The sequence below is a fragment of the Netta rufina genome (genome assembly GCF_964035555.1).
Source record: "Netta rufina genome assembly, chromosome: 8".
NCBI classification, from domain to species: Eukaryota; Metazoa; Chordata; class Aves; order Anseriformes; family Anatidae; genus Netta; species Netta rufina.
In genome coordinates, this window is record NC_140131.1 from 20,553,241 (window position 1) to 20,805,600 (window position 252,360).

At 41.6% G+C, this 252,360-nt stretch overlaps 5 protein-coding genes across 8 annotated transcripts; 3 read left to right on the forward strand and 2 right to left on the reverse strand.

The window, feature by feature from the left end:
• Positions 1-7,031: 7,031 nt before the first annotated feature.
• Positions 7,032-120,712, forward strand: RALGPS2 (Ral GEF with PH domain and SH3 binding motif 2). Its single transcript, XM_084291092.1, has 20 exons — positions 7,032-7,133; positions 30,614-30,745; positions 33,902-34,009; positions 43,854-43,904; positions 49,515-49,598; positions 57,348-57,437; positions 61,175-61,267; positions 65,344-65,470; positions 91,218-91,355; positions 92,264-92,354; positions 94,403-94,470; positions 95,148-95,283; positions 95,648-95,799; positions 104,225-104,279; positions 107,810-107,887; positions 109,391-109,496; positions 110,180-110,272; positions 116,742-116,847; positions 118,049-118,140; positions 120,307-120,712. The coding sequence occupies exons 2-20, from the start codon at positions 30,689-30,691 to the stop codon at positions 120,334-120,336; spliced, it is 1,755 nt and encodes a 584-aa protein (XP_084147218.1). The 5' UTR covers positions 7,032-7,133; positions 30,614-30,688; the 3' UTR covers positions 120,337-120,712.
• On the reverse strand, positions 71,387-81,912 carry ANGPTL1 (angiopoietin like 1; the record flags this gene model as incomplete). Its single annotated transcript, XM_084290830.1, has 4 exons — positions 81,078-81,912; positions 75,857-76,050; positions 72,618-72,888; positions 71,387-71,574 (listed from the first exon to the last, which is right to left on the reverse strand). The coding sequence occupies exons 1-4, from the start codon at positions 81,901-81,903 to the stop codon at positions 71,387-71,389; spliced, it is 1,479 nt and encodes a 492-aa protein (XP_084146956.1). The 5' UTR covers positions 81,904-81,912.
• Positions 120,713-154,221: 33,509 nt separating the features above from the next.
• FAM20B (FAM20B glycosaminoglycan xylosylkinase) lies at positions 154,222-180,083 on the forward strand. 2 transcript variants are annotated; one of them, XM_084290803.1, is made up of 8 exons: positions 154,222-154,271; positions 161,636-162,165; positions 164,837-164,923; positions 167,252-167,361; positions 169,586-169,757; positions 172,269-172,460; positions 174,593-174,652; positions 176,391-180,083. In XM_084290803.1, exons 2-8 carry the CDS (start codon positions 161,789-161,791, stop codon positions 176,620-176,622), a joined length of 1,230 nt encoding a protein of 409 aa, XP_084146929.1. In that variant the 5' UTR covers positions 154,222-154,271; positions 161,636-161,788; the 3' UTR covers positions 176,623-180,083. The 2 variants fall into 2 exon arrangements, with proteins under 2 accessions (XP_084146929.1, XP_084146930.1); XM_084290804.1 differs by lacking the exon at positions 154,222-154,271 and adding an exon at positions 154,633-154,728.
• A 4,087-nt stretch (positions 180,084-184,170) lies between these two features.
• Positions 184,171-190,340, forward strand: TOR3A (torsin family 3 member A; the record flags this gene model as incomplete). The annotated part of the gene is made up of 6 exons (XM_084291418.1): positions 184,171-184,459; positions 184,811-184,924; positions 185,696-185,961; positions 186,570-186,745; positions 188,533-188,657; positions 189,119-190,340. The coding sequence occupies 6 exons, from the start codon at positions 184,171-184,173 to the stop codon at positions 189,367-189,369; spliced, it is 1,221 nt and encodes a 406-aa protein (XP_084147544.1). The 3' UTR covers positions 189,370-190,340.
• A 964-nt stretch (positions 190,341-191,304) lies between these two features.
• Positions 191,305-237,931, reverse strand: ABL2 (ABL proto-oncogene 2, non-receptor tyrosine kinase; the record flags this gene model as incomplete). 3 transcript variants are annotated; one of them, XM_084291265.1, is made up of 12 exons in its annotated part: positions 191,305-193,000; positions 197,911-198,130; positions 199,197-199,370; positions 200,526-200,615; positions 201,094-201,246; positions 201,529-201,713; positions 202,315-202,492; positions 204,343-204,427; positions 205,206-205,478; positions 206,126-206,421; positions 207,209-207,379; positions 237,766-237,931. In XM_084291265.1, the coding sequence occupies 12 exons, from the start codon at positions 237,929-237,931 to the stop codon at positions 192,982-192,984; spliced, it is 2,010 nt and encodes a 669-aa protein (XP_084147391.1). The 3 variants fall into 3 exon arrangements, with proteins under 3 accessions (XP_084147391.1, XP_084147390.1, XP_084147389.1); XM_084291264.1 differs by having other exon boundaries at positions 197,897-198,130; XM_084291263.1 differs by lacking the exon at positions 191,305-193,000 and having other exon boundaries at positions 196,437-198,130.
• Positions 237,932-252,360: the final 14,429 nt, after the last annotated feature.

Here is a 252,360-nt window from a genome sequence, read left to right on the forward strand (position 1 = left end):
GCCTTTCCAGTGGATGCAGGAAAGATCTCTTCAAAATTTCAAAAGTTCAGCAGCTGTCTCCAGCTGAGACAACTTTATAAACACTAGACCTTACAGTCACAGTGCTCCGTGTCAGATGATTTTTCTTATGAGACAGGCCTTGCCTCCATGGACACTGACTTATTTACTTTAAGAATATATTTATTGCTTTTTCCTCTCTCATTTAACAGAAGCTGTTGTGATAAATTGCTAATGTGATTCTCAGCAGTGGTATTATAGGGCAGTGAAAGTGGTATGATTCTCTTTTCTGTAAGAAGTGAAATTTTGAAAAATCTCAATATTCCCAGGAGCATTTATATTGATATGAAAATTATTTCACAGCTTAAGACAGAATTTGAATCTAGAAACTCAGATTGATTTCGTATATGGGTCTCTCAGACATTTCTAGTAGAGAATATTGAAACCTTCAGATGTTTTTCTAAATGTTGTTTTGTCTTTTTCTTTTAATATAAATTATCTTAAATAGTGTTTTCAAAATCCTAACATTCAGCATTTCCTAGTTGTAGGATAATGCTTGAGATACACAGGAAAAAACAGAGTATCTGGAAAACAACTGAGAGTCCGAAACATTATTTCTACCTCTTTTGTTCAGCTCCAAATGAGGATCTAAAACTGTATTATAACATGGCTTCCTAATTTTCATATAAGATCATATCATCAGCATACTTAGGCCATCTAACTCCAGCTCCTGACAAGCCAGTTTACATGCAGTGATGTTATCAAAGAGATACTATAACCTTACCCAATGTTATCAAAGAGCTTAGCAGCATAGAAGCCCTCCAACACAAGACACGTAGGCTACAAAAGGTGATGTCTTGCTCCTTTACTTACCCCCAAAATATTCCCAAGAATGTTTATATTAATTCTCGTGAACATACCAGCTATAAAACTATCTGTTCTATTTGTGTATAATAATTTAAGCAATGGTATTTACTAAATTTAAAGCTGAACAGGTGGACCATCCACATCCTTCACAGAAAAGCTCTTTGCTAATGGGTAGCAAAGTCTTCAATGGATTTACACCTATTTTTCGAGTAGACGTTATACTCAAATATTTCCGGCCAAGGATTATTACCTTTGGATGAAAAAAGAATATTTTAGATTTTCTTTGCTGTGCTTTATTTCTGAAAAGACATGACATTGTTTAACAAGCAGTGCAAAAAATTCTGTTTGCCCATCTTTACAAGCAGTAGCAATTATAATTGCAGAGCATATCAGAAGCATAGTAAACCAGCCAAGAGAGCAAAGGCTAAGAAACATAAGTACTGAGTCCAGTTACCTCCTGTGAAGCTCAGGGAAATGAGGAAGAGGTGAAATCCATAATTTCTTCCATAAAGGAAGAAGAAACAACCAAAAAAAAAATATTTTGAGGACATTCATAGAGAAAGGACAAGTTCAATGTTTATATTTATGACAGTATCAACATTGCACTGCACAATAAGCAGTAAGAGATGGATAGTGACTGATCCTTCACTGTCTGCTGTGAACGATGGGTGCGGAATAAAGAGCTTCCCTAATTTACATGACCCACATGAGGACCAGGCAGGCTGTAGTTTTGCCCAGAAGGCAGGAGGACAGGATCTACTGAATTGTTGTTCTTGCTTCTCCTTGTACAGGAAAGAGAGAGCTACGTCCCTTTCCTTCCCCCTCCACCACATCCAGGATGTGCAGAGGTAAGTAGATAGCACTTCTCAAAGGAGTATCGTTTGCTAAGCTTCTTGTGGTGCAGCTAAAGAATCTGAGGAAGTTTCCTTCTTTTTGAAGTGGAATGCTGCTTTATTTGCCCACGTTGTAACCTCTTAATCATATTTTGACTGATTAACTAAATGACATTAACTTAATCTGCAGCTACTTTATTCTCTCTCTGTTGAAACTACATTAAATCTGTGGGTGTGATGTCTCCTATCGTACGGTCAAACGTTACCTGGAAATTTAAGTTAAGCATCTCACTAATAACATTTTGTATACAGAATCAATGGAGATCCAAGAGGGGCGTGGGTTTGCATTTTTTTATAGTCGTTTATAATGTTTTGGTAAGAAATTTAAAAAGACTTTTTTTCTTCTCCAAATAGCTGTTTAATCACTGCTTGAGGCTGAAAAAAAGTGTGTTGGAGCAGATGGCAAGAACATAGGATTTAAGCAGGGGACAGATGTATCCATATTAGGGAGCCTGGAAGATAAATCTCTTGAAGTCTTGTGGCAGACATGATCATTACTTTGTTTACATAGATGAAATATGACTAGTTCCAATTAACAGTTGCTGTTGTCCATATTTGGGATCTTTCCCCTTCAGATGGTCATTAAAACCTGTTCTAAATCATCATGTTTGTGCTACTTCCATTCCGTGTATAAATCATGTAGGCATCCCAGCATCTCCATTCTTTACGGGAAACGTCTAGATAGATATTTATACAACATAAAAACAATTGTAGGGGGATTTGCTTTCTTTTAAGCAGTTTGCAAGTACTGCCTCTAATGACGTACTGTCTCCTGTGATGTACAGAGATGCTAGGAAAACACAAAAAGGACATCAGTATTCAGGTTCTGTGCTGCCAATCCGTTCTTTGCCTCTTGCTCCCTCCCTAATATTTCCAGGGACTACTGTCCCTGTCACGAATGGCTCCTCTTAGGACTCTAACATAAAGCAAGTTCCTAACTATTTTACATCTGGGCATAGGAAAGCAATAGAGGAAAAAATATATACTCTTCCTGTGGAAAAATCTGTAAGTTGCATGGGAGACAGTGAGGAAATAACATGTTATCTGTGTACTGCTGAGACGTGGAAGAACCTTTGCTGACCCTGGGAAAAAAAGTGCTTTGCAGCTGCAAAGAGGAAGTCCTCTTAAAGTCTCTGTGTGTGTACATATACATATATACACTTTATATGTATGTATACACACGCACTTGGGTGAATTTAGAGGCAGCTGCTTGAATGTATTCTTTAAAAAGCTGCAATCTTAAAAATAATAAAAACAACCAGAACCAGTGTTACATCAGAGTGATGTAACTGTGAGTCCAACTCATCCCTTCATTATTGCTCAAGCTGAGAAACAAGTAGATATATATTTCTAGGGGGGTGTTCTCACATTAATCACTATACTTTTAGGAGCAAATATTAGCACATCAGTTGAACGTATCGAATTAGAGCAGTTGGGAAGCATACATACACTCTTCAGTGAAACATTCGTTGTAATGTTTTCTTCCTCCAACTGAAAACTCTAAACACCGGGTGCTTAGTGTCTACTTGAACCAGATTCCTCTGGTACTGACATTTTTATCTGTTAGAATATTATTTTTTTTTTATGATTAGTTTCAGGTTTAACTGAACCAACTGGAAATTGCATTTTTGTATGATTGAAGCAGGAAGCTCATCCTCCTTACTGAAGGGTAGAAGACAAGATGTGCGTATTATGTACTGAGCATAAACATCCTCCAAAAAGAAAGAGGAAGGTGGTGACAGTCACAGTAATGTTACATGTATCCGGTTCTGTCTCCTATTTTACCTACAGCAAATGCAAGGATGCCAGAGAGAATGACAGATCAAAAAAGCAGGAATACGTACGAGTTAAGTGTTGTAGACTACATATCTTACTAGAATCCAGATACTAACTCATACAGTGTAAAGCACTGCATCTATAAAGTCAGTCTTGCAGAGGTAAGCACTCTCAACTCACGAAGTAACAAATTCAGGTGGCAGGTACCTCAACAGCGCTTAAGCATAGTGATGCAGACTTGAGATATGACTGCACGGTTACAAAAGAAAAAGAAAACAAAACAATTTTATTCTTGTAAATTTTAGAGTAAATTTAGCAATATTTTCATTTCTTTAGTATCTCTCGCACTGAAGTACTATGTGAATTAAGTGCAGGTAGACTCATGGAATGACTTTAGCCAAAGAAAAATAATAAAAAAAATAGGATTTACAGGCTATATAAATATTGTCTACTATATTGGAATACATAAAAGTATTATATAAAATATACTGAAATACATAGAAAACATATTCTATTATTTTATTAATTATTTTATTAATTCCTAAGGGGAGCTATATGCTTTAGCAATTATTTTGTCGGGACATCTAATATCAAACTGAGTTTAACTAATGACTTTTTATGATAGTTGACCATACCTTAGAAGACGTTTACTTAGTGCTAAGTAATAATGAAGTGTTAACTAGGTGCCAAAATGTAAGCTATGCTCTTTTCAATCTTTAGTTACCAAAACAAGATTAAGAAGTATCTTTTCTGCAGCCAAGCATCCCAAGTAACTAAATTCATTTGATTTTATATTAATGTATAGTCATAATCCCCGAGCTTTGCCTTCAGCAGGATATAGGCTAAAATCAAATACTATTTGATTTGCTATCAGTTATAATCAAATGCTTTTCCTCTCTTCATTTTTTTTTTTAATATTTTATATTGCAATCTATATGAGTAAACCTGAATACATTTAAGTAACTTACATTGCAATTTTTTAATCTAAAATGCTTATGCTATCTTCTGTTAATGAACGTATAATAATCAGTCACTGTAATCTGCTGACATTTTTACAGACTGAGATTTTACTATAGCGAGCGCTTTAAATTGTAGTGTCAATGTTTCATTACAGGTGCTCCTGCAAACACATTAAAGTTTGTACATGGAAGCATACACGTTTTATTTTGCCTAATGGAAAAATGTTTTTTCATCTGTGAAATCAAAAATATACTGACAAATTTCCAACATCTCAGTTGGTAGAAAATGTTAAATGCAAACAGTTACTCACAAAAGGAAATGTTTATATCCTACATAGCGTGAGGGGTTTCTACTCACAGTGAAGTTAGTTACACTTCTGCAGGGAAGTGTAACTTCTCTGTTGAGCAGCAGATTATATAAATAGAAATTGCTGATAAAAATTGGGATAAAAATGCTGTAAAAATAACTTCCATGATCTATAGTCAATAATTATTCAGAAGAGTACCTACAAGCAGGAAGGATGAATAAGTAAATATTGTTTCTAATTTTGTTCTCTGAGATGAAAGTGGTGTCCTGCAGGCTGCAAAATTTTCAGCCTCGTGCATTTGGAATGAACCCTGTTTGGTGGGGTTTGGCCATCTGCACACATTCCCTAACAGTTTGCCAGTCACAAGTGGCAGCGGTTTCCTGTTACTTTTGACAGCAGCTTTCTTCATTCTAATCAACTATTTTGCCACATACTTTCATCTAGTCGTTTCCTCTCTTTTTGATGCTTCCTGTGATTTGAATATTTAACAGCACAGCTGCAATAGTCAACTAATAATGAATTTTAAATGGAATATTAAATCTAATGGGGAAATATACTAAATATAATGGGGAAAATCAGCACCTATAAAATAATAAGGAACATCAGCTATGCATATAGAATGGGCAACTGAATTTTAGAAGGTGGCATCTTGGAAAAGACTGAGGAATCATAGAGGGCTCTGCAACTAACTAAACATGGGTCTTTAATGTAAAAATGGCATTTCAGCACTTAGGTGGAACTGGGCATTTTGGTTCCACTGCCAAATTCATCTTTAATTAAAAAATCTATTATTCCTCTCATCACTTCTCCTTATCACTCATTCCTTAAAATCGTTTTTGATATGAAACGATGGCATGATATCCAATGTTTTGCCTGTTTTTCTCCATTTCATATCTGGGCACATTGTTTGTATGACTCCATTCGTATACTCAGGAGAGATTGCTACCGTACTATTGTTTAAGATGTCTGCATATTTCTTTAGCTATTATTACCTTTATTTTAGTTTTATGTGTTCTGTTGTATTGATGATTATTTATCAGTAGTGAATTTGTCACTGTACTGACCTCCTACACAGTTGGGTCACCCTGAATATCTTTCCAATCCGCCCTCACACTTGTGAGTAATCTCGCATCCTCTACAAGTGTTGTCTCCTTCTGCACAGCCCTTTTCCTAGATTATTTGTAAGGGTGTTTACAACACACATCCCATCACAAAATTTCAAAAACACTTTATGGTTTGGGCTTTTCACCATAATTATGAATGACCATTTGTTTTCCTGTCTCATCTTTCTCAGTTTGTGATCCATGACATTGCTTTTTTTTTTTTTTTTCTTTCTCTCTTCACAACCCACTATATAGATTTTTTTTCAGAAGCATTTAATGAAAGAGTTGTGAAGTGTCTTTCACAATTTGTGTCTCCAGGCCCTCTATATCCGCCGCTTAAATAACTACTCCTGAGAAGCTTGTTTTATAAGACAAAATAGTCTGTCTCCTGCTTTAGAATAGTTTAGGGAAATTTTACCTTTGAAGGAGATTAGTTTAGGAGCAATTTACCTTTGAAGGAGAATAGCTTAGGGAAAAATTACCTTTGCTTCCCCTTTCTGAGGTGTTTTTATTATTTCAGTACCCTCCTGGAATCTTATTTTATTTCGGTGTTAAATGTCGTGGTTGCAAACCTGGTCACTGAGCTACCAGTCGGTGGTAGACCAAATTTAGTGGATGGATAGCATTTGGCGTTTTATTTTCCTTTCATGTATCCTGATTTAAACGAGTTTGACGCTCTGCCGCCGCCGCTCCTCCATCCCTCAGGGACTGGAGGGGGCAGCCGGGGCCTGGATTCCGTGACAGGATAAAAGCGGGGCAGCGGGCGGCCGAAGGCATTGTTGGGGCATTGTTTGGGAAGCACCGTGTGTGTGTGTGTGTGAAGGCTGCCTGTTAATTACTCTAATAAGTTTCCAGCCGGCTCCCCTCACAGCGAGCCCCCCACCCCCCGTCGCTATGGCAACCCGCGCGCGGCGCCCGGCCGTTGCTTGGCGGTTGAGGCGGGGGCTCGCGCCCGGCCCGGCCCAGCCGTTGAGGGCGGCGCGTGCGCCGCCACCCCGGGAGGCCGAGGAGGCGGGGCGGGAGGGCTCGGCGCGCATGCGCGCTGGGAAGCGGCGGGGCGGGCACCCCCCCCCCCCTCCCGCCTCCCTCTGCCTCCTCCCGCCCCGGCGTGAGGCGAGGGCGGGCGGCGGGGCCCCCGCGCGGAGCCGGCGCAGGCGGCAGCGGAGCGGAGCCCGCAGCCCGCAGCCAGAGCCCTTCCCTCAGCCCGGCCCGGCCCGGCCCCGCTCGCAGGTGAGGCGCGGCGCGGCGCGGAGGAGGAGAGGAGGAGGAGGAGAGGAGGAGGAGGAGGGGACCGGGCAGCCGGCGCCCGCCTCCGCGGGGAGCCGCGGCGGGGCTCATTGTCCGGCTGCGGGGAGGAGGAGGAGAAACAGGCGGCTTCCCCCCGCCCGGCGGCGCGGCGGGCCCGGCAGCGCTCACGGCCGGGGATTGGAGGCGCCGCGTCCCCTCCCAGATCCGGGGAGGGTCCCGGCACCCCTCTGCCCGGCTCCACACGGTGCCGGGAGCCCCGAGCCCTGCCCGCAGCCTGCCTCCCCTCGGGGAACGGGCACACGGACAGACAGATGGACACACAGACAGATAGATGCACGGACAGACAGACAGACACAGGGGCAGACACGCGGCCAGGCGCCCTCCCCCGCGGGCCGGGGGCGGCGGGGCCCCCTCCCCTGTCAGCGGCTGTGGGGCGGTGGCGGCCTCGCCGCAAGATGGAGGGCTGTGGGGCGGGGGGGCCCGGCCGGCGCTCCCCTCTCTGCCTTTATTGCCATCGTTACCCTTCATTATCATCGTTATCGTGCCTTCTTTCTCCGTCCCCGCAGGCCGTGGCCTGGGTCTGGGGGGAGTTGCGGTGACAGGAGGGGGCCGGGGTGCTCGCACAGCAGGCAGGCGGCCCCTCCACACAGCAGGGACAGGGAGGGGGTGTTCGTCTGGCAGCAAAAACCTTCGGTGTGGGCCCTTCCCGGCAGCAGATGCTGGAAAAGCCACGATGTGATATGTTTTAAACCGAGATGAGCAGTGATGATAGGTGGTAGTTTCAAGCACCTGTGTGTTCACCAGCAGTTACCGCCTGGTGAAATTCTGCGCATGGGATTGTTTGTTTGAGGCATCCCCGTGCTGACAAAAGGTGCCTTTGCACAGGGCTTGTTTTTGTTGTTTTTTTTTCCCCCACCGCTTCCACTGCTGTGATAAACCAAGGGCCTTTGCTATTGCATATGGAAGAGGTGTGGACTTTGCCAAATGGGATAGGTGCTCATAGTCACTCAGTGTCTTGTGAATCTGTTTTCTCAATTTCTTTCAAGACTGGAAATTGCCGTGGTATGCACCATGTGTTTTTTTTTTTTCTTATAATTTTCTGCCTGTGCATCAGGCTTGATTTCAGTAGTATTCTGTTGGTGTTTTGTTTCTAAACAAAACAGACACTAGTACCATATTTCTATTCACATGAGAAGTGGTTTGCAACCTTTTTTTATGTGTAGACCTGTTTTGATTTTAGTGGTTGGTCACGTTTCACCTGGCAGGCTTGCATCTTGACAGGATTTAAAAAAAAATCTTTTTTAGGTCTCAGCAGTCCTATAGAAATAAAACATGGACCATAGATCAATAACTACTGATGTTGCCGATGCCCATATATTATCTTCATGCAAATGGTTTAATTCTTGGCCATCTTAAGAAAACATCAGGTACAGAACAGCAAGCAGTAGAGTAAGCTTTCGCTGCACGTCTCTTTTTTCCTCTATCACTGCAAGATTTAGACCACGATATGATAGTCTTAGGACTTCCATGGGTGCCTCTGCATGATCTGTACTGGTTTGGGTCCTGCTTTCCATAAACTGATCCGCTCCACACAGGTGCCAAAACTGTTGGAATGAATAGATACCAGCAAGTGCACGGTGGAGGAAAGTACAGAAGTTGATTATTGCTTGTGGTCTTAGCAGTGCTTCTGGCTTCTACGAGAAATACTTCACTTTTCTGGGAGAAATATTTACATTTGATTTATGTGTATTTTCTTAGGGAAATGTCTTGCAGAAGCAGAATTACTACTTTGTACAGCCTCTGCACATCCCTGCCTGCAGTCTTCCTGAGAAGTTTGCTAAGCTAGGTCGCTTGAATTGAAAGAGTGCCCTCTGGTGACATCTGTATTTAGAGTTTCGAGTGTATGTAAAGAAACACTCCTGCTAGTCTGGACTTAAATATTCTTCCCAGCAAGGCACTTTAAGGCACTTTATTCTGCACAGAAACGCTAGTGTGGTGTGTCTGAGGTAGGGGAAGAGCAGTCGTCTGCAAATGCATGTGGAAGATGTACAGCAGTTGCTTGGAGTCTGTTGGCCCCCTTGTGAAATACTTGTAACTCGTAAGTTATTTTGGCTGGATATTGAGAAGTTGTGTTTGATTCCTCCCTCAGTTAGTGGAGGAAAAATAAACAAACATGCTCTTGACGAGGTTATCCTGTTTACTGTCAGTTTTTTTCCTATAAAAATTGCCTTTGTTCAGAATTTTTGGGGACGTCTTTTCTGTTCCGCACTGGACTTGCCGGTGACCATGTAGATCAAAAATCCCTGTTTAGATATTTTTTTGATCTTGGTGCTGCACAGCACCAGTGACCAAACATGAAGCTACAGGACAAACTTCTTAGCTTCAGCTAATTGAGTAAACTTTGATTTTAAACTCTTAAGACAGACAGAAGACTCCAGGAAAGCTAACGATCTACGTGTGCTAATGCTCTGCTTGAAATACGTTTGAATATTAAAAGATTTGCATTGATGAAGACATGCTTCCATCTTAGTTTCTTCCTTATTTTCTTTTCATTGAGATTAGGGATTTATCTTTTCCTTTATACTTCCCTGGAGCTGAGTCATTTGGGCTCCTCCTTTCATTCAATAAATAAAGCTGAGCTGAAACCTGCTTGAAGGGTGGGGAGCGTAGTTGCGTTTTGTCTAACTGTAAGACATCAAAGGCACGGTGTATTTCTGGTTTGAGTGTTGTTTTACAGCTCTTGGAAGGGGTAAAGTTACAAAAGGTACTTAAAAATACTATTTTAAAGTAAGAGGGCATTCATGTAAATACCTTTACATTTAGATACCAGGAACTGCTGCAGTAGAAACCGTCCCGTAGTATGTGTGCATGGCTAGTATTTCTTGCACAGTGAGAGCTTTGTGGGATCCACATTTTGTCCATTTGTGAACTCACCACCTCAGAAGAGTGCTGAAGTGAGACCTTAATGTTACCATTGGGTATCTGAAGTAGGGGTTCTGTACACACTCAGGTCACCGGGATGTGCAGATGTGTGGCTGCAACTCTTTTCTGGCACTGAGATCCTTAAGAGCCCTGTAGGACTCTGGGGGAACTGGCATTAGAGCCCCTCCTGTGGGCAAGCTGGTATCATCCCGTGTCCTGCCCAGCAGAAAGGACACCTGCAGTCGGGTGAGGGTGGCTGGGAGTTGCTGAAGGGGAGGACGTGCTCGGCAGCATGGTGCGTTCTGAACATCGGAGCTGCTTGCTGGGACTCCTCAGGTCAGCGTGGTGTAAGCGGGAGTCATTGAACCTGCTTGCTGGCTGAGCACAGCTGAGGGAGGGAGAGGCAGCCTCCTGTCCCGTGTTTTCAGTTTATAGGGGAGTTTAACGAGAAAAACCAACCCATGCATTAAACCTTAAAGTACAACAAATAATACGGTGAAGGGCCAGTGGGGAATATGTTGAAATGCAGTTTTCCTCAGTTGCATTCGGAGATTTGTCGTGTTCGAGTGCAGTCACAGCTGGTCTTATCAGAGTTCCTTCAGGGCTTCCAGGTGGATTGTAGGCTGTCATACAGCACAAACGGTGTCTTCTGGAGCTCATGGAGATATCTCAAAATCCTTGCTATCCTATCTTTATTATAAGTTCTGGTTTTCTGTGGCCATAACCTCAGCACAGAGGGGCGATAGCCTTCGGGCTTCCTCTGTGCCTTTCTGTAAGGACAGGATTCCCTTTTGCTTCTCATGTCCGTGTTGCTTTGCAGTCCCAACTACAATAATGACTGCATGGGTAAAACCCTATGGCAGTAATGCTGGCAAAAAAGAAGCTGTACGCCTTGCAGACCGCGGCAGCTTTGCCTTAATTTCTGTAGGGCTGTACCCACCCGGCTGTGCTCCGTCTCTCGGGCTGTATCAGCTGCATCCACAAGTTGAAGGTTCCCGCTGCAGAAGATCTCAGGGTGTGCTGCAGTGTATCTCTGCCCGGCATCAAGAAGCTGAGGAGCTGCTCTGTCCAAACATCAGGAAATACTTGTTAGCCTCATATACGTGTAATCTTGGTGGTTTAAAACCTGCTCGTTCCTCAGTTGTGAAGAGCAACCTCTTTCGTTAAAGCATCTATCGTGACAGTTCCTGATGCCAGATTGGAGAGAGCAACGCATCTGTTGTTGCTTGCTGTTAAATTGAAAGCCCCTCTATTTTTTAGTCCCTTTGAAGGAAGAAAATGCTTGCAGTCCCCTAAAGTAGGATTTGCCTTGGTGCCAACTCTTAAGAATAGCTGTTCATTTTGTTTCTTTGAGGTGTAGGACTTGCGATCTATTCCCCTTGCCTATTTCAGATGTTTTTTTTTTGTGTGTGTTTACATACAAACACATTGAATAGACAATGTAAGCTTCAGATGGCAGGGGAGCTGGGAGAGGCATGTGCCGCCTCTGTTTCCTTGGGTCTGTCTGGGGAGACTCTGCGTCTCCCCCATGGATCGCGGGTGCGACCGCAGCACTTGATGTAGCCCACTGCTTCATCAGCATGTGGTTGAGATTTGAACGTGGATTAGAACAAGCTGGCTGAGGCTCAATCCAGATAAAATATACATGATGATGTGGATGTAATTATCAGCCTTCCTAATTGAAGAGTGCATTTGCCATTAGGTGAAAGTGTTAGTGCCCTCTGGTGACTCCTGTTGTTTCCAGCACTCATATTGAAGCAGTCAAAGCAGTTTTTTAAATCTTTGAGTAAAAAATAGGGACATCCTAACCTGATGAGAGCTGACTAGCTTGGCTAGAAGCTGTCACTGCCCCTCTTGCCGTTGTTTTCTAGATCGTTAAAGCAGTTCTTGGTGCAAGGAATGAAATATAACTTGGGGGCTAAGCGTGGGTCAGTTAAGGAAGAAAGAACAGCATGCTGGGGATAAACAGAAACTGCATGGAGTAAGAGTGGTGGTTAAGCTTGCTGGTGTCCCCTGCTGAAACGTGGTCACCCTGACAGGTCATTTCTGGGAGTTCTCCATTTACTTCATTGTGCTGCCTATACTGGATGTCCATCGGCTGTCTGAGGGCCAAAATGCTCAGAGAGGGAGCCAAGAAGCGCGCAGTGCAGGGTGCAGAGAAGTTTGAGGTGCTGCCTTTCATGGTGAATCACCTTTTTTAAAGCAATTTAGATGTTTGCAGCACCTGGTGCAGAACATCTTGTTTGCTTGGGAGTCAGTAGCACTGCTGCTTGGGGATATGTAGGTGTTATCTCTTCCTCCTAATGGAGCTGTGGTATTGCCTGCAATCAATTAAGTCTGAAGCGACCTAGGACTGGCTATTTAAGAGTCAAGTCTCTGACCAGTGTTGTAGTAGGATGGCATTAAAAGCTGTTTGATTTGAGCCTCCCTCATTATTCATTAAGGGACAGCTTTAAGCCTATGGAATTTGCTCTCCTCGTTGAGACTGACTCAGATTGATCATGTTGGGGAAAAAGAATATTGATCTTGTTTTAAAAGTTGAAGGTGTATTTCTTAGATAATGGTGGCTGGATAAAAACTGGCAGAGGTCCTGAGAAAGTGGTCTTAATGCAATTTGTAAATTAGATTGCTTTTATCACATTATTAAGGTGCACAGGGTTTGGGATAATTGCCTAAACTATAGCATTACATTTTCATTTAGGTTCGGAGGTAGCAGTATAATGGTACAGAGTTACTGGAGTTGGACCAATAAGTGAATAAATGGGGTTAGTACAGCACATGTTCTGCTCTGATAGAAGCTTCTCAGATTAACATATGGGCAGACTGAAGCCTCCAATGAAAAGCTTAAAGTCTCAGTTCTCAAAGTTTTTCTTTGTGAGCTTCATGTCTTAGTTTCTTGCATCTGAAGAGGCATGTAAGAGGCACAGGTGGAATTCTGACTTGCTAGTTTTATATAAACCTCAAACTTTTTTTTTTTTTTTTTTTTTTTTTAAACTCTGCTGCTGAGTTCTGTGACTTGTTGATAAAGTTGGGGTCCTCCATGGTTGTAACCAATTGAGATTGGTTTGTAATTGAAATTAGGTTTTGACCTCAGATGCTTTTTTCAGTGGCAGCTTTTTTTTTTTTTTTCTTGATTGCTCACTTCTCATGCTGTCTGTTTTGGCAGAAATACTAGTAGGTTGTACTGTGTCAGGGAACCTAACTAGCTAAGAAGATTAATCTTTTTCTTCTCCCTTCCCTCCTCCAAGCTGTTTAGTCTACAGCTGTACAAAATCTTGTGCTGCTGTCATGGCAGAGAAAGGAATGGAAAACAGCGATTGGGGTAGAGACAGCTGGCAAATGCCAAATCGAAGTTCCCATAAGCCAGCTGAAATCAGTAAGTGGATCGCTTGTCCCTTTGGTTATAGCTCAGCTTGTGGAGCATTCATTCCTGCTATTAGAGCACAAGCTGCATTCTGTCCTGAATCCCTGTCTGGGTCTGCAAATCTGGGGACTTGGGAAAAATCTCAGTTCCGTTCAGCTGTGTGACCTGAGGTTCTGTGGGATGCTATGCAGAAACACCTGCGGCATTGCAGAATCTTTGCAGTGTTTTGGAAAATCACTTTGAAGTAGAGCTCAAGTTTACAACTGTTGCACCTTTTTCAGTAGGCTGGTGGAGTGTGTAGGGAATGCTGCTGGTGTTACTGGAAACTTGGTAACAGAGCCATCTGTCCAACCAGCCAAAGACTAATCCTGAAGCCTTCAAAGTATTTTTGTGGTTTCTGAAAAACTCTGCAATCAACTTACACGTTAAGTTCTAGGTGGACATCTTGGATTTGAAAATACACATAAATAGTTTGAAGTCCTAAATCAATAAAAGAAAAGATGGCCAACGATTTGGACTACTCTTTTTCCTATTAATGCATCACTGTTTTGTGCCGTCACTAATTAGTAACTCTAATATCATGAGGTGTATTGATAAAGCGTGTGCTTAGTGATGACTCATAGTCATTGTGTTTCCAGCCCTGCTTTGTCACAGAACTAACTTTCTCTGCGTGGTTAAAGGGCACCTGAACTCTGCTTCTATTGCTAGCAACTCTGGCCACCCTGCCAACAGCCTTGTCTTTGATTACCAGCCACTTTTTCCATTTGCTTTATTGGTAAGTACACCTGAGTAGTGGCAGCTCCCCCTGTTGTGGAAGCCGTCACTCTGTTTAGAATACCAGTCGCATATTTTTACAATGACCAATTGGATTTGGTGTCAGTTGTCAGGCCTGCCTCTAAGTATCTTCAAATAACTGCGGGATGCTTCCTGATCAGAACTGTATGGAAATGTGTGTTACTCCTTTCCAACATGCCTCTTGGAACAAGATCAGTCGAATCTATTGAGTTTAGTCCTCCCTTACAGTTGAGGTGATCTGCAAGTACCTCCTGGAGATCAGAGGGCTAAATTACTGAACAATTAGTAAGATTTCCTAGCTAACCACTCATCCTGTGTTTCTGAGAACTGTGGATGTAGCAGACAGTGCGCAGCCAGAAACTCGAGGTGTGCGTTGGGTTAGATAGAAGCCCAGGCCCTGCAGGACTGCCTGAAGATAAGAGGAGGATGGACAGCAGCTGGGTATAAGGCTTTATTATTATTTTCAGAAATAATAGTGCTTGGGTGATGTCAGGTGTGTGGTTTCAAATGAATCTGCTTTCTGTTCTATTTCTGCAATGCTAGCCAGTGTCCCTCTACAGTAGAAACTTTTTTGCTGTTTCTTGTTTGAAAAGTGCCTGGCTAACCATGCTTTGGTTGATTGCCCTATCGATGACACGATTCCTCCTAATCCTCTACATCCACACCCCAAACCTGAGCCTGTTTTGGATCAGTTTGGAACAGATTCTGCCAGACAACCCTTCGATAATGAATTCTGCTGTTCGTAGTGAAATGCCTTGCCAGCAGTACTCTTCTCGCTACTAGTGCACGGTAATTTTCTTTCTGATTTGCTCTAGTGTGTGCTTTTTCTAGTCCTGGTAATAGCAGATCTTCAATTCTGCTTTAAGCAAGCTTGTTTTGTGGTAGGTTGGACAAGGTCTTCATTGCAGCGCTGCCAAATGTAACAGCACAAATTTAATCACAGTATGAAATTGAGATTGTTTGGTTATTTTTAATACCGTGTAATGTTGTTGTGTAGATCTAACTGTGCTGGCAGGAAGTTTATTTGTGGAAATTGTGTAACTAGACTGACAATGTGTATTGAAGAGTTCAAAGTGTCTACCCAGAATACCTCAAAAGGAATTTGGAGAGGAAAGTGATGTTAACTGAATTGTAGTCAGGAGATCAAACAAACAAAAAAAAGTCAATGCTGTTTTCACTTGAGGCAGGTTCCAGATGTACGATGTTGTATGAAGTTGAAGGCATATTAAAGAAGTGGAAAAACTACTTTTGAGGTACAGCATTATTTTTTTTACCTTTGAAGAGCAGCAGCTCTTCGTACGCAGGTGGTGTGCTTTAGGACCTGCGTGCAGACAGCTTCCGCAGTGCCTGCGTGTAATGGCTTGCCCTTGCACTTAATTAACTTGCTGGCTTTTTTTAATGTGGATTCTGCCTGTGTAATGACTGAGCTCAAACTGCATTTCATGCTGTGACTTGTGTTTAATCCTGTTGAAAAATCAGCCTTTACTCTTCTCTGAAGCTGGCTTAGTAGCGGAGAAGTTTCTTCTGTAAGACCTGGTTCACGTTTCAGGGAAGGTAACGTAACTTCTCTCAGCAGAAGTATTCACATCAGTCTGGGTTTGAGCTAGTGTTCAGGGACTGCAGTTTGCTGGTATCGAACAGTTTCTGGGTGTCTCTTATTAACAGGAGAACTGCTTTAGTTTCTTCTCTTTTGGGTAACCACTGCTGTAGGACTAGGAGGTGAGAAAGGACCACCCGTGTGTTACTATATGCACGATGCGCAAACAGTGCACACACCTGTAAAGAACGTAGGATGGCATTGTGCCAGGCACCCAGGGACACTCACCAAAGTATTGGGGTTTGTCAGAGAGGTGGAGTGCCTGCCCTGGGGAGGTGGGGAGCTGAGGGACAAACCTGCAGAGCCTGTGGGTGTGGAGGCTGTAGCATGTGCTCGCAGGGGGTGCTTCTTGCACGTCCACACTGTGACTTCTAAAGGAGGTATGAGCTCTTCATCCAGTGCAGGTTTGCAGTAACAAAGGCGTATGCATTCGTGATTTGGGGATGACCATTTGGATTAGGAGTAATTCTTATCTCAATTTCATAATTAATTGGATGATAAAAGCATTAACTGAAAGTGTGTTGCTGGGCCTAAACTTCTGGAAAGGGTAGCTGAGGAAAATGTGAAATCTGTTGTGATAGAAAAGTCATTTAATATAGACTTTATACAGTAGCGATGTAATAATTCAGAGAGATTTCTTATGCTAAGTTAGATGGATGAACATAAAATCTGCTTGGCCATGTTGAGTGATATAGCTAAAAACAGAAGCTTGTTTGATTAAAAACAGTGCAAGCATCTAATATGAAAAAGTCTTGCTGAGCTGTTGCACCCTTATTTAACTCTCATTAAATCCCTTGTTTGTAAACAAAGGCATATTGTAGAAAAGCTGAAGGCTTGAAGTACTTACTTCAGCTGTACCTTCTTTGGAGAGAAAAAAGCTAGTTTTTAAATGATTTTCTTGAAGTATTTCAATGATTTATTTAAAGTATCCATGGTTGTACGTATTCTTTTCATGAAGAGAGAGTCTTAAGTGCAGAACCAGGATCGGGCAGCGATGAAGTTACCCTCCAGGAGGGATATCTCTCTGGGGAGCAGGGAAGAAGGCTTCCCTTGCTGACTGGGGCTGTGTTGGAGTCGGTGTGGCTGCTGGGTGACAGCTTTCTGGGCTGGCACTGAACCTCACAGATGTCTTCGTGGTGGTACTTGTCGGGGTGAGGAAGGACTGACGATGAGGAGCAGCGATGGGCTTCGGCAGCTGAAGTTTTCTTGCCAGTCTGTCTCCTTCTCTGGTGTCTGCTTTCCCTGTTTGCTTCCACGTCGCTAATGGAATTGGACATCTCTTCTCCCTGGGGCGCTGGGGTGTGGTGCTGGGATCTTATCATTAGGCCAGCTGCTCGGTAGTTCTTTGTGGCTTTCTCTACTTACGAATCTCCTAATATTGATTGAAGTGCTTTGCTTACAGGAAGAAAATTGCAGTGTTTTGGAACTCATAATTGGCATCTCTGCTAATGCAGAGAAGGCCAACATTTTCTAGTAGCGATCCTCAAAAATCAGTAACTACATCTCAGAAGAGACAGAGGAGCCTTCCCTCTGCTGGAGGCGCCACTCACAAGTTATGTTCCTCTTTTTGGTTGGGGCTGGCTTCAGCGTGCTGCTGGGTCCCCGAGTGAGCTGCTGCCACGTGCCTGGCGATAAAGCTGGCCACAGCAGCCGGAGAGAGAGCAGCCCTGCCGCCTGCGAGCCCCTCACACTGACAGCGGTTATCAGCCCTGTGCAGCGCTGCTGGGGAACCCTGCTCCACTTTGCTGGGTCAGAAAGCTGCCTTATAAATCATTATATGGACACCGTGTTTCAAATGGTAGCTGTGTCTGTGCTCTTCTCACAAGGCTGTTTTTCCCCCGTTGTCTCAGAGGCGGTGTGACTTCTTGCATCTCTTAGCCTTGAAGTGGTAAAGCTGTTGCCAGAGTGTGCCACTGGCCAGAAACACCCTGACCTTATTGTGGCTAGCTGCTTGCTGAGTTCTTCTTCGGGAAGATACTAGCAGTGCCTTTGAGGTGGTTGCCTCTCGTTTATGTTTCCATAACATTCGTGATGAAAATGAACCTTCCTGGCTTGGCAAGCTCAGTCTGACACCGATTACAGGGATGGGGTGTTCCCAAACTGCAGCCGAGATACTGCCTCGGTCAGCTGTTCTCTTAACAGGGAAGAGGCAACTTCCTCGCTGGTAGTACCAAGTGGGAGAACAAATTGTCAGTCTGTATGAAGAAAAATAAGGTGATAATTCACCCAAACAGGAGAGACTGCAGATAGTGGTTCCCTAAAATGAATGGCTTTAATAAATTGGGGTGTTTCAGTGCTGTCTTGAAGTGTTCTTTTGAGCAGTAGAAAAACGTATCTGATCTTTAGGCTTTTAATTTTTCTCACCAAATTAGTTGTAGCTTGGATTTTTCTAAAATTTGAGATCTGCATTTGAGATCTGTGGCATTTTCTGTGGTTTTCTTCCTATTCCAAGTGAATCTTGTGTGATATTGAAAATACTTGTTTTGACCAAGCTGTGCAAAATGTAGGACAGACCTCTTACAGCCGTCCTGCCAGAAGTTGCTAGAGAACAGCCAAGTTTACCTGGTAAACGTTTTAGGATGCGAGGATCTCTGCTTTCATCCAGCTGTGAATTCCCCGAGGTCTGCACCACTCCTTTGTTCTAGCACTGTGCTGGTTTTGAGGATCCTAGGAAGAAAAGCAAAACATTTACTGATCAGTGTGCCAAGATCAGAGATTCCAGGTCTCAGTAGCAACTGAAGTAGCAGTTTGTAGTGGTTTTTTGTTTGTTTATTTTTTGAGGGTGTCAGTGTAAAACTTTTAAAGATACAGTTAATATCACTGAATGGTCACATAAGAACTGTGTTTGTTCTCTTATTTGTGACACCCTGCCACCTCAGGATGTGAACTTCCATGAAATGTAGCATTCAAGATTTACTTTTTATCAGTTACAAAGATTAACATAAAGATGAATGTAATTGTGGTCTTAGTTAAACAGCATGAGTTCCTTAAGAATGAAGCGATACCTGCTGTAAAACAGTGTGTTTGCATTCAAAGCACCATTCTCCTCCAAACCTGTACCAAAATTACGTTGTCTACAGTCTCTCTTATCATTACTCCTGAATCCAAGTTTTCAGCTTGCACATCTCTGTAATTGAATCAATTTTTAATGCCTGCATCCATTGATCTGGCAGAAATGGAGACAGCTGCACATCTTAGCCTGAAGGATATCTTTGAGTAATAATTATCTAATCATCTACTGAATATTTAAAATTTCCAAGTAGAATTTGGACAGAGTGTCACTTGTGAAATTACTGAGCTTGTAGTGCAGGAATAATCTTAAAAACCCATCTTGATGGACTCTATTGAAGGCATATGGGAATGCTGCTCTTGTGTGGAGTAATTGAGCTGGAAGTTGACTCTGAAATGCTGGAAAAAAAAACAAATCCGGTGAATGCTGACACTGTCATCACTTGTCATGTACATAGAGGCATATAAAAATTGTGGGAATTCCCATGCTGTGTGTGATCTGGAAGAAGATGCTTGTCCATCCCTTAGCAAAAGGGCCTACAGTTTTTCTGTGCCTCGGAAACCATGCAGGCTGATCAGCTGTGTGTGTGTGCATCTTGTGCCTTAACTTCTCTAACACCAGTGAAGTGTGTCCAGGTTTGGGTTCTGCTTTCCTCTTATGTTCATCTTATTGCCATTAAATCCAGTGTCGAGCAGAAGGGTGTATGCTCCTTTAGCAGCTAATGATTTTTCCATTCCTTATTTGAAGCATGGCTCAAACAAAATAATGTCCCTATACCTCCTTAGGAAGTACCTGGAGAAAATATTTGATTTCCTTGGTCCCTGCTTGGTTTAGAGTTGTCACACGCTGTGAAGAATTCCACCATTTTATCTTTCTCCTGCAGTTTCTTTTTTTTTTCCCCTTGTTTTTTAATCGAGAATGCGAGGCTTGCCTTTCCTGCTATTAGAGGTACACAAATGGGTTTGCTTAGTTGGATCCCGTGCTTTGCCAGCTCTGCTCTTCAAATTAGTGCTTGTGTTACGTCTTGATGTCTTTTTGATGTCTTCTGGAAAATGTTGTATTCTCCATCAATTATACAAGTTCTACAAACTATGTAGGTATTTATTATGTCATTGTTTCTCTAGAACAAATACTTTCATCAATAATGTAGGTAGATGGCTTAGAAATAGCTCCAGCAGGGCTCTAATTTATACTATCCATTTACCTGAAATTGCTTTTATTTTTTCTGGTGCTTCAACTCTTGTCATTGTACAAGCAATGAGATGGTTTTACCAGAACTTCACACTTTCAAGTAAGTTTGTCTGCTTTGAGTATCTAATGAGATGAGATCTCTCTGCAACCTAGTGTTTCTGTTTTGCTAACAAGGAAAAATCTGATAAAGTCTTATAACAATATATTGGCCTCCTTCATGAAAACATCTCTAAATGATTGCAGTGGAAGTGGGGACCATGCCTGGTCCCCATTACCGGACAGTAACATGTGTTTGGTTTGCTGAAATCCCGCATACACATGTGCATTATCATGGATTTGCATTTTCTCTATCATGTTTCATATTTTTTAGGCAGGTCCTTTGGTAGCCAGCTGTTACTGACTGGTCTTGGGTGAAGAAAAGTATTTAGCATTCAGCTGGTGGTGGTGGAGTCACTTATCAGTTGTCTTGCTTACTGAGGTTCTTCTGAAGAGAGTGAGAAACATGGAAAAGATCTGGCTGCTTGGATGGGTAAACAACTGCTGTGTTTTTTGCTTGTACAAGTTGGACAAACCAAGCTTGACATGCTTCTACGAACAAACACGGGATGATGGCACAGGCAGAATTCGCCGGCACAGACAGTAAATCCAGCTCCCTTCCCCAAATGCCTGTTGTATTTGTGCCTCATATCCATCATACCAAGTGCAGGTAATGGATAAGCTGGTAGGTTTTTCCCATTAGCACCATTTCTGTAGCAACTGTGCAAATTTCCACATAGATGCAAGATGGTAGAAGTGAAAAATTAAAGGGAAAATAGTTGAAATGCTGACATCACAGGTGTTAGTGATGAGGATTACTCTCATCTCTCTGAAAACTGGATTTTAAAACGGACTGACATAGTGTGTCATGGCTTAACAACAAAAAAAGAGGTAAAATATTTTCAACAATATTTTCTTCCTCATCGACGCCAGCAATGGCTGTTCAGTGGGAGGGGTTTTGTCATCTTTCCCATAACTCTGAAATCTTTGCCTTTTTGTCCAGTCGTACAAAGGCAGCATGCAGTTGAGGCAGGTGTGTGTGCCTGGTCTTGAGCTGTGTGGATTTGGCGGCTGTTACTCGGCAGCAGTTGGTCCTGCGTCATCTCTAGTTGCTAAAAAGCTCTCCCTAGGATGGCTGCATCGTGCTGCTTCTGCTTTGGTTGCTCCCTGTTCTGACTGCACCGCCTAACGTCTACAGAAGGTGACTCGGAGTTGCATGGATATTCGGGCTTGCTTTACATGCATGCGTGATATTCAGTGTCTAGGTCCTCAGTTTCAGTTTTCATCACTGATTTCTGTGCACTTTTGGTGTGTGAGTTGTCGTGGCTGCTGGTGACAGCTCCTGCGGCCTACTGACAGTGACGAAGAGCTCCTGTTGGCAGTTGTCATCTGGTTTTCAGAACTTGCCTGCACGCTGTTGCAAAGAAAATTGTACTGAAATCATTTTCCAAACTGTTCTGTGAAGTACTTCAGTTCTCTTCTGAGATGAAGTATGCTACCCATGTGTGCATGTTTGTAGATTATCATTTTCATGTTCCTTTTCTGCTGGAATTTTCGCTGTTGTCTTATTTAAAACTTAATTTTTTATTTTTTAAAGGCAGAAAACTTAAACTGAAGCATAAAAAAGGCAACTTCTAGAGAATTCTCAGGGGTTATGTTGTGGTATTGTTGCTGATGCACAGTTTACAGTAATTCTTCCCTATAGGGTGGTGTTTGTAAAATCCAGAAACAAAACAGAAGCGTGGATCTGGATACTTCTGAAAAGGATAGGCTGTTAGGGATCCTGAAATTCATACCGGTGGCACTGAGGACACTGCTGGTGCTTGTTTAAGTATGATTCCTCCTCACAGCGTGGTGTCCATGGATGCATTCTTCCCTTGGTTCCCCTGATGCCATGCCTGTATATCTAACCCATAACAAAAATATTTTGCAAACTGCACGCCAGTTGATCAGCACGACATCAATCTTTCGCTGTTCCTTCTGTCTGCAAACAAAATGGATCGCTACAAGGCCACGCAGTGGGAGTCGTGGAAAAGCGAGCCATGGCAAGGTTGTCATCTTGTAGAACTGTGTCATTAGTTAGGCTGTCTGGCTCTAGTTTAAATCATTCTATTTATTTTAGTTGCTCTCTTTGTGCCTCTTGTTCATGGAAACAAATGTCAGTAGCTGCTGTCGTCCGAAAATGTCTCCAGGATGTGATTTCTCCTGCTTTGTGTGTTTGGGAATTGTCTTCTGGTTCCTGAATGAACAAGCCTGGATTTCTTCAAACATTTGAAGAAATGTTTCTTAAACAGGCTAAACTATTACCAGGCTTGAATTTTGGAGGGGGAGATAGAGGAGGGAGAAACTTTAATATACTCAGTGTACTTTCTGTGCTTACACCATTGGTTCCCGAATGCTTGTCCTCTTGGCGTGTGTGAGGAAAAGCAAACCACACATTGTGACTTAAGATGTTCAGTCTGTTCTGACGGCAGCTGTAAAATAATAGCTAAATCCAAAGGAGTAAGACATTGCTCTGTGCAGTGTCCTTCCTAAAGAGCTACAAGCTGGAGTAGAGGCTGCTAGTGATCCCTGAAGCAAAAACCAAACCAAAACAAACAACTTGGGGAACTGGATAATGTGTAAGTAATTTTTGAACAGAAACTTGTTCTTACGCAGTAAAGTTATTTATTTAGTGAACGTGGCTTTTATCTTACAAGTCCCAAACTCCACTGGACAGAGCTTTTTGTCAAAAGAAAGCAGACCTCTTACAACCCCAGGCTGAACTCAAATAGCATGCTAAACACATGTTCACATTTTTGGCTTACTCCGTTCGTCGCTTGCAGTGGCTCTTCTGTTCACTTCATGTTTGCAGCTGTGCACCGATGCTAGCGCCTTGTGCCGTGATATCTACCAATTAACTCTGGGCTACCAGTCGGTTGTCTGCACTGGGTAGAGCTTGTTTTTGAACGGCGGAGGTCAGAACAGTAAGCATCTCCTCTGTGTGCAGTTCTTTCTAGAAAACTTTCAGCTGGACTTTGTTGCCAGATGATTACAGATAAAGCTGATAGTTGGTTGGTTTTGTTTTGTTTTTTTTTGTACTAGAATTGGGTAACTGAGCAGTTTGTGTCCTGGAGAAAGAGCTTCTCCTTGATCTGTGAGGCTTTCTTTATCTCATCTGAGGATATTGAAGCTATGGGATGTACCAGCTCCTAAGAGTGGAAGAGGCAAGCATTGAGGACCACAAAGAAATCATCTTGATAGTTGGAAATTGAGTAAGATACGATTGAGACAGAGCCTTACTGTCTATTACCTTAATGTTATCTCTGTCTTTTTATCTTACTTTTTTTCTAGAGCTCAGAAGTATGAGATGCACAATAGCAGCACTGTAACTTTGTTGTCCAGAATGTAAGCACACGTGATGGTGAAAATGATTTATATAGGTAGCGTTTGCTTAAAACAGAATGAGAACCTCACTTGTTGTGAGAGAAGGGAATCTAAATTAAAGACCATGTTCCAACAAAGCATCATTTTGTACTTACAAACTTCATTGTAAAACCTGATAAAAAGGTTCTTCTGTTTGTGGCTGTTCTGTAGATTTTGATTTCATCTGTTGGAGCTTAAACAGCTGATATTACCCTGACTGTTGTGCACCAGCTGCTTAGGGAAGGAGTGGACGTGTGACACATCTGAGCAGCTGAGATGTATGAGGAGGAGGAAGGAGGTGCTTTGGGTCTGCATCAGGACTGTGAACCAGTGAAGGAAGAGCTCTGCATTACTGGGTGAGCTGCACTGCTCCCACAGGCACCATGTAACAAAATTTCTTTCAGGAACGAGTCTAGAATCAGCTATCAGCTCTGGCTTTGTTTATTTTAATACTGTTTTCCAGAAGCTGTTAAGAACCTGGTTGCAATATTCTGATTTTAAGCATAACTTTGAATTTTATTCACATTCCTTTGGTTTGTCCTCCTGCTATTTACACATAGCAAGTGTATCCTCCTGCAGCTTTCAGTTTGTTAGCATAAGCAAGATGAGGTCTCCTTGTTTCCCCTTCTATAATGGAGTCTTCCATCAACCTGGAAGCCCTTCCCTGCATACGTTTGGGTTCAAGTCTTTTAAAAGCTGAATGGCCAGAACTGCATGGAATAGAGCAGTCATTCTCTTATGAAATGCATCGGCTTGAGTATTTGTCTACAACTAATGCAAGCATTAGTCATTTCCAAATGATGTGCTGAGACTTGTACACATTTTGCAGGTATCATCCCAAATGATTCTGTAATGATTGAATTTTGTTCATTCTCCTATCTACCAGATGCTTTATTCCATCTGTATTGTGTTGCTTTCCTCTATTTCTCAGTTATATCATTCTCCCAATATTTGTACTGGTGTTGCATATTGAATAACCTTTAGTAATCTCTTCCTAGTCTAATATTAATGTTCAAAATTATGCTCCTGTATCTCTGATTTCGTCATGTCATTATCTACTTGCATGTCTTCTACTGGAGGCTTTTATCTCAGTCCTCACTAGTTGTGGCAGCTTATCAAGTGCTTTGTCAAGATTCATACATCTGACTGGAGACTTATTAGTATGGGAAGTTTTAGCTCTGGGATTTGAGCTTTTCAGTGATAAATTTCCTCCAGGAGCATGGAGTTATATTGAGTTGCTTGAGCTTTTATTTCATTTCTACCGTGAAAGTTCCTATTTTTATCATTTTGTTATCTTTTATTACCTCTTAATACCGTCATGCTTGCTGAACACTGAGTTAAAAAGTGTGTTTAAGGCACTTTCATTTTGTTCAACACTACACACGTAGTATCCCTATTTTTACTCTGCAGAAACCTTGCTTTTCTGGTTTTAGTGCTTCCACTGAAGAATATAGTTAGGAAGGTGCAATTCAGTTTAACTTAAGAAAATCTTCTTTCCATGTTGGATGCACATTTTGTCCTCTCCCTTATTCCATGCTGACTTTCTGCTTAGTTGTGGGGCTTTTGTGTGTGGCGTTCTTGTTTAGGTGTAGGGTGTGTTTTGTTTTGAAACAGTTATCTCTGGTTTTGCTTTTTAGCAGTCACCCAGGAAGGTGATAAGTTTTCTTGCTATCTTCAGGCATGTTTCCAGCTTTACCTGTGTTTATGTAGCTTCTGTGGACTTTGAGAGGCCTGACGGGAGGTAATAAAGAGCGGTGGCTTCTGGGGCAGGAGGAGGTCATGCATTTCTCTTGAAGTCAAGGGAGTTAAAAGCTTGGTGGGTCGCTCAGACTGCCTTGGGTTTTTCCCTTCTGCAGTACCTCTAATGTCTTGTTACTGCCATTCGGTCTCGTGCCACTTCCAGAATCTCTCCTGTTGTGGAGCAGACAACATACAGCAAATAAGTGGGGTTTCTTTCCTATTAGGTAATACGTTTCTGTGCCAACATGGCCCTTACCTATGCAGGTCTTCCAGGCATACTGAGGTGTGTGTGCACCAAATGCAGGGAAGAACAACGTGCTCAGCCCTCACCCTGATGGCAGGTGGTACGAGTTCAGGTATACCATGGTGACCGTCATGCCTGTGTGCCAGTGTACTTTGTCTTCTTTACGCAACCCTCCCCGGCGCCTGCGTGCCCCTAGGCTGACTTGAACCACTTCCAAGCAGAGTGAACTTGGGTGTGCAGCAGCTTGTGTGCAGCTGGGGGCACGCAGCACCACCGTAACAGCACAACGTCAGGAACTTGCAGCTGCCGGCTTGGTACAGACCTGCAAGAGGTGTGCTGGGCATGCAAGGTGTTCGTGCTGCGGGTTGGGGCATCGGGATTCTCTGCATCGCTTCCTGGTCCTGTGCAACCCCACTGAGTGACAGCATCTGTACGGTGATGTGATGGGAACTGTGATCTATGTCCCTCTCAACAAAGGGAAGACTAAAAGGTATTTCAAAAATATGTACTTCAAAAAGATCAAGGCAAAAGTATTGGCATTAAAATAGCAGTATCTTAAGTGTTGCATGCTTTTAGTGTTGGATTTCTGTTGGTTGGGCTGTTTGTGACCTAGCAAAGAGTTTTGTTTCAAATTGCTGCACAGGAGTTGGAGGAGCACTCAGGAACTCAACACCTAAAACCATGAGCACATCTAGGTGTTCATGTAAGGTGGAAATTTGTGTACAGAATGCATAATTGCTTGTACCTACGTATGCTAAAAGGTATAGATTAATTGGCTCTCTGTATTTACCAAGTTCTAATCAGAAGGGTGGTGAGACATCCCAGCTGCTGAAGTGGTTCCACAAAGTGATTCCAGACAGAAGGATGCGACTTGGCACCCAGGAGATGAAAGCTTCTGTCTTGTGCTCAGTGATTAAAATTACTGTTAATTTAGAAAGTGCCAAGCAATGCTGGAAAAAAAACACAACACAACACAATTCTTGCTAATAATCCAAAGGCTCAGATCCAGAATTGGAATTCAGTCAGTGGCTGCAAGGTTTCATTGAAGCATCTTGAGGGCATGGTATGGAATAGCTAAATCTAGGTTGGCTGCGCTATGTGTATGGGAAATTGAAAACTGCAAAGCCCAATATATTTCTGTTCTTTGTTTTCCGTTCCTAGCTTTTTTTTTTTTTTTTTTTTTTTTTTTTCCTGTAGTGTTTATCAAAATACCAGTGAGTTTCCATGAGCTCAGGAGCTTGATTGCATCTTGAACAGGTCTTTTGGTCTTACAGTTCTTTGGTACCAAGTCTTTGGTAGTGGCTTTGCACTCTTAGTTGATCGTAGTCCGTGCAGGCACTTCGTTCTTTCATTGGGATTAGAGAACAAAACAAGTGGCATTTTGTACAGACATTATGAATAATAGCAAAGAGGAAGTTGATCATCGTAACTCTCGACCTGTTCACTAAATCACACTGGCTATGCTTCCTCAAAGCTCTTCACAGTTCTGGATGTTGACCTTAGGAGGCATTTTTAATGTAATTTCAGGGTCATATTTTAAAATGTTGTTTGCACAGTGTGTTTTGAAAAACACACGAAGCAAAGTACTGTTAGAATTTGACCAATGCTGCGACAAGAATATCCCTGGATTCTGCACTGGAAAGGATTTGAGCTCAGGTGTCCTGTTGGGCATCTTGGTATAATGGTCCCCAAATACTGCCTTGGGTGAAGGAAAACTGAAAGCTGTGCCTGCTTAGTCTGGACATTTTTGTTCTTTGCATATGACAAATTTTTTTTTCAGTATTTTTGGGTTGCTTTTTACTATATGGCATACATGGCATGAAGAAATAGGAAGGTACTGCCTAGGGCATCCAACAGCCCAGCTTTCAGACTGGCTTAAAAGCACGTCTCATGCTGCCTATAAAACTTTGAGTTCCACATTCATGAATGCCTTGGTGTTCAGAAAGGCATTTAAACTGAAGAGGAGAAAAACTGCAAGTTCAATTTAATGTAATTCAGTTTTTCTAATCGGATATACTGGGCACACTGACAACAGTGACACCCACTGCTGCAGCCTCAGCAGTTGTTTGTTTCACACTGGCGTCGATCACTTTCTGCTAGTGCTGTTCCTTGCTTGTAGTGGTGGGGAGCAGAAGGGTGCATACCAACCTAAATACTTGATTATTCCACTGCTAGGATTTTTATTTCTCTTGAATGAGATACTGATCACAACTGTTGTCTCAACTCCTTATCCTTACGGAAGGAGCATGGTGCTCTCAGATGCAGTGCAGCTTTCCTAAGCACGCTCTGCTAATGTGGTGAGTTCTGGAACTTTGCAGTTGGTAAATTTGGTAAATGCTGGTTTCTGGCAGCCCAGAGCTAATTCTGCCCCTCTGCTATGTATTCACAGAGTGGGAAGAGGTATTTGTAAATGATTCAGAGGTAATGTCATAAGGTAGCAATGGGCACGCAATCAAGATTGCACGGACACCTTTTGATGATACAGCCTAGTTGGCAAATGTTTTATTTTTGTGATCCCAGCCTCTTTTTAATGCAGGGGTTTCTAAGTGATTTTCTTATATATATTTTTTTATATACTTACGCACCTCATGGTTCTAGCACTCCTGCAGGAGTCTCAAAATCTGAGCTTCAACATACTCTTATTACACAAACCACAAGAGGAGTTTTAGTAGCAGGAGACAAGATGGGCCACTGAATCCCGTGCATAGGCACTTTCTTTAAAAGTACCAGTTTTGCTATGTCATAACAGAAGCAGATAGCATGCTCCAACTCCATTGACAGAACAAACAAGATTTGTTTTGTTTTGGCTGACAGGCTGAGGGAGTTGGGGTTGTTCAGCCTGGAGAAGAGAAGCTCCAGGGAGACCTCCCAGCGGCCTGGAGGGGGCTGCAGGGAACCTGGGGAGGGACTCTGTCAGGGAGCCTAGGGATAGGACTAGAGGGAATGGCTTTAAACTGTAAGTGGGCATGTTTAGATTAGATGTAAGGAGGAAATTCTTTACTGTGAGGGTGGTGAGGCCCTGGCCCAGGCTACCCAGAGGAGCTGTGGCTGCCCCAGCCCTGGCAGTGCCCAAGGCCAGGCTGGATGGGGCTGTGGGCAGCCTGGGCCAGTGGGAGGTGTCCCTGCCTGTTGCAGGAGAGGTGGAACTGGGTGGGCTGCAAGGTCCCTTCCAACCCAAAGCATTCCGCAGTTCTGTGATTCCAGGAAAAGTTAGCTTTCACTTTTCCTTGGTTAGAAACACTTCTCCCCAGTTCCTTTTTACCCCCAGGGGAAGGGAACAGAAGTATCTGTGAGACAAGGGTGTAGCCCTTTGCTTAAGGTTGGTGTTGTATGATACGTTTATAGGCAGTGTAGTAGGATGACGTTGTGCAAACTGACAATTTTCTTTATAATGAGTGATTAAAAACATGAGCTAAAGGTTAGTTTTTCAGTAGAGAATAAGATTAAGTTGGGACAACAAAACTGTTTTGGACATTGGGAGAGCCTGAAAGTGATTTTGGAGAACTCATATTTCTGTCCTCTGCTGTCACTGGATGAAAGAAAATTACGACATGTTTTAGAAACCATTTCTTTGCTTTTCTGTTCAGTAAATGAACAGGGTATGGAAAAGAAGCATGGGGGAGCTAGAACTGTGCTGTGTGAGATGGTCTGGCAGGTAAGTTGGGTAGGAAAGGAAGACGGTGACAAAAACAGAGTTTGCAAGCCAAACAGGAGTGTTTGTTTTTTTTTTTTTTTCCCCTTTCTTATGGACTGCACTTAGAATTTAGCTGGTATTTTTAATGGAGGTAACGTAATCTTAATTACAGTGTATGGGCTGGGAGTATAACGATAGGCGTGTAGTGTTTTCTGTGTTGTGAATCAGATCAGCCCCATCAAAGTTTCTTAAAACAAACAAACTAAGACCCTAGCATGTGTGTGGCTGTTCCAAGCTGTGGAAGTGTAGCACAGGGTAGGTCAGACAAGGACTACTGCTACCCAAAAATACCTAGCAGCTGTAGTGTTTGGCTGGAATTCACAATTGGTTCTCTGTTTCAGTTGACCTCCTTTGTGTATTGCATTCTGACAATGACATTTTAAAGTTATTGCTTTTATTTTATTATTTAAATATTGCAGCTTCTTGCCTTCCAGACTTGTTTGTCTGATATAGCTGTTTTGTCGCACTTGGAGACAGAGGTTTTCAGATGATTTTATTTGTTTTGTGATATAGAGGTCTTAAATATCTGATGCAGTAATACTTTCTTCTTGTCATGCCATATTGCTCAGCTACCTGTCACTTAACTTTACCATTTATCTTCAGCCTGTGTAACAGTCCTGGCGTCAAACTACAAACCAAAAGTGAATTTCAAAAATAACAAATTCAGGAGCAGTCATTCATTATGAACATACACCTATGAAAACTGTTGTGTAATCTTTCTCACACTAGAGGGCACTAGCATCTCATGAAATTTAAGCCCAAGCCAATTTTTGTTCTGTCTGTTACACGTACATATTGTGTAGTCTTACTCTTTTCATGTAGCATATGCCAAAGACTTCAATTTCTTCATGGCCTTTTCTCTGGAGAAATGAAAACTGAAAGTATCCTTGCAAGGATGCATCAAAAGTTAGTGTGTGGGATTTTCCAGTGTGCATGCACGTGTTTTTATTTCCAATTGGTAGTTTGGGTAGCTTGTGGACAAAAAGGTAAATTCCACTTCTATTCTTAAATTATGATATTATTAATGTGATAATTTTGGATTAAAGCTGATGAATAGGTGTTTAAGATAAGGAATCATTGGATAACTTCTTAGAGAAGCTGTATAGTAGAGGTAACATCTGTAATATACTTCTATAAAGCTTGTTATCAAAGGAAAAGAATCATACATGAACTGTGCTGCAGGCCAAGCTTTGTTGGGGTTAATGCATATGTTTACATGTTGATACTTGGCACATAGAGAAGAGTATAGAAAAGAATATGAAGGCCTATGCTAGCAGTAAGAAGCTGATTGCCATGGAACCTTCCGTTGTTCCTCACACATTAAGCAGGTAATTGTGGAATATGCATCTGAGGCTGCAGCACACTGAGGCCCAAACATTTTGGGAGTTATTTTTTTTTCCAATGTTGAATCTTGTTTAAAACGCTTGAACAAACTGCCTTCTGATCGACTTTTTGTTCTTGTAGGAATGATCATTCAGTTGCCTTGGAGATGATCCTTCTGCTGTAAATGTAGGGACGAGGACTAATGGTGTGGGCAGGATGGATCTAATGAACGGGCAGTCAAGCAGTGTTAATATTGCAGCTACTGCTTCAGAGGTAAGGATTGTAAAACTCAAGAGGTACTGAAAATCATAAATACTCAGTTCTTTAAATGTACCCAAAAGTAATCTTTTCTTTTAACAGGTCTGGCACAGGAAATTCATGTTTAAACGGATATATTGGTTTTATGTGCCCCAGTTTAGATGTGAATAGAGTTCTGACCTTTGTATACCAACAGAAAGCATGAACTCACATTTACAGCCTTGCCATAGCCAGTAACTGCCTTTTCTGTGCTCTTTCCATCACATCTAGACAAGGAAGCTTTTCTTTTCAAGTTTTAACAATAATAGATGCTCTTAGTGCACTAAGCTGGGCTGGCAAGGCCTGTGGGAAATGTTCTCGCCTTTGACAGGTAGCGTGTGCGTGTTGGGGCAGTCTGACAGTGATTTTTCATATTTTGAAGTTAATGTAATTTTCCATTTGCCATCTACTTATTAAGTGAGTGGGGGGGAGGTAAGTACCAGAAGGTTTTGATTATTTTTTATTATTTTTTTTTGCCAGTGAGGATCTGTTTGAGAGTCTTAGCACTGATAGAGGGCTTACAGGATCTGTTTTTTCAAAACTCCTGCAAATCACTCCCTTGTTAAGTATTGTTTTCTAATGCCTTGTATTACTGGAATGATGGGAACTTAAAATCTGCCCTTAGTGTATTATGAGTAATATTTCCAGATGCACTGTTTCTCTTTAGGGTGGCATGCCTTGGCTTGTACAGATGTACAAAAAGAACCAAAGCTTTCTGCTTTGAAAGACAGTTATTTTACTGCTGATGAATATTTTCAGGTTTTGTTTTTTTTTTTTTTTTTTGTCAAATTGCAAATGTGTTCTTAACACGGTAGACTTCATTTTGTCTTTTTCCCCTCTTTTATTTAAAAGACAATGTTCGTGAACACTGCAAATGAGAGTGACACAAGCCACAAAGTCCAGAAAAAGGTTGCTTCCTTCAAAGAATATTTGAGCCTTGAAGATGTTCATTTCATATGTGTATTACAAATCTGTTTTAATAGTAGGGCTGCATGTGTGCTATGCACTTGTGCGTGTGGATGGGAATGGAAAGTAGTCCAAACAAGGTGAAAGGAATAGTGTTGTGTGATTGAAAAGAATCAAGTATCTCCACCAATTTCTCAAGTATTGTAATTCCCTTAATATGAATTGTTGAATTGGCACTTGTTGGCACGTAACTGGAAAGGTTTCGTAGAGGAAAGCTCTCATCTTACTCAACAGGAGTCTTGACTGTTTACGTGTTGTCTGGTAAAAATTAAGTAAAATACATTTAAAAGTTGGGATTAGGAGTGTAATAAAGACGGGACATAAATCTGCTTTCAGCAGGTGTCTTTTTTTTTTTTTTTTTTTTTTTTTACTAACTGGGAAATGTTTCTGAAAATGTAGTACAATGGTTACTGAAAACACGCATCTGATTTGGAGTTTTTGGTGGTGTTTCCAAAGCCATTTTTTTTCAGAGAGATGGTACTGTCAGAAGAAGCTCACTAAAACCGGACATTAAATGAGCATGAATATTCTTTATCTGTTTTTGCAACGAAAATGCTGAAATATGGACAAGAGTTTAAATTTCAGCTGGCTGAACTCTCAAGGAGTTCAAATGCACTTGTAGTAATTGGGAAGCCAAAGTCAAAATAAATAGTATAGTCATAAAATACTGTTAGGTTTTCAGGAGAAGACATTAGAACAAGAGAACTGTTTGCCAGCATTGGTGACAGCGTGCTATCTATCTCCCCTTCTGTCTTGGCATCAGCAGACTTGATGCAGGATGTTACTGGAAGCACGGTGAAAATGGCTTCCACGGTGAAAACACTCGTTTGTATGCATGTTGTGCATATGACCCATACCCATGATCTTAAGTTTAGAACATTAGCAGTAAAATTACAAGGACTGTCAGAAAGTGCCTACATTATGTGGGTCGAAGTCTAACGTTTTCAGCTTTCCAGGAGGTGTACACCCCTGCGATACCTCCTAGCAGGCGTTAGAGTGGTTAAGGATGTATCGGTCTCCAACATAAGACTGGTTTCTGGTTTGTGTTCAGTGTGCTTTGCTGCAGTGGAGTTGGAGCTCCCAACAAGGGCATGAGCACTCCGTGCATCACTGCTCGATTTCTCTCTCTCCAAAGTCTCCAAAACAAAGTATTAGCAAATCTGATGGGGGAGCTCTGTTAGCACTTAGGTCCAGGCTATGCTGTTGCTGAAGCTTATAGATGTTACACTGTACTTCAGGCAAGCATAGTGGCTGCTGAAGAAGTGTTAAAAGCTCATACAGTTACTGACTGTACTACTTGTGGTCCCTCATGATGCTTTTTGTTCATGTCTCATCTCATTTCTTCCTCTTAGTCAGGAGTTTGCTTTATACCAGGCTTCTGAAAGTGAGAAAAAAATAAGCAAACAAAAAATGCTTAGCTTTACAGGTCTCCACAGGAGAGCGGGGAGCAGAAAAATTGCATGCTGCATGCATATTTCTGAGTTAGATACATCTGGGGCTCAAATGTGAGATGTACATCTGGATATGACATCTCAACCTCTGTGTGAAAAAAGTGTGATGACTGAACAGAATCTGTATACCAATGGAAGTGATTATTTGTAACGCAGATGTATTGTTTTCGTATTGAACAAAGTGTTAATTTTTGAACAATATTTGTATTTTTTCAAGGAAGCAAATACCTGTATGTTCTAGATACTGATTCATGAAATAATCTAGGTTGGATCTGGTATCTCTGCCAGATTTGAGTTACTACCATTCAAAAAAACAAACAAACAAACAAAAAACCCTAATTGTTATGCTAAGCTTCTTAGATGCAAATGCATTCTTTTGGGGCAGACCTTGTCTTTTTTTCCTCATTAGTGATTTTTTCTGTAGTTCAGATTTTGATTCTTCTTGTTAACTTTTTCTCAACAAAACTGAAATTTAATTACATCCTGAAATACGTAAGGGTTGTGTATTGAGAAGTGCTTTTGAAGTCCGTTGAAATCAGATTGAGAGTCTTTGAATCAAGTGATCTTTGTTAGGAGACAATAAGTCCCGCGGATTTTTTAATTGTTAATTTGCCCAATAGAAAAAAATGTGATGTTAGAAAAGGAATTTTGATCTTGGCAGTGTAAACAGATGACAAAACCAAAATATCATCGGTAGTTTTGTTTGTTTTTGCAGAAGAGTAGCAGTTCTGAATCTTTGAGTGACAAAGGTTCAGCGGAACTGAAGAAGAGCTTTGATGCAGTGGTATTTGATGTTCTGAAGGTTACACCAGAAGAATATGCCGTAAGTAATTTTTGTTAGTTGCTGTGTAATTTTTTCAATTTTCCCTACCCTTCCCCCTTCCTCTATGTTTCGCAACTCATTTCCACCATTCTTGGGTTTCAAAAATGTATCCTGTCCTGTACTTCATTGTCTATATTCAGGTTAATGTTGAGTAGTCTTTTGGGGCTAGGCTCTCCAGGTATTTTCATGTTACTGTGTGCAATGCAGACCAAAGATCCTTTAAATCTGTACGATACACCATAATTCTGAGATGCACGTAGTAGCTGCAAGGATATACTTGATCTGAACTTGTTTTTTTTCTTTCTGGAGGAGTTTAATTTAATCCTTTTGATGGTTTGTTTATTTATGCTGATTGGTTTAATGAAGGTACAGATTCATTTTTTTTAATACAGCCATTCCTGCATAATGCCCAGCCAGTGTCAGACACCGGCAGATGGTACAGCACATCCCAGCTGAAGTCGGTGACAATTTCTGATGACATTTAGTGGGGCTAGAAAATTTTCACTCTTGTTATTACAAAATAGTCCTGTATTAAAATAAGCAGTGGTATCATAAAAACTGTTTATAACTTCTGCCAACACTAGTAGGGAATTCAACTTTTTTTTTTTTTTTTTTTTTTTTAACTTTACAGAGGAAAACTTTTATGACTGGCTTGTATATGGACTGTATGGGTGGTGTTTTTGTTGTGTTACAGAAGGCCCACATAACATTCAGTTGTGTTGCTGTTTCAACTCTTCTGCAAAACAGCACTGGTAGTAGTTCGATTGGACACCTGTTGGCTGTGAGTCAGTATTGTAGGTTCGCAGGATGAATCTCTTAGTCCATCACAGTACGGAAATATTTAAGCTCAACAGTAACAAATCAACAAAACTTTGTTGCTTGTACATGTTCCTACTGGGGATAAACATAGAACATCAAGCCTTCCAGTTAATGGTCTCTGGTAGTACATTGGTTGTAAGACTTCTGTTAGAAGTTATGCATGAATAGAAGAAGTCACCTCTCAATCACGTCCTTCTCAGCCTTGGATCTTATCAAGGATTCTTAGTGCATTTATGATGCTTGCATTCCTCTTCAGGAGGGTGCAAAGCCCAAAACCATAGTCTGTGTGGAGCTGCTGCCATGGACTTGGACAAAATGAAAAGGTGCTTTGTTTGGCATCTCCTTTCATAGGCCTCTTGCTCTTTTAAATGATCTCTCCTTTGCAGAAACTTTTAACTTTCACGAGTATTCTAAATATTACCTGTTATAAATGCTATCCAATATTAATATTTTTATTAAAATCTATAGTGAAATCTGGAATGTTTACTGTTTTCATATCGGGCTTCAAACTAGGTACAGTTCCATTTACAAATACAATTCTTTTATTTCAACATTTCCCATTATGATTATGCACATGTGATTGTAGTCTGGGTTTATGCAACCTGGTGTAATATTGTTGTTTTCTCAGTTTCTCCAAAAAGAAAACTATATCTTTAGTCTCAGCCTTCTGTAATATTTATTTTCAGGCCTTGTTTGCTGTAAACTGGTCTGAAATATCTTACAGCATTTTAAACAGTTGAGCAAAATTTCCAGTAGTCAGTGAACAACCCTTGGGCAAGATAATAGTTAATTTCTTTTTTAATCATGTTTCTGTAAACGGCTGTACTTCCTAGTTGATATTTAGTTCTTCAGGTAAACTTACCTTATTTTTTTCACTAGCACTTGCTTAATTGCTGTCTTTTTGTGGTCATTCTTGTTGAATGTTGTGAAAATAGGTAAATTTGACAAAAACTTGAGTACCTTGGCAGAAAAACACCTTTGACTCACTGTAGTTGTTTTTTTTTTTAATTGCTCATTTCCTTATTCTTCACATTCTTAGTCCTACCGTAATGGAAAAGTGTAAAATCTTCACCAGGATTTCAGTGCTGATCTGAAGACAACCAGAGTGATACAGTATGGTCAAGCTCTTCAGGACACCAGCATCAATGAGAATGCAAAACTGTGCTAGTGAGGTTTTCATTATAACAGTGGGTTTGTACCTCTCAGCTTAGACACGGATATGTTACCAGTTGCTTTTTCAAACTAGAAAAAGTTTGTAGCATAGTGAGAACTTCTGGTAAAAAGAGGTGTAGTGTAGACTACTGACATCAGTGATTTACCAAAGACTGAATTCTGTAACCAGCAGTAGATGAATACAGGTTTCAAAATAGTATATTTTTTTTCAAGTGGTGAACTGAAAAATAAGTTATGGATTAAGTACTTTATGTGTGAGAGACAAGATAAAAAATAAAGCTGGTAAAACAGCAGGAAAAGTAAGTTGCTGCACAAGAGTTAGACAGCTGTCTAATAAATTGCTAGATTGTTTTGGCTCGTAGGAAAAAAGAATTTCAGTGCATAGATGCCATAAAGGTGAGAGTTAACTGATACAGTCAACATCAGCATTGGGAAGTCTCATCTCGTATCTGTTGTGTTGCGTTTTGATGAAAGCAGGTAACTGTGTACAGGTTGTTACAGTTATGCTGAGGACAGAAGAGCAAAAATCTGAATGGTATTTAGCTGAAAAGATACTGGAAACAGGATTTCTGCTGGTAGTTTTAGTGCCAGGCTGAGACACAAAGCTGCCTTCTTAGCTCTCGTGTTAGGGTTGTTCCTTGAAATCTTAATCTGTTCAGTCAGTTGGTGGGTGAGTAAGAGACAAGAGGGACTGGAAAAGCTATTGCTTGCTTACCAAGTCAAAGAAGTCTAACTGTAGATATCGGTGATTTTATTTTCACATTCTTGCCTTTGGCAGTCACCCACCAGGAGCATTGTGCCGAAGGTGCAGTTGGTGTGCCATTTTGTGACGGCCTGTTGTCTGGACTCTGAGCAACTTTGACATGCACTCCAACCCTTCCAGGGTTCTGTCTTGCACAGTAACAGCAGTGATTATTGTAATAAACATGTAATATTGCACTTACACTGTTATGAGCAACCACGTGTTGTAAGTTCTTTGTAAAGTTAAAGGGCCGTGTTGCAGCTGGAACAGGTGAGATCTTCAGGCCTAGCTGCTGCTGTTGGAAACGAATGTATGGTCTGCTATACATGCACAGAAAAAGCAAAGCTCCTGGGAAGATGTATTGAATGCCTGCATGCTTCGTAAACCTGGGGGAAAAAGAATGCCATTCAGTGAGTATAAAGCAGGATATGTTTGTTTTCTGCGAGGGATTCTACAGACAGATTTCTAGCTGTAACTAATAGGAGTCTGTCTCTAAATACCTGCTTTTAGGCTGATCACTGCTCACTTCTTTATTAAACAGCTGAAAGCCACAAAGCGACTTGGTGCCAGCATTACCCACTGGTGCCTGGCCCTGTAGATGCAACCATTCAGCGTGTTTACAGGGTAGGCAGAGCCACAGTGAATGCTGGCCATTTTTTTTGAAGGGAGATCTGTGGTTTCGAGCGTCCAGGGCACAATTTGTGGGGGAGGGATATGGTAATGGGGCAGTGGCAGCAGAAAGCGGGGCTGGTGAGACTGAAAGAAAAAAGAAAAATGCTTTGGGAACTTGAGCTCCAAATTAAGATGCTGGCGAACCTCAGGTTGAAGAAATATTTATTTTTTTGCTTTACGGTAAATTCTTGCTCTTTAGACTGCTACTGTTTAATTATTTGACTGTTTATTACTTTTTGACTCGCATTTCCATTTTATACTTCGACTTAGCCACGGCGGTGTAAATATTTGAGGTAGAATTAAGGGAAGCGCAGCTGTATAAATCCATTGCTTTTTTTTTCCCACCTAGTTATCTAAGAAGGATTCTTTATGCTTTGCCATAGTCTCTGAAAGCGTTACAAAGTAAGTTTGGTTAAGATGTATGTCTATTTCTCCTTGGGATTCCAGTTGAGCTTTGTCAAATGGATGTTGGAAGAAATATTGCTTATTTTGGAAACAATAAGGTCATTTTAAAGTTGTGTAGATGAAACAAGGATTTTTTCTCAGAGGCATTCTTGTGACAGTTATCGAGACACCTATATCTGGAGAAAGAGCACGAATGTGTGTTTTGTAAATGAAGCGTGTAATGCAAGTGCAGAAACAGGTCTCGAGGTGTGTGGTGTCCAACAACTCCTTTTTTGCCACTTCCAACAGAACAAAAGTAACTTAAACTGGCCCAAGGTTCCCCATAGGAGACCTTCCTCTGTCCAACAGATCCAGCATCTCCTCTACGAGGTCCTGCGCAGCTCCTGGGGCTGGCTGTCAGTGATCTGGCAAGTTGTCCGCTGCATCTGCGAGCAGCTTGATAAAGTGATGTACTGGGCCTAGGAGCATTTGCTTTAATAACAATAAAATAAAATCTGTTTGTATGTGTTCCCGTTAGCTTTATTTTACAGAAGAATATTAATAAATAAGTATTTTCCCAAGGAGAGGAAGAAGCAGCGATTTCAGTGTGTGGAAGAACTATTAGTGACAGAAGTTCTGGAGTGGACTTTGTGAGAAAACAAGTAGGGTTTCAGCACAGGAACTCCAATCCCCCAGTGTTCATCTTGGGCAGTAGAATTATTTTACTACAGATGCAGTGCTTAACAGAGGCTTAGCTATTTTTTCAGTGAGGGAAAAGTATTCTGGCAGCCCAGAGAGACAGTGCTAAGCCAAGTTGGAAGGCTTAAATATATTTCCTTCTAAAAATTCAGATTAAGGAGCAATTTATGAAGTGCTGCCTGAACCAACATGGCTTCAAGGAAAATCAGATTATGGCAATGTTCTTCAATAACCGAAATACAGACTTTTTTTTTTTAAATCTCAGACAGAAACTTAGTTTTTCTTTTCACAATGAGGGTTTCTGTCAAGGAGCTATGGGATGTGCAGTGTCCTTGTGGGGTAGGTACATGACTGGAGAACTTGTAGTACAGTAAGCAGCCTGGTTAAAGAGTTGATGCTTGCGAAGTCTAGGGACTAGAAAAGTGGGATTATAGTCTGGATCAAATGGGAGATTTTGTATGGGAGCATGGAGAGGAGCTTGATGCAGTGGCGTTAACTGCAACTAGAAGTTCCTAAGTTACATGGGTTTTGAAAGGAGAGTAGTCGCATGTGTTCACAGAAAAGCAAGAAGTAATTTTGAGGAATACTTTAAAATTTAATTTCATTGACGTCCATATTTGTCAAAGCAGCAGCACAACGACGAGTGGTTCTTATTCATCTGGATGCAAAGTTTATAGCGTCCTAGCCTTGCCTTAGAAGAGGGGTAAATCTCTGTATATGGACCTGAAGCTACGTGGTCATTATTTTAGTATGTTGACGTAGTTAGTTGTTAGTAAGTCCAATCTCTCAACACCCAGGAGAGCTAAAATATTTTTAAACTCTGTTGTTGAAGAGTGTCCCCACGCAAGGTCTTAGCAGTGCATACAAAAACTCCTATGGTTGTGCCAGGGAGGCTGGGGGGACATTATCTTCCCTCTAACATGCCTATATCGGAATTGCAAGATTCACCATTCCTTAAAGATGGTTTTCCCTTGTAGGGTTCCTCAAGTGACTGAGGATCTGGAAGGACAGTAATTATACACTTAAACAAAAACCTAATCATATTCTAGAATTGTTCTCAAGATCTAAAGCCAATTTGAGAAAAAAAAATGTTCAGCTCTTTCATTGCCTGAGTGATGAAGAACTTCTTTAATATATAGATGAAGTCGATAGCCATATCACTTCTGAAAGGGCAGAAAATACTAAGCTGCTGCTGCTTCTTTGTCTAATCAAAATGCTTCTTTAAATCAAAGTCTTGAATTGTGCATGTGACTTTTTAATGCATGCAGCTGAGAGCTCAAACAAAAAAAGAAACCACAAACCAGAGGGGGTTATTGTTGGCTTGTTTCATGCAACAAATCGATGTGAACACTTGAAATTTTTAGTTAGAGTATTAAACCATTGAACCGCATTCAGGAGAGGGAGATATCCAGGAATTTGTATTGGCTGGATTAAGGAACTGAAATGAGAGAAGTCAGTGCATTGTATCGCTTCGCTACAAAAACCAAGTTAGTGGCTTTGTTTATGGGTTTAAATTCCCCATGATTTGGCCATGGTATAATTTTTTTTATAAGGAGAGTTGAGCAACAGCATCCAACAAGTATTACACATTATTTTCTAGGCTTTGTCATTTCAAGTGGGCTGATTAGAATAATGGCCTTTCACTTTGCTTTATTTTTGGCTTCGCAGTGAGCGAGGACCTTTAAAAGGGTAAAAATTTACAGAAGTGTTAGACTTCTGAATATGAATGAGTAGATGTTTTTAAAAAAAATCTTGCTTTGTCAGAGGTTTAAAAAACTCATGAGTACACTGCTATATCTATGAACCCAAATGGTTTTGTACCCATCAGCTTAGGGGTTCAGCTAGCAATTGTTTGCTGCTTTCGAGCTGTGAACAGCTGAAGTGTTTGAAATCCTTAAGACACTGCAGACTTTGTAAGGAAAGAACCTGCATAAGGGATATTTCTTCAACAAGTGCTAAAGTAAATGCTAGTGTTGTAACAGATGGATACTGCTTTTAGTGAAGGTAATAAAATGTGTAAACCAAATGAGCAAAAAACTCACTTGCCCATTCAAAAAAAAAAACAACAACAACAAAACAAAGCAAAACAAAAAAACAGCAAACAGAAACAAAACCCCAACTCCTGCTGTATCTTTTGTTCTCAGACTTGTCTTCTGTGTGTTGTGATACTGGTAACAGTCATTTCAAATCTTTTAGTAATGAGCATTAATCTTGAAGTTTGGCATGTGTAATTTTGTTCATTTTATTTATGTATAACGTTAATATACCGTTCTCTATTTGAAGTGTGTGCATGTCTTCTGATATCAGAATTGTGGTACAAAATTAAAATCAGTCTTTGTCATAATTTGCTGATGTTGATCTTCAAGTAATAATTTGTTTAGGAATAAACATGAAGCAAATAACATTCTGACTTAGCTAAGGCAGTTCAGATTGGTAAAGAACACAAATTTTTCCTGAGAAGAAATAAAGCATTGGGTTTTAATCATACTCTCTTCTGCTTTTGTGTGAACAATGAATTGGCTTTCTGGTTCATTTCCATTCCACCGCTGTAATCGTGTTTCAGTGAGGAGGATTTGCACATAAATGTTAGCGATCACTGCAATGCCAGTTTTCTTGGTTTTGTTCATTTGGTAAGGATGTTTTAATGTCCTATACTCAAGCTTTACTTAATTTTATTTTTAAAAAAGTGTATTAAATTTGATTAATGGTTCCAAAAAGTTCTCCAGACAGCCTGCCTCTTCTGCTTTTTAACCTGAAGTTATTTTGATTTCACCTCACCTGTCAATTTCCTAATTCATTTCTTATATTGAGAAGCACAATGCTACATTTAGTCAGGTATTTACCAAAGACAATATATTTCCCAGAAGGCTTGGCATGGTTTAGCAGACAGATGTAGACTAAATATGGAGTTACATGAACTTGTGTTTCAGGATTGGGGTCTTGCCCTTGGAAATCAAAAATAAGTCAATTCTTGCTTATGTGTGGATGCTGTATGGTTGAGGGGATTGGGTGAGAAAAATGAATTCACCCTTTCCTTCTGTCCCCGTATCTCTTGCGTGGTGTCTGCAGGTAAGAAAGTGCAGTCCCCTGGTGCTTACGCCTGCACAGCTGTGGTTACGTGGTTAGGTGCTTCCCAGGGCTGCAAGAGCTTTGGTACTTCCTAGCAAATGGGAGCTTAAAATATCAGGCAAGTTTGTTCTACACAGTGGTACAGACTTGCTGTGTGGTATTTAGATAAGTCCAGTGCTCGTAGGGAAGCAATTTCCTATGCATTTGCAGTTTCTGATGTTAAACTTTTAAGTAGGATTTAGGAATAATTGGATTAAACTTTAGACTGGTAACAGTTTCTCCCGTGTCTGGATGAGGAGCATGTATTCTGTATTTCTCTCTTTAATAATCCATTTAGCTGGTATCTAGACTTTGGACTCTAAGCTTGGAGGCTTATTAGGTGTATTTTCCTTCATTCTGAAAACTCTCATATCTGGAAAAAAAAAATGTATTTATTGTTAAGCCTCACAACTTTCTTAGGACAAGTTTTCTCTGAATACCCCTTGGTTATTAGCTTCAAGTCTGTTTTAACTTTAGAAATCCGTTCACAAGGTTGTTCTTGCTCCCTTCCTAACTATCGTGCTTTTGGAGAAATATCTTTGTTCTGTCTGTTTGTCAGGTGCCTTTCCCTGCCCAAGTAAAGCCATGCCTTACCCATTTGTGTCCTCAAAACAGCCATAAACACAGATCTCAATAAGAGGGCAGACTATTAAATTACCAAGATGAAGCTCTTTGCTTAGCCAAGTACAGTGTAACATAACCCAGAACGACATCTGTAATATGTAGGAGTTTCTGATGCTCTTCTGTGGGTAACGGAGGGCTCTGGCTGTGCCCTTCGCCTGTAGCAGGGATTGTCAAGCGTGTTGTGGCTTTTGGCAGGGTGTTAACTTCTCTCCAAGGGCTCTCATCCTTCACCTGGTAATCTCCTTGGGTTAGGAGAAGGTGGGATTAAAACCCACCAGTATGGCCTGTTCCTGCATTAAAATAAAAAAGCAAAGCGAAGTTCATTAACCACATTTGGAATAGTTTGCGTTGTCTGAGCACAGTTTCACAAATTTGCCCGCTTCCCTTGCCGGGAATGACATGTAGCTCTCAGGACTTCTTGTGTTAAGCTGAAATTGCCCTTCTTGAAAACTTTTTGTCGAGATTTCTGCATTTGTAACCCTGATGATCTCCTGTTTAAAAACAAACAAACAACTGAATGCTGAATCAGTCTCCAACTTTAGCACAAGAAGCCATTTTTTCCCCTTCACGAGTAGGTCCCTTGTTAATAAGAGAAGAGCTTGAGATAGGCTGCTTCTAGTTCAGAAGGCATTCTTTTGGTTTTGGCAAAAGTTTGTTTATTTTTACTGTAGTTGCTATGGGTGGAAGGGCGTAGAGTTTAAGTTGAAGGAAAAGAGTATTTTCCTGTTTTTCTGCTCTGGGTTGAGTTAAATTGATCTGATCTAGTCTCCCTTGAATACAAGTTTAGAAAAATGTTGTCTAGGTGTAGAACATAGATTGGAAGAAGCAGGGAAAATAGCTAAGCAGCTTGCACCTGCTGAAACTGAGTAAGGTCTCTGGATTCACTGCCGAAAGGATATTTTGATATCCAACTTGGATAGCACTGGTGTTTGTGGGCTACCTTACAAGTTCTTTGAAAAAGGTGATCTCTTCCTATTGGGTTTATAGGCAGACAGCAATTCTAAACTGTTTAAAATAAGGCTCTGAATATGTTTAAAATCACAAAAAGTAAACATAAACTTTTGTGAGTGCTGCTTTACCCCTTTCAAAGCTAGACAGACATTGTAAACAAACTTGCTGATTCTGACTCAGTGGAAGTGCGATAGCTGTGTTTAACTGTTGCTGTGCAACTGCAGGATTACTCAGCTTTGCTATTTAGATGGGTCAAATATGGTCCAAGTATCAACTGCAGATTTTGGGGATGTTTCAATAGAGTTATGTAATGCCTAGACTGAGAATTCAGAGTCTGAAGAGAAACTGTGCTCGGGTAACTGAAGTTAGGTCCTTATATTCTTGGATAGGTCGTTATACAGCATTTCTAAACTCAAGCTCTGACTTGCATATATAGCTGCTCCTGAGAATAATTTCTCATAATTTGTTTATTTTATTAAATGTAAAGTTTGGAGCGCTTTGGTTTTGCAGGATGGCTGTGTGGTGAGAGCCAAAACCTCTTAAACATGCTACTAAATTAAAGTGAAATAACAGTAAAATGCAATGGAACAAGTACACTTTTTCTCCAGCAGTGCAGCAACTTAATAGGATGCAAAGTTAATTTTGAACTTAACTTATGATTTCTTATTTCAGGGTCAGATAACACTAATGGATGTCCCTGTATTTAAAGCAATTCAACCAGAGGTGAGTAGTTCACTGGTTTTCTTTTCGAACTTAAAGGAAAAATATTATGCATAAACTCCCAAATTGCGAAGTGTGAGTAGGCTCAATGAATATAAATGTTCTTTGGTTTCTGTAACTCTTTGGCAGATGGGTTTTATAATACAAAAATGTCTGGAACTAGCAGTTAGTTTGGGGAATGCCCTGTTGGTATTTAAATATGTTCAACCAGTGCTAGAGATGAAGTATCTGCTTTTTAGTGTTTGAATGATAAACATCTTGATTTGACAATTTCGATCAGAATGTTTTAGGTTCCAGCTCCTGATAGATCCAAAGAAAAACCAAACTAACTAATAAGCTGGGTGGTACACAGTGTGCCCAAATATGTATTTTAGTTGTCTGAACTGACATTTTCTGTTACTTTTTCTAAGTATTTAACAAATAAACGACAATCCTAGCCTCATTGCTAAGAAACCAATTGTGTATTACTGAAATACACAGGTCAATATATGAAGGTCATGATAAGAAGGAGAAAAGAAAAATACTTATTACGTGTATTACAACAGAACCAAAAGCAAATAGCAGCCCCTCTCTAAGTACAAACGCCACAGTTTGCCCATTACATTGTCAGAATGAATGCAGTGGCCCTCCTGTGCTTTTGCCATTTGTTGTGCTTGGAGCACGCATGCACACCTGTCCCAGTTACACAATGAAGAGGTTCAGAGGTGCTGTTTCACTTTCATAGATGAAGGAAGAGGTTTAATATTTTCTGCAATGTCATGACCTTTGTTCAATAATAGTGTTTTTAACATTTTTGTATGTTGTGTATCAAGGCTAGAGATGCTTTTACAAATAGCTCCATATATCACTTGTATGTTTCAGCTACGCTTTTGGTCCTGACTGTAGTTTAATATAGCTGTTTATATAGGCATTGTTCTTTGTTTCCATACCTTGAAATTATGGAGTAGTTGTATGTTTAATGGAGATAATAGTAGAGCATAAAGACTATATGTAGTCTTGATGCTTGGAGGTGATGTACATGTGCAGCTTATTCATGAGGTTTTTATCATGAATATTTTTTTATCACTTGGCTTTGATTGTGAATAGGGGAACAGGGGTAAGTTTACAGATTGCAGCAATGTGCACTGCTGTAATGAAACGTACCCTGGGACTCAGGAAGAAGTCAGTGAATGTGGGAATAGTTGTCAGCAGTCCTTTTAGCCTCTCCAAGTGGCCAGCAGTAGATGCTTAGTGAGACAGTATGAGAAACCATGTATTTATCTATACATTGATATATCCTTCTGGTGTCAGAAGCTGGAGTCTTGGAACTGCAAGGTGCATCCACATACCGTGCTTAACAGCCCGTGATGGGTGTTTCTTCCCTGACTTCTGGCTAATCCCCTTTGAACTCAATTCTACATTCAACCTTCACAATTTATTGTTATTTACAGTGTATAATATGAAAATGCTTCCTTCATGTGAGCTGTTCATGTCATCCTGAATACAACCTGTGCTGTTCTGATCAGTAGATAACTTCCTTTTGGCCTTTCCTGTGCGAGGCATCTTTTAATTGTGTTGCTGTTGTATCTTTTCTGATCTCCATTTGCAAAAGCAACTCTATTCAGTTTCTTCCTCATATAGGAGAGGAAAAGAATGCATGCCATACTTCATTGTAATATGTTTCTCTGACTGCTTTTTTTTTTTTTTTTAAAAAAAAAAAAAGGCTGCAACTACTGTTTTTTTTTTTTTTTTTAAAAAAAAAAAAAGGCTGCAACTACTGTTGTATTCAAGATATTTGTGATCTGTAGATGTATTGGGATAATACATGGATGTTCTGTGCTCTCTATTATGTTTTTAAGTACCTCCACATTCCTTTCTATTGCAGCCTGGCTTGCACTGATGTTTTCACAATCTTCACAGTAACTACAATAAATTATGAATTTATCATTATTTTGGTCTGATTAACATCTTCCTATGGACATTGTTTCGTACTTTTCAAGGTTTATTTTCATTATTCATTTTATTGTTCACTTTGTCAGTAGTGTAGAAGTCTTTGGGCTCATCAGTCACCTTTAGATTATCAGATTTTACTGGTGGCAGACTTTTGTCATGTCCCTGTTTGTGTGGATCACTAAAGAACATCTTGCTTCCAATAGAGACACCTGCTGAAAAAAATCTTAGTGATGATTACTGCTTGATCACTTCTCTACCCATGGATATATATTTTTAAAGGCTTTATTTTGGTCTGTACATGAAAATGTTGCCATGATTTATTCATGGTTTAGCTTGCATGATTTGAGCGAGCTGTTTCTTCCCCCCACTCTCTTAATCTCCCCCTTCTTTTTTTTCCCCTAAGTTCTTCAAAGAGCTTTCCATTTGATTTCTGGCTTTTGGGGGCATCCTTAGTCTTTTTGATTGGCAGGATATGGCCACCCTCATCTTTCTAATAGGATATCTTTTTTTTAAAAAAAAAAAAAAAAAAAAAAAAAAAAGCTCATCAGAAACTTTCAAGTTGATTTACCCTTTTATCTAATTGATCAGAAATACACACAGAATGTATTTAAAAGCCAAGCTTTGCTGCAGTGTAGGTTGTGTTGTCTCACCCTCCCTACCCCAAAATGTTGCAGTTCTGGATGCTTTTTTGCAGTGCCTCTTCTGTAGTTACTGGGCCTCAAAGAACTGGATATCAAAAAATCAAACCACCAATTTAAATAGCTAAGACTCTTCTTTATGATCTGCTCTTATGGAAGTTCCCCTGCTTGGGCTTGATGGTAATATTTTCTTCCCATTTTTGCTTCCAGCATTGCACAGAGCAAGCAGTCAGCTGCAGAACAAGCAGAAGGGTGCGAGTGAATTAGATACAGTGGCAGTGATCCAGTACTCTTGAACTTGTCATCTGCTGCTCTTTTAAGGTTGATTCTCTGCATCTCAGGTTGTGTTGTATGAGCAAACCTACTGAAAGGCTCTGAGAGATGAGAAGAAATGTCAAGAATGCATATTTGATTTTGTTGGATGTTCTACCTCATTATTATACATAAAGAGGAAAAGCAGAAGAAAATGAAGCAAGTATCTAAAAGGAAAACTGGGGGAGAATAGGAATTACTTTCTAGATGTACTCACCTTTTAAGAAACACATATGTGCCATGTAAGAAATTATGATGCCTTCACTGCAAAATATCTGTTGCCATTTTGCACTTATCACATGTTTGCACAAAGTTGAAGGTGCAGACAGTGTCAAGTGCTGTGTGTCCATCAGCACCCCTTCACAGGTGAGCAGCGGGCTGTTGCCTTGCATCTGACGTGCCTCTGAGTTGTGTTAACTTTCTGTGGAAAAGGACCATGCAGATTAAGTATCAGGTCAGAAGGAACTAGATGCAATTAAAATTAGAAAACAAGGAGACCTCCTCTTAGAAATAGTAATTCTATGTATGTATCTGTTTCACAGCCTAAGATCTTGCACCTGTGCCCACCTGATACTGGAACTCTAATTCTGAATAAATGCAAATTTGAATCTAACCTTAAGACTGCTACTTATGTACCACCTAAAGGTTCATGGTAATTTTTGTTGGTTTTAAAGCCAAACAAATCCACCCACCTCTCATCACGTTAATCACTAATCACACTAGGCCCACAAGCCCCGGAGTCACAAAACCAGGTCTGCTTCTGATACAAAACCCTGCAGTGCAAACCCTTCGCTGTACAGCGCCAGGGTAACAGGTAACTTCTGCCCTGAGCTACCCTAGATTTTTTACTCAGTGATAAGAATTGAAATAGTATGAGGACAATGCCTCAGTCATTAACAAATTACCATGCTTTCTCTAAACCTAATTTAGAGAAACTAATTTAATCTAAACCTAACCTAAAACGATTTTTTCCTGCTGTTAAGGAAGTGTAATCATCAGATGCCAGTAAGGATGAATCACCTTGTGTTATCCCCACGTGCCAAGCTGGGATTGTTCTAATGGGAACCCCATCACTGTGAGAGGCTGAAGGACAGAACACAAACGAGTCTCTTGGATGGCTCCCTCGCCTCTTGGCCAGTTCTTTGCGGCAGGAGCAGCTCAGGGCCACGCAGCTGTCTTGCACGTAGTCATTGAAGGGCCAGCACAAGGACATGGGCATGTGCTTTCCTATGTTGGACAGCGTGGCATTTTCCAGGATAGGTGTTGGTGACAGAACTTGCAATTGACATTTGAACGACTGGCCCTAAACACACAGTTGGGCACTCCACATTTTTCTCATAGGAGCCTCTCAGTCTCCTCTGGTATGTACCAACATGCCAAGGGCTTGAGCAGGTGGGAGAGCTGAAGGTCTCTTGATGGGCACAAGGCTCTTTAGTAGCTTTGGGATTTTGATTGAAGGGACATTAAGAAGTTTCTAATTAAACATAAACGTCAGAGCTCTTTACAATAACATGCTGTTGTGAGGTTACAGCTTACAATATTCAGATACCAGAATCTTTTAAAATAGGACTGTCTTAAAAGGCATAATTATTAGTTACATGTTGAACCATTCTGCCTATGTTACGTGGTAGTTGCATGTATGGTGTACAGCTTCAATAAGTGGTTCTCAATACGGTAATAAAACTGAGAGCACTTCAGAGTGGAAGATGTGGAAAGAAAGCATGAATAAATAATAAAAAAGGCTGTACTTAGCTGTTATGCCACTTTAATTGTGTCTGTACTGGGTAATGTTCCTGATAGTTTCAGTTGGTGCTGTGAAATAGGTTGTATGCTGTGCGTACCTGTGTCTGCTGTGTGTGCTGCTGTGTAGGAATAGGAGAGCTCATCGGTACATTCATTTTTATGGCTCCTAGTCAAAATTCCTCATTGAAATTAAGTGGTAGTAAATAACAATGAATGTGACACAGTTGCCCAGTTGCTAAGTTTTACAGACAGGAAGCACTGTAACTTTTTAGTTAAAGAAATGTTTTTTTCAGGCCTCGCAAATAATTCCTCTTAAAAATTGTACACCATAACAATTTAACAAGATAAGTACACCAATTAACTGACTTCCTATTTTTTTTAAGCAGGTCTCCTTGCTCCATTTAACTCCACAAGATATTTCTTAAGTGCTGACTGTTCAACTTAAAATAAAATTCCCTCATTTGGAGGGGAAAATTGGAAATGAACTGTTAAAATAAAGAAATAGCAAAACTGTCATCTTCCATAGTCATAATAAAATTAACTGGCATGTTGCATTAATGGGACATGTCTAGATTGATATAACAAGGTGTATCATCTAAATAGACTTCAAATATCTTCAGAAAGTAATTAAAACAAAAAGGCATGCGACTCTCTCTAGCTCAGGTTCATGTTCAAACTGACATTTTCTATGATAAAATGAATCTTGCATTATCTCTCTGGTTTCTAATAGCTGAACTAAGAAAATAGCATTTCTAATTCAACAAAAGATACATTTCAAAAATCTAATTACTTAAATCAAAATCCCACAGAAATACTGTGGAATCTCAATGTACAAAAGAAATTAGGAAAAATGCTATTCTGTGTTTATTACTTCACTGTATTATTGCTCTGTTACTTTGAATTTTTTTTTACGATTTCTCTCTCTTTATGCTTATGGCTCTGAACATATGGTGTTCAAAAAAATGAATTCTCATCCTTGTTCTCCTAGGAGCTGGCAAGCTGTGGATGGAATAAAAAAGAGAAATATAGTTCTGCTCCAAATGCAGTTGCTTTCACCAGAAGATTCAATCATGTGAGTTATTTTATTTGAATGTAATTACATGTACATGTTTAAAAGGTCTGGGGAATTAAGTGTTCTGGCACATCACTTTTATTGTTGATCACAGCTGATTATTTGAAAACTTCAAATATGTGCTTAAAGCAGTTCCTTATCTTCAGCAAATACAGAACGACCAAGACAGTACTGAAGAAATAGTTGTGGCTTTGTTTTAAATAGCAGCTACTGATGAATAAAATAAGGAAAATATGAAGGGTTTTTCCCCAAAATGGTGGTTGTCCTTTTTCATAAAGACAGGATCATCATTTGAGGTTAAAGGCTTACCATATAGGATTGCTGGAGTAATAATTAGGTATGATTTCTTTCTATGTTAGTTGAATGTTTTTTGCTTCACAGAGGTGTGTTTGTCCCTAGAAATAAGAGCCTTTTGTCAGTATGGTCATCTTTTTAAGACGATTCCAGGCAAACTTAAAAACAGCAAACACATAGACTGTACAAAACTTTGTTTTAATTCTCTATTTGGAGTAATGTTTCAGATATGTAGTTGAGATTTGTGGCTTGCTTTCCTAAATTGGTTTTATAACTTTTTTTTTTTATCAATTAAAACTACAATTTTAGCTTCTTCCTCTGTTAAAGCTGCATAACTACAGCTGTTGGTTAGCCAACCAAGTCTCAAAACTGTAATGCTTATTTATGTAATGCCTTATTTTGGATTTCAGATGAAGTCATTCTCTTACCCCTGTATCTCCTCTTGTAAATGTTTAATAATGTCTCAAACTTAAAAGCTTCCTTCCAGACCTGTTTTCTGTGCCCAGTCTCACATCTTAGACATGTTTGTTAATCATCGCAAACTCAGGCCAAGCCTCTAACCCTTTCAGTTGTTTTTTTCTGTCAGTTGTATACTTTCTTGCTTTCCATTATTGCTCATATTCAGGATCTGACCAAGCTCTATTACTTACCTACAACATTTACAATGTTCCTTAACCATATCATGACTGAAGTGCTTCTCTGTGGATGGGTTTGGACATATTCAGAAGAGATGACGTTACGCCTCAAACTTCTTGTGACTATAGCATCATCTACTGAACTCTGTTCCCCCTCTTCTCCCTCGCACAGTATTTAGTTGAAATTTTCCTGATTTAGCTTTTGAAGTTGCTGTGTTTAGCCTGAGGCTGCTTCTACACTGATCCATCTCACATTAATCTCACTGAAAAACCAGTGGTTCCAGCATTTTGAGATCTTGTTTATCCATCTAAGTTGTGTCTTCAAAGAAACGCTGTTTTGCTGAATATTCTGAAATGTTTTTGTAGAGAGGGCCTTCAAGAACCTCACTCCTATTTTCTTGTTGTATAACACACCAAGGAACTGCAGGAATTGGCTAAACAGCTTTAAACATGTGAAAGAATTGTTAAAATACACTTAGTAGCAAGAAGTAAGGAGGGGAAGCCAGATTATGTGAATAAGCGATGAACTGACTGTCATTACAGAACCACAGTTTAAAAATACCTAACTAGTAAAATATGTTAAGGACAGAGAGAGAGGGAAGGCCTGCCTTGTACAGCTGGCCAGAAATAGCCCGAGATAGCTGTCACTTAAAGGTAGTTGTTAACATCTTAGCAGCATTTCAGACCTTTAACTCTATTGTTAAATAGTGTTTAGGAAACTTCTAAAAGTAGTGTTCTTAGATTAACATGCAGATTCCATACATCCCATCAGTTTATTATTGTAGTCCTTTCTTAAGTCTCCCATTCTTATTCGTGTTTATTTATTTATTTTTTTTTTTTGACCAATTCAGATTTTAGCTTTTTTTAAGGATGTATCTACATTTCACCCTTCCGTGCAACACTTACCAAATCAGTTTGGGTTGATTATTGATTTAATTTGATGGGTAATATTCTTTTATTCTGTCTTAAACATTTTGTGTGGATTTCTATAAAAACTGTGTGCCTACAACAAAGTAAACACAGAGAATAAAATGCTAGAAATAACCTGCCTTTTTTTTGTAGCATGTTTATTAATAATACTTGATAGTCCTGCTTCCTTAGAAAGCCTTGCTAACTGCCAAAGGGAACTTTTCATTTTTTTGTTATTCTGTGGTGCAGGTTAGATGATTGCGGGTTGTGACTGGCTCTTCCATCTGTCTTGTTTTCCTTTTTCTACTACACTTTTGTTTTCAAGGAGATTTTATTTTTGATTGAAAGGCAGGTCAAGACCAGGCCATTCTGCAAGGAATAACAGAACTAAGTGACTCCAAGTTCTGTAGTGTCTTTGAGCTTGTTCGATGTTTTAGTTGACTAAAGATCTGTGTTGTTGTATTTCAAATTTTTTCAGCATGCTGAAGGGGAATTTTGAATACAATGCAGCCCCATGGCTAGCTTTGAGCAGATGTTTATAGAGTTTCTTGTACTGTTTGTTTCCCTCCTACCTCCCCCTTTTGTTGCTTTGGCTACGCATCTGAGGGCGTCGCAAGGAATGATGCAGTCAGGAAAAGGCAGAGGTTTATTTGAGCTCTCCCTTTCTCTAGCTTATTTTTTAGGGAACATCAGAAGAGTGATAAACATATGAACAGATTGATGGAAGGACAGGCAGCCTGTGGGTCTCTTCAGATGTCCTTCATGGAGACGTTCCATTTAGTGGGATGTTTTCAAATGTAGCTTCAGATTTTCTTGTTGTGAGTTCTAGGTTTGTAGATAATCCTTACCCTGTGTGTACGCTTTCTGTACAGCCTTAAAAGTTGGTTGTGCCCCTCTCTCACTTGACAGGTCCCTCCATTGATGCTGGGGTCAGTTTGTCTAACCAGTTCTCTGGGAAATTGCGGCATACAGCTTTGGTGGCTGAGGGACGTACCATTTCCAAGAGCTTCTTCCAAGAAGTTTGCATCAGTCTTTATTCTGGTGCCAAGGAAAGTCATCAGTCCCACCTTCATATGGTAGAACCAGAGAGGAAGGGGAGAGGAGTAGGTGGTGTTTCGATTGCAGATTTCTATCGTTCACTTGGGTAGCTCCACTTTTGACTTAGTGATGCCATACTTTGTAGAAGTTTTGATGTGGTGTGTGCCTATGGTTCAAAATGTGTCATTGGGGAGGGGTCGTTCATTCCTATAGTGGTTATATTTAGATTTACCATCATTTTTGGGAGCAGTGAAAGCCAAGAATTTGTATGGGATAGACAGTGGCAGCTGGGAATAAGGTGGCACAGTGCAGTAAGCAGTTTTCATCTTCCTTGCCTGGTCCACCTTCTCTGAGATCAGATCTATACCAGCTGATTGTTCAGCAGGACACAGTTCCTGTTGGGCACCTGCCCTACCTACCTGCAGGGTTCAAATGGTTAGAGCTAAAAACATGTGATCAATAAAATCATTGTGACTTTTGGCTTTATTGGCTGTGAATACATTTCAACAAACTTTTGTTAACCTTTGAAACTTCACTGGGTTTAAATTATGCATCATGCATCTGTCTCTTTCCCTTTTTCCCCCAACTTGCCAAACGAAAGTCTTGCACAGCTCTCGCATTGTAAGTAAAAAGAATATTAAATCAGTAACAGCTGCTTCACAGCAAATTGATCTGCTGATAGAGCTTTGGAAACAGTTATGATTATGTGCAGTTGATTGCAGTCCACTGAGAATGAAGTAGTGTATTTCCAGCATTAGTTATGTGATAATTATATATGGTGCCTGTAAAAACAGCTCAAGTTCAGGGAAGAGAATTCAGCGAGTTGTTCCATGCCAGGATTCTTTTATTCTCGAAGCATACGTTGTTGATGCGGTACTGCACAGATCTACACAGCTACTATTAAATGCTTTCTTAAAATGTGCAGTTTCTCTAAGTAATTTTTTAAAGCTCTGATCCCTGCCTTTTGCAAGCTTTTTTTTTTTTTTTTTTTTTTTTCCTGAAAGTTAGTTGTATAATTTGATGCTGTTTAACTCATAAAACTGTCATAGTGCAAAATCATCAGGTTTGCCTACATACCAAAACGTTGCTCTCTACCTACTGGAAATCAGTATTTGCGAATTGCTGTTAGGCTTTGGTATGAAAACCTTTTCATAGCATATTAAAAGGTGACTGTCACTCATGACTATAAAAATACCTGTATTAAAAGCCTCTTTCCAGGGGTTCTCATATAAATGGTAGTGGAACTCTGCTGCCATAGAGCTTAAAATATTAGAGAAACTTGTCAACTAGATTCAATGCTTTTGAGCAGTTTTTTTTAAAGCAAAAGACCCCCCTTGTAAAGGCAAAATCTGTATGTTTTAGCGTCACTGTGAAACGCATTGTGTTTTTGTTTTTGTTTTTAAATGAAATGATAGGATTCTAAGGGAAAGGAAGAAGGAAGAATTTGTGTTGTCTTGAATGGTGTAGTGTTCTGCTAAGTTGCCATCAAGTATGGTAGTGAAATTTTTCTAGGACTATCACAAATTAAAAAAACATGTATGGGGGAGAGGTGGTCATTCTTCCTTTGGAAACAGGCAGGGGAATGACACAGATTTTACTGTACCTGTAAATGCAAGGTCAGTGCTATCTAATTTATGCCGCATCCCATCTTTTTATGTAGCGTATCAGAATGTTTCAAATGTTTCAAATTATGATCCAGAAACTCTATTAAAGAGAGAGGGTCTTGAATTTATCTACTGATTAACAGAGAAGGCGTAATTAGTTTGGAACCAGTGACTGTGAGCTTAAAAGTGCCAGTATAGCAAAGCTATTATTATAGAGAAAGCTCGGGATAATTTCAAAAGCTTAGACTGTGACTCATGAAAGGTATATTCCAAAGTTGATCATGATTTTATATGTTAATAGGGAAGAATATTACCACACAAATATATGGAAAAATAAGATGTAAAAGCAGTGAGAAGGCTTTAAATGAAATAACCACAAAATATCAACAGGACCATCCATGATAAATGTGAAAAAGGAACCTGGCTAAGATATAGAAGTGGTTATTTGTGGCCAATTAAAACAAAAAGCTTTGTTTAATTTGTTTATTTAAAAATATTTGGAAAAATTAGATGGTGCTTTTTCAAGACATCAGTGAATGGAAGGCCAGCCAAAAAACAGTATCAATGCCAGCGAAAACACACCCAAGAGTGCAGGTGGCTGGAATGGAAATGGTCACTGGCTTAATTTGTTCTCCTGCTTACTTTCACTGAAAGCATTGGAGAGCTCTGAGCTGAGAGGGAGGGTTTGGGGTTGGCTTTGTTTTGTTTTCCCGCAAGACCTTGGCAGTGCTGAGACCCCAGTCTGGCTGGGACTGGGACAGAAACCAGAGCACACTGAGTAAACAGGAGTACTTGTGTGGTGCGCCGCTTGTGTTACTGGGAGACTGATGAGCTTTGGTAGAAGCCAAGGCCAACATGCTCAATTGTTTGTTTTTTCTTCCTTACAAACACGCTCGAGCATTGTTCCATGTCTTGAGCAAGTGTTTTATAATCTGGCCTACTGCAAGCAGTCTCCTGTTCACTCACATTTCTGTTTATCTGATCGAAGGCATGCGGGCCTGTGAAGCACAGCAGAGTGGTGTTGTCTCTGAGATTCTCTGCAATACAAAAACCGATGTTAAAACTTCAATTTTCTTTGATCTTCAAAGGGAAAGCGTCTCTTTAGCAACATACCACTCCAGGGGAAAGCTGGCTTTCTCAAGCTGTGTAACTGCAGCAGAACATCAAATTGAGGTGTAATTTTTTGGACAATACTTTGAAGTACTGCTGAATACTTCAGTATTTATGCATTTATTTCTTACATATTTTATAGTAACACTGTTTGCACAGGACCATTTATTACATCTATCAAAGTAACAGTCTCTCAGGAGATGCTTTACGTGTTGTATTTTTGTTGTTGCTGTTTTTTTGGATGGAAAAGGAAACTGAGCTCCGTGGCTTTTATTTCCTGGCTCGTATGACTTTAGAAAACAGACCAAAGGAAAGCAGTTCTGTAGGATTTGTGGGTTTTTACTGTCTTGTTTGGTAGTTCTTCTCTTTTCCAATTTCAGAGCTCTTGTGTTTTGACATCTCAGTTCTCATCAGATCAGGCTAGCTTCACTGAAAATGTAATTTTATTTATTTATTTATTTGAGATGTGGCTCTTCTGGTGCTATTCTGTGTGAAGAACTGTCATACTGTACAGAGTGAAACAGGATAAATAGGATTTTTTAATTGAAATTTTGGGCAGGAACTTGCATGCATGATGTTAGTTTACAAGCAGTAGTTTAGAAGCATTAAAAATTGCAGCAGCACGACAGGTTGACAAGTGTTTACATATGGTAGCATACATTTCTTCCTATGCTCCTTTCAGTAGTCTTGTAAATAGCACTTATGCTGTGTCTTGCTAATCTTTGATTTATTTTTCCTAACCTGTACTGAATACATGAATAAAAGCTTCAGTCTTTGTTACCCTTTGCTAATTCTTTGCTACTGTTTTACTGCAGATCTGGAGGTGTTTATTTTCTATTCTTCTTTGTGCTGAAGTATGGGGGCAGGGGAGAGAAAAGTTAGAAGGCAGCAATGTTATCAAAATATTTTCAGATATTTTCACAGCTTTTGTGAATTGTCCAGGTAATTAATCAGTGCAGGAGGCATCCTTCATGCTGTACTGAATACGATGGCAATTTTTATATACTAGGTGATGTGAACTCTATGAAATTTAGCAAATGAGAATGATAGCACACTGTATATTAGCCAGGAATTGGCTTAGTCATCAATAAGGTTACAAATAATAAACCCCAGCTTACAGCCTGCCTGGATTTATGGATTGCTGATAGGCTTTGGTATGAGAACCTTTTCATAGCTTATTAAAAGGTGACTGTCACTCTCATGACTACAGAAGTATCTGTATTAAAAGCCTCTTTCCTGGGGTTCTCATTTAAATGGGAGTGGAACTCTGCTGCCATAGAGCTTAAAATATTTCTCTATTATTTTAAGGTAATAGGTTTCTCCCATAAGGTAGGACGGATTCCTATCCTATGTTCCAGTGTTCAGGTGATACCAGTTTATTCTCTTCAGAGGTGCTGAGAATTTGCAAGTGCCGGTAAACTGGAGCTGAAGCAGTTTAACAAATCTGTGAGTTGGGTAGTGTGGCTTTGTAGTCATGGAAAACCAGAAACAGAATATAGCCCAATTGGGATTTTTATATTCCTTCATTCTGTAGACTCTCTTAATAAATTTTCTTCATGGTTTTATTTTCTTGGGAGAACATTTTTGAAGTTTGAGGGTTTTGTGATTTGCTTCTTGTCTGACATCTCATCCTCAATCTTAGTTGGAAAGTGAGTATGTTTGTGTAGATGGCATACTTCTTTCTTTCTTTCTTTCTTTTTTTTTTTTTTACTACAATTTTTACAAGATTGCAAAGACAAATTTAGCCACCCACACGCTTAGTGAGAAAAGCAGAACATGTGCTCTCCAACAAAGTACTGGAGTGCATTGTAACCTGTTAAGAACTGGAGAAAGTGAAGCAAGTAACAAGATAAAAGGATCTTTCAATTCTAAACATAAATTGGGTTTATTAATTTGATTCAAGCAACTGCTTGATTGTGTAACAGTAGATGGTATTGCTAGTGAGAATGAGTGGAATAACAGGAAAAAAATTCAAGGTCTTTTATTAGGGCTTGGGTTATATTGCTTGATTGTACAAGCATTTGAACCTTCTAAATTTGTTCATATGTTATAAATGGAACTCAAATGCTGTGAGACTTCAATGTGTTACTCGTGAAATGAATACACTAAAAGTGTAACGTGGATTCTCTATTTTAAAAAGCATCTTTTCTTCTTTTTAGGTAAGCTTCTGGGTTGTCAGAGAGATTCTACATGCACAAACGTTAAAAATAAGAGCTGAGGTTTTGAGCCACTATATTAAAACTGCAAAGGTAAGGAATTGGGGGTGGGTGGGAGAGGAGACTGTGGGATTCACCATGATGAAAGATCTTATACTTAGGCTGGTCAGTTCAGAAATACACGTAGGTAAATATTTATCTGACACCCAGTTTAGCTGTGGTTGTATCTGCTGGCATGAATAGGTGCTTGGCTTGTGTATGTAACAAAGTTGTCAGAAATAGTGACAGACCAAAGCCCTGAAATTGAATCCTCTGTTTAAAAAAAAAAAAAAAAAAAAGCTTAAATAAGGAAACACAATGTAAACTTATTTCAAATATTCTTCATTAGATAATATAATTTACCAAATGTTTTCTGATGTTGGATAAAGCTAAATAGTATTTATAGAATCAGTTCAAACGGTATCAGTCAGAATACAAATTGCTTTTATTACTGGAAGGGAGGAAGCATCTGTTATCTTCTTTTTCATTTGTGACATGAATAATATAAATCTAATATTGTTTTAAAAGCAGTTTCAAAAGTGTATCTGAACTCAGCGCTTTAGAGCTCTTATCCTTTGGTACCTTCCTAAAAGCCATTAGGACTGACATTCCTAAGAAAAGGATCGGGAAATCTTGACTCAGATGTAGATGAGCCAGAATCCTGGCCCTTCAAACAGAGTGAAACTTAATCATTGTTCTGTGAAGAGTGGGATTCTTTCTTTTTGCTGCCTCAAAGTGGCTGCTACTGCAGATAACTTCTGTCACCATCTTGGATTATGTACTAAAACTGATTGAAATTTTTTTGGTGGTTACCTTGGTATCTATCTTGCAAATACATTTTGTCTTTATACTTTTTTTTTTTCTACAAAGTAAAGTTTTACCTCCATGGAATTTGACTGAATAGATTTTGGGCAAAACAAACTAATTTTGTAAGATTTGACAACCTTTGTTCAATAATTGTGCCATGATCATAGTGGTTGAGAGTACTGAAAAATGTAGAGGCTCTAAGGGTATCTTTTAAATAGCTTTTGATATGTGATGAGTTAATGTACCTTCATGTAATACATTTTTAAAAATGAGGGGATTTTGTGTGATGAAATGGGCATAAACAAATTTGCTTCCATAAATGTAGGGAACGTGTGCCCCTGTAGTGATCATAGTGCAGAACTGATCTTGGAAACAAAACTGGGTCAGGCCTGGTTGTGGTCCTGCTCTGATGGGGCGTTTCAGTCCCTGCTTTGGTCTCAGCACACCGTGCCTGATCTCATTTGTGGACTGCAGACAGCGATGCTTGCTGAAACTGCTGGTTTTGAGAGAAGATTTTGTGCCTCAACAATTAAAGTCAATTGAGCGTCTCTTAGCTGTGAGTTGTAAAATTACAATTAAAAAACCGGGGAAATACATGGGGTGCTTTTATCTGCTAATTTATTTACTGTATCTATTATCTTGGCTTTGCTTACATATGGCTGCTAGCTTTGAGTTACTGCAGTTAGTGCCGTTTTCTGTTTATGCCAAGGCTATTATCAAAGCACTAATTAACTTTTCAGAGAAGCTGTAAATCCCCTAGACTGAACTTTTTGTGCTGACTATCTATTATATAGCTAGCAGTCCTTTAATGGCATCTCATACTGTATTGTTTTATGCATGAACTAATTGGACTTAATTGCATTCCCCTGAAGTTCCCAGACTATCTCAATTGGTTATGACTTCTGTTTCAATGCTGGCAGCAGCTATGAAAGGCTTTTTATTTTTATTTTTAATCAGCCATGTTATTGTTCTGCGTCCTTCAGGACAGCGAACTTTATCTTATTTTTGGGCAAGTGGAGGAGAAAAATAGATGTTTGTGTGAGTGGTTGGACAAAGACAGGCAATACTGTTTGGAAGGGATGGGTCTGTGGTATAGAGAACCATCTAGGTTGGAAAAGGCATTTGAGATCACTGAGTCCAGCTGTCAACCTGACCTACTGAGTCCTGTCACAAGCCCATGTCCCTCAGTGCCACGTCTTTGCATCTCTTAAATACCTCCAGGGATGGGGACTCGCCCGCTCTAGTGCTTGACCACCCTCCCCATGAGGAAATTTTCCCTAATGGCCAGTCTAACCTCCCCTGGCACAACACGAGGCCTTTTCCTTGTGTCCCATTGCTTGTCGCATGAGAAAAGAGACCAAACCCCTCCTTGCAGCCTCCTGTCAGGGAGTTGCAGATAGCAATGGGGTCTCCCCTCAGCCTCCCCTTCTCCAGCCTAAACAGCCCTGGGTTCCTCAGCCACTCCTCACGTGCGTTGTTTTCTACTCCCTTTGCCAGCCTTGTTGCTCCTCTCTGGACATGCTTGTGCAACTCAATGTCCTTCTTGTAGAGAGGGGCCCAAAACTGAGCACAATATTTGAGGTGCAGTCTCAGCAGCACTGAGGTCCTGGTCCTGCTGGCCACGCCATTTCTGACACAAACCAGGCTGCTGTTGGCCTTGGCCACCTGGGCACCCTCCTGGCTCATCTTCAGCCTGCTTTCACGCAGCATGCCCAGCTCCTTTTCTGCCAGGCACCTTTCCAGGCCCTCTTCCCCAAGCCTATACTGCTGCATGGGGTTGTTATGACCCACGTGCAGGGTCTGACACTTAGCCTTGTTGAATGCCATAAAATAGGATGCAGCGTATTGAGCTGTCTTATACCTCTGCAAAGCCTTCTTCCCCTCAAGCAGATCAACACTCCTATCTAACTTGGTATCATCTACAAACTGGCTGAGGGTGCGTGCACGTGATCCCCTTATCCACATCACTGATAATGCTATTATCAGTGAGAGAGGTTCTTATTCAGCGGGTGTGGAAAGACTTTGCTAGTCAGTAGACATACCAGAACCAGGCACACAGACTCAAATTCCTACTACAGTGACCTAATAGTTAGCATTAAACACGGCACTCCTGTATGAGGACATCATTCCTTAACACAGTACCAGAGAACCATTAGCATTTAAAGAAGAGAGAGAATCATTTGACCTGCTCCCAAACTGCTAGCTGGAAAACCGTCCTTGCAGTTTTGCTTCTAGCCTCCCTTGAAAAAAAAAAAAGTCTGATATTCAGGATTTATTCAGAACCTGGCTAAATCTGCCTTACTTTTTTTTGTTATCTCATGAATGGCGTCCTAATGAGGATATCTTGGATAAGCTAAGTTTCAAGGAGGAAAAAAGACTTTGTCAGCTGTGTTTTGAGGAGCAAGGATTCCTCATAATCTTTATTAACATAAATTAGTTTTAGTTTTTCAGACCCCCCCCAAATTGCCTTACAGTGAGAGAAGTACTCTAGGTACATGGCTTTTCAAATGTACCCTGCTTGACTTCTTCCTGCATCAACTTTTCTAGGTGTTTTGATGCAGCCTTGGTAGCTCTATAAGCCTGTTGTGCAAAATGTATTTATGATATTGAATACTCCTATAATTACATCATTCACAACCGTGTTATCCTTCTTGGCATGTTAAGTTTGAAAATTCTGACAAATTTTCAAAGAAAGGAATTTGTTGGGTTTGAGGATATCTGGTGTATGTCCCAAAATGTATACGTACATATATATTTTTGGAACGTCTCTCTCTGGACAATGAAATGGCAAGTGTGATATAATCCAAAACAGTACAGAAGCAACAATGAAAAATAAGGTGCCTTAAAAGTGATACAGCATCTCACTATAATAAAATGTTCATTGTAGAACATGCAAGACTTCTTCACTTTAGATTGTTATTTATTCTGTATTAACTGTTGACAGCACTTGAAATGTTTGTTTTTGTATGTGTTTTTGTTCTCAGAAACTGTATGAGCTGAATAATCTGCATGCTCTTATGGCAGTTGTGTCGGGCCTACAGAGTGCTCCGATCTTCAGGCTGACTAAAACATGGGCGGTAAGTGAACAACAGGACATTGGAGAGCTTTTAATTTATTCTTAGACAAATACAACATTCTGTAGCTTATTTTCAGGGTTGCAATAATTATTACAGATATTTCTAATCTTCTTGTGCTGTGTACATAATGTTTCTACTGCATTTTAAGTCTATGGTTTCCTGTTGAGTTTTTTTCCATTCTGGCGTAGAAATATTTTCCTTTTGAAAAATAGCTCCCTACAGATTCTGCTAAATGCAGAGGCTTTTAATTTGGCCAGAAGCTATTTTGTATTTAGTTGCTGGAAAATTATGAATGCCAAAGTGGGTCATATTTTAATCATTTAGGGGTTTATGCTGTTGGAATTTTTTTTGCTATGGAGAACAGATGTTCAGAAACTCTTGATTCAGTTTCCATAAAGAGATTTTTAGTTTCTTTTACTGATAACTAAATCTAGCGATCTTTATCAGAGTTTTCAGAATTATTTTCACAGTTATAGCAACTGTATATTTTCAGATTTGTACAGTTAAGAAAGAGTTGCTTTCTTGGGAAACATTTTGACGTGTTCTCTGAATTAATTAACTGGAATCAATATAGTGCAGTTGCATTCTTCATGAGCAGGACATTAGAAATAACTTTAGCTCATTGATACCTTCAAGTTGAGAAAACTGCTTGATTCAGTTATACAATGTTTAGTTACCTAGCTTGTAAAATCAGATTAATATTTTCAAGTGTGATGGAAGTTATCAGGTGACTGACATATTCCTGAGCAAGGTATCCTTACAAATAGCTAAAAAGAATTAAAAACTTTCTCTACATACGTCTGCACATCCTTGTATATTACAAAAAGTGTTTTTTTCATCCTGTTTCCTTCCCCACCAAAGTCAGGAAAAACTGAATGATAATGTTGCTCAGTTGATAAATGTTAACAAAAGTGATTTAAATCACTCCTGCCAAGATACTCACCTAGAATTCTGTGCACGTTTTGCAAGTATGCAATTAAGACTTCTTGTTTCATAATAACCAAAATCTCTCTAAGAAAATCTATATGAAATTAACACTTCAAAGTGTTCTCGAGGCTGACTTCTGTTTTTCTGTTTTTGTCATTGTGTTGTCTCAACAGCTTTATGTAACTGTGAAGCCAATTTACTTTTTGTGCATGACTCAAAAAGAGTACCTGCTTTACCTATATATTAATATAACCATACTAGTTACTACCAGGGAGTTCCCAGTTTCTTTCCTACTTCATCAACTAGAAACACTTGTTTTCAATTCTTAGGAAGATTGTTGTTATGCCACTGGCATATATATCAGTCTTTAAACTTTGCCCTTCTTCCAACTTCTGAAATGCCAGGTTACCTCTTCCATGTTTCTGCAGGTGTTTTTAAATTCTATGGTCCCGAGCTAATCTATGCTTTTCATAATCTTTTATACACCTCTGCAAATTAAAGTTGCTCCTAGCAATGTGTACTGCAAACTGATTTAGACACCTTCCTCTTGGAAGTTCAGCTTATAAATTCTTGAAGTAATTCTAAGCCTTTTGTTTTCGGTATAGTAAAAGCAAGAAAGGACATGTAAAAAGGCACAGACACTACTATCACTTGATTAAGTTACACAACAGCGTTCCAAAACATTCAACAAGGGAGTGTTTCTTGCTCCTTTCTGAGCTAAATTGTAGTAATTTGCAATTGACCTAACTTATAGTCAGGAAAATAGCTGCAAGTATACTTGCTCCCTAAGGAAGTCACCTTATGTGGTTGGACTCTAGAGTTGAAAAGAGCCATTAAATATTTGCTTGGTAATCTAATCTTAATCTTCTTAAAATATAAAAAAATAAAAATCATGTCATCTGACAGCACGTCTGAATACGTCTGAAATTTATTTGTCTCATCCATTGCCTGGACCCCCAATGAACTCCAGAGAGTAATAAATGCTTCTAATATATGATTTACCCCATTCAAAACTTGAATCATGGACTTTTCCAGGAATGTGCTTCTCTCTATTTAATGTAAAAGAAGCTAGATGACTAACTTGAACTTAAGCAATATAAACAAATAATCATTAGACAGCTGCAATTAGGTGATGTGAATCCTGTCGTGCTTTGCCAGCACCCTGAAACCTCAGCTCTTCTTTCTTCTATTTCAAAAGTTGTTTCCAGTGCTGGCATGCTGTAAAGCAAGGAGCCGTCTGGAAGTCTCTCAACCCTTCTCCTACTGTAAGCTGTCAGTCTTGGCTTTTGTTGTCTCTGCCTATGTACGTCTCTTTATTGCTCTTTGGATCCTCAGAGCCTAAGATACCAAAAGAGATAGCAGAAATATTATCTAGAAAAAGAAGCAGGTCCAAAAGTGAAGAAATAATAATTAGGTCCTTACTTCTCCTCAGAATAACACCTTTGGTTTTGTCAGGCTCTCTGTACACTAATGCAGGAACTGGACACAGGACGTGAATCGCACCATTAGCACAAAGGAAACTAACACAGGCTTTACTTGTTTAGAGATTATTCAAAGAGCCTGAATTGATATATTCAACTTCAACAAGACCGTGCAATTCAGTGCATTTTGAGGAAAATCCAATTAATTCCATTCAAGTCTGAATTTAGGCCATTACTATTCCTGTTAGTCTTGCCATACTTTCTAGTCCAAAAAAACAACAGAAAGCCTTCCAGACATGCAGTGGAGACAAAATGTTTTAGAATATTTTAAAGGAAGGCTTATCTAGGCTGTTCAAACTGCAACCATCTTTGAGGAGATAAATTTCAAACGATAAATGTTACGTTCCAGTGGCTGGAAAGAACTTATGCCTGTCTACTGTTGTTCTTTTGTCCTGGAAATGATTATGAGTGGTTGCTCATCAGAGTATTGGAACCAAAGCTAACAATGTTCAATTAATTGTCGAAATGCAGAAGACCGGCACATGTTAGAAAACAATTCTCTTTTGAAAAGTGACTTTCTTCTGAAAGCCTGTGTTCAATTTGCTCAAGTGGCTATCCTAATGAAGACTAAGGGATGGGAAACATAGGTAGAAAAAAGTTACTTGAATAGTGAAATTACAGCTTTAGAAAAGGGGCATTTCCACTTCTGTCATGTTCACATAAGCTGATCTTCTTTTGAAAGAGAAAAGGGAATAAAAACTGATCTGCACCTTGTAATTTTGCACTACTGAGGATCTTGTCAGCACTCAAGCACTGAGTCTTCTCCCAAAATGTTCAGTGTAAACATCTTATATGCTTCTTTAAACTTTGGCTTTAAGTTGAAATAAAGTCATCAGAGGCTTTATTTCAACTGCACAGTAGTGCAGTTAGATATTTCAAAAATATTTTAGTTTCTCAGTCTTGTAAAGAGCACTTAGTTTCTGTTAATACTGCCAGAGGAAGGTGTTGGGGCGGGAGAGAATGGACACTGAAGATCCAGGGCTTGCTTTTGTATTCTAAGCGATGGCTCCTGTAGTAATAAGATCCAGTAAAATCGCTAGTTAGCAGAACAATAGGTGCAGCCTGTATGCAAGTGCATAATTCCTTTTGTAGAGAAAAATGGATCAAATCTTAACTCTTGTAGTTTGTAGTAGTATTGTAGTTTAATAAAAGATATTTTTCAAATCTTAATGATACCGTTTTGCTCTTTGGAAAACTAATTTCTTGAGGGTTTTCAGTTGAATAAGAACACATTTTGGAATTTGGGTTTTTGTGGAACTGGATTGGTATAAAACTCAGTACATCTAATGAGAAAACAATAACTTAAGGATCATTACAGTGAAAAAATTACTACTTTAAAATACTGCAGAAGTGGGCAGCACGTGAACTTGTGCTGTCTTCTGGCTAGATTAGTCTTTGGAAAACTGTTATTATTTCAGAAAGATCCTGCAGGACACCAAAGTTTATATTTGACTAATTCTCTAGAAGGCTTATCTAAATTTGCTGCCAAAATAGCTACTTTTCTCTGTTAATCCTCCAAGTTCTCATCATTAAAGAGTAAATGCTGTAATCTTGAAGCAGTTGTATTTAACAACAAAAAATATGGGGAAATGAATTTATGCATTTAAGAGTAAAAGAGAAATCATAGCAATCAAACTTAATCTCATTTGGTTTTGCCTTTTTTTGTAGTTATTGAGTCGGAAGGATAAAGCCACCTTTGAAAAGTTGGAGTATGTTATGAGTAAAGAAGATAATTACAAAAGGCTTAGAGACTATATCAGCAGCTTGAAGATGACTCCATGTATTCCCTATTTAGGTAAGCTGAAGAAACACTAATGAAAAACATGCTTCTCCAGTGATTACAGAAACTAAACGCTATCTTTTAAGCATGCATGAAACTATTTTGATACTTCAGTGAAGAATATAGAACCTTATATTAACTTCACTAGCTTCAGAAAGAAAACTTCTTTTAAACCTCACAAACACTTCAGGTTTTACATATAGTATCAGCTTTCTAGGAAACTATTTTCCCATATGCTCTATAGATATACCAGTTGACTTCTGGAGAACTACTTAAATTATTAGGCTTGCTAGCACTCTTCAAGAGCAAAATATTTGAATGTTACAGTAATTCAGGGTTTTAATTTATGAGTAGTGATAAATCACCAGCCTCTGAGATAAGTAAATATAGATCTTTGGGTTTGGAACATGCTAAAAGCTGCAACTTTAAATTGTTGCATTTAATTATATTAAACTGACAAGTGAAATGGGTGGATAATACTGACTCATATTTATGAAATAATGATGGGTCAATGATATTCCTTTGTATCTTGAAAGCTATATACATAAATATATTTATTGATTGGTTTTGTTACCAAGCTAATCTAGTGTTAATATCTGTTTTATTTGGTTTAGAGTGATGTGTGCTCTCATAATGTAGCTTTTCTTTAGTATAATAAGATGTCGGTAATTAAGGAAAAGTTTACACATCTTTTCCTTTTTCCAGGGGGAGAAAAACTTAATATTTTTGTAGATATCAGGTGCTTTCACACCTAAATTCAAGATGACCTCCTGTGGTCACCCATAATCTTTGCTCATAATGACATGAGATGAAATAAATAAAAACTTGATAGCCTTTTTAAGCTGTGATCAATAGCTCATCACAATACTACTTCATTTGCTTCGTAGCTTGATGTGATAAACATTACCATCATTTGGTGTTAGTATCTGGAATACCTTTAAAATGCATATATTCTGTTTTTGTGGAGTTGCAGGAATTTTATGTACTTTGTACTAGAAAAAAAAAAAATACTTTGCTCTAGAGAGCCAATAATAATTGTAAGGACAAGCTGTCCTATAGAGTTTGTCATTCTGTCCTCATTTTTCACTTCCATGTTACATCCCAGAAAAATCCATCAGTTCCAACATGATCTTAGCAGCTGTTAATTTCCTGTGTTTTCAAGTAATCAGATGTTGGTAATTGTTCATACTGAAAATGGAGCTCTGAAAGTCTCAGCGTGAGCCCATTTTGTCTGAAGTGCAGGTGTGAGAAGTGCCAGTGTGGTACACGATCACATACTACCCCAGCTGTTGACATAGCTATTTGAACTAGGCTTGAATTAAAAGGGACAAAGAAGCCAACTAGAGTGTGATGTGATTAAACGTACCATTTTGTGGCTTCCCCTTCCATGTGCACATGTGTAGGACATGCGGTCTCTATGCTTCTGAAATGGAGTTTCTAGCTGTCCAGAAGCTTTTTACCTATATGCTGTGATTTATGAAATGTGAAGCCAGGCTCAAATTGTTTCCTTGCCAATTAGAAAGTCTCAAGCCAACCCGCTCTCAGATTTTTCCAAGTCTCATGATACTCTGTCCCTTGCCATTATGGTCTTCTGCAACTTAACTGCTATACAGAGAAATCTTTAAGATTGGGTGCATTTGGTGTCCGACGTTTTAAAAATACTGCCTTAATACCTGCAAGTGTATAATTAAAGGACAACAAAAATGTTGCAAAGCAAGTTTTGTTCTGTTACAGATGTTTTCCTCTTTATACCTGAGAAAACTCTTGTGCAACTTTTGGTTTAGAGTAAGCTTTAGGATTGACTTGATAATTTATGGAGATCAAATACATATTTTTCTGCTTAGAAAGAAGGAGGGGGTTAATGCTTTTTGCTGTGACCAGCTGTAGTTAAAGAACGTTTTGTGGCCTGGTTTCATACAGCATGAATTCTCACTGAAGACATAAAGTGTTTCTCAAGTTTTTTTTCTTAAATTCTCCAGAGAAATAGGAAACACCTAGTGATGCACTCCCTCTCAAATTAATTCTGTAAGATTTAAATATGTGGCAAAAAGAACAAAATTGCTTTGCAACTACGGGCATGATAAACATGGATCTATCTTGGAAGGTTGGCTGTTGAGTCCAAGTTTTCTCATCTGATCAGAGCTTTAATCTCCAGTAAGACATGAGTAGATTTGCAGAAATATGACTTCTAAAAATTCTGTTCCCAAGGCATTTCCATTAATCTATGTGTCATATGGAACAGAAGTAACCCAGCTTCCTTTCCCAGAGAAAGGAGGGTTGGAGCAGGGATCCCTTTCAGGGGTGACGCAGCGATCCCAAAGTTACTGTTCTCTCAAACTGCTTTTTAGAAGAGTGTGGAGAATCGAGTCTTCCACAGAGGAACATTTGTCATCACAAACCCCTGCCACAGTAATGCTGGCCCAGGTCAAGAAGGACTCTGTTGGAAGGTCATTGGGAAAGGGAGCACATTAAGAGATCTCAGCTGAGAATCCCAGGATGAGTGTTTTACCTTTCAGAGTTCGCTAGACTGGCCATGGCACCAAATATTTGTGCAGAGCTTTTTTCTCAACTGTCTTAGCATAGTAGTGTAAAGCTTAAATGTTTTCTTGTGTGGTCTTTGTGATGGAAATGCTTTTTGAGCCACAGAAGTACTGATTGTTTTCTTACTACTTACCACAGCTTGCTTGCCGTGGACAAGGTAAAGATGTTCTTTTACACTTAACTAGGGGGAAAAAGAAATAATAAAAAATTTTGCAGCAATGAGAAAATTGACTTGATTCCGAAGTTCTAGAAGTGCAAGCGAAGAGCAGCACATCGGTGTGGGCTCTCCAGCTTAAATGGGAGAGCAATATTAGGTGTGTGATGGCAATAGAATTGTGCAGCATGAAGTCATTACCTGCTCTGGGGTAGGTCATCACTGTTGCATCACCTGGCCCACTAAAGTAGCCAGACAAATGGGAACTATGTGGAGGATGTTGTGTTTTGTCTCAGAACGAAAATACTTTCTCAAAAGGGTTCTTTCAGTGGAATTCTGACAAATCTGAGGTTGCACAATGAAACAATTGAGTCGTCTCTTGAAGTAAGTTTTTTATTTAACTAAGCAGTACTACCCTGTGAAATATTTCCTTACAGTTGTCTTTCAGGAACTATATCCAGAAATGGAAAAAACAGGTAGGTTATTAAAGTATCCATCTGCTGAATATTCAGCTCAGTGATAATGCTTGCAAATAGACTTTGGAGATATTTTTGCAAACTGTTTCAGGCTTTAGTACAGGTTAAACTTTTTCAAGGTCTATTTAGTTATATTTGGACTGAGAGTACACGAATGGTGAAAGCTCTGTCCTGCAGTGACAGATGGCTCCTGAATGTCCAGTGCAAAAAACTTGAGGGATGCTACAGCCTCTTCTGAAAAGCGTTTCAGAAAAATGTGAAATAAAATATGAAGATTTCTGAGTTGCTTACCCTGCTTTAGAAGATTCGAACCAAACATTAAGAACTGATAGAATTGTAGGTATCTGAAAGTAGTGTAAAGTATTATGCAGTGCGAACCAACCTGAGGAAGAGGTGTCACACTGTCCCTTCTCATAATCACAAACTGGCAACTTAACGTGAATTCTTTCCTCTAAGAGCACAGCATTTGTGTAGTCGGAATTTTCTAGGTATGTTTATAGTCATTTTTAGTTAACTTCATTCTGTAGTTTTAAATCAAGGGAGACTATTTCAGGCTCTAATATATAAGATTAAAGGCTGATTGCCAGCTAATTTCACTTGAGGGGGTGGCTGCAAAATACACCTTTCACTGACTGTTCTGAATAAACAATATTTTTGTAGCAGGCAGTAGATTCTTGTGGTAGAGTAAGATCTCTTCCAAGGAGACCCAATCTGTAGGTTGAAGCAACTAGAGCTGACAAAAGTGTTCATTAAAGACCATTTCATTTCAAAGGGCATTTTCAGTTTTTAAATTTACTTGAATTGCTTTTCTAACCAGCTATCATAGAAAAAAGAGACTACAGATGGTCTGAATTTCAAGCATTTGCAATTAAAAAGAATTTTATAGAACGCTGTACAACATTTGTAACAAACATACTCCTTATGTGAAGACCAATATCAGAATTGTAATCTTAAACGTTTGTGCCAGTTAAAATTCTTGCAATTTGGGAATGAAATATGTTGGGACTGATCGTCTTTTTTTCCCCTTCCCCTGCCCTCACTTAAATATTGATGAAACACAGAGACGCGTTAGCTTTGACCAAAAGTCTAACTACAACCCTTGCAGCCATATCAGTGAAGCTTTATCTAGAGAATGTGTTTTGAAACCAAAATGTTATTTTCTTTCCTTTGAATTGCAAACAGTGTTTTTCGTAGCTGTTGGTATCAATCAATTCAGACAACAACATTAGGTATTGATTAATTTAAACATAACGACAATATTAGTTTCTTCTATTAGTGTTTCTTAGGTTAAACAGGGACAAAGTTATTTAAGATTTTGAAGGAATACATGAAGTGCCAAACAAATGCATTGATTACAATTCAGAACATATTAATTTTGCGTGGTATCAGATTAAATTAGATAAACTGTATAGCTAATTACGGTTATTGAATCTCTTTGAGACTAAAATCTTCCTTCTTATTGTATAGACTCTAGTACCTAAAGTGAACATTTTGTTTCAGATTTTTGGAAGTATCTTTTATGGCATTTCTTAAAAGTTGGGAAAATTACATATTAATCCCAGTGGAAATAGATACCTAGAAGGCAAAAAATTTAATAGAGAATATCATAGTAGTACCTACAGAGGGGAAGAGGAAATATGTTGTAAGAGCAGTCCAAGTTTGGGGGTGGCAGGGAGAATACACTCGGAGCTAATTCCTAATCTATGTCAGCAGAAAGCTGTGTTGGAGGAAAACTTCTGTTAATATGCAGAGATGTGGTCCTGTAAACCACTGCATGTGGACATCTGTTCAGACCTCATCACTCCTAACTGGAGCAGGAGAGGGGTCTCCAAGTGTCAAGCCATGATTTTATTATCAGGACTTTTCATTTTGCCATCTAAGTTCAAAGTATCAAGAGATGTTTTTGTTTAAGTAGGATGTTTGAAAGGGGAAAGTTTAAAAAAAATAATAATAATAATAATAATAATAAAAAAATCAATCAGTTTGGTTGTCTTGAGTTTATCAACCACTTCATACAATTCATTTCTTTTTCTTACATGAGGAACACTTTGTAGGTATTCTACAGAAGGCAGGATATGCAGGTCTTAAGGAATTTTCTACACCATTAAGAAATTTTATATTTTATGTTTAATTAACCACTTCATTTTGAAATAATTATTGGTTGAAAAACCTCCCTTAGCTGGATAGCTAGAATGCCTTCAATTTTTTGGGTAGCTTCCTGGAGTAAATCTTAAACAGTAATGTGAAGTCAGATTTTCATTGAAAGTAATACCAACGTTTTTAAATAAATTGTTAAATAACTAATCGATTTTCACATTAAAGCAAGACAATGTCATTTCACATATTTACATTTAAGGGTTGAGCTGACCTGAAAAAGCATAAGCTTTTTAACTGAAAAAGCTTATATCTTGTCATTTTTCTGGATTTTTTTTTTTTTACCAGCCTTAATGACTGTTTGCATAAAGTATGTTGGACTTGAAAAAAGATAAATACGCTTTGCAAATGTGAACATTTGCTTTTGTGAATGTATGTTTAAAAAAAACACTGTCGTTTACAGTAGAAAAAGTTTCTGTGGGGGGGAAAAAAAGGGGAGGTGGGATGGGGAACGCAACTTGGGGAAAAGACAGGAAAATCATAGGCCTGCATTTTGCAGGGGCAGATTGTGCAAAATAATGATTTTAAAGTAATATTTTATTTTTCTGGAACTCAAGCGCTGAGAAGTTTATACTTGATTGCTTGAGCACTGTGGGATTTTCCTCCTCAGTCTATAGGTCTGATCATCATCTGAACTGCTTTCAAGGAGTAGGAACCTCCCCGGTACTCAGCCCAAAATATCCCATCCTGATACTTGCTCCTGTAGTGGCCACCTCTGTACCAGACGCCATTGAGATTCGAATGTGCGCACGCGTTGTACCACCAGCCGCCTTTGTGGAAATGAGCGCAGTTTCCTGTGGAGCAGAGAGAAATCATTAAACCTCAGTGTTCAAAGAGGAGAAATGCTAAAGATCAGCAAACACTTTCATGTTCTTATTCTTAGCGGGGACTTCTTGGCACTTCGTATTATGTTGTGGTCCTATCAGTTGCTGCTTCTACCTAAATCATGTGTTCTGTTCTAACACCTGTTGCTTAGAGGGAAGATTATTAACACAGTACTTAACAAGGCAGCTGAAAACTAAGGAGACCAACTCTCTTCAGAATACCAGTAATGCTTCTCTCTGAGCTAGCATTTAAAGCGCTCGGGTTATGTGCTGTTTAGAAATACTTCAGTGGAAGTAATGTGACGTGATGTGGTCCCAAGGAGCACTCAGGTCCACAGTTCCACAAAGCTGCTTGTAACTGATGCAATTACTCTTAGAGGCTTCTTCAAGGGCTTGCAATGTTTGTCTATCTTCACGGTTATTGACAGTTGAGGAAAAAGCGAAGAATTATTATTCAGTGGAGATGAATTATTACACTCTGCAACGTTTCTTTTACCACTAAGGCTTTAAGGGGAAGGTAGAGAGAGTAGAAAAGAAACAAAAATAACTGTTCTTCAGTAAGGAGAATAAAATTAAGTCATCTGCTCGTTTCTTATGTATCGGTACATGACTAAGCCTATTCCCAGATGCAGGTCTTTCTGTGCTGTTCAGAAGCTTTTGTTCATGGAGGTTGTTGTTTGATGACCCCCTCGCTACTCGCTGAGAGATCACCTGGGAAGGTACTCTGACTGCACAGAATCACAGGTAAATGACAAGGTTGTCATTGAGCTAACTGTAAAGCTTGCTCAAGTGTGTCTGCAGTGAGGATAATAGAATTGAAATTTCTGAACCGTGAAGTGGCTTGAGTGGGACCCTGTCAATGCAATTTGTAGTTTCTACCTATTTGAAGCATCTTTTAGTAGAATTGCTCTGTCAGAATTTGAGTACTTTATCTGTATTAATTCCTTCTTTAAAGGTGATATCACTAACGGGATTACTGTATTTGTTTTTCAAGTACATACCAGTTACCTTACCTGAATACATATCCCTGTCTCTGTCCAGTGTTGTAAACTGCTTTCCGTTGTGCCATATCATGGAATCGCCTGCGTTTCCTTGGTATGTTCCTAAGCGTAGCCTGTAGAACTCATTTTCGGGCTCCAAGCGGAAACTGCTGTATTCTGCATAGACCTTCTTATTGCTCCAGTCCTCTAATTCAATCAGTAGTCTGTAGTTATCCTGATTGGTAAGCATGTAAATGTTTTCTAGTCCCAGCCAGTATTCTCCATCAATGTTTCCAAATCCTTTCTGTATAGAAGATCAGAAGGTGATATTTGCTTAGTTTATCTTGGTCATCAAATTTTTTTCAGCATGAGTAGTATAAACCAACGGAACTGGGGTACTGTAACCATTTAAGCTTCAGAATGACTGCTTGACACATGCATTTAAATGCTTTATTTTGCTGCCTTTGGCCACTGATTCAATTGGACTGCTACAGCAACACGAGGTAGTACCAGAATCAGCAAAGGTAGCAAGATTGTCTGTTTTCTATGATCTCCTCTTCTCAAGATAAAGGGTGAGAGAACAGGAGCAGAAAAAACATTTTTGGCTAAGTTAAGGGATTTATAAAAATGTATGAACAATGAATTGTAATGGGGTATGTTTCTAGGTTGGAAAAGGTGATTATGGATCAACAATTTCAATTTTTCAGGTAACAAAATTTTTATTGCTTTTCTGTGCAGCTAGCATTGATTTTTAGTGTCAATTTTATCACGTAATTCATCTATACTCTCTGTTAGGCTCACTAGAAATGAAAACTAAAGACAATTTTCCTTTGAAATCACAAATTACCAGTTTGGTATCTGTGAAGTGATACTTCGTGCCTGTTGTCTCTTATCCCTGAGCGAACCAGTGGTGTTAGTGTTTGGAGCTGTAGTGAAGGAAGGTACATTCTCCCATCATAGCTACCTGTTAGGCTTCCTAGGTTCTGATGGTTTCCTATCCTCTTTCTCAGGTCACCGATTATATAGTTTATACCACTTGGAATCACTTTCTGGGGAAGTCTCTCTCCAGTAAAGAAATGTTCTAGGCCCCTACCTCAAGCTGCAGTTCTACGATTAAGTTGATGTAGGATCATACCACTGCCTAAAATGAAAGTGGTGCCCGTCTCCTGCAGGCTTGGGGTAGAGTGGCTGGAAAGCTGTGCAGAGGAAAAGGATCTGGGGGTGTTGGTCAATGCTCACCTGAACATAAGCCAGCAGTGTGCCCAGGTGACCAAGAAGGCCACCAGTGTCCTGTCTTATGTCAGGAATAGTGCAGCCAGCAGGGCCAGGCAGGTGGTCATCCCTCTGTACTCTGCTCTGGTGAAGGCCGCACCTCGAGTGCTGTGCTCAGCTTTGGGCCCCTCACTACAAGAAGCACATCGAGGCCCTGGAGCGTGTCCAGAGAAGGGCTACGAAGCTGGGTAAGGGCTTGGGACACAAGTCCTGTGAGGGGCGGCTGAGGGAACTGGGGGTGTTTGGGCTGGGGAAGAGGAGGCTCACGGGAGACCTCATTGCTCTCTGCAACTGCCTGAAAGGAAGGGGTGGGGAGCTGGGGGTCGGCCTCTTCTCACAGGTAACCAGTGATAGGACCAGAGGGAACGGCCTCAAGTTGTTCCAGGGGAGGTTCAGGTTGGAAATTAGAGAAATTTCTCCTCAGAAAGAGCGGTCAGGCATTGGGACGGGTTGCCCAGGGGAGGTGGTGGCGTCACCGTCCCTGGGGGTGTTTAAGGAAAAGTTGGACATGGTGTTTAAGTGAGAAATCACCTGGGAGCAAGTTTAATCAAGGTTGAGCTGCCATTACACGCCAGTTACAGACTTAATAAACTTCCATTGTATTATGTTTAAAATGTTAACAGCTACTTCATAAGAGATGCCATAACTACCCTATGGCATGTTGGGGTGGGGATGACACTCACCACTGTTCTGAGAAGTAAAGACATTGAATAACTGCTACAGAGGAATAATTAAGATTTGAATGATAAAATTCTACAAATGCAATGCAGAAAATGAAAATCCTCATAGTAATCTTAGGAATAATTAAGATTTGAATGATAAAATTCTACAAATGCAATGCAGAAAATGAAAATCCTCATAGTAATCTTATCATTTTCTTTGCATATACGATATCTTCAGAATATTCACTGAGTTAAACATGGCTTAGTTTTCTCTTCAATATTAACACATGAGAATTGCAGCTCAATTTAAAGCGAGCACAGTGTCACAGGGAAAAACTCTGTCCTGTATGGATGAAGTTAGGACAGTATTATAAGAAGATGTTCATATTTCTTGTCTAGCATGTAGTTATTCCAAAGCGACTTTTTTTTTTTTTTCCCTAGGTATTATGTTTTCTAGTGCATAATATCATGGTAATGTGTTTCCCTCATACCAGCCCTTACACGTTCAGGAGTTATCTAATGTAATCTTCAAGGTGTAGGTCGATTCCTTTTATCACAGCATGGTTTGGGTTGGAAGGGACCTTCAAGCCCACCCAGTTCCAGCTCCCAGCCATGGGCAGGGACACCTCCCACCAGCCCAGGCTGCCCCCAGCCCCATCCAGCCTGGCCTTGGGCACAGCCACGGATGGGGCAGCCACAGCTCCTCTGGGCAGCCTGTGCCAGGGCCTCACCACCCTCACAGTAAAGAATTTCCTCCTTATATCTAGTCTAAATATACCCTCTTTTAGTTTAAAACTCTTCTAGTTTAAATTCATTGCTAGGAATATTTTCAAGTTGAGGCCGTGATCCCACAAATCTATTATTGTGCCTAAATGAATAATTCTACTGGCTGTGATTGCTTACTCATAGGGGAGATGGTTAAGTTTTTTCAGTATTTATTATAGTTCTCTGTGTGTTAATAGAAAGCATGTGTTTAGTTAGGTCCTTGTAATAAATAACTTCCCAGTCACTGTCTAGGATAGCATGTCTCTCAGCCATTGTTGTTGTGTGTTACAAATGCAGGCTATTTCAGACTGTAAGTCAGTCAATACAAAGTTAAGTAATGCTTTCAGTGAAAGGGAACGTTCCCACTGAAATATAGCCCTCTCTGAGGAATGACCCTTCTGGATGATGAATTTCCTTTCTAACTTAAGCAACTAGCTATTTCCAACACTTAACTATATCATTCAGTAGAAACATTTGGAATGAAGAATTGTTTTGGAAACGTTAGTACTTTCTTGATAGCATAGTCACTGTCACGCCAAAATGAAGCTGCTGATTTTCAGAATTTGAGTTTACCTTGTAACTGTCCCAGTTCCTGAAAAAGTTGACAGAGCCATCTGTCCTCTTCTGAATAACTGCCCATCCTCCAGGGTCCAAGCTGTTCTCACACCATAGCTGCATCGGTTCATTACTGTTTTCAGGCTTAATCATATAAATCCCGCTGTTGGAATACCCAGCTTCTTTGGCTTGTTGGCAGTCTTTGAATGGACCTTTTTGAAAAGAAGTACAGTAAGCATTCAAGCTTGGTTATGGTGTGCATGTTGTTCGAGGATATTTGATATATTAGTGAAAGACTTAGACATAATGGAAAGTCAATAATTCAATTAAGGTAGAACTACTGTGAAACACAGTGTAAAAAGCTAACTCTGTGTATGTGTGTGTGAATATATATACGTGTATATATATATATACATCAATATCCTCTGTGTATATATATCTTAAATAACATCACTTTGCAAAACAGATAATGCACTTCAGTTACCAGCACCTGATTTTTATCTGTTTGTGTCGAAGATTTGTTCTCTGAGTCATGATGTTGAAGAAATGCAGGAATTATCGTTTTTATTAACTGTTTTCTCCTTTACCACTTAGACAGAAGTTAAATGACAGTTTGTTTCATTGCATTTGGGCACCCATTTGAAACTGGTCAAAGCTGAAAATCAAGAAAACGAGACACAAAACACACAAACCAAAATGAAGCCCCCCATGCTTGAACACACAGTGGTAGATAGCTTCTGTAAGAAATACTTACTCCCAGAGCCTACAGACGTGGAATTTAGGGATAGAGTGTTCTTATGCTGCATCGCTCTTTAACCTTTATATACTTACCTGGTTCCAGGAGCAGCCTGCTAATGGTAGGTAGGAGTCTGTGCAAGTTTCAAATTCTGTCCATGTGGGAAATATGTAGATGGATACTGAAGAAGAAAATATGCAAGTGGTGGCAAAGGGCTTTTGAGCAGCCAACAGGGCCCACATATGTGTTTTCAGGGTTATGATTATAAAGAACCGTGCAGTTGACAGTGCTGCTTGAAAGCTCTATTTTGGACTATATGAATACTGGTTTTACAAATACTACTTACAGAAGAGCATTTAGTAAGAAGCCAGCAGCTTAAATACTTCCAAAATCTTTAAAATCTTTGATTTGTCTAGTTTGTCTTTCAGTTTTTCAGTTTTAGGTAGTATTTTCATCTGCTTTTTTTTTTTTTTTTTTTTTTTTTTTTTTTAATGTCTGATGTGTATCATTATGTCAGTTGAGTTGATCAGAGACCAGCTATTTAGTAAAGAAAAGCAATGAAAAGCAGGATATGTTCTGATGCCTAGTAAGTGGCGGATGTCTTAAATGTATTTGAAAATTCAAATTCAGTTAATCTGAAAAGGAAATTACCTACTGCTTTCCTTATTTATTTATTTTTTTTTAAGGCTCAGTTTCTCAAATCTGCTTGGAAGTTCATAGAAAACCCTCATCATTCACAGAAGAAACTAATGTGCAAAGAAGCATAAAAGATTGCTGTTGAGGTTATTTTGTAATTAAAAGTAGAGGTTGAGTGGAAGTGACCTTCACTGCAGATTAATTTTCCATGACAAAAGCAAATTGAAAATCACTTTTTTTAAAAGTAAGTTTAAGGTAGTAGTTGCTAGATGCATAAGTTTGTAATTAGCAGGAAATCCGTAGAACATTTCATATTAATTAGCATGCAAAAAGTTTGTGTAATGAAGGTGACTTCTTGCAGCTTTTGGTTGTATTGGTGCTAGCAAGCATGCTGCAGACATTGAGCCATGGCTGGAAGTCCTGCTGCATATTGCTCTGTCAACATTTGATGTTTTTGTCATTCTTACAGTGCTTGCAATAATAGCTTGGGAAAGAAATAATGTAGCTTTGATATACTTGTGCTTTTTTTTTTTGCTCACTATTAAAGGGTCCGTGTAGATTGTGTACATTGCAGCGTTTGTACAGAGGGCTTCCTGGGCTAAGTTAGCCTCATTTCCTGTCCTTGATTACCTAAAGAAAATCTGGGATCTGTACAACTGAACATGGAGGTCATTCTAGAAGTATTACTGCCCAGCAATTATTGCATTAGAAGAAGTGTGAACAGAGAAGTAGGCTTTTAATAATTTTAATTAAACATTGAAAATAGCTCAATTAGATCTGTTAAGTGTTATTTCCTGTGATTTCTTCTAGAGGAGGTATTGAGGGCATACTTCTGCATGAGAGAACTGAGCAGATGTTTGGAGTGGTATTAAGTAGCTTTTGAGGCAGACAAAATTGTACTAGTCCAAGTTCTTGAAATTTAGCTGGCATTAAGGTCGCAGGATGTAATTTATCTGTTTTTTGATACTTAGATTTGTCTGTGGGCTTATCGGAAGTTAACGTTGCAATAGAGATGACAAACTTGTGCTTTTTTAGTATTAGGAAATCCAACAAATCCTGTAACTTTTGGTGTGTAGAAAAGTAAGTTTTATTACATCTAATTATTTTAAATTCCTAGTATTAGAACAGATCCATTTCTCAGCATTTGCACTGAACAAGATTTGCCAAGGTGTTGGTGTGAGGAGAGCCTCTCTGGCTAATGAAAAGAGTCATAACTGTTTAAAGTCTTGTTGCCTTTATAAATTCAGTTTGAAAATGTATTACCTGTGTAAGGAATAAATACTTCCTGCATATCTTCTGTAACAGTCTGTGTGCACTAAGCTGCTGGGACAAACTGACTTTTTGGTTATAGTTTTTAACTAATTATAAATTCTAAATAATCTGAGATGACTTGATCAATAATTTACTTCTAAATCAAGTTTTAGATTTATGATTTATTATGCATCATATTCAATTGTAAATTAAATGCTAGAGAGGGAAAGCATTGAAATACTTCTAGTTGGAATCTTAGTAAAATGCTGGCTGAATACTATTTTAAGGATGGCAAGTGTTATCTTGAACAGATAACATAAACCATGCTTGTGTAAGCTTCATGTGGAGGATTTTAGTCAGTAGTAAAGAATAAATCCTCCCCCACCCTCCAGAAAAAAACAGCACTGGACCTCTGCTTAAAAAACAAGTTGCATTGATATCTGAGATACATTAGCAGTTGAGTGGGTTGTGTGTGTAGATTTTTTGTAGCTTTGTTTAAAATTTTCTTACACTGTGGCAGTAAAATCTGGGGGAGATGGCTCCTACTGCAAGGATTTAGATAACTGTGGCAACTGTAATTCACAGGAACGTTCTTCTTCAATTTCTACAGCGATCTTAATGTAAATTATATATTTTTCATTTTGATCCCCACCAATTTAAAATGCGCACTGACCTTTTTGTAAAATTTGTGTGTGTGCAAGTATTTGTTTACTATGACTTCTTCAAATACAGTTGGAAAAAGCTCCTGATTTTTTTTTTGTCTGGTTGCTTATTCTGTCATAATTGTGTCTTTTTCAGTCCTGTTTTGGACATCCTAATACATTATAAACAGTCATGATCTTTTAACTGGAAATTTCACTTTTCTGTGGCAGAGGGAATCTTGCTTCTCTACACCATTAAATATGCTTACCTTCATTTCAAACCAAAGTGATAATAACTAGGCAATGTGTTGCAGGTTGGTTTTGATGATTGATGGTCTACCAGCTGTAGCAACTCTCAACCCTCATTTTCCCTAAGATACTGCAAGAAGCACTTAAGCTTCAAACTCAAGACAAATATTGAGTAAAAAAGTTGAATAACTTGAAACAAGTTTCCTAAGATTCCTTTTGTGTTCGCTTGGAAAAATGGGTTCAAACTCGGAAGGGATAAAGGGGTTGGTGAAAACACTTGGCAGATGGTTTAGAGAAAAATATTTAGTGCTATTGCTTCATTTTTATATGTACATCAGGCGTATAATGAGACAGAAAAACATGCATTAAAAAAAAACAAAACAAAATAAAAAACAACTTTGAAGCATGGGCTTTCTTGGAAGCAGGAAATCGCTTTTTTTTTTTTTTTTTTTTTTTTTTTATAATTATGCTTTTGCTGTCTGACCGGACGTTAATGCTTTTATATTAGCTGTTTCCTTTGTGTCATGATGTGTGACTTAAATTCTCGTGACATCTGGCATTTTCATTGGGATTGTGCCTGAACGTTCTGCAGACCCTGAATAAAAATAGTTGTTCGCTACAACTCAGCAGCAGCTAGTTGTTTGTAATGTTGTGGAACAGTCGCAAATAAATGTTTGCCTTCATCTTAGGAACCAAGCTGAATTTCCAACTGTGACTAAAGGCAATTTAAAAGGGGGGAGGGAAGAGGAGAAACAACCCTTTTGCTATGCAAGCTAGTGGAAGTCAGGAACAAGAGCTGGTATGGATGTCTGAGTATAATGTAGCTTATTTTTGTGAGTCCTTTTTTTTTTTTTTTTTTTTCTCCTTAAAAAGTTTTAATAAAGTAAGAGTTGTGGCAGAATTCAGGGCATCTCAGCAGTAGTTAATTTTCCTTTCACTACTTTTGTTTATAGTGATAAATGAATTTGTGTAATGGCCTAAAGAATGTAATGTATGAAGGTGCGATACAGCCCCTTAATGTATTTTCATAATATTTATGGTATTAATTTAACTTGACATCCCCTACTGACATCAGATTGCTGGGAATGTAGTTACTCATTTTAAATTTTCAAAGTTGAATGCATCTAATTAGACCCAGCCTTCGTTCAATTATCCTTTCAGACTTATCTCTAGAATATTTCAGCCAGAGTCATTCCTCATTCCACCGCTGTGTTGGTGGATTTAGAAGCTCATTTTAAAGCAGTTCAGAATTTAAGGAGTAAAATTCTTCTAAGAGGGAGTGACTTCTGGCAAATGTATATGTGTAACTATACAGGACAACTGCTTAAAATTTTGTCTACTTAAGATCAATCATCTTTTCTGACATTCACTGTTTCTAGTTACCGTTACATGTAACTAGTAGGAATCTTCAAAGAGAGTGGTAAATGCTAGAAAGCATATACTAAAAATGAATTTTCATTCCATCTGAATGAATTTTTCATTTCAACCCAGTTGGAGACGCAAGCCCCAAGACTTTGTGACTCAAAGGCGTTAATTCTTCAGATTGAATTTCTGAGTATCAGCTATTTCAACAAATTCATCTTCTGCAGCTATCGCTTAAAATCACAATCGGCAGGAAGGACTAGCTATACCAGGTACCTTTAATTTTTCTTTCCAGTTCTATAGTCAGGACAGTTTCCCTCTGAAGCGGAGAAATCTCAGGTTAGATAAACGATAGGTAACTCACCTTCGTTAATTAAAGCCAGCGGTGGTACTCTGAAAGGACTCTTTGTAGGCGAAGTAGCTGGATCAGGCGGTGGTCTTACATCTCGGTCTCGAGGGTAACCCGGGTCTCGCTGTATCTCGTTACCTCCCAGAAGAACGGGGGTGTATGGCTGACTGTTGGGAATGTGCTGGGGCACCACCTGGACAAGCGGTGGAGACCCATGGGTGTCCTGCCGTGAGAAGATTCTCAAGCACTGCTCTTCCAGGAGGGAGATAATCACAGACTGATTATTTACAAGATCGGTCAGTGCTGCGTATTTGACTTCAAGCTCCTTGTATTTTGTTGCCATCTTCAACATTTCTGTTGTAACATTAAGGACTTTGTTTTCCAGTTGGGAAAGTTCAAGAGAGTTATCACGCTTTCGAATTATCTCATGCAAGAGTTGCATATAGAGTTGAGTGACCCGAGAGTTCATATTACGGCTTTCCTTCCTCAGTAACTTGACTTCATTCACGATGTTTCCATCCACATCCACCACCAACTGCAAGATGTCAATCTCCCGCTTTTGCTTGGACAGCACATCCTTCAAGTTCTCTATGTCCATTCTTGTGACTTCATCTTTTCTGTTACCAGTGCCTGGTTCGTTAGTATTCACACAAATTGGCCCTGTGATCTTTTGTTCAGGGACCAGGAAGGTGTAACCACATTTCTTTCCTTCCTCTCCACTGTCTGCTGAACGAGGATGCCTCCGTTGGGATGTCTTATTGAGCGTTGATTGTTCGGTACAGCGCCCGATAGACAGCAGTAGGAACAACAACACACCCAAAGTCCATTTAAATATCTTCATTCTGAAGCAGGTATGATGACCTTCAGAAGACTGTTGAACATATGGAAGATAAAATAATTAGAGCTCTAATGAAGGCAGCTGTAACTGAAGCAGGTGTAGTGCTTCAGTTGCCTAAACTGATGAGTTTTGCCATGCTTATGCGCATGTAAGCAAACATTTGAAATCTTCAGGTTAGGTTACATTAGGTTAGTTTCTACTCCCTACGAATAAAGGACAAGCTTATAGGCCATACATGGTGCTTGCAGGATATAGTCAGAAGAGGGAAGTAGGGAGGCAGTGCTTATTTTTCAAAAACTTTAATATACATAAATTTTGGACTTGTACAATTGTACATTTTTCTGCTCTTTTGTTAGGTTCATGTGTTTACCTGTAGGCATATACTTTTTAAATATTTTATACATACTTATGTATATGCACATGCTTTTCAAGTTTATGTACACACAAACATGGTAGACTTGAAAAGTATATGTAAAATACACACGTGCACCCTGCTATAACACTACTTTTGAGCATTAATGTTAGGTAGGGTATGAGCTAAACATAGTTGTATTTAATGTTGATGAAAATTACATATTCGAGCAACTTCAAATTCATAAGGAAAGCCTGTAGCATGGTTTGAACTGCGCTTGTGCATCCCTATTTAGCTATTTTTTAATGTATTTATCCTAATAACACTGAAGTGTTGGGTGTTTTATCAATCTAAATACCACACTGAAGTGTTTCATTCACATGCTAAGAAAATAACGTATTTCTTTTAACTCGGTTTAAATAACTAAAATGCAATGATAAAAAAACAGAAATAGTTTGAGAGTCATTTTTCACTTTGATTTCAAGTATTTGAAGTGATTAACAAAGGTAGTACTAAAGTTAGGGGGAAAACCACCTCCTATTACATGTTTAATTTGGCTTGTCAAGTAGATCGCTCTTCCCTCTGATGCCAGCTGCTGATCTGGCTTTCCTTTGCAGTCTAATGTTAGAAGCTGTACAAGGCCTGGTGCAGTGGCCTTTGTGTGGTTGCAGAGAAGAATAAAATAGACCCAGAGAAAGCTAGTAATTTTCGTATTGTTCCTGCCAAATCAAGTTTAAGTGCATTTGCAATCCTGAAACAGTTACCCTGATGGAAGAGAGGATGAGTACTGCTTCCTTAACCTTCAGCTTTACAAATGGTAAGATGGCTTTGATGCTAGGTCCACATTCTGGTGTTGGCTTTAATATTATTGCTGCAAGTGACATCTGTTCAGAGTAAATCTATCAAGTCTTTATTTTTTGCCTCTGTTAAGATCAGTGGATGCAAATTTCACAAGATTCCATATGCAATCAGGAATTATTTCTAGGTTTCTTTAGCAAATAGTTTATTGTTGCCTAGAAATAAACTTTATTTTGTTGGCAGTTGTATTACAAGCTCTGCTGTAGAGAAGAAAATATTTGCATTTTGAAAATCATTGATTGCTTTACAATATGGAAAGCAATACAGTTTACAAAATGGAAGGAATACATAAAAGCTTGAGAATATTTATATTTAAATATTTGTTTCTGTATATTTCACTCTTAAGATGTAGTAATGAGTGTTTGGGTATACGGACTGTTACTTTCTTTACAGAAATAGAATTCGGTTAAAAGTTTCGTTACTCTTTTTCAGCTGAAGGTATACCTTCTATTAAAAAAGGGAAAAGTATTGCTTTTCTCAGGGGCTAGCTGTATATTTTTCTTTGGTAATTTCAGACTTTAAAATATTAATCGCTTAGGCAGTGCTCAGAGTTGGAAGTTCATTAGGTTAAATTTTCTCATGAATCATGGTAAAAACCTGGGCAATAAGTCTGTGTGTGGTGTTTAACTTGAGAAGGATGAGTTGAACTAAATGTCCAAAGTTTGACACCTCTGCAAGGTCCCTTAAATTATTTTTCAATGTTTTAAGTTCAGAAGCAGGAAAGGTGACTTCATGGCACATAAAGAATGAAACTGTATATCACTATTCTACTATTTCTTTTCACAATATATAGTGGCTACTTCATAGCCCAAAAAGGTGAGTAACAGTTTAGACCGTGGCAGGTTTTTTTTAAGACCCTATACAGTTACTAAAATAATCAGTGGCTGGGGGGTGGAGGGGAGGAGGCAATATATTTTTCCCCTGAAACACATTAAACCTGAAGTGAATATTTAAAAAATAAACAAACGTTTTGCAGTGCAGCCCCCCAGCTGACCAGGTATGCTGTAGCAGTTTGCTTTCCACATATCTTTTAAGCATTAAGTTTGGTTTGAGTATGTATTGGATAGAAGTAGAACTTCTTTGTCAATACCTGTGCTGTCAGGCCATAAAATCAATGAAATGGACTAATGTGGCATAACCAAATGCAACAGCTGCACAAGGTTATGCCTTAAAACTTGTAAGTAATTGAAATATCTTGAAATCAACTGACTCATTCAGATAAGCAGAGATGAGCAGCTTCTGAAGACCTACCTGGGCAGGTAACATATGTGCTTCCATGGAAATCTTGGTATTGAAAAAAATCAAGTGTTTTAAGGTGTTGCTTGGGGTGTTTGAGCAGCGTAATGCTGAACTTCTTATACAAGAATTGGTTCTGTGTAAGATATTTACCTGGAGTTTTAATCATCTTAGAAGGAAATGAAAATACTGTTTCAGAAATTTCCTGATGTTCTGGGCAAGCAGCTTAAAAAAATATCAACTGCTTATTCAGAATATCCCCAAATGATGGCCTAATATGTAAGACTTTAAAATGACAAATATTAGAGTTGGGAAGTAGTTGGAGGTTTTTCTTTAATTAGCTGCCTTATGTCACAGGTTCCCAGTTTAGATTTTTAGGTCGTGTCATAACTGCTAAGAGATAAAGTAGCTGAGGCTCAGAGACTTAAAGGCTTTCTGCAAGTCTAGAGTTGCTTGTGTTGGTGAAATACCCCTGAAAAGCAAACCTTGAAAAGTAAGCAAGAGAGATGGTGATTACAGATGCTATCACTTTAAAATGTGTTATTTAACTCTGTATGAGCTGTCATGTTTTTGAAATTAGAATAGACTGTCACTTTGTCATGTTTGTGGGCTGAGCAGTTTTGTGTCAGATTTCTGAAGTGGCCTTGACTGTGTCCTAGTGTGCTGATGTTCTTCTGCAGATGCAGTAGACAAACACGTAGAACTACTCAGCAATGCAGCCTTCATAATCATCTTGTTGGAAATGTTCAAAATTGTGGATAGGGTTTCAGTACCATTTTAAGTTTAATGCTGTTCCTTTGTTTCTTTTCTAGACTGATTCCCATAAATGAAAGTCTTATTTCCAAAATTAGTTTTTATTACTTGAAAAATTGCTAAAAGGAACAAAATTCCAATTTAATAGAGCAAAGTAATGTAGTGGCTACTATTTTTAATTTTTACAGAGAAATTACAAGAACGTGGGCTGTGTTAGCTAAAAATATTGTATTGCTTATAAACATTAGAGTTGCAGGGATGGGGAAGTGTGAAAGCTAATATATATTTGACTTTAAAAAAATATATATATATATCTGCACAGCAAACTATTTGTTCTCTGTTGAACTGCTTTGAATTTCATGTCCAATGGGAAATGAAATTTGGAGACCCACAGCACAAATTAGAAAATCTGTTCTTTCAGAGCTGATGAAGATCACTTATCCTTGGGCAATGTAGGTTGCTCTGACTGAATGTAAGGGAAGTATTGCAGGTAAATATGTATGGAAAGCATGGTGCTGTACATATCTTTATCCAGAAGATCTGTCAAAAGGATATGGTCAGATGATAAATACCGCACGTGCCCTTTTTCATAAGCCTCCATTTATCATCACATACAACAGGAAGAAAAGCGGCCAGTTGTTTTTGTTTTGTTTTTGAGAAATTAAGCGATAATGGTGAAAGGGAAGGTCCTGTGAATGTAACAGCAGTTAATCAGGGAGCTCTACTATTGATGTTAGGTGTACTTCTTTTTATGTTAAGCATTATCTAAGCAGCTAAAATAATTAAAGCTATTTATATCCACATAAATAAGCACAGCCTTTGTGTGGTTTTTAGTTTAGAAGTGGGTTCATAGCATTACAAGTCGTATTGCTGTGAGGAAAACACTATAGAAGAAGCGTTCACGTGGATTTCTGATATATGTGTATTTTTGTAAATTAATTTTCCCTGTATAAACAAGTGCTTCTCCACTAAGTCATTCTGCCTTTGGTGGAATAACGGGATTGCTTTCAGTTGTGTTGACTGCAATCCAGGAACAATACATTGTTGGGTTTTGTTTGTCAGATATATAACATATTGATTTGCAGAGTTCTACTGTTAGATGAACCGGAATCTGATCCCTTTCAGAAAAGGCCATCTAAAAATATTCAGGTGGTTTTGAAGCAGTTGCTGCCAGTGTGTCATTCTACAAATGATAGACTCTTAGAAATGCTCTGCAGAAGAGGTTTGCAAACTTTGTCATACAAGATACTCAAAACACAGTACAATATCATAATATTTCTAGCTTTTTGGTGAATTTTTTTAATGTGAGGATTCCCTTCCATTTGTAAATGCATACCAGTAACATTTTGTGAGAGCATTTTAAAAAGCAGGTACAATAGACTGGTGCATTTTGTGTTTGTAGATGTGTTACTTGGGGCCTCCAGGGTTCTCTGTGGAACAGATACGGAAGGCATCAATCATCTAGCGCAGTTTGCTGAAGGAACTTGGGCTTCATTCATCGCTGTATAAATTGCAAGGACCAGACTAATAGGGCATGTTATGAACAGCCAGTTGAGCCCAGTAAAACAATAATTAAAACCTGATAATAGCCATGTAGTTACTGGCCAAAGTTTACACGGCATATTTTTCCATCGTGTATGAGAGCATTCTAGCGGCAACACCATAATATTAGCATTATTTGTTCAAAATTAAGCATTTCAAAATTTCAACTCTAAAGTTGGAAGACAGCAAAGGAGAAGGAGTTAAAATCTTGCATGTTGCCATTTTATTGCTTTAAAGTTATTGACTCAGCTGTTTTCATTTGGAAAAGATTTAGGAATTGTTCGAAGTAATGTAAATCAAAAGCTTGGGGAATAATGAATGAATGGAGACTGGCGTCCAAAGCACATAATGTAGATTTCAAATGTTTTTGTTGTCGTTACTTAGGTTGTTCCCTTTAATGTGTAAGAAGCACAAAAGAATAGTAAGAAAAAGGGCTTAAGAACTTGGAAAGGATCCATCTTTCTGTTTGTCAAGACTGCTTCAGACTTTTTCATTCCATAGCTCCTAAATTTTATTTTTTTCCATAACACTTTGTCTCTTCTTTTAGAGTCACCCTCTTCGTTCTCTCCTATTGTGCCAGACATTGCTGAGAGTTTAATATGAACACGTAACTTAAATGCTTTTCCATTGTCCTGGATTATTTACTGTACTCTCATTACAAAGTCAGTATGAAGAAAGGCAAGAAATATAAAATTGGTTTAACAAGTTCTTTTTTCTTCCATACCTTCATCCTGGGTTTGTGAAAGCAGTTGTGTTTTAATCATTGACTTTGAAACTGTGTCTTTCCCCCTCTCCCACCACCCCCATAGAACTGTAACAAAACCCTCTCCTTTCCACTTATTTTCCACTGTTGCCTTGCATGTTGCATTTCATTTTTATGAAACTATTTGGAAACAAATTACTGCTAAATTAAGTTACAGTTAACTTCTCTCTCATTCCACGAACCTTTCAAGGAAGGGGTTAGTGTCCATTACAGCAATTTCTTTGGATTTTCATTTCCATAATTGTTTGTGCTGCAGACTTAATTATTTTCTGAAGCACTGTATGGCTCAAGTTTCTTGGTTGATTGTACAACTCAGACTACTTCTACTACTCAGGAGTAACATAATTAAAACTTTAGTTGAAAAGGTTATTGCTACTTAGAGATGTGCACTGGTTTACTAGTTATTTTACAGTACTTTTATTGAGGTGTCCATTTTCTAGTAATGCTAGGTCTGTGCATTAGTGCTGGGCAAAATCGAGCTTCCCTAAAGTCGATAGAAACTTTGGCTTTTGCTTTCTCATGGGATCTGAATTTCCCATTAATATGTTCACAATATCTAAATTACATGCTTAACAAAGAATCTGGTAGCACTGATTTTCTGTAACTTTATAGAACATAAAATTTACAGAAGATTTACAGCTAAGCGACTGAAACTTCCAACTGGAATGAGTTAGGCAGAGTGCTTTTTAATTCTTTCCAAGTTTCCAAAGTCTACCGAATGCCACAAAAGCGAGTTTTATATTTTAGCTGTCAAACCGTTCTCAGGCTGAGAGATCTGTTTGTTCACAATTGTATGTGGATGGTAGATGCATGTACAATTCACAAATAGCTCAAAATTAGACTTACAAGAAAGAATAACATTAAAACTTACCAAGGGGGGGGTGGGGGGGATCTTGCAGCTGTTTTGCTTCTGTGGTAGATGGAGAATCCAGAGGCCAAGTCGCGTTGTCTCTGTGTTACCCGATGTTGTGGATTGTTAATCTGCAGTTGGAGTTGAAAACTGCTTTTGTCTTTCTCTGTTAGATCCAAGCTGTACTGAGGAATTGGGTTTCTCCATGCGATGACTGAGCTATTTAAATCATTTAAAAATAATAACGAGGGGGGGGAAAAAAGTTCCAGTATGTTTTATTCCAGAAAAAAAAAAGAAAGCAATGCCTCTTTGAAACTGCAGTGTTTTACTCTCACATGCAGAAGTGCACTAACCAGCTACAGCTGACCCAGATTCCATATACATCACATTTGGACAGTTTTTTTAAACAAACACACACCAGACGTAGCCGTTCAGCCCACCTATGATGTCACCGCCAACACACGGAAAGCAGAAGAAACTCCTCCTTCGGATTTCCTATCCGTACCCTCCAGAAAAGGGAGGGGGTAGGGAGGCCAAGGAGTCCTGAACAAGGGCAGATTGTTTGCCAGCCGAAGGGAGGGTACCATATGGCAACAGACTGTGCAAGAGTTCAGCAGGCAATTACAAATCAAACATTTTTACTACGCTGCCTAAAGATGCCTTTCAAGTTATTACAGTGCTGGGCTTCATTTAGAAGAAAGATTCTTTCAGGCTGATAAAACTCAATTTGTGTTGCTGGGAATAAAAGGGGCAGCCTGGCTGGATACAACAGGAAAAATGAACCATTTATAGGCCGGGAGAATGTTCAACAGAACGTTGCATTCAATTCTTGACGTTCACTTAATAGGAAACAGTTCGAGTTGTTAAACGCATGAAGTCTCTGCTGCATGTGGAAAACGTTAAAGTTGTGTGGGATGGTTTTGGGTAGGTATCAGAATATTTGATAACATCTGATGAGCGTTAGAAGTAGCAAAAGCTGCAGAGGTGATGCCCTGCGAGGAGCGCAGAACGCAGTTGTGTCGAGCTGGGCAGCACTTGTGTGCATTCACTTCACTTTTAGTGATCTCTCTGGTTCCTTCACAAAGAACACACCGGTTCCTTTTGCAAGAACTACCTTTGTATGCTTTCAGAACTGCTTTAGACTTTATAAAAATGCATCAAATAATCTTAGGGGATAGCTCTCTATGGAAGAGCTCTTGGTGTAGCTGAAAGAAAAATCCATGCTTGATGGGACAAGTCACTCAGAAAGATTGGGTTGTAAAATCATGGGTAACACCGCAGGTGCTTCTCACAGTGAATCTCTTCAATCAATAAGCATGATTTACTGCTTTCCATGGAGGATCAAGCAGGTTTGGGATTTTTAAGGCCCATGTGGACACTGCTGAGCAAAGCCAAGTTCAGGATGGCTTACGCAGACTAGGTAGCATTGCAATAGGAATGTATGTGATCTTTCTGATCATTCTTTCTATCTTTTAATAAGCTGATTTGAGCAGAATAGAAAATAGAGAATTTTAGTAGTAGATCAGGTCATGTGTAATACCTTTTTATTCACTTTTTTATATTCCACCTTTCAACCACAAGTATTTTAATTTGTTTCTGTGTGTGTGCGCGCACACGCGCGTGTGTGTGTTGATTTTGGAGGGATGCCCAGAGTTTCCCAGCTCACGCTGAGGACTGTGCTGGTGAGGTGCTACACAAACACAACTGCTGCTCTGGTGAGCTTGTATTAATAGTCTTCCACCTGTAAAGCCACACTTCTTGTTATGATTCTGCTTATACAAGGCTGAGTGTGAAGCAAAATATACTTTCAGAAATTCCCTAATACTGAAACAAGTTTCTTGACAATATTATTTAAGTTTGGATATTAGATTTTAGATATTAGTAGGGTCTCTGTGTTGTGGAAGATGCAGAAGAGCAGTTGCTTTTTCATGGTAGGGTTAGTTGGTCTGGATGTTTCATTTAATTGAAACAAGAACGATTAGAATTTGGGTGAAGTTCTAGAAACCAAGTTTTATTTAGAATTAAAATAAGCAGTTTATAACATTAATATGTAAGGAGAAGGGTTTTCCTCTCTGCATTATTAAGGGTTTGAAAGAACAGTAAGATTACGGTGCTGGTGTAAAGAAGAAAGTCAGCAGAAGCCCTGGAGACCTAAAAACATGTCTGTTGGGTTTCAGCAGTTACAGCTAGCAGAAGCTGCAGAATTCACGCTGCATTTCAGTGTGCGTGCACTTCTTGCCTAGTTATCCTTTCCCAGTTATCTTTGAGTTTGAGTTTCTACTCAGGTTGAAGTTGCAGATATGTTTTTTCCTTCTGTTATATTTTTCTTTTTTTGCTGAATTGGAGGAATGAAATAGTAGATTGCCTAAAATCATTAGTAATTTTGATCATGTATTTTAGTTCTGCGTGTTCACTATGCTCCCATTTGTCAAGGGAACAAATAGTTGGTAGTATGGCAGATTAGGTTCATGAGTACTTCTGCTTGCTGTTGTAACTATTTCTAAATGTAGAACTGTTAAAGACACTGTCCCTGGTGAAGACAGTCAGTTAATACATGCCTGGTGTGATGCAGGAGAAAAGGATGCTCTCTGTGTCCCATTGTGACTTGCTGTCCAGGGTGGCACGGAAAATTAGCTGTGCTTACACATGGCATCTGCAAATACAGCTGAGGTAAGACTAACAGAAGTAAGGATTAGTGATGGAGGGAAGTGCAAATTCCACCCAAGACAAGGGTGATGTACTTCCATGACAGTTCAAGCTCTATTACTGTTTTGCTTTGAGGTTTGAAGGCTTTCACAGATCTTGATGAAATGATTTCTCAGGCACAGCCAAAATAATATATTGAGGCAATGCTGTTGTCAGTTTCTTTGCACACTAGGAAATGAAAGTAAAATATTCTTGATGATTTTTTTTTTTGGTAAGTGTGAGACACTAAAGAAATTTTTCATTCTGGTCTTACCCAGGTATTTATCTGTCAGACTTGACGTATATTGATTCTGCATACCCATCAACAGGGAGCATCCTGGAAAGTGAGCAAAGAACAAATTTAATGAACAACATCCTCCGAATTATCTCAGATTTACAGCAGTCGTGCGAATATGGTAAGCTAGTGTGCAAATATTTCACCATTAAAGAGCAATGTTAAAAGTTTCAATACTTGTCTTTCATAATACTGTGCAAGCAAGGCCCAACCAACTTGTGTCTTTATGACTCTCCCATACCTTCGCAGTGCAAAACTGTTCTAGAAGTTTATTCTGACATTGTTGGTTGTGATAGAGCATCGACATGAAGAGAAAATATAAAATTCCCTTTTTCTTGCATTTTTGCAATACATATTTTTTGAAGAAAAATGTGGAATACGTTGTATTTAATAGTAGTTTTGCTAGCACATTGTAAACTTGAATCTGTCTTCCATAACTTTGTGACAATGAATTATAAAAGTAGTAGGATTGTTTTCAGAAAAGTTCTTTTACTGGAGATAATAAAGTGTGTACAACTTGTCTTTTGGACTTTATAGTGCTGTTCATAGATCAGATAATGTATTCTTTCTTCAAAGGTGGTCTCCTTTACAGTCCTTCTCTTCAATTTCTAGTAAAGTTGTAAGGCTGCGTTTATGATGGCAGAATATGATATTAGCACAGGATTTTGGCTCCACTGAAAGCTCAGTATAATGAGAATGTGAGCTGTGATGTTCTCATATGCAGTCCTATAGGTTTGGGACTTCACTTTGGCTAGGGGTTCTCTGTGGCTTTTCCCTTCAACATACTCTGATAAGCAGAGCATCTCAGAGTGCTCTATGGAGAAACATACCTGGCTTTACTTATGTGGGGAATATCAGCTCAATGCATGAGAATTTGTATGAAGGACAACATTTCAACAGCAGTAGGGTTTGTAGTTTGTACCTCTCTCCCATAAAAAGGCAAGGGATCTGATTCTGTTTAAATAATTTCTGGAAAATAACTTTGCTTAATGAACGGTACAGTGATAATGAATGTCATCTGTTCTCCAGATATTCCTCTGTTGCCTCATGTCCAAAAATATCTAAACTCAGTTCAGTACATAGAAGAACTACAAAAGTTTGTAGAAGATGACAATTACAAGTAAGTATGAAATGATGTGACTGACTGTAATTAATGACAAAATAACTTCATAACACAAAGCACGTCACTTTTAAGATTCTGCTTACAGCAAGCAATTGTGTCTCCAGTGCATCTGTTGAAAGTGGGAGAGTTACAGCAGGGAGGGTCCTTTGCTAAGATAAATTAATTTTCAGCATGCTGGATGGCACATTGTCTTCCTTTTGTGTATTTGATTTAATCTGCAGACCCCTCTGAGTGTTCTCCAGTGGAGACTCCATTCTTGTGTCTCACATGCAACACTCTTTCAAGGGATTTATCTTACTGACTGAACAGAATGGAGCTAGGCTGTCATTTTTCGTCAGAATAAAGTCATCTGTGTGCAGTCCCAAGTTCTTACTGAAGGGTTTAACTTTTATAAATCCTCATTTTATATTTCTATCCTTGGATTAGGTTATGCAGCGTAAAACAAACACTTGGTTTTTGACAAGTGAGATGTTATACATCTGTCCCTTCCAAAGTATACCACCCCGAGCAGAGGCTTTTATTCCTTAATGAAAAGATTATTGCTGTATTAAGTGATTTGGCGTCCAGCAAAATGGGAGGATGGAAGTCTCTGGCAAGAGATGAGAATAAGCTCCAGGGAGAGGAAGCAACCTAAAGCAGATCTGTTGCATATGAAGAAAGTTTCTGTTTAGTGCTGGCTCATCTGCTTGAGGAGGTTCCCTGCCCATTCCCATCCTGCCTGCCCGGGACGTTTGTCACCTGAGTTGTATAGAAATTGGTTGGCTGTGTTCTAACGGTGTGAGGGGTATGTATGCTAAGGGGGCAGGTTATCACAAAATAAAGCTTTGTGGTCAAGCATTTGAAGGAAAAAAGTTTAACTGCAGTGTCTGGTTCTTGCTTTCATGGATCCCCCACCCCACCTTCCTTCTTCCCTAGGCAGGAATCTTGTACTGGTGGGAACGTTATTGCTGAAGGAACTACAGCCTCTTCAGCCTATACAACCCAAGCTTGGATAGCAGGGATACAGAGACAATTACAAGTAGTGCAGAAGCAGGACTGCTATTCAGAAAGTCTCTTTTTACACCCACATGCTATATCAGTCTCCAAAGTAATTTCTGCTGTAGGAGAAGAGTGTATTTTGAAGAGTCACTTATAGTAAAAGTGGCTATTCTTTGTGTTCCGTGGTGTCTGCTAAAAGGCTGAAGTTAGAGAACAGTCATTGTGAATTGAGTATGTTTTTTCTTGCTGAAGGATTTTATTTAAGAAAATTGAACTTTAAAAATGTAATGAATTGTTGCTAAACTGTCTAGTGATGAGGAGAGGAGCCGTCAAACTTATTCTCCCCAAAATTAAACAGTAGGCTTTCCCAAGCCTGCTAATCTCAAAAGTTCTATATGCAAATTGTGCAAGTGAGATGTTTGATCGTTCTGGAGTTCTGGACTCTGCCCCCTTTACAGTACTACTGGAAACAGCATTTTAAAGTGCCTGCTTTAGAAAAAGCTTGAATTATTGATGCAGTCAAGTTGATAATGTATATTCCAAAATGCCTGAGAATGATTTTGGCTTTTATAATAGTAAAGGCAAATGGCTTGTCCCACTATTGGAAAAAAATCAGCATATGAAGTGTAGTGAGTCTAAATGCTTTATGCCAGATGAGGGGCAATGGCACAGTTCCCTGCTGCAGAAGATGTTGCAGTGCTTTGCTGTAGTCAAGGTTTTGCTGTTGTCTGTGAACCTTCTTCAGCATGGTATTGCAAGCGTGTCCTGGTCTGTATGAGCCAAAGCAATAGGTTAAATTACTACACTGTGCCCTAGCACGTCATTTTCTGACTGCGGAGTGTTGCTGCAATAGTGTTTTTCCACCTAAACAAAGAAATGTTTGCAAATAATGTGTGCTAAATATAACATGCAAGATTTTATTAAGGTCACAGTGTTGCAATTACAAAACAAGAAGTTTTCTGTTGTAAACTTAGTATGTGTTTTGTTTGTTTGTGTGTGCATTTGTCAACACCTTCTTTTTGCATGTTTCTATTTCCTGACAAATTTTTGATGCTTCTTTAATGCAGGCTTTCATTAAAGATAGAACCAGGGACCAGCACCCCCCACTCTGCTGCTTCCAGAGAAGATTTAGTAGGTAAGTGCGTAATAAATGTGAGAAGAATTTAGGTTGCCAAACATATTTTTGAGTTGCAAATGTGGAAAACATTTGCTTGAGGCTAATTAAAGCAGTATGAAGTATAAATGCTGTATATGGGTAATAAAAGTTCTTAAGTTGGCCTGTAAAGACATTTTTCATGAAATTGAGTCAGTTTTGTAGGTTCTTGATGTATTGTAGCACTAACTTACTAGTGTCATTTGGGGGTGAAGAGCTATTAAATATTCATTCTTTGCGTCTAGACAAAAAGCCTTCATCTAAGCTTCATGGAAGAATATGCTTCCAAACAGAAGTAAATTACTTTTGATTTCTGAGAAATTGGTGAAGTTGGGAGTTCCAAATGCGGAGATCAATGGGACTTGTTTAATGTCAGTGTAGCTAATGGAACAACTTTTAGGACTTACCAAATGCTTATAGCTGGATGGTATTTGAAATAATTGTTTATTTGTAATCCTGTGGGTGGAAAAAAACAAACCTAAAATACCTATATTTTTACATATCACTAAGAGTATATCAATAAATTTATTACGGGGTATCTCTTACAGTTTTTTTCTAATTTTTTTTGAAATTTTTTGTAACTTTTCCAAGGTTTTCTTAGAAGTAACCCTGACAGTAATTCCAAGGTTACTTGGGAGTAATGTCTTTTCTGTTCCCAGGCTCTGAAGTCGGAGCATCTCCACAAAGTGGACGGAGAAATGTTGCAGCTGAAGGAGCCTTGCTTCCACCAACACCCCCTTCACCTAGAAACTTGATTCCACACGGACATAGGAAATGTCACAGTCTGGGATACAAGTCAGCATTTTATTTAACCTGAAAATCCTCAGATTTGTTTTATATTACCTTTCAAAACAAAAGCTTTGCTTTAAAAAAAAAAAAAAAAAAAAAAAGAGTATTGTGGTTTGTACACTGTATTTCACTTAGAGACTACTTCATGGCAAGAGAGCTTAATCATAACTATAGAAATAGTGTCACAACTGAAGATAATTGGTCAAAACAGGAAGCCTATGTCGCTCTTATGGTAGTAAGAATAGCCAGTGGGTTAGCCAAAATAGGCTTTTTCCGAATGACAGAACTTTATGTCAGAATGTTAAAAGCAGCAACTTTTAAAATGTATCAAAGATAATGTTATAACAGTTTTATTCTGATTTTTTCCTAGTTTCATACACAAGATGAATACGGCTGAATTTAAAAGTGCAACGTTTCCCAACGCAGGACCAAGACACCTACTGGATGATAGCGTCATGGAGCCTCATGTCCCATCCAGAGGGCAAGCAGAAAGCTCTACTCTTTCTAGCGGAATTTCAATAGGTAGGAGTTGTAAGCATACCTGTGCAGTGAAGGATCTTTTAAGAAAGATTTTAGCATGTTTAGTTGTAACTAAACATACAGAGATTGTATATGCAGTGGTGTTCTATTCTAAAATACCAATTCTATTCTGGAACAAACTTGAGAAATGTAGGTGCAGAAAGGTAGCTTAAATTTTACAGCTGGAACCACAACCTAACAAATTATAAACAGAAAGAACGTTTTCTTCTATCCTCTTTAATGACGCGACCGCAGTTACCTCTGTCTTCCTTCATGGGAGTGAAGGGAAGCACAGGACACCTCACCTCCACAATTCAGTTCAATTTGAAAAGGTTTTAACCTAAAAAATTGACAGAACTTCAGTTGCTGTTAGGCTTTAGGAGCATAACTGATGAACGCGTTTAAGTTGTCTTTTCAGGAGTAGGTAACAACTTAACCTTCAGATACCAAAATGACATCTACTTTGACATTTTGAAGTAATTTATCTTCAAATGTTTAGGGTATTCTTTTGAAAATTTCTGCTTCCTGAGTTTCTTAGGGGCCAGCAGTTGCTCCTTATTCCTGTTGCCCTCAGAGACTTAAAGGAGAGGATGGGAAGAGGAAGGCAGGTGCCTCTCAGATCCATCTAACTGCAGCCAGAGTTGAGATATGAAACTTGTGTCACAGTCCCTTTTCTCAAAATGATTTACCCGATAGAATTAATTGGTATTCATTTTTTACAGTAATAGTTTTTTTGTAGTGATATACTTTTTTTGGACTTAATTTTAAAAACCCATTTTGCTTTTTAGCCTTCATGGGGAGAAACAAGGTCATGCAATTCAGAATTATGCATTTTTCAGTAGCTGTTGATGTATTTTACCAAGAAGAAAGACTTATTCTGAGCAAACACTAGATTTTTCATTTGAAGAAGTCAAATATATAGATGCATTTAAAAAAAATAAATATATGCTAATAAGAGAGTCAGTGGAACTAGCTTAGATCAGAGTAGCTTGAACCTTTTCACATCAGACAGCTTCCACAATTAAATGTGCATTGCCTGCCTATTTTCTATAGATTGTCTGCTCTGGCAAGGCTTGCCATTTCAAAATCATGAAGCGGGCATGGCAGTACTTAAGCATACAGACAGTTTGTATTCTCTGGAATTACACCATACAGGAAACAGAAGCTCCTCCTGCAGTTCCGATTTTCCAAGTACAGTCTTTTCAGTATTATGCAGGATTTAGGGGAAAATGCAGTGCAGACTTTGGGACACTGCTAGAGATGCAGCATTGCCTTTTTCTTAGAGCAGTTGATTTGTATCCTTCAGTTAGTGCCTTAGTTGTTTTTTCTTACTGATGTTTCTCTCTAAATAACATACGATACTTCTTTCCAGTTGACCCATTTTTCAGGCTAAATTGTTCTTTTACCTCCACCATAGTTTACCAGGAAGGATTTTGCCAGAGTTGACAGTTTTGCATGAGATACGATTCAGAACCCGTTGCCGTTTAGAAGTTTGGGAGAATACAGGGTTTTCCTAGTTCGTGTTGTCTCTGAATTTCTGACACTTTTTTTTTTTTTTTTTTTATCTTGCTTGGCTCAGGCAGAACCCTGTTGACTTGCTGTAGTCACCCTTAACAAGTTGGAACAAAATCGCCCCTTCAGAAGGCTTTTATAAATCACTTGTAAAACATCAAACTTACACGTTTGTGGAAGATCATCATTTGTGGGTAGAACTCCCCCTGTTCTATTCTCCTCCACCTCCAACTTCCCCATACTCAGATATTTAAGTTTTTAGCAATCTTTAATTGTTTTTGCTAACATCGCCATTGTATTTGCCACTTGTTGATTATGAAAATTTCTGTGATGCAAAAGAGGAATAGAGAAATACGTAGAAAGAGATTATGTTCTGGAGTCTTGCAGTTTTTATTAATGAAGAATTCTTGGAAATGCAACTTGTCTGGCATTCTGTACTGCTGCTTCAGCAATATTTAAGGAAGTTGATTGAAGCTGCTAAGTTTCTCCATCAGGTTTGAAGTAGTCTGTTTACTCAGTACTTGGAAATCATACAGTCACTGCAGCAGAGGTGGTTTAATGTGTTCTGCACAGCTTCAAAAGACGGACAAGAAAACTTCTGAATCTGTGTACTGAAAAGAGTGTTATTCCTCTTTCTGCCCATAAATGTGGATTTAAACCTGTTCCTCTAGAAACAGGACAACCTTTTCTTAGATAAAAGCCTATACAAGACTTACGTTTTTGGATAAACGATTCCTCTTCAAAACACGGACAGCGTTTCTGATATGCCAGTAGCTTGAATGTGACCTTAGTGATGACTGTAATATTACTTTAAATCACCATTTTGGACCTTTCCAATCCTTGGAGGACCTGATATAATCTGCTTCTAGATCAGAGATCAAAAAAGCAGCAGCGTAACAACAGCTTTTTATGGGATGATTATGTGCAGCAGTCTACATTTATGTTATCTAAATCATTAGAGCATGCAAGTCTGTGCATCTTTCTCGTCACACCCTTTGTCAATCATCATTGCTGTTAACAGATTACTGTAGTTCCTTTACAATTCAGTAAAGCAATTTGTAGAGACATTACAAAGATTCTTCAGTGTACTGCTTCTTCAGATACATAAGGACTTGGTCTAAACAGTTCTTGCTTCTAGAATTTATGCTAGGGTAAGGGAGCCATACATATACCTGATTCTGTTGCCATTTTACTTTGAAATTTGTTTTCTGAACAGAAGTAAAAAATTCTTCCATCAGTGCTATGAATATCCTAATTAGAAGGAAGAAACAATCGACCAGACACATACACAATGTGAAATGTGAAATGTTCACTTGAATTCAGAAATGTTAACGAGGAATTTCTTGTCTGAGTTTTGGACATTCATGATTTATCTGCATTTGAGCTAGTCATCTGGGGCTTTTTGTAATCACATGGAGAAATAGGATCTTCAAGGATATGATTCATCTTATTCCTAGGTGGGTGGCTAAAAGGTGGTTATATGACCTGTGTCCTTAAGGCACTGCTTTTAGGTCCATGGACTACAGAGAAGCAGGGATAGATGCTTTTACTTTTTTGTGGAAGTTCATTGAGAACCTCTCACTACTTGCTATCAGTAGGTCTTAAAGCTAAAAAGGTAATTTTGTCTTGTGGTCACTCGGTTTTGTTGTAGCCACTCTATCCACACTTGAAAGAGCAAGTGTGCTGTTCTGAGATCTAAGCGTTGCTTTTGGATGGGTTCAAGGAACCAACCACCTGTAAACTTTCAGCAGCAATTCTGTGTGTATTTACCCACTGTTTCCTTCTCACCTAAAAGTAGGATAAATTAAGGTGCTGTTACTAGATCATGGTTCCATTTGGAGATAGCATTAATCTTTCCTTTATTTGTAATTTTTTTTTTAAGAATCCGGTTTTCTAGCGCTACCTCAGTTGCTTATACTTTCTCTTGTTTCTTCTCGTGTTCACATATCCTCCAGTATCTCTGCAGCAGCACACCTTTATTCATGGTTTTAGGAGTTTTGGATTTCCACTACTTACAGTTTGGCCCAGCTATATTACTGCATTTGTTTTGCAAAGCTGAATTTGTTTACAATGACTAGTTGTTCAAATAAGTCTGCAGATGTAAAGGAAGTATGTGAAATAACCCTCTCTTCATATGTTGCTTCTGTGTGTTTTTTTCTCCTCTTATGCTACCTAACATACCGGATGCCAAGTAATTTTGCCTGGAAAGCTTTTAAGCATGCAGTTTCACAGGTACATCACTTCAGATACAGAAGTATTAACACAGAAAGAAATGGCTGAAACCGAGAATTTAATCTTAGGTGCTTAACAATTCAAAGAAAGCATACTTGTTTGTTTATATTTGTAGCAGTTTTGGATGCAAATTCACTTCTAACTTTGGTGTGTTCTCTTCCTCAAATCATTTCTTTCTTCCACTTATTTTTTTCTAGCCCACACTGCTGTGGATGAAAGCTCTGGAAAACTTAAGGCTCATGAACATTTGCTTTTGTTTGTATGTTCCAGTCACTCAAGGATAACTCGATCCCTTATTTGAATGCCATCAGAAAAAAATAATGCTGTAGAGTGAAAGAAAGGCATTTAAAATCAGTGCAAATTAATGTAAGAAAGTGCATTTATAAAAACAGTATATTTTGCAAACCTAAGCTGGCATAAAATGCTTACAAGGCTATCAAAATTTTAATGAATTCCTCTATTAAGTCACCATCTTGAAGTACTTGAATTCTACAAGGGATTATATTTCTCTTTAAATAAATGAAGTATAGGTGTAGGTATACAGTGTATGCATTTTCAGGTTTTTGGCAGCCTATACAGTAGGGAAGAACTCTACACAGCCAATGTTTGTTTGAATCTTTACCCTGTAGTACACTGTTCAGGTGTTTAGGACTCTTGAGTCATCAGCAGTCCGCTTGAGAAGATCAAAGATTGGGTAGAGTTTCAGTTAGAAGATTTTTATTTCTTTGATATTCCATTTAAATGACTATGTAGATGCCTGTCTCTTCCCCTGAATGTGGATACCCCATTTTGCTGTTGTGAACCACTTCTTTATTAGGGATAGGATAAATATCAGAGTTGTATGGTACTTTGGGTGAAAAACGCACATTTAGATGCATGGATTTGAGAAGAGAAAAGAGGGACGTACAGGAGCTTCAGCACCCCTTGTCTTCCCCAGTCCTTACTCATTTTTGAATGGGGCACTCGCTTTGGGTGTTCTGTGATTAGTGCAGCTGTAAAAAATCCTATTTCTGCCCCATCTGTATCCACGTGGTTCTGTGTTTTTGCTAGCTTTTCATGATTAAATTTGCTATCAGTGATGATACTAGATGTTTGTGTGTTAATAATCTGGCAGCATGTTGAGTTGTTTGCCAGTCTTTACAGCATTATTATTAATTTGCAATCCCAAGCTGATCTATTTAAACTTTGTTGCATAGTACTTACATAATTCTGAACAAGTTAAATATATATATGAAGATTTTCATTATGGTAATAGACATAACAAGGCAGAACGCGATTCTTAGTGCGAGGAATCCATCTCCATGTTTGCTGGGCTGTACTGTGCTGCAGCAACTGATGATCAGGCCTACTGACCATTTTTCTTATGTTTTTGCCTTAGAATTTCAAGCTCTGTCAGGTCAGTCTCTGGCTATAGTGACTAGGGCTCTGGAAACACTGTGTGGCTGGAGCCAAAAGAGTGTCAGTTGCAGATTTGAGAGAGGGAAAGAATTTTCAGTCTGAATACTTTTTAAGCTCTTTGGGGTTGGTTTGTTTATATTAACACCTGTTTAACTTTGGGGACTAACTTATGGATAAAGGAAGCCTGTGTTAAACGTTCCATATCCTCAGACTTTCAGCAGGGAGTGAATGCTGTGACTGGGGGTGGAATGGGTATGCCATGGGATCGGCATTCGCTATCGCATAACTGGGAGCCTGGCCTCACACTCTCTGGGTGGTTGTAGCCTAGACACGTGCATGTGTGTATCTAGAAATGCAAACAGCAAATTCCCTTTGGTATTCAGCTGCAGTAGCGGAGCTCTGTGCAAACAATTCTGAAACTTCTCAGATGATCATCGGCATAGCTAATGAAAACCCATTGGGGCAATTGCTGTTATTCCTAACGTTGGGAAAGGCCTTCCTGTTGTATAGCAAAGAGCAACACACCTCTGTTTTCTTTTAAGGCTATACAAGAATTTTTTCATATTATTAGCAGGAAACAAAACTAGAATGATAGTGGTATGTGTCAAGTGGTTTCTTACATAAAATCAAAACTCGTATAGATGATTACTTAACAGAAGGGATTTGAACTACCTAGGGTTTCTTAAGTTTAACCTGAAGACCTGCTTAAGGTTCTTGGGGAAAAAAACAAATATTGAGTACATCCTTGAGAAGAATTTAAGAAGGTGATATATTTTTAAAGTACTGAATGAATGAAATATTTCCAGTTGAGGTGATAGTCAAATAGTGCACTTAATGTTTAAAAAAAAATAAAATAAAATAAAATCTCTAGGCATCTAATTTTGAATATGTTGAAAACAGTTCCTTTCACCTCTGCTTTGTTTTGGAGTGAAGGATGTAATACTTCTTTTTTTTTTTTTTTTTTTTTGCTTTTTTGGAAAGTTTTTTTAGTATATTTTTTGTGCAAAAAGTCTGCGTTTCTTAGAGTCTTAAAAAAATCCAATTAGATATACATGTATTCTATTCAGATGTTAAAGGCGGCGAGCCAAATGCTAAAATTCAACTGTTTCCAAATTTTTGTTACAGTTCTTGAAAAACTGTAGGCGTTGATGTAGCTGGGATGGCTAGTCTCCTTTTTTCTAAATTAATATTACTTTTACAAGCGTAATTAGCGATTTCTTTATAGAATAAAGTTTATAAATGGAACCCTTTGATTATGAATCCCCAAAACTCATTTAACTTCTGTAACTGTACTGTGTGTGTCGCAAGGATTATCACTTTCTGGAAGATGACATTTCAGCTCTTTGGCACTAGTTTGTTTTGCATTTTTTTAAAAACTGCACAAGCTTTTAAATCTTTTCATTGGAATACTTAGTACAGCATTTGATGTATAACTTTCTTAGCAAAGCTAATATAGTTACCATCAAAATGTCATTTCAGATAGAATTTTAATGCCTCTTTTAAATATTTATATATATATATATATATATACACACACACACACACACACTTCATAATACAGGATTTGTAGTAGTCTCTTGAAGTAAGAACATTTACTCAACTGTAGGAATACAGTTTAGATACATTGTCCTTGCAGCTACTGGACAATACAGTATAAGCTGCATGGAAGCTTTTTTAAGCTGTTTGCGTTCAGTCAGCTCCTTTACAACCCAGCTATTGAACAAGAGGCAGTGCAGAATGCAGGTACAAATCTAGAGGGTTTGGGCTAATTTGGTATTCCACATAGAGGATACATAATCAGGAAGAGTGAAATGTTCATGAATGTAGTAAAGAAGCAGTCATGGAAGTGTAAGTCAACTGTTCTTTTGTTTAGCAGCAGGCTGCCTGCTGCTGTAACCTTTCAAGTGGTTGAATTCTTAAGGGATCAATGATCTGAGCATGTAGGTACTAAAATATTAAAGAGACTTCTAAAAAATTTTTAGTCACCTGTTAAGTTTTATACTCCTCCTTTTAGACCTTTGTGCCTGGCTTAGGAGACAGTAACACCACCGGAACCATCACTTTCTTGTCTCTTGGCTTCTTCCACTATAAAAGTACCTTTTACCATAATGTTAGTGTGAAGCAGGTTAGGATGTTCCTTTAGGGGCAAAATCAGGGAGGGAAAAACAATCTGGTATCCCACAGAAAGCTGTACTAGGTCATCTTAAGATGGTGTAGAGCTAATGTTTGGAAAATAGGCTCCTAAGTTTAATTTGTTGGTGGATAAAGGCATGTACATTCTCTTAAATTTTGCATGGAGAGAAAGAACTTCAGTCCATGCTGAGTTTTTCATAGCTCTTAAATGGATTACCCCTGCTGTGTGTGAATTTTTAATAATTCTATCGTATTTCTGTGTTTACTCACCAGATATCCATACTTTGTACAGCTTATCTTCACTCTCTGGGCACCACTGCCCTGCTGATTTTTCTGTGCGAAATTACAGGGAACTTTTTTTTTCCCCCCATTATTATTTTTAAATGATTTAGTTCAGTCATCGCATGGAGAAACCCAATTCCTCAGTACAGCTTGGATCTAACAGAGAATCAGCTTTTCTTTCCCTGTGTGAACCCTGAAGTAAGGTGCATTGATTCAGATTGTCTTACTGGGTTTTTTGGTTGCTTGGATGTTTTTTTTAATGTTTGTCTGAAAGCAAGTCTAACTATTATTTTTATAAATGGATATTCAGGAGGGAGAGTAAACAAGTTGTCAAATTAGAGTGCCCAAACAACTGACCTTTCAGCAACAAATTCCCCAAACTACCTGAAAGAGTGACATATTCTCTCAGTATAGGTAGAAGTAGTTACGAGCTCATTTAATTGTTTTATAATTACCAGCATAGTATGCATACATCCACCTAAAACTGCGCCTGTTAAAACCAAGAATTTGAAAGTTAGAAACACCTGAAAGAAAGCAGATGTATTTGCCAGACACTTTGAAATTTCTGAAAAGCTGATTTTTAAAAGTTTAAATGTTTCCATTTTATTTTTATTTTTTTAATTTTAAATGTTTCCATTTATTAGGGCTCCTTTTTTCAACTTATTAATCTTCACCCAGTTCCAATTGATTCTAATCCCTACCTCAATTTAATGTGAAATTCTTGAAGTAAGCACTAAAGCATTTTCACTGTAGTATTTTGGTGAAGTATCTGTTACATCTTTAACATCAAATATTCTGAGAAAGAGTCATAATTGAAATAGTTGGGATGTAGATGATGAAATAGTTATCGTTCGTTCTTATCTTTGTCAAGGTAGCAGCGATGGTTCTGAACTCAGTGAAGAGACGTCCTGGCCAGCATTTGAAAGGTAAGAAAAACTGCCTCAGAAACTGCACTTCTCTATTAAGAAGTTACTGCTGACGATTTCTCACTCAGTCCTGAAAATGATGCTTTATTTTAATGATCTATAGATCTTCCAATTGAAACAATTTGAGAGACAGTTTTAAGCCAGAGGATCATTAAACCCCAACTGCTTTTTCTGTTTATATATATTTGCATATCCTGCATATGCTATTCATGTAACCTGAAAATTTTCACTTTTCCTGAGATTTCATCCATTTTTGTTCCCCTTGTTCTTATCATAGACATTTTCACCTGTTTTTTTCTTCCATTTCCCTTCAGTTCATTGTTACATGCTTCTCTATTACATGGGAAAGTACATTAATAACCCTTGCTAATGTCTTTTGTGGTTCAGAATAAATATCCTGCCCTTATCCAAATACCTGCAAATACTCAGGCTACATTGCCCTCTTCAATCCTTTCTCATAGTGAATTTGAGAACGTGGAAAAAGACTAACACCTATAGTTTATAGTAAAAGGCAGAAGTTTCATCTTCCCACAGCTCAGTAAGATGTGCTATAAAGTGCATAGTTTTGCTTCTACACCTTAATATCAGGTAATCTATTAGCTTCAGAATTGCCATGGATGACTTCTACCATGCTACGAAGACATGCTTGTTAGAAATTTTTGTTGAAGAACTGTATACTCAGGAATTGTATCACAAATCTTATTCTACTTGAATTTATTGAAGCACTTCAAGTTTTGTGTTACTCTTTGGATGAAAACATTGAAAGTATCTCAGTGCCAAAGGTGAACTCTTTAATATCCATCCTATAAACGTACATGTATGTACACAAGGAAATGACCTTAAGATTTCTGTACGTAAGAAATAACATTCCATACGAGCACAGAAAAGAAAGCTCATTCAGAAAGGAAATCTATAAATTGTACATGCTCTCTGATATAATGTGCAATATTCCACGGGTTTTCTTCTTGCTTTTCCTTCCCTGTTGCATTATGGAATTCACCAAGTTGGTTGAATGTATCTCACAAAGTCAAAAAGTTGCATGGGAATGCCTTAGACAAGGCGGTGAACTCAATGCTTTTTATGTCTCAAGTAACAAAATACATGTAAATTTTAGTAAGCCTCAGGCTTTAGCTCTTATTTCTAGAGAAAAGCAACACTCTCCAGGATTATTTCTGTGGAACCCTGAGGTAAAGCAGAGGTCTTTCATCCATTTTGTAGTGAGAACTGCATAGCCCAGGCTCCCCCTAATTAAAAGGTTTTCTCCATTCAACCACAAATATGTCAGAAGTTTTTTCCTCGATACTCCACACGACTTCAGTATTTTCTCTTCTGAGAGAGCACTGTGATAATACCGTTTGAAGTTGCATGAGAACAAGTTCTCTGCTTACAGAGATGGGGATTGGTTTCTTTACGGATGTTCAAAATGTGGAAGTGCTAGAGATATGTAGCACTCGTGTCTATTCTTTCTTTTATAAGTTGACAAAGCGTATTGTGGAATTTAAGGCAAACGTTAGGATTTAAGATAACTAGGAAGAGTGTCTCTAGCTTTGATTGGTACAGTTTCCATTCTTATACAAGAATCAATAAGTGAGGAAGAGGCATTAGTTGTCTGGAATCAATAGGTACTCGCAAAATTGGGATGTATCCAGTGTTCTTAGTGACTGCTTCCTATGCCATCGAATATTCCTCAGTGATTTGGGAGAAGGATCATAGGGTTTGAGAGCTCAACGAGCCATAATAAGCTGAACAGAAAAAAATGAGATACACATTTCCCAGGAGACAAAAGAGAGTGTACAGAATAACAACTATCCTTCGTTTCCCTGGCCCTCCTATTATTTTTAACTAGGAAATGCAGAAGGATGAGAACTGGAACCACTGATTGTTGGTTTGAGAGTTTTTTTTGGTTTGGTGTGTTTCAAGGGCTAACTTGGTTTGAAACTTGAGAAAGAGGTTTCAGCATTTGGGGTATCTCTCCTTAAACTAATCAAAATTACTCAAAGGACTTTAATTTCAAGTCCTAGCAGTTATCATGTTAAGACTAGTGTATTAAGTGACACTTCAGTCTCATTGGTTATCACCCCAAGTGTCTCTGAATAGATTTACCTGAAATAGATCACATCCAAGAGCGATATCCTCCTTGTTATAAAAAAAAAAAAAAAAAAAAAGTGTAAAGGTAAGAAGAAAACTTATTTTGTTTGCATGCAAAAATATAGGTATGCAGAAATATACAACTCGTGTTACAGCTTTTCTTTTTTTATCTTAGCGACAGTTTTTGTCCAAATCTTGAATGTATTTTAAAAAACAAAAACTATTTCATAAATTCAAACATATTTGTTATGTTGCAAAACAAATGATGGCATATTCTAGGATAGACTAGTAGGTGGCAATACATCAGCTGCATGTTGATAATTCTTCTTGCAGCAAAGGAAATAATTTGAGTTGTTTAAAAACAAACAACAAAAAAACACACATACAAAAAACAAAAACACCACCACATCTTTATTTTTGTTTGATTTACTGCTATTAACCTTGATTGTGTCCCTTCTGTAAGATTGTTACTTTCTAGGGTTTTGCTTGCTTGCTGTATGCTATTCTGAATTCAGATTGGAAAATGAGTGTTTTGGATTTATGGTTCCCATTCTTGAAACTACTGCCCTGTCCATATGAAAGCAGCTTTTCAGCTGATTCAAAGCACCTCTGACAGGTGGCAGATTATTAAATTTATAGTATGCGAGATACTTTGCTTGTGAACTTGTCACTCTTGTTCTTTAACCACCTGCTTTCTGCAGAATTGGAGTCTTTCAGTATAATAAAACTAACTAGCAAAATCAATGAAAATAGGAGGTGTGGGACAAAGTGCACATTTCTATTGACTTAAATGGAATTCAGTCAACTAGGATCTGGATCAGAAAAATGATATTCAGTAAAGCAAAGCAGTATTCTAAAGGCAGGTCTAGAACACAAATCCTGGAGAAGGATGACAGTATGGATCAGGTTAAGGGCATATATGTGAAGTTAAAGCTTGTCTGAACTGGGGAGTTGAAATGTTGATTAGTTTGCCTCAATGTTTCTTAAAACAACAGTATCTTACAGTTAATATCAAGATATTTTGGTAGAGCTTTTGATTCCCTTCAGCCCAACAGCTTGTGTGTACATATTCATAAAATTCGAAATCTGTTTTTATAGTACATCTTAAGTCAAAAACTAAATACATCAACTTTTTATTATTATGTCTTTTTTATATAGCTTTATTTTCTAAGAACTAAATGGAGACTTTTCTCTCAAAACCTACTATTGTTCAGTAGCAATAAAACGTTAGTATTATGAGTTTTGACAAAGTGAACACCCGATCAAATAAAAAACCACATGGTATCTACCTTTGCATGCATTTTTGTAAATTATCTTCTGTTTTTATATGGAAGAATTAGCTTTGTGATACACACACAAAAATATACTATGTTTTAGCAGTCGTGCTGTTTGTGTAAATAAAAGTATATGTAATACGTACAATTTATAATGGAATCCAACAGGAACAGGTTGTACCATTCTCTCGGTCCGGGGACAAGAGTGTCACGAAATGGCTATCGAGGCCACGTGAAGGCCAGCAGGTACAATCCCCACTGCACACAGAGGTGTCAAACTTTCCCTCTGGTGTTGGTGATTTGGTTTGGTTTAATAATTAAGTGGGTGTTTTCTGATGTTATCTTTAACTTACATGTCCAAATAAAGGTAGAGACCTTTTTCTTCAGACTTAAAGCTTTCCTCTTCTATAACTTAATCTATAGCACTCCAAGGGCTTCTGTTCACTCTGGTCTGCAAATCCAAATTCTGAACCATTGGATCTCTATATCAAGGCTTAAAGATGTTTTACCATAGGTAGCTTTTTAACTACGTGCCACCAAGTAGTAGTGTTGGTAGTTCCTCCGCAGACAACAAAGCTGTTTCTTGCGATGAATGGAGAGCATTCAAAATGTTTTATTTGCTACCAGTTCTTTGTCATATTCCCCCACACCCCCTGCCCCCAAAAAAAAAAAATGGTTAAATTGAGTAATGCATTAAATTTGGCCCCAATTCTATACTATACATAGCAGTCTTTGATACAGTAATATAACTGATTCTCCTGAGTAATTAAACTAAATGTTGTCTGCAGCTGTGTGGCACTGTAATTGGGAAAGAAATAGCATTTAATTATGGATTTTTTTCATGTTAAGCAACCATTGTCTTACTGAGTTAAACTCATGTTCCCATTAATGTCCAAAACTGTCTCCATATCCTCATTCTCACTAGATGCTGCAATGAAAATGTTTGCTAGATTTCCAGTTTACTTGGTTTATAATTTATTGTGCTTTACTTTTGCCGTGCTTTGCAATAAGCACAACTGTGGGATGGATAAAGCAGCAAATCATGGGTTCAAAACAGATCTGGGGCACTGTCTGACTTCTTGTTTTTTCTAGATAGCAGCTGGGTTCAGCAGCTTATTTGTGTGCTCCAACTTACATTTATGGAAATGATTTTTGTTGTATAAAAAATGTTTTGTAAGCCAGTCAGCTTCATAATTTGAATGAAATGGTTTTGTTTTCAGTGCTGTACCTGGCATGTATTTTTGCTTTTATATCCTACACGTGGTAGATGATAAGGAGCGTACCAGATGTATTAAAACACCTTAAAGCTGTGGTTCGGGTTTCTGCTCTTTATTACTGCTCCTGCCCACTGTTCTTGCTTTCAGAGATTTTTGAAGAGTGTGCATGTTTGAGCTTTCGCTTTGTTTTTGATGTGCTAATGATTCCAGTGTTTCTAATGACAACAGCAAAAAAATTTTCAATCTTTCTTGCAAGAGCTGAAGGAGATGTTTTAACACACACAGCAGCAGTATCAATGTACTCCAAATGTTTGCCAGTTAAAATTAATTGTTCTTGAATTTCAGTTGTCTTGTTTTAATTTTTTATTTTTTTAAATCAAGGATTACCTGCTTGGCTAATTTTTCTGATCACAAGTCCTATAAATGAAATTGCATTCATAGATTAAAATACAGATGTTTGCAGTAGTTTGAGGTAATGATTGGATAACTAAGAAAAATATTCTTTACACTATTTTTCACATGCTCCTTTCAGCTCTCTAGAATCTGAAGATTTGGCTGTTCATTTGTATCCAGGAGCAGTTACTATTCAAGGTGTTCTCAGGAGGAAGACTTTGTTGAAAGAAGGCAAAAAACCTACAGTAAGATTAAAAAAAAAATAATTAATTTTCTCACCTTCTTTCTTGTAAATACAATAAAATGGCAATAATGCATCTAATTTATGTGTCTGAGATTTCGTTTGCCTTGCTAATTAAGGTTTAGGGTCACTGCTAGAGTTCGAGTTGATCTATCTGGTCGTTTTAGTTGGTTTATAAGACTGTGCTCATGATCTAGGAAGTGGAAGAGAAGTGTAATGCTACATAGAATTTCATACAAGTACTGATAACTTTTTATCTTCCTGAATGGTAGGTGGATCCTTACAACTTATCAATAGAATAACCCCTAACATTTGCACTGTAAACATTTGATGTAATTGTAAATAGGCATTTGTGACAATGGGGTATACTTTATGACTGCGCATAAAATGAAAAAGAAAAGGGACAAACATTCTATCTCAATGAAGTTTTTTAATAAGGGTTGCAGAAAGTATAGAGTAAAATAGTTTTTCTTAGATTAGTAAGGAAAGGCACATTCTTTCTGCTTTCTAGATTTCTTCTAATGCATTGTGGACTTCTATGAAAAACTAAGAACAGCAGCTTTGGAAATAGGGCTGCTGGTTTTGATGGGCTGTTAGTGCTGTCATATTCTTGCAGGATGATGCCTGCTATTTTACATCTTACTAATATGGAACATTTCATTTACTTTTTCTCCCCTTTCACTCTAGGTAGCATCTTGGACAAAATACTGGGTAGCACTGTGTGGAACCCAACTCTTTTACTATGCTGCAAAATCTCTGAAGGCTACTGAAAGAAAACACGTATGTAAAACAGGCATATTCCAGTATTGATTAACAAAATTAGAATGTGATTTCCCGATGTAAATACTGAGAATATTTCTAGGATTTGCATGATTTCTAGCTAGTACTATCCCGTCTTCCAGTCAGACTCTGCTCATACAGATATGCCCTAATGGGACTATCACGCATGTTTAGATGCTATCCCAGGAACATCTGCTTTGCATATGCCATGGGTTTTTGGATTTGTTGGTGTGTGAGGATGGAAGCGATGGCATTGGGTCTGTCTGCTTTTCTAAGTTAGAAGTCATGTCTTCTGATGATTTCTGAGTCTTACGGCAATTTGCTGCTTGAAATCCAAGCAATCACCATTGTGGAAAGACAGAGAAATCACTACATATGATATTAAAAGTACTGATTTTGTATATGTGGCAAAATTAGGCCCTCTTTTGTCTAATCTCATTAACTAAAACTGACTACAGAGCACTTCATATGTTACACAAAGAGGTAGCATATCATATAATGCTGGCCTTCCTTTCATCCATTGCAACTTAATTTGAAAGATTCTAGGAGTACTTTGCTTATATGGGAAAGTAATAAAAGGAATTTCTGTAGATGTTCCAGGGATGTCATGGTGTGCATAGTTCACTTCTGTTTTCACTGGTTAATTACATTGGAAGAAGATGTGCCAGAGATCCAGTTAAGAAACTGGATAAAACTTAAGATTCTTGAGTATTTTTCCAAGTTCATTTGCTACTTGGAATCATTACTTATAGCTGCCTTGGCCAGTGTTTGGGTTTAATTTATGACAACTGTCACTAAAGACCATTTGCTGTGCATAAAGCTTATGTAATTTTAGAAACTGAGATGTGCTCTAGAATCCTAGGAAGGGGACTGTCTTTTTCTTTCTGGGACAAAATAGTGGCTTTTGATCCTAACATTTTTATGTTCAGAGGGTAGTGATTTGAAGCATAGCATTTCCGACTTGTAGACTTCTGAATATTTGAATTCTTGTTCTGTTTGGAAAGTTTGTTTCTAGTGTTGTCTTAATCTACAAAGCAATTGAGTGTTTTCTGCTTTTATTGACAGCAACTAATTAGGAAACAGTACTCTAATATTCCAAGTAGTATAATAATAGCTAATTATTTGTAGAAAGATGTGCAGTTTCTTTAGTATCATTCCTCTGCCCCACCCCTAATGGCTATAATTGCTTAGGTGAAAGCTAAACTGATCCCACCTAATTTGTCCTGCCAGTTTTGAATGACAGTCTGGCCAAAAGCCTGTTAGCTGAGCGTCATGTCTCCACGGTGTCTTGGGAAAAGTGTTTGTGTATGAATGCGTTTACCTCTGGCATCAGTGAAAAACATGTGGAAGGACTCCATCTCTTTAAAGCAAAGGTAGTTGGCAAGACCAGACTTGTAAACTGTTATGAGTAGAAGTGTGAATTACTAAAGCAAATGAGAAAGAAAGAAGAGAACTTGTGCTGGCATTATGTCACTAACAATTGCTTGTTTTTCTGGAAACACTGAGAAATGGAAAAGAATTTCTTGTAATGTCAGACTTTGTGCTCCTGTTAATGATGTGATGCCTTTTAGGCTTTATGCCAAAATTGCATTTGGTTTTCTTTTAAGAACAGAGTATGCATTTTGTAAGCCTTTCCTGTCCGCTATCTGTCAAAGTACAGAATGATGGAAGGCTTTGCCATACTTGCACCTATTCAATCAGAAGGTTTTTCAAGATTGTGTATAAATATTTTAAAACAATCTAAATGACATATAGGTTTAGGGAACTTGGAGAAATTGCACAGCTTGTAATTGTGTTGTTTGAAAAGAAAATATTAAATTTTTGTAATCCATCTGTTTATCCATTTTTTTCAGAGTAACAGTTTTGATTATGCAGATGAACTTGCTTTTTTTTATTTTTAGGAAAAGTAAATGAACTAAAAAGGTAACAAATGCTTAGAAAAAAATGAAGTTTGGTATCTGATCATGTGAAGTCTCTATTGCTTGAAGAGTTTACTTTTGTATTAAATATAGTCATATCCACTTAGAATACTCTTTCAAAAATTTTCTGAACCTGTTGAACTAGCTTTTATTAGCTCCCAAGTCAATTATTTATTGAGAACATAGAATGGTTTGGGTTGGAAGGGACCTCAGAGATCATCCAATTCCAACCCCCCTGCCATAGGCAGGGACACCACCCCACTAGGTCAGGTTGCTCAGGGCCTCATCCAACCTGGTCTTTAATACCTCCAGGGATGAGGCATCCACAGCAGCCAGCCTGTTCCAGTGCCTCACTACCCTTACAGTGAAGAATTTCCTCCTAAACTCACATCAGCATGTGTGCACTATGCAAATACAGTTATATTCCTGAGAGGTTCGCTCTGCAAAACAGTTTTGAGGCTAGATCTAGGCTGTTTTGCTGCTGTCCAGATTAAATGCTTAAAAGGGATAATGCTGTCTACTTCGGAGTGGTTTTTTCCAATATTGATACATTTTAGATATACCTTGCTAAAATATTCCAGGTATCTACTGTTGCCATGTTAAGATCTTTCTTTTGTAGCTTCCTTGCTCAAGATCTCTGTGATGTGGAAGGGAATGCTAGAAACAAACAAACAAAAGTCAGTCTGCTAAATAAAGCTGCTTGGCTAGAGCTCCCATGCTAACCATGTCTTGATTACAGGCATACTTTTGACTGTTCTGCTCCTATTGCTTCAGGCAGCTGAGACCAAGGACTTGGAATGCACTAACACTGAAAGCTCTTCCAAGCTTATAGTAGCCAACCTCTTTGGAAAATTACCTCATAAAAATCTGAGTGTAATCCAGCAAGAAGGGCAAGAAATTTCCTCCCTTTTAAACACATGCAGGCCAGTTCTTCTTCTTGTACCTACAGTCAAAGACAAAGGAGTATACCAGTGTAGTGTTTACTGTAGATGTGAATCTACTCCAAAGAATGCAGTAGATACCTGGAGGTGACAAATCTTCTTGTGTTGCATCAAAGAAAGACTAACAGATATAATGATCTTTGTATTTTAAATAATGAACAGGTTTCAATTATTACTACAGTAGTAGTTGTCTATAACGAGCATGCTGGAGTCCAGAGATGAGGTACAGAAGAATCTCAGACGAATGTTTGTAAGATGCCCAAGGTTTTATCTAGTTTGCCTAAATGGTACCCACAAACAAGCATCCACGATAAAACTTGTACTTCCGTATGTTTAGAAAAGGACAATAGTAAAAATAGGCAACTTATTTAAAAAGCATTCTCCTGGAAAAATGTGAATACATCCATAAGAAAACTGTTGTAGTGACTGGGATGAAAATATCTTGCCAATTTCTGTGACAACACAGCATGCATGAGAGATTTTTCCATGTCTGTAGGTATTTGGAAAAGCAACAGTGACTTTCTGAGCCTTCACTCTCAAGAATGAAGCCTTGTTCATTCCAAGCCTTGCCTTGCATGCGGTATTCAGAATTAAACCCATTTATCGACATTCTAGAAACCTTAATAGTTGTTGCTCAGGCACTTTCACAGAAAAAAAAACATGATAAAGAATACTGCTGTTCTAGGAAATGTGGTCAGCCACTGAGAGAATGATTTGACTATTAGCTGTAAGACCCCAACAAGAGTTTGAATTTTTGATTCAAAGACTTAAGTAAAACTGTTTTTGAGCTAGGAACAACAACAAATCTGGTTATGTGAAGCCTTGCAGCAGAGCTGTATGGTTTTCAGTGCATATAATAAGAGGTTCATTCCAGTGACCTGTATAGAAAAGCAGAGGGACCAGGAACATTAAATCACAATGAAGCTTTCATTCCCTTCAAGTTAACAAAGCAGACTAGCTGTTAGCACAGCTCCATGCATCAGTGGAGAATGAACTGCCTTGGGGGACTGTGCAAACATGCAATACAAATCCAGCAGTGCGACGGGATGGAAAACTGACATGTGTTTCAAGTGATGATGGATTGATGGTAGCAGGAAATGCTTTCCTTGTGTGGGGCTTTTTACTTCCTAGAGAAGCATCGGGATTAACTTATTGTTTTGAAAGCGTGAGGCATTCTTGAGCTGGTGGTTAAAATGAAACAAGCAAGCCCTAGCAGTTTTAATTGTTTGGTAATTTCACATATTGCAGGCCTGTTGTTGAGACGCACAACCAAGGTAGGAAAGAGCAAATGTCATTTTTAATGAAACTCCAGAAAAGAAAGTAGTTCATTCTTTGTGGCTTAGATTTCCACCTCTGTAAAGCTGACCCATTAATGCTTTGTAAGACTACTGGAAGTTTGCATTTGCAGATCCCTTTTAAAGTGTAAGTTGTCATTTATTTTTCAAGGTGGTGTCTCGAGCGAGTCTGTAACAAGTCCTGTCCTTGTTTCCTGATCTTTATTCATTTTTTTCAAATAAACTTAACACCTTAACAGCTTTCATTACTGGCTGGAATCTTTACAGAAACTTTTGGTTCTGTTTGGAAAGAAATTGTTATCCGGGCCTAAATGTAATGAAATGTTGTCTGATACGGCTTTGTAATTTACTTGTCTCTCTTATGAGGTTACCTAATCTGCCATTATGTTACCTAATTTGGCATTTTTCTAAAGGCAGTAGAATGACTTAAAACTTCAGTTGTGGTTCTGCAGATTTTCTAAGGAGTGGTCTTCTCCCATGGTTTTACCTATAGTGGTACCAATAAAGGCCATCCATTTTGAAGTTCAGCAGGCAGATCTTTTATAAGAACAGTCATCATCCCTTCTACACTTAAGCTATGTGTACAAGCATCTATTCAAAGTTTCCAAGCTTTCATATTTCCGCTGATGTTAAAATATTTCATCCAAACATGACCAGTAGGAGCTTGTGATGAAATGTTTCCTGCAAGTGTAACTATAGCAACAGAAGGATGACAGTACACAAGGCTGCATTCAGAAATAGAGAAAATAGTTCACTCTTAAATTATTTTGAACTAGGTTGAAATGCTTTTCATGTTTCAAGTATTTGACCTAATGTTTGTTCATTTAAAGTTCTAATGTATTTTAAACTGAGTTTTGAAATATAGGCTGTTTCACAAGTCCGAGACAGGTAAACTTATTTAGGCATTCAAGGCCGTCTCATAATTGTCAGTTATTCCAATCTATACCATACATTGCAATGAATTCTGTACTATAGAATTGCAATGGAATTTTATTTATGAAGCAATTATATTGCCTTAGAGAGAGTAATCCAGTACTCTTATTTTGTAATACCCTCAAACTAATTAGCAGGAGTGGTTCCTTTTGCTGATGTTCCCTTTTTATTGGATTAGTAAGGGTAAAACAGTATTTTTAGGTGATACAAAAGACAATTGATGTTTAATGCTGTAAATTTGCTATGAAAAATTAGTATGAAAAATGTGTTCTAGAATTACAAATTGATTTCAATAATTTAAAATGTCCTTGGAGATTGTCTTAGCTTTATGGCTTTTAAAAAATAACACAGCTGATAGTGGCCAGCATATAGCAGAGTTGGACCTTCTGGGCACAGAAATGTGGTAAAGCGTTGCAGAGGGTAGAAACGCAAGGACTAGTGATGAAGTCTGTGGTGGGCATGTGAATGTGGGAGGAGGAGATATGTCAACTAAACACTTGAGAGAGATTTTATGGGTTAGATCTTGGAGAGAGAATGGGACTGATCAAGTAACGGGAGGTGGATTGTGAGAGTCTACTAACAGATAAACAAGGAGAGCAGGGAAAAGGAAGCTTGTGGCCTGAAAATGGGCAAGTTGGGATTTAATGGGCAGTTTGCCTGGAACTAAGAGGAGGCCTGCAAAGTAGAAAATAATATTGCCCAGGTGAATGGAAAGGAGAGTGGAACCAAGGGGCTGTTAAGAGAGAGAATAGCATAGGAGAGACTGATATCATGCTTGGAAGGGGAGGTATAAGTTATATGTCAATGTATGAGTAACACCTCAAACAGGAAAACCCCATCATTTTGAATATAACAATGTCTTGTTTACTGAATATTCACTCTCACTTGATCTATTTCCTTCATCAGGATATATTTAATAACACATTGGTGTTGCCATGTCCAAAAGACTTGTGTTACATGCAATTACATATTATTGTAATCGTTATGTATGTTAACTTTGAATAGTTACAGCAAAGATGAGTTCAATCCTTCTCCAGTGAAGGGACTAACTTTTCACTTGATGCGTTTTTTAATGATATATGTACATGTGGAGTAACATGATAAGGAATGCTATGGTATCCATACAATGCAGTTTAGATGTTTGACATGCAATTTGATGGATCGTGATGTTCCTTTTAATTTGTATTTATTAATTGTGGTAAGTTCTGTTTTCATTAATTCCATATAAAATTTTTAAGTTTACTTACTTGATGTGCTTCCTCTAAAGTTACTCTGTCTTTTGACGGTGGCACTGAAAATGCCTCTTTTGAATAGTTGTTCTGCTTAGTCTGTCTGAGGCTTCTCGTTTCATGCTAGTTTACATATCTGCTTGTATTTTCAGTTCAAATCCACTCCAAGTAAGAACGTGTCAGTGGTGGGCTGGATGGTGATGATGGCAGATGACCCTGAACATCCCGATCTCTTCTTATTGACTGATTCTGAGAAAGGTGAGCAACACTTGTACCAAGAGCACAGTGATACCCAGAAGAAACACTTAATTGTGTAGGAATTCCACAGCAAAATTAAATTATACAGGAAAAAATCCTACTTTTTTCTTAATCAGCAGCTCTTAGAGGGATCATACCTTTAGTACGCTGCGGGAACAATTGTCTGTAGAGAATCCTTAAAGTCTTCCTTCATGAAGTTTTAAGTACTGTCCAAACTAACAGCTCTGCTTGTGTTTTTCTTGAAAGTATTCATTTGCATTCTTTTAAACTATATTTAGACCATTCAGAGGTGTTTTCACGTACACAAAAATGTAAGTAGCAATAAAAAGTTTGCTATTCAGCTAGAACCAGGTGCTCGACCTCTACCTTTCAAATAAAAAACAAACCACAAAACAAAACAGCTATCGAAATGCAGTGCTATTGCCAGGAAAAGCAGTAAGATTTGACTATATTACACTGAGAAGCCAGTGGAAAAAATAAGGAACAAAAAAATAATTTCCTTTATTCTAGCGTAGTGCCCTGATTTTAGTTTAAACTGAAGAAGTTGTTACTTCTCCATAGCACAAAGAGCATCACTAGCAGTTTTGATAAAGGAGCTTGACATTATTAATTTTATTTATGTCCAGGCTTAGTACATCTTATTTTTGAGTGTCTATTCTAGTTTAAGCGTGTCAGCTTAAATTTAGCAACAGCAACTTGAAACATTTTTGTAATACATTTCTGAATCCAAGTAAGCACTGCCTAACACGAGATACTGAAAATAGCAGTCTGACATATGTCAAAATATTTAGGAATAATTTTCAAATATTTTCAAATGCTTTAGAGTGCATATCAGTGCCATTTTGCACTTCATAAAAATACTATGATATACCAAATTTGAATAATGGCATTGAACAAAAATTGTGTTTTTTGTTGTACGGTTCTGAGAAATGTTTTGTGTTTTTTTCTAGTTGACACTGGTGTTAGTTGAAATCGCGAATGTCCAAAAGGAAGACAGATGAGCTGTGACTTTTTGCATTATGTCAAACAATTGTTTAAGCTCCTCCACGTATGCCAGTCAAAGTGTGAAGTTTTAAGAACCTTTTGCTATAACATGTTTTTGTAGTGTTATAATTTCGAGTTATTTGACTATAGATAAGATTTAAATATAGTATTGGCTGTGTTTCTTTATCCATTTTTTTCCCATACCTTTCTCACTTAGGAAATTCCTACAAATTTCAAGCTGGAAATAGAATGAATGCAATGCTCTGGTTTAAACACCTGAGTGCTGCCTGCCAAAGCAACAGACAACAGGTGAGAGCAAGATGTTGAAATAAAATTACGAGCTGTTAAGAGCTCACAACTGACAGAGCTTTAAGATGACTAAGCTGTAAATGATGGCTCTGTATGAAGAGTGACCAGCCTGGACATCGATTTCACCTGTTTATTGACTTGCCTTAGCTTTCTTGTTTGTCTCTTTGTAAGCACATCCTCAGTGCTTCTGTGGTAATGAAGAAAAATGGGGGTTTATCTTGAGGCTAATTTAAAGCAATTTGGAAATTTCAGAAATTGAAGGAATATGCTAAAAGCTCTGTCCCAGAGCTGCCCATTTAAAAATGACTATTTTATTGTTATATAGTAAAACCATAAACTGTAGTATTCAATAACAATTTTTGGTACCTCTCTATGGTGCTACTTTGTTAGGTCTTGGGCATGCAAATTTTCTGTTGTTTGTATGTATTTCCAAAATATATAAAAATATTACAGTTCTGAGTATGTTTGAAAGACGACAAAAGCAAAACCAGAATTTTCCCTGATTCAAAAAGGAAGAAAAGATTATTCCAACCCCTGATAAATTCTGTTCCCGTAGAAATTGTTACTGACTTTTTCATGAGCAAAATTGCATCTTTAAGTTAACACTTTCTGAAGTCCCTGAAGCAAAAATATTAATGAATTTGTTGCCTGTTTCTACATGGCTATGCTTAAGAATAGGGGGAAAGTTAAGGACCTTTTCAGATCCTTCTGTGCATTCCTGTTCAGTTCTTACAGAAATCTTAGGAGTAAGGAGGGTCACGGAAATGTATCTGAGACAGTGCAAAGGAGAGGAAATTGTGTTCCCAGCTGGAAAGAGTGCAAATAGTAGCAAATAATGGCAAAGAGTTTGCAAGAAGGTGGTGACTGCCAGGCAGGCCCGAAAACTGCACTCTGATGACAGCTTTTATTCAGTAAGGCTTAACGGTGCTACACAATACAAACCTGTCTAAAGCATTCAGCTCCTAGCTTATGCAAAAGCAGCAAGCTTAAGGGTCTTGGTTCAGCTTCCTGGGGAAAGGATGGCAGCAAGGTGAAGATAAATGCAGGAGGTTTTAAAAGACAGGTAGGGGGAGGAGTTATGGAAGAAGACCGCCACTAAAAGGCCAATAGCCCTGCTTACCATTGTTTGTTGCATACCTTCTGTTTTCTGGCATATATGAGTGTAGTTATACTGCAAGCCTTCTTGCAGTGTTAAAAGAAGCAGCACTTCATGCAAACATTAGGTAATAAAGGTTGGTTTAGATACAAAATGTGTTTTAAATAAAGATTCTTTAAAGTCTTTCTCCTGATTGCGATTTGACTCCTGACCAGTGCTTTCCCTAGAGAGGCACCTCACGAAACTGTTAAAAACAGATGTTTGTTTATGCAGTCATGCCCTTAATAACATTGCACGTTTAGACGTGCTTTCAACAGAATAAGCACCTACCCAGCTGCATAACTTTGGGAACTATTTTAATATATATAATCTTTAATTTTCATGGTGGAACTTTAACCCAGTTGGTCATTCTTGCTTCTGTGGATAAACAGTAAATGCAAGGCAAGAAATAATTTGCTTCAAATCTGACCAAACTATGTATTTATTGGCAGTCATCTGGAATTTAGTGGCTCTTTAGTACCGTGAGTAAATAGGAGTTGTTGCTGTCAGGCAAATTCCTGATAAGGAGAAAATGGGGATATAAATTATATAATGCAGACTAGCTTTAATATTCATGAAAGGGAGTGATGTTTCCATCGCACATTCAGGTTTCCTATGGGAAAAGCCTAGGCAAGTGTTTATGCCTTGTTTTTGTAAATTAGTCCTAAAAATACTGGAGGGCCTACATCACTCACTGACCTGTGCCAAGAATTCTCTATCTCGTGGGACTCAAGTGAGAAGGTTCTTGCACAGTTGAGTGCTGACATTTATCATGTTAAAGTTGCTTTGTCGACAACTTGAATCTTAAATTTCATCAAAATTAAGAAGATCTAAGGCATGCAGTAAAATCATAAACCATACTTTGATACCTGGGTTTTCTACAGCTGTAAGTATACTTGTACTGCTTAATGACAGTTGCATCTCCCTCCTTTTTTTTTTTTTTGAGACAGATTGAGCATTGTAATGTGCATTTAAGCAGGTGGAATAGTGTCTGAAACAGTGGAATTAGTTATTTGTATTCTTGTTTTCAGGTTCCTGCCAACTTGATGACCTTTGAATAGCAGGCTAATACAAAACAAACAAACAAAAAAAGAACAATTTAAACCATCTCATAATTGAGAATGAGGTCCTGATGGAAAATGTGCCAGCTGCAGTCTGTGCCAGAACAGAGCTTGTCAAGTTGATCTGAACTCTGGAGCCCTGAACAAAACTACTAATGGCTGGGGAGTAGAGTCCCCCAGATGAAAAATGGAGTTGCAACATGAATTGCCATGGACCATGCTTCATTAAATTCTCTGAACTGACTTGTGGAAACCACTGCCTTAAAGAGTGAAAGGAAAAACAACAATGAAAACACCAAATAGTGTGTGTGAAACTTCTGGCGGTGCTGTGCTTGAGTTAAATAGATTGTAGCTTGTTTGAGTTTCTTTTAACTTTATACTAATTTTGAAAATAACTCACCTTTTTAGGTATTCTTAAGAAAGCAAGTAAACTGGTATTTAAGAGTTGTATCAAAAGCTATGTATGAGCTGGGTAAAAGAGGTACTGCACACTGTAGAGATGTTGTTTAGACTATACCAGGAGTTCTCAATGGGAGCTTGTCCCAGGCACACTGAGCCTGGAGCAATGTCATCTCTCTCAGACCTATAAGAAATTTAACAAGTGCAAGTTTAAAACAGCAGTAAGCTTGTAAACCTGAGTACTGTATGGGAGCCATATTGCCTGCGAGTGGCACAAAGGCTGAGCACTTACACACCAAAAATGTTTTTGGTACGTCGATACCTAATTCCTGGTTAGATCTCAATTCACGTGTTTCTGGTGGTTGGCAGGTGTGCGCATGCGTGTGTGTGAGAGAGACAAAACTGGAAGCGCTGTTGGGTCAGAGCCAAGTGCTTTCTTCCCATTTGTTTCTACACCTGTCACTCACCTACATATGAAGGTTGAATGACAAAAAAAAATCCACCACCACCTTGGTATAATTCATGGTGATGTTTGACTTGTCTGGGTATCTGTTAAATTATCAGCTAGGGACCACTGTCAGTGTATGGTGTTTCATAATATCACTTAAGATCTGTATTTTAAAATGATAGAGGCACAATTTCAAGCTTTCATGTTCTCATTTGGCAATAATTGATTTTATTATCTGTCTTTGGTCAAAGCATATGACATTGTGTGGTATGGATAACATGGCCTAAAGTCGACCGTACATACAGAAGCTTTTTTGATCTTCAGGCAAATAATTTATTAAAGTTGGGATAACATAAAGAGAAAAAAGGTGTGGGACTATCAAAATTCCATCCATTCCATCCGTGACAGGAACAATTCTCGATCACTGAAATTCCTCACAGAAAAAAAAAAAAATGCTTGTAAAAAGGGAACCATATTTTAATGTGTTTCATTCATAAAACTTTGATTCCTGCTTTGGCTGGGTTTCCTTGACGTCACCTAGATAGTGTTTTCTGGATGATGAGTGTTTATTTAATCTTCAAAAATATGACCTTTGTAAAGCAAGGAAACGTTGTCCAAAATATTCCTCTGATATCAGAACTTTGAAGTTTGTGGAGAAGTAGGAAATGTTTCATTGACTCTGTGGTTTAGTGGCCGTAAATAAGCTTGCATATTCCACCATGAATACTCCTTTCCAAAAAGAAAGAAACTACCTACCAGTTTGTGGCAGAGTTCTCTGACTACATAATAAAGGTTTCTACTAGTAGTGATTATTTTGAAAATGTACATTTCTCTTGCATAAGAGTAGAAGCCTATAAATTCAGGTGTGGTTTTTTTTCCAGAGTTAATATCTTAATGGACGTGATTAATTTCTGATTTCTGGGGAGAAAAAATAGAGAAGAATAAACCAGTCTCACACTTAAAGCAAATTAAAAAAAAAAAAAAAAGTCACACACACTTGGTAATGTGGAGTGAAATGTTAATAGGCTGGGTTACATTTCTAAAATTATTCCTGTGAATTGGCTCTTGGTAGAAGAAAAACAGTAGGAAGATGCCTCTGTCAGAATTACACCACAAGCAGCATGGGAATTTGTGTCCCTCTGCAAGTTGGTTTTTTTTTTTTTTTTTTTTTTTTTGCTTTGGGGAATGAATAGTCTGTTCTGATCCTGATGTCATGGATTTTGGAAAGGAGTCGCTTGTGCTGAATCCCTCTTGAACTCACACGTCGCCCCAGTTAACCCACGTTGGGTGTATAGTGAAGACAACATCTTCGTAGCCAGCAGTGTTACTGTAGTAGACTTTGCACAACTTCAGTTTTGTTTTGTTTTGTTTTTTGTTTTAAAAATTATTTAATGCGTGTTTCTTCTCAACAAGTAAGTGTTTTTTAGCAATGTGTGTACTTTTTTAAGCATTGTGGATAATAGCCTGTGGATTTTGAATTTTTAAATAAGCTATTATAGATTCATTGCAGCATAACTGTATCTGTTTTTCTGTCAGTGAAAGGAAACTGGCAACTGGGAGCCACAGCCTGACATCACACAGCTTTACTAAAGGCAGAGCCAGGTCAGGAGGTGTCATTTATTATTGTTTTTTGTATTTTTCCAGCTGTTTTGAGTTAGGGCTTTATGGTAGGAGGATGGTGGGGAAAACAGTTCACAAATCCTCATTTACTGAAATGTTGCTGACTTTAATTGTTCTTAGGCCTCCTCCTCCTCTTTGGTTTTCTTACCCTCCGATACACTGTTTTCTGTGGGAGAGATTGAATATCGTGGGAGGAGTTTCTTAAAATGTGTAGTCAGAGTAACTGGAGTGATTAATGACAGAAAACAGTATTGGTACTTACTGCAATGAGTAGTTCAGTAGTTTCTTATGGTTTATCTCATATTTGGTCAACTAGCCTTACGGGGCAACACAGAATGAATGAAATATGACCGATTTTGTGACAGATCTTGCTCAGGAAGAGGCGTGGTGGTTTGGTTCCATGAGGGAAAGTTCTCTCAGCTAAGCTTTGGAAAGACTTGGATTAGTCAAATGCACTGTAAAGAACATAGTATTGGTTTTGTTTTGTTTAAAAAAAAAAAAAAGAATTTTTTAAAATGTAACTTTAAACCAGTGCTTAGAAAACAGCAATGGAAAGAAGCTCACGTTATTCAGGTAAGACTGTTATCCAGGCTATTTCAGTTAGTTTACAGTTGCTCTTCATGTGTTTTTTTTGTAATGCTCTCATTCTTTACCATGTTAATAACCAACGAAATTCTTCAGCTAATATTTGTAAATTTATTTCACAATGTTTTTGATTTTGAAGTTAAAGATGCCCCTTACAGTACCCCGCTGGCAAACATATGAATGAAAAGCATTCAGAGTAGATCCTCATAGCAAGGTTTCCCATGGAAATGTTAGTCACCTGCTGACTGCTAACCACTTTGTCAGCTAAACTAACAGTCTTGGGAATGACTGAACAGTTTGTGAAATTAGAGCAATGCATTAAGGATATATGATTGCCCTCGGTACTGGTTTTTGAATACTTACTGCTAACTCTTATCTTTCCAACTTAATCCATGAATTTTTGCGCAGTTTTTCGAACTTCTCTTCCAGTGTTCTTAGAAAGCAGATAAGATTCCATTTTGAAAACTTCGGATAATTTGAGTAAATGTAGCTCATCCCAGACGTGTATTTCATTTTGCAGACATTTCATGCCACAGGGATATTGCTCAGGCTGCTGTGATTCATTAAGTATTTAGGTGCAAGCTGTACAAGTACTGAATGAATGCATATAAATCCCTAATGAATGAGCTTTAGCACCCAGCTTTGAAATTGTGTTAGTTAGCTTTTTAAATTACTGTAAAAATCATATCCTACTTAAGGAAGATCTGTTAAGGAAATAATAGCAGTGGATTGCACATTAAGCAGCCCACTAGTTATGCAGTTGTTTTAGCCTGTTGCTTGAGGAATTGGTATCTTTTGGGGAATCTGCTCATTAACTTTCCTCCTTAGAACTCAACTGCAGAAGAGTACTTGAACTTTTACCAAGAAAAGCATTTATACAAGTGTTCATATTTGAAAACATATTGGCAGTAAAGAAAAAAAGCATAAAAGAACACAGCAGGATTTTATTAGGCATCTTTTCCTCACTAGAAGTAAATGCATGTAATCTAATTTTTCCTGCAACATCAGCCTCTTCTATTTGCATTTATATATTTTCACCAATACAGTCCTTTTCTATTAGTATAAAACATAACAAATGTTGAAAGGAAATGCTTTCTCTTCCAGCAGAAGTAATTGCATTTTTTTGTGCTGCTAAGACACTCTAGGAGTTTAGATCCTCCTGATAAATGGCAAATTGATCTCATGGTTTTGGTTTAACTTTCAGAAATCTTGTGCAAATCAAGATAAATCATGGAATGTCATTTCTTCTGGCTCTTTCAGTGACATTTTTCTTCAATCTTTGCCCTTTTGATTTTTTTATGCTAACTCACCAATCATTTCCATGGCTGGCTGTAGCGTGCTGCCTGTTACAAGATCAAGACACCAGGGCTCATATAAATCACATCAGTCTATGGCTTGTTCTCCCAACAACGTGAAGCTTTAAAAGCTTTGTTATTATTTATGTATTGCCCTTTTCCTTCCCTTTTTTTTTTCCTTATAAATGGCTTGTGGATAAGATGATTTGGCTTGAGAAAGTTCTAATTAAAAGAATCCGTGAGTAGATACTGAATTTGTTTGTAACTTACCCTCTTTTTAAAGCCATCATTCTAATTTGTTACGTAGCGAGAGAGAGTGTTTTGGATTTAAGGAGGACGTTTGTCAGTGCCTTATTAACTCAAAGACCAATCCTGTTACTTCAGTGCTGAGAGTACCACAATGGCAGACTTGTGTACTGTGTCCTTAATGTAACAAGGGGTAACATTCCTTACAGTCATTATGCTTCTGCAGAAGAAGTTAGTTGCTTTGGCCAATGTAAAATAGTTGTGGCTTGAGTTTTTGTATTTTTTTTTTCTGTGTTTGTATAGCCGCTATTTAGGAAAAATGCAGTGGCATTTGGTAGCCTGGGTTTGTACAGCTTTTATCAGAAGTTGCCCAGGCTTCTTGAAAATTAATTTATTTTAATTTTGGTATATCTCTAAATGGATGTATTAGTGGAGAAAAAAGTGAAAAGAGTTGTCCAAGTCAGGGCCTGGAGCATATGAGCTTACGAGCTCACACTATTAGAAATGAGCATCCTTTTCTCTCTCCCATTTCCTTTGGTTTAAGCATTGAAGAATGTAATTATGAGATGATTTATTTCTTACAAGCTTTTTGTTAACAAAAACTACAGGAAAAAAATGCTTGGGGGAAGAGAAACCTTGAATAAATCTATAATATTCTTTCATCATATCCCATAAGCTCGGTTTTGTATATTGTATTTCTAGTGCCAACACTAGGCAAAGAGTGCTGTCCTTCACTGAAACAGCTGCTAGAGACTGATTTAGTAGCTAGACTTCATAACCTTTGGAAAGAGGAACGGAAGAAAGAATATGTTGTTCTTAGGCAGTTAAATGGTTTGTTTTCCTAGAACGCATCCTTATAAAAACATGGTAGTTTTAGTATAGTGGTAATAAATTCAGATGTCGGAAAGGGAAGGATAGTTTGAAAGTTTATCTTATGCTTTCTGAGAATCTTTGGAGATGACAGACGGGTGAGGTGGAGGGAGAAAAGACCAATTATTTCATTTAGCCAGGCGTGTTGCAGACCAGAGCTGACAGGTTTTCTTGAGGTTCTGTTACTGAGAAAAAAGGTGTAATGAAATGAAGCTCCAGCAGATCGTGGCGTGGTTATGGCTGTTAGCCTGATCTTGTGCTTGAATGGCTAAAAGCATCGTGAATGTTGCATTTCCTTTTAGTGGTTGATTTGCATATTAGTTCTCGTTATTTGAATACATTCTGGCCTTGAAATGTGTTTCTTGAAGGTATCTTTTACCATTCCAAAGCTGTTCACAGATAAAATGGAAAAGCCATGTAAATCAATGAAGCAAATGTTGAAAGAAGGGGTCCTAGGGTGCCTTGTTTACAGGTGTCTCTAACTCCTTGTGTACGGGAGTATATCCGGTCAAATACCACAGTACTGAAGCATAAAAAGCACCAGGAAATCATATCTAAGTTTTAAAATAATCCTTTAGGGACCAACCATCACTGGAGGGGGGATCAAGGTTGTCATGTAGTAAACACAAGCCGTTTTTAACATTCCCTGCTGGTGTGAGGCATTAATGGCGATAGAGCGATTGCACTATGATCTCACCGAGTGATGTGCAGTTTGGCTGTCCTCTAGCCTTTTTTTCTTCAACATTTTTAATACTTTATTCTCTGTGTGTGTGCGTGAAAATTGTGTGTTTGCATAAGCTAGTTTCAATGAATTTAAGTACAGGTTTCAAAAATCTTTCCTACTAAAATAAATGATTTAAAAGATGGCCTGTGTCTGAAGTTTTAATTTCTCATGTCAAAAACTGCCACCGTTTTTTGCAATATGGAGATTGACTGTCTTTTGGAATGATGCTGAGATCAGCTCGAGTTTTTCTAGCTCTTCTCGATGAACATCTGGAATGTAGTGAGTAAATATTCCACTGTCAGTTGATACAAACATCCATAAACTAACAGGAAAATACAGTTCATTGAAGAGATTTGTGTTGGTTTTGTTTGTAGAGATTATTCAGCTAAATGATGTTTTTTTTTTTTCTCACCATGGTAGTTTATCAGTTTTGTTTTTTTTTATCCTGTTGCCTCTACGCTTGGAGGTATAATGAATTAAGCTCACTGAAAACAGACCTCAGGCAGGCAGATTGACTTCTTAGCTGAAGGAGGAACTACACAGAACATAAATTAACAATGACGAACAAATGAATAGCATGTGAGGCATTGTACATTACTAGCTTTTTGTTTGGTGTTTCGCTGTTTTCAGTGCCTTTTTATTTTCCCTCAGCCTTGCTAAACATAATCTTGCAAATTTTGGCGTGAAATGCTACGGGGTCATTGCTTGTCAGATCATGAGCCCTGGGCTCCTTCTCTTTGTTATTTTTCTCAACAGAATGCTTTCTTCCAAATGTATTTACAAAAGGAGCAGGGCTAAGGCAGATTTCTTTTCCACCTTTTGTTATTTCTATGTTGCTGAGTTTGAAGGATACTGTATCGACTAGTGTAAAAAGAAAGATGGAATTAATTTGTTGGTAATGTCTATCTTTTCTCGTTCTCTTCCAAAACTCTTCTTCTTACTTGTGTGTTTCTGGCAAGCGTGTTTTCTGATGAGCAACTTTATTAAGACTCGTGTGATGACCCCATGCTCAGGCATAAGGCAGCCTGACACTGTGAGTTGAAAAGCTGAAAGAAAGTCTGAAGTGGTTCTTGGGTCTGCTGTCCTTTTCTGGGAAAGGACGGAAAAGACTTTCCTTGCCTGTTCCAATTGCATCTCTTTTCACAGTAACCTTAGTGATTCTCGGTCTGTCTATCTCTTCTGTTAGATCCATCATTTGCCTGTGGCTTCTGTCTTTCACATACTTTCTTGCCTTTAAATACATTTTTCCTAGGGGCTGTAGCATCTTTCTGCAGTGCCTGCTAGAAGTGGCTGGAGTGAGCGTTCCCTAGAGCTTTTTTTTTTTTTTTTTTCCCCAAATCAAGCAGTATGTCAAGATTTCCTTTGGCCTCTTTCCTGATTTTCTTGTCTTTTAGAGTACAGTTTACAGGAGGGGGCCTTCAATACATAGAATGAGAGGGCAGGTGTGGGGAGAGGCATCTAACCCCTTCCGTGTTTGCTGGCTGTAACAATTTTCAGTGTGGTGATACTTTGAGCTGTTTTTCACTGGGTGCATATGCTAGTGAGTCCATTGACTTTGTATGCTCCTTTAGAAGTTGTTAGAAGTATGCGCTACTGCCTCAGTTTTGTAACTTAATCTCTTTTTTTTTTTTTTATTTTTCTTTGCACGTGAAGGAAACCTAATGTAGGGGAGAGAGGAGGGTTCGAGTCTGTGGGAGAAATGGAGGAACCAAACCACGGCAAGGTGCTGCCAGAGGCATGGAATAAGCCAGCTGAAAAGAGGAGATCATCCTTTTGTATTAATCTCAGGTTTTGTCCAGGAGAATGTTAGGTAACAGATGATATCCAGATGTAGGCAGAGGATAGTGTTTTGGCATGAACTGTATGCCTTGACTGAACAGTGGAGAGGCATGTTTCTGTAACAGCAAATAAATTGCCTACAGAAGACTGAGTCCATGCTTCTAACTTGTAAGTAATGTTTTTATCAATTTGCACTTAAATAGAGTATTATTACTGAAACATACGTCCTTAGATAGGCAATATTTATCTTTGCACTGGTACTTGCCTCTTTCAGTTCCCAATTTTTGTGTTCAGGACAAAATGCAGATCCAAAATCTGGTTGTTTTCCTGAACTAGAAAAGAGGCAGTTAGCTGCTGCTGTGCTAAGCTAGCCTTTGCTGAAGGTCTTTTTCGTCTTTAGAAGAAGCAATTTGTATTTGATGTGTATAATGGGATAGAACATCTTAGGGACCTGATAAAAAGTTCCAGGCTATGAGATGGTGCAATTTTTCTTTTGAAATACTCAAAAAGGCCTGCTGAAAGGTGCAAAGGGAAAAAGGAGTGTATCAAAAAATAATAAAAAAATCTGCATCAAAAGAATCCATTTTAAAGCTAAAGAGGGACCTCATACAAGAATACAGCTAGCAGCAATGTGCTAATGTATCCTTCTTTTTATTTTCAGGTAGGAAAATATTTCGCTTTCGTTAAGGAAAAAGAATAAGGAGGTGAACTGTTATAAGGTCAAAAAGTATAGTTAAGCATTCAGATAATTCATTGTTCGTCATAAAGGCACACTGCAGCCAGGGGTAAACTGTGGCTTGTGTGGCAACTGTGCAGAATTCCTTTATTGTTTTAGAACTACTGTCAGGAGTATAGAAGAAGCTCATTTTGTAGGCAGAGATCTATGGAAATGTACTGAGCAAGCATGGGGAGAGAGAACTATTGCCTCATACAGGAACAATTCAAAGTAGTGGCTTAGAGGAAAATTTACAGTGTTGTGAACGGCTCGGTAGCATTATGTGATAGAACTGGGAAAAGCATATGCAAATTATGAGTTTCCCAATGCTGAAACAGCAGTATGCACTTCAATGAGCATAAACATGTATTTAAGATTTATTCAAAACAAGACAGTCTAAATGGTGCTTGCAATAACTGTGATCTGTTATATAGCTTGATTGGGTATATTTGCTGTTCACAAGCGTTTAAGGAACTTCTGACTTGTGCTACATATCCAAAACATTGTATGTAGGAAGTTTCCAAACTGGAGTAACTCTCACCTCAGTAATCAATTCCCCATCAGTCTTGAAATCTACAATGTTGTGTTATACTGGTGCTGCTTTTGTTCTAATACCTTATTTCTGATACCTGTACCGGAGGCTTCAGGGGAAAGAAGCGTACTGCTATGGAGGGCATTTTTACAAGGTAAGTAACTTTTGACAGTTAATGACTGGCTTATGCCCTGAAAGCATTATAGTTTGATTATTTAAATAATATTCATCCAATATTATGATGGCTGTAATAATTGAAATGTTCCTGCTAATCTCTTAATTTCTTTGATGTAATCCATCTAAATGTACATTAATGAAAATTAAAACACTTTTGATAACAAAAACATGAGAGCTATGTTGAAAAGTATATTTAAAACAACCCTCCTTCAGAATTTTGCTTTTTAGAGGTGACTGTTTCAATAATCTGCATTACAGGACAGACCCACACAGCTGTATTGGCACAGTTGAGGAGAGCATTAGGGACTTATCAGGTAAGAATAAATAGTTATAGAAAAAATAATGCATACCAGCACCATTTCTAATCTTGTTCTGACCCAGAAGCAATCACAAGCATTTAATTGACAGCATGAAAAATTACAAGGTAGTTCTCAACAGCCTCACCTTACATTGCAGAAGGAATCTGTTAAAGACTGGACAGCAATTGAATGGTGCAGTCTTGGTCCTTATAGAAAGGATCCAGTCCTTGTGTTTTATAAGGATCCATACAACATAAAACTGTCTGTTAAACCTCAAAAGCCACAGGATGGGAATTTAACCTCGCCAATGCTTCAGCTGGTTGTTGCTTTTAAGCCCATGGCATTCCAGTTTCACAGTGAAAACACGTTTTCATTTATGTAAACTACTAGTGTTGGTGGAAGGGGACAGGTATGTCTAGAGGCCTCAAAGGTTGCAGAATACAGCAACTTTTCCCTGAAGTGTATCAGCTATAATGACTCAGAGGCCATATTCAACAGCACATGTGGTGGTGTTTTGTATTTAATGTCTTTGATGTTCAACTAGCAAAGTGTCAGATATACTGAGAATATGGTTCTTATTTTCTACTTGTTCCATTTTAATTTGATCTAGAGTCTTGCTTCCAGTAATATCTGAATAACACAGCTATAGAGAAGGGATGATCCCTTCCAGGGGCATCTTGCCTGCAGTACTGCGTACCACCAAAACTGCAAAGGAATTTGGTCACTTAGCTGGAAACAAGGTTGTACATAAAGGTCTTTGTATGAAGCTTACTTTGTAATAAATCCCAAACTGTATTTGTTGAATGAACAGAGAGAAGGGGGAGATGTGGTGCTTTCTGTCCCTGTTCAGAAAGAATGTTTTTCATAAAGGGGTTGAAGCTATGCATGTAAGATGATAAAGAGCAGAACCAATGTGGCATGAACATGCAAACTTAGAGCCAATGTGAAATATGCCCCAGGCTTCGTCTTAAATCTTAGTTCACGTCTTGTCACAGACATCTGTATATTATTACTTATTTTCAAGTAGATTCCTTTTCTTTGTAGGAGTCAGTGTCTAAACGTAAGGTTATTGCACACAGCTTTGCATTTAATTTGTGAGGTGTTGGAATAAGGAAACTATTTGAGGATAAATGTATTAGCCATTTGGTTATTTGAGAATATCTGCTAGCCATTACAAAAAGCCATATCATGCTTGCTACTATGGTATCTTACAAATATTTACTAAACAACATCTTGGTTAAATTGCGTTCCTTGTGCTGTTCTTCTTCCAGTTGCCTTTGGCTGTATGAGGACTCAAATTAAGCGACCTGATGGTTATAAGATGTCAGGGGAAGCTGTTACAAAAGAGTAGTGGTGCCTTACTGTTCTGTTCTTAACCTTGGCGAGCAGTTAATATCTGCTTTTACCATGGGGTTCATTAACAGGTCTCAGAGCCCCTTACGGAGGGAATTGGTGTCATACTGCCATTTTGCTGCAGAGGGAGAAACTGAGGCACAATGGAGAAGAAAATGTTTGTCAGTGTACAGCAGTGGTAGTGCCAGGCTGGAGATTAAGCCAGCTCTGCTGAGATTATACCCTATACTTTCCAGGGGGTCATAAATACATAAAATAATCAAGCAAGAACTTGTCAGAGCACATCTGCTCCAGTGTTTCTGGAAAAAGTATATCGGTTATCCTGGTTAAATCATATGGTTTGACACTGATGATGTGTGAAGGTAAAGCCATCAGTGGCATGGCCACGTCTTTCAGACAGAGCAAGAAAAACACTGGGCAAGTCAAATCATTTAAATTCTGATACTGCCAGGGCTATATGTGGGTGTATTTGGACGCGGAGCCCAAGGGATTTCAGTGGGACTCCATGCAGACAGAATGATCTCTTGATCTCTTTCACTCAAGGAAGCTTATAATATCAAAACCACTGTAAGGAAGTAGTCTCTAGACAAAGCTTACTGAGCTGAACATTTTCTTACAGTGTGTCGGCTAATGTTCCCAAAAAGCAGTTTACCTAAGATTAATAATGCATTCAGGGGATTGTGAGATAGTCCACTGCTCCTGTCAAGTCTTCTGCCAGTCTCAGATGGAGAGGGGTAAGTCATTTGTCCTCTCACCGTTTTGTTTGTGTGAAAGTGACCAAGGGAAGATAAGAGCAAAATAGAGTAAAATAGTTTGTTCAAATAGACAAGGTAAGGAGCAAGTGGTTGACTAGGTCTAACTGTAAAAAGTGAAGTACACAAGCTTCTTAATTCACTTCCGTGCTAAGGTTCTTTTCAAAAGTAAAAGGAGGTAACAGAAACAATGTGAGGTTTATTTATTGTTTTCCATAACAGCGCCTTGTGTTTCCTTTTGATCCTTTAAGGGTTTCTTTTTCAGTGCTGGATGTAAGCGAGCACGTATAGTGGGATTTTTTCCTGCTGCTGTGTATGCATACAAAGACTTTCTAAAGGAGGCTTTTGTGGGGCATCAGACTGGTTTTCCTTAAGCTCACTGAGACTTTCAGTTAAGTATGAGTTCTTTAATATATTATTCACCCTGTCATTTCTAGTTTGATAATGACATTGAATGCTCTGATATCAACCCACTATATTTGTTCCTTCGGTGACAAGTATTTGAGATGGAAATTTAATAGGCAGTTAGATTAGAATAAAAATATACTGCTGGCAAGGAAATAAATTGAATTAAGTCAATGCAGCTCAGAGTGTTGGTAACTAGATGAATTTTAATTTCTCAGGGTTCATTTTAAAGAGCTATTTAGGCAGCCAACACTTCATTTATTGAAGCTAAGTTACTTTAAATTTATTTCCTAATTCACTTTAGTATTTCAAAAATGTATTATTCCCACATCACAAAACTTGAAGAGGTTCTTCATCCATACCCTGGAACACAACAAATGGAAAAGAAACATCTAATGTAAAAGAAGATTGTCACATGAACAAATGCATATAAACTGGCTGAGAATAAAAGACGTGTTACATTCAAGGGAACAGTGGGGACCAAACACCTAAGTGTTTTTTTTTTTTTTTTTTTTTTTTTTTGTGGGTTTTAATCAGATCATGAAAGAAAGTATAAATAGATCTGCAATACCAAGAGACAACACTTAGTGAAGTAGAAAGTCTTTTCTGTGTGATAGTCTTTTAGGAACAGTCTCAGAGATTGCTCAACATTGAAGGAAATGCTATTTTCAAAAGGTATTTTCTAAAATATACTAGTTCTTGTTTGTAAGCAGTACAGAACATTAATTTGAGTTCAACTGTACTGAAGGGCCAAGTATGCCTGGCTAGAATGGTGCAACTCTTAGTGAAATCTGCCACTTTCTGGGAGCTCACACAGTAGCCCAGGCTTTTCTTAGGTTTTGCCTTTTATTGAAATTCAAATTGTAATGTCTGAACATGAAAGAATTTGAGCATTCAAATACATGTGAACCTCTGTTTATTTAAATTGTAGGGGTCTAAACTACTCTGAAAACACAAATTTATGCAGCTTTTTCAAAGATGGAATCTAGCTTCTTTGTTAGGACCAGAAGATTAATCAGAACGGGTAAGCAGATATTTTGTGCATAACGAAGTACAAGCTACGGAAAAGTATTCTTTTAGTTCTCCCCAAAAATTCAGGCTTGAGTTTTGAAGTCCTAACACATTTACAGTGGTAACACAAATTGAAGTCATGTGAATCGAGAACCATAAGGGTTCCATTAGCACACATGGAAAGTAGGATTGGATCTGTAAAAGTCCTGACAGTATGTCCCATTCAGGAGTATTATTTTTTTTTAAATTAAAAATTAAACAAAACTCTCAAGTGGCTTAACATTTAGTTGACAGTGCCAGCACACTTTAATTTCCATTAAAACTGAAGTTGCCACGCTCTTCATTTTAAATGGAAATAGTGTTCTGCTGATGTCACTGAGGAGCTTTATTTTCTCCCAGTAAAAATGTTTGCATTAGTGACTTCTTGACAGGAAATCCCTGAGAATATGTTTGTCTTGGTGATCTGCTTCTGCTTTAGATGAAAATTGCTATACCAGTCAGCTTGTGAGAGGATAAAACTTTGCATTTTTTTAAATTCTGTCAATGTAAATCCAACATATGATGCTAGACATTGGAATAAATGTGGGTTGTTTCTGCTTGGAAGCCTGTTCTGGGAAGAGGTGTCTCATCCCAATGCACAAAGGCTGTTTCTCATGTTGTTGATTTTTATTTTATTTAAGCAGCATCTATCTTTTCTGCTGGAACATGTCCATCAATACACGTGTATAAGCAAATTTGGGAAATCCTCTCTTGTATCTCAGACTTCTGTTTATCTTGTTCCTCCCCCAGGCCACAAAGAAGTAGCACAGCTGTGCCAGGATACCCAGGACTGCTTTCCTGGTCTCCATCCTTTTGGCCCCCCATTTGATGCTCATTAGTAGTAGCTGCTAGATTCATGTACAGCTTGTGCACTGTCTTCAATGAGCTTTTCATCATAGTGTTGGCAAGGGGCACTCTTCTTTTAGCCTGCCTCAAAACCTGTCCTTTCCATGTGTCTTGTAATAACTCATTATGCTAAGACCTCTACAGGTGTTCAGGGAGTAGGATGAAGTCCATTTTTCTGTTGCTGTTCGGTGAAACGCTTTGTGGATGTGCAGTGGTGCTTGGTAAGACCATTCAGGAAAATGTTCTGTTACCTGTGTTTTCCAGCGCAGTAAGAAATGAAACTAATCCTAGTTCAAACAATAAAATCAAGTTTGGCTGATGCAGAGTACTTTTTTGGTTGATTCCTGAGAATTTAGCACTTCACTTGATCACATCAGTGATTTTTATTCTTGATACAGCTTTCATCCAAAAGACATTGCCAAATGCTTTACAAATAGTACAGAGAGAGATTGTTTCTGGCACTTGCTGCATTAGTCAACACTGAACAACCACCTTACCCAGCTCGTGAAATGCATGCAGATCATGAAGAATTTGTTAGGATGTATGAATCTCTACCATCAAACAAACACAAACAAGAAAAACCAACCAACTTAACCTGCTGCAAGTTTAACCACCAAGGTAGGCTTACCAAATTGGTCTGTTTTCGCAAAAATGTGTTTTCATTTATTTCAACAGCCACAACTTAGTCATCTATATTTCTAGTGAAAGGTGGTGGTTCCTGTGGTGTGCATTTTGATAGCATAGTATCAAAATTCCCTCCTGTTTCCTTCAGACAGTAATTTAGAAGGATCTTCACAAGTGAAGTGGTTGGAGGAGAGGGACATCTGTAAGATCTTCCCTCACCGTGGAAGGGCTGGGAAACGCGTGCTCCAGAAACATATTTCTGTAATAGCCAATGGGTATGTGTGTCTAAATTGGTGTAGGATTAAAACTGTCACAAGCACTTTTTCTAGAGCTGTGCTTTTGTAGCAGATAGTGAAATGACTTCTTTTTCTTTTGAATTTGAACTTTGGGAAGAGTAGTGACGTGGTTCGTGATGATGGTTGTGCCAGTGAGATTTAGCTCTTTTGGGATCTGCCCTCTCCTCTTCAGGGGAGTCTTTACTTGCTGCTATCCACTTGATCACAGTTCCTCTTCCACCATGTGTTCAGTGACCCCAAGCACAGCTTGCCATACATCGTGGCAGTCACGCGAGGTCAGTTGCGGTAGTGAAGTCCCCGAATCCTTTCCAACTTTTCTGCTTTCTGCTCCATCCTTCTCCTCTCTTCCTTGGCTCTTTCTTCCCAAGGCTGGCTTGATACAGTATCATTTCAGATGGACAAGATTAAGCAAAATCCTGCTTCAGATTTCTGATGATCTCCTCTCTGATTTGTATTAACGCTGAGAATTTGGTTCTGTTTTGTTTGTGGCTGAGAGGGTTCCCTGCCCCCACACCTCCATCCGCCTGAGATTGTTCAAGAAACACTGAACAGAGTGCTTAATGATTTCCAGTGCTTTCTCTTGACATTTTAGTTTTGGAGAATGAGCAATGCCTCCGCTGGGGACTTCCCTGGCAGATCCATGTCTGAACAGCCAGGGCTGCCTTCCAAGAACATTAAATTCCAGCTGCTTTTCCATCCAAGGCAAGGTTAGTTTAGTATCCCCCTTCCTCCTTGTGTCTTTACAGCAGGAGATATTCTAGCCAACGTATTCGTCATGTTTCTGAGCCTCCCTGCTGCTTGATTTATGCCGAGAGGACTGGGGAGAGAGATTCCAGAGCTGTACGCTGAGTGTGAACTACCTGCAGGTGTGCAGCAGGGTGCAATAGCCTGGCACAGCGTGGTTCATGCATACACAGCTCCGTTAGGTAGTCCCCACATGCAGAAGGACAGCGCTGAGATCATACGCTGCGTGTTCACATGCATTGCCCTGGCAGCATCGCTGCTGTTTTGGTCTCGTGGATGAGTCTTGTGAAACACCCCTGGCCTTGCCTTATGGGAGCAGCATGGAGAGGCTGAGGAGTGAGGGATGCCGAGACGGAGTTTCCAGACTTGCGACTGATGTTACTTCCCTCCCTTATGAAAAGCAGCAGTGAAGCCGAGTACTTCACTGTCTTGTTAAAATGTAGATAACTGTAGGTAAGGCTTTAAAAAAAAAGAAAAAAAAAGTCACGTTATCTCTTCATAATGTTCCATGTTATGCAAGGTGAAGCAAGTGACTTATGCCTTTTTTTGACTGGTTATGCATATTTGGTGCCTGGCTTTACACTTCAAGGGACATCATTTGCATCGGTATAATGGACTGCTTGAGTCCCTCTTGTCAACTGGGAGTTTGAGTATGCAGCACATTTGGAAATTCAGCCCATCCTACCGTAGCAACTGGCAAAGGAGAAATCCAAATCTATTGGTTGCTCTGTCAGCCTGTGACTTCTGCTTGCCTTTGTCCCATCTGAGCATGGCAAGACTTAGCTCGTGTGCTCATTCAAAGTTGGCTTCACATGTGAAAGGCACCGCAGTGTTTTCAGAAACCCAAAAGGTAGCCAGTCTCCAGCTGGTAAAATTGTCATAGTTCACAGACTGATTGAACTACGGAAATTTACCCAAGTAGAGGATCAGGTCCAGTGTACACAGCTGGGAACCAAGCTGAGCTCAGTAACTATCTGTGCTCAGTGCTAAGCACCAGCCAACTGGGTTGCACACATTTCTCCGAGGTAGCGGCACACTGATCAATGTTCTCTTGTTCGCTTGGATCCGTGTTGTCTCCCGTTGCTCTGCCCCTTGTCCCCTGTTCTCCTTTCCCTTCTAAATAACCTGTATCTACTGACACCAAAACAGCAAGTCGTAATAGATGAAAACTGATAGACTTTTTATGATGTTTCAGAGGAAAACATTACTGCCCTTACACTTCCACTTCTGCAAGAGTGGTCATAATTTGTTAGGTACCTTGTCCCTGTTTGTGAAATAAGCACAAGCTGTGCTTGGTATGAATTCAGTAGAGCACAGAAATAGATATTTAGGGATGATTATTCCTCATTGACACCACTATTGTAGGTGAGAAAATTTAAAGGAGTTTTTGCTTAGGTCTTTTATTTTTCTGTGACTTTTTGGTCGGAATCTTTCCTGGAGTTTGTCTACAGATCTCTATTAAGACCCAAACCACTAAAATGCTTTAAAGTCGATCCTTCTCTGCCCCTGTGTATTCAGCTAGCATGGTAATTTTTTTTTTCTTTTTCCAGCCTCTATGAGATCATTCAAATATGGAGACTTGGCAGCTTCCTTACATACAAAGACGGCTGTTTGAATTGCAGACTGAGTGTCTTTCTGGCTAAAGATAAATTATTTGGTGTGTTACATGAGGATCTGTTGCTTTATCTTGCATGAATAAGGTTGGTTTATTATCAGTGTTCCATCATGATTTACTCCAGTTTTCTATCTTTTGGGGTTTTCAATTTTTTTGGTACATAAAAGCACATGCATTTCTTTTAAACAATTTTGTAATAGAAAATACTATAGTAGCTAGCTAATGCGGTTGGAAGGCCAAGAAAAGGCATTACAAAACAGAAAATAAACAGGAGAAAATACAAAAGTAGTTGTGGGACTGTAAAAACAAGATGAATGTTTGCTTGGTCTAGGCATTTACGTAGTTGTGTGTAGAATTGAACAGTCACTACAAACAATGTAATCTCTGGAAAAGATGAATGGGGTTTTTCGTAAATATGAGGTATTCATGCTGAAGATAGGTTTTTGAAAACGTAGTCTTAAAGAGAAGTTGCTAGGACCTCTTAAATTCAGTTTTGGCATATGAAATGTCTTGTAGCTCTCAGTGCACACACAAAAAAAAGGCAAGAGCAATGACTGTGGTTATTGTCAGCTTAGAAGATGGGGTCATTTTAAAGACATGAGTCTTGAAGTCTGTTTTGGCTCAAGGAGGAACAAGTTATGAAGAGACCAAATTCCTGAAGTGGGTTGAGCTGCCAGGGTCAAGTATGCCATCTGCATCCATGCAAAGGGTGGGTACCATGCCCTGGTGAACTGCGTGGAATGCTGAAGGGGAGCATTAATGAGCATTACAGCTTGATTTACAACATCTGGGTCCCACTTAAAAGTGTTACAAAAAGTAAAACATCTGTACATACAAGCCTGAGAAGGTTAACCTAAATCTATTTGCTTCTGAATTCTCCAGCATAGATGAAGAGTGTGTACCACTTCTCTCTCTTTGCTTTTAAGTTACATAAGAGCTTGTTCATCTCTATTGACATTTGTGATGGTAGAAAACAAAACTGCCCTGTTTTGGCCACTATATTTGCACACGCTGTAAATGACTGTCAGTAGATATTCACCTACATTTCTTAAATGGGCAAATTGATTTGTCTTTCAGAGAGAAATGCTATATGCACGCCATTCACAGTGCAAGTCTGAGCTTTCTTTTTGGACGGTATTTGAGAAATGCTGCCAGCATAAGGGTAGGGTACATGCATACACTTTCCATGTGCTGTTGATTATCTTGTTCCATTTTTCACATCAGACGAGTCAAGAAACAAAGACAGTACTGTTAATCACAGGTTGAATGCATTGTTGAAGTTCTGTGCTTACTGAAGGAAAAGATCATCATCCTTTGGCCTTGTTTCAAACCAGAAAACAGAAATGTCAGTCTGGGCCTTCACTGGTAGCTAGAGAGGCTTGCAGAGCAGACTTCAGACAAAGGCAGTAAACCATTCTTGAACAGAGTAAATAGAATTATAGAATGGTCTGGGTTGGAAGGAACTTTAAAGACATGTTTCCAACCCCCTGCCATGGACAGGGACACCTCCCACCAGCCCAGGCTTCCCAAAGCCCCAGCCTGGCCTTGGGCACTGCCAGGGATGGGGCAGCCACAGCTCCTCTGGGCAGCCTGTGCCAGGGCCCCACTGTCTTCATAGTAAAGAATTTCCTTCTTATATCTAATCTAAATCCACCCTCATTTAGTTTAAAGCCATTACCCCTTGTCCTATCACTACACTCCCTGACAGAATCCCTCCTCAGCTTTCCTGTAGGCCCCTTTAGGCACTGGAAGACCTCTATGAAGTCTCCCTGGAGCCTTCTCTTCTCTACACTGAACAAACCCAACTCCCTCAGCCTGCCTTCACAGGAGAGGTGCTCCAGCCCTCTGATCATCCTCATGGCTGTCCTCTGGACTCGCTCTTAACATGTTCATGGCTGCCTTATATTGGGGACCCCAGAGCTGACTGCAGTGGGTTCCCACAGGAAAGTGGGTTCTGACAGGAGCAGAAATGGAATTGAAGAGAAAGATGAATTGAAAAACATCCAGGCTATTTTTTTTTTTTAAAGAAGCTTATAGTTTTGTCATCAGCCTCATCTTCTACAGTCCAGTGGGTTTCTCAGTTGTGGGTTGTTCAGCCAAAGGGTTCAATCTCTGGTTCCTGCTCAGTCTCAATGAAGGCCTTGTGTCGGCAGGGCAGAATCAAAATGAGGTGCTACTAAGCTGAGAGCCCTTAGTTCGGGGTTATTGGGCTTCCTGAAGTTCAAGGCCAGGTTTTTGTATTCTGTTTGCACAACCAATGTTGTGATAAAGTGCTGGAGTGGTATTTTGGCCTGTCTTGGTCAGGTGCTTGAGCTGTTGCCTTGTTTTAGCAGCAGAAATTTATTCAGCATTTGTATGGATTAATTTCTAACATTCAGTAACATTGCAATTAAGTCCATGTTGGAAGCTGTAAGATGAAAGATAAGTGAGGGGGAAAGAAAAATAGAGCAATAACCAAAGGCTGCTGCCAGTAAGAACTAAAGAAACAACACTAAACAGTTGGCAAAGTACCCTGTGGCTTCTTTGATAGTCCCTCATCACAAGCAATAAAACACCTCTTGAGTTGTTCTTCACCTACTGGTTGTAAATCCTAATGTAAAGCTGCCTGTGCTCCCAGAGTACTGGGGACCTCACAAAAGCCTCTGCTCTCCTCGAGTCCAGCCGGTTGGACATGTGAAGGAGCTGAAGTGAAGGTGGGAGGAGTGGGAATCACTGAATTTCTCGCTTTCCATCAGGGAAGCTCCTGTGAATTCTGGGAAGTGGGGAAGGCAGCTAGCAGCTCCTCTAGAAACTCTGTCAGCTCTTAAGTAGGTCCCAATTTTCTTTATTTTTCACAGCCAAAGGAGAGGCAGCTGTCACCTTCCCCCTGGACAGAGCATGTGGCGTTGATGTCCTTATTTCTCTTCTGCCTCACTAAGTGGATGCAGACACTGGGGCTGAGGGTAAGGAAGGAGAACAGAGAGCCCAAGAGAACGGTGAAGCTGGCAAAGGTTAGAATGAATGTTTGCGTAGTTAGCAAAGGACATGGCCTGAGAAGGGGACGCTTCAGTGTTTTAGAGGGCTCCCGCCTGAATGTGAAGCCTATAGGCTGTATTTTAAAACAAAACACTAACACATTCAGCATTTCTTACTTTTGCTCCAAATCACTGCAGCTGTGGTATGTATGAAGCTGTTACTGTTGTGTCTTTTTAATGTGCTTTAAAATGTGCCTGGAGGTTTGGGGAATTTCTTAGTTCATTTTTTATTTGTATTTCTTTAATTCCTGCTGAAATGCTGCGCTGTTTATATTTAAGCAAAACCTCTAGCAGGAATGAATAAAATCAAAGAGCATCATAATCTTGAAAGGCAGATGGCGACTGACAGATACTTCTGGCTGAAGGAGCCTTTTCACAAGGAACAGGGGTAGGCAGGGGTTCAGGAACAGAGCAGCCCCTTTCCCTTCCTGTCACTGTGCACACTCTTTCCCATCATCTCTCCTGTCCCAAATCTATCTCTGCGTGAAATGCGTATCAAATCCAGGGGGTCAGCAGCAGTGGCAGTTTGAGCAGCATCAGAAAAGTCAGGCTTGTTGAGCTGGGCTAGACTGTCCAACCCCTTGGCTGCTCAGCCCCTTTTACTCTCCAAGAGCAGCAATTCTGTCTTGCACTTGGAGAAGCTGCTCCTTCTGTTTTCCAGTGGAATATCTGATGAGATTTCAGTTTCCACATTATAATGCTCTTTAATTTGAGTGCAGTTTTTAGCAGCCTGTTTTCACTCAGGAGCATGAATAAGCTCTGAGGGTTTTTTCCTTTGTTAAACTCCCTGGGTCAAGTGACCTGGTGTTGCTTCGCTGGCCAGAGGAATGATCTTGGCTGCAAGTGAATGGGGTTTGGTAGGAGTTCATACCTTTATACAGGACAGAATCCAGCAGAATAAGGCTCATTTCTCGTTATTCCTCTGTATGCTCTTCTGTTCCAAAAAAATGCAAGCCAGGCTTCATGGCACTGCTGCTACAGGCCAGTCTCTCAATGTTTGTGTGATGGGAACATTGTGGAAAAAGAAGTTTCTTCAGAAAGCAAAGCAGCTGGCAAAGGTAGAATAAGGAGTTTCTGTGTTTTATTTTGCATCCTTGAATTGTACAGTCAAAACTCCTGAATTTTGGTGGGGGGGAAATGCTAGGAGGTGTGTGTGTGTTTCTGTGTAAGATCTCAAGTTTTTCTGCCTTTTTTGATCCTAGAAATCTAAACCCCTGGCTATCTGAGGGAACTTTGTAAAACTTTCCAGCTTACCCCCAGGTTAGTCAGGTTATTAGCATTAGCAGCAGCAGGGAGCCTGTGCTTAGATGAGGCCATCAGTTTCTGGCATGTATTTACCAACTTGTCAGCTAGTTTTAAATGAGTGTAGAAAAAACACTGGAAGCTGCTGGGGCCTTGTTTATTAAGGTCATCTGCTGGTGTTGATGGGCCAAGTGATTTTTGCAACAGTAAGGATTTTCTTCTCCTGAAATTCACTGGGATATGTGCATGGGATTTGTGCGTGGTTTAATAACCTGGTCTTTAATTCAGCGATTGAAGGAAAGCTGTCCCTTCACTTCCTTGGTTTGCAAAGCAAAAAATAGTAATAAATAAAATTCTTGCAGGACAGTGGAGGAAAGAAGTCTGTAGTTCTGCTGGCACAGGTTTAGGGAGGTAGGAAAGGGGCTGTCTGGTGCTTTGTCTTGCTGCCTCTCAGCACTGTCCGATATCCTGTGTGACTGTGCCTGCACTGGTCTCCCTGCCCTTTCTGCTTTCTCTTCCAGCCACAGTCTTTCTACAGTGTTATTTCTATATCAGATTTTCCCCTCAGTTTTAAAGTGGGAAACACAGAACAGCAGCAATGCCCTTCAAAAGAAGTTCACATACCTCTTTCCCTCATGCCCCCCCCCAGAAAAGGGGGATTGGGGAGGCAAGGGACAAACGCATGTACCTTCAATGCATTACTTTTCTACCATAAGCCTGCTTATGGTCTCTGCTCCTGTCCCAGGCCAAGCTAAAATTATCCTTCTGAAGTCTTTCCTACACAAGCTTTTGTTACACAACTCCTTTGGCCAAACATCAAGCCATTTCCCCAAAGCCTGTCTTCCAGGAATGGCTTAACACTGGCTTTTAGGCAGGTGTACAGATACCCAGCAGCAGATGCTGTTTTCTCATTTACCCCATCATCGCAGCGTGCCTGCAAAATGGCAGCCTGGTGGATTTTACATCTCTTAATGTTAGGAGTTTAACCACACTTGGAGTCAGTTCTTTGAATCTTGTCCATGGTATTTACATCTGGTAGTTTCAGCTGACGTTGTACTAGTTATAAAAACACCGAGAATCTGTACAAAAATATTTCTTTCCCTCATCTTTAAAGACAGCCTCAGCCTGTAACGTGTTTTATATGTCTTCAAAATTTACAGGTATTTGTCACAATTACTATTCACATTTTCAGTTTCAAGTGACCTAGGTGTTGTTCCCTCACTTTTTTTCAATTAGCAAACAAGGTTAAGTGCACTCCTAAGAAGAAATATATGATTCCAGGGCAGCAATAGGACAGAATGCAGTGACCCAGGGCAGATCCTCGAGACCTCGTTCTATCTTGAATTTATGTAAAGAATATTCATTATCCAAATATCGTGGTTTTTTTTTTTGTTTGTTTGTTTTTTGTGTGTGTTTTTTGTTTGTTTTTTTTGTTTTGTTTTTTAACTCTGAACTGATTTCATTCATATACCAAAGACTGCAATTAAATACATTTCTAGGGAACGCTTTTAGTTTCCTTTTATACTGGCTTCTGTTTTCCCTTTCTAAAGAGTTATACAACTCATAGCCTTCCAAATTAGGCAGACTGTGCAAGTAATGAGCTATTTTGTCCTGTGTCAGAATATATTTTTTCTGAGTGCTGTTTGCTGTCTGGATTAAACAAGATGTGTCCATTATGCTTCTATTTTTCATTAATTTTGAAGGTAACGTATATATCTAAACAGCTGTTTTTATTGGCCTGAAGTTCTAAGCTGCCAAGAAAGTTTCCGATTGATTTTAACTCTTGCAAGCTTTGGGGTTTGGTTATTTCAAGAGTTCTTATTAGATTGGGTTTGTGGACTTTTTTTTTTTTTTTTTTCCCTTAGGACTGGTAGGGAAAAAAAGTATATATATCTGGTCCTGGAGCTTCCCTTTTAGCTAGAGCAGCAAAACCAAATGGGAACGTCTGGCTTATTTTAGAACTCCACTAACGTGGACCTCCCTCATGAAAAAAGCAATGATGTCATGTTCAGCAGCACAGGAGGGGATCAGAGCATGCTCCTACGAATTCAACACACCCCAGAGGTATGTTATGGGGTAATACTCTGTAATAAGGCAAAGAAATACCTGATGCTGACTTTAATCATTTGGTTACTTTTATGTATATAGGGGTGTGCGTGTACTTTTTTTCAGGCTCTTAGAAGAAAAAAAAAATAAAGGGAGTTTTGTTTTCTTTTGATTTTTTTAAACTTAATGAGTTCCTTTTTTTTTTTATTTTTTATTTTTGCTGCAGAAGGTGAAGCATTGGTCATGGCCTCACTTGAAAGCTTTGTGCTTTGGTAGAGTTTCGAAGTATCAACAATAGCACAAAAAAAAAAAAATTTAGAAAATGCAGTAACCTTCCAAAGCTGGCGATATTTTTTCCTTCCTCTTTGTCCTTGTCTTTTCATGGTGGAGAAATAGAGTAAAACATTCAGCATTTGTTTCCAGGTGATCAGTTCTTTTTTTTACCCTTCCCCTTCTCTCCCTTGAGATGCAAAGCCTCGCCACCCCCCACCCCGCCATCCTTTGAGATGTCAGGAATTTTTAGGATAAGATTTATGCAGCAGTATAAAAAGGCATTGGACCATGTAGTGAGGGTCAGACATGTGGTAGCAATGATTGTACACCCCAGTAATGCAGCTGCCCTGCAAACACTTGAGCACATTATGAGAAATCTTTCGTCAGTAGCAAAGTGCTTAAAGATACGCCACGTCTTCTGTCTTGTCAGGTATGCACCATGCAGAACATGTATGGGAACAAACAAGTACTACTTTTCTTTTCCCAGCTAAGTCAAATTGATTTCTGTGTGGAAATGGGATTGAAGACCTCATTTTCTTTCTATCTTGACTCTACTACTTCAGCTGTTGAGGATCACAGCTCCTCAGGTCTCTGGTAATGTAGTCTTCACCTCAAGTAGGGATTCTGAAATATTTAAGCATCACTCTCATGAGGCTTCTTGTTTCCTATTTGTGTCTTGTTGCTAAGCAATGCATTTATACCCCCAAACTTAAAATTTACAACTCTCAAATTGTCCCTCAGCTTTATTCTCCAAACCTTACATCTGTAATGGGTTTTCCATCTGCCAGTTTTCCCAGGTCGCCCCATCCATCGACAAGTCTGCAGAGGAAAAAGCCTTGTGGTGGAGGTTCCCCCCTCCCCTTTTTTTTTTTTTTAAGCCTCCATCTGTAATTAATTTTCCTGCAAAGCCACATCTGTCCATTTGGGGCAGGGGAAGTGGGGAAGGGGAGGTAAAAAGTGAAGTCACTCTCTCCTTTTCCCAGTAAAATGCAGTATTTGGCAAGTGCAGTTGTAGTTCCTCGGGGCATTTAGTCTCTCCCTTCCATGCTTCAACCCTCACCACCAATACCAGCCCCTCCTTCTCCAGCGTGCAGTCAAACATGGTACAGAAAGGTGAAGTGCTGCTGTTCTCAGCTGGTCGTTCTCCCGCCTGTGTGGAGCTTGTGGGTTTGGTCTGTGCTACAGCCCACATCTGACACTAGAGCATGTTTCTGCTACTGGGGTTGCTGCAAAAGCTGCTGGCATCCTTTGGAAAACTTCCTTCTGTCAATATTTGAATTTTCAAAACCATACTAAATAGCTGCCATGATGTTTCTCTTTTAAAGACTAAGAAATAGCTACAGTGGTCCCAGTCAATATCCCTTCTCTACCATCACTTCGTGCAGCTGTTCCAAAAATTCTTAATGTTCTGCAGACCACCAGGTAGCTTCAAACGAGAGCAGGGCTTGCTGTGAGGCTGGTGGCCTGCCTGGTGCCCTGCTCTGCTGCAAGAAGGAGAAAGAACCAGCTCTCAGTTCAGCCAGGTTGAACCTCCTACTGCTGCAACTGGAACCTTGGTGAAGGTCTGTAAGGTGCTATCTTGTTCTAGAGTTTCTTTGGGGCATGTGATTTTCCTTGTTTTCCCCTTGAGAGTTATCCCTGGAAGAAATGTCCTCTTCTGCCTCTGGAAATAATTGGTAGAGGTTCCAGAGCCTGATCTTCTGTCAGGTCGCCTATCCAATGCGAGATCCTTATCCTGTTACGTGACCTGCTGCCATCACACCCCCGCTCCTCCAGCTTCCTTCAAATTGAAGTAGTCATAATTTAGCAGAGGCAGTGGTCATCCTATAGAAAAGTCCTTGAAACAGTCTATATCAAGGAAGGGTGGCCAATGAATGGCTGCCCAGCCCACAGACCAGCTGCTGGCTGGCTGTAACGTCATGAACGACCGCCTGAGAGCTGCTGAGCTTGTTGAGTGAGTACTGACTTGGAGATTGAGTCCACAACCTCAGAGCTTGCTTGCTCAGTAAGCTTGGGATGGGTTTGTAAGAGGAAGTAACAAGCTGGTTCCTTGTGCAGGAGAACATGAAAACCTTGAAATCTGTGGGAAATCAGACCCACAGAGATTTTTGGACTCCTGGGTCTTCATCTCTGTTACTCTTAACGTGGCTCAAGCTGTAAGGGTGTGGGGGTACGGTCTGAACATCTCTGCTGTCAGCAGTGCTGACCTGAGTGGCCAGCACCTCTTTCCTACCCACTGCTCTTCCCATGCTGGTTCCTGGCGGCACAGCTGTTGTGCAGCCAGTTGGTGAAGTAGGCGGGACAGTTGATGTGGGTTAAACATTTACTTCGCTTCTTTGCCAGATGAGTTTTAAGCAAGGTCAGCTCTGCAATTCACTTTACAACAGCCTGTGAGGCCGTGCAGTATGGCACAACCGAGGGGCTGGTGTAGGAACGGGAGGATAAACAGTGACAAGTGGGTGTGGGGGGAGCAGCTTAGGCTGGTTCTGCTGGAAGACACCACTGCTGGTCAAACCACTGCCTAACGCCCAAGGCAGAGCACATGTCCTCTGCAGGGCTATGCACGCAGTGCACCGCCAGTTTATTGCCCGTCCCTACACGAGCATGTCCTTGAGTATTGCCTTCAGGATAAGTCCTCTGGGGCGTTGTTCCTAAGGCTGATAAGAAATGTGACGGTGTAGAATAAGAAAATGAAGAAATGAAACATTGAGTAGCAAATAATTGTAGAAATTTCTGGCCCAGGAATCATCTCTGTTGGACACAAAACTGAGGCCTTCCTTTAATAACGCTCCCAAAATTGCAATTAGCTGGAGAATTATCGTATGAATATCAGTCAGCTAGCAGGTAGGCTGAACTGATGGAAAATTAAGAAACCCTTGAGAATGGGAACGTGGGTTTGGAGGGCATGGTGACAGGACCCCTGCAGAAGAGCCATGGGGAGTAGCACAGTCCTGGGGAGTACCCAGCTTGGCAGATGCAACGTGTGCTGTGCCACGCATCTGCCACAGCTCCCAGAGAACAGGGGGACTTTGTTTCAGCAGAGCCATATTAGTAACATGGCTGGAAAGTAATTTTTGGCAGGGGGCAACTTAAACAGCTTTATACTCTCCCTCTGATTCAGCCTTTCAAATGGCTTTAAAACACAGAATGGGTGGCAGCAACCTCTTGAGGTACCACAGATGCTCGTTGTGGCTTTGTATCTGCATGGGAAAGGACATACGGTCCTGGGTGGGTGCAAAGGAAAGGGTGCTTTGGATCCCCTGCTTGAAAGATCACCACCCAGCAGGATCTGGGAATCCCACCCACCGAACTGGTAGCAGATCTGGAGTCGTGAATGTCAGCCCCTTTTCAAGTCTCTGCTGTTCTTCAGTTGTCCCCAGACCTCCATGATTACGTATTTCTGGTCTCCCTGTTTTAAGAAATGATACTTTAACACTGGCTATGGGAGGAAGGGGGGAGCGCAGTAACAAACAGGCTGTGGTGGCAGCAGCTCTCTGAGGAACAGATGCCTAAAAATGTGGCGAGTCTGATTCCAGCATAAAATGACCCAAATTTGAAATAACACTGACACCATGTGGCTATGTGCGGAGGGACATTTTGCAGGTCCTGCTGGTCCTTGTTCCTGATACTATAGGGCTGGTAATTAGGTTCTTTTGTGTCCTCTGCTGGATAAAACTTTTATCTTATTTCAAGGGAACAGTTCCATCTTTTTGTAAGTAAAATTTAAAACTTTAAAAAATCCTTTGTTTTATTATTAGAACTGATTTGTTTTTTAAAGCCTTGTAGCTAAAACTACGGCAGTGCACTTGCCCAGAACAGCATTTCTTGTATAATGAGATGCATTCTCAAAGATGTAAATAATGTACCTGCAATGGGTTGAGTTTCACAAAGGACTCTTCCAACCGTAATGAGTTAAGGACTTCCTTCTGCACTGTTAGACCAATTGGAGGGAACTGCTCCGCAGTGAGCTAAGTCAGTACACTAACCATTGCCCTTCCAAAGGCTGGGTTATTGCTTAAAAATGCAAGAGCAAAAAGGGTTGTCTGGTTGTCAGTGTGCATTTTCAATTTGTTGAAATCCAGCTTTGTTTTTTGCTTGTTCTTGCTGCAAGTCACTTATTCCACTGTCTTCAAGGCTTGTGTGTTACAAATGGGTTTTAACCAACTTAAGGGAGCCTCTCTTTTGTGTGTTTGTTCTTACAGTGCTGCTGGGCTGAGATTGTCCCAGTTGAAAGGGGATACATTTCCCTTTTTGCTCCAGTTGAGCACAGAATTCCTTTCTACGTGTAGGGTTAAAGATCAGGAATAAGAGGGTGGGTAGGAGGGAATTTCCTGGTGCTCTGAGTGTAGCCATTGCAGGATGAATGCGCTCCTACTTGTGTTCACTCAAACACAGTGAACGTGAGTGCCTGAAGTCCACAATTCATTTGAGAATTGCCTCGTATAATTTTCTACCAGGGTGATCACATTTAATTATCTTATGTTTGCATTGTCTGCAGAAGGGAAAACTGTTTCTGAGTCAGATCGGGCCAGGTGAGGACAATATATGGTAGGAGTTATGTTATCATATAAACTCTGTTGTTGCTGCACCTGTTTGCAAGGAGTTGATCTCTGGTGTTGTGGATAAGCAGGACTGGATACAGGTAGTGTTACCCCATGTTCAGGAGTCGCTCTCCCATGGAATGAGTGGTGTTGGTTGATCATCATAAGTGCAAGACCCACTCTCTGTCTTTGGAGGTGCCTTGCATCTTAGAGGAAGTTCAGGCTCAAGTGTAATGAAGCCTGTAAAGGCAGCATCTCCCTCCTCATAAAAATGGATATTTCAGCTCCAGGGTTGTGGCCAAATTGCGTAATGGTTTTACTTTAACTAACTAGCTGCTTCAACCCTGCCTTGAGCTCCGTGCTTTCATCTGGGTGAAGATCAATATTCAATATTCAGTGTGAAAGCGGCTACGTGAGGTAGCAATGAGCTGGCCCAGCTCATTGGTGAGGGGCTATCTGTGCAGACCTAGCGTGTCTGTTTGAAAAAAGCTTTGAGATGAAAGATATTTATAGACATTTAACAAATTCTTATGGATGGATCCAGCTTCCAAGACTGGAAACACTCATGGAAATAGGATTAAAGACTCAAACTGTGTATAGCTTAGCCCCAAAATGGCTGGGTGTGCTTTCTCCCTGCCCCCACCCCCAGAAAACTCCTGGGTATGTTCCAAACGCAATATTCCCAGCCGTGCCAGCTGCAGATCAGGTGACATGGGCTTCCCCTACACTGAGCCGACGTGGGCCCCAAGGTCTGTCATTCATGGAGGTGTATTTCCTTTCAGTTGTCTCCCAGATTTACTGCCTTGGAGCTGTGCTGCAGCCCTCTTCTGAACCACAGCAGATAGATAAATCCACTCCGTGTTCTGCAGCAAGTGCCTGCAGCCCTGAAGGAAGCCTGTCATATCTGTAAGGAAGTGTTTCAACCTGTAGTCATGGAGTGCAAGTGGCATCAATCATTCCTTTCGAACAAAGGTTAGGTAAGTTTGGGTGGTCTCCCCTCTCACCAGGAGAGGAATTAGTTGCCTTTTTCATGAAAGCAGCTATCTGTCTGCCCTAGAACCTTAACTGTCATACAAGCAGTCAAGTTGGGTCCAGATTAAATTACTTCAGGGAAAAAGTCAGTTCTCAAGCCTGTCTGACCTCTCCTAAAAGTGCTAAGCGTACTTTCAAGAAGCTGCCTTGAAGAATGAAGAACTTTCACACTGTGAATCAGATAAGAGTCATGCTGAAAAAAAAAATGTCTGACTGCTGACAGCCTAAAAAAGTGATAGGAAGAACCATTAGAGCCTCTGTGTGATTCACACAGTTTGCTCTGAAGTCAGATAGTTATGATTTGAATATCTACAATTCTGTAGGTTAATACCAACATAAAAGACAGGAAAAGAAGCAGAGGTATTCAGAAGCCCACCCAGCCTGGTTGGCATGTTATTGAGACACGGTGACGACATTCAACTTGTCAAGTGATCAGGGCTTAACTTGTCACAAGAAGCTCGCAAGAGTACTATTGATTTAATCCAGTGTCCCTAACACTTCTGTTATTTCTAGAAAGACAAAATTTCTGTGCTATAGTATTGCCCCTTTACATTTGCTTTATGGAATTTGTTTTCCAAGCAAGACAGCCCCTCTTCCTTTTTCCCAGGTTGTGCTGAACTCTAATCATTTGAACAAGACTTAGAATAACATGCACAGATTTTTTTCCACTTGATTTTACCTTAAAAACACTGATTTTGGCCAGTGACACTTCATGAGACTACCAAATCAGACTTGCATTTTAATCTACCAATACTGAATCAATAAAAGAATTTTTAATCTTGTATTCATTTTGTGCAAAACACAGAAGCACAGAAAACCACCTTAAACTCCCAGCATTTTTTTTTCCAGTGACCAATTTGAAATGGCTTCTTCAGTGCTGTTGTCAGGTTTTCAGTGTGCATGCTGCTCTGATGAGGTTTTAACGATCCCCGTGTTCTCCCCATTAGCCTGGCACAGCCTCTGGTGTGAAGGATGCAGGATGTCATCGTGCTGCGTAGGAAACCAATTGAATGAACATCTGGGTGTTGGGAAACCTTCGCTGGCTGGCCTGCTTTTTGTTTTGCTCTTCACAATGACCCCGCTTGGACAAGAAAGGTTGGTGGCAAAGGGATCTGGGCTCTTCCCTCCTGCCATAGCGAGGTGCTGCTGCTGCACCAGGCAATGGGGCCAGGACTCATCAACAACCAGGCAGGAAAACAGGCAGGAGCAAGGAAGGGGCCCGTCAGGCTCACAGGGTGTCAGTGGACGAGCTGGAAAATATCTTATTGTTGTGCCAGCTGCACAGTGAGGGGTGGGAGAGAGGAACAGGGGTGTGCAAGAGGTGGTTTCAGGTGTGGCTATGAGCATGGCAAGGGCACGCACACACAGATGTGAGGCAGAATATGAAATCAGCTCCTGCTGAATTTGTGTTGCGGCGCAGCTCCTTCAGCTTCCCTACAGGTGGGGAGGCCCCGTGTTAGCGCTGCTTGTCGATTGTGCTGCAGACAGAAACTTTGATTTGTAGTGATGGTTAAAAGCAATTAAGGAAGTTAAATGTATGCTTTTGAGTTTTCTGTTGAACATGAACTTCTGGAGAAAAATATTTAATTATATCACGAAGTAATTATGTAAACAAGCATGACGCTCCTTTTGCTATTGGAAAGAAGCATACTGACTGGCCAGCACCTCAGCATCCTTAAGTTGGCCTCCCAGTTTCTTTTTTAATGTCTTGCCTTAACTTTATGCTTCAGGGTGTGGTGCTTGATGAAAACATTAACACTTGTGTTTTCCTCTGGCAGCTCTGCTCCACAGCCTTGTCTGGGGAGCAGTTCAGGTGTGCATTTCTTAATCTGCTGATGCAGAAATATCAGCAGAAATCCCCCAAGTTAGCTCTAGGCACCTAAACAAACTGTCCGTGTTGATTTTTCCTTGAAGTGGATTAGGGAGTGATGATGCAGAATTTCTCTGCTGGCTGAAGTCTGGTGCTAGAGGTGCTGGGAAGCAACTAACAGCCAGAAGTTGTTTTATTTCAGGCTGGGTTTGGGTCTGGTCTCTTCCCAGTGAGCACCAAGTTCTGTGCAGAGAATAATGGCTCCTTCTCACATGTTGCACATCTGTGGCTTAAAATCATGACCCCTTTGTGTTCTTAGCTTGAATCTGGCTTAGTTCAAAGAGCTTGTACATCGCAAATAAGGACAAGGTGTTAATTTGGACATCCTGTTGTGCATAGCAAGCAGTTTGTGCCTCACTGGCTTTTGGGGAGCACTGGAAGCTCTCCTCAAATCAGCATCCTCTCCTTCCCTCTGGAAGGTCCAGGAGAGAGGCCAGCCCCGCCTGGCCTGACTGCTCCTTTGATGCCAGCAAACCTGCTTTACTTCTGCCCTGTGAGTGCTGCGTGGATTAGCTGAAGGTTAAAGCTCTGGTGTGTGCTACGCTAATCTCTCCTTTTTAACTCTGCGCTGGTCAGTGTGAGGGCAGGGTGACCAAGCCACATGCAGTTGGGAAGAAAAGCACAAATCCAGAGTTTGCTGCAGAGGCCTGGTTATCAAGGAGACTCCTGCTTGCATTACGTGTCCAAAGCCCAAGTCCCACCCGTCTGACCCCAGCACTGAGGATCTGGCCTTTCTTGACTTTCTGTTGAGGGCTGTCTGTACCACTTTCTAGTTTCTGTGAAGGCTTTGTTGTGGCTTCTTTCCACTGAAAAGTGACCTCGTGGCCTTTCCTTTTGCCTGAAGAGAGCACCCCAAGGAGCACATGGGGACAGTGACCCCCAGGTTGCCCTAACACCACACTAACATGACGGGATCCAGCCCATGGGGAGATGGGGAAGACCCTGTGCATATAAGTGCCCCTGAACCCGCAGGCTCTGCTTTGCCTTTGTTGCTCACAAGTGTTAAGATGTCCTTGCTATCTATTCTACTGCTCCCAGTTCACAGAATCCAAAAATTCCCCTTCAGAGGTTGATAGCCGTTCTTCTCACCATTGTCCTGTATGAGAGAAGTAGGGGGGGTAGCACCTATTTAATTTGAGAGTTGCTATTTGAGGGCTTGTGCTTACCACTTGACTTGAGCATCACCCTGTCTGAAATTGTTTCTGTGACTTCAGCTCATTGTTTCCAGTGGCTCGTGGTTTTATTTTATATAGATATCTTCTGCAAAGCGACACTCCGTGCACTCTGCTGGGTCTAAGTGGTGTTCTCAACTCAGGAATTTCATTTGTACTTTATAAACCTGATTTCAGGCGGTTGCCAGGATCACACACCTCTTTGAACAGGAAGATCTGTGCAGCATCTGGTGACAGCGCCTATGTTGATTTAAAGCTTTCTCCTCGGAGCGTGCAGAGCTTTTCCGGGATCAGATGGAATTATTTAACAGCCTCGCTGGCCTCCTTCCCACACCAGCCCCAGCTCTGGAGGCCATCCTTGACCTGCTCTTCCCCACTCGGGCCCCAGACGTTCAGATTGTGTTGGCAGCCCAGGTTCTGCCAGCTCTTGGTCCTCCTGGGCTCACGGAGCTGTGCTGCCTCCAGCTCCACCAGATGTGGGCCCGTCAGCGCTGTCCCCTCCCTGTCCCCCATCCGGCCATCAGCTCCTCGCCTCACCCCTAACCCTATCCCTCGGCCACTTTGGCCTTCAGCGTTTCTGTCTCTCCAGCCAGGCGCTGGGCGCTGCAGTATTGATGTGCTAATGAATAATGAAAGCCCGAATCGTGGCGGGGCTTAAAATTTTAATTTGCTGAGGAGGTAGCGGGGCTGCAGCCTGCAGCGATGGAACTGCTCCTGTGTGTGCGTGGGTGAACAGTGCCCAGGGGGCGTCTGTGGGGGCGCTTGGACACTCAGGGCAGGGAGCCATAAATGGGCTCCGTGGTTTTTCAAAGGTTGTTCCTAAAACTTGTTTTTTTTTGTGGTGTTTTATTTATTTATTTATTTTGAAAAACAAAAGGTTTTAATTCCTCAGCTTAAGCAGGGGGGGAGTCCTGGAAGAAAACGTTGTGTTGTGTAACGTAACGTGACGCCCTGCAGCCCTATAAATGCTGTGGGGTGCCCGTTATACCCCCCCCCCCAGCCCCTATAGGGCATCCTGTGGGGCTCAGGGGGCTCCGGGCACGATAGGGTTAAGCCCTTTCCCCTTCCTCACCCCTCTCCCCTCAGCCGGCCGCAGGTGGGCGCTCCCTCGGCCGCTGCCATTGGCGGAGGGCGGAGCGGGCAGCCCTCCGCCGGCCTATCAACGGCCGCGCCGCCTCCGCTCGGCCAAGCCGTCGGCGGGCGGCCGATTGGGCGGCGGGCCGCGCGCGGGAGGCGGGGCGGCCGCCTATTGGCGGCGGGGCGGGGCCGGGCCGGCGGGCGGCACCATGTTGGGGGGCCGGCGGGGGGGGAGGGGGCCGCGGCGGCGGCGGCGGCGGTGGCGGCGGGCATGGAGCGGGGCCGCCGGGAGGGGTGAGTGCGGCCGGGGCTGGGCCGGGAGGGGAGGGGCCCTGAGGAGCCCTGAGGGGCCGCTGCCTGCGTGGCTCGGCGGCACCTGGGGACGGGGGGGCCGTTAGGGCCGTTACAGCCGTTACAGCCGTTACGGCCGTTGGGCCCCCCGCGGGCGGCCCCAGCTGAGGCGCGGTGCGGGCCCGGTGCCGCCGCCCCGCCTCGGGCCCCTCCGGGCAGGGCAGGGCAGGGCAGGGCAGGGCTGGGCCGGGCCGGGCCGGGCAGGGCGCATCGCCTCGCCTCGCCCTGCCGGGAGGCAGCGCCGCCCCTCGCTGCCCGCCTCGGCCGCTCGGTGCCGGCTGCCTCTTCCTCACCGGGGCAGAACCGGGCTGGCCCAGGCGAGCAGGCAGCTGTGGAGCCAGCGCCGCAGCCCCGCTGCCAGCTTCCAGCCAGCGCGTGTAAACGGCCCCGGTGCTCCCAGGTGCGTCTGAAATGAGCCGGCGGCTCCAAAAGCTTCCCAGAGAAAAGTGCGGTTATATAAACTTTGTTTCCATACAAACCCTGCTTGAAGGGAAGTTTTTCTGCGAGGAGGATTGATGCAGCCTCGTTTCCTGTGGCCTTGCTTGCCACGTCCTACCGCGGCAATTCGTGCCTACCTGCCCCCAGTCCCCTGCGGAGCCCCCCTCTCCCCAGGACTGCTCCCCGTGTCCCCGCCTGCCCCCTCCTCATTGCACAGCCAGCTCCGTCTAGGGGTGGGCAGTGTTTGCCAAGTGGCCGGCCAGCTGCTGGACAGCTCGAGGAGATGCCCTGGGTTGCCCTTGGCTCCTTGAGTTTTCTGTCCTCTACCTGTTGGGTGTTTCCATAAAGCTCGAGGAGGTGATCCTCTGAGAAACGTGGCAGAAATTTAGGCGATGGGTTCTCAAGTTGCTAAGGAACATAGTGCGAGCGAGGTAGACAGGTGAAGAAAATGATTTTGTTTCTCTCAGTACAGGAATATCTCAGGCAGTCACTGGTGTTCACAGCTACAGGCGTGGATAACATGGGTTAAAGTGCTCGTGATCTTTCTTACTTTATCTATAATCTCTTGGTCATGCAGAGATGCAGTTGTGCACGGAAAATTCAAGCATAGGCTGTCACTAAGATTTTGCCTATAGGTAGTGTGGGTTTTAACAGAAAAAGCAGGCAAGTAAATGCACACGAAGCCTTGTGCACTGGGTTACTAAACTAGTCCACAAAGCAGCGTACAGAGAGTAGAAGTGACAGAATGAGTCTGATGGATCTACGCAAAGCTCTGTGGGAGCCAGGCTGTGAAGACTGAAATATCGAGGCTTATGCAGGGAGAGAAAGCAGGAGCTGTGAGGGAGCTGGCCAGAGAGGGGAGGGGAGGAAGACTGATCGATCTGGTGAGGCTGAAGTAGGCTTTGGGAAGAGGAAAATGTCACTGCTCTCTACGCCGTTTCTTCAAAGGCATTTTCTGAGACATATTGGAGAACTTTTGAAGACCTTTTCATAGGAGATCCTAAAGGGCATAGGTGTGGTTAGGAAGAAAAAACATGAGTATAAATAAAAGTTAGAGCATACTTAACCATATTTATATCAGGTTGTCATTGCTTGAACTATGATTTCTTGTGTCCTAGCGCTGACAGAGCAAACTTTTGCCCCCACTCAGACCTTTTCTGTCAATTGGAGCTCAACAAAATCAGTTTGTGTTGCATGCGAGTCTTTTTGAGATGGCAGCTCAGCTGGTCCTCTGCTAATGTTGTGGGCTGCTGACAGTAACAGGTTTTGCTGCTGTTTGTAGCAGGCAAGTTTCATGCTGCTTTTTGACCTGGGAGTAAAGTGCTGTGCTGTTGGTACTTGGTGCCAGGGGGCGTGCTTTCATTCAGGTGCTTGTCCGCACAGTGACCCCACCGTGATATTTAGACGATGCTGGTGTTTGGGTATTGATTTGGGAGATGAGTTACTTGCTGAGAATACAGACCTGGCTGTAACGAGAGACAAAACTGATCAGGAAATAGCCTGACAAGATGGTGAAAATCAAAAAACTTTTTGGGGGCAAACCCAGCAGTTGACCGCACTGTGGAAAAGCTGGCATGGTTGTTTATTTCTGTTTTATTTTCCTAGCTGTTCAGAAGTACGGTAAGATGGCAGAGAGGGAGGTGTTTTTTTCCCTGTCTTTTTGTGATGTGGAAGTAGAGTTTGGGTGATGAAGTGACAAACTCTTTGGGTTCTGTTTTCTGTTCAGTAATGGTAGCTGGAGATTGTGCTAAGCAGAATCTCAAAGAAAATAGTACTGAAACCTCACCACTGTTAGAGTTGACCTGGGCTTGGTAAGGGATCAGTGTGGCTGCCCTATATGGGGAGAAGGGTGTGGGTTCTGGGGTTGTAGGTATTGGGGTTGCTCCGTTGGGTTGTTCACTCTGGTTGGAGGCTTAAAAATTGTTTGGCTTCTAGGAACTTTGGCTGTTCCTTCCCTGGTGCTTTTTTGTTTCAAGAACATCTAGCATCATTTCATACGCCTGCTGCTCCTGTGGCCGTGATGTAGAACTGACTGGCTACTCGGCCCCTTTGCTCCTTGGCAAAGTGGGAGCATCCTTGCCTTGTCCTCTCACCCCTTTCCATTTCTGGAACTATTTCCTTTCTGAGTCTCCTTCGAGCTTATTGCTGTCCCTTATTTTGTCATTGTCCTGGGCTCTTTCTGTCCTGTGCTCTGTGGAGTTCTACTCTTACCCTATTTCCCCCTTTAACATTTTTTTTTCTTAGTTGTTATTTCATTTATTTCTGTGGCCACCCTTTCCACCTCTGTCCTTGTTTCAGGACCAGCTTCATCCTTCCTGAGCTTTCATAATCCTCCTTGCCAATCCATCGTGACAAACGCTTGTGCTTTGCTTTGGAAAGAAATTAAATTGTCCTTTTGGAAGAAATTAATTTCTTTCAAAACCGCATCAATATTTTCTTACAGCACCCGGGTGCTGTCACTCTTAACCGCCTTGAATTTGAAACAATAAAGCTGAAGTTCTTGCTCTCCGTGGTGAACTTCTTCGCGCAGGGATTGATTTTTGTTGGCTCGCTCTGTGCAGCAGCGAGCATAATGCTGGCACCTCCCGGGTACCGTGCAGGCTCTGCAGCTCGTGTGTGAAATCGATTGCGTAGCAACCTCAGGGGGGTGGTATTTGGGGGGGGGAAAGCAGCTGAGGGACTCACCTTGGCAGCTGTCAGCGAGGAGTGGGATGGGGCTCAGGTGGGATGTAAGGAGTGGTTGTATGACGTGGGGAGAGGCGTTTGCTGAGGACTGGTCATTCAGTTATGGGAATTACCGAAACGTCTTAGAGCAAATACTGAATTTCTTTTGCTGACTTCTGTCTCCATTGTTGGAGGCCTTCAGCCAAAATTCGTTTCAGAGCTGTCACAAAGAATAGGCTAAGTAAATGGCCTTTGATTTAAGTGGTGGCTCCGAGTTGTATCCTTCCCTCTCCCCCTGCCCCGAAGTACCCCTGGAGAAACTTAGCATTCCTGAAACGCAGTGTAGGAAAGTGGGTGCCCAGCTTGAGCTCCCAAGATAAGAAACGTTTCTGTCCAGTGCTTTAGGCAGCCAACCCTGGCTGTCAGGCTTTCTAAAGATGTGTGTGTATGCATCTCTCATAATAAGGAGTAATCCTCCTGAAAGAAGCCGTGTTCTTCTGTGGGACTTCTGACAGACTTGGATGGATTTTAGAAATGAATGAAAGCAGATCCCAACAACCGCAGTGTTCAAAATGATAGAATTACTAGTTATAAAGAAATAAATTATGATCAGAGGGAACAGTTGTAGCTTGATCTGCCGTCCTTTCTTAGATTTAAGAATATTATCATTATTTTGGGCTCTATTGGGAAGATTTTTTTCTTTATTTCTAAAACATAGGGCTCTCGGGTCAGCTACATCTTCCTCGTCTGTGCCTCTCGTTGTCATGCTTGCAGTATGCAAATTGACATGCTGTGCGGAGAAATGCGGGCTGCCTACACAGAGCTGAGATGAACAATAATCTGTGTTAATTACCGTATAAACGTCTGGTTTGTTGTCTTTCACTGTTGGTACAAGTGCTTGTTTTCCAGTAGATTAAAGTTAGTACCTCATGGTTACCTCAGGACCACAGTGCTCAGTTAAAGCCTTCTTTCACCCTATTCACTACCCTTTAGAGGGTTTTTATGTTGCTGCAAGTGCTTGCTCTTAACGTTAACCCCCTTGTTCGCGTTTCACTTTTAACTCATTGCTGTGAGACTTTCACTTTCTTCCCTGCCTCTGTTGACAGGCCTTATAGAAAGTATTTAAGAGGCAAAATGTGTAGCTTGGGAAAGGCCAAACTGCACAGAGCTGTCACCTAAAGGAGGGCAAAAAAAATAATCCGGTGGTAAACTGGGCAAAGAGCCACCCTCTCGCAGCTTTGGAGGCTGTCACCTGTACGTTGGCTTGTGCTCAGCTTGGTGGCTCTGCTGGAAAAGGTCACTGTGAAAATAAGAGCTGACAGCTGGTCACAGCATTTCCTCGTCCCTGTTGGTGGGCTTTTTGTAACGGGGTTGCTAACGGATGGCTCAGCCGCTCACCTTTGTTGTGCTGGGGTTTCGGCTGCACGTTAGGCTGCCAGCAGCACTGGGCATGGATGGAGCACGGGACCACCCTGCGGGTGGCGGTGCTGACAGCAGTGCCGTTCCCTACCGAGGACGGCTCTGTCACCGCTTACTGCCTCATCTCCTGTTAGGGGAGCTCTCTTTGAGAGCTGCTTTCCTTGGGTTGGCTTAAAACTGGCAGAAGGAGGCGGTCGGTGGTTAGATGGGTGTGCAGCCTGGCTCACCGAACTGCCTCGCAGTATGAAAGCTGGCAGTGACACACGGGGAGCTGGGGGAGCCCCACCGCTGGCAGGGAGGGTGGGGCTGCCTACTGCAAATTTGTTTAAGGTGCATGAAGTCATTCTTGGGCTCGCGTGTGGTTTTATACCGGTATCCTTACACCGTGGCAAGCCTGCTTCTGCGCTGATGACTTGCTCAAAGTCAAAGGGTGCACCTCAGCGTCTGGCACAGCCTCCGTCTTCAGTGGAGGTGCAGCCCTGCAGTGCGTGCAGGTCCTCAGCACCTTTGCACCCATTAAGACCTGTGTGAGCAGGGCACGATGTCCATGCAGGTGCTTCAGCACGGCTTCTTCAGCCGGCTGTCATCCGTGTCTGGTTGGCAGCTCGTGGTCTCGCTGTCCTTTGGTTGCTGTTGGTAAATGAACTTAGCCTGCATGGCTTGTTTTTCCAGTGACATGATTAATAATGACTGGTTTATACGCTTATTGTTAAATCGCATGAGAAAGCTTTTCTATATTAGTCCTACCACGGCTCAGGGTGCCATTTGGGGTTTGCATGATTAGCATAGCTTGGGCAAAGAGAAATCTCTCTTGGCTCTGGGTGCTCCTCAGAGATGTGCCATAGTGTCTGTTTCCACTTGGTTTTTAACTACTGTTGTTGATAGTGTGGAGATAATTCCTGTCCTCATAACTGAAATAAAGTTGTTTAACTCAGTGTTATGTTGTCCTTACATGGTAAAACTTTACAGGCAAAGACTTGTTGAGGGGTGGGGCACGTCTTGCAGCCCAAGGTAAATATAGAAGCACATGTGGCTTTAACTGTGTTTTGGGTGATGTTTCTGGGACTACGGTGTCGTGGTTCCGCTCGAGTGGGCAGCCGAGCTCCACCACAGCCGCTCTCTCACTCCCCCTCCTCAAAGAGGAATGGGGAGAAAATATGTGAAAAGGGCTCAAGGATTGAGATAAGGACGAGAAAATCACGCAATAATTATTGTAACGGGCAAAACAGACTCGGCATAAGGAGATAGTAAGATTTATTGCCTACAACTAACAAGCGAGAGAAGTGAGAAAACAAAGGAAAAAAAAACAAAAGCACCTTCCCCCCATCCACCCTCTTCCACCTCCTCCCCCCGAGCGGCGCAGGGGAACGGGGAATGGGGGTTATGGTCAGTCTACAGCACTTCTTCTCTGCCGCTCCTTCTCGGTCACTCTCGTCCCCTGTGCTGTGGGGTCCCACCCACGGGATGCAGTCCTTGATGAACTGATCCGGCGTGGGCTTCCCACAGGCAGCAGCTCTTCCAGAACTGCTCCAGATATGGGTCCGTACCACGGGGTCCATCCCTCAGGAGAAAACTGCTCCAACCTGGCTCCCCTACGGGCAGCAGCTCCTGCCAGATCACCTGCTCCTGCGTGGGCTCCTCTCCACGGGCTACAGGTCCGGCCCAGAATCTGCTCCGGCAGGGGTCTTCCACAGGCGGCAGCCTCCATCGGTGCAGGGCCACCTGCTCCACCGTGGTCTCCTCCACGGGCTGCAGCGTGGAACCCTGCTCCACCGTGGTACTCCATGGGCTGCAGGGGGACATCCTGCTTCACCATGGTCCTCACCACAGGCCGCAGGGGACTTCTGCTCCGGCGCCTGGAGCACCTCTCCCCCTCCTTCTACACTGACCTTGGCGCAAGGCTGTTCCTCGCTCCTCTCACTCTCCCGGCTGCTGTGTGGCGCAGTGTTTTTTCCCTGTCTTAAATATGCTCTCACAGAGGCGCAAAACAACATCGCTTATTGGCTCGGATCTGGAAAACAATGGGGCCCTTCCCAAACATGGGGCAGCTTCTAGATCTTTCTCACAGAAACCACCCCTATGGCTCCCTGCTACCAAAACCTTGCCACGTAAACCCACTACATACGGTGCTAGCGTTTTGTGTTTTTTCCTGTTAATTTGTTGTTGAGGTTACAGACACTTTATGTATTTTTTGTGGTTACTGGTTTTACAGTTGACTGCCTGAGATGCAGAGTTAACCACAAGAAAGTGAAGATGTCACTTTTTTTTTTTTTTTTTTTTTTTGAGAATGGAGAAAAGAGGAGTAAATTACAGTGGTTGCAAATGAAATGCAATAAATTAAGTCCTTACAGCTTCAGGAACTAGGCAGTGAAACTGTTCTAGCTGCTTTATTAGTGTTAGAGAATCTAACCTGGGACACCTCTCTTCAGCGGCGAACCTCTAGGAGACTGGAGGTCCTGGGTTCTTGTATTAATGGAGTTTGTGAAATTGGAGCCATTGACTTACACTATAATTCTCTGCAGAAGTCTCACCCGTTGTAGTTGCAGCTAGCAACATACGCTGTTGTGATTTTGGCTTCGTAGAGATTTTATCAGGCAATTTCCCCTTTCTTGTAGATTGCTTAAAGGCTACGGGGAGGCAGCAAAACACGTGGTTTAACTGAAACGCGTGGGCTTTAGGATACCAGTGTAGATAATCCAGACTTAATGTTCCAAGAACAGACTTGATTTTTCGGCTTGGTGGGATCTGTGGGAAGACAATTAAGTTTGTATTTTGTTTCCTTTTAGGAGTACCAGAAGATGCTTCAGTGGCCATCTCTCTCTTACAATGCAAGTTATGAATGAATTCATTAACTAACATCCCGCTCCTCACCCTGCTCTCCGATAGACTTCCTGGAACTCTTGGAAGCAAGAGTCAGGGGAGAAGGGTTGCAAGTCACCATGAAGCTGAAGCAGCGAGTCGTGCTCCTGGCCATCCTCCTTGTCATCTTCATCTTCACTAAAGTTTTCCTCATTGACAACTTGGACACCTCAGCTGCCAACCGGGAGGACCAGCGCGCCTTCCACCGCATGATGGCGAGCCTGCGCGTAGAGCTGGACCCCCGCCTCGACCACACGTTGCAGTCCCCCTGGGAGATTGCAGCCCAGTGGGTGGTGCCCCGGGAGGTGTATCCCGAGGAGACGCCCGAGCTAGGGGCTGTTATGCACGCCATGTCGACGAAGAAGATAATAAAAGCTGACGTGGGATACAAAGGGACCCAGCTGAAAGCTTTGCTAATACTTGAAGGAGGACAGAAGGTTGTCTTCAAACCCAAGAGGTAAATATTGCCTTCAGTGACTGGGTTAATAACAGCTTTATGTATTTCTTTGTCTCCACGTTGTCGCATTAACCCAAGTTACAAATTTGCACACAAACGGAAAGGTCATTCTGTTATTTGTGAGACAATACAGAGCCTTGCTGGTCCCCTGGTAACACTAGGTTGCTGTGCCAGCTGTCTGTCAGGCTGTACGGCTTGGTGCTTGCACCAGCCTTGCTGCAGGTTAAAAGAATAATCACTGTGTTCAGTCCTCAGGGAGTGTTGGTTAAATCAACGTGTTTCTTAGCAGTATCTTCGCGATTCTGGAAGTGCCTGTTCTGGCAGCATGGAGACGAGTCTTGCCTACTCTTTCTCAATTAAAACTGCCAGGAGAAAATGCAGTTCAAAAATAGGGAAGGAGGGAAAGCTCACAGTGCTCTTAGAAGTAGATCTGGATGTCTGGTGTAGCTACATATAGGCTGTAAAAACGGCTTGGTAGGTCAGAACGAAAACTCGTTTATCTCTTGTCTGGCAGTAGCAAGTACTGGAGGAGCAAAGTAAGAATGAGCAGGTAGGGATGTTTCCTTGGTAAGGCCTGTTTACAGTGATCTGAAGGGAAATTTGATGTGATTGGACATCTATGAAATCTTGAGCACATCTATAAAACTTTTTGAACTGTTTGCCTTTAGGGGAAAAGAAAGTAGGATAAAAAGATGTAAAAAGCTGTTTTTGTGGGAGCACAATGCAAATGTAAAGTGTTGTCCTCCCAGAATGAGTACATCTCTCTCCAAAGGATGCTGGACTGAGAAATTATGAAGTTTTTCTGACATGTTAACGAGTGATTAGAGGATGAGGAAAAACATCTGCCCTCCACTTCCTGAACTTGCACTCCTGTTTCTGTATGATCTGTTACTGGCCTGGCTGGAGCTTCGCTGTGGGGCCAGGCAGCATTTAACTGTGTGAACCTTTCACACAGGAGCATTGGTGGTATGGCAGGCAGCTCATCCAATATGTGTCATAACAAGTTGTGGCACTTCCATAGCGCTTTCTGTTCAAGTGAGTGCTGTAAAGAGGTTCACCAAGCACCACGTTACGCTCCAATGTCCGTGCAGGCAATCCCTGACTATGCTCCATCAAGGACATGTGCTGCTGGGAATGTTTATAGGAGTGCTAGACAGTTTATAGGAGTGCCAGACAGTATGGCTGCAGCTGTCTGTTTGTGACTGCTGACTAGCTAGATGTGGAGGTAGAGTCTTTTTCTGTCATTGCAGGAGAGTCTGCTTAACTTTCAGCTTTTGACCTGAAAGGTGTATGAAAGCTGCTGTATTAAACAACCTTTTTGAGAGAGCTCACTGGCTGGAAAAAAATGGATTCTCTTGATTTGCCACCTTTGCTCTGGGAGGTGCTAGATGCCTATTGTGCATGGAAGCAAGAAGTTGATTGTGTTTTACTGATCAGTTTTAGCTCTGCAGCTTTCAAAAGGTGACCCTGCTTTCAAAAGCCTGCTGTAAGTACATGCAGAAGACCTGACTCTGAAGCTGTGTTCTTTTGGTAGCTGTCTAATTTCAGAATTACTCAAAATCTAGCTTAAGATAATATGCTTAATGGTTGCTACCATTGTATGCCAGTGGGTTAGGTGAAATAAAGTACTTGTTTGGAGCTAAATTCAAATTTGGCATCTGTCAAATCTTCCTTCCAAAAACTACATAGCATCCAGCACTGGTTAGTGCTTTCTTGAGCTGCCCTGCAGAGACTAACTGGTACTCAGACTGGTGAAATGTTGTCTGGCCCCAGAGATTTTCTCTGAACAGGTTTAAAACATCAAAGTAGAGCCCTGTGGCTTCACGTACGCTACTGCTGCTTCTGCTTGAACCCCAAGTCTGTTGAAAAATCATCCAGTTTACACAATTAGATTTATAGATGGAAATGAGAAAATAGGTAATCTAATTTGGCCTTGCTTTGTGTGTTGCATTTCACTCATTTTCTCAGTATCTATAGTGGTGCTTTACACTTCTTAAGCAGTATCTAGACCTGATTCAGATGTCATGAACATCTGAAGTTTTTATTTGCCTCCACTATTTAATTAATATCTATTAAAAAAAAAAAAAAAAGCCCGACACTTCACCGTGGTATGCTGCTGCTGTTGTTGTAATGAGTGTCAATTTTTTACTTCTTGCTGTTGTGTCTTTTCTTCGCCAAAAGAAAGGGACTTTGTGTCTGTTATTCTCAGATTCACGCTTGCTGATCTTCTAACTACAAAAGATTGCATTTGACATTTCTGCCACAATATCAGATTGTATTTTCTTGTTAATCTACAATCTATTCTAACCCCCGAATCATTTGTAGAGTTGCTGCTTTTCAGTATAAATAGGCCCCTGTTCTGTAGCTGGGTCTGTGTTCTTTGTTCTTAGATGTGACTTGGCATATGGTTGAATTCGAACTCATTAGTTTGAACGGGCCCTGCTTCCCAGGCTCTTGAGACCACTGTAATTTTTTGACCTTGCCTCCTTATTTACTACTTCAGTAGTCTGTACACCATTTAATCTCACTAATTTCTCCCTCTCCCATAAGCAATCATTTTGAAAGTGACCCAGAGACCATTTAGCTTAGCAGTTATTGTACTTGTTTCTCTGAACAGCAAAACTGATGGAAATCCTGCCTGAATCACTTTTTTGATTTACTTCCATTACAGATATGCCAGGGATTATGTAGTAGAAGGAGAACCATATGCTGGCTATGACAGACACAACGCAGAAGTGGCAGCCTTTCACTTGGATAGGTATGCAACTATTGGACTACGTGGTTTTATTGTCTCTGGTAAACTCTTTCTCAGAGTGGGAGGAAAAGGAGTCCCTTGAATAAAGCATCTCACATGTGAGATGTTTCTGACCTGCCAATATGTCACATTGAAGCCAAAAGTAAAAGTGATGTTTTTAATTTTTTGTGAAACTGCATTGCAAAGATCCGGCTAGCTTCTACCATTAAGGATTTTTGTGAGATACTTGGAAAGGAGAATAAGCACTGAAACCGCTGTAATAACATATTCGGAAGGAAGAGTGAGCCAAATTTTGTGCGAGAGTCTGAACTGCCAAATGTGATAGATTAATGTCCACTATGCTAAAAGTAAAGGTTAATGTCTAGACTTACAGTTCTAAATATGAATCGGTGCACCCTGGAGGAAAAGCAGCTATTTATCTATTAATTGTGTTCATGGGTATTGAGGTTGTGCTGTGGACCTGAGCTGGAGGTGAAATTACCAGGGAAAAAAAAAGAATCCAAAGTTACAGTAGATACGAAGAACAGGATGGAAAATACCGAACACTGAGTATCGATAGTTGTGAAATGTGGGTTAGAGATGCAGTTTCATCTTGAGTAATTGAGTGTAGTCTTGGTCTCCTCATTATAAGAGGATGACGTGGGCACCTTGCAGAAGACTTCTGAAGACATTTAAAGATGTTAATTCTTAGATGAAGAGATGTAAATCCCTGTTCAAGGCGATAGGTAGGGACAAATAATACGGCGATTTACTTAAATTTAGTTTTAGTCTTCCCTTCTTGGTACATAAATAAGAGGCTCTTCACTGTGAGTAAATTTGTAGGGGGTTAAAGGTATGTTTGCTAATCCTAGGTCATCTGTGGAACTCATTGCACAGGTGATGGAAATTGGTTTGGTGATAACTAGTTGCATAATTCCCATCACAGTTGGTGCAGTCGTCAGGCAGTGGGCCAAAACCTGTGTGTGTGTTAAGACAAAAAAATTGTAGATGGAGCCAGATGTCTGTTACTCGTGTGTTTTCCAGAAAAATACAGACTGCAGTTTCCTTGAAAAAGCTGAGACCAAACGTTGTAAGACAGCAATTCAAAGCCCCATCCCAGTGTCCAACCCCTTCCTTCTCTTTCTTCCTTGTTATCTCTTTGGCTTTTTTTTGGGGGGCCTTTTCCTCTCTTTTTGTATATGTACCTCTATATTCTTCAAGAACATCTAGCAAAAACTACTTGCCCATATAACATACATGTACATTTGTTTTAATCGTGACCGTTGCATATTTTGGCCCAGAGTCGTCTTGTTTCAAGAATGACCCAGATCATACTGTGTTTACCACCGGTAGGGAGGTTGTGCTACCCCAAATACTGGACTTTCAGCTGTGGGCCTGAAACTACAGGGACAGGTGTTCTGGATATGATTTCTGCATTTATCTATTTGTAACGCCTGCATTTTCTCAAACTGTGCATATCTGGACTGGCTGTGAGCTTTGTTTTCTTGCATACATGGTTTGTTCGGGTAGACATTTTATGGAGCCTTTCCTGAGAATTATTTTATACTTATGGGACCTGCTTGTTAAATAATGAAAAAAATTAAACAACCTTGTAGCTATTAAGGAATGACTCTGCCAGTATTGCTGAGGAATGGAGGTTGTCCCTTCAAAAAAGGGACCGAGAGTCCAAGATGCAAGGACTACCAAATGGGTATCAAGTGTACATTAAGATAGTTGGGTCTGTGGAAGACATGAGAGTAGCACCTGGATCTCGATTGCAAGTCTGATGATTATTTGTCCCACCTTTTTTTTCCAGGCACTTCTCAGACATGTGGTTTTATTCTACCGTTCTAAACTCCTAGATTGTTTACTTTCAAGCGCGATTGAATTGGGCTTATGCATAACATTTTATCAGATTGTAATTTCCACAAATTAGGAATGATCTTCCCAGGTGACCAGCCCAGAGGCCATATGGTTTCTGCTTGAGTCTGTTCACAAGATGTGATAGATACTTCTGGCATCAGGTCTGATTTCTCAGAGTTGGAACATGATTCATCCTGTGTTGCTCTGCTGCAAATAGTCTAATAAAGGAGTGCCACTGATGGCCTGTAAAGCAACTGAACACCCAGACACTTCAGAAAGAGGGGTTTATTTACTTGGCCTTGGAGAAGTGAGGAGGTTGCTGCAGCATTCCAACTTTATTCCCTGGTCTCAAATCATCTTGATTTCACACAGTGGCACAGAGACAGTGTATTGTTAGGTTATTTTTAATTTAAAACTGCTGCCTGTGTTGCTAATTCTCATCCCTCCTCTTGTCATTTTGTTTGTTTGCATGTTTTTACCCCAAATCAGAATTCTGGGTTTCCGACGAGCTCCGCTGGTGGTTGGCCGGTTTGTGAATCTACGTACAGAGATCAAACCAGTTGCCACAGAGCAGCTTCTGGGCACCTTCATGACTGTAGGTAAGTAGATTCCATGGATTGTGCAGCCCAGTAAAGAAAAATCTTTTTAATGGAAAAAAAAGAGCTGTGGGAATCTAACACAGTTAGAGAACAGTTAAGTATCAGACAGGAAGCTGGTAAGCCTCTTTCTGTGCCAAGAGAGATCCTAACGCTTGTATAACCCCAGCTGGTGGGGGAGGAGGACTGCTTTCTCCAAGTGATTTTTCATCTGTAATTTCTCTGTTCCAAAATGCTGCTGTTACAGATGAGTGGTTTTTTTTTTTTTTGAGTAAAAATTGTATTTCTTTTGTCACAGGCTGTTAGAAATGTTTGTTACTAGGCCTGAAAGGAAAAGAATGGAGTTGTGTTTAATGCTGACACGGGTTATTTGGGATAATTTATAGAGCTGGTGCATTGGTTGGTGTTCAGTGGTGTTTGTGCCACGTCAGTCTGCTAAGCATCCATAACTGTGTCAGAACTTCCTTATGTTGTTTGCAGTCACAATGCTCGAAAGGGGACCGAATAGGAATTCCTAATGTGAGCTCCTACAAGGTGGTCATTAAGCACCAACAGGGGACTCAGCCTGCACCCTTAAATCCTTCAGGCTTTTTATAAAATACCTGATAACCACTCTTTTTTTATATAAATAAATAAATAAAATTAGAGATGATTCTTTCTTCAGAATTTAGAGATGATTCTTCATTACAGCTGATCTGTGTGATGTATGTGTCTGTATTTATTTCTGTATTACAAACACTGCTGGTAATCTCACCTTCTAAGCTTGCTTAATGCTTTCAATTATAAGGTTGAACTTTCAGAAGTGAGTAGCTTTGCCTTGCCAAACTTCTTGCATTTAGATTGGGTGTCTGCTGCAGGCAGACTTTACTTTTTCTCATTTCAGCCAAAGTAACTAAGCAGTTTTCTAGCACAAATGCTGACTTGAAAAGTACGGCTCCAAAAATTTTTCATTGCCTCCCCTTAGGTTCCTTGGAACCCCTTGTTCTACAGAGCATAAACCAAATACATGGTCAGAACTGTGACAATTGCACTGGGGGGGAATCTCTTGTCAACCCAAATTTGATTCTTCTTCTGAAGTTTTGAAGGAAAGATCGTTCATGAATGCTCAGTACAGATTTGCTAGAGCTCTGGCTAGAATCTCAGATGCTAGACTTACTGTAAGCCATTCATAGGAAGCGAGGCTTGCAGGGTTGTCCATGCAAATTGAGATCTGGTGGGCTGCAAGTTTGGTACTGTAAGTGATCATCTGCTTGATGTCCTCCAGCTGTCCAAATGGGATGCTAAGAGCACAAGAGCCAGTTCTGGATGGGGGACTGCAAAGGAGTGCTGGCTGATGTGATGCGGATGATTGCGATGAGAGATTGGGACCCACCGTGTAAGGATGGAAAGTGAGAAGCACATGTTGGTGTCTGGGGAGGATGTTGGATGTAGAGCTGGAGGAAAAAGGACGGGGAATAAGAGGTGTCGCAAGGAAGTGAGACATGGTTGAAGAATGTTTTGGAAGAACATCTGTGGGAATGGAACGGGAATTGACTTGGCAGGGGTCAGGCAAAGGCAGGTTAGGAGGATGTGGCAGAAAAGGTTAAGCTAAAGAAGTTAATCCAGACTACAAAGATTATTTTACCCTACAGGCTACATAGTACTTAACAGACTAAAGGCTGCTGGGCTTCATCATTTCTCTTCTGTCAGAAGACACCGGTGAAACTTCTGACAGAGCTGCATTCCTGGGTCCTAAGAATGTTGGCTTGTTTCTCCTGCTGGGTCAGCTCAAGTAGCTGAATTGTGTGGCAAGTCTTACGGCTCCAACTTTGTGTTCTCCTTAATCTTTTTTTCAGTTGTCTCTTCACAGTCAACTTTTTCAAAAAAGTATGAAATCTGACCAGCGTGTTAAACAAGCAGTGCTAAGGTTGCAGAGTCGAGGTCCAGAGGATTAGGAAGGGATCACAAAAAACTTGGAGATAGTGCAGTGTTGTTTTTCATGCTGAGAGATAATACAGCAGAAAATATAAATACTCTCACCTTGAAGTATTAGTCTTTAATGTTGTTTTGAATGAATGGAGGATGTCTGTCTAATCCCTTTTGAGCCTTCCTCTCTCAGAGAGAGGAAGCATGAGGTCAAGTGCAGTGAAATGCTGTTGCAGGGAAGGCTCTGCTGCAGCAGCATGCTCCTGAGTTTCAGTTGTCATCCCTCAAATTAAGTTCTACTCTGTTTTTATTTCTTTTTAAGGGAATAATACTTGCTTCTATGGAAAGTGCTACTATTGTCGGGAAACAGAACCAGCTTGTGCAGATGGGGACATCATGGAGGGGTCAGTGACTCTGTGGCTACCAGATGTCTGGCCTCTTCAGAAGCATCGGCACCCTTGGGGTAGGACTTACCGTGAAGGCAAACTTGCCAGGTATGAGATCGTGACAGGGTTAATCTTTGTACATGATAATCTGTACTAGAATTGTCCTCGCAGTACAGTGGCTAATTTAAAGGAACAAGTCTTCTCTAAACCCAGAGTTTGCCAACAGCTTTCTTGATATAACAGTAGAAGTCAAAAAGTCTAGTGTGTGATTTAAGTGAAAATGAGCAAGAAAGAAATCTTCATTGTTTTCAACAATACTAAGGGCTGTCCTCCTTTTTCTTGCCTGGTACATTAACTCCACCATAAAGTCACTCCAAACTCTGAAAATGCAAGATTCCTGTGCTGCTAAACCTCCTTTTGATACCATCGGTGCTTGGGGACCACGCATCTGAAGAATGCTTTTGTAGGAGGGTACACGTGGGATCTAGGGTCTTGTACAAAGACGTAGCATGTCAGAATGTTTGGGTTGAAGATGTCTTTGTCATGACCAGAGCAAATGGTTTGGACCTTAGTAATTTTTTCCAAATTTGTATCCTGGACAAGTGATTAGAAAGAGATTTTTAGTCTTTGATCTAAGATTTCCGTTGATTTCCAGTAATGTAGTCGTTCTTAGTTTCATCCAAAAGCTTCATTGAATTATTTTAGAGCATTAAATGTATAGCTTGATTTTTGAGCAGCAGACGTTATCTCCTTTTCAGCAGGTCAGAAACAGCTGAATTTAGAACATGGTCAGTGTTCTAAAAAAAATCAAACTGACTGAATTTTGTGGAGGTGTGTTCTTTTTTTTTTTTTTGAAGGACTGTTTTTCATTGTACACTGCCTGCTTATGTAGGAGTTTACCCTGATACCTACGCTGACTTGATTGACATACATTGTATTTTAAACTTATGCTCAGATGGGATTGCATGGTCCTGTTTTGTACCTTAGTGTGTTGCACTTCTGACTTCTATGGCATCAGGAGAATTAAAAGGTCTAGATGCCTTGCTCTCCTTTTTCTGTGTCAGATAATCATGGAAAAATAACTGTAGGCATTTTCCTCCCAGTCTCGCTACTTCTACTCTGCCCTGAGTTGGCCTTTAGAACATAAATCATCTAGTGTCATTAGTCTACGTAATTTTTAATGGAAATGTGATAGATAAAATTCCTCACCTTTGAAGTCTTAGGCTAATATGATATTAAGGATCAGAAATAAATGTCAGAGAAAGATCTGTCTTGAAAGACTGAATGAAAAATGAGAAGAGCACATAGTATATCTGAAAAATTGTTCCAAGAATATTAAGTACTGATCTAAAGTAAAATAAGAGAAAGAAAAACAGTAGAGGGAGAGAGAGATATAGCATAAAGGAAGTGTATCAAGTATGAGGAAGAGCACATTCTGAGACTTCTGCCTTGTGGGTTCGTGCTCTAAGTTAAATGCAGGTTTGACCTGGATGCAAAAGAAAGGGGAAACTAGAGATTTGTTAACCAAAACACTGAGAAGATAAAATTTTGCCATTCTGATTTGGATAACTGGAGGAAAGATGGGATATTGGAGCTCGGAGTCCAGATCTCTAGAAGATGAGGTGGGGCATGTGACAGTTCTAGTAGTTAAGTTCTTATCTTTTCTCTGCTTTTATTACTGTGTGTGATTTTGAGCATATCAGTGAGTTTCTCCAGCTTTTATTTCCTCTATTTCTCTTTCCAATTCACAGATGGTTTAAGGCATTTCCAAGTTAACTGCTATTTTGCAGAGGATTGTTTCAGTCCTTACATGGAAGATGTTATAGAAGTACTTGTTATTTAAGTAGACAGATGGAAAGGATATACGCCAAAGATCTGGCTGATTTGGTGGTGGTGGTGAATAGCTTTGAAAACTGTAAAGAAGAAAATGAGAAAAATTTAAAATCCTAGCTTTGGAGAATTGAGACATGACATCTATGTTGTAAGACTGCAGGTACATGCATAGGCTATGTGTATAAGAAGAGGAAAGAAAAGAGAAGCTTGAAATCTTGCCAGTGGAGAAGAAGGTGAGAGACTCCAAAAGGAAAATGGGGAGGAAAGAAGCAACTGTGAGTGGAAGAGAATGAACACGTGGGGCACTTAGGCCAGTGGAAGACATTAGTAACCACAATGAGGTTATTTACAGTAGGCAGAAAAAAAGGATCAGAGGGTTGCTGGAAAGCAAGACTGGTGGCAGCTGATCAAGGCAGTAGAAATAGACATGATACTCAAAGTCCTTAGTTAGAAAATGAGGGGAGAAGAGTCACAATGGACATCTTGCAGTGAGGCAGCCCAACCACGGCTGCCTCGTGAGCAGGAATTAAGCAAACTCTGACCTTCTCTGCTGGAAGATGGTGTGTAACCTTGTACTAAAACTATAGCTCCATACCCTAGGGTGTTAATACAGGTTTTACTCTTCTAATAAAACATTTTTGTCTAGCTCTTTCTTTTTTATAGAGCCTTGATTGCTGCATTTAACTTTTCTTTAAGCACTGATAGTTGAGTAGAGGGACTGCTTTAAGTACTTGTGGTGTGAGTGTTCCTTGAAGATTTGGTTTGGTTTCTCTTGGTGGCTTGCAGGTGGGAGTATGATGAAAGCTATTGTGATGCTGTGAAGAAGACTTCACCTTACGACTCGGGTCCCCGTCTGCTTGATATCATTGACACCGCAATATTTGACTATTTGATTGGGAACGCCGACCGGCATCACTACGAGAGTTTTCAGGATGATGAAGGAGCCAGTATGCTCATCCTTCTGGATAACGCCAAAAGGTGAGGCAAAGGGAAATCCTGGTGGCCAGGCCTTGGGAGGGATGAGGGCACGCATTATCTGCTCTGTCTCTGTTTTCTTTCTTTCTGTCACTTACTTTTCCATTAGTACATTTTTGCTAAAAATCCAAAGCTTTCCCTCTTATTAGGAATTACTCACCAAACATTAGGGGCTTTCAAGGGCTGTTGTACTTCCTCCGTGGTCTAGATACATAGCTGTGCCTGCTTTGGGCTAAGTCTTCATCAAAGTAAAGAAACTTCCAAATTAGGCCAATACAATTTGTTTATCAAAAGCAGCTTTTAAAGGTTTGTCTCTCCTACCACAGATCTGCCCCAGAGTTGTACTCATTTAAGTGGTAGAAGATGATAAATTTCTAGGATTTACTATCTCCTAGCGAGTATTAGTGAGTGTCATAGTACAAGTAGATACCTTCAAGATGTCATTCTGAATGATTTGGCATTCTGTGCCTTCTGGATGTGTCTACTACAGCAATAAAAGTATAAAAGTTTAAAGTAGAGAGAGAATTGATGGTAAGAGCAAAATACGACAATGTGAGTGTACTAGGTGCTTACTGCTGGGATCCACCAGCCACTGAAGTCTGGTAATATCTGTGATAGATGAGGAAAAAACATAGAAGTGTGATAAGGCGATGAGTAATGCTATTTTTTGCAGAACCACGCACTTGAAAATACTTAAGGGACTTTGTAAATAATTTTAGATGGAAAACAGTAAATATTGTCACAAAAAAAATGAAACACATAGTAACTGGCAGGAACTGATGAGAAGTCCTTTTTGAGGTCAACTTTTGTTGTCAGATGAGGCAATTGCGGACAAAAGGACTGACTGGGTGAAGAACTCACTGAGAGCAGCCCTGCAGAGAAGGACTTGGAGGTTGTGGTAGAATAAAAAAGCTCGACGTGAGCCAGCAGGGTGTGCTTGCAGCCCAGAAGGGCAACTGTGTCCTGGGCTGCATCACCAGAGGGGTGGGCAGCAGGGGAAGGAGGGGATTGTCCTCCCTCTACTCCGCCGTGGTGAGGCTCCACCTGGAGCCCTCTGTCTGGGTCTGGGGCCCTCAGCACCAGAAGGATGTGGAGCTGTTAGAGGGGGTCCAGAGGAAGCCATAAGGATGATCAGAGGCTGGAGCACCTCTCCTATGAAGAAAGGCTGAGAGAGCTGGGTCTATTCAGCCTGAAGAAGAGAGGGCTCCAGGGTGACCTCATTGCAGCTTCTTAGTACTTAGAGGGGGCTTATCAAAAAGATGGAGAGTGACTTTTTGCTCAGGCAGACAAAGACAGGACAAGGAGCAACAGACTTAAACTAAAAGAGGGGAGATTTAAATTACATGTTAGGAGGAAATTCTTCACTCAGAGGGTGGTGAGGCACTGCAACAGGTTGCCCAGAGAAGTTGTGGATGTCCTGGAGGTGTTCAAGGCCAGGTTAGATGAGGCCCTGAGCAACCTGATGTAGTGGGTGGTGTCCCTGCCTATGGCAGGGGGTTGGAACTGGGTGATCCTTGAGGTCCCTTTCATCACAAGCCATTCTATGATTTTACAAAAACTGGCAAAAAAAAAAAAAAAAAAAAAAAAAAAAAAAAAAGACATGTATGTAGTTGAAGGCTAAAATACTATGAAATTCTTTTGGCAGGCCTCCCTTAGAAAGTGTGATCATGAAGCGTTAAGCTTGATCACCTTGTATATTGAACCGTTGATCTAAACTTGGACATCTAAAATACTATAGGGCTAATGTTTCATTCATTCCCTGTCCAGCTGTGTCAGAAAGGCAAGACTCATGCTCTGTGTCCAGAATACCAATTATTGCTTTCCCCCCCTTTGCAAGATGAGCCCAATTTCCTAACTCCTCTGAAGTTTGTTTCCAAGGTGCCTTGGTCTGATAAAGAACTAGGTATGCTGGTGTTGCTTCCATTTATCTGGTACATTAACTGATGCTGTTGAGAGTTATATCTGTAATTGGTCATGGCCTGTTTATGTTTTAATTTAAATGATTTAAGCTCTTGGAGCATTAAATTGCTTAGTATTGATTTTTGAATTCTTTACAAGTCTGTTGATGATGAGAACAACATTAAGTGTTCAACTGCTTCACTTTTTTTTTTTTTTTTTTTAATTTTGCTTTTCAGCTTTGGAAACCCTGCCCTGGATGAAAGAAGCATTCTAGCTCCTCTTTATCAGTGCTGCATGTAAGTGAAATTCAGGGATGCTGTTCACTCTGCTTATGAAATTTCTGTTCTTAGATTTGCGATGCAATTAAGTTTGAAGCCTTCTGGCAACCTGAAAATACTCACTCAGGTACACAGTACTTTCTTTTTTTGAAGTACTGTGTGTGTTTGATGTACTGTCAGTGCTCAAGAAGCTCAGAAATACATTTTTATTAAGGTAGTAAATCAGATGGTAGACTAGAGGAAGTAGTCTCACCTCCAGGTCACTGGTCAAATCTATTCTGAGTCAGTATGACAGGTACTTTGCATCTGCAGCTGTCTCCATCCAGCTCCTGCTGAATAAAAGTTCACATCACGGTTTGAGTTCTCCCTGACAGAAGCTAAGGACTCTACGTGTCTGGCAACTTAACTACCTCCATTTCCAAGTGTTCCTTCTCAACTGGACTATAGCACTGCTCAGGGTGTGGCTTTCAAAGAGAGGTTTGTAGTTTTTTGCAGGATTTGGTTTTCATTTTGGCCTTGTGAGCTGTGGTTTTTGCTCATTTTATTTTTATTGCCTGCAAGCTGTTGATTTCTGTTTTCTATGGCCCCTTTCTCACCAGGACCTTGCTACTTCTCATTAACAAGTAAATACAAATGCCAGGAAGAAAAGTACTGATAAATCTATTTCCTGCATCTGTTACTTCAAGATAACATAAACTCCTTTAAACCTTCCAAAATAAGCATCTAGATGAGAGTTCCTTGAGCCTGTCCTTGGAGGGTTCTGACTCATGAACTCCTCAGCCTGGAAAAAAGCCTGGGAAACCTGGGAACTCTGAAGAAAGTCTGAGTTCTTGCCCCCCTGCTTGCTCCAAGCAAGGCTCTATGTATGCTACAGTACACCTGACCTACATTTTGCAACATTTTTGCAGAATCCACATGGAGAACAATTAAATTAATTGATTTTTAATTTCTTTAGTTTTCCTGTATTAATTTTGAATGCATTTTTAATTTCCTGTTTTGTGAGGATCTTTTGGAGTCTTCCTCATCTACATTCTCCCAAATGTTAACCAGAAGAGATGTTTATGTAATGGACTTTGCAGTTCTCTGCTTTTCAGATATCCTTTCTTTCTTATATGAAGTGTGCCTTTTCTTTCAGGCACACTTCATATAAGAAGTCATAAGTTTCAACTATTGGTTTATTACAATACTTGCTTTCATTGCTTGTTTCTCTTGCTTTCATTGCTTGTTTCTTTGGAGGCCCTCAAAAGCAAGGAGTTTAGTGGTTCTAAAACACAAACATTGGAGGGCAAATCCCAAGAGACTTCACAGAAAAGACTACTTGGATATGCTAACATGACAAAGTTAATGGCAATTGAAGCAGAAAGATCACTGACATGTTCACTTTCTGTGGAAGTTCAGTTGAGTGACTTGTGTCTGTTGTGATTAGCTGTTGGTCAGTTACACTCTTCCTGAGGTAAGGTGAGTTCTGTTTTTGCATTAACAGACAGTTTATTTTCTTTCTGTTCTGAACTTTGTTCAGAATGCCTCAGGGCTAAAGAAGTTCCTTGCTAGGAGCTGAAAGTGTTTCTATATAACATAAGAATTATGCTGTGGTTATAACTGGTCCCCATCTCTCCCCAAACCATTTTTGTGATAAACTCCTTTTGATTTAGATAAAGTCACGATGTTACAGGCTCCTTCCAGAGGCTGGCTTTTGGCATTGCTGACGGGACTTTAGCCGAGTGGTGGTATGATGATGTTTGTTTTTCTTCTGCAGCATCCGGGTTTCTACCTGGAACAGACTCAATTACCTGAAGAATGGAGTACTGAAGTCTGCCTTAAAAACTGCCATGTCGCATGACCCCATCTCACCAGTGCTTTCTGACCCTCATCTGGATGCCCTAGACCAGCGGCTTCTCAGCATTCTGGCTACAGTGAAGCAGTGCACAGACCAGTTTGGGCCAGATGTTGTGCTGGTGGAAGACAGGATGACACTGTCTCATTTGTAATTGTAGTGGAACGCAGATGAAACTCTTTTTTTAAAAAAACAAAACAAAACAAAAAAAAGCGATAGAAAAACAGCACAATCAGTTCTGACAGGCTGTGGCCACGATGGACTGAAATGAACAGGAAGCTTCCGAGCCAGAGAAACAGAGGTGACGCTGGCTTTTACCGTGGGCTGACAGCAGTGAGAGGTGGGAAGTTTGAGCCTCGGATGGCTCAGTACCTGTAGTGGCATCTCGGCCATCGCGGTGTGTCCATTGCCGGCAGTGGACGTTGCACTGGATGAAAATGGCTCCTGGTGTTGGTGGAAGCGCGTGGAATACAGACACTAATTTGTGGACTGGTTCTAGAGGGGTGAAACAGAGGTGAACAGTACGGTCCTCTCCCCTTCTCTTCCCCACATACGGTTGTGTGAGTTTTGCCTGATTCAGGGTTGTATGTAATCAGCTGTGAGCTGGTTAGGCATTTTACTGCTTCTTTAGAGAATGAGGAAGTGGTGAATAAAATAATTACTAGACTGAAGAGTTGCGCCCCCACCCTGGGGGGTGGGATGTTCTTCTGAATGCCATTAGGGGTGGGAGAGGGGACCTCTGCTGCTCAGCTGCCCTCTCCTCAATAAAAATCTGAGAAAGGGGGCTGCCTCACTTGTGATAAAGGTTCAGTGTTATCGCTGAAGTCCTATCAAAGATTTATCCACAGGGTTGAAGATTTAAAGGAGGACAGGGTGGTTATATAGCACTTGATAGTTAAGGGGTTAAAGTAAGTTTCCACATGTCCTGTCACTGTTTTCTGTTAGTAGGGAACCTGGTCTGAGTTGAGGAACTCTCTTTGCAGTCCTGTGTCTGTGTTAACCAAATTTTTGTTATGTTGTAGCTGAAGAGGAGGACAGAATCTGTCCTTGGAAATAGGTTCCATTTAGCGAGGTCCTGCTGCTTACTGTATGCCCCTTTTAATTTGGAGAATCTGGAGGTGTTGCTGGACTTCCCCAGTAACCAACAGCCGTGGACAAGGCCCTGAAGAGAGTGGAGAGAACCCTGAGCTGTGCTCTTTCCTCGTCATCTCCCACAGAGAGAGCTTCATGCTGCTTGATGCTGCAGTCACAGCTCAGTGCTGCCGTTGTGTGGAATGCCAGCAGTTTTTCAGTCCGACCTTCTACCTGGCCTGTCTTGCGGCTGAGCTCTGAAGCTGTGAGCGTTTCCAGTAAGTTTTTCTGCCTTGCTGCTTCCTGCAACCCCCACTGGGATGCTCTGATGGATCTGGGTGTTCATCCTGGTGTCTTCTCTCCTAATGGTTTCGCCATAAGGCGAGGAAATGTCTGTGCAAGTTGGCCTTTTGGGGTGACCTCACAGCACTCATCTGTGCTAATCCTGTCATACTTCAGCACTGCATCAGTCTGTACTGCAGACAAGCTTGTGGCCATGAAACTTGTCACATTCGTGGTAGGTCTGAATCTGTCTCCAGAAGGGGAAGCACTTTCTTCAGCAGGTTTCCAAATTTAAAGAGTTTACATCAATTTTCAGTTCACACAGTATGGTCCTTATAAGTAAGGGAACATATCGCTTCCCAAAGTGGTTATATCTTATTGAACTTGTGAGCCAGAGCAGCAAAACGTCAGTTTAAGCCCTTTTCCTTGACGTGTCTGTCAAAATCTTTCCACCTCTGCAGCAGTGTGGCAGGCAGACGAAATGAAGAGCTGTTTACTGGTGCTTGCAGCTGCTGCCATACCTGATCAAAGAGGTGTGAGTGAAAGAGGTTATTTTAAAATGTAGTTTTATTTCGTTGATGTCTTTTTGTCATTTTCTGAGCAGAATATCTTGAAAGTAGAATGCAGCTGTTCTCCTGAAATGGGCTTCTGTGTTCTTCTAGACGTCTTTTGGACTTGGCTACATCACAGATTCTCTCCACAGTCAGGACTGGAGCCAGAGTTATTTATTGGTGTTGCTAGTCAGGACCAATGTACAGACAGCTTTTTGGACACTGGTGTTAAACTGGTGCCTCTGTGGCTGTACTGGATAATATAACAGAAGCTTAAGAAGCCCTGGTCCTTTGTGCGTTTAGCCCGTGTGGATGGTGCCTGGTGGGTGCCCTTAGTGCAGCACCGAGTGCCCTGGGCTGACACATCGTGTAGCCTGCAGCCACATCTCACTGGCTGGGGGGTGCTGTGAGTAGCAGGAGGTGAGTGAATGCTTCTGTTCTGAAGCAGAATAGGTCCACACTAAGCCATTTTGGCATAAACTTGTTTCCCAAAAAGTTCAAGGTGATTTACGTGAGAGGGGAGACTGAAGCACATGAGAGTGGCTTGAAGTATTTTTTTTTTTTTTTCTCTGAGCAAAATCATGAGCACTTAATATTTTGGGAAGGCTCTGTGGAAATTTGAAGATCAGATTTGTATTTCAGCACTGCTGATGATTCACATTTGACTCAGTAACAAATTCTAAAAAACCCTCTGTCTTTATGAAATGAAATTCATGTTCAAGGCTTATGCTTTGCTTGTTTATGGGCTTCTAAGCTGAACCTTGCAGTCAGATCCGATCTGGGGATAAGTTTTCCTTCAGTATGAATGTCAAAGAATTAAAGTACTGTACTGGTTTAGTTGTAAACAAAGGGCATGAAGTCAAACATCATCATTTAGGAGGAAGCAGGAAATAGGTGCTTTTTTCCTTCTTTTTTTTTGTTTTTATTTTGGTCATATTGACTCTTGTGGTCACTGGAGCTTGGTGTCCTGCAGCAGGAAAAAAGAATCAATTCCTCTCTTACCCAGAATCAGGAAGATCCAATTTTGGCATTGTAATCACTGGTGTTTTGGCAGAGATCGTTGTTTCGCTTTAATATGGAACCCTGAGAAATTTCAAGTGAGTCGTAACCATTGCAAAGGAAATAAGAAGCAACATCCAGATGCAAAACGGAGTCTGCTTGAACCTCTAAAAAATGTTTGTGAGGCAGGTGCTATGCTGTCTGTTGATGAGGTTTTCATGACACTTCTAATTCTTGTTCACTGTGCACACTGTAATTCGCTGGCTCCAGATGTTACAAAATGGTTATGTTGCGGATATTAGTAATATCAGAGCGCTTGAAGCACAGAAATCAAGAACTAATTAAAAAGAGAGCATCATCAGCCATCTGCTATTTATCTCCTCCTTCCAAAGGCAGCAGTCGGGCTGGAGGAAACACTGAAATCAGCTCCTCTTCCAGCAGCTAATGAACTGGAGTGTGTCTTGCCAAACAAACTTCAACTGCAAAATAATAATTTATTAAGAAGGTAATTTATTTGCTGCGGCAGCTGGAGCAAGATGCTTGAAACAGACACCCCTGTTGGAGCTGTCAGAGGATTGCCCCTGGGAGCAGCTGCACAAATGGAGGTTGCTAATAAGAAAACGGAATGCAATCATGACTTTCTACTTGTATCCCCCAGGGTCAAATCCCACATAAAGCAACATGGTGTGAATAAAGATTTTAATAAAGCAACGCTGATGGATTGTTTAAGTTTCTCTCCATGCCTTCCCCCTCTCCCCATTTCCTACATTTGAATGTTTGAATCATTTTGCTACTGGTGTTTCCCAGTTATTCCTTCACTGGTGCTTACCGATGGCATTTATTCCAGGGATGTATTTATTTTCAAGAATGGGATCAAATGCGCAGCTTGGTTGCGAGAGCTTTGCTGGTGAGGCAGGATGTGTTCAAGAAGAGTGTACCAAAGTGATGTTAAACAAAACACAGCCAGGCTTAAATGGTCTCCAGAGAGCAAATCTATTTGGCTTTGTAGCGTGCATCCCTGGGCCCTGCATCTGCCAAACACCTAGGCTGATTTCTTGCTTGTGTCCCAGTAGGCTGGCTCGTTGTACGGTGTATTCACTTGGCAAAAGGTATGTATAGAAACTGGCAAGTGTTTGTGGTTGGCTTTTCTAAGCTTTTATTGAAGCCTTATTACGAGACGTGGCAAATAAACAGCCATCAAAGACCTGTTCCCACAGAGCACGGGGATCTCATCTTGCTGGATCAGAGCTTGTTTTTGCAATAACCTGCTGCACTGAGCTTTTCAGAGGTCGAGGTGACGCTCGCAGCTCTGAACGTCAGGCATCTGGAAGCAAAGGAAGCCGCTGGGAGCTGGCTGCGGCCTTGAGATGACTTCGGGACGAGCTGCCGGCCTCGTGTGGCTCCTGGGGACCGGCACACCGTGAAACCACCGAGTCACCGTGCTCATGGAAACGTGGGAACGCTCTGACCTGGCCTGCACCATCAGAATGGTGTCGGTACGTGGCCAGGAGCTTCTGCTTTTTCTTAAACTGATTTCTCTGGTGGAAACACCCTGCTGCGTAACAGGGTGAGAGTTTATGTAACCGTAAAGTTTGAAATGTTTCTGATTATAAAATGAACATAGCTTTACAGAAGAATACACAGAAACAACTTCGAGCCAGTGGAAAAGAACATGGTTTTGAAAACCAGCTCTCTTCCTGAATTTCCTTCAGATTCTTCCCCTACAATTTTTTGTTTCTAAAAAGTAAAAAGGAAAAGAAGTTTGTGGCATGTGTGGCACTGGTGCTCTGTTTTTGATTTGCAGTCTCAATATTTTTAGGAGACTGGGGGTAGAACTTGGTGGGAGAAAAAGAGGGAGAGAGATCCCTCAATCTCCTTTATTCCACATCTTCATTTTATTTGCTGATCTAATCCTTGTCTGCATTATGCTGAGCTGCTGGAGAGGCTCTCCTCCTGCTGCCTTCTGTCAGAGTTCATCTGTGGAAGCGTAGCAGGAGTTACTGTGTGGAAACTGAGAAAAACTGTAAAAGGGTGGATGCACAGCATTTCCCCATTGAGCTGATACAGCTGTAGCTTAAAATCCCAGACTGCAAGGTGCCCTCTGTCTGCTTGTACCGAGTTGTCAGAGGTGCTGCATAAGCCAGGCATCACCACATTTTTTGCAGTACTGATTTTTCTTTCTCTTTAGATGATACCTGCAGTCAGACCCAACCTGACCCAAGATCATGGATTTTTAATTAGATGGATGCTGTTCGCCAGGACTGCTCTGGAATAACTGTTAAGTTATGTCTGGGGCTGTGCAGCCCCCTGCAGCTTCCTCTTCCTGTGAAACTGCCAGCTGAAGACCAGCAAATACTATAGCAAGAGCTTGAGATTCAGCAGAGGAAGGGAAAAAAATAGAGATGTAGTCCTAGCAAGCTGCACTAGGGCACTGCCTGTCTGCTGTGCTTCCCAGCCTGTCCTTCCTAGCCAGGTATGAGTGAGTTCTTCCCTTGCAGAGCACTGGGGTCTCTTCCACCCTTCTGCACCTTCCCATCTAGTCCTTGGGCATAATTTCCTGCCTGAGGTCCTGCAAGGAGGATTGAGTTATTCAGGATTTTGGATTTTTTTAATGTTTTAATGTTGCTTTTTTTTTTTCCTTCAGTTCCTTGTTAACCTCAGCCTGGTCATCAGGGTGTAGTTGGCAGGTTACTGAAAAACGACTTTCATTTTCCTCTCTAGCTCTCGCAATGTGCTACACTTACATGAGCTGCCACCCCAGGAACTGTGCTGTTGCTCCCTGGAGCTGGCATGGAACCATCAGTCATTTTATCTTTCCGATTTTTTTTCATTTTTTTTTCCCATTGGAACATTGAAGCATCTGCTTTTTGTAGTGAAGACCAGCTCTTTTGATCAGCTCTTTTCAGCTAAAACATTTATCCCAGGAGGGCAGGGCTTGAATGTCACAACTATGATGTATTTTTTTTTCATAAATCCACATAAGGGCTTCAATTCAGATGCTTCAGGTGGTTTTCAGAAAGATTGGTGGCAGTTTCATTTTTCTGTGGCTGCAGTGCTTTTGGTTTTGGATGTTTTTTATGTGCACTGATTTTAGTTCTGGTTTAGTTGAATTACAGCAACTAGTGTTAAGGGTTTAGCCTCAAGGATTATTAAACTGGAGGGGGCAATTATGCTAATCAGTACGAGTATCTTTTTCATGCAGATTTGCAATATTTATAGCCACCTGTAGATGGAGATCTGCTCCTCTCCATGCCCTGGTGGTGCTGCAGTCCTGCTCCCCATCCACCTGAACGAGTGAATCGCATTTAAACGTCCACTTCATTTTTCTGAGCACTTGGGATAACCTTGAAAACTTTCCGTGTTGGAAACAACACATCTCAGCTTTGTTTTGGTTAGGGTAAGTTGAGGGAGGACTTGTTCTGATGCTGGATAACTCATGTAAATGATAGTTTCTTACAGTAAGCCAGCAGTGGGTATACCTCAGGGTAAAATGCAAGATAAAAGGCGCTTATCCACTTTTCATCTCCCCCACACAGCTGGGTTTGTGTACTTGGCATGTCAGTGCTGACTAGTTTTCCTCTGGATGGTTCAAGTGTGCTTTTCCTCTACTACCTGCTTCCAAAATTGCTTCCAAAATTGCAGCCAAGCTTTGCTTGGGATCCTTGTCCCCTGCTAAAGCAAGAGCAGCCAGTCTTAGGGACTGCTCGCTGCTTCCCCGTACAGAGGGGATTTTACAGCTGCTTGGAGAAAAATTGGTTGGTGGTGGAGAGGTCAGTGGTGGTAACGAGTTGTACCACAGCTCTCCTACATGATTTTGTGGTGATTCTCTGCTGATCTGAACCATTTTCCTGTCTGTTTGCATGGAGTCCCCCCGCCCCTGTTTATGTACTGGTGTACAAAGATGCGCTGATGTAAAAATCACCAGCGAAACTCTTTACTGTAGGTGAGGAATGTGACACAGCGCGTGTCACAGCATGCCCATCCCAGAGTCAGCCACAAAATCTTTTCTCCTGGAGCTATGGTACAATTGCTAAACCGAACTCGCACCCAAACAGCGAGCAAGTAACGCCCAGAGAGCTCATTGCAGCTCTGCGTGCTGCCGGTCTGACTCATCCCCGTCTCCTGCTCCCTTGTTTGTGCCGGTTATTTTTGTGTCCCCTTGGAAATCACCCTGATGAACAACCACCCATGCCTGTGTAGCCAGCTGTCTTCCCAAAACAGCAAGCCCAGAGGCAGGTAGAGACCTTCCCAAAGTCCCCCCTCACATCTCTGGCTAACAGGTGAGTGTTTTAGATTTGTGTTTCAGATTTGTGTGCGTTTCAGCTGCCACAAAAAGCAGTCCAATCCCCTAGCAGCACCCGAGCACACTGCTGGAAAAATCCCACTCCTGGAAGCCAAACCCACTGCCCCGTCCTGGTGATGTGCTCAGCAGCAACACCTCACCCGGGCCACGGGGCTCCCTAAAAGAGGTTATTGGGCACCCTTGGGTGCCTTCTGGGCAGAGGGAGGCAGGAGCCCGAGCCGGGACAATCCCAGGGGCTGGTTTTGCTGCGTGGCGCTGGGAGGAGGAGCCATTCCCAGCCCAGTGCCGTGCTGTGGGGACCGCGGCGCGGGGCAGGGGCCGTGGGGTGGTGTGGCTGGGCCCTGCGAGGTGTGGTGGTGCCACCAGCCCGCGGCTTCCCCCAGCACGACTCCGTTTGCGGGCGGCCAGGAAGTGAGATCACGGCTCCAGCCGTTTGAGGCAGGACGGGATCCAGAGGGATCCAGCAGGACAGGATCCCGGCGGGGCATCCACAGCCATGGGCCGGAGCACGCTCCTGTCCCGTCTGGGGCTGGCTGCCTGCCTGCTGCTGCTGCTGGGGGGCTCCGAAAGCCTGGGGAGCCAAGAGAAGCAGCAGGGACCCTGGGAGGAGGACCGGAGAGCCGTGACGGAGGCGGCCCCGTGGGCCAGAGCGAGGTACGAAGCTGTGAAGAAGCACTTGGGAGCTGTGGGAGCTCTCTCCAAGCAGTACTGGCAGTACCTGGCTTGCAAGGTGTCACAGGAGGGCTGTGAAGAGGAGGGGAAGAGGAAGGCCGGTCCCAGCCCAGGTAAGCTCCCTCCTCTCCCATTCCTGTGCCCTGGGAACAGCAGCAGGACCAAACACTTCCCTGTGCCTGCGTGGGGGTCTGCACCCCCAGCTCCTGTGGCTGCTGCAGGGATGGGGCTCCCCCCATCGCTCGGCATACAGCGGGTGCCACAAACACGTGTGTTGGGGCAGGGGGTGTGCTCCCAGCCCGTGTGGCTCCGTGTCCCTGTCTGAGCCAGCTGCAGCCCGTTAGCCCCTGTGGGCCCCCGCACCTGGGGCAGGGCAGCAGTTAACTGTGAGCACCTGAGCGCCCACACACAGCACAGGAAAGGCACCTGCTGGCACGGCTCTGCTCTGACCCCTGCCTTTCCAGGTTGGAGCTTGCCTCTGGTGGGCCAGGATTACCTGGAGATCTTCTCTGCGTGGTACTGCAGCTTCGGCAAGTGCTGCAAGACGGGAGACTGCAGGATAGTCAACAACATCACAGGTGGGTGCTGTGCTGCCTCTTGGGAGAGCTTGGGCAGGGCTTTTCTCTGCTTCTTTTCCCTGATGTCTCTGTTATGTGTTTGTTTTGTGTTGTGTTTTTTTTTTTTTTTTTTCTAAAAAAGTGTGTTTTAGCAAGTGATATAGCTAAAGGGCATTTCTGAGAGGGTGAGGGGCTGAGCTAAGCCCTGTTTCTCATTACTCTTTTGCAGTTCTGAGACTGTGAGAAAGCCTGCTCCTTACAGTGCAGTGTATCTGCTCCAGTTTGCCATGATCCCTGCCTTCAGCCGGCAGTTCCCAGGCACAGCCTGGGATCCAGGCTGGCCGAGTATCCCCAGTATTCCCAGTATCCAGCCCTGGGGCAGGAGGGTGCCCTGAGAGCTGCGTGCGAGCCCTACACTGGTGTCATTCGTTTGCTGACCCTGAGACCTGTGGTAGCTGTACCCTCTGCTGAGTAGTACATAGAGCTCAGTAAATACTAAATAAAAACTTTAGGCCTCAGTGCTCTGTATGCATCAAATACTCTGCTCAGTTTTCAAAGAAAAAAGTAGTCAGCAGAAGATCCGTGTTCTTTTTTTTTTTTGCAGTTCTTGGCCATCGCAGGCAGTGCCCAGGCTTCTGTAAGCAGCCTGCCTCAGCTTTAATGCCTGGCCAGACACCTCCCGGGCACGCAGCCCCACCAGCAGGGCTCTGGGGGCTTTTGTTCTCTTACTGCCACCTGCAGCAGCAACTGGGCTTGCAGATTAATGCTGAACTCTCGCTGTCTTTCCTGCAGGGCTTGAAATGGACCTCAATGGGCAGCTCCACGGGCAGCACTTGGCCAAGGAAGTCGTCGTCCAGGCGGTGCGGTGCTTCCTGCAGAGCCCGCAGCCGGAGAAGGCTCTGGTCCTCTCCTTCCACGGCTGGTCCGGCACAGGCAAGAACTTTGTGGCCCGGATGGTGGCCAGTCACCTGTACCGGGACGGGCTGAAGAGTGAGTGTGTCCGGGTGTTCATCGCGCTTTTCCACTTCCCCCATCACAAGTACGTGGACTCGTACAAGGTGAGAGCTAACAACGTGGTACCACGGGGATGGTCTGGCTGGGATGGAGTTGTTTGTTTTCTCTTTCTCCCTAGCAGCTATGCGCCACGTTGTATTTGGATTTATGAGTAAAACAGGGTTAAATAACGGTGGTTTGAGCTGAGCAGTGTGTGCACAGCATTGAGGTTATCCCTTTTTCCCTACTCTGCTCCCTCAGTAGGTTGGGGGTGTGCAAGAAGCTGTGGGGGAGGTACAGCCAGGACAGCCGACCAGAGGGGTATTTTGTGTAGCACCAAGCTCAGCAGTAAAATCTGAGGGGAGCGGGCTTTGGGGTAGGGCAGGATGCCATTGCTCACAGACCAACCAGGCATCAGTTGTGGGAGGTGGTGAGTGATTGCCTTTGCATTGATCAGTTTGTTCTCTCTTCCCCTTCTTCACGAGTTTAATCTCGACCCACATGTTCTCTTGCTCTTCCCATTCTCTTCCCCTGTCCCTCTGGGCAGGAGGGAGCGAGCGAGTGGCCGTGTGGTACAGCAGGGCTGGCCAGGACTGTCCCCACACATCCAGGCTCAGCCCCTGTGCCATCGACTGCTGCCAGGTATTTCACTCTGCCGCCTGCTGCCCTGCAGGTTCAACTGGAGAAGCAGATAAGCGAGACTGTGCAGCTCTGCAAGCAGTCCCTCTTCATCTTTGATGAGGCAGAAAAACTTCATTTTGGACTCCTGGACACCATCAAGCCCTTCATGGCTCACAATGGCAAGAAGGGCCAGGTGGATTACCGGAGGTCCATCTTCCTCTTTCTCAGGTAACTTCTGAGGCCCCAAACACATGGGGAGGGACAAAATGGTGGAGTTTATCTCCTACGGTGTTCAATATGAGGGTCCAGGCCTGCAGAGGAGGGAGAAGAGGTGACTGACTCCTCCAGCGAGTGGTTGCCTCCATGGTCAGTGTTCCTTGTTGATGCTCATCCTGCACCCTGGAGGGCTGAGCAGGGGGATCCTGTACTGCAGGGAACACAGTTAGGGCTGCAGCTCTTGGTGGGAAGTTGTGCAAGGCAGCACTTGTAGCTGGGAGCAGGGAGGTGCCACTTGCCTGGCCCTAGCCACAGACTGAGGTGCCATTAGCCTTTGAGGGCTGCTCTTGGCATTGGCTCATCCTGCAGCGTGGGGAATGGAGGGTGGCTCCTTGCCTATCCGGAGGGAGACCGGTTGTCTGTCAGCATCTCCACGCTCCAGTGCTGTCCCTCACCCAGGATTTGGTGGGACCGGACATCTGCCAGGAGCAGTGGCACATACCACCAGCAGGACGTGAGGTAGGCAGATGCCTGAACTAACCAGTGAGAAATGCCCGGGAGAGACAAGCATCTTCAGTCCCCCTTCATTTTGGTTTGTGGCTTTCAGCCTTGTTCTGGCAAGAGCTGTTCCCACAGGTTGGAGGTGAGCAGAAAACAAGGTTCAGTTCCGAAACCATGCTCAGTTGTCCAAAGGGGATTTGTTACCCCACTCCTGTTATCCAACCTCCGTGCTCTAACCTCCAAGCTTGGTGGTTCCCTAGGACAGCTTCTGTGCTCACGAAGACCTGTCTGTGCCTGGTGCCTGCAGAGCTGACCAGGTCTGTCCTACCTGTGTGGGCCTCTGGCAGGTCCGTGGCACAGGAGGCAGCTTCTCCCTCCTTGCTCTTCCTTCCCACCTGCTCCGGGCAGGGTGCACGTGCTGCTGGCCAGGCCGAGCTGCTCTCCTGCCCTACCTGGCAAGCTGTGCAGGCGTGGGGACAGCAGGACACTGGGCCAAGGAACCACGTCACCGAGCAGAGGGAGCAGGGTGTCTTGAACTGCAGCACTGTGTAATCTGGGGGGTTTCATCATACCCAGTGGCAGGGTGACACCGGCCTGGCACAGGAGGGCTGGCTCTCCCCCAGCACTCTTTGGGACTCTGCCCTGGGCCTGTGGCTGTGGCCAGGTTTGGGCGATGGGGACCAGAGGGAACTGGTCACCCTCAGCCCTCAGGGTGCTTCTCCTGTGGGCCGGGGAGGAGCAGGGGCAGGTGAGCTGTGCTGGCAAGGCAGCACGGGGAGGTGGTGGCAGCTTTTTTGTTCTGCTGCCCCGGGAGCCTCGATGGCTGGCAGGACCCCGTGTCCCCCAGCAGGCAGCCGCACCTGAGGGTGGTGAGGGTTTGTCCCTGAGGCAGGGGATGTCCCAGTCCCGGACCTTTACTGGTAGTGGGACTCCTGCCATGTGCTCTGCCCCCTGGCCTGGACTTTGTGGTGGGTTGGTGAGGGTTTGGTGTGGAGCCAAGCGGCACCTGAGAGGCCAGGACAGGGGACTGACAGGGATGGGGGGTTCTGCTGACTGCCAGTCCCACCCCACGGGAGAAAGCAGCTGCCACAGGGGCTGGGCTGGCAAGATGGAAGGCAGAAAGGGCTTTTTTGGGAAGAAATTCCTCTGTGTGAGAGTGTTTCAGATGTTGAATCCCACACAGAGAATCCCGTCATGGACAGAATTGCTGAGGCCTGTCTGTAGGGGGTGCTGCTGGCACCTCTGAGCGATTTCTCTGTGGTGGCATGGTGGAGTGAGTGACTTCCTTCTGTCCACAGCAATATTGGGGGCAACACCATCAATGAGGTAGCCCTGGACTTCTGGCGGGCCGGCCGGGCACGGGAGGAGATCTCCTTGGAGCTCCTGGAGCAGCGGCTGCGGCTGGAGCTGCTGCAGCCCGCAGGTAGGAAACCGGCTCGCTGAGCAGGCCACAAACCTGCCCCTCCACCCTGCCCTGGGGCCTCACTTATGAGGTGCCGTGTGCCTTGTGCTGCACGAACATCTGTGCCATGGAACAAGCATTTATGTGTCCCCCACACCCTGCCGTGTGCCCCTTCCTTCATCTGTGTGGTGCGGCCCCAAGCGTGGCACTGCTGCAGCAGCGAGGCCCGCAGAAAAGGAGCTGTTGGTTGTTCTGCCCCCTTCAGCCCTGAAAATAGCAGGGTTGTAACAAGCAGCCTCGTGCCTCAGTGAATTCGGGCTTCCCTTGGCCTGCAGTCAGGCTACGTGCTGGGCAGCTCTGGGGGTGCAGGGGTGGCTGCCTCCACACCACAGCGGCTGGCTGCAGTGAGAGAGGACAGAGCTCGTCTCAGAGGGGTGCCCGCTCCCAGGTGGCTGAAGCTTTTGTCTTGCTTTTTGCTGCAGAGAACAGCTATGCCCGCAGCCACCTCCTTGAAGAGAACCTCATCGATTTCTTCGTGCCGTTCCTGCCCCTGGAGTACCACCACGTGAAGCTCTGTGCACGGGACGCCTTCCTGGCCCGGGGCCTGCCGTACACGGAGGCAGCCCTCGACGAGGTGGCCAGGACGATGGTGTTTGTCCCCAAAGAGGAGAAGCTTTTCTCTGCACAGGGCTGTAAATCTGTATCCCAGCGCATCAATTACTTCCTTCCTTGAACACCAGGTGGGACTATACCGGTGGTGAAGGCGGTTTTGCACACTAGGAGCTGCTCTCCTTGCACAAGGTCAGGCAAGCAGCAGGTTACCCAGCCAAACACTTGCACAGGGGCAGAGACTTAACTCCTCGTTGCTCTGAGGGCTGTCGGCAGGGTGGGCTGTGCACCCTGCCCAGCCTTACTCATGGGGCACTGGCATAGCTTGTGCTTGGCTGTGTTTGAAGTCCTTCTGGTATTTTTTTTTAAGTTCCTTCTTTTAGCCTGATGTAGCGATTTGGTTGTGCTGCCAGACTTTGTTTCATGTCAAAGGGGTTGTCTTCGGTTTGTCGTCTCGTAATGAGGGCCTTGAACAGCCTGGGCCTGTTGAGAGAGTCCAGCAGAAGCCACAGCCTCTCCCCTGGCTGTAGCTTTGTCACTCTGCAAGCTCTCAGACTGGGCAGAACATGTTTGCTGCTTTTGAGGGTTTTTCCGTATTGCTCTCCTGCATTCACAAGGTGTGTGGCACTCGGGGACATGTACCAGGATCATGGTTTGGGCAGGGACGCCTTTGCATAGAATGACTGAGAGTCTCTGGCACTGTAAAACCCACAGCCTGTGGCTTTGGCCTGCCCTGTCCTTCTCTCCCCTCTCTTGGAGTCTTTCATTCTATGGAAGCAGCTGTGGGGGTGAGGTGAGCTGCTGCTGAAATTGTTTCTCTAACAATTTGGTAAAGAGCCTGATTGGTTCACTGCAGGAACTGGTTTAGGGCGAGACAATCTCCCATTTCATGGGCAAAGGGCAGTTGAGGTGGATGGTGGCTGAAAGAACAGGTTGCGGTTGAGTTCTGTTCTTTCAGAGATGGATTAAGATTTTTTTTTTTTTCTTTTTTCCCCCCGGCATGCATGCTGCAGCTTTTTGGCTGGTATCAGCATTACTACACCGAGGGGCTGTTTGCTGTCTGGGTACTTGCCAGGTGATAAGTACCTGACAGCAGGACCAAAAAATTTCAACAGTGTTACGGGAATCACTCTGTGACCTCTGGGTCAAAACTCCCTTCCAACACAGCTGTGCTCGGCAGCGAGGTGAATCAGCACATGCCAAGGACGGGCTTTAGCTGCCTGAATGCCACATGTGCGGACCTTTGAGCTATTTTCAGCTTTGACCCTTTCTGTCGTGCCAGCAATGAGCAGCACAACCCTGGGAAAAGATTGACCAGACACACTTACTGCTCCCGCAGACTTTGAGTCCGCGTTTCCCTCCGGGCAGGTCGGCGCTGTTACCTAACAAGGACTCAAAGCCTGAGGCAGGAGGATGAGGATTCGTAGCCTGAGGCAGGAAGATGAGCTGGCTGCTGTCTCACCCCTTGCTTCTCTCTGTGCAAAGTTGGTTTAAACCGGGCTCTTGACTCTAGGCTGGACCCTTAGGGCCTGTGCTAGCGTCTGCTTTTATCAGGTGTTTCTGGGACTTGCTCTGTGGGCGCTCGTGTTGCCACGTGTCAGTCCTGAAGCGCCGGCAGGGGAACAGCCGAGGGAGCTGTGCCTGGGGAAGGTGAGCTGGTGGAGGGAGGCTGCGGCCCCCTGCAGGGCACAACTCAGGCTCTAAGTTGTTGGGGGGAAGGAAGTCACTTTATTGAGTTTTTGGCAGTGTTGGCAGGTCTGAAGTCGGCACGCTGTGCAGTTCTGTTACTGAGTAAGGAGGGGGTGGTGCCACCAGCGAGGGCACCTCTCAAACTGATGCTGCAGGACCCTGCGCTCGTGCCAGGTCACACGCGCGCGTTTGAGAACTAAGTGAGAACCACTCTCCTCTGACTGCTCCATGACATGCTCAGATCAATGTGAATGCTTTCCTTTGCAACCTGGCAGAATTGTATTACGTCTCTTTCTAACAGGTTTGCAGTCAGCTTGTCTTTTCTACCCAAAATAACAGCCTTCAGGCTACCACTCTGCAGGTTTAAATATTCTTTTCAAAAAATAAAGCATCATCTAGTCAAGTGGTTTTTTTGCCAATAAAATATTGCAACCTTTATTTAAAACAAAATGCAAATTGGCAAAACTTTGTGGAACGACAGGCAAAGAGGCCCTTCAAAGGGCCTTATTTACATCAAGTTTAACACTGTTCGCAGTTCACAGTCAGACGATAGTGAGAGAATTAAATTAGAAAAACAACCAAAATATATTACAATAACAATTAAAAACAAAAACAGTTGACAACACTGGTAGAGTGATTGGTGATTAACGTGTTTCATCTTAATCCATTCCTGCCCTCAGTGAGTTCACTACTGACACAAACAGCATGCCAAGCTGAGCGGGCTTCTACCCCCTGCGCACAATGGAGACATTTGGAAGCGTGACCTCCTTTGGTACAGACATTTCTCTTTTCTAGACACTGCAGCTAAGTCCGCGTGCCCCCGAACCTGTTACTTCCTCCCACCAGGGAACAGGCTCCAGGCTTTGTTCTATGCTACAGGTGACCGGAGTGCACCCCGCTGCCCACCCATGCAAAACCTCCATGTGCAGGAGCTGCTGGATGGTGCTGCTCGTGCTGATGCGGGAGGTTTCCGAGCACACTGCAGCTGCTGCCCCTTGGTTTCTGGCAGCTCCTGGTGAACAGCAGGCCTGGACCAAGGGTTTTAAAGGAGAAGGCAGTGCTCTGTTACATCTGCCGACAACAGCTTCTCCATGTGTTGGTGTTTGTCCCAGCTGCTGCTGCCCAGGAGTGCCAATGAGCGAAAGGCTGAGCTGCCTGGAGGGCCTGCCTTGGGTATGCAGCACAGACACCAGCCTCGGGTTTCCTCGGAGGCCCCAGCCCAGCCCATCGTGCTGCCCTGGTGGGGAGGGCCTGCTGGGCCTGCTCTGGTGACAGCAGGTATGGAGCAGCTCTTGCCCCATGCTGAGGGGTTTTGTTCCTGCTGCCTGCAGAGAGCAGTGTGCCATAAAACTCCAGGGTAAGCACCCTCAACTGGGATGCCAACGTGCAGCTGTTAGGGTCACACAGACACAAAGCAGTGTTAGAGGTGTCCTGTGGGAGGAGGCCAGGAGCAGGCAGACCCCCACCTTCCCCACCACGTTCAGTGCCAGGTATGCTACTGCGTTCAGCTCCGCTTTCCCAGCTGCTGAGTTTGATGCAGTTCCAAGCTCAAAGCTCTTAATTCAGCTTCACCCCTGCCAGCACTAATGAACAGTACAATTAACCCTCAGTGCTGCCAGCCAGGTGCTTGCTTTTCAGGTGCAGTGCAGGGGGAGAACCACGCCTCTGAGTCAGCCAATTCCCCGGGAGCTAGGAAGGGAAAGTGCCCCGCGAGCGCATGCTTTGTGCTCGCCGTTACCAGGCCCTACGTGATCCCATCCCCTGCTGCAAAGGAGACTACTTTATATTCTAGTCCATACTAGTGCAAGTTAATTAGAGAGCCTGGCTGCGATTGCATCTTTACCACACGAGGCCTTCTCACAGTGGTGAAGAAAGGAAACGCAACAGGAGTTTCTGCCTTCTCCATAAACAGCAGAGCAAGAGGTGCTCTGTGCTGGAGCAGTAACAGGGCTTCACCGTCCCTCCGGTGCTTTACACACACACTGCAGTGGCGAACACGGAGAAGCTGCTACAGTGGAGCCCTTCAAGGCTGAACACAAAGTCAAATCTAGCAGAGGGAAAAGGACCTGCAACAACATGGAAGGAAGAAAGACTGAATGAGAGCTACAGCATAACCAAGCTTTTCCAGGTAGCGTCCTTTTGCTGTCCTTCCAGAGGGCGAGGGGAAATTCTCATTTGGGAATAAAACAAGATTGGGTGGGAGAGGCAGTGGAAGCAGAGGCAAGTCTGCAGTCTCTTATTTAGGAGATAATAAAATTAGTGTCAGGTCAGCAGTACCTCTGCCACCATCCACCTATCTGATGTGACTATGACAACTGGCTACAGCACAGAAAATGCTCCCTGTAGGAGTGATGACCGGCAAATCCCCCCCATTCCACTGTTTGTTAGGTGTTTTACCTCCACTGAAGGGATCAGAACTGGATGGGTTTCTGTGTTGCTCCAAGTGGCTGAGGAGTCCCTGGGGAGCTTCAGAGACTGCCTGGCCATGGTCCTGGGCAGCCTGCTCTGGGTGGCCTGAGCAGAGGTTGGAGCAGGTGGGCCCCAGAGGTTCCTGCCAGCCTCAAGCGGTCTGGGAGTCTCTAAAAGCGGGTGGCTTCTTCGGCTTGTAGTAGTAGCACAGCCTCAGCCCCATCCCACTACTACCACCTTAGGGGGGTGGGGGTCAGAAACCAGGCAGCATCTGGAGAGAAAGCATGGATAGCCAGGGGAGGATAACCAGTCCTCTGTCGGGGCACAACTAGTTGCTTTAAAAGGGTAAGAAAGCTTGAAAGATCTGTTCTAATAACTAGAAATTCCAAGAATTGTTTGCTATTTTATCACTTTTGCTGGAGTTGTTCTGGAAGACTGGTATTAAAAAAAAAAAAAAAAAAAGCTTCTTTCAAAACACTCCTCAGAACTGACTAATATTCTTACACTTTTCTGGTTAAAATACCTTTCCCCTGAGAGTAACCACTTCAGTTTCAGTCTGTTTGTACTAGGCTGGGAAGTAGTACAATGATGAAACCACACGATTGTCTGCCAAGGCAAACACAACCTGCCTTCCTTGATTGTTTAAAAGGCAACATGAAGCAACACCGTCAGACTTCTTCCCTTTGCAGGTGACCTTTCCAAAGGCAGTTAGCTTGGTGTGCAGTGATGCCCAGGTTCAGTAAAGATGACTGAAAGAGATAAGGTAAACCACAAAAGCCCTCAGTAAAGTCTGCAAGATAACGGTTTGGTACTCTGCCTTGCTGCTGAGTGTCACGGTGGAAGAAGCCTGGCGCAGCCTCCCTCTGCCCCGCTGACGTGCGGGCTGGAGCGCAAGGACCAGAGGAGATCCTGGACAAGCTGAAAATCCTACTGCAGGAGGAGACAGCCGGCTTCATCAGGTAGGCTGGTGTACAGTGTGGGTTAGTCAGCCTGACTTTCCTTTGTTGTCACTTGGGTACCAGCTCACTGACCCGCAGGAACAACTGCTTCACTTTAATGCCTGTCACTTAGGATGGAGGGTTTTGGTTTGTGTTATGTTTTTTTCCCCTCACTATTTCACTCACTCTGACAGTGAGGTTCACACAGTCCATTTTACCTCGCATTCTGCTCCACTGGTGTGCATTCACGCGTCGTGCCACACACCTCTGTTTACCACAGACCAGTAACAGAGTGAGGATTCTCAGACACCAGCACCTTTCTAAAGGCTTTTCAGGCCACTGTCTCACCGTGCTCCACGGAAAACGAACAGGGATGTGGGCTGAGACGGCCCAGCCTACTTCCGAGCACCAGCAGGGCATTGCTTCTAGACAGAACTGGAGTGCCAACTGTCTACGGTCACACCTGGGCCCCAGCTCAATTCTAAATGCTCAAACTAAAAGCAGCACAGTCACACTTTAAAAACAAGTTTTAAAAAAAAGCATTTTAGCAAAAAAAAATAAAAATAAAATAAAAAATTAAGGTGCAAAGCAAGCCAGATCCTCTATCATCACAAGTAGTGTGAAGTGAGCAGCAGCATGCAGGGTAACGGGTACTGGAGACAGGTATCAGGCCTGTTTGCGTCCTCTCAAACCAACAACTAGTTGAGGTCCTCCTACTTGCCAGTACACTTCCATCTCAGGGAGCTGTGTGCACACAGCCAGCTTTCTGAGGCCCCCAGCAGTCCACAGCCAGCACTAGGAGCAGGGAAGCCAACCAACCACACGATTGCTTTCATTCTGGGATTGTCAGTAGGCATCAAACAGCAGGGACCATAACCCAGTGGAGCGGTAACACCTTCTGTCACGTTTCAGGCAGAGTGCACAGTTTATGTGCGTGTTCCTGCTCCGCAGCATGAGATTCTGGTCCAGTCTTTAAAATACATAAACCAATTTTAAAAGATGGCTGTGACTCACATGTTGGCATACATAGTCACCTCCATGCCATGGGAAGGTGGAAGCCTGCAGGCCTGGTAAGCAACAGGAAGCACCAACCCCAGAAATCTGGGTGAGGTGGCTGTGCTACGGCGGCGGGAGGTGCAGGGCGGGTGGCAGGCAGACCCGCTGCTCCTGCCTCTGGCTGCACAGCACTGGCTGCTGGAGGAGAGCAGAGACCAGCCAGGGGCTGCTGGGGCAGAGGCGTTGCCTCACCTACCACAGGGCCTCAAGGCGCTGAAACTAAACTGGGGCGTCAACCTGGTAATGAGTTAAAAACAATTTAAAGCTTAAAAAAAAACAAACAACCTACCCTGTCCCAATAACAACACTGGCAAGTTGTGCAAGAGCCCCAAACTACTCACACACAACTATCAAGCGGCACCCATGCTAGACCACTAGAAATAGGAATCAACTGAGTGAAGGTGGGGTGGGGGTAACTCCAGTGGTAAGTCTGCCCAGCACTCCTGACGTTCAGCTACAACGAAGACACACACGTGGTGGATGAGGTGGACAGGAAGGAAAAGGGATAGGTTCATATATTAACTAATTTTGCAGTTCTCATTACAGCAGCAAACAGCACTGTGGCAGTACGCCACTGGGGCTAGTGCATCCACCTGCAGCAGCTCTGAATACTGTCAGTGCATCAGACCTTGCCCCAGCCACACGCACCCTCCTGCAGAGCTGCTCAGCCCCTGGCACCACCAGCACCCCTGCGCCTTTCTGCATGGTGTCAGGGGCCGCAGCACGCAGTAGTGTGGACTGGGCAGATCCTGCAGCCACTGCAGTACTCCAGCCACCAGCCCCAAACCGTCCTTCCCAGGCAGAACCTGCCATCGGTTCTCCTGCCTCTCAACAGGAGGAGCAAGGATCCTCCTTTCCTCGCCACACCAAGCAGACCAGACTGACTAGGTAGGGACAAACACCTGCTGTTCTGCCCCTTACAGCTTTAATCTACCCTCTCCATCCCCATTTTCTGAGATGAACCTGTAAACGTGAGGAGAACTCAGTGATCTGAGGTACTTCACATACTCAAGTATCAGTCTTTCCTTTTGAAAGCATCAGTACAGAAAAAAGTCCCCCCCCTCCCCATGTGTACGTCTCTTACCCAGACTGACAGTAGCTACCTTTGCACCACATCGCTGATTTCTTGGACACACGACAATAAGTTATTAAGGACGGGGTTTGCCCCAGGGACACTAGCAGCTGTTGAGGACACCTGCAGTTCCTGCAGGCTGAGTTCCAGTTTGCTCACGGCTTCCCGGAAGGCAAATTTGTTGCGTGTATGTGGGATGCAGTCCACGTAGCCTGAGCAGTAATCCAACAGCTGATGCCCTGTGTCCACCAGCTGGCTGTTTGGTGTTGGCTCAGCGATGGCACTCGAGAGGAGGTCTGCGCACTCCAGCAGCGCTTCCTTGCTGATTTTGTCTGCTGGGATTTTCTCGGCCGCCTGTTTGGTCTTTCTTAGCGCTACTTTTGTGCCAGCCGTGCCGTTGGCCATTTTCACTGGGGAGGTGGAAGACGATGACAGAGGCACTTGAGGTGGAGGCATCACAGGCCTCCCGGCTTTTCCACCAACAGGTGCTGCTGCTGCTGCCTTCTTACTCCCTTCGCTCGATTCCAGTCCGTGCTGCGCTCCTGCCCCGTTGCTCAGCTCTTCTGCTGCATCTGCGCAAGCAGCTGGCTGTTGGAGGAGCCTCATCACCGGTGGTGGAGGTGGAGCACACTTTGGTTTTACCCGTCTGGGCCGGTCCCTGTCGCCGGAAGAAGTGACCTGATGCTCAGATAAGAGCTTAAATTTATTACCCTGAGAGTCTGTGCCAATGAGCTGCACGTCTGCTGGAGTGTGTTTTAGAGTGGGTGAGATTAGGACTGGCACTTTGTGGTTATGAGTGGTTGGAAGTATTGCTGCAGCCTTGACTGGAGAGGACCACCCCGGTCTCTCGCCATCTTCAAGGGCCCCTTGCCTTGGGCCACTGTTTTTTTCTTTGCTCTTAGGAGCTGCTGCTAGCCCTGGGCTCTCCTTTTCTTCCAAACCTGAGGGGGTTCGGAAAGGGAGAGCTGTGGCACCCCGTGGCAAGAGTTTTGCTTTTGGTCTTTCTCTGGTCAAAGCAGGGCCTTCTTCCAGCTTTTTGGGAAGCAGGTCGGTGGCCCTCCCCATGCTCTCATCAGGCTGAGAGGAGGTGGACACTGTCCGTTCCAGCTGAATTTTTGACCTCTGGGAATTTCTGGGAAGGGTCATTGCCATCCTATCCTGCTCTGGAAGCCCTGAGGACATGGAAGATGTGGAGTTTGACCTTGGAAAAGGCTTTGAAGTTTCTTCACTGCCGGTAGGTTTTCCTGGTCGTAAACCCAGTGTCTTTTTAATCAACCGTGGTGTAAAGAAACCTGTGATGCCTGACCACCCACCACCAGTGCTTATGCCCCCACCACTGCTGGTACCAGTGCCATCGTCGTTGTAGAAGGTCCTCTGCGCAAAGCCCCCACCGTAGCACTTGGGTGGTGCCACGCTCGCGTCCTGCTGCGTGGGAGCAAAAGCGAACCCATCCACGTGCTGCAAGGAAGCAACAGATGAGAAGTTACCCGTTAGCTCGTACTTCTTGTGGGGCTGATTCTCCATCTCCCGGAAGGAACTGCTGCGCTTGGGAGGTGTGGGAGCATTCCTCTTCTTCATGAAGGAGCTGAAGAAGCCGCCTTTTCTGTCCCTGGTGAAAGTGGTCTCTTTGGCATCCTCCAGCAGGCTGCTGGGTGACTTGTCCCTCTGCTTGCGAGGCAGTGCGGGAGACCCACTTGTCGGCTGTGTGCTTCTGATAAAACCTAGACAGAAGAAACAAGCGTGACTCTTCAAAATCTATTTCCATTTCCACCCCCCTGTCCTGCAGTGGGCTGTAAAGGCCTGGCAGACAGTTGCCTGGGATCTGCAGAGACAGACTGCAAGAGGAAGTTAGCACTTTTATTTTTGTGCAAGGCTGATCTGCTTTTGATTTTATTCATTCCATTCTGCTTGCATGACTTGTCTGTTTTCTACACTGGGGAGACTACTTAGGAGAGACGTTAAGAGAAAGTGAATTGGCTCTTTCTCCCCAGTTTCTTACCCATTTCCTGTAGTTTTTTCTCCTTCCCAAATATAAAGTAAGTATAAAAGACAGTAAGTATAAAGCAAGTATAAAATACAATCTCTTGTTGCATTGTCAAGTTTACTTTGGAAGCTGTCATCTTAAAAATACAGCAAAACCAAACTTAAAAGAAAAGAATACAATGGGCTTTACCAGAAAACCACTGAAAAAGCTGCAGCATTTTCTATTTGCTTGCAAAGGAGTGGGCTGGCAAACAGCCCTAATGACACAGCTGCTCAAGGCACCAGCCTGCAATAGGTTGGTTCCAGATTTTGGTTCTTTGCTCCACAACCTGAGAGCAGAACAGAGAAGTCTGAATTGTGCCTGTACAGATGTGGGCTCATCTTAGCTCTCAAGAGTAGTCTCTGCCTTCTCTAGAATGAGAAGTGACAGCTGTACTGTGACAAGAGCTCCCACTCTGTGCTACCAAAGAACAAAGCCATGCTGATTTCCCACGAGTCATCTTGTCTCTCAGCAAATCTTCCATCGTTCTGACCTCTCCACCTCTCTAATCCAGGAGGAGTGAATGCAGCCATGGGGTGGTCCAGCCCTGCCTCTCCTGCCACAGTACCACAGTAAATCCTGCTACAAACTGAAAAAAGCCAAAGCACTTGATCATATCTTGACTGGAACATGAAATTTTACAAGCCGGGATACTGGGTTGCAGATCTCCAGCTGGTGGATGTTCTGTTCTCTCCTGTTTGGTATTTCACAACAGGAGCAAGTCTACCCACATGGCCTCAGTGCAACCGTCCTTGTGCTCATACCTGGTGCTGAGCTGGAAGCCGAATGCTCCAGAGTATCTTGTGTTCCTTCAATGTTCTCCTTGTTCTCTGCCTGTTTCTTCAGTGTTCTAGTCTTGGAGGGAAGCATGGGCAACCGGGGCAAGTAAGGAACTATGGAGGAGGAGGAGGCCGTTCTTCCGAGCTCTTCTGCTACCTCTGCAAGGGGAAAAAGCAAGCAGAATCGTTGGAACAAAGACCAGCAGAAGAGGAGGAAAAGCAAATACGGGTCTTTACTGCAGACCCAGAGCAGCACGAAGAGATACGTGGCTGAGAGAAGAAGCAGTTTATAAACTTAGTTTTTTATTCCAGTCCAGAGGTGTTTAGGGTAAGTGATGTTTTACATAATGACTTCAAACTCCCATCTTTATAAATTCAGCCAGAAATGGTGGTAGGATCTGTACGAGCTGTATGCTGGGCTAAGGTGGCCCAGGAGCTAAAGGTCATGCTGGATACATTTACTTCTGTTTCTAATTAAGGTGCCTGGTGTTGATCCCCTCCAGGTTGAGTCCAGGTTGAAGTGAAGACTGCATGTTTCCTTCCCAACATTAACGCAAGGTATGTGATTAAAAAAAACAAACAAACAAACAAACAAAAAAAAACCTCCTGGCCACCCCCAGGTTATCATTTGTGTAGGCCACTTGATGTGCCTATTATAGATCCTCCCTGGTAGAATTTCCCCTTGTGTTTTTTGGTAGCAAGGCAGTGGATGGATGAATGGGCTTCATATTTCATTTCAAATTTGAGCTGTTCAGACAGTTGTGCTTGTCTGCTGCTTACTATCACACTTCTCACTTATATTTATCTCCTAGTTGACTAGATTTGAAAGTTTCATTGCAGATTCACTGCTAAAAGTAGCTAGGTAGAAAATGCAGAGGTTAAGGCAGATTTTTTTTTTTTTTTTTTAAATGAAAGCTGGTAGAATACTACTGCATGACCTAAATTCTGCAGTCAAAAATAGACTGTGATATGCATGCACCTTTTTCTCTCGCTCACTATTCCTCTCTCTCTAGTCTGGGAAACAAGAGGCTTCCTCTAATAGAAGAGACAATATTCCTTAAATGAACTGTGTTATCTGGCTGCTCAGATTAATTAATATGCCATCTCTGTATTAAGTGTCTAAATGTTATTCAGTATTTGTGCAGAATGTAAGAGCATGTGTTGACAGACTTATGGATAACAAAGGAAGTAAGGGATGAAGCCTCACTGCAGCCTCCAGAGCTAGGAGATGAGCATTAAGAGCCTGTGTGTAAGAGCGCTCCAGGGGCTTAAACTCTTCTCCTGTTTCAGAAACCACGCAACAGGGGCTCTCACCCTCCGAGATGCTCGAGTCGTGGAACATGGTTTCAAAGGCCTGGTGGGTCTCAGCAAAGGAAGGTCGGTCAGGCGGGTTCCACTTCCAACCTGCAGTGGGAGAGCGCAGATTAAGGCTCACTGCCTGCAGCAGGTAGGAGATGATTTTTTATTCTTTTATTAATAGAGTTTACATTTGTTATGCAGCATCAGAGAGCTTTTTGTGGCAAATACTAAGCAACACACTTGAAGGATGTATTTTGTGCAACCATGTCAACTCCTTGTCTTCTGCAGAGCCGTTATGTTTGCAGAGAACTCAATTTCTTTCTTTTTTGGGGATTCCATTGTAAGAGTCCTGCTCACAAAAGGACAGTACAATTTGCCACAAAATGCTATCCAGCTGTAATCAGAGATGACAGTTTTTGAGAGTTCTTGTTCCTTAGAGACCAGACTCATTTTACATCAGTGACCAGGGACTTTTCCACGTTAGCTAACAAAACAGCACATAAGAAGCAAGGATTTAGAGTTAACCACAGATTTCACCCATCCCTCCCAGGCTTTGTTCCCCGAACTGGAAGAAGATACTCACATGCCCTCATCAATTCATAAACCTTTGGAGGGCACCCCTCCGGTTGTTCCATCCGATAGCCCTTTTCCAGCAGATCATACACCTGAGAGAGGTCAATGCCTGGGTACGGTGACATCCCATAGGTAGCAATTTCCCATAACAGCACCCCAAAGGCTGCAGAAGGAAGAAAATAAAATTCCTGGTCATAAGACTGCCCACCTCCTATGTTGCTTGTTATATTGTGGCCTTTACTGCAGTTTGAGGCAGAATCTCTTTGATGCAGATGCTTCAGGTCAGCCTAGGTGAAGACAGCACACACTAAAAACCCTATTGATTTGTGAAGCTGTGGCCTGGCGTGCGCCTCCCCATGTGTTTTTGCACAGGCCAGAACACAATTTACTCTTTAGGCTAGCAAAGAAAAAAAAAAAAAGGAACACTGAAGTTAAGTTTTCTTACCCCACACATCTGATTTGATTGAGAAGGTGTTATAGGCCAAGCTCTCGGGAGCAGTCCACTTGATTGGGAACTTGGCTCCAGCATGAGCTGTATATGTATCTCCAGTCATAAGTCGACTTAAGCCAAAGTCGGCCACCTTCACCACATGATTTTCTCCAACTAAACAGTTCCGTGCTGCCAAGTCCCTGTATAAAGAAAAGAAGTACACTCTTTTACTGGAACAAGAGCAGGGCTTTTGAATACAGTCCTGTACTAGCACAGCCTGCCCCCTGCTCCTGCAGGAGGAAGCACTCCCTTTATACAGCAGGTAAAGACAACACGAGCTCTATTCTAAACAGTGTCAGACACTGAGTGGATGTATTCCTAGGAGCTGGAAGCTGGGATTAGGGCTCTTTCCAGTAAATTACCAGTAACGATAGCTGCTACAATGAGAGGTTTATGTTTCTGAAGATCAGGATGAGAGCAGCAGCTCATCACACTGGTACCAGCTTCATGGCACTGCTTTATCCAACTGGATAAGTTGGCAGGGTCTTGCCCAGAGCGGGGGCATTGGAACAGGACACCACCAACTTTCACAGCCATCAGGCACATGCGCACAAGATTGAAAGCCATGGGGAGGAGGTACTGCAGGACAGCATTAAAACCAAAACAGCCAACACATGACCTACTGTAAAACATAACTCTGCAGAAAATCTCCCCAAGAGCAAGAATTCCCAGGCCCTCACAGTGGTGGCCTGTCCACCATTACAATCTGAGTTTGTACCAGCTTAATGTGATTTCACCCACCTGTGAATGAAGTTCTTCTTCTCCAGGTACTCCATAGCAGAGGAGATCTGAGTGGCCATATAGAGTAACACAACAGCACTCACTTCCTCCCGGTTGCATTCCCGTAAATAGTCTAGTAGGTTCCCATATGGCATGTATTCTGTCACAATGTAAAAGGGTGGCTCCAGGGTACACACACCTGGCAGTGAGGAGAAAGGGGCATGTGAATGAAGCTGCCATTGTTTCCCTACCTTAGCGGTGGTCCTGATGTTATACCCATTCGTTGCATTTTGGACCAAGGATTGTTTCTCTGGAAATCGAAGACTTTCATCTACAAAACTTGGATTGATGCAGCCCAAGTTAAAATTCAGTGCTTCTTTCTACTTATCTGTCCATCTACTTTCTGGATAGTGAGAAACATGCCCGTTAAAGCACCACTACTCCTATATACTGTACATAAAGGATGTATAGCGTGTATATATATATATGTGTGTATATATATATATATATATATACACACATATATATATGTATATATATATAGATATATATATATGTGTGTGTGTGTGTATATATATATATATATATATATATATATATAATATTACCACACACTGTTGTTTGGAGGGTTACAGAATGAAATAGGAGTTATTTTGAAGACCTATGATTTGCTTTTCTTCCCCGCTCCTCTTTCTTAAAGCTAAAAAGTGGCCAAGTGGAAGTGGGTACCTGTCAACTGGCCAGCTTTCCAGACTGAAATGTCACTACAGAGGAATGTGAAGCACTCCCATGTGTGCTAGCTGGGTAAGCCATCAGCACGGTGGGACCTGCTCCTGAAGCAGCATTCTCACACATTCCTCAGATGACTCCTTGCTACAGTCATTGCAATCATGTACAAAGTATGTATTAGTGGAGGAGGAGGGCAACAGGATACTCATGTCAAATCTGTGAACTCCCACTGCAGCACTGCTGGATTCCTGCTGATACTGTTATCCGCATTCAGTAGTAAAACATGACTACACTGCGTATCAGAAAGAGCAAAAATGCATCTCTGATGAGCAATCTTTTTCGTGTCTACTGCTGGAACCAGACAGGGCTAGGCAGACGCTTCATCTGTGTCCTTTTTTTTTTTTTTTTTAAATGGGCATAGAATAGGTGACATTATTAAAATCCTTCACATTCTTCACATTTCTCCTTTTATCCTAGGCTTGGCTTGACAGCTTTGCTCCTGAAAGCAGCAAAAGTCCAGACGGAACCAAACACTAGTGAAGGTTTAATGTGTCCCCTTAATAACCTTTGTACACGTAGAATTAACAGCTATGCAGACTATGTATTAGTGATCATCGTATCATGCACGTGCCAGTGAGATAAACAGGGCACAGCCAAACTGAAAAGCCTGCAGCTTTCTTCCACTCATGTGCTGTTTGATCTGACTTGCGTCTCCACTGCCGTGATCTCATGTACTTATTTGGTGGTAACACGATGGTCCCTTGCAGCAGTAGTGATCTGGCTGTCTTCTGCTCAGTTACAGATTGATTGCTTCTACTCACTGCAGCTTTTTCTATAAATGTCTCTGAGTTGAGAATTACAAAGAACAGTATTTGTTGTATTTCTATTGTATTTTTTTTTTAACTTTGGGTTTTCTTGTTCTGTTCTATCAGAAAAATAACTAATGGAAAATAATGTTATAAATCTTAGTTAACTAAGTAGAAAAAAAATCTAATTTCACTGATTTGTGAATCCTGGAGAATGGCTAAAGGCAAGGGTACAATCTGACAGAAGACTGATACTGCCAACTTCATATAGTGCACAGTCATGCATCAGCAGCAAAGTTGCTTACTAATGTAAGTGACCATATTTGATGATTTATTTAAAATTAGTGTCTCAATACTACACAAAGGAGTAAGCTATAAAAATATCACCTCATAACCCTGACTTCATTCAAAAAGTTATATAAATACATAAAGTCTGCCACTCCTTTTAAAGGAGAGGAATTTCATTTTGGCAGAAGCCTGAGTAAGAATATAAAGACCAAGGTATTTCACTAACCTAATAACTGCACTAGATTTGGGTGCTTGATTTCCTTCATCACAGCAGCTTCTTTCAAGAACTCTTCCACCTCCATGGTATCTTCCTAGACGAATAGAAAAGGGAAGATTAATCTTCATGACCAAGGTGTGCTTAACACTACATATTTTAGCTGAATATAAATAATTCTTATCTTTGTTCTGCTGTTTTGCCTTTTACAAAAGCAAAAAAGGGTCTTTAACACCCCTGAAAAGCTAGCCTGCAGCATGGTCAAATGAGAAATCTGCAGTACCCAGAAAGTGTTAGACTCTACCTAGCAGGTAGCCACTGGCCTACCAAAGCAGCTGTGGCTAATAAGGGGATGCCTCTAGGAGTCACTGACTTAGTTTGCCTGTCTAGCTATAAAAATTAAGCTTGCAATCTCCCTTACTTAGGGGGTACCTAGAAGGTTAACATTCAACAATGGTGATGTTCAAACAAACAGAAGACTTTGAAAATTAATATAAATGGAGATGCTGATTTTTTCCAGAAGTAAGGGAGAGGTACAACATACTTCTACTACCTTTCATTACTTACAGCTTCCACAGCTCTTCTGAGGGAAGGGAAGTGGACATGTGGGTAACCACTTCTACAGATCTGACTTGGCCATGCAGTTCCTGCAGGCACTTGCTGGACCAAATTCCAAATTGCTTTTAAGCCACATGCATTGCTGCAAGTTTGACAAGCTAACTTAGCTTGAGCAACCCTCAAGTATGGAATTTATGCAGACCAGTACACTCCATTTTCATATATTTGTATCATTAGGTGGTATAATTGAGAATGCGACAATTTCCTTATCATAAGAGGTTACTAAATGAACAGTGCACAACAATCTGAAAACCCACCTTTAATGTCTTCACAGCAACCGTGAGATTGTATCTCTTCCAGACACCAACGTACACCTCGCCATACTGCCCGCCCCCAAGTTTGTGCTTCATGGTGATGTCAGTCCGCTCCATCTCCCACTTGTCGTGGATGGGGGACACTCCATAGACAGTGGGCTTATTGCACTTAGGTGCTGGGTAATGCAAAGTTGTCACCAGGCCATCAGCTACTGTTGAGTGATGGTGCACTAGCTCGGCTAGTGTGCTGAAACGGCTCTCTGCTGTCACATAAACCTGTTGAGAAAGGTCCAGGAATCTATTTAGTTGAAGACAGCTGAGAACTTCCAGTAACACTGGAAAACAGGTACAGTAAAGACATTCTCACAGGTTAAAAACAAAGTAATAGAGCCAGATTTTAGAATACTTGTTCTCAGTTTGTTTGGGAAAATGAATCTCCCTCCGCAGGACTTTTACTTGCAGAAGGAAACAAAATATAAGGGAGGCTAGAGCACTGCTGACTCCTGCTTCGTGTTTTACAGGACTAGAAACCAGAATTCTTGTAGCCACACCTGAGTCCAGTTTCTACATCTCTCAGCACAAAATACTGCCATTTGATCAGGGTTAAAACTGCTGACTCGCCAAAACTCTGCTTGTTCTAAGAAGACCAGTAGAAAGGTATCACCACATCAAAACAAAAACACAACCGCTTTGCTCCCCAGCTGCTATTTCAGCCAGAAAAGTGCAGTTTGCAGTCCTTCCAAAGTGGTATTGGGTGTTACAACCAACCTCTTGGCATAAAAGGTTCTTTTTTTATACTAATAAGCCAGCAGGCCTTCCTCACACACACTCCTTCTTTAACTAACAGCCTGCAACTTGCGATTCTGCACCACCTCTTAATATTTTTATTTCCTTTCCGCACAGCATTGTCCAGAAATCCTTACCTTTCCATCTGAGGTGGTATTGATCCTGTAGTGGTAAACGCGTCCCTCGTACCTGAGCGAGATGGATAGCTGCCCGGGGCTGCTCTCGCTTTCACGAACCAGGAAGCTGCCGTTGATGAGACTGCTCAGCAGATACTCTGCTGCACTGCGTGACACCGGCCCATGGTACCATGAATGCTTCTCCAGGCTGTTCACTGGTGTGATGTAGTTGCTTGGTACCCAGCCCTGCCCATTCTTCGAACGTACCTCGCTCCATTCACCGTTCTGGTTGTAACCCAGGACTCGCAACTTCTCACCTATGAGCAGAAGGAAAAAAGCAGAGTAAGCACGATACAATCTACTGGGTCTCATCGAGTGGGCTGACAGGGAATGTCTCTCTAAGCCTGGGTTTGTAGCTAACAAATAAAAGTCTGCAGCAATGATTTTGTAACTAAATTGCTGTATATAAAGGGTTTATAATGTAAAGTTTCAGACAGAATTCCTTATGCACTGTTCCTAAATTAGTACTACAGTGTGAATGATCAACTCAAAAACCTTCCCGCAGTCCATGTTTCTGGACTAGAAAGCTGTGTGGTTTTTTTTTGGAGGGATGAGGTTTGTGTCCATCTTAATGGCATTTAATAAATAATTTATATAAATACAGATATAAAAATGGCATTTTATTTTTTTTTACCAGTTGTGCAGCAGGGCATATTCTTATATACATACTGAACAGAAACAGAAAATCTCTGTGCCATTCTTAATTCTTGATTTTGCTCCAGCTGAAAGTGTTGAATTCTATTTTTGCCAGTAATGTAAAGGTTTTCCCAAAATAGGTGTCTCATGTGACTAGTGATCTGGGGAGCCTGGATGTAGCTGCCATAGATTGGTATTATACGAAGCTGTATCTGTACTAGAACTGCCCAGCAGGTGTCGCTCCAACACAAGTGAGAGAGGGAGCGTGCATGTAATCCATCAGTTTAGAGAGCAACCTTCTCTAGCTGCACTCGTTCTGTTAAACGGAACAACAGAAGAGGAATTCTGTTTTCTATTTTCTCTTGCTAAGTTTACAGCCTAGTAGCTGCCGTGTGATTCGAGCCTTACCTTTGGTGATACTGAGCGTGTTGTCACCGCTTGCTACAAAATCATAAAGTGCAACAAAAAGGTTGGGATCGCTCTCAGTGGCTCCAAGCAGGTTCTCCTTGGAGCTCCACCTGATGGCTTCGTTCAGTGCCTGGGGTTCAACATCGCAACCATAGGGGCGGTGCAGGGCCTCTGAAGAAAGGACAAAAGAGGAAATTACTTTGTGTGCAACTGTAAGTAAATCAAAACCCAGTGTGCAGCAGAGCAAAGCTCCTACTGCACAATAAGCCCTTTATGGAAAGGGAGCACAACGCGTGCACGTCTTAGATCAGAGGTTAGTGCTAAAAGGAGACTAGAGAAGATGATTAGCTTCATAGATAGTAAATAGCAAGCTGCGTACAAAATGTTTATACTAAATATTTATTCTATTATTTTAATTACATACACATGTAATTAAAAGCTTTTAGGTATTCACAGACAGAACAATGGAGGAGAAATTAAAAGTGCTTTTTCGATGTGAAGTAGTGAAGGAATCCTTTTCAAGACGGAAATGTCGTGTTTGTCATCTTTGTTGTTTCTGTGGCTTGGATTTGAAAGCAACATTAGAAATAGAGGTAAGGCAGACTGAATTATGACACATATGCAATAGTAACTGATTCAGTATGAGTAGAAATGACAGTGATTTGTGATACATTTCAAGACTATGCAAATAAGAAGGTGGAAAGCAGACAGGGCAGAAAGTAGTGAGGATGATGCTAAGCATTTAGCAACAGTGTTCCAAGGCAATTCTGTTTTTCTGTTTCAAATTAAAATGGATGCATACTTGTTAGTAAGAAGGGAGTGGGAAGAAGAATCAGTCTTGAACATGTTTTACAGACAAAAGTAAGAAAAAAAAAATTTCCTGTGATGATGAAAAGTAATCCAAATATACGAGGTTTTGTAAAGAACTAAAGTAAAAAGCAAAAGTATCTGAACACTTACTGGTTGTACTGCGGTTAAAAAAAAAAAAAAAGAAAGCGTCAAGACCATCATTGGCTTTCTAATTCATAGTGGGGTTTTCCAGAAACATGTAGCCCATTAAATTTCAATGTTAGGACACAAGAAAGAGCCAAGATGTAGTTTCATACATGTGGGGTGCTCAAGGGGGCAAAAACATGAAAGGGTAACGAAGTAATAACTATTTCCTCTGAAGGCACAACTGACATACGTTCCTGCCCCACAGCCTCTTGTTGAACTTGGGTTTGAAACCATATTACAAACAGGCTTGGCCCATTTCTGTGGGTCTGGGAAGTCAGGCACAGGATGTTTTTAAGCAGACCACTACAGAAGAACATGTGCATGTAACTACACCCCCTACACACACGTTCTCATGAGATCTACATTTGTGAGTGGTAACTAATCTGTAAGGCACCGTAAGAGAACAAAGAGCCCAAATGCAACGCAGGAGAGGAAAACTGGGAAGTCGGTGAGACACAAAACAGGAAGAGGCCTAAGCCAAGCAGTAGGCAAACACAGGCCAAATCTGTGCATGTGACAGAGCTCAAGCCTGGAAAACTATAACGTCAGGGGTGTTTCCCAGAGTCCACGTTCAATTTTTTTAAGCTATATTATATGTACGTGAGAAAGGAAATGGCTGAGGTTTGTTCTGGCTTGTTCTTAAACACATCGCTAAGTGGCTTTTGACTGCATTTCTGGTAATCACTCGGGGTTATACTGCTGGCGTAACCCGCTCATCGTGCAATTTCTGAACTCTTGCCTCCCTGCCTTGCCAAAGTAGCACCTATCAAGGTTCTCCTACCAAGAACAGAAGTGACCAGAGACTAAGCTACCAAAATATCCCTTCTTTAATTTCAGTTTCTGCAGATGCAGTACTTAAACACGCTTCTTGTTGCTAGCTATCAACTGCAGTTAGTTTTACAACATACTAACCTATCAGACAAAGAGTCTAGGAGGACTGGTGCTCTCATGGAGAAGAGAAAAAATACCAGTGCCTGCCCTGCTACCTACACACAGCGTGGCTGCCAACCTACTGTTCCTTTTTTTTTTTAGGGCTGGGTGTGTGCATATGCAGTTATTAAGCATCAGGAACAGATGAAATGGCAAGAGAAAAGAACAGTGGTTCCTAAATCCAGCTCTCTTTAGGGAGTACAAACACATGTTCATTAAATAAGATATTCTTTACATGCCTCCAATGACTTGTGTTAGAAAAAGAGAGGGGTTTGGTGCCTTAAGCTAAGTCACTCAGCAAGTCTGCTATCCAGAAGAGCTGAGTTATGTCTCTGCTAGCCATAAGCAGCAAACACAAAAGCTGGCAGTGTTTCCAAAAAAAAATATCCTGACCTTTCAGCTCCAGAATACCTTAATGGTGTTTGAATAACTTCCTACTTTCAATTACACATCTGCTGAAACGGCGAAGGCCTTAACCAAAAATATATGCATTTGATTTATTGCATAACCAATGTATAGTTTTTCTTTTTTGAGCCACAGCAGCTCAGGAACATCCAACCCTCCTCTAAACAGAAGCACAGAGCTAAGCATTTAGCCGTGTACTCAGTGGCAAGCCCCATGTCAGCCCCGCTCCCAAGCTGCTGCAGCAAATCCCCCGGCCAGCCCAGCACCAGGCACTTCAGCCAAGGCAAAACTGGCAGAAATGGCACCTGCTGCTCAGCGCTGAGCAGCTCTGCCCACATGAAACCATTTGTGGTGCTGTGCTGGACTGCCAGCCGGGATTCAAAGCAGATGTGGGACTTCCACCACTTCCTTGGGAATGCCTGGGAGGTTGGTACGTGTTCTCAACACCCATGTCATGTACAGAAAAAGCCTGCAGAAGTTAATGTTTGATGAGGAGCTTCAATCACTTAGCTACAGCACTTACCTAGAAATCACATTACCTAAAAATCAACTGCTTTTAAGAGTTAATGTCTCACTAACTTCCCGAACTCTCATTTTTAGAGTGACTCAGCTGCCTAAGTAGCAGTAAGGTAAACCAGTATCAACTGAAGGGGCATTTCCCAGGATACAGGAGTACCTGTTGCAGGTTGCTATTAAGAAATAACCTGTGCTGCTCATACAGCGTGGGATCTCTACCATCCAATATGCAAGGATAAGAAAGAGTTAAATGTGATAATCGCATAGACCTCAATGAGGAAACCAAGATAAGCGAAGCATATCACAAATGATGCCCTTCAAACCAAACAGTCTGTGAGCTCTATTCACACCCAGTGAGGAAATGAGCTGGGAAGTCCTGTTCTGTACCAGCTCCTTTGGAAGCCTAACCATAAATCATACATGACCACTTTCATTTCCTAGACAATTGGAAACTTACATCATCATTTAGCGCAAAGTAAGAAATGCATGATCAAGCAAGGATGTTATGCTTCACCCACCTCCTTCCTTTTCTGTATTCCCACAATACAAATTGCTTCTCTCCAGACACGAACGCTTTTCCTATTCAGCCAACACGTAAGAGGCGTTTTGTCTCCCACCCTCTGCCACGGAGGCTACCGTTACCAATCTCTTCAGCTCAAGAGCAGGGCAAGTCTAGTAAATGCTAAATCTTCAACTTCAGAACCACATCAGGTGCTGGTAGTCTTTTTTTGTTCTGAAATACTGATTCTGTAACTGCTCATAAAAGCAGAGTATTTCAAATAATCCTCAAACCTGGATAAAAGCAGGCAACCTCAGTCCTGCCTGCACCCAGTCTTGTAGTACAAGACAAAGACTTGAAAGGCCCCACGTCCTCCTTTAAGCACACCGAGTACTGCAGGAAAGGGATGGCACAGCGTGACATCCCTACGTGTCCTACCTGTGAAACTCGACACACCGGGCTCAGAGGCTTCATCGCCAAGGCAGCAGAGCAGCTTGCTCTCTTTGCCATAGCTGCTAGACTGGAACAGGACGGTCCCCACGATCATGCTGTGCCTCACAGCAGGCAGAAGGCTGACACGAGAAGTCCCGGAGTGCCCGCACAAACGCCACCACGTGCAGGCGATCGGTGCTCGCAGCGCTGGTGGCCAATGGAAAAGCAAGCGCTGCCGAGCGGGTGAGGAAAAACTAGGGAAATCGAGCTGCGGGTTACTGGGTTACCAGCTGGAAGTAAGGGTGGAGCTTCCCACGAAACGCTGAACAAACAAAGGATGTGGGGACCGGGCTGCGAGTTGAAACGCTTTTGAGATGAGCTATAGACAGAATATTGTGCTGCTAAGAGTTAGGCAACAAAGTGTTTGGAATAAAATAAATCGTTTCCTTGGAGAAGTTCCTTTGCACAAATTACAAAACAGATCACCCATTACGAGGACCGCCCAGATTGATTCATTTTTCCACTCCACATAAATGCCACTATTTATGAATCAACAGGAAACAACATGAATGAAAATATAAGTCTAGGAGCTGTATGAGCAATGAAAGAGTAAACTGTTACATATTTTAGGATTTCAGAAAGAAACCGAAAGCAAGAGCTGTACAGTATGCCCAGGCTGAGCTGCACATTTAACGATTTAATAGTGTTCAGGTCAGCTCTGTGAAAGGATGCCATCAATTACCTTTCAAAAACCTAAGCTCTCTTTGATGAATTCTTTAAAAGACTTGGTTTTCTAGCTACATTTGTATGGTTTGCAGCAGGCCAGGTTCCTCCTAGCATGTGGAGGGGGAAGGGTTAAAGAATAAGCACTCACCATGGCAGTCTCACACCTGGGAGGCTGGTGGGCTGCAGAGGGGTATAAAAGGGAGCAGGGAAGGGGAAGCAAGTGGTTTGGCCTCTGGGAAGGGGAGAGAGGCTGTTGCAGCCCACCAGCATCTCTAAATCTGCAAACTCCACTGCTACGCGAGAAAGGCAGCCACAGCACGTGAGGAGGACAGAGCTTTGACTAAAGGTAAGAAACGAGCGACCGGGTTTGTTATAAGCGTTTGTGTTGTGCAAGGCTGTGAATGAGAAAAAGGCATTCCAAAAAAAAACAAAAACAAAAACCCACAGATGTGCTGTGGTGACAAGGAGTTACTTCTCCCTGTGTGGCCTGTACCAAGAATTTTGTGCCTCCACCATCACCTAATGTAAGTGGAAAAACATAGCCTAAGGAAATACCTTCGGACAGGAACATGCCATTGTCTTCCAGAAGTTCGGACAACTGGGTGACCTTTCCTCCTTCTCCTCCAAAATGAGGCTTGGTGAACCTTGCAGCATGCTACCCAATACTCAGGTTTACTTAGGAGTCTCTAGGCTATCTTTTTCCCCATTTGTTTTTCTCTTGCAGTTTGTTTTCTACTCTCTTTTATGTGCTCTGGATGCCTTCAGTCACACTGGTATTTCAAGCAGTCTTAGTGTATCTGTTGATACACGAAGAATAGGTAGAATTTGTAGGGAAAGGCAGCATAGCCTGAGAAAAATGGAGATGAGCTTTGCAGCAAACAAACTTTCCAGGTGGGTCTGCAATGGCATCAGCAAATGTCAATTAGTATTAGCTGTAATAACTAAGCAAGGTAACAACCAATTTGCTTGTTAGTTAAAACATATCAGATGAGTAACCGATATCTCTGGAACAATGAAGGATTAGGGGAAAGCTGAGTTAGATTAAAAGTGTAGCTTGCAAACCAGTGCATTGAACATGTTACCTTTAGCCCCCCTCAGAGTGTTGGTGCCCTGTGACTGTCAGGCCTGTTAATGAGCTCCCGATGGCCATCAGCTGGTGCCACCAGTGGCGTGGGAAGGACAAGGGTGTCCCTGCACAGTGCCTGGATGTCTGCAAGGTCCTGTCATGTGCACCCAGGCAGAGTAAATTCAGGCTGCTTCCTAACCTCTGGATGAGCGCTATTTCTTCTACAATTGATTTCCTAGACAGTTATTCTACCCTGTAGGCTGTTACCTTGACATCTGCATCCACCACAACAAGCTTCCTGTTCCTATTCCCTTGGCTGTCAGTGGATGAGCCAGGCTCTTCATCCTGGTACGCTCAGCTTCCTCAGTGGAAGAAGCAACCTTTCAAGCAGAACAGCTCTTCAGACTATTCCCTGTGGTGCCCTTCAAAGCTGTTTCCTGAGAGTGGTTACCCTTCCTGTACCACTTAAATCATCCCTTTTGAAGTATTTCTCTATTTTTTTTCCAGCAATGGGGGAAAAGTTAAGTACAAGGAAATCTTGCTGACTACACTACTTTGAAGTAGCTGCTTTTTCAAGCAGCTTCTAAAAAAAAAAAAAAAAAAAAAAAAAAAAACTTGCTCCATTTTGAATTTATGAACCCACTGTCAATGTTTCTTCATCGAACAAAAGAACGTGCAAAGAGCAATACAGCCCTGGAAAGGATCTGGGGCTGCTGGCAGCAGCCCAAAGTGACTGGTTTTTCAATAGAAGGAAGAGAGACAAAGAAAGGGTTATAGGGTAAATGCTGATTATTACATACAGTGTCAATTTGATGTATTATTTTACACCAAAAACAATACTGTGTGGGTGTGTGTGTACATATATATATATATATATTTTAATACAAAGGGACACTTTAATATAAGGTCACCAAGACCCCTGTACGTACCACATCTTTTACTCTATTTCCACTTGGGGTTTTCAAACTAAATATCCATATAAATATCCACACTATTACTTTACACAAAGACTTATTTTATGTGCTAGCTTCAAAGACTACCAAAGAATAGGCACTGGTCAACTCAGAGTGTAGGAAATAGGCTGTCACGTAACAACTGGTGGCTCCTGGTGTAACTGGCATTTCCCACTGAATCCTCCAAATGTACATCACCTTACACACTAGACTGTAAGAATTTCAACCAGCTTGTTAGTGGGAGGCTTTCTGCCTTAACGAGGAAACAAAATTGATAACACAGCAGCGAGTGGGTTTCCTATTTTGCTGACATGATTGGAACAGGATCAAGTTTTTCAGAAACAAGGCTACCGTAGCCAAGTCTCAGTGCTTCCTAGTACCAAAAATACCTCATGCTAAGGAGCAAACCAGTGCTGAGCAGGCCAAGTCACTGCTGTCTAATAATGTGGTAGCACAGAAGCAGACCTCTGAACTCTCCTTGCCCTATTACCAGACTTGAGGCCTCACCTCAACAGACCACCTAGTCTTTCTGCTGACATACGTGTGGCCATGAAAAACAACAGCTTAGAGGGATTCAGACAGCTCCCAGATGGCTCTGGTGAAATACAGGCAGCCTGACTGAATGCTGTTCCTAGGTGTTCCTCTCCTGTAAGCAACCAGACTCTTAATAACGTGGTTTGCTTGAGCTCAGCACAGATCCATAGTTAGTCTTTGGGCCTCCCACAGAGTGGTGCAAGGTTTAAGTACCGTAAACAACCCACTGAATAAAGCCAAGAAACACAGCTCCGAGCCAAGAGCTTGGGATGGGCAAGGAATAGGTTTCTATTTATGGTCCCAGGCTGAGAGAGACAGAATGGGAGGAGACTTCAGAGAGACAAAATTGCATCATGTTCACACCAGGTTTCAAACCAAGCTGGTAGTGACTTGTCTTAATTATCAATACATAACTGAAGAGTGAAATATATGGAGAAGCCCAAAACTCCCCGTATAGCTCACCTCTTAAGAACAGATTTACTTTGAGCATGTGCTGCATGAGGTATTCCCCTGCAGTTATTTCTTGGTGAAAGTGGTGGGTCCTTACACAGTAGTGCTTTTGGGCTAGTTTGATATGAAAATCCCAATGAAGGCAAGGTTTGGGTATTTGATATCACTGAATGGAAGTAACTGGTGGAAGGAGAGACATCAACCTCAGCTAATTATACCACTATGAAAAATTCAAGACCTTGTCATGTCTAGCTAACCATTAAAAGAGAAAACACAGATGCTGAGTGAAAGAACTGCCTGTCCTCTGTTTCGCTGGTTCCAGTTATCCTCTCCACTTGTTATTAATGCTATCAAACACCCCGAGGTGCCCATCAGCCCGTTTCCCTGCTCAGATGTTAGTGACACACATGGTATGCCATTCTTCTCCTCCATAATCACCTAATGTAGGACTTCCCCACTTTCTCTCCACTTCTTGGTAAAGTGTTACTTTGGTACAGAATCCAGAATGAAATAAATCAAGCTTAAGTTCCGAAGTATTAATTGAAAAATTTCATCCATTCCTTGCTAAATGCAAGATACATGAATCTCTTCATAGATCATCAGCTGTATAGGCTGTAAGGGACTGAACCTTCTGCTGAAAACTGCAATGCTATCAAATGCTTAAGTGATTTCAAAGCAGATGAGTATCAGTCATCTTCAGTACAAACGCTAACTCAATAGATTGGCTCTTATTACCTTGATGCTTTCTTGTCCTTGTGGAACTCTGGCAGGAAGGTGACTTTGGGACAAACACAGCTAGCAAAATGATGCAGGTTTTTATATGCATTTAGAAATGCTTTAAGGTGAGGAACTCATGTGATCACAAGGGAGCTAGACCTAGCATCAATTGAGGGGGAAAAAAAGAAAAAAAGGCACAATGGACCTGGCCACTGGAACTGGGAACAGTCAGGCAACACAACTCAAAGCACCAATCTGACTTTTTTTGAGCATGCCTCTGGGTGAGGAAGCAAAACCAAAAAGTACGACAGATAAAAGCACTCTCCTGCAGTGGGAGAGATTTTAATGCAATTAAAAATGACAGACAAAACGGGATTTTAGAATAAAAAAACTGTACATGTAACCTTTCACAGACCCTGGACACCTTATCAGAATGTTTGTTACCTGAACTTCCAAGGGTTTGTTTAGTTCCTGTAAAGCCAGTTAGCTTTGCAATTGCTGGTATCTAGAAACAAGCGAAGAGACCCCCACCTTTAGGTGCTCTGTATTACGTACCTCCTTCCATTCAGTACAATGAAGTCCCAATCTTTGTTCCTCTGAATCCTGCCTAGAGTGGACTACAACTACTGCCACAACGATAGTTTCAGGGAAAGGGGTGCTATGAAGAGGCACCAGCCAAGATAACTGGGAAACTGCATACATGTAAATCAAAAGTTTACTTGATATCTTTAGTAGCAGTAAGTTCCAGTAAACCTCTCCAGTATAAAGAGTAAGGATTAGGTCATGCAGTCCTTCTCCAGGAAAGGTGGGATGGCCAAACATTATGACAGCTCACAGCAAGTCATTTAGCTTTCTTTTTAAGCACTACTTTGGGAGAGAAGTTGCTTAATGTGGATTATACTTCACTCCAACGGAATTCCTGAGGAGTCAGTAATACTGGCCAGATCAAAGTCAAGGCATTATCTACTTCTAAGAAAAAGAAATGAATTGCTATTTATTCACACAGTGTTAGCACAAACATTTGAAGAGCTCTTCTGCAAAAAGACTACTTAAAGAATCATGGTTCAACTGACCCCACAGCAAGCCAGAAATACCTACAGTAACAACGTGTAGCTGGCGAGAGGTTTATTTTGCAGATGTAAAGCAACAACTGATCAGACCTTTGAGTTAACATGACATAAATGTCCAAGCTGCTTTCCAAGTGACATAATTACTTCTAATAAGAAGTCCTACAGTACTGGGAACTCTCCTTAGACTCAGCACCTGGAACAATGACTGCATTAATCTATTTCTCAGCTGGCTTTTTGAAATTTATTTTTAGCCTTTCTAGCTAGAGGGAAAACTTGGGATGGAGAGGGTAGAGTCTAACTCACTGACTTGTAATCTCAAGAGTCAAAGAACGTGCCCAAACTTGAGCTGATGTCACAACTTGAGGCCCAGGTAGTTATTTTTGCCTTGGACAGGCAGCACTACTTACCTTCTGGAGGGTATTCGGAGGGTAGAGCTCCCCAGGTGAGCTGATACAGCTTCAGTTTCCAGTACATGAGTTTAATTTTTTAATGCAATCCCAAAATGCTTGTTAGCACAGATGCGACTTCTCAGTTCCATCCACCCACACTGAATATGCAGCAACTGCCAAAGCTACACAGCCTGAAGTACTTCTGTCTTAAACAAAATTCTCTAGCTAAAAATAAATCACAAAGCTGTCAACCTCAATTGTCAGCAACCAAGATGCTGTTCAAGCAATTGTCCACAGCCATTTTCTTCTCTTAAACAAAAAAGAGTTTTCCGTCTTAAAATATTTACTTCACTTGACTAAAACACTCTTGTGATCTTGTCTCCTTGAAATACATATGCCTTAGAAAATAAACCAGCGTTTCCTTTTATCCGAGAAGATCCCAGCTTGAGCATGAATACTTGCCCAAATATTGCATGCTGTCTTAACTTCAGCACCAGGGAAGACTCTTAATATGGATTCTCGTTAGGAGAGCCCCAGTCTGAGTTTCAGCTAAGCCCTGGCTGAGGGAGCTTTAGTTGTCTTGCTCCTTCTCGGTCCTATGGGCTGATTCACTTTCGTATGGGGCAGCGTAAATACACATGGATGAAGTCAGAAACACATCCATCACACTAAACTTAGTTACTGGCTGCTGCTCCACTTCCTGTTGGCTAAACCCAGACACTTGTAATTGGCTCTGCTGACCAGACAAGGGACTCCATTCACCAGTGCTATTTCCAACAGCTGCTAAATAACCAGGGTAACACAACCCTAGCCTCGGCCATCCAATTCCTAGCTCAGTTCAGATAGCTTTTCAGTTTCAGCCTGTGCCACTACGTTTGCTTTTTCAGATCTCCTAACAGCATTGTTTAGACCTTGTGTGTCTCAGTAGCTTATTAAAACAAGAATATACTCAAGTAATTTCTGAAGATCCTTTCTGGGTTATGGCAGAATTAATACAGTTTTGAAGGAAAAGAGTCAGTAGGAAGACTGAGCACATCCAATACTCATTATCTAAAAGTAATCAAAGCTACAAAAAGTCACTGTTTGAATTGCTGGTGTATTAATAAAATAATCAGTTTCCTTACAAAAGCTAAAGGCAAATTAATAAAGTATTATGATTAAGTATAACTGAAGTTTGTAAGGGATATTATTCAGGAGAGATCTGGTATTTTTAGACAATTATAAAAGCTTTAAAATAAAGGTAATACTAGCCAATATATTCAACTTGAAGGAACTTGATGCAGCTAAGATACAAATGTGTATTTTATGTATGTGCACTTCTGTAGAGGTAGCATCTGCTGTAAAGTTAGGCACCAACTTGATGACTTTTCTTAATAAGAAGCCCAGGTACTTCTTGATTATTAACATCAAGCTACACCACATTCATAGGAAGTGAGACAGGAAAAGCAAGTTCTACCTCTCGGATTTATCAGAACACTTCAGGATGTCCACACAAGTCAGCTAGCTGCCAAGTGGGATTCTTCAGCCATGTAACAGCCACGCTGGGTCACATCACGCAGCATCCTGCTTTGTGATTGCCAACAGGCTGCTGGAAAAAGGCTAATGATATTACTCCACAACACTTCCCAAACATTCAACATGTTGCATTTCAAGGTTAACAACAACAGGGGAAGGGACTAATACTGCTTTTGCCCCTCAAAATGCAGAAGCTTTTGAGCTTAAAAAGAACAAGCGTTCTTTTGGCTTATTGATAAAGTTCAATAGTGCTACTCCTCCAGTTTGAACCAAATCTATTCTTTTTCATTTGTTGCTTCATTTGTTCTTGAACTGAAGTGTGAGAAGATAGGCAGTGTCCACTTCTAAAACAGTCCCAGCAACCAGAAGCAGCAAGAATGATTTAATTCTGTCACTTGCCTGCCACACAATTACATGACTAACTTCTGTTCAGAGGGTAAAACAACAGCTCCATGTTGACACAGCCCGGGAATAAGACCCACTGCTAGTTATTTAAAGAGCCTTCCTCCCACTTAATGCTGGCATCACTGTCAGACCTCTCTCCTGCTGCCAGTATTTGTGGTGGCATGACTGGGATGCTGAGAGGACTGGGCGCTATCTTGTCAGTAGTTTTTAACTGACCGCTATTCTGCCCTCCGTAACTGCTTTGGTGCCACCTCTCCAAACGGTTAATTTACTCTATTTACTGTGTGCATACCGAGGGAGGAAGGAAGAGGGAAAGGGCTGGAAATTCCCAATGGGAGGTCAACGTTGCTGCCTGCTCAGCAGTTCATTTCCTCTCGCTCTGTAAAGCGCTGGTTAGCTCCTGAATTGCATCCATTTACAACACCAGGTCTGTAACAGGCTTTTCTGGAGAGACAGGGAATAGAGCACATCGTGAACTGGGAGGATGAACCAGTACTACCCTGCCTCCTGTGGCACTGAGAAGTTTTTCCACCAGCAGCAATGGTAGCAGTGGCAAGTAGGAACACAAGCTGCCAATTTGATATGAATTATTATTGATACTGGGCATGCAGCAACAAAAGCAAAAATGTGACCTTGTGTGAGTCGTGCAGCAGAGAAATCAAACCCAGTAGCTGAAAGGAGTACCCCCAGCCCACAGGAGGACTGCTGTCTGTACTCTATCACATCAAACAGAGGGGAAATTAATGAAGTACAACATGATTTAACCTAAGGTAGAAAATAAGATCTGACAACAGAACTTCAGCTGCCTTCAGTTTCCCAGCCAGGTTTCTGCCAGTTGTGCCATACAGCTTTGAGGCTGATATGGCAAACTGCTCCTTAATTTAGGAGTTCTACGAAATGTAAACTTTGAGCCAACGTCTGTGCCATCCAAAAGGGAACTTGCATGGGGTGCCCCTGCATCTTCTGGGTTGAGAGGCCAAGAAAAGTTTCCTTTATCTTCTTAAATTAAGATTTTTTCAAATTTGACAGAGTTCCACCTCATTCCTTCCTCCTCCCACTCCACTGAAAAACATTCCCAGTTGTTGCTGGCCTGTATAGGTTGTCAGGACAGCTGACTGCTTGGATTACACAGGGCTGTATTGTATCCCTTCAAGAACCAGCCACCCTAAGTGCTTCCTTTGGGATCAGGGCTCACTACTGGGCTGATAGCAGCACGCCAGGTGCTGTCTTGAAATTGGACATTCCAAGGCAACAGGCAGTCCTGCAACTGCTTCCCAAAATCATTCTTCCTCTTGAGCCTCTTTAACACAAACCTACTCCAAATCAGACATCTGAGTAACTAAAAACACTGAACTTAAAATGGAGGGACACAATTCTGCCTTACATTTTTTGTCCAGGTACTGGAAACGAAAGCAGTTCTGGCTTTTGGTAGCTAGGGAGAAGATATTTTCAGTTACATTTCTACTACTTGCAACAGTTATCTATGGCAATCCTGCATTTTTTTTATTTATTTATTTTTCAAAATTAACCATGACCCTCCTCAGTGCAGTAGTTAAAGCAGAACATTTTCTATCCTGTGTAGATAGCTTCCATAGATAGAGGCTTTTCTATCTCATCTTTATGGAGACCTCTTAGCACTGCTGCAGGCTTGTTGAGATGTCATTGTGTTATAAAAATGTAACCCCTGCCTTTTAGGGCATTTCTTTGAATTCCATGCTGTTGGGATGTTTTACCTAACTCCCAAATTTCCTTGAAAAAGTACCTCTGAGGTAACTACAAGGCATGCTGCGGGTGAAGAACTCTCCAAGCAATGCAGCATCCAGCAGCAGATACAATTAACTTGAGATTGAAAGCTGCTGCACCAGGTAGACTTCAAAAGGGTCTCTCAGCTCAGGAAGACTTTAGAGAACCAGAAGCTAGCTAATATTTGAAAGCTAATTGAAGGGTCTTTAGAATTAATGGCACGTTTCCTGCTCATCAACATCATCGCCAGAAAGCCTCCCCATTGCCTTCAAGCTGCTTTAAGCACTTAAAGCCAAGATGACTGTGCTGCACGAGGTGCTTAGGAGTAACAACTTCCTGGATAGGTTACAGAACTGAGCCAAAACTGTCAAAAACAGTGAGGGAAGTGAGGCGAGGAAAGATATTTATATGACCATATTATTACTTTCAGATCTTAATCTCTCACTATCTAAAATAAATTATATAAGCATAACAATGTTAAATTTTTATACAGCCCGCATAGTCAGTCCCTGGAGAAACCAAACCAAGAGCTGAAATTCAGAAACCTAGGAGCACTCAGCACACTTAAGTACTTTCACCAAGGATGCTGAAGCTGCTGCATGAAGGAGCAGCAGAGATTCTGGGGCGATCACCCCTTAAGGTTACGCTTTCACCACGAAGAGTAGATTGCCTGTGACCAAAAAGTGAAATCCCCCTGAAGCACCCATAAAGGCAGAGTGAAGTACCCCTGAACAAAACAGCATGTAAATCCTGCACTGAAATACAAAGATTAGAGTCTCAATAATACCCAGCAAAGACCTGTGTGGAGCCTGAAGTCTTTTTCACTCAAAAGACCCTTAGTTTAAACATGCAGGGTCACACCTCAGGGTCTGAAGCTGGAAAAGCTGAGTAATGGCATACATCAACTTGTCACATCAAATACATCAAACAATCGGCCCTCAGCAGCACTGACTAACTAGGTCGCTATGTGCTTTTATTAGTAATATCAAATGTGACTGTTCAGTCAAAAAGCTACACTGGGAATTTGGTCTGATTAAAATGCAGAATATTACTAGTGCAAGAACTTAATTTCTAATTACGAGAGAAACTAGACTAACAGATTTGTTCACAGAACTGAGGTTTTTTTTGGCAGAAAAATTGGTCAGATAATCCACTTGTTTATCCTACTTCAAGTTCGCACCTAACTCATCTTGCAGGACAGCCAGTCTCTTCCTTCAGCTGTCAATCTCTCCAGCTCGATTACAGCAATGAAGAGCTGCTGCCCACGGGCACTGGGTTGTAGCCAGCTTTTCATTACAGGCATACATGTGTAGCACTGCAGAAAGTCATTAGAGCTAAGAACTCAACAAGCACTAACGTTAAAAAAAATAAAATTAAACCAGATAAGAGGTATCCCTATTCCTAGAAACTTGGAGGAGTAGCCTTAGAAGAGATGCTGCCTTTCACTCTAGAAGTATGAGTTAACTCACTTCTGAATGTCAGAGTTAAATTAAAGGACATTATTTAAGGGGCTTGTTTCAGATAGCAACTTTGCTAAAGAGATGAAGTGCTAATAAGGTCTATTAGATTTTTTTTTTAGTCATCCTAAACCTGACTCACAATGCTTTCCCCCAGGCACAAGAGACAAAACCACTGTACTTGTTTTCTCTGGTTTTGAGGGTGCAGGCTGACCATTTGGCAAAGTTTACTTCCAAGATTGAGTATTTCTTGCATCAGTTTCAAATTCCATCCATTTTAGAAAATAAGACAACTATTCTTACTTTGAAAATCCTCATTGCAACTTCTGAAAATTATGTAACCAAATGTTGTGAAGAGATTATTTATAACGGACTTCACATGGCTGGTATTGCCAGTTGGCCCCGTTAGGGTGAAATTACAATTGACAATAGATGCCCACTAACAGCAGGAATGAAACAAAATGACTCATCCAACTAAAATAGAGGGAGTCTAATGACTTGACTTCTGAAGACAGGGCAGGGCTTCCTACGTAATGACAGGTATAACATAATTACGGAGAAACCGACAGGCTTGGCTTTGTTCTTAATACATGAAGGTGGCTGCTGTAATCTAAGACAAATACATAAAATGCAGGTCATTCCTTTAAACTGGGGAGGAAAAATATTCAGCTCTGGGCGTGGAGGTCCCAACCCAGTTTTAATGGGCACTTCTCCAATGTTATGAAAGCAGTATATCACGTCAGGGTGGTAGCCTAGTTAAGGAAAACTCAGCATGTATAAAGAAGGTGTGACTTGGGCAGAGGCAAAGAGCACGCTGGTAGAGCATAAACCACCACAATGGTGTGTACGAGCACTATTTATGTTTGTAGGCACGTGGCTCGCACTGCCATGACTCCGTCTCTCTGAAGAGGTTAGCATTATCTTGACAACTTGAATGGGAATATGTAGTAGCCCTTACAGCCATCATTAGAGACTTATGAAAAGAAGCACTTCAAATAACTTCTTACCCTTATTAAGATTCATAATCTGAGCCTTCTGCAGCTGTTGAGATTCGTCTCCTGTTTTTGTCTGGAGATTTGGGGTGGGGATCACTGTGGAGGGTGCAGACCCTGGCAGACACTAACGCTAACTGCGCAGCTGTCATCAGAGGCACGCTGCTGGAAGGACTGAGCATTCCTCCTCAGAGACCAGGCCTGAGATGCAATCGTTTTTATTTATTTTTTCAGATTTACAATTGTAAGAGTGCTAACTTGTAATGTTGAGAGTGCACACATGTCATAAGGTAGTGTGCCTGTTCTTTCACACAGGAGGCAGTCAGGAAACAGCAGTATGAGTATCTCATCCCAAACAGCAAAGTTCTCTAAAGCAGATAATTGCTCTCTAGGGGTAAAATCGTTCTCCAGACTTGTCACAAGATGCAGCAATCTCTTCCAGTGAGGGTAAAAGTTCTACCCAGACTTGTTTCCAAACCTTCTAGTAGGTAACCTTTTGGCTTGCTCGAGTGTCCACAATTAACAGCAAGATCCACAAATTTGGCTGAAACACTTGTTAATAACTGAAGGAATTCACTGTCTTCAGCTCCATCCCAGCAGGGAGGTAGGAAAGGAGAAAAGAGGGGGGTAAGGTACCAGACCATGGGCTCCTGCTGAGGCTGAACCTGCTCTGTGGGTGACGGCCCTCACTAGAGCTAAGCGTGCTGTGCTTTCTGCTAGCAGTAAATGCTTATTCACACATGCATTAAATTCACAGCCTACAGAACACTCTCAGTGAGGGCATGCTAATATTATGACTTGATACTACATGGGATATTTTTGTAGCACTTGATACAGAGCCTCACAGTTTGGATATTTTATTCTCTTGATGGTGCTATAGAGTAGGGAGATATCCCTACTACGCAGAGGAAGGGATAAAGCAAAACAGTCACTTGCTAAATATCACACTGGAAGCTGTGGCAAAACAGGACTAAAACTGGTGCAGGGTAGCCATCCTTCCTAAAATGCAGTATTTAGAGATTTAACTACAAAATCCTTTCAGTACCTAATTAATAATGCTTTCAAGACAGTGTATGAGAGTTTGAAAACAGGTCATGTCTCAAACTGCTGATGCTGTCTGCACAAACTCCCCTACACTTCCTCATACTAATGAAGTAGGATTAAAACAAGATAAATTCAAGCATCAAAAAAGGGAAGAAATTCTGTTATAGGACAAAGCACAATAGAAAGCCTCTAGGGTTGAACTTGGAAAAGAAAGCATGGTCCCGTGGAAAGGACACTGTAGCATACAATTCAAAATGTCAGTAGTTCTGCTAGAGATCTGTTGTACAAACCATCTTGTCTACTCACGCCTCTCATCTCTACGATAAAACTGTCTTCCTTTCATAATGCTTACTACCCTACCTGTAACAGGAGGAAAAAAGATTAAACAGCTGAGTACTACAGAAAGTAGTTTTCTTAACTGCAGGATTTTTTTTTTTTTTTTTTTTTTTTAATCAACATCACTTCTTTGTATTTAAGCAAAGATGGTATCTTAATGGAGAAAAAATTTTCTTCGATCCCTGGGTGTCTGTATTCCTGGTTCTAAAGGTTGGTTCTTCGTTTGTCAGCAAAGGCAAAGGATTAGGGAACAAACTCATATTGAGAGCAGGGACAGTCACATAGGAAGACCCCATGTTAACGGGACAAGAAGGATGAGGGCCTGACCTGCTCCAGGCAAGAGAACATAAGGAAAAAACAGGCAAATTAAGTTACTTAAGAGATAGGAAGGATAAAAAGCACAGAAGAAACAAGGAGCATGTATGTCAAACAGCACAGAAAGGAACTGCAGGGCCAGAAAGCAGGCTGAAAGCAAGGAAAGGTGGTACAGCAGCATGTAATAGAAGATCCCACAGTACAGACTTGAATGTTATATACTGAAGGAACAGAAAGACCAGATTTAGCTGGTTTGTCATGATTTTCACCTCATTTTCAGATGGGATATGGCTCAAAACAAAGATAGAGGCACCTGCATAAGAATGCTAAATACTCATGAGAAAGGAAACAGTCATTCTTCCTAATTTGTCACCAGCACCTATTGCTGGACGTTCGATTCTGCTGCTTTTTACCTAAGCCTCAGACAACCCTCATTTCACAGGGTATTCAGCATAGGCTGCTTGCTTCTTAACACACTGCATAACTACCTAATTTCTAGAAGCAGATTTCTAGAGCAAGCCCTGGAAGGCTAACCTTCAGTTTGGTGAACTGACGTGCTGCTATGCCAGAGCAGTTCATACACTAAAGCCTGTTTCTCTATTAACAAAGCAAGATGCTGCTTCTATAACAGCTTTTATGGTTTTGAAAATTACAAGCTCATCTCCCTGGAGGCTAAGGGGGTGGAGCATTGGGGATAATTGTGATGAACAGTGTTTTAATCTTTCTGTAATAGGAAATAATGGGTGGGTGGATGTAACAAAGCCAGATGCCAAGGCCTGAAATGCACTTACACCTCAACCTCATAGCAAATTAAGAAAGTGGGAGGGAAGAAGAAAAGGACAGCTGTTGCATACCAGAACTCATGCTCTTGCATTTACATGATAATACGCAAGCCAGAGAAAGTCTTAGTTATATTTTAAATGGATTTTCCTATGTCCTTTCTAGTAGTCTGTTTTATGACCTTTATGACCCAGTAGTTTGTTTTATGTTTTCCTTTTAATGTGGCCTGTCACTGACTACTACTAAAGGGAATGACAGGTGACTTTTAGAAAAACACAAATGTGTCCTAATGTAGTATAACAACTACCTCACAGCTGAGCAGTCAAGGATGAATACCAGAGTAGCGTTGGGTGATTTGATTTTCCAGTAATTACGTGCCTAAACCCTAACACCAAGTTTAGGATCTCTTTGCAGAGATCCTGTCTCCCAGCCAACAATGCCACTACATGAATGCCTACTGCAATTCACTCTTGTTTGGTGGTGGAGTAATAGCCACAACCAAAAGTTCACTAACTGGTGCCAAGTCACTAGAACTGCAACATCTTTATGCAAGTTTGATCTAACACCCAGTATAGAAGTATTTTGAGTTTGCATTTCAAGACAAGTCGAACAACTAACACAAGCACTAACCTTTCAGACCTATTATCATACCACAAGTGTTTTGGAATAGTCTAGAACCACAACAAACACATCTCAAACAGCCTACAGGATGAGACAAGAGTGGGTGACAACCTCTAGCCTGCAGACAGCTTTCCTGTGTGTGTTTATGCTAAAGTTAAGTCTAAACATCTCCACAAAACAGGCAAGCATTATTGCCATGATGAGAAAAGCACACAGAAGCAAAGAGAAGCAGCTCTAATTCGAGGGCTCAGGTCAGCCAGCAGAAGTATCAGACTTTGTCTTTTCATGCACGAAAGGTTGCCTGTGTTCTCATACAAAAACAGCCTGGAAAACCTCTCTTTCTGGCAGATGAAGTTACCTAGGATAAAGCCCAACAGAAACAAAACTAAAAAGGAAGCAGTTCAGCTCTTACAGGCAAAAGCAAAATAAACATGTATCCACTACAATTTAAAACAGCTACATCTTAGAAACAGCTACATCATCAGCCTTAGGAAAGACAAGATCAAAGTTTCATAAGGCAACAGTTACTTAAAACACACTAATGTTCAAACACTCTACTTTTAATTTACTAACCTTTTAGAAAAACCTTTTAGTAACAGATATAAGTCAAAGCATTGTAGCACCCTCTCGTGGTAAACTGGAAAATAATTTTCTACAAAAGCAGTTGCAATTTATCCTTTTACTTCAAGTTCAGTGTGCTGCCCCTGCTCCTCAGCTACCATGATGGCTCTGCTTCAAACTCACCTGCTTCCTGCTGGCAACGTGATGGGCATTCCAAAGAAAAGCAACGAGGTGAACTTGGTGTGGAAAGGGAAAAGAAAGGAAAGAGACTAAGAGGTTCCTTAGATGTTGTCCTTGTCCAGAAACAAATGCAATCTAGCAGTGCTTCACCTATGAGCTGCAATTTAATTGTGCATGTTAGCTGTTAATCAGCACCTGGGGATACCATCCCCCCATGTGTAAAGCAAGAAAACTATCAAAGCTCACCTGAGCCTAAACAGTCTACAATTACGTTGCTGTAAGGCATGCCAGTTTCCATGGCCCACCATCCAGGTGAGCGTAATAGGAGCACTAAGTCTGTCCACCTGGGGCTGTGCAGGTCCTGAGAGGCCAGGTGAGCACAACTGGAGAGCTAGGCTGAACCTAGAAGCAAAGTTATGTGCCTTGCCACTAAACCCTGAAATGAGAAAAATATATGATTTAGCAGAAACACTCTGCAAGGCACACAAAGGGAAAAAAAAATCGTTGCAACTCTACTGTTACGGTGCAAGCTTGTGTTCATGGTATGACACAAGTGTCTCACTAAAGTTTACCTTTAACTATTTGACGAAAAAAATAGACTGAAGCTATCAAGACTTATCAAAGAAAGAATTAGAACTTCTGTGCAAGACTCCAGACAAGCTCAGCTTTGACAGGTTTAAACATCTGGCTTATTTCAATGTAGTGCTAATGTGCGTGAGTTACTGCTCAGCTAAAAGGCTTGGATTTATACCTTAATGCCCTCCTGGTTTTGCCCTAAATAATTTAAGTATTTCATAACTATGATGATCTAAAGCCAGAAAATTAAAACATTTTCTGACAAAACAAATGTAGCAGTACTGTTATGACACAGACAAGAGTTGAACCTGCTAGATACGTTTCATTAGACAGCCATAGTGGGCTTATGCAAACTGTCATTTGAGCATCTACTGCTTTTGCACACCAATCCTACACCACCTAATGCATCTCTGGAAAACTATGAAAAGCAGGCTAGGTGTTCTTCTGTAGCTCAAATCAGATTTTTGATTTTAAAAATGTCTCAGCTTCTAACATGAAAAAAAGCTCTTTTTTTTTTTTTTTTTACAACTACGTTGTAAACCTCAACACCCACATAGCTTCTTGAGCAGACATTAGATACCATTTCCCCATTTATTCTAAGGATCTTCTCAGAGAAAGCCTTTTTCATCTGATACAGTACCTCTGCTTTCTCTGTTTACTCTTGGGATTTTAAAAGCACCCATAAATCAAAATTTAGTAAAACCAACAAATATAGGACTGAATAACAAGCACAGAACTTGTAACTAGTGAAAGGTATTCCGCTGTGCTTCACTGGGTAATTGGGGCAGAGCACAGCTTTCAAGCTGGTATCAGTTACAAAAACACTGTTCATCCCTCCCCAGGCTGTACAACTCTCCCTGGCTGGAAAAAAAAAAAAAAAAAGAGAGAGAAAAAAAAATCCCCTCATCTTTCTAGTCAGGAGGCAGTACAAGAATTCTCCCGAGCCTGCAGAGAGCAGGCTCTCGCTGTTTTTATATATTATTGCCACAAATGATTGACCTCATCACTGCTTACTTGAGGCCAATCCAGGCAGTAAAAAAGTCTGAAAACAAACTAGAACTCAGTGATACCACCACAAAGTGGTCAAAGAACATTTCAGAGCATCTGTACCCCAGCCTCTTTTCTGTAATCAGCACGCCATCCGAATGGCAACCTTACCGAGACACAACTCTGTTAGTAATGGGGATATTCTAAAAAGCACATGTAGGACACTTGGGGATTTAAAGTTCAAATTTGAAGAAGTTGCTATTTTAACTTCAGATATCTGAGTCAGGGAACTGCCAACTATTAGACTGAGCAGTTTTATTTGCTGCTTTATAGCTACTCCAAAGATGGAAAAAGTTATAGGAGAGAGGAACTACAAATCAGCTCTGAGACAAAGGACATGTTTCTCTCACTTGTACTGAAGTGAACTGCGGACACAAAGAAAGCTTTACAATTAAAACTGGTGCTCTAAGAAGAAACTGCATTAAACACGAGCAGTAAGTCTGTGCTGGCTCAGGCCAGCATAACCTCAAGTTCTCCTGGAGCCAGTGATTTAGTAGGGGAAGAAAGCTATGCTGCACGCTAGTTCAAAAGGTCTTGAAGGCTATTTGCATGGCTACGAAGGGTTCATTTCACTCTTCCCAGATGATATAATTTGTATCAGGTTTTTTAAAAAGTTTGCATAAACAAAGACTTCGTTTAGATCTTAACAATCATCTTCGTTTCATTAATTGGCGAGTTCTGGCATGTTATATCGCCGGACCAGAAATAGCACTTCAAAATGATTTCTTTGGAAATCCCTTCAAGGACTTCTATCTCAATCATTCTTCCAGTCTCCTCCTGTTATTAAATACACTTCCGAAATACTAGCAGAGCTGTATCTCGCCTCTACTTCTGCTCTTTGCTTTGCTGAGCAGCGACACAAAATTGATATTCTCATCAGTTGCACAGCCTCCCACAGGTTTCTGAATAGCAGCAGTAAAACTGAACAGTCTTGTTAACTCCGTGACATCGCTGGTTAGCAAAATGAACCCAGGGCAGCAAAGACTTCGAAATAATCTTGAGAAACTGAGTTGACACTGTAAGCTAAGGAAGGCCTTGTTGTATTAATTCACACTCTGGTTTGGATTTTAAGGGTTATCTTCACAATCCAGGGGCTGCAAAATTAGAACATACAAAGCTTTGTTTTTTCTCTAGAAAACATTATCCGTGCTCTGTAAAGGTCTTTTGGACCTCTCATGTTTCAGGTAAATGTAGGAGTTTATTTACAAATCTACTTGGATATGACAATACTTTAGTAAGCTTCTAGGCAGGGCCATTTTGGAGTCGTCACAGATTTGTGATGGGGAAGTGTTTCTTCAATTGGCAGCTCCTATATGTTTTGGTGTATCTACTGTACCGGCACACTACCCTCTATGGTCAACTGTTCCAAAAATTATGGATTTAATTGGCTACAGAATCTGAAAAACTGAAGTATTTCATGACCTGTTTTACATACTACCACCATAGCGGTCAATCTTGATATCATTTCTTTCACCCAGAGCCAAGCCTGCCACCTGATCTAAAATTAGTTGTGGTGCTGAGCGCACAACCTGCAAAAAAAAGTGGTTGTTGGTATCTTCTGCCAAGCCACTGTAAATCCCATGTGCAAACTCTTTATAAAAGGCCTGTGTATGCGCATTCACTGTTCAATTGTTCTTGATTCCACCTCTGGTAAGATGAAAGGAAGAGATCTTGCCGGTGAGTTTTTCCTTCCCAACATGACCAGTGCTGCAGACTTGTGGTTTGTTGTGCTCCAGCACCTCAGGACTTCTATTTTAGTGTCTGCTATCAGTCATTAGGTACGAGGAAATCCCTCTGTTGGTATGCCATCCATTACAGGGACCTCGGGCAGTAACCCACTTCTAACTTTGATCAGTGTGGAAGGCCCACCTGTCTCATTCAACAAGCATTAAGTATACCAGAGATGGTATTTTAAAGGATCATCTCCAAAACTGAGCAACTGAGATAAAGTCTTGCATGTACCACAATGCAGTATTAGGAAGAGGTTGCAAGATATTTTATGCTTTTCTCTTTTCCAGTCTTTGCTCGTTACCATTCCTCCCTTCCCAGCATTATTTGTCTTTCTGGAGTTACTCTTCTCCATAGTTGTTCACCCTACGTAGCCCAGGTGAGATGATGACAAATAGCATCAAGTGTGTCTCCCCTGTGCCTTTGTTGCTGGAATTATTACATGAAAAAAGGAAGAAATAGGCTTGTATGTGCATAGGGTCACAAACACAAAATGTTCTCATCCTCAACTCCTCTAATGTGATTCCTAATTTAACCTAAATAGCACCAGGAGACGGTTCCTATGCCTTTGCTACATACAGCTTATATCAAGAAGCAGCTGCTTCACTTTCACTTTAGTATTTGTCCTGTTTAAGGGGGAGGAGGAGGGAGACAGAAAAGAGGCCAAGCCCCAAACCAGTAATCATCCTTCAAATTGAAGGATGGGGGATTGCAAAACTGCCCTATGGAAAATGAGTTTTCATTCACTGAAGACCGCTTCCTCTTACATAATTGTAGTTCCAGTTCTCACGTGATTGTTATCACAGAGTAATTGCAAATCAGCATAAATGAAGCTCCAAGTTTATTAACACATATAATTATTTTTTAATGGAAGCAGCACAGTAAGATTAAGATTCTAAGGACAGTGTTTGTGGACAAAAAATACTTCTGCATGTTTGAGCAGGGAGACAGGAGAAAGGGAAAGGAATTTACCAAAAAAAAAAAAAAAAAAAAAGTTTACTCTTGTGAGAAATAAACTTAATGGCCTTTTAAGAGCCACAAAAAAAATTGAAACGAAACCAATCCAATTGTTAGTGAAGTATTTCTGTGAATCTTCATCTCCTCTCTCCCGAAAGAAATGGCGAAGTCACTTTGGGGCTGTTTTTTAAACTCCTGTGCTGATTTAGCTGCTAACGAAAGCTGCCTACTAAAAGATTAATTTACACGCTTGCAGATAAACAGTTGGTATTGGGAGATGTGTATGTCTTTATATAAAGACCACAAAGCACAGGAAACTTCCTGAGCAGATATTGGTAATATAACTGAGCTTTGTTGTTGTGGTTTTCAGTGTTACCAACAGGAAGCCTCAATGGTTTTCTAACAGTCACTTATTCTACTGAGAATAATCTCTATGGACAATACCAAGATCAGCCTTTAAAATAAAACAAAGTATTTCATAACCACAAAACCAGACAGATGCCAGGGATGATGCAGTAATGGTGACAAAAACATTTTTTCAGACCCAGAAACTCAATTGTGTTATCACACTTGGCGCGAGCTTGTGTTTCTTTCCTGCTCTGTTGAGAGAGAGAGTCTCCTGGTGGTCCGAGCAACTGTGAAAAATATTACTGTATCAGTAAATACTCTTCTGAATGCTGTTAAGAAGGAACTTGCAGATTCACCTTGCAGATTCTCCTTTGCAAATTCACCTGCAAAGCCAACCAAGAGCTACCTCTTCACTACAGCTACCAAGCTCCACGTCACTCATTCATGCTACAGCTACTAAGCTCCATGTCACTCGTAATTACACACTGCTGAAAGAACAACTAACTGCTTGGCAAGCTGGGATTTGGGGCATCAGATTCTGAAACAGTTATAATATAGGCGGGGCTTTAGGCTGCAGTCATCCATCCATGGCTTTTTTTTTTGGAAATACAACCAGGTGAAAATAAATTTGGCAAGTCACTAAACACAACTTCCCTGCACTACTTCTAATAACTTTCACACCTATCCCTACTGCAGTGAGTATGAAATTCTTCCTCTTGGTTTTATATTAGTTGGATTCTTTCAAGTGTGAACTAGTCAGCTGTTAGTGGCACTTAGAAGGCAGCTCAGTAAGTGTACTGGAAACACTCAGTTGTGACAATTAACAGAAATGGGCTAGAATAAATCATGCTAATGATCATCTAGCTTTATCCTAAAAAAAAAAAAACCAAAGATCTAAAAAGTATGATTTGACTTCAGCAAGGACTAGCCTGCTTTAGGAACCTGACATATGCTGAAGTAAGTGGGTCACAGAACAGGTCACTTCTTCTGAACACCAGTGAAAACATGATTTCAAGCCTACTGTCTCAGAATCTGTAATTAGCACTAGCAATAACATATTCTGGAAGCCAACCCTGCCACAGCACCTCTAGGAGATAGTCCAACCATCTCCTAACTCTTAATTATGTGAGCTGTCAGTCCAGCTAGATTAAAGGAGATGATTTAAACTGTTTGTGACAATTTGTGTCCAATAGCTTACACAGTCACTTTCCATTGATTTGTTCGCTTGGCCGTGTCCTTATTTCCAAAAAAAAAAAATAAAAAATCCAACATTTTTTTCTTCAAAACATTGCACTTGCAAGCAACAGCAAGTTTGTGAAATATTGCTAGAACAACTTGTACCACACCATCTGCTACAAGAGAACTGAGAAATCAGAGATCTGCCTAGGCTTTGAAATTTGATTTTTAAGATAGTTCCAATTGCCATGGTTTGAAGTAACTTCATTCCAGTCATCTTCAGACTGCGTTCCCCTGTCTATGTGAAAAGTACGTAAGAAATATACATATATATATATATATACACACGCGTGCCAGGAATTAAAACAGGTCCATAGTCTGCATTATATTGTCCCTTCCATTGAGTTGGTAGAGTCTTCTCACTTGTAAAATAAAGTATGCAAAAATTCTGACTTAAGAGCAGTTATGAAAGTGAGCACTGAATGCAACCAAATTTGCAGGAATAATTCGGATATCATGGAGAACGATGCAGCAGAGAACAAGGAGCCTATGATTTCATGTTCTGCAGGAGACATTTCTCTAGATACTTAGCTGAACTATCCTTTATTCCCCAAATAATTAGTTAAGAGTTATTTATACATCACGGTCCCACAAGATTTCTGATTTACAGTACAAAGAGCCAGGCACTGAATACAGTGATTATATTCCATCTGCGTAGGGCATTTACTGACAGGAAAGTCTGCGGGCAAGTAGCTCTGGCCCAAGCTTGCTGCCTTTCACTGGGATGAAAAATAAAGGACACTTTAGGAGGCCCACAAAGTACAGTTGTTAATCTGACCCTATTTTCTCTCCTTCTTTCCATTTTCCTGTATCCAACCCTTCAGTTTCACTGAATTTCAAAGGAATAGTTATTTGTGCTTCTTCCTATTTTAGAATGTCTTTATCATGTGGCACGGCACTCCAACTGCCTTAGGGGAGCTTTAATGATAATTTTATTTTTAAAAGTATAGGCTTATCTTGCTTGACCTTGATGCACTGAGTAAAAGGTTGCTAAACTCCTCCTCTAGAAAACAAAACAGGGAACAAATGTCCTGCGCCTGCTGGATCAAAAGCTCAAGTGTGGCAGCGCCTTCCGCTACCCCAAAATATATCACCAAGGCAACTGTAGCAGTATCACAAACAGGTATAGCAAAGGCTTCCCAGCCAGGATTTAAATAATCTGATTTTCCTGCAGTATGTTTTCTACAACACTCAGCAAGCCTTTTCAGAGATGAAACGCACGCTAACACCATTCCGAAGAATATCTTGGTACAGTAGACGGTTATCACTGCTCTTCAGAAAGAAAATTAGAGCATGTCACTGTTTAAAGGTCACACAAGGAGCCGACGCAAGTTGGAAGTTGTCAGTTGTTGGTGGTTGTACCCCTTCTCTCAGACAAACCACTGAAAGGATAAGGAGATAAACTATGTTCCTGTTCTTTACCCGGTTCCTTCTCTGAAAGGGAAAGCAAGCTCGACCTGTGACAGCACCGAGTACTTTTTTTTCTTTCCTGGCTGCACTGAACTGTAGGAATTAGATCATAACCAGCATTTACTGCAGCCTCTCCCAGCTCAGTTTTTTCTGTAGTCCCAGTTAACTCTGAAGCAGTGTGAATGGTAACAGCAGTGTTCGAACAATCCTTCAGTTTACACTCTCCCTTTCTACTACTTTATTAGCAACCAACATGCTTGATGATCCATTGCTTGCTTTTATAAGTCACAGATTATGTGCTAGGAATGCTAGAGCGAGGCACTTTGAAGGCCTAACTGCAAAAGGCTGCAAAATCCATCATCATCTTCTACATCTTGGAGAACTCTGCTCCACTGATAAGAAATAATGTGTGCGTATCACCTGGCTTAGGTCTTATTTGTTCAACTTCAATACTACAGTGAGCTGAACTCCCCAGGAATCTAGGTGTCTGTTTCCATGACAGAATAGCGGGGTGCCACAATACAGATGTCCATATTCCTTCCGTAAAGCAGAAAACATCTTCAAATTCCTTGTTTCTTCCATAAATACATACAGGCATTACTTCTGCGTATCTGTACTGCTTCTGGTACACAGCTGTAGCCAGAACCTCTGTAACACAGCAAATGAGTTTGGAACAAACTGGTTCAACTCAATCTCCATTTTTTGTACACAAATGTACTTCAAGTTAATTGTTTAACTTGAAGTTTTTGGTAGCCTAGCATAAGAGACTTTACACTTAATTCATTTGACACTACCTGTTCTTCAAATCCTGTGGCAAAATAGGTCTAAGGCTGAAAACCTTGTTTACTTCGATCCTTTTTATAAACAATCAAGAAGCAGCAACCCATCAAAATGAGTTTTGGCAAGAGTCGTTGGCAAGGTTCATGTCACTCCTGAGATAACAGTTTGAAACCTGCCAACATGAGCTAAAACAGGGATGTATAGGCATAAGGGTTTAGCCCAGTTAGGAGGTTGTCTTCCTCACATCAACAAACAAGGAAGGTAGATAACCTAGGCTCATCCTTAGACTGGCTGGTTTAGTCACTGGTCCGAGATTGCCAGCATATAATCCTGTGTGTTTTCCATCACTTTCCACATCCTGTGAATACATCTCCTACAGGAGACAGGACAGGTCAGGTTCAAAAAGAAACGACTAGAAGAAAGAAATGCTGATCAAGAAATACCACCAGCAACAAGAGTGTCTCAGTAAGAGAAGGGTGGCGCTTAAGGAAAGTCAGCAGGAAGCCAGGTTAAGTAAAACAGAAGAAGGTCAGTAAGTGAAAAATAAGAATAGGAGTTGAGAGAAAAAAAATAAAAATCTCAGACAAGGGCAATCAGGATTGCAAGAGAACAATTTATCTGAGAAAGGAAGTTAACTCCAAATCCAGGAACTTGACAAGAATCTTTGGTTATTGCCCAAGACAAGTGTTTAAATACATACCCAATTTTAACTAGCATTTGCTACAGATTATTAACAGTGAGCTTTTCACTCATGTCTAGTGAAACATATGGGAACTCAGGGTCAAAGCATTCAGCAAGGATGAGAGTTTGCCCCGCCTTCAAAAAAACTAGATTGGAAACAAAGAATAAAAGGAAAAAAATGTTTCTGTAGTCTAAAAGAACGGAAAGCTGTATCTTATTTTCAATAGACACTTTCAATATGCCTTTACAGTCTGCAAAGAAAATAACAGAAGCAACAAAAAAATAAGTAAAATTATACTTATTACCTTACCACTGAAGCAATAGTCTAGGCAATACAAGTAGTAGAGAAATTGCTTTAAAAGTTATCATCACTCTTACAGTAGAGAAACGCTCTTTTTATATGTCACTGAACAGTTTTATTCAGAGCCTATTTGCTTTCCAAGCTTATTTTTGTTTCTAGTTCTATGGAAGACAGAGCAGAAGGGTTGGCAGAACACATTAATTTGTCTGGTTCGTGCGCCTGCCTGCTTAAGAAAGCTTTTTCTTTCAATTTCCCTGCCACTACAAGTAAATAATTCTCCCTACCTTCTGCCTTTAAAATTTAGTAACACAGAGGGAGGAGCTAGAAGGACATGTTCAGGATGCTGCTCTAAATTACTACTAAAACATGCAGCAATAAATGAAAAGATGCACTTGAGCAAAGAAAACCCTAGCTGTGTTACTCTGAAGCAACTGTAAGGCCCTACATGCTGACCCATACTTCCCACAAATGTCCTTGCTGTTTCTCATAATACGCTTGCCTTGTAAGAACAAGAACAAAGTAGTCAGCTGGGTACCAAAACACTAAAGACAGACTCTCATCAGCAGTACTTTTGCCTGCTAAGTCATGCTTAGCAGTCTACACAGCAATTTTGTTCTGCTGCTGAAGACATAGATTACAGCAAACTGAAAGAACCAGGATAAGTGCGTAGCTTCTGAGATCTGCTCTCTAACATCGTGAATTTACAATATTCTCTCTTTTAGACAAATGTTTCGCCCCAAGTGCCTTTAATATACAATACGATGACAATCTAAAACATGTAAAAAGTTGATGATACTATGGTTGAAAGACGCAATGAAAAAGTAATCCCAGCTTTAATAGGGGTAAGAGTGGGTTGGGCATTTCGGCAAGCACAGAATTCTGTTTTGGCTTCCGAGCCGATACTGCTCCCTGAACTCAAAAGCTGTGATAACACTGAGAATTTAAGAACCAGATTTAGTGCTGCACTCCTCTTTTGATAGATACTTACATGTCAGCAGTCACAGCAGATGATATTTACATTTAGGCTGCTGGTTGGATGTTCCTTAATCTTTTTGCCTATGTTTATTCTAGTGGGCAAAAGAAAATGTCTTGTCAGAAGCAGTCATCTACAAACACTGACACCTCCCTCCACCTACAACCAGCCAAACCAGGGATGCTCTCCATAGCAGATTCAGTTCTTCGGTATTGCGGATGCATCCACAAACCTAGTCTCAATCTTCTTGCTGAGGCAGACAGGTTTCGGTTCATCATACCTTCCCAAAATCTTTGTGTTTTATTAAGGAGCTGCCACAGAGATGATGATAATAAAATAGATACAAAACATTGGGGATTAGAAGTTGCAGGCACCTTCTGTGAGCGGTTACAAATGGTTCATGTTGCATTGCCCATTTCTGGTATCAGTTTACAGTGATAAGATAGAAGCGGATAGACATAAACTTCAGCTGCAAAGTGGAGGGCAGCTGTAATACCTCAATCAAAACCAAATCCTTTCCTGTTTCGGGCTCTATAGCACCAACAGCGAGTTACAGACCTGGAAGGGCACGTTTTAAGTTCCTCGGTAAACTCTTGCAAGCACATGTAACGTTTACCCTTGTAAATCTGCTTCACATTTCTCCTTGTAAACACACCCCGAGCTCGGCACCCCGGCGGTGACAGCTACGGAGCGCTGCAAGCTCCCTTTCCCGGGGGCGAGCCCGGGCCTCCCCCAAGCCCCGAGGAAGCTCCCCCGGCCCCGAGCCCTCTGCCAGGCCGAGCCGAGCATCCCCCGGGACGTGGCAGCAGCGCGGCGGGGCTTCCATGCCCTGCCCAGCGCCACCCCCGGAGCCCTCGGATCCCCCGGAGCCCCCTTCCCCGCACTCACCGTGCTGGGCGAAGACGTTGAAGCCGCCCTCCGCCGTGCGCCCGGCCGCCTCCCGCCGGCGGCCCGCCGGCCTGCCCGCGCTGCTCCCTCGCGGTGCCCGCGGCTGCTGCTGCTGCTGCTGGAGGCCGGCGGGCGGCTCCCCGAGGCGGCCCACCTGCTGCCCCATCGCCGCGCTGCCGCCCCGCTCACATGCCGCCCCCCGCACCCGGCCCGGCGCGGCCCGGCCCGGCCCGGCCCGGCGCTCACGGCCTCGCCCCCCCGGCCCCCGCCGCCATCTTAAACCACAGAGCGGCGGCGGAGCGGGCAGAGCGGCTCCCGCGGCCGCCTCCGGTCCTCCCGGGGAGCCCGCCCCCGCCCGTCGCGACAGCGGTCGCGATGGGTGGCGCGGGGGAGGAAAGGGGGAGCGGCGATGGGGGAGCTCGCGGCTCAGGCGGGGCGTGTGGTGCTCCGCCAGGCGTTGGGTCCTGTCCCTTCGGAGTGTTTGTTCAGTGTTCGTGGCCGTGCCATATCGCGATATGTCGCACCGCAGCGGGTTCCTTCACGCCTTGCAGCGCTCAGGGACGAGGCCCCGCTGTGTTTGCCCCGCCAGGAGGGGGCTCAGCCCCGTCCTGGTGCTGCCCAGCCCCATTGTGGCGATGCCGGGCCGTGCCTGCCGCAGCCTGAGCTTTGGTGTTTGTGTCGGTGTCGCCGCGTCCCCAGGGGATATCCCACTGGTGGCAGTGACCCCACAGTCTCAGAACAAGGCTAAAGCTGGGCCCTTACCCGGGCTGCAGCCCACACACCCAAGCAGGTGGATTAAACATGGGATCGCTTTGCCATGCGGTCTGGTCCCAAAAGGCAAACTCACGCCCTCCTCGTGGCCCTGGCACACGGGTCGGGATGGCTGACCCAACCGCCAGGCCCTCCTCGTGCCCGCACCATGTCCCCACTCCTGTGCACTGCCCGCACCATGTGCGCCTCCTCTTCCGCTGCTCATCAGGCCCCAGGTGAACTCCCTGGGCTGCAGCATGTCACCTGCCCTCCTCCTCCTCCTTCTCTTTGTCCTCGTCCTCCCCATGCTGAGGGCAGGGAGGACCAGGAAGGCCCAGCGGTGTGAGTAACATCAGGCGTGTCGCTGGACAGGCGCGGCTGGCAGCAGCATCTTGCCATCAGGTGGCTGAGCGCACACCATCGCTAATTGGCGTGCAATTAAGCTCTCTTCTTCCAGCTTCTCTACTCCTAGCGTAAGGCTTCCCAATTCAAAGCAGAAGGAAGGAGGTTTCATCCTGAGAGATGGCAGTGCTTGTTGCAGTTTAGAAGACCTAGGTTCTTGGTGGTATTTTGGTCTCCAAGCTAGCTACTAGTTCAGCGATATATTGGCCATGCTTGCCTTTTTGGGGATGAGCTGCAGTGCTGTTAGTCTCAAATTCCCTCTCCACATCACCAAGAGCAGTGTCACATGGGCTTGTTGGAGCCCCAGCAACCCACACCTAGACCAACCTTCGCGTGGCTGTCTTAGACTAGGATGGCGAGGAGAAGCTCCTCCATGGAAGTCAGCTTTTGCATATGAAATTTCCATTGACACTTCTAAAGTCATGTTCTAACTTCCCAGGTACTACCAAAATTCTATCCATCCTCTCACTTGCACTCAAAATGCACCCAGCTGCAATAACAATTCTGCCCTGAAATAGGGGTGGCTCACCCAGGCAGATTGGTGTGCTCTCTGACATGGGCTAGGGTGAACAGGAGCGAGGAGCCTGTGCAGACAGAAGTGCCTTCACTTACTGCACTCATGGACTGAGAGCACGGAGGAGATCAGGAATTAGAAAGAAGCTTGCTAATAACACACAACAAAACAGTTCCTAAAATAGCCCTGGGAGTATTTGGGGTGTAGCATGGGGTACGCACTGCCAAATCCTGGGACCTACAAGGGACATGGCTATGTGGCTATGAGCAGAGGGTGTCTCTGCAGGATGGACAGTCACAGGCAGAACCAGTCCACATAGGTACACTCCGCAGTGGAGATTTTTCCTGGTCTCATTCCAGCTAGAATTTGCAGGGTTTTGCATTTGTAAATGGTTTGCCTTGTAATCAAAATCTGTGTTCTCTAGAGACTGCAGAGAGACAACAAACATAAAACTCCCTCGTGCCATTTGCAGCTGCCTTGCAGGATAGAACCACTCATTCCAATCAACAGGAATAGTATTTTTATTTCCTAATGCCTTTTTACTCACTGATCCTAAAGAACTACACAGAAGAAGGCCATTAGCATTTTAAAAGAAGATGCCAATATCAAGAGACTATTTTATGTAGGTACACTAAAGAGAATTGGGTTTAATCACTGCTCTTATTCCTCAGACCTTATGAAATCCTATATTCTCCATATCAGCAGCTTGTGCACATCTAACAGCTTACTGTGGGATATCTTAATGGCTGACTGCATAGAAATTGTCTGACACAGATATGTCTTAGCTGGGGATGGAGTCAAGCAGGGGCTTTCTGAAAAGGTCTTGCAAAGGGAAGGGGGCTGCAGCATGGTTACCGTTTGCTACTGTATAATAGTATTTTTAGATTGTGCCGAACCCTATTTAAAAAGCTTCAAAACCAGTGCCCAAGACGTTACTGGTTGTGGACAGTCTGTAAACAAGCTATGTCCTCAGACTGTACCCCACTGTGGCTGCTCTCAGCCACATCTTTTAAACGGTATCGTGTCCTCTGGCCCCACACAGCAGGGGATGCCAAGCCCTTGTTGGTGATCACTCTTCTGGATTGCCTGCTAGAAGAGCGATGGGATATAAACAAGAAACTTTCCAAACCAAAAATGACTCTCTGCTACTGAGTCACTGATGACACTGAGCCACGCCATTCCTTATTGTTAGAGCAAGGGCTAATGAGTATTTACTTCATGGAGTGTCACAGTTATTAACTATGCAAAGATTACAACGCGCTTTGAAGAGGTAAAATGTGTATCAATGCTACCTGTTATTATCAGCTGTGATGTTATCAGGCTCATGCATTATCAGACATAGGTTGTTTGTCTGAAGGTAATTTCTTTTGAAGAGGGCTGGCAGCTTTGCATTAATGTGGTATCCTAATAGTTACTGCCCTCCTGGCAGTTTTGGGTTTCCAGTCAATCTGCCATCTCACAAGCTGTTTGAGTAAGGCATAATAGGACCAAGAAACAAAGGCAGCATTGAGGATACAGTAAGATGACTGACCAGAAATGTGGCATTTCTAGAATCGCTTCTGAACTGACTTTAAATATTTACCATGTACCCATTTCTTGGCATTTCTTCTAAGCGCTGACAATACATTGCCCCACATCCACAGCGTGCTCCAAAAATCACAAGATCAAGTAATTGCTGGATGAGCAGTCCTATGTGCTCCACATTATGTGATGAACTCACAGCTGTCATTTGCCTAAAGTGTGAGTTCTGTGCCAGAAGAAGCCTGTGGATAAATTGGACACTCCTGGGCCTGAGTGTTGAGTCAACTGGGCAGTTTTTGTTTGTAACTTGGGAAAAATTAACTAGCATTACTGAATTGGCAGCTTGAAAATTAATTCTAGGAGTAATCTTTGCTCTTCTTCGAGCTCATACACCTTCAGTGTATCAAAGCAGCACAGAGCAACAGATGTATTTTAAACATTTGGCCTATGTTTAGGATATGACCAGAATTAGTTGAGGTATTTGTGAATTGCCTAGGAAAGAAGGGGCCTGATCCTAGGCATTTGGGGAGTCCTCAAGCGTAAAGGATACCTGTGCTTCCCATGTCAAGATTATTGTGCTTTTACTACAATATCAGAACAAATCATGGAAATCAGGACAGCTGTAACTCACCTGGGATATCTGCACAGGCAGAGTGTGATGTCCACTAGATGGCCCCGGCATGGCCGCTCCGCTACCTGTAACACCCAGCCTTCAGCTGTGCGAACAGCAGGCAGCCACCTCTGAGCCAGAACAAAGGGTTCTAGGGAAAGACATTAAAAAGAGAATGAAAGATTTTAAGATCTGATAAAGGCTTTGTGACACGAAGTTAGTTACCCTGCAATAAACACTGAAAGCTTGTAAGTGCTGAGCCGTTTCAAAGGAGAATGTAATTTCTGACATTCGCTCATCCTGTCATCTGGCACTGACAGCTCTTAACATACGCCATCCACAGAGATCTTTTGTGGCACAATAGGTTGCATTTCAGTGTTGTTTAAAAAGTTATTTTTAATCATTACTATGATTTAAATTAGGACGTATGCACAGTGCATGCAAGATAGCTTGAAGTACTTGCAGGCCTGTCCAATGAGCAGCTACAAACATAAAAGCTTTCTCAGGAAGTGCAGCTTTCCAACAGATTTTGCCCAACAGCACAAAAGGTTCACGTGCAGCCCTTAACAGATGGAATTTCTTCTGCTAATAACTGTTCTTTTCTTCCATGGTAGTTAAAAGAAAACTCTACAAACACATCCATTCTGTTTTTGCATTAGGCATACTGTCCAACTAACCACCCTCACAGGATCCTAGCAGCGTGGCTGGTCACTGTGTGTCTATCTATTAACTGTGCACTGGAACATATTAACTACTCTGAGGCTGTGTGTGAACTATTCCCATCATTGTGGAGCCTTAACCTTGCCATGGCCTCCATCCAAGCAGAGCTAGAGGTGGGGGGACATGGAAAAAGCAACTTATAGGACTTCTTCAGTAACTGTTTTCCTGACTGATAGATATTTGTGTGAGTGCTACAGCTGCACCACCCTTCCCAAGCATCTGTTTAAGGCATGAAAGGTTGTAGAGGGGTTTGCTAATAAGAACATTACGAATGGTGTTTGTTTGCCTTTTTCTCTGGAAAATGATGTCTCTACCAAACAGAAAATGATGACGAATCTCTGCACCTGCTGGCAATTGCAAATTAGTACTCAACTTGCACAGCGTGTCTACTGATAAAGTACATTTGCTGAGGCAATACGAGGTCCCTCGACAGTGTTGGTGATGATTCAGGCCTTTTAGGCATTTGTCTGCAGGAGGGTCAATAGCAGTGTTTTGCCACCAGACTTTCAGCATTGCCTTAATTCGTGTTTAGGAGCCTAATTCTTTTGGTTCTTAATTTGAAGTCTTACTAGCTCACTGGGTAGTGAAAGATCTCTAGTCTGCAGATGGAAGCTTTTTGTTTTGCGTTTTTGCTTTTTTCTCACTGAGAAGTTTGTAGCCAAAGAGCTGACATTTAGCTAAAGGATAGCAAATGCTTCAGAGCGCAGTGCTTACTGTGGTATCTCCATCAATGCCCCTAAGACCAAACTCATCCCACCGTAGATTCCTCTGATGACTACTGTACTATATTTAAATTAGAGTCAGCAAAGCACAATAGTAGTCCCAAACAAAATAAAGGCTACATTAGCTAGGGAAAAAAAATAAATCCTTATCTTGGTTTTCTAAGATGTGAAGTTAAAATAAGACGGAACTAAGACTTATCAGTGATTCCTCTCCATGCTCTTTGCTTCACATGCTGATTTCCCCTCATGCTTCCTTCACCACTGTCTTCTTTCTTGCCCTCTCTGTTTGTCACTCGTGCTCAGGACACTTTGCCAGCCAGAGTTCCCAGCACCCTCACTGCGCTTTTCTAAATCATACTGAAACCCAAACATTGCAATGCTGCCCTTGTTAAAATAATTGATCTCTCTGTGATTGCACTCCCGGTATTGAATCGTATACATTTCTGAATTTAGTCTCTGGTCTTGTCAAGAAACCTAATCCAACTTCTTGCAGGATTGGTGTTCTCTGTTACAAATTCAGGGTGGCATGGATCCAACCTTGCTGTGGACTGCTTTGGTAAATGCTCATGTGCCCTGGCCATGACTGATGCCATGCTCTATACAATGGTCCTAAATAATTAAATCATTTCTTAAAGTGAAAGTTCAGTCTCAAGTATTGTTACTGTTTAATTTGACAAAGACCTAGTAGATTCTTCCTTGGCAGGCTTTTTTATTTAATTATGCAAGAATTGCAAGCAATTACTGTGTCTTTCAAATGACACGGTGTTCCTGCCTCATACTGTAATACAGAATTAAATTTCTCAGTTTTTTAGTTTTCAAATTGAATGTTGTTTCTTTAAAAAGTGCTCAGTAATGTGAAACTAACCAAAGAAAAATGTAATTGTAGAAATGAAGCAGGAAAAAGCGCCCGGGTTTTTAAAGATGTTTCTGCAAATGTGTTTCTTTGTGTGAGTGCACAGAACAGAGTAGTACCCAAGAGATCAGCATATACACTTGTAATCAAATCTCACTTAAGTTTCAAACCTGTTCCTTCTGTTAAACATGCAAATATTTCCATTCTCTTTGCAAATTCTGCCTCTCCGCTCATTACCAAGCCTCTCAGAAAATACATAAGCCCTAATCTTTCTCTGATCAGGCTCTTAATGTGTTTTGTGTGGTCTCTATTTAGACTGTAAACTTGCTGAAGTAGGAAATGTCTTATAAAAAAACAACTACACTGTCTCATTTCACATCCAAATTCTTCTCCCATACCAGCTGTGTGTGTTTGCCTAGCAGCAAGTCTTCTGTTAATGAATGACTTGTTCTCATTAGCCTGTCAGGCTGGATATGTAGCCCGTAGTTCCTACTCACACAGAGCCGCACTCCTTCCCTTGTAGCTTCTGGTAAAGCAAATAATGAGATATACAAAGCCTTGTGTCTCTGAGTTTGACCTTTGTACTTTTAATCATTAACTAACACAGAATGCCAAAATTAAGTAACTAGCTGCTGGTTAAATATATTTAACATAAGCTGAGTCCTGCGGGCTGCCTGGTGTGGGGGATCACTGCAGACTTTGCCTTCGGCTGCCACTTCCAAGCCCTCTTTAAGAGGGGAAAAGTAGTTTGCTGAGGCCTGCTCAGCAGAGCCAAGGGACTTGCACTCTGTGTGTTTGTGTTGAGGTCCAGGGTGGATTCTCTGACACTTTGGAGGTCTCCAAAATGAGGTCCTGAACAACCTGATCTAATCTGGAAGCTGGCTGCACTTTGAGCTGAAGACTGGCCTAGATGTGCTCCAGTGACCCCTACCAACCTGAATTCTTCTTCATCTACAGATTTCCTCCATTCAGAGCATTAATTAAGACTGTCCTCTAACTAACCTCAACTCGTAGGAACTGAATATTTCTGGAACCTCAACTTCTCCATCTGATTTGTGTAAGATTAGCCAACAGGTTTGAAAGTTCCTGAAGGTAAAAAGACAGATGGGGCTGACAGACAGACACTCCCTTCACCACACGCACAGGATGACTGTACAAGCCTTGTCTTCTTAAGAAAACCTTTATTCCATTGACATTTGTGCAGAAAACTTGTCAAGTGTGCACCTAATGAGGCCTGAAGCCATACCCTTTACTCCCAGCTGCAGCCAACCTGAAATAATACCTCCCCAGAGCCAACAGCACATTTCATACAGCTGAGATATTTACTGTGCAATGGGAACTATGCAGAGAAGTTGAGACATTTAAGACTGAAACCCGGGCATCTTCTTTCTGATAGTCGGAGATTATATCGCTGTGCTCACACGAGTGTACGCTTAAGTCTGCCTGCTGCCTTGTCCGTCTCTGCCAGCAGAGATGGGAGCGTGTCTGTTACCTCTCTGTGTCATCCTCAACTTTCTCATACCCAAGAGTGACAGAAAGGGGAATTTGACCTCAGCATGCTAGAGACCGCCAGGCTGTCTGCTGTCTGCCTTTCCCTTTTTGTCTCTTCTTTCTCAGGATGTAGTCACACTACAAAATTACCTTGAGTGATCTGTCTCAAAGTTTTTCCCAGGGGCTGCTTGTGATAAAGGGCAGACGTATGACGTGCATTAACAGTCCGTGCTGCCGGGGGAGACGCTGATATAGCATGAATCCCCCGTGGATTGTACATGACCCTGAGATTTCTGTTTACATAAGCCAACTTTACATCCCTCAGTATTTCTTCTGCAAGGGACCAGTTCTATAGCTTCAGCCCACGAAGCTTGCCTGACCAGCTGAGTGGCTCCTTTCGCAGTGACGGCAGCAGGCTATTCTGTTTTCTTTTCTCCCAGTTTGCAGAGAACACACCTATATGCTCCAGCTTTTGATGGCTCTGGAAAACATTACTTTTGTGTTCCCGAGAAAGAGTTTCAGAGCACTTCTATTTTCTGCCTCACAGGGAAGCAGTAGCTGTGAAATTATCAGCATCCTCTGTGTCTGTACGTTCCCTGGAGTTGTTATACAGTGCAGTCTGAAATAGAGAGCTGGCCTCGGGGATTTGCTAATGATGCAGTCCCAGCATGGCACATGCTCATTCCTGGGGAGTTACTGAGTTAGCATTTATAGTTCTACACTTTTTCTCTGAGTACATGAAACCCTCTGATTTTCCCTCAGCGCTGAGGTCTTGTGTATTGGATTCTCTTCTCATGACAGCTCATTTGGAACACCTCCAGAAAGCTCTCAGCCTGGATCCTTCCCCCTGAAATCACAGACTACAGTAGCATCACACCAGTGATTCTCCCATAACTTGGTGCTGGATCAGCAGGCAACAGTGAAATGAGGTCTTCTGAGGCACATTTTCAGAATAATAAAGCACAGACTTCCGCACCAAAGATGGGTGGTTGCTATTACGGGTGCTGGAAGCCTTTTGCAACTAGGTGAATAAGCTCATAAATGGGAAGCAAGGAGCTGGCAGACGGTGAGGAAAACACGAGTGGAAAAACTGCGTGGAGTAAGTGCTGCTGATTGTCTCAGTGGTTCTAACGTGGGTCCGTACTGTAGAGAAATAGCAGTGGCAAAAGATGAACCGAACTCGCTCAAGGTTTACCCTGTTCTCTGCTTGGTTTGTTGATTCGTTTTCTCCAGCCACTTTATGCAATGAGGGGACTTCTTCGTGTGTGGGGGCAAGGGTTGAACTAACAGGAACACTTCTACTATATTTCATATTAACTTGCTAGCGAAGACAAGACCTCTCTTGCATGACCTACATGCTTGAGCTCAGAATCCCTCTCCTGGGCCTGCCATCTTCAGATTTAGATCCTTTAAACAAACTCAAGTTTTCATCTCCTCATCCATATTTCCAAAGCATGCAAGCCTCAAGGCACTAGGCCAACAACGGAATATTGCTGAGCACAAAGATGTTCTTGTAACCACATCAACTCAGCCCAATGCTGATCAACTGCAGCAGCAAACCCTGCAGATTGTTTCACCTCCCAGTATAGATTCATTATAATCTCCCATTTCTGCTGGTCGTCAGCTGATAGCTAAAGCTTCTCTTTCAGCTTTGTAACTCTGACTTTTTTTTTCTTTATTTCTTTTTTTTCACTTTCAGTGAAATTCTGTTGAGAGCTGCCAGAGACTCAGCTGTGACATAGATCTATCTGAATGCAGGGTTTTGGAAGTGTTCCTTCACGCTTGTCATCTCCTTCAAAAAGCACTGCATTGTACCAAGTCTGTACATTCTTTACTGCTCTACTTGTTGCTATGGCCAGAGGTGCCAAGTTTCAGTCCAATTCTTCTGGGAGACTAGACAGAAATCTGGATTTTCTTTCTTTCTGCTTTGTTTCTGCTCCTGGCCCCTACACTGTTCTCCCTTACCATCACCCCAAACTTCTTTCCAAGGCAGCTTGGAAACTTGGAAAGTACTGCCCTCTCCAGTCTCTCAAGTTGTATAACCCACAGCACTCCCTCCTTTCCCAGATCAGGCAGGCAGAGAAGAAACATGTGGATAGGTTCCCTCTCTGGCCAGGTATTTCCAAAGTCAGGGAGAAGCAAAAAGGAAGAAATGGGAATAGCCCTGAGCAGAGAAGAGTGAAGGTTTTGGCAGGGGAGCCACAAAAGCATGCTGTTCTCTGTCCGTATCAGGTTTGGGAAAGGTTCTTGCAGAAGGGAGAGCAGCAGGCCTGGCTGCATCATCACTATGGAAACAGCCAAAGAGCTGGTTGGGCAGATTTAGAAATGTCTCCTGCTTGGGACTACTTTCAGTAGATGTCATCTATCTCTGCAGAGATTAAACCAAAATGGAAAAGAGGAAATGCCTCATGCTGAAAGCCCATTTCCTTTCTCAGTTTACAATGGAAAGTCAATCTTCTCCTCCAAGAAATATGTCAGAGTTTTGCTACTTTGGGAGGGCTTTTGCTATAAAGACCAACCACTCTTAGCATTTTGATCTTAGCTGACATTTTGACTCTCCTGAACTTCTCCATGGTGTTCCCCATGGAGTTTCTTTAAGTAGCCAGCGTGGTGGCTAAATGACATTTCTCTGTAAGATCTCTCCTTGATGACCCCCGGGATCTCATATTCAAAGAGAAGCCCCAGCTGATCTGATCACACCACAGCAGCTCAGTGTTTTTTCCCCACACTTTTCCCACAGCCTCGTAACATTACTTTTGAAGACAGTCTAAAAGAGTACCAAGGAATTATGTTATGGTTTGCAGATCAAAGTCCTGACCTGAAAACATTCCACTGTTTCTGAAACTGGGGGGTGGAGAAAGCCATGGAAGTCTCCCACATCAGAAAATGAAAATGTTGCTTACTGCACACAGAAAGTTATTAGTCCCTGTAACATGGGCTTTGAAACATACAGAATAGGTTGGACTTTGTGATTTTTACCTTCAAATGCCTGTCCTGGGAATTCCCCTGGCTCAGTCATTACAAAAGCACCAATTTTCTTCTATGTTCACCAACAGTCAGTGCTTTTATACTGTTACAAATAAATGGGAGGCAAGGAAATGGTAGAAAATATTGACTTACGCTATTTTGTCCAGATAAGCATCTTAGCAGCTATCGGGAGAGCGGAGTGCTTCATTTTTACCTAGGAAACAGAGAAAGGAAACAAATTATTATGAAGTATTGAGAGGAAGAGATTTCTGGTCCAAACTGGCTAAGCAATGGATTTTACTGACAGGTCATGCTAATTCCTCCTCAGCTCTGGGCCTTGCTATGGCAGAGAAATACTTAGCTGCTTCTGGAAAACAGTGTTGGGCTCCCTTTGGTTCAGAAGAAACACCACAAAGAGGACACAGAAAGGCCAGAATCGTCTTTCAGGATTATACCACGTGATATTTGCATCCCTGTTTTTTCTTCCTTGTATGTATTTGTGTAGTTCTGCAGTTGTTTGATTCCTCTTTCTTTTTTATTTTCTCCTTACCTTTAATCTGTCACTAAATCCCCCTTTGTAAATTAACACCAGAACTGAAGACCAAACTTGTAGAGTTGCTGGTGGAAGAACGGGAAGGATACAGTGGCCAAGTTCAGCACTGTGTTTCCACAAAAATATTTAGAAAGCCCTTAGAAGCAGAAGAGTCAATACCAGTAGCTAGGCCTGTTTGTTCTGGAACTAAACTCTGAAGTTACTCTTCCAGGGCTGACTGCACATTTAATGTGGTGTGTTCCTGCTGAAATGACTTCAGAGCCCCTCACTGAGGCAGCTCAATACTTTCATGCAATTTTAATAAGCAGCAGCATATGCTGCAAAATAAATCTGAGATTGGTCTGAGCTCATGTCACGAGGAGAGTGATTATCATATATAATGTGGTTGGGACCCACATGAAATTGTTTCTGAGCCTAACAGAAAGAGAAAGCTGGGATGTTACAGAAGGTAAAGAGCAGTAGCAGAAAAAAACAGTTCAGCTTAGCAGGGTTAAACAGTGGTTATACCTATACAGATTCAATATCTTTCATGATTTGATGCCAGATTAGAAGGATCTTCTCCTTTTTAACTATACTGAAGAAAGAACCCCCTCAATTTAAACAAGCAAACAAACGAAACTATAAGAGCTGGCAAGATTCATCCTATTACTTCAAAATGTTAGGGAAAGGAAAAATGATTTGCCTCTCAGAAAACAATGCAAGTTTCACAGAAGCATATGGTCGCAGCAAGAAGCTCAGCACCTGAATTTCGAAGCTTGCAGAGAAATCCAGCACCCTGCTGCTGCCAGGCAGTAGGGCTTTGCGTTTTTGTTTTTTTTTTTTTTAAGGATGATTTCAGCTCAGTAGCAAAAAGTGGTGTGATACCACAAGCAAGGATACCACTGCCCTCTGCCGAGAGAGATGTGATTGTTTCTGTGACTGTTTCAACTGCCAGCAAAAACAGCAACTTCATTGCTTGGAAAGTAGCTGCACGAGGAATTGTTTGCTGGAGCCTAATTCCTGCTGCTTGTCTATTCGCAGAAGTGTGCTAATCTGCATCTCTTTTGCCAAATATTTTGAAAACTCCCAAGGCCGCATACAAAGTAAAGAGGAACAAGGGTAATTACGCACAAAATCTTGACATGATGATAGCAGGAACTGTGAAAACTTGCATTGGAGGTTTAAAAAGCAGTCCTTATGATTTACAAACACTTCAGGCATCCTCAGCGATGTGATGTCTGCTGGAGCCAGTGTTAGGTTTTCTTGCCAAAATTCAGTCATGCGTTATCAGATCAGGCTGAAGTCCTCTACAGTTTCTTAAATGCCTTTTTTTTTTTTTTTTTAACTGCAGTACTTGCCTGATTGAGTTTTGGCCTCAGTCTTACATCAGCACCATTTTTTTTTCTGGTTGTGCAAAAACAAAAGCTCATTCACTGCAGTGCTTAAAATAGGCGTTACCTCATTGCTCTAACTTTACTCTCATTTTGCTGTGTTTTTATTTAAAGGAAAAAAAAATCAACATTTAAAAAGTGTAACGTGTAGCAATATTTTCTACCACTTGAGGGAGCGCTTTCATTTATACAGCAGGATGTTGTTATGGTGCATGCATATTGGGAAATCATAAACTATACTTGTAAACAGCACATTCTAGGAAACACTACACTTCACTGAAATATGTGAGAGTATTGAGGCTTCCAGGTGTCTGTATTTAAAGCCTAGATAAAAATTTTTAAATGAATTAATGATTCCAGTCAAAATTAGAGGCAATCAATGCCGGCATCAGAAACAGCCACAGCTACTTAGTACCTGGGCTGACTAAAAATAGCAAATAAAGCAGAGTTATACAGAATTAGGAATAGGCAGCGTTAATCACATCTGTGCTGCAACAGTGCTGAGAAAGATGGAAAGGAACAGGACTGGGCACAGGTTTTCTAGAGGGGCTGCAATGACCTCAGCCCTCTGCCTCTGCTCCCTGACTGTCCCCGTCCTGCCACAACTCACGGTCAGCACCAGCCGTGTTCACAGACCTCAGAAGTCACCACACAGATATATTTGTCCACCCTGGGCAGCACGTGTGAATGAACATCAGAAGCAAGTAAGCATAAGTAAAGGGTTGGAGCGTCAGGGACACCAGCTGCTATGCCAACAAATGGGGGCAACCACGCCATGATTCATCCAGGGGTGCTGAGAAACGGTTGTGGTTAGGTAACCATTGAGCAATGCAACCAGCAGGATTAATGGAAAACACTCAAGGAAATCAAGAAGCAGCTTGCTGACAAGCATAGTAAATGATGAAACAATACAGCAGGTTGGACCTGTGAAGACGACAACAGAAGATAGGCATGAGTGGCAAAAAACAGGTGGCAATGGCTTTTTCTATTTTTTTAAAGGATGGGAAGAGATGTAACAAGGGGAGCTGCTTTGCTCTGCACCTTGGGTGAGCTGCCTGGAAACACACTCAGAATGAAAGGAAGGGTAAGTTGTCAAACAGCACTTTTAGGGAAAGGCTGAGTGACCAGAAGTGAGCTAAGTGCCCATCACACTGTGCTGCTTTGGCCTGAGAGATCTTTCAAGAGGTGTTAAAATATGGTGGCACCTATCCCTTTGAGGTAGAATAAGAAAATCAAGTTGACTAACTCTGAAAGTTAGGTGCACTTTTCTTTTTGCTAAAGGCATCTCATTTTCCTGCTGTCTGGAGTTGGGGCTTTACTGATTTGATGCAACAGTTTCATCAACAATTTTTTCATCTTTAGCAAACTTTCAGAGTGTTTTTTTTTTTTTCTTCTTTTCCACTCATCCACCCAGGTCATGCTGGCACCACAAGACACTTCTGTGTAAAAAGCTAGCACAGCGTTTTCAGCATGAGGGCACCAGTGGTCATGGATAGCCTGACTTAGATCATCTCTAAGAAGCATTGTGCTAAAAACATTTTTTTATTTTAATTTTTTACAAGTTTTCCTACTAAATGGCATGAAAGATGGGTGGTGGGACCACTGCAAACTAAATCTTTCAGTCAGTGGCTCTGCTCTGAGTCCCCAAGGATTCTTTAAAATAACAATTCCAGCAGTTACAGGTTAAAAAAAGCATTTCACAGGTATGCATTGGCCAAAATGATTTTTTTGGTACTATAACAGTAAGGTGAAATGCGACAGAAACTTTGAAACGTTTTAGTACCTCAGTGTATTTTGTACCTTGGTCTGGGACAACCTTTCGAGGTGTATCGGCACAGGTAGCACGCATGGCACTGCTCTGAAGCCGCGAAGAGAAGGAAAAGACACGAAAGTTAGTGGCTCAGTCCTTATTTTAGCAATACTTTCCCATCTATGCTCTAAATTGCAGCTCCTGAGAGGTTACTCGGGTTTGTTTGCTGCTGACGCGTCCCGGTGACTCACAGCCGTCATGTGCCTGCGCCTTCCTGGAGAAAGGCAGCGGGCAGGGGGGTGGGCTCCAGCCTTTCACCCAATTCCTCTCACTGCAGGGCACGGGGTACTTCAACAGATCTGCCCCTGCTCG

Bases quoted from the DNA above. Each gene is read 5' to 3' on its own strand.
- RALGPS2 (XM_084291092.1), top strand. From the start codon at position 30,689: ATGGATCTAATGAACGGGCAGTCAAGCAGTGTTAATATTGCAGCTACT. The intron at 57,438-61,174 runs GTAAGGAATTGG...TTTTGTTCTCAG, and splicing joins ACTATATTAAAACTGCAAAG to AAACTGTATGAGCTGAATAA. The intron at 91,356-92,263 runs GTAAGCTAGTGT...TCTGTTCTCCAG, and splicing joins ACAGCAGTCGTGCGAATATG to ATATTCCTCTGTTGCCTCAT.
- FAM20B (XM_084290803.1), top strand. From the start codon at position 161,789: ATGAAGCTGAAGCAGCGAGTCGTGCTCCTGGCCATCCTCCTTGTCATC. The intron at 167,362-169,585 runs GTAAGTAGATTC...TTTCTTTTTAAG, and splicing joins GGGCACCTTCATGACTGTAG to GGAATAATACTTGCTTCTAT. The intron at 169,758-172,268 runs GTATGAGATCGT...GGTGGCTTGCAG, and splicing joins CGTGAAGGCAAACTTGCCAG to GTGGGAGTATGATGAAAGCT.